Here is a 278,936-nt window from a genome sequence, read left to right as displayed (position 1 = left end):
GTAGTAAGGCGGTAAGGATTTACCGGTACCGGTATTTTACCGGTACCGGTAAATCCTTACCGCCATCCGCGTAATGAGGCCCTAAGAAGCAAATAGAATGTCCCAACATCATTGTCTATTAGTCGATATGTTCTTCAGTCTTTCCCTGCAGGCCCACACCAACAGTAACAGGGGGCAGAGGTATTCCCTGGGGAAGTTTCCTTAATAATGACTGGAATAAGTAGCTACTACTTTTAACTTTAAATCGGGGAATGCCCTGCTAAGTGGGTGCTGGAAGAACATCTCCTGGCAAGGTGACTTCAAAGTGGCTGAAGTAAAGTGAAATCATTTAATGACAAGCTGAAGCCCTCATAAACTCCAGGTCCGGATTGCTTTGGCAATGCTCCAGTCCACCAGGCTCCATGGAGATGAACACTCTGATGTCAGTGGGAGTCAGCAAAATTTTCCAGCTTCATGGAAGAAAAATGTTACGACTCCAATACTGAAATAGGGATAAAGAACCACCCCATGAACTATCATCCGGTCAGACAGTGAGTAGCGTGCTCACTTTGACATCCGTGCAGAGCCTGAGGTCACAAATTTGAATCCTGGCAAGGCCAAACTCAGCCTTTCATCCTTCCCAGGTGGATAAATGTGCACCACACACCGTGGTTCGAATCCCGGCAGGGCCAAACTCAGCCTTTCATCCTTCCGAGGTCGATAAATGAGCACCACACATTGGGTAATAATAAGCAGCGCTCAGATACCTGAGGGTTCATACGCTATATAAATGCAAATTATTATTATTATTATCAAATACTTGATATGCTTGACATATCCGCAAATGTATGGGTGACATTTCTGTTTGGAGAGACCACTTAATGGGCTGAAAATAAAAACATCTTATCCAAAACACAAATCCGATTCATGGTGGTACTGTTGTCTAACAAATAATCCCTGATTCTGGAAGGCGTAGACTATGCTATCCATCCACAATGACAGCCAGTTTGTGTAGCATTTGTCGAGAGGCAAATGAATATGTCATTCAACGCGTCTGCCCCGTCTTCATATTGTCGAAACGAGAGAAGAACGTCATTCATGGCATTACCCTCTGCACCACCTAAATATCACAAGTCTGAGAGACAGTAGTCACTAAGGCAACCCATCCGGCCTTATCCTGGAACCATTGAAGAAGAGATGAATTTGCAAGCCCAAGAAGACATGAATATGCTGTAATCGAGGAGAACAAGAGCAAGTGACCTCACTGCCAGACTGACACATGCAGGTGCACGAGACACAAAGCCGATACGCACTCACCATGAAGTTACACAGACATTAGCGTGCATGCAGACACAAAGAATATTTGCATTCACTAGACACTAGAAACATACCATAATCAATGCATATGCCAAAACACAAGACACATAAGAATACATATGAAAGCTTGCTTAACGCCGAAGAGCAACAGAAATGAGTGGCCATTTTGGTAATCGAGAATCCAGGGATGCCTTAAAGCTGCAGAGAAATTCAGTTTGCTGAATTAGCTGAAAACCCAGAGCTACTCAGACCAGACAGGAGCTACGCACTCCACTTTCAAGGTTATTGCAAGAAAAGGAGGGTCGGCCAGCCATAAAGTAGAACAGAAGATAATAACTCCCAAGCAAAAGACACATTTCTCTTAGATTAGGTAAAAGAGCCAGAATCCTTTGAAGGCCAGGTGCCGACTAATTAAAAGCTTGAAATTTCATGAAGAATATCTCAACCAAGTCTCTACAGGCCGAGGAGGGTAATAGTATCCATAGTAATGAAAGTTAAATTCAGGGTAAAAGCTGACCAAAATAATTGAAAATGTGGTATCCTGGAACATGACTCGCGATTAGAGAACAGTGTCCATTCATTAGCGCCTGACACAGATATGCACCTGCCTCAACTCAAAAGTTCTCAGAACAGACATAGCAAACAAAGCCACGTTCAAAGGTAGAAACCCTGGCTTGTGGCCTAGGGAATCAGGGATGGTAACTCAGTTAATTGGAAAAGCAGTTCCTTGGTGTATCTCCCCCTACCACTATATTTTTCTCATGTGCTAATGACCTGTTAAATGTCCGAGGTTGGTAAAGTCAGTACAAACCAATCATTGCTTTCCGATAATGCTGTCTTGCAACTGTTGCATAAGTCAATTAATTAGTATGGCAATGATGTATTTCTCAGCATATCATTTTAGGGTTGTTCCAAGGTGGGGCCACCAGAGTTGAATAACTAACCAATGAAAACACTGACCACTATAGGTTCTATATGTAGATATGTTCCAATCACCAATCCCACTTCACATAGGTTTTTGTAAGAGCAACGTCAATCATGACATTTTTTTATTATATACTGATGTTCAACATGAAAATTGCTGAGAGCGTGAAGATGTCTAGAGTTTACTGCTGTCCCTACTTTATTGTCATGACCAGTAGGTGCAGATGGTCGGTGTGGCACAGATGGAAACGGATTGGGTTGGTCTGTTATGGTTCCTCCAAGATGGCGCCACAAAGTGTTTGCAGCATTGCAGTCATTCCTGATGCTCCTGTGGTCCTGGCTCCGACACCTGTGTCTGACAGAGGTTATCGGGAGTCCCAAACAGAGAAGCATTATGTTGCTTCTCCTTTCCGAGCTATGCTTCATAGATTCACTCTCTAGTTACCTGTTCTATCAGAATCCTTACAGAGGTACGATTCCTAACATTTCTCGAATTCCCCTCTCTTCGCTAGAAACGCCACCCTTCTCCCGTGGCTCTCTCGTTCCCAATAGTAGAATCGATCTCCTCGTAAGAATCCCTGGGACTTTGCAGCTGTCGGTACGTCTTCTCTCGAGTTTTCGTTCCCAGTCAACCTAACATCCTTACATGCTTTCTCCCTTCACATCTATTCCTCTCTCAACAGAAGCTAACGGCATCTCACTCTCTCCATCGGCAGTGGAGCCAGGGTCCGGTACACACAGAAGCAAACTGCCTTCCACGCGCCCTCGCTTCTGTGGAGCCTGTCTCGCTCTCATTGTGAACACGTCCTGGTAGGTTTGGATTCCCAGGCCGTCCTCTTCCCTGCTTTCGGACATTCACTCACTTATTTCTCTTGCGCCCATAGCCTGCCATGGACCGCAAGCGCTAAGCCTTCCCAATCGTTCAGTCCATCTTCACGAAGACTCTAACACGCCATTGGGAGCAGTCTTTCTCTCCTTCCGTGCAACCAGAAGTGTAGTCATAACATTCTCACTTCCATTATCCCTATAGTTTCTTGCCTATTCTCCTACTAACTCTCACCTCATACCTTGCAGTGCCTTTTGAAATGAACGCATGTGATACTCCTGTGAGAAGCCCTTCTACTACCCAGCGATCCGGAAGACACAGCTGCAGCAAAAACAAGGACACAGGGTTTTCTTCCCCAGAGGGTTCCCTGTAAAACTGTAATGAAATCGTGTAGCATGAATAGAATGTTGGCCAGAAGCAAATCGCATCATGTGATAAATATTGCAAACCTGAAACCTGAATGTAACTATTGGGAATCCATTTTGTAATTATCCGCAATTTTCTTTTCTGAACTCTTTACTAATATATTCTGTACTTCATGCCTACACACGGTGCCAGGCCGCTGCTTGAAATTTGAATGCTAACAAGGCAGGAATGTGAAACCCTGCAGAAATACATTGTTTTCCTTAATCTGTAAAGCCTTGAAGCTGTACATAAGCATCGACTAATCAGCAAACCAGGTGCCAGCCTGTCTTGCCAACGCTGTTGTAGAAGGCAGTTAAATAAGAATTATATGCGGCCAAATGTGCTCCTCCATGAAAGATGGTATTTTCTCTGCTTTAGAACTGTCTGGCCCTTAGCTCATGAACATAGCGAATAGATAACGTTAGTTGAAAAGCAAGGAATGTCTCCTCGCTGGAACATGTTATCCTTCCCTGTGCCAGTGCCCCATGTTCTCCAAAACAGTAAACTGTCTCTGCAGTCTTGGCTAGAAATACCGAATGTTTAGACTGAATGAAGTACCGAAAAGACAAAGAGGAAAAGGGAACCGCACTCTCCGGGGACAGAATAAAGGTGCCCAAGTGAACACAAATTAGCGCAGCTCACAGCGTAGGAATGGTCATAAATTTAATTAGAGGCACAAGAGGCACAACCCGCACACAACGTGTTTCACGCTGAACGCTGAAACTGTGAACGTGCATGGAGGGATGGAAAGGGTGGCAGCCATGTTGGAATGGAGGGCAGCAGTGGCCGACAATGGGAGCAGAGGTAAATCCCAATGAAAAGGGGACAAAGGGTTAGAGTGTCTTATACAGTGCATAGTGCACAAAAGGGACAAAATAGCATTGGAATGGTAAATGACCCAAAATAATAAGGTCGGTACCACAGGTCCACGCCAGGCACACTCAAAGTTCCACTATGAATCAAATTTAGTTTGCAAGTTCAACAAGAAAAACCCCCATAGTCATAATAGACATACAATTGGTAAAGTGAAAATACTGCATACAATGCAAGAATAAAAAATACATAAATGACAATAGATAAAAACATAAGGCGACCATTTCCCAACACCATATTGGAATAAAAGAAGCTCATGCATGTAACTAGTAGCTAATCATCAATATGACAGTGTGACACAGGCAATGGTTAAGGTAAAGTGCAAGTGCAGACAAGAAATAACAGCATAAACATGTGCAAATAAGCAGTAACATGATAGCAGCATCTATGTGTGCAAAATTGCAAAATACAGCACTAGCTCTGGAAGAGCATAGCAACATCAATATGTGCAAATATGCAAAGCTGAAATAGCAGCATAAACATGTGCAAAGTTGCAAAGTACATTTTAAACCATCAAATTCTTAAAATTCATACACAGTAGCTAGAAATAACACTAGTCATGATACTGACACAAGCTGGGGGAAGATAGAATGCAAATGAAGAGAGAAATGGCTGCCTCAAAATAACCAAGTACGCAAAACAAAAATGGCACAACCAGAAAGCAACAGGGGAGCAAGAGAGCAAAGGACTACAGAGACATAATCAAAGAAAATTATTGTATAATGAGAGGCTCGTTTCCCACAGTATCGTAACTGCAGCAGCACAGAATTTAGACAAAATAGGTCTAAAAAAAAAGAGAAGACAAGATCACCGATAAAATAAGGTGAAAAATAAAAATAATCCAGACAGGCCAAGGATAAAGTGAGCGGAAATAGATACCCAGAGGGAACAACTAAACCAGAGGAAACTCAAAAAGTATCAGAGAAAAAGGAGGCAACATAGATGTATGTAAGTCAAACTTAGGTGCCCAAAAACGTATACAGCTCCTCATCTAGATTGTGACCATTGGGATACTTAGTGTCGAAGTCCAAGATGAATCTATTCTCCAATTGTCTTAGCTTTAAAACACAGTCACCACCCCTGGGATGAATGGGAAAGTGAGCCACTGCAAAAAATGTAAGCAAATTCAGGTCATTCTCATGTTCCTGCCAGAAGTGCTTAGCCATGGGGTACACAGGATCTAAGTTTTTAATCGCCCTAAAATGTTGCAAGATCCTGAGTTTGAGCCTGCATGTGGTGCTCCCGACGTACCACTTCATGTAGGGACATGAGAGGACATAGACAACAAAAGTAGTGTCACAATTCATAAAATACTTAATAGTCTGATTACATTTGGTGACCGGATGTATAAAAGATTTGCAGGGAGTGGCATGAGCACAGGCTTTACATTTAAAACATTTGGTAAAGCCAATGGGGGAGACCGCCAACCAATTAGAAAGAGGAGGACTTCTGTCAATGGGTGGCAAAAAGCTGGAAACTAGCTTGTCTCTGAGCAATGGAACTCTTTTATACGTGATGGTAGGGCGTTTGGAAAGTAAGGGACATAAATCTTTGTCTAAGATCAAAACATGCCAATGTCATTCACTGGTCCAACGGACATGGTTCGAGACATTATCAAAAGAGAAAATAAGTCTCAGTTCTTCATCAATAGCAATCTTGTCTGACTTGATTCCATACAGTAGTTTATCCCTGCAGAGTCCACGGGCCTTTGTATAGGCCATTTCTATAGTTCGTTTTTCATAGCCTTGTTGCAAAAAATCGATGGCCGCTTGGGCACAGTGATAGTCGAACAATGCCAGGTCGGTGCAATTCCTACGATACCGAATAAATTCGCCATAGGGAATACATGACGTAGGGTGGCAACTAGTGGCATGCAGAGGTAGACCAGTATTGGAGGGTTTTTTATGCAAAACTGTGTGAAAAGCAGATCTTTCAAGAGTCACAACCACATCAAGATAAATAACTTCGGTGGTACTATGGCATTCTGTAAACCGTAGATTAGCCATGTTGGTATTAATGCTTTTGACAAACAGTTGCCAATCAGTTTCCGTACCCTTCCAGATTACAAACACATCGTCGATATAGCGCCAACAGGCGACAATTTGAGTTGGAAAACTGGATGCAAGCAATTCACAAAGAAAAGTAGCCTCCCACCATCCCATCGTCAGATTTGCATACGATGGGGCAAAAGTACTGCCCATAGCAGTACCCCTTACTTGCCGATAAAAGGCACCATCAAATAAGAAAACATTGTTCATCAAACAAAAAGACAACATCTCCAGAATCATGGAACTATGGCCATGATAGTTCAATGAGCGAGTATCCAGAAAATATTTGCAGGCTCCCATTCCCACTTGATGATCGATGGAAGTGTAGAGGGAAACAACACCCATCCTCCCACGGTATATTGGTGACATGTTGCAAGAAGCCCTTAGTGTCCCGCAAATAAAAGGGCAGAACCAAAACAAAAGGAAACAGAGCCTCATCAATGAACTGTGCCAAGTGCTCAAGGAGGCAAGGAGGGAACCACATAATGTAACAATAGGTCTCCCGGGTGGGTGGGTGAGGGATTTATGTGTCTTAGGTAGTAAATAGATGGTAGGTATGGTATGGCAGGAGGGAACAAGAAATTTAACTAGATCTTCTTGGATGAGTCCAATGTCAGCCTACTTGGTACACAGGCTATTGAGTTCCGACTGAATATCAAGAAAGGGATTTTTTGATAATTTAGCATAGCACAGTCGGTCCCTTAATTGACGATCGGCCTCGGTGACATAATGGATTCTATCTTGAATCACTATATTCAACCCCTTATCGGCCTGCTTGATGACGATGTTAGGAAGATTTTGTAGTTCACCAATGGCCTGAAGTTGTAGAGCAGTGAGATTGTGTTTAGCACTGACGGTACTAGTCCGTAATTTTCTAAGGTCGCTGACACATAAATCATAAAATGCTTCAATACATACATCCACCCACGGGAAACTGCGGATTAAATTTGGATTTGTCTTGAGCCTTATATGTATATCCCAGTCAGGATTAATGTCAAAGTCGGAAAAGTCGACATTTATAGGATCAAACTGGGTGTCTTCAAGACAAGCTAGATCCATTAATGATAGAATGTCTGAGATAAGGAGATCAGTACGACCAGTACGAGGGGCAGAGGGCTTGATGGCTGAATGAAGTACGTACATGACTTGTCAATTACTGAACACTAGCTTGGATGTCATGCATATGAAATGTATAGGTGCGGGCCAAATAATGCTGTACAATGATGATGTGTTATGTATATATATTGCTGCATTATTGATGCTCGCACTCCCTCCTCTCACGGTGTCTGTGAACACACATTGTGAGGTGTTGAGACCCAGTCGGCCGACTGAGATACTTTGAAATAAACCAGACTTGTTTGGGAAAACGAACCTCACGAGTGGCGTGTCATTAGTATATGGTCATTGTGCCTTTATTCCATATATGGTCTTACAAAAATGGCGCCTGAACAGGGACCCTCCGTGTGATGCCCCATTGCAACGTCGAAGGAAAGACGATTCGAGGACAGAGCTGTCAGACCGGGATCGGAAGGTTTCAGGGCGCCCCTGCAGAAGTGATTAGAGACTCCTCCGCAGATCTGTACACAGCCAATCCCTGATCGATGAGCAGCACCCAGAGAGCATCAAGGCGAGGGTCCTGGAATTGAGGCAGATTGTGCCAGACACATTGGTCGTGACGACTCCCAGATGCACCTGTATGCGGGCGAATTGGGTCCTGAATGACAAATTGATTGATCAGGTAAGTCATGCCCCGATTCTTAAACGTCCTGATAGTGGTTGAGTGTTGCACTTGCAAGTACAAATGCTCAGGTAAGAGGTAAGAGTTAGCCATGCCTGGGAAATTGCCTTCCTGCCTAGTGAGATTTTTCCACTGCATTAGACAGTCTTTGGAAACTGGCCAGGCGGCGCCACCCGAGGGGTCGCCAGCGTATGAAATTTACATCAAGTATGGTATTGGGACAATTGTGTTTAATGGGATTTGGCATAGGCAGAACAGACTTGTTTCAGAACTTCAATGGCCGAATTATGGGAGCTTCTAACTAGCACGCATAGAGCATTTAGAATCAGTACTGCTACACAAGAAGGTCAGGCCTGCAGCATTCAACGCTATTAGAGACTGGAGGAAGGAAGCAAATCAACGCCTGAAAAGTAAGGAGAAACACGCACATAGACACATGTCAAACTCAGAGAAAGCGTTAGTGCATGATCAACAGAAGCAGACAGAAGCCTTTACAAGCATGGATAGACATACAGAAAATATACCCTTCACAAGATTTGCATAAATCAGACGAATTGATAAATAAGATACTGAACGAGCAAAGAAATGATCATCCAAGTACTGATCCAGTTGCACCACCTCCCTATGTATCTCCTCCTTTTGCTACTTCCACCCTTGCATCTACACCTGCGTCGATGATATTTCCTCCACCTCCTACAGAGCATGAGTTATATGCTGTAGCTGGCAGTTCTGCATCAGTGGGGCCAGAAATAGAAAGCATTAGACAGACTTGTAGTACGATTAGTAAGGAACGGAAAGAAGAACTGAAACGGTGGGCTGAGACGTATATTGATGATGGCGATGAAGTGGATGTGCAAAGGGCTATATCTGATCATAAAGGGTTTGGCAAACAACAGGTATTGTTGGAATATATGATACAGTGATACCGCAGGAATTGTGCAATTTGATTGTCCTTTCCCATTCAAGAGAAAATACGAGAACATATAGGGCGAATATTTGTGTGTTTAAGCGAGAAACTTGACCGATTGCATAAATATATAATGAGCAAGCGTGAACCACATATGTCATATGTTCAGAAACGATTTCTCCGGCCAACAAAGCCTGTTAGTGAAAAGATGCGCATTTGTACGAGAGATGCGCTTAGATGGATTACAGATGTCACTATTTCCCCGATTAAGGTGCATGATACGTTTAGTCAATATACATCGGAAATGCAGAGAAAGGTATTACAAGTTATGGTGGAATATTTACAAGATGAGTGCATGAGAAAGAAGGTGTGTTGTCCTGCCGATTTGATGACGATTTATAAAAGAGCATTTTCGTCTGACACAGGAACTGCTGCTTTTTCCCTTGATTTGGCTTTGTTGCTTAATAGACGCCTGGATCCAGAGTCCCCTACTTTGCAATTACCCATTAGAGAGGTGCCTCCAACGTTTGTCCCAAAAATAGAAATTCCTGCCGTAGGGCAAACTCCAGCATGTACAATAGAAGCCCATTATATTGCACAGTTTGTACATGTCTCCTTTTCTAGGCAAGAAGTGAACACTATAAAACAGTCAGTCCCTGACATTAGGAAAAATCCTGCTGGTTTTTACAAGGAAATTGAATCTGTTTTGAATTAATCTGTTTTTACACTGAGCGATTTTGATTTATTGTTCCCTGTAATTCATCCTGCTGATATTTGCAAATAAATTAGAACCATGGATGATGCGTCGATGTTAGGCGACGCATGTCAAACTTTGATTAGAGCTGATAGTGAAAGAAAGGCTGGAGAGAAACCTCCACAAGTAATTTTAACTTTGCCCTTGTGGATAGTATCGAAATTGAAAACTTTAGTGCCGAAAAGAGAATAGTTTGGGACAAATTGACTGCTTGTTTACAAGGTAAATCGGAAGGGGCAACAGAATTTTTGTTACCAATTTGAAGAAGTATTTGCAGATTTTAGTGGTCCAGAACCTGGGAAGAGATGGTTTGTTGACAAATTTGTGCGAGGATTGTAACCTGAGATTCAGACATTGATAATGACATCTGAAAGTGCATGGCAAGCAAAGTCACAATCTGAAGTATTACACATGGCACAATATTATGAAAATCGAGTGAATTCAGAAAAGGATAAAGTAGAAAGAAAGAAGGGAGACCTGAAAACTAGAGTCTTACTACAGCAGGTAGCTAAAGGAAATAGAGGCAGTGGGAACACACCATCTAGAGTCCAATTTGCACTATCGTCCAACAAGCATGGGGGTCCGATAGGTATAAATAAGTGTGCCTATTGCAGACAAGAAGGCCATTGGCGAGCACAGTGCATGCATATACAGAGATTGAATGGTACTATTTCGATAAGACCATTTAGAGGTCGTCCAGGAATAGGGGGCCAGAACAGAAGTCAGTTTCAATCACATTTTCAGGATAATCAAGTTAATCAGAATCAGCAACAGAACACCATGAATGGTGCAAATGTTTTCAATAATCCCTCCAATGCATATTATTCTGGGAACTTTACATCAGATGACATATTATTCCCCAAGGACAGCCCAAAGCAGGGTTTGGAACCGGTACCTATCGCCGTCAATCAGAAAGGACCCTATGTAGAAATGAAGGTTGGGAATGGGGAGCATACTTTTCTAGTGGACACAGGTGCACAGAAATGTTTGATCGACCATCAGAGGGTTCCAGATATACCACTGTCAGGGCATAGAAATGTTTCAGTAGGGTTCTCAGGTACACCAGTAATGAATCCAGTTTCATGGCCAGTGCCAATCACATTAGGTCCATTTAGTGAATCTTGTCCATTTCTTTTGACGACAAATTGTGGCGAGAATGTGTTGGGATTGAATCTGTTGAAGAAATTGAATGCAGTCATTTATTGTTCTCCTGATGGAGTGTATTTGACGATTTCGCCACAACAAACTCCTGTATCGCAATGTATGTCTTTGCCATTACTGACTGAATTAAGCAAAGTACCAGCTGGTACATGGGCAGTGAATGATAATGATGTAGGTATTTTAAAAGTGGAACCAGTTAAAATTGTTTTGAAGGAAGGAGTAACACTACCACACATTCCGCAATACAACATTTCAACTGAAGGTGAGCCAGCCCTGAAATGCATTATATCAGATTTGATATCCAGAAATGTAATTGAGGAGATTTCTGGAAGTGTATGTAATAGTCAGATTCTTCCAGTTTACAAGAAAGGAGATAATGAAATCCCTTACCGTTTCATAATTGATTTATGTGCAATCAACAAAATTGTCGCTCCACAATTCCCGCTAGTCCCCGATGTCATCACAATTTTGACTATGATTCCAGCTTCAGCAACACATTTTAGTGTAGTCGATCTGAAGAATGCATCCTTCAGAATTCCAGTTCATCCAGATAGTAGATATCTGTTCGCGTTCACGTTAGGGGGACGCTCATTAACATTCACACGTATTCCGCAAGGTTACACCCAAAGCCCAAGTATTTACAGTAGAGCATTGAAAGAATGACTTGACAAGCTTGAATTATCAAGAGGTTGCATTTTATTTCAATACATTGATGACCTGCTTATAGCAGCAGAGTCTGAGGAAATTTGCAAGGAGGTGTTACGCTCAAATGGTTCCACGGGGGCGCCACCTAGCAGTTGGGGTTCAGATGTCCCTCCTTGCGATGCCGAGATGCGACCAGCGGAAGAGTTCTGCCTGGAATACAGGTAAGCTATGTTCAGGACTGGGCGACCGGGGTAAACAGCCTCCCACCTCCCTGTAGGTATGCGACCCTTCTGGACTTCTCACCTTGTTTTAGATGTTGGCGGGTTCTCCGTCCTGCTGTCTTGGCAGGGGCGCGTTGTGCTTGGTGGGAAATGGAGATCGCGTTGCTTCACTGATGCCGGCCCGTCTTGAGTCTTTCAGGTAGGTCTTATTGCTGTTCTTGCATGCCTTTTAACAATGTCTTTTTCTTCCTAGGTATGCGGGAGTCCAATATGTGGCAAGGCGGAATCTGTGTTTCGCCGGTAAGTATGGGCGTTTTTTGAGCGCTTTAATGCGGTGCGTAGGCGCTATGCGCTGCGCTTAAGATGCCTTGCCTTTGCTAACCTGTTATCTTTTCCTCTCCACAGGTCGCGGTACTCGCCCAGAGTATGGAATTTCCGTAGTGATGCTGAATAAGGAGCGGCTGGCGAGGTAAGCCTTTCGGCACCGTTTGTTAATTGTACAATGTCTAATGTCTTGTTTCTTCTCTTTTACAAGTCCGTCGATCCGAAGGAGCGCTGGTTCCAGGATGATGGTCAGGAGAGCTGCGGACCGCTGGCGATGAAGTTCAGGTAAACTGCTGCCTTTTCTCACAATGTCTTCTCCTTTCCTTTGCAGGTGCTGTTCTTCCGATGGTTCGTGGCTGAAGCTGAACACAGTGAGCGTTACATTGCAGAAATGCAAACTAACGAGAAGCGTGGCAGTCTGTTAGGGTGTGGTTTAAATGGCTTCAAGAAAGAAGTCCAGGTAAAATAGTCCCCATGGTTATGAGGATGCTTCCACATGACTGGCATTAATGAAAAGTAGTTACCAAGCACAAGTCCATATTCAAACATGAGCCCCGCGCCAAAGGTGCAATTTCTTGGGTTTAGTGGGGACTGGAATCAAGATTCTCCACTTCCCCATAGGTTGGCCAGGGGGTCTTCAGAGTGTGGGTTGTGACAGCACTCCCCTCCAAGGCCCCCCTCAAGGTGTTCCTTCTGTCTGGCCCAGGCTTAGTTGGGAAGTTTCGATGGTAGCTTTTGATCAGACGCGGTGCGTGAACATTTTCACAGGGTTCCCAGGATCTGTCTTGGGGTCCAAAACCTTTCCAATCTATTAGATAGTATAGTCTCCCCCTTGAGTACTTAGAATCCAGTATGCTTTTAACTACGAATTCAAGTTCTCCATCGACAAGAATGGGTTTCGGAGCTGCTTCAATCCGTGTACCAGGTTGCATTGGTTTTAAAAGGGACACATGAAATTCTGGATGGATGCGTAGATTGGATGGTAAATCTAACTTGACGGCCGCTGGACTGATAATCGTCTTGATGGTGTAGGGTCCCAAATACCTGGGTTGAAAGGTCCGGGTTCCTTTGATGGGTATAAACTTGGTGGCTAGCCAAACCTTGTCTCCTACTTGATAATCAGGGGCCTTCGTCCAGTGTTGGTCAGCGAATTGTTTTTGCTTGGCTTTGTCGTGAATCAGATGTTCTCTGGCCTTTTGAAAGCCTGAGTGATGCTGGTGTGAAGGGTTTTAACCGCAGGCATTTCTAAATTGGTTGGGAGATCCAATTCTGAGGTACGCGGGTGTCTACCATATAAAGTATAAAAAGGTGTTTGCCCAGTACTGGAATGTAAGGAGTTGTTATATGCGTACTCAGCTATCCATAGTAAATCCTTCCAGTCTCTCAGCTCGTGATGCAACATACACCGTAGGTATTGCTCAAGGGTCTGGTTGGTCCTTTTGGTCTGACCGTCCGTTTGGGGGTGATGGCTAGTGGATAACGGACGTCAATTTGCGCCATTGCACAACACTTTCTCCAAAAGTTGGAAATGAACTGACTACCTCGATCAGAGATCAGGACTGATGGGAATGCACGTAATTTAACAATATTGTCCAGAAATACCTTGGCTAGAGTGGATGCATCTGGAAGGCCTTTGAGTGGAATAAAGTGGGCCATCTTCGAGAATAGGTCTACGACTACAAGAATGGTGTTAAACCCTTGACTGGTAGGCAGATCCGTGATGAAGTCGAGGGAAAGGGTGTGCCATGGTGCTGGAGGAATGTCCAAAGGTCTCAAAAGACCAGATGGTTTGTGTTTTTGCAATTTGTTTTGTGCGAAGACTCCACAAGATTGAATGTATTGGATTATATCTCTCCGCCAGGTAGGCCACCAAAAGTTCTGTTTAACCTTGGCTAAGGTTTTGGTGATTCCAGGGTGTCCTTCGATTAGGGAATCGTGGTAACCTGAAATGACTTGCTGTTGTAGGTTCTTGGTGGGTATGTATAGGCGGCCCTTAAAAAGGGGTAAGCAGTCTTGGATGGAATATTGTTCTCCTTGAGCTTGCCATGGAAGGAGGGTATCCGGATTCATGATTTGTTGAATTTCCTTTTTCAGTTCCATGTGTGTTAAGGCTGTAGTCAGGCCTAAGAGTTTGTCTTCGGGTATGATGGGGACTGGATCTGGGGCTGTAAAAACCAAGTCATCTGTTCCAGTACAAGAAAGTGCATCAGCCTTTCCATTCTTGACGCCTGGTCGAAAAGTTATGACAAAATCATATTCAGCGAAGAAGAAAGCCCATCGCAGTGGCGTGAAGATTGGGCCTTTGCTGTTTTAAGATACTGCAGGTTTCGGTGGTCGGTAATAACAGTAATGGTGTGTCTGGCTCCCAGCAGTTAGTGTCGCCAGGCTTTGAAGGTAGATTTGATTGCCAAGAGTTCTTTGTCGGTGATGGCGTAGTTAATTTCTGGAGGTGAAAACTTCTTTGACCAGAAGGCCACTGGATGTAGCTGGCCAGTTCCGGGATCTCTTTGTGAGAGGACAGCTCCCATTGCTATACTGGAAGCGTCCGTCTCTACGATATATGGGAGGTCTGGACGTGGATGTCGTAAGATCGGTGCTGATGTGAATCTTTTCTTTAGTCCCTGAAAGGCCTTATCTGCGTCTTCGGTCCAGGTGTATTTCTTGTTATTTTTTCGTAACAACACAGTGATTGGGTGTACGATTTGGGAGAAGTCTGGTATGAACCGACGATAAACGTTCGCAATGCCTAACATACTTTGTACTCCCTTTATTGACGTCGGTGATGGCCATTTCAGAACGGCGTCGACCTTGTGCAGGTCCATCCTGATGCCTCTGGGATTAAGGATGAAGCCTAGGAACTCCACTTCGGTTACATGAAAAAAGCACTTTTCCATCTTGCCAAATAAACGATGTTCACGGAGTTTGGCAAGGACTGAACAGACGTGTTTGATATGATCTTGTTTAGAAGTTGAGTACACCAGGATATCATCTAAGTACACCTGGGTGCAGACATCAATTAACTCTCTCAGGACGTCATTCATGAAGTATTGGAATGCTGCCGGTGCGTTGCATAACCCAAAGGGCATGACTTGATATTCAAATAACCCATATTTAGTTCGGAAAGTGGTTTTCCATTCGTCACTGCTTCTGACCCGAACCAGGTGATATGCTCCCAAAGATCCAATTTGGTGTAAATTTGAGCGTCCTTGATCTGGTCCAGCATTTCCGGAATAAGTGGCAAAGGGTAACGGTTCTTCACCGTGATCTGGTTTAATGCGCGGTAATCAATACAGGTCCTTAAATCCCCTTCTTTTTTCAGCATGAAGAACAAAGGACTGGCTGCCAGGGACTTCGATGGACGGATGAATCCGTTTGCGAGGTACTGGTCTAGATAGGACTTCAGATGAAGATTTTCAGGTTCAGTCAGAGCATAGATTCTCCCACAGGGGACTTGTGCACCAGGAACAAGGTCGATTTGACAGTCGTAGGGCCTGTGGGGCGGCAGGGTATTGGCTTGGTCCTTTTGGAATACATCCTGGAAATCGCGGTATTCCTCAGGTAAAGTACTGGTTACACCTAAGATAGATGTCATGGTTCCGGGAGTCGTAGAATTACTGACAGCAGTCTTCTGTTCTTGATAGTAATAGGCTGGAGAGCAGTCACTGGGGAAGGTTAATTTCCTGGCTCGCCAGTTAATGGAAGGATTATGAGCGACTAACCATGGCATCCCTAGTATAAGCCGAAATTGAGATGCCTTGATGAGGTCGAATGAAATGAGTTCCCTATGCCCGTCCTGGCACAGCACTGTTATCTCAGTTGTGCATTGGGTTACGGGTCCGGAAGCGATTTCAATCCCATCCACTGTAGTCACCTTATCTGTAATCGGCTTGGAACATAAGGGAAGTCCCATCTCTGCAGCCAGATCTTGGTCAATATAATTCCTGACTGCCCCACTGTCGATGTAAGCTTCTATGGCATGCATTCTGGACGACCGTTGGTTATTGATCAAGATCACTGGTATTTCAAATTGTGAGGTCGGTGGCTCCTTTCCCTCACTCGACAAACTGACCTCTACGTTTGCCGAGCTGGGTAGTTTTCTGATTGATATGCTTTCTCTTGGTCTTTTTCCGTGGCCCCAACGACCTTCCTAGGGGGTTTCACCAGGAAGTTCTTCAGGAAGTGCCCAGATTTTCCACAATACAGACACAGTTGTTGTTGCCTTCTTTTATCTCGCTCTTGTTTTGTTAATGGGGGTCGCACTCCTCCAAGATGCATGGGCTCAGCAGGGTTTTCTTGTGCATGAGTTACATTGTCTCTAGACCAAACATACACCGCCCGTGGACCCATTTTGGAGTGATCTGCTTTTTGGTCTTGCAGCCGGTGGCCTAATTGTACAACCAAATTTATGAACTCCAAACAGTCTCGAGGAGGGTCCACTACTTGAGCTAGAACATCTTTTAATTCACCTCGTAAAACCCAGATGAAACAACGTGGTTCTTTTGTTTTCAGGCCACCTAGCTTCAGCGACCAATCTGTTAAAAGTAGCAATGTACGTTAACAGGTCCTGATTTCCCTGTCGGAGGGAAAGGAGTTCATTGTCCACTGCTTGTTCTCGGGTATGACGAGCAAAAAGTTTCTCCATTTCCCTCCGAAATCCCCCAAAGTCATGTAACAAAGGATCATTGTGTGTCACCAATGGAACTGACCAGTCTGCGCTCAGGTATGACAAGACAAAGGCCACCCGAGCCTGGTCGTTTGGAAATGCTCCATGCCTGCAAAGAAAGTCAAGGCGGCATTGATTCATGAATGTGGCGTATTTCCGTGGATCACCTGTAAATCGCTCCGGTGGGGCAAAAAGAACTGTTCCTGGTAGCATGACTTGCACCGGAGTAGAAGAAGTGGATGGCAGGGTAAGATTCTGCATCGTTGGGTTGCTTCCCGGTAGGGGGTTCTGGCCCGCTTGTGATTGCAAATATTGTCTGCTAATGTCTCCAGTGCGCTCCTTAGTCACTATTAAATCTCTTCGGAGAGCATTAGTCTCCTGACGGCCAGAATGCACCTCGGCGCGCAGCTCTCCTATTAGTTGGCCCAATTGGTCAACTTCTGAGGTTTCCATGGCGCCCAGGTGGATTTAGTTCTGGAGTCTTCGCGTTCTGTTATGCTCACCTGGTTCCACGGGGGTGCCACCCAGCAGTTGGGGTTCAGATGTCCCTCCTTGCGATGCCCAGATGCGACCAGCGGAAGAGTTCTGCCTGGAATACAGGTAAGCTATGTTCAGGACTGGGCGACCGGGGTAAACAGCCTCCCACCTCCCTGTAGGTATGCGACCCTTCTGGACTTCTCACCTTGTTTTAGATGTTGGCGGGTTCTCCGTCCTGCTGTCTTGGCAGGGGCGCGTTGTGCTTGGTGGGCAATGGAGATCGAGTTGCTTCACTGATGCCGGCCCGTCTTGAGTCTTTCAGGTAGGTCTTATTGCTGTTCTTGCATGCCTTTTAACAATGTCTTTTTCTTCCTAGGTACGCGGAAGTCCAATATGTGGCAAGGCGGAATCTATGTTTCGCTGGTATGGGCGTTTTTGGAGCGCCTTGATGCGGTGATTAGGCGCTATGCGCTGCGCTTAAGATGCCTTGCCTTTGCTAATCTGTTATCTTTTCCTCTCCACAGGTCGCGGTACTCGGCCGGAGTATGGAATTTTCGTAGTGATGCTGAATGAGGAGCGGCTGGCGAGGTAAGCCTTTCGGCCCAGTTTGTTAATTGTACAATGTCTAATGCCTTGTTTCTTCTCTTTTACAGGTCCATCGATCCGAAGGAGCGCTGGTTCCAGGATGATGGTCGGGAGAGCTGCGGACCGCTGGCGATGAAGTTCAGGTAAACTGCTGCCTTTTCTAACGATGTCTTCTCCTTTCCTTTGCAGGTGCTGTTCTTCCGAGGTTTGTGGCTGAAGCTGAACACGGTGAGCGTTATGTTGCAGAAATGCAAACTAACGCGAAGCGTGGCAGTCTATTCGGGTGTGGTTTAAATGGCTTCAAGAAAGAAGTCCAGGTAAAATAGTCCCCATGGTACCATACCCAAAAACACTACACTGGAAGCCTGGTTTCAAGGAGCCAGGTTATGAGGATGCCTCCACATGACTGGCATTAATGAAAAGTAGTTACCAAGCACAAGTCCATATTCAAACATGAGCCTGGCACCAAAGGCGCCAGGACTGGCCCCAAGAAGGCCTAGGTTGCAATTTCTTGGGTTTAGTGGGGACTGGAATCAAAACTCTCCCTGGCCCATAGGTTGGCCAGGGGGTCTTCAGAGTGTGGGTCGTGACAGGAGGGTACTGTCTTGCTATTGACACATTTAGCAGAACATGAAAACAAAGCATCTTTAAAGAAATTCCAATATTCTCGACAGGAGGTGATCTATTTGGGCTACCTCCTATCGAAGGAGGGAAGGCGGTTGACACCAGAACGTATACAAAGCATCTCTGATATGCCTAATCCAAATACGCAAAAGGAAGCCAGGGCTTTAATTGGCATGGCTTCATATTGTAGACAGTGGATTCCAAACTTTTCTGTTATTGACAAAGAAGGATGTTGCCTTGTCTTTGCCATGGAACATGGAATGTCAAAGTGCTTTTGACCTGTTCAGAGCAGCGCTATGTTCATCTCCGGTTTTGGGCACGCCAAATTATGAGAAGTGTTTTATGTTGTTTGTACATGAGAGCAATGGATGTGCTTTGGCTGTTTTGGTTTAGGAACAAGGGGGCAAAAATAGACATGCAGATATTTTTCTTCCACGTTGGATCCTGTTGCATGTGCTTTGCCACGTTGCTTGCGAGCTGTTGCAGCTGCTGCCATGTCAGTGAAACAAACCGAGGAGATGGTTTTAGGTCACTCTTTAACCGTGATGGTGCCCCATTCAGTAGACATTATGTTAAATAGAACACAGACGCAACATCCCACCACCGTTCGACTAACAAAGTACGAATTGATCCTATTTGTACCGCATATCCAAATTAAGAAATGTTGCTCTTTGAATCTGGCTGAATTATTGCCTTCCCCAAGTGGAGCAAAGAAAATAGTGAGGAGAAATTATCACATGATTGCTTAATTATAACTGAGCAAGAGACGAAAGGAAGAATTTACTTAACTGATACAACCCTGAAAGAGCCAGATGGAGACTTGTTCTGTCATGGATATGCCATAAATTACTGAATGGCATATCCACTGCTGCTTATGCCATTACCACATTGAAAATGATTGTAGAAAACAAACGAATCCCACATAACTCATCACAAGCGGCGGAAATAAAAGCCTTAACAAGAGGATGTGAAATTTCTGAAAACCTCAGTGTAAACATATATACTGACAGTCAGTATGCCTTCGGGGTGGTTCACAACTTTGACTGATTATGGGCTGAAAGGGGTTTTCTGATGTCCCATGGAACCAAGATCCAACATGGCACTTTGATAGTGAAACTATTGCAGCACTTGCGCTTCCTAAACGATTAGCGATAATGAAATGTAACGCCCATAAGAAAATAATGTGTAATGTAGGAAAAGGAAATGCATTTGCAGACAGAATCACAAAACAAACTGCCATGATTTACACACCAAAATGTATGTTGAATCAGTAGAAAGGGTGTCCTCGATGATAGAGGATGGAATTGGCAATGTAAAAGAGATACAAACAGAGTCTACTCTTGAAGAAATAAAACAGTGGTCCGAGGGTCCAGCAAAACTAGATCCCGAGGGTTGTTGGGTAGACAAAGAAAACCGTTGATGGATGTTCCCAAATGCTTATGTGACAGCAATGGTTACTATGGCACATGGTCCAACACATATTTGTGCAAAGAAAATTTGTCAGCACCTTGATTCTGTATGGCACAATGACAACATTACAAAAACTGCCGAAAGGTTGTTTTAAAATTGCATGACTTGTTTACAACATAACATTGGGATGGGAACAGCAACAACAATAGCAAGTTTTGGTTCTCCCTCAATGCCCCTTGAAGTGATCCATTTTGACTTCATAGAAATGGAGAGATGTCAAAATGTTAAGTATGTCCTTGTAGTGGTCTGTGCATTCAATAAATGGGTTGAGGCCTATCCCCTTAAAGACTGTTCAGCAATATCAACAGCAAAATCCATGTTAAAAGAACACTTCCCGAGGTTTGGGCTGCCCCATGTTATATGGTCAGATAACGGCCCACATTTTATAGCTACTGTAATACTGCAGATCTGTGCAGGCCTCCAAATTGATAAACGATTCCATTCGGCCAGACATCCGAAGAGTGACGGTCTTGTGGAACGGCATATCGGAATTTTGAAAAATAAGCTGGCGAAAATATGCACCCAAAGTAATTTGAAATGGCCTGATGCTTTACCGCTAGACCTGTTGTCAATGCATACGTCTGTACAGTCGAAATCTGGTCACTCCCCTAAGAAATAATAATGGGGAAAGCAGCCAATGTATGGAATGTGCCACGTCCAAGAAAGTTGAAAGACGTAGGATACTCTTTGCTTACTGAATATTGTAAACAGTTGACTCAAAACCTGCGTTTAATTCATCAGCAGGTGCAAGAGGCTCTTCCTTTCAGATACACAGGCTCAGGTCATCGTCTGCAGCCTGGGGACTAGGTCTTAACAAAGAACTTTGAAAGAAAGTCTTTGCTTTCACTCCGTTGGAAGGGACCGTACCAAGTGCTCCTGGCCACGCAGACTGCTGTCCGAGTGAGTGTCAAAAACACTGGATACATGCAACGCACACAAAGAGAATCCTGTTTCCTTTGCCACATGAAAAAGAGACTGATGATTCCGATTCCCAGAATGAACCCACTTTAATTGATCGCAAAGACACCGCCGAAATTCAGCCAAAAATACTTCCTGAGTCCAAGGAGGGGTCTGGGGAGACTGCAAGAAAGTCTGAAACATCATAGTTACTTCAACCTTGTTTGCCTTCTGCTTCATCATCACCGTTTTCTGCATCACCAATTGGCACTGTTTCTGCATCCTCTTCAAATAACAGCAGTGCATTGTTTATCGACCACGCTGTACCTGGAGCTTTGAGGTACAATTTATGTCCACAAATTTGAAAGTAAAATTGCAGAAGCTTTTATTTCTGGCCCAATGGATGGTGCTGGAAATGGGGGCCTAGGGAAAAGGGAGCGTATGAGCTGTATCAGATGAAGCTCTGACACTCGGTTTCCAGTGCTATTCCTGAAAGTGAAGGGCCTTGCAACCTAGTGTGGGCAATGGTACCGACACAATGAAAAACTGATGCTGATACTTGCTCTTGGATTGTGGAGCCACTGAGATAAATATTAGCTTGCTGGCGTCTGTAGCTGAACTGAATTGAACTTGCTTACATTCTTGAACTTTTTACTGACTATACATGCGCTGCTGACGAGTTCTAAATACTGGATAAAAGCTTAGCAGTGAGGCTTCTCTCAACGGACACTGAGAAACTTTTATAAGGCCATGCCTGTTTTTGCTTCTGCTGCCTCTTGCGCTGATGAAAATATGAATGAGACTATTAACATTGAGCCTGCTCTGAGAAAGACTTGTGGCCTCATTACCAGTCACCCGGTCCGGAAATAACGGTGGCGGTAAACCCACCGCCACCATTGTTTCCGGACCAGGTGATCTCAAGTTCTGCAGGCGGGAGGTGTCATTCCCGCCAGATCTGAACTGGTGGTTTTAACAGCACCTGCCTGCAGGCGGACGTGGAAACACCGGAACCACTACAAGATGGTGCCGGTGTTTCCACTTCCCCATTCCCATGGAGTCCTATAGGACTCCATGGGAATGGGGACTTACAGAATTCCGCCTCCGGAATTCCTGAGTCACCGGGGTTGTAATGCCCCGGTAATTCCGGGAATCACAGAGGTGGAATGGTAATACGAGTCCGGCGGTAACCTGCCATTTTTTCCGGCTCGATTACCGCCGGACTCTTAATGAGGCCCTTGGTCTATTAAGACTAAACTGATACTGACCATCGTACTCATCTGCATTTTATTTACACTAATTCCAGTGTCCTTGTATCTAGAAGTTATGCATCCAATGAATACTTTATTGCCCACTGTCAATGTTCTACAATTTACAATGGCAAATATATACAGTTCTAAGTGGTACCATAATTTCTATTAGATTTCATTAAAGTGCATCAACTGTACTCTGGCTAAATGTCACACAAATCACTTAATAAAGGTAACCAACAATGGATATAGGAGGAAAGCAGTTGGTTAGAACAATAGGCAGAATACTGGCCCTGCTACCTAAACACAGCTCTGTGTGGAGATCCCCCCACCTGGGCAACCTGTAAGGTAAAGATATATCACAAGCCCAGTCCATATATTGTTCTATAAGTCTTATTTCCTTCTATAATGTTTCTACCACCCCAACGTACCTGGAATAGCAGAGTTCGACAACGAGTCATCGACGGATCCTTCTTGAGCGGCCCCCTTTAAAGCAGGAGCCAAGAATCATCGAGATCCCTCGAAGAAAGTGAACTCTGCATCGAGGCAGCAGCTTCGGTCCCAGCGGTGCTCGTCGACGACGGAGCGAAGACGTCCTGCTAGGAAGAGGCGTACGGGGCACCTCGATGTCGATAGTTCAGGACCGCAGAGAGATGGTGAAGAACTTTGGCCAAGCAAGGGCGTCGAATCGTCCAGTGTTTCTACGGTCTTTGGGTGGCTGGAAACCCACCGGCGGATGCTCCTCGGCGCATCAACGGCCTGGCCTTCTCCGGCGGGATAAGGCAGGCGGCGGTGTGGATGAGCACATCTGTGAATCAAAAGTCTTAGGCAAAAGAGCGTTACGACACCGGTCGTCGGTGGCACAGCGTCAAGCGGTCCCCTCTTCTGGGCAACACGGCTTTGACGGGCCTCCATCCATTATGCAAACCTGCAAACCCTGGTTGACGCCGGTGGATGGAATGTCGGGTGCTTATCTTCGTTCTCCTCAGCAGTCCATGGTCTCCGGTCGGCAGCCTTTCGAGTGTCTGACTTCCAGGGAAAGGTTAGCGGTGCTCGATGGTCCCTCGGAGCACGGGAAAAGGGCGCCTAACCAGGTCCTCTCTTGGATCAGTCTCGACGGCTTTTGGATTTCGGCAAAGGGAGACAGCAGTCAACTTTCTTCTTCAGGCTCGGCTTTGAGATTAAGTGTCAGTTTCAACTTCAGCTTCTGAATGAATTCTAGTAGTGAGAGGCCCCCAGATATACTGTCCATCTCCCATTCATTCTGCTGGGTCACACTCAGGCAACCAATCCCTAAGAAGGGCATTCAGCAGTCAGTCAGCCAATCAGGCATACAGTGCATTCAGCCCATTCCCCTCCCTCTCAGACATCACAACAAGGAATGTGTATTGAAACAAGTACCCAGCCATTCAACACTACTAGAAAGCTAGAGGCCACAGGGGGCATCTTGTTTCCTATCAAGAATCAACTGATTCCATTGGCAGGGCCTGGGTATCCCCAAAATGGAGGATACTCAGAGCACCTGTCAAATTCAGCATGTAGCTGCCACCAGACCATACCCTGCTCTTTGGGCCACACACAGGTGCCCAAAAACATACACTAGGGGCACAGGGTTGTACCCCCATCCATGGGTGGCATAAGGGTATCCCATGGGTCTGTACACCAAACCAAAAATAGGAAGAGCTGCACTGCCAGGAGTCCCACATGGACTCCTGGGTTTAAAATAATACAGAACACAAATGAAAAAGGACTACAGGACAAGGACACGGAGGCCCCGTCCCTCCAATGCATTTCCAGCATCACACAGTCACAGTGGAATGTTTGGACCGGAATCCAGATTGAAGTGTTCCACAGAGGAAGTGTATCTCGAAATAGTTGGCAATTCAACTGAAGACAAGGATTTTGGCGGTATTAGGCAGGAGAGAGACAGGTCTGTGGAGTAGCGGATTGTTCAAATTATCAGTGAATTTGTTTAGTAGATGTATGAATGGGTTTTTGTTTTATGCAGGTCTGCAAGATACCACCATTAGGGAATGATTGAATATGATGGAAGCGGTGGGAGAGGAGATAGGTGTAAATTATTTGATGGTATGAGGTACAAAGGCATCAACTGGTGCGCAGGATAGGTTGGCAGAGCAAAGCATGAGTAGCAGTGAGTAGGAGTGTTGCAGGAAGATGGGAGGCAGGGAGAAGGAGAAAGCCAGTGGGAGAGAGAGAAGGATATAGAAGGTGTCACATGTTTTGGTGATTTTAGAGGAATAGTAGGAGGCAAACACATCAGCTGAGAGAGAGGAGAGTGGCACTTGTAGAGAGAAAGCATAATCTGAAGAGGCATGGATAGATTATGTGTTGTGATCAGGGAAAAGCAATCAGGTTAGTACTGCAGGAGGATTTACGGAGTTAAGAGCAGTGCAAAGGCTAGGAAGAGAGTTTGTGTGGGCTGACAGGAGAGTGGAGGAATGTATCTTTACCCCAGTAGCATAGGCTGCGGTGCATCATTGTCAGATGTTGGATGGCTGGAGAGGTCCATGGTTGCAGTCGGAGGCAGGAGCAAGTGAAAGAGCAGGCAGAATCATGATTATTGAATGGGATGAACAGTGCAGAGCTGAATTTGAAGATGGGGAGTACAATCTAGTGAGCAAATGGGTGAGAGAGAGAGCTTGGAGCAAGACTTTAATAGGGTTATGGATGAATGGCAGAGGGGGAAGCAAGAGTCCAGGAGGAACAGAGAGGTTGCTTTGAATGAGTGGTCAATTGTGAGAGCAGAGGAAGCCCGGGTGAAAGATAGGAATGTAAGATCCAGGGAGTTGTCTTTGGTATGGGTGGGACGGATATGTTAATGGACTAGTGAGCTGTCAGAAAAAGTGCAGCTGATGGGTCTTATTTATGTGCCAGAGGTGAAGCTCACCAATTATGTTGAGTAAGTTCAAGATCAGAGAATAAGGGATACATGGTGCCAGCTTTGAAGTAGATGAGAAGGGTAGTTTAAAGGGTTGGGGGAGAAGAGCTGAACAGAGATATGCTTGGAGCTAAAGAGTGTGAACGGCGAAGGAGGCTGATGGTGGGGCCTTGCTGATCAAGATACCAAAACCAGTGCCTTTTTAGGACAGATGAGGAAAGTGTTAGAAATAAGCAAAGTCGGTGTGATGGGATGCCGGGGTCGTGGTGTGATAGGAGGGTTTTGGCGATAGCCATCACTGAGAGTTTGGGGTGGTGGGAATCAATGATTAGTGAGGTACAGGGCTTTTTTTGCAAAGGATTGAGTGTTCTAAGACTCAGTGTGGGGAGTTCAGTGTGTGATGAGGGATTGAGGAGGGGGAGATGAGAATGGGAAACTGGAAGGTAGATATGGTTGGATTGGGTGAGACAGAGCAGAGCGCGGAAGCCAGGAATTGCAAGAGTGAACATTCTTGATTAGCACCTGGGGTCGGGGGAGCAAACCAATCATGTTGCTAGGATCACAGGCTGAATCCCAAGCTCTATGGCCGCTTTTCGATCAACCTGAAGGCTGCTCACACCCAAAAAGCCAGCTTTTCCTCCCCATCCTTCCTCCGCTACTTGTCACTGCTTCCGTCCCTCTCCACTCCACAAAGTCACATGCCTTCTTCATTTGGCGTCAGGGCCGCCGCTGCTCTGCGTCCCCGGCTGCCATGAACATCGAAGAGGGGCTCCGCTTGGAGACCCGCCTTCCATGTCTACAGCGGCCACCTTAGGAAATATTTAGTTTGAATAAATGGGACACCGCAAGCGTGTTCCGTTCACTCAAACAAAGCACATTGCTGTCACACCCTGGTTTTCTATATTGAAAAACCAGAGGCGCTAATAGCAATAAAACAAAATCCGGTGGGCCACATCAAGTGGTAACGGCGATGAGGCCCATTGTTAAGGCCTTCGCTGTGCTCCTGCCTATAACTTGGGCCGTTACCATCCGCCAGATCAGGTTTTATTGCTATAAGGAAAACGAATGTGCTGTTCATTCTTGATATGGTACCGTGCTTAGTGAGGAGATGCTATCAGGATCTTTACAGTTCTTTGCCTAGTCCCTAGTGGCATTTACCTTGCTGTATGCCGAAAACTACATGTTCCAGAATGCAAAGAGATGTTCCTTAAAAGGCCAGGAACGAATAAAGGTGGTAAGAGCGGTTGCTGCTGTGAACATGTGTAATCTGCAGGTGGCAGGTTCGAATCCTGGCAAGGCCAACTCAGCCTTTCATCCTTCCGAGGTCGAAAAAATTAGCACCAACCTCAGTTGGGAAGATGTTTATAAATATGTTCTATCTACAGGGGTGTCTGTAAAACCCAGAACGTGCCGGAACGGGCCGGAACGGTACCATAATATATAAAACAGCAGCAAAACTTACCTGAAAATGATGCAAACAAACGTGAAGAACATTTTGAAATGAGAAAGGTGCACCAATATGCTGTCATTAACCCATTACTGCCCAAAATCTACATTTTATCACGAAAAAGTACCCGGAACGGGCCAGAACGCTACCCTAATATATAAAACGGCAGTGAAACTCACCTGAAAATAAGGCAAACACACATGAAGAACATTTTGAAATGAGAAATGTGCACCAATATGCTGTCATTAACCCATTACTGCCCAAAATCTACATTTTATCACGAAAAAGTACCTGGAACGGGCCGGAACGCTACCCTAGTATATAAAACAGCAGTGAAACTCACCTGAAAATGATGCAAACACACGTGAAGAACATTTTGAAATGAGAAAGGTCCACCAATATGCTGTCATTAACCCATTACTGCCCAAAATCTACATTTTATCACGAAAAAGTACCTGGAGCGGGCCAGAACGCTACCCTAATATATAAAACGGCAGTGAAACTCACCTGCAAATAAGGCAAACACACATGAAGAACATTTTGAAATGAGAAATGTGCACCAATACGCTGTCATTAACCCATTACTGCCCAAAATCTACATTTTATCACGAAAAAGTACCTGGAACGGGCCAGACCGCTACCCTAGTATATAAAACAGCAGTGAAACTCACCTGAAAATGATGCAAACACACATGAAGAACATTTTCAAATGAGAAAGGTGCACCAATATGCTGTCAGTAACCCATTACTGCCCATAATCTACAGTTTATCACGAAAAATTACGTAGAATGGGCCAGAACGCTACCCTAATATATAAAACGGCAGCAAAACTCACCTGAAAATGATGCAAACACACATGAAGAACATTTTGAAATTTGAAAGGTGCACCAATATCCTGTCATTAACCCATTACTGCCCAAAATCTACATTTTATCACGAGAAAGTACCCAGAACGGACAGGAACGCTACCCTAATATATAAAACGGCAGTGAAACTCACCTGAAAATGTTGCAAACATACATGAAGAACATTTTGAAATGAGAAAGGTGCACCAATATGCTGTCATTAACCCATTACTGCCCAAAATCTACATTTTATCACGGAAAAGTACCCGGAACGGGCCAGAACGGTACCCTAATATATGAAACGCCAGTGAAACTCACCTGAAAATGATGCAAACACACATGAAGAACATTTTGAAATGATAAAGGTGCACCAATATGCTGTCATTAATCCATTACTGCCCATAATCTACATTGTATCACGAAAAAGTACCCGGAACGGGCCGGAACGCAACCCTAGTATATAAAACGCAGTGAAACTCACCTAAAAATGTTGCAAACATACATGAAGAACATTTTGAAATGAGAAAGGTGCACCAATATGCTGTCATTAAGCCATTACTGCCCAAAATCTACATTTTATCACGAAAAAGTACCCGGAAAGGGCTGGAACGCTAATGTAATATATAAAACGACAGTGAAACTCACCTGAAAATGATGCAAACACACATGAAGAACATTTTGAATTGAGAAAGGTGCACCAATATGCTGTTATTAACCCCTTACTGCCCAAAATCTACATTTTATCACGAAAAAGTACATGGAACGGGCCGGAACGCTACCCTAGTATATAAAACAGCAGTGAAACTCACCTGAAAATGATGCAAACACACATGAAGAACATTTTGAAATGAGAAAGGTGCATCAATATGCTCTCATTAACCATTTACTACCCAAAACCTATATTTTATCACGAAAAAGTACCCGGAACGGGCGGGAAAGCTACTGTAATATATAATACGGCAGCGAAACTCAACTGAAAATGTTGCAAACACACATGAAGAACATTTTGAAATGAGAAAGGTGCACCAATATGCTCTCATTAACCCATTACTGCCCAAAATCTACATTTTATCACGAAAAAGTACCCGAAACGGGCCGGAATGCTACCCTAATGTATAAAACGGCAGTGAAACTCAACTGAAAATGATGCAAACACGCATGAAGAACATTTGGAAACGAGAAAGGTTAAACGATGCCTGTCCTTAACCCATTACTCGCGAACATGGTCTATAGTGATGTATCTGCCAGTAGGCAGGTATGATTGTGTTGTTGAGGTATGATTGTGTAGTTGAGGTATGATTGTGCATGGTTTGGTTTTATGCTGGGTTGGGTGTTGTGAAGTGCATGCGGGTTGTGGTGCGGTAGAGGTATGGTTGTGCCCAGTTCAGAGTTTGCAGGTGAGTATGCAGAATTTGTTAGTTTTTAGTACGGTTAGTTAGAAGAAACACATGTCTATCTTACATAGTTAGGCTAAATGCAAAAGATGGAACACAGGTAGATATATGATATTAGGTTATAAGAGTGGTGGTGTTTTACTGGAGTACATTAATGGCTCGTGGATGTTATATAAATCATCATGACTGATACTACATTTCTGTTTCCCATACTTAAGTTTATTTTTTATTTGCTCTGTATTTTTCGGCACTGTAACTCTATTGTGGGTAGGAGAAGCATCGCATTCTGCAATTATTTTCTGGTAAATTAAAGTTGGACCTAAATCTTTATTATCAGCAATTTCTATCAGCACAAATGGCATTGTGCGAACATGAGCTCTTAAGGGGTATTTTATCATATTTCCATGAGGCATGCATGGCTCAGGTGTTTTGTCTTCGCCTAGATAATGGACAATCACTTTTTCATCACTTCCATCAAGAACTTCATAGCCATATCTGTAAAATGTAACTTCCTCTCTACCAATTAATCTTTGGAAGTATGTCTTCCACACCAGAGGACTGGCCCTCGGCAGAGCTTGCCTTCCTTCCTTTCTGAATCCATTTATACTGATCACATCTCCAATCATCTTTTCTATGCTTTTGTCCTTCATAACTGTATAGGAACACCTGACCATTTTCTGGATTAGTTGCTGTAAGTGTGGAAATATTGCCTTTTACGTGATGCCTTAAAATGTTGAATAATTCTTGTGGTGAAAGCAGCGTTTGTTTGTTCATATAAACTATGCTGCACATTCTGGAGGAAAAAGTAAAAATATGAATTAAATTAAAAATGAACACTGTTCCCCTCACACCCTAAGATTATTACAAATACGCAGGCAGTGGGTTTGTTACTCAAGAATGGACACAGTGATAAGGGATGATGTCGGGACATAGTGATAAAAGAAGCATGTGGCCTATTCCGATGGAGGTGTAATTATGCTAGAGGTGTAATTCATGGGTGAATTCCCCATTCGGTGTCCATCCCCTCTTACCTGACGGTCTTGATGGCGTCGGAATTGCCTTCATTACATTACTGCCCAGGGTCTTTTTCCTTATGGATCGGAAGATGCGGCTTCTCCCAAGATGGCAGCGGTTTCCAGCCGCTTTGTTCCTGCGCCTTCGTCTATTTTCTCTCTCCAGCATCCACCGCCTTCCAGCAATCACGTGACCGTATATCATCACAACATTCTGACTCCCAGTTGCATCGCTACTCATTGGCAAGACGCGTTGTAAATTTGTTTCCTAGGGAATTGATTCTATACTACTCCTGCTCTGTATCTCATGCTCTCTGTTTTTTTCTTAGGGACTCACCTATCAGCCACTCCTCCCTTGACTGCCTCACGCCAAACCTCGATCGTAGATACTCGGTATCTGGGCTCTCTGCCCCGTGCAAAACCGCGGATCCAGCACGATTCCTAACTCGTTTCCACACGGTAGGAAATAGTATTCTGGGGTTCTATTGTTAGCCGATTCTGACTTAGGTTAACTGTTATTCTCTCACGTTTTAGCCTTTTTTGACGCGAGTGTTCCGGATATTCCTACTCCCCCGGTATTCAGCCTGCCGTTGCTTACTTCACCGAGGTGGGTTTTGAAGGGAGAGTTTGGGGTATTGTTCCAGTCTGGTATTTCTTACTTACCTTTTCAGTCTACCTCTTCTACAATACAGATCTCCCTTCTACACCATTGTGACCATTCCAGTATCTCTACCTCTGGTTGAACCACCAAACGCCTCCCTCCTTCTATCACAGGTATACCATAGTCCATCCATTGTGCTCTTCTATCTTCCCTCTGTGTATACTTACCCCGTTTTCCTTCTCATCTCAGTAGAGAATTTGAGTTTCCATTCAGTATTCCGCCTGACTCACGACTGAAGACTTCTAGCCGGGGTTCTTCGCTCACTACTCCAGTCGCAGATATCCAGAACCTGAGTCCGGATCCAGGGTTTTAGTCCCCAGAGGGTTTCCCTAGGAAGCTTGACGCCATCCATCCTGTTATTTCAGAAACCTCTGGGTATTAAGCACGTTATAAATAACCAATTACAATTGTGGGCAACTTTAATCTTAAGGTAATTAAGTTGGAGAACTTTAAGATTCAAAGCTTTCTGTCCTCTATGAAATAACTCTCCCTCCACCAGGAGGTTCATGAACAGACCCATTCCTTAGGTAACACCTTGGACCTGATTTTCTCAGCAGATGCTGAGATCACTCTTTTGCGGCCTTTAATATCCTGTGGTCTGATCATTTCTGTGTTCCCTTAACTTGGGGCATTAAGGGCCCGCCATCTGCTCCACAAGCCAAATTAGTCCAGCGACGTGGATGACGCTCAGTATCTAAATCTGATATGACCTCTTTTATACTTGCCCCACTTTTAGGGCTGTCCCCTGTGGACATGAATTGTTTAACTAGTACTCTGACCGCAGTTGCAGACAGCCTTGCTCAGCTCAAGACATCTAGGCTATCTTCACGCCCCTCTCAACAGTGGTTTATGGACAAGCTGAGTGCCTTTCGCCTAAAACGCAGGCAGATGGAGCGAAAGTGGAGGCGCTCTTATACCCCCAGGGAAAAGCTTGCCTTGTCCCTGGTCACCTCCCAGTATCACCTTGCCATTTTGTGTGCCAAACGTGTCTACATTGCATCTAATGTTGAAACTTCTGTGAATCACCAAAGGGTGATTCAAAGTGGTTCGTAATCTCTCTACTAGCTTACCGGTTCCTGTTCCCTCTTCTCAGGCCCTCTGTAATTCCTTGTCCACATGTTTTATGGATGAAATAATTTCTATTCAGTGGAATATTGCTGTTACTTACCTTCCTTCTGAGACTGATGTTTATATGATATATTTTATTTGCATTAAGAACATGCGAGTGCAGGGGAGAGGGAAGGGGGAAGTGCGAGGGGCAGGAGAGGAGTGGAAATTGCTGAACATGTGATAGAACAACAACAGGTAGTGCGGCCAGCAGGTGGTAAGTGTGAAAATAAGGTATAAACAATGCGTCTATTATAAGTGCTCGAAGGGTACTGTAGGGTAGCAGATACAGACCCAAGTGCAAGGGTTGCCAGGAGGCAGTGCGGGTGTGTGGCTTGGAGGGCAGGGATCTGGGCCCGATATCAGAGGGTAACCAGGTGCCCGGTGCCAAAGCAGACAGTTTAGCAGGGGAGAGGAAGAGCGAAGGCAGAAGCAAAGAGGAAGGTCTTGAGGTGCTTCCAGAACCAAAGATTGTTCTCCTCAAGTTTCAGAGAGGCAGGGAGGCTCTTCCAGATGGATGCCCCAGCAGAGGAACAGGATCTACCCCCAACTCGTTGCTTGGAGATGCGACTGACCCTGAGGGAGTTGCAGGTGAAGGAGCGAAGAGCTCAAGTAGGAAGGTATTTACAGAGGGAGAGTTCAAGGTATTGTGGAACCAGGCGCCAGAAAGCCTTGTGGACAATGCAAAGGGTCTTGAATTTAATCCTTGCAGACACTGGGAGCAAATGAAGAGATTTCAGGGAAGGAGAGATACATTTGCAGGGCTTGAGGCCAAGGACAAGTCTCGCAGTCCTGTTCTGGATGAGCTGCAGAGGGCGGAGAGTGGTTGCAGGCAGATTTAGACAGAGGCTGTTGCAATAGTCCAGCCTAGAGAGAACCAGAGCTCTGGAAATAGTGAGCATCTGGTTGAAGGAGAGGCAAAGAAGAATACCTCTGAGGAGGTGCAGTTGGTAGTTAGACTTTTTTGAGACGTCAGAGATGTGTGGAGAAAAGGAAAGCGTGGAGTCGATGATGACCCAGAGGTTCTTAGCCTCGCAAGTGGTAGCAGGGAGAAGGCCAAGGGAGGCCGGCCAGAGAGTGACAGGAAAGGAAGGTGCAGGTGTGCCGATGAGGAGGATCTCTGTCTTACTGGCATTAAGGCAGAGGTCGTTGACGGCGCACCACACCTGGATTCCAGGCACACAGTCAGAGATAAGAGAGGGAGAAGAGGTGGTAGAGGGGAGCCTGAAAACAAGTTGGGTGTCAGCCGCATAGCACAGAAAGTTTGAGCAGAGAGCAGCAATGCAGTGGGCGAGCAGTGCCAGGTATTGGTTGAAAAGCCAAGGGGAGAGGTTAGACCGCTGGGGAACCCCACAGGTAGAAAGTGTGATAGAGGAAAGGAAGGACCCAAGTTGGACCTAGGAGGGTAGTTGGAGAGAAAGGGGGTCAGCCAGGCCAGCACTTGATCAGTGATACCAAGGTTATCACAGAGGCGATTGAGCAGGATGTCATGGTTGACCGTGTGAAAGGCAGACGAAAGATCGAGTAGGATGAGGGCAGATGGGATATTAGAATGAAGTTTGGAGAGAAGGTCTTCACGGATGTTCAGGAGAGCACGTTCCATGCTTCTGGCAGCTCTGACGCCAGACTGATGGTCATGGAGACAACCAACAGAATCGGAGTGAAGATTAAACTGGGAGATGGCCAGCTTTTCCAGCAGTTTGCCCAGGAAAGGAGTGTTAGAGATCGGGTGATAGTTTGCCGGGCAAGAGGGGTCGTCTATGGGTTTCTTGAGAAGAGGGTGCACAAGAGAGTGCTTCAGAGGGGAGGGGAAGGCTCCAGAGGCGAAGGAGTGGTTGCAGAAGTCGGCCAGAGCAGGAGCAAGGGTGTCAATGTGGTCCTTGATGGTTTTGGATGAACAAGAAATAACCTGTTTTGACGATACTTTCGTAGATTGGACTTTCTGGAAATCTCGTCAAGGGAGAACAGAGGAAAAAATGAGAAAGAGGGAGGAGAGGCAGCTGCAGGGGGGCCAAAGGTAGCGGAGAGAGAAGCGGGAGGAGGAGGAGAGGAGGAGAGGGTGGACAGGATGTCTTGGGTTTTTGAGATTAAATGAAAGGCAAAGGCCATGCATGGCCTCGGAGGCGACAGGAGAGGTAGAGACTGCAGCAGGGTTGGCCAGCTCCTTGCAGATTTTAAAGAGTACGGCCAAGTTGTTAGATGACGCAAAGATGCAGGCTTGGATGTGGGCTCCCTTCTTAGTGCGGACAAGGAGCTGGTATTGCCTTTGAAGCAGGCGCAGGCCCGTTTGTCAGAGGATGCACAAGAAGCATGCCATTTCCTCTCAGCCACCCTACACTTGCGTTTAAGGGTAACTAGGTCAGAGTCAGACCAAGAGTTGCACTTGGTTTTGGGATTTAAGCGGATGTTCATGACAAGGGCAAGAACATCAAGAGTATCAGAGATAGAAGAGTAGAGCATGAAAAGGGCTGTGTCAGGATGTGAGTCAGCCAGAGGAGGAGGGGGGGAGTGGAAGTGAAAGCCTCAACTGCCACACGCTTCATGGGTCGGATGACCGAGAAGTTACATGGCAGTGTTGGAGTTGGCTTGGCCTGATGGGTAGAGAGGGAGAGATGGGAGGAAAGAAGAGAGTGATCACTCCAGGAGAGATGAGTGGTCAGAGGAATAGTGAGGGGGAGGTCTGAAGAGATCAGAGCATCCAGAGTGTGCCCAGCAGAGTGTGTTGGGCCAGAGGGGAGAATAGAAAGAGAGAGAGAGTCACAGAGGTCGCGAAATAGTCCAGAGGAGGGACAGGAAGCATCAAGATGGATGTTGAAGTCTCCAAGAAGGAGGAGTTGAGTGGTTGAGGCCAGGAGGGAGGAGGTGAGGTCCGCCCACTCAGAGAGGAAGGAGGTGATTTGACCAGGTGACTGATAGATAGTAGCCAGGGTAAGAGAGTGGCCAGGAGAGAGAGAAAGCCTCAGACAAGGCATTTGAAAGAGGAGTAGGCCTGCATAAGAATGACAGAGGCAGGAATCCACTCTGGGAAGATCAAGGCTACACCCCCTCCAGAATGGTTGGATCTGGGCGCAGGGAGGATCTTACAGCCATCGGGGAGGAGAGTGTCAAAGCTTGTGACAGAGCTGGCTGTGAACCATGTCCATCCAGGTCAACTTCGTCCACAAGGTGGCAGATGTCAGAGGAGTGTTTGACACCTGAGCAAAAGTTTAGAGTAGCAATATGGAGAAGGTTGCCATCCTTGAACGACTTCCGGGAGGGGTAAAATCAGAGGTATGCGCTGCGGAGGTGTAGAAGGAGCCTGAGGGGGGCAGAAGAGGAAGGAGAAGAGGGCAGGGTAGCCAAGGAGGAGGCAGAGGGGGGACAAGGAAGCTGTTAAAGGGATAGATGGGACAGCAGGAGAAGAAAGGAAATTGATGAGGTGTGGGAAGCGTCTATCAAAGAGGAGCAGGTTGGCCTGAGGGCCTTGGACCATGACGGTGCCATTAAAGTAGACATTAATGATTACCTTAGAGGAGTGGAAGGGTTCCAGGAGGGCCTCCCACCGGGTGCCATCATTAATGGGTGGGGAAGAGAAGGGACAGAGTACAGAGACCATATGAGGGGTCCAAAGGTCTGGCGAAGGAACGACAAAGAGGATGTTGGTGAGGGTCTGTCTGGAGGAAGCACTGGAGTAGGTGTCAGCGATAGGGAGACCAGGGTTAGAGGCCAAGATATCCTTTTTGAACTTCTTCCTACCAGACTTAGTGAGAAGGGTAGCATAGTCAACTGAGAAACTGTTAGAAAAAATAGGAGAGACAGAGAGTGCCATAGGTGTCGTGGAGGAGGGGGAAGAAAAGAGAGAGTAGCGGAGAGGGGTTGGGGCAGGGACAGGATGGGGAAAGGCAGGATGGGGGTACCACAGGGTAGTCACTGGGCGCAGCCAAGGTCAAAAAAGCAGTAAATGGTACTAATAGCTAACTTTAAAATAGCAGCAAATGATATTGAGACATGTGAGCCTCCGCCGGCCGCTTCTTGGTCTGTGTTTCCTACTTTCTCTGTTCTGGAGGTGACCACTGCTGTTACTAAGCCCAGGTCATCCTCCCCTCTTGATCCTATTCCTCTTCATCTTATTAATGATATCCTTTGGCATAAAGCCACATTGGTCCGGATGGATCAGCAAGGTTATTACCCCTTGCAGCCTATTGGTGAGTATTTTCGCTAAGATTTTTGTTTCACAATTTATAAGGGTAATCGGTCTAAAGGAATTGCATTTATCTAGGGGCTTTCCCACCTTCGATATCACTATTATGCTAGCTCGTCGCAGGTCCAGTGGGAGAATACCTTGTTCCTTTGAGTGCAGGTACATACGTAGTAGATGTGGGGTTATCTCGCTCCCTCCTATTTTCTTCCATACTTCTATCGGGAAGCCGTTTGGTCCCGGGGTTTTCCCCGTTTAAAGTTGCGAAATGGTGGCTAATAGCTCCTCTTCAGTAATATACCTTTCCAATAGTGCTTTCTGATTACTGGCTAGTAAGGGAAGAGCAATTTCGTCTAACACTGTAGTGTCTATGGCAGCATTGGGCACGCTTTATAATTCTGCATATTAGGTTTCAAAGCTCTCTGCAATACCCCAGTCAGTTGCTACCAATCCTGCATTTTCTGTTGCAATGCTCCTAACCTGGTGGTGTCCCTCATCCCGCTTCTCCAGCCATGCCAACAGCTTGCCAGTTTGTCGCCGGTCTCATACAGTCTCACTCTCATTGCTCTATGTGCTTGCTTGGCACAATCTAGTGCTATGTTTTGTAGTTTCTTCTGTGCTAGAATCAGGGCCCTGTTTGCCTCCGGGGATTTGGTGTTTACGTATTGTGCTTCAGTTCGTTGTACCTCCAATGCAGAGTCTTCTACAGCTTTTCGGTGTGACTATTTGTGTGCTGATGTCCAAGCCAGAATCTCCCCTCTAAGGAGTGGTTTATAGGCTTCCCAGAGTACTCCGGGGTTATCTACCGACCCCGTGTTCAGCTCAAAATATGAGGATGTGGCAGTACGTATTTTCTATACTAGATCAGGGAATACTAAATAGTAGTTATTAAGACGCCAGGTCAGGGCGGGGGGGGGGTGGTGTCTTTCTGTTTCAATATCCATCAGGAGTGGGGAGTGGTCCGAGATTCCGTGGGGGAGCAGTGTTGGAGCAATAGCCTTGTCAATATCTGTTGCGGGCAGGAAGAAATAATCTAATCTTGATAGTGAGGGGTGCGCTCCTGAGTGGTACGAGTACTCACGCACATTAGGGTGTAAATCTCGCCATACATCTTTCAGTCCCTGTGCAGAGGTAAAGGTAGCTAGTTTGGTGTGGATTGCAGGGTTTCTTCCTCTTATGTGTGTGTGGTCTATTTCAACATTCATGACCTCATTGAAGTCCCCTCCCATTATCCAGGTATCTGCTACGGTAGTGGTTAGGATAGGGGTGATATCTTCTATTAAAGCAGACATTAGCACTGGCGGTGAGTAAACCGCCATTATCGCAACGGTTTGGTTCCACATGTTGCCGGTTATGCATATGTATCTTCCCCCCATGTCTTGTGTCACACTGGAGATTATAAATGGGAGCTTCTTGTGCAGTAAAAATTAACACACCTCTAGATCCCATGGAAAATCCCGCATGCACCACAGCGCGGTAGTTGGTTCTTTTAAAGAGGTTGCATGTTGTGCCCGCTTGGTGTGTTTCAGTAAGGAGCACCATATCAGGTGTGTGTCTGTTTATAAATTGTGTCACCAAACATCTTTTGATACCGTCGCAAAGACCGTTGACATTCCATATTAGAAATCTTAAATGTTTGGTATTGACTCTAGCTGGGGATATCGTTATCTGTGTACATATCGCTGTTCGCAGTGATGTGTCTCATAAGAAATGTGCATTTCATTAATCATGCTCTGAACCTTCATCAATCGGTAAGTATTTGGTGTACTCAGTGGACCCGTACATACAGGAACAAGCAAACCCCTGTTTCCCCCCTCCCTACACTCCAACCCCAACTGAAGCATCTGTCGCCCAACCAAAAAACAAACTATTGAACAAACAATCAAACACTCGTTAATCACTGTCAACCCAACATTCAAAACAATGTTATGAGACAACTAAGTTATTTCACTTATACGTCTCTCAAGTAATTAACAGGGGTCGTCTTACAGTGAGCCGCCAGCCTTCGCGGAAACAGGATAAGATAGTAGTGCACAGTAAATATAAGAATGTAAGTACATCTGTATTCTCCTTGTGGTGGTTATCTGGCTGTATTAGACTAGTTTATTTCTCTAATTATCGTCCACATGAGGCATCTCTTGCGGTTCTTGCGGTGGTCGCTCAGGTGGTGCTCTATCTGGTCGTGGTCTATCCCTGCCCTGTTCCTTCCATTAGATAGCCACTGTCATACCCCTCTTAACTACCCATATGGCTGAGCCCAACAACCCAAAAACCATACCAACCACTCGGACAGACCTGGTATACTCTCCTGCCAGGTACTATCACAAATAGGCATTTTCTTGAGGTTGGCATTTGTCTGAGTATCTTCTCTTTTATCCTTTTGAAATCTTTAGGATGACATCCTTGCTTTACCACATTCTCATTGTTCGTTCAACCCTTTGTACTCTCCAAGATGTATTTGCGTGATTTATCAAATCTGTATCACGTATAATGCCACTTGTATCCCCTTGTGCTCTTCGGAATATCTTTGCATGATTTACAAAGTTAGTATCAAATATAGTACCACTTGCATCCCTGTGTGCTCTTTGTGATATGCCTGCATGGCTTTTCTGCTGCTCTAGCTCCCTTAATGCCCTCGCCACCAGCCCAACCCTTCCCCTACCTTTGGGAATGATCTGGGTGGTCTCCAGTCTCATCAGGTGGCAGAACAGAGTTTGTCTGCTGCAGCTGCGTTTGGCATTCTCTTTCCCGCAGTTCCACAGCTCCGGATTCTTACTTGTGTCTCCGGCTGCCTGTGTCTTCGTTCTCGGTCTGCTTTTGGCAGGTTGGCTTCCTTTCTCCCTGCCTCTGGCCTGGTCCGCCTTGCTTGGACCGCTCTCTCGTTGCTACACGCCTCTGCGTCTCAGCTCTTAGCCCTTGTATTCTCTAGCAGAGAACAAGCATCTTGTTCCTTGCTCCTCCAGGGCGGATTCCACCGACCATTGAGTCCCTCTTCTCTTTTTATGATTGGGATTGCTTCTTGACAACTGTACCGTGTGTGTTTGTTCCACGGTGGGATTTTGCCTCCTTCATCTCAGTAATCCTTTGCATTAAGCTAGGGTGAGTCTCCCTCTTCCCATCCGATTTTGATGTGAAAATGTAGATTTTGGGCATTAATGGGTCAATGACAGCGCATTGTTCAACCTTCCCCATTTCCAAAATGTTCTTCATGTGTGTTTGCATCATTTTCAGGTGAGTTTTGCTGCCGTTTTATGTATTAGGGTAGCGTTCCGGGCCCTTCCGGGTACTTTTTTGTGTGAAAAAGTACATTTTGGCCAGTAATGGGTTAATGACAGCACATTGTTCAACCTTCCCCATTTCCAAAATGTTCTTCATGTGTGTTTGCATCATTTTCAGGTGAGTTTTGGTGCCGTTTCATATATTAGGGTACCGTTCCGGCCCATTGCGGGTACTTTTACGTGAGAAAATGTAGATTTTGGACAGTAATGGGTTAATGACAGCGCATTGTTCAACCTTTCCCATTTCCAAAATGTTCTTCATGTGTGTTTGCATCATTTTCAGGCGAGTTTTGCTGCCGTTTTAAATATTAGGGTACCGTTCCGGCCCGTTCCGGTCTGTTCCGGGTTTTACACCGTTCCTATGTACAGTGCTTAGGCGTAAGCACTATATAAATAAACAAATCATCATCATTATCCTGAAAACGTTCGTCAAATTGGGCACTGTGTAGGGCAGAACGCATTCTCAACTTTGCTCTGTTTAAACTGACTTTTAACAATATGACTATTTTCTCCTGATGCTGGTCATTGGCTGAGGTAATTCCAGGGCAATTCTGAACGCACTCCGTGAGAAGCGGCCTGGCACATGCATACCCGACTGCCTGCCAAGAGCTGAAATGAAGGTGGGGTGGATTTATTGACTCTGGGCGAGTGCCAGATGGGCAGAAATCCCAAAACGCTTGCTGGCCGTGGAAGCATGGGCCTGCTGGAGCCCTGAGGTGGGGTGCCAGGGTAGGAGGGGGAAGGGGGCGTGACTAACACGGACTAACACGGATACCACTCCGACGGTTCCTCATTGGGCTTTCTAGCATTCCCTCGGTGGAGATCCAGGAGTCGTTCGAGCCTCTTTCGGTTCCCTTCCTTGTCTGAACAGGGGTAAGACATTCCTTCTTAGCACTTCCAGACCTGCGCTTTCCTAGTGTTTTCTGCCCTAGGCAGTGCTTTAAGTGGGCTGGTAAATTGAGGGGGGGGGGGGCTCTCGTTAGGGAACATCGCCTAAATACGAGTGCTTAGGCCATGCCCCCTTCCCCCCATCAAGAGCTCCTAGCAAGAGACCTCCCCACCCCTTGCAAGCCTGCTGGGACGCTGACCCTCCCAGGCAGCACTTTAAACACACGATTCCTTGAATGCAATTGGCTTCCTGTTGCATGTTAGTTCTTTACTCAGAACCATAAGGAGAGGCTGGCCAACCAAGCCCTCCTCCTGTTTCTGAATAAAGAGATATCCCAGAGCAGGTTTAGACGACGCACTGCTCGGTTACACGGCTAACTTCAGGTGGAAGCATTTCGGATTAGAAAAAAGAAAAGGCAATGCCTTTTAATGCTGACGAATGCAGGCAGTCATGTTACCATGCAGCGCTAGCCTCAACCGCTGCCTGAGAGGTCGGCATGGCTGGTGCTTGTTGTGGTGAGTCCATCTCAGAGACTGGCGGGGCTTGGCCTGACTAGCTCTGGCCCACTTAAAGCCCTGGCCCTAGGCAAACGTTCTTAACTGCATGCCCCCAAGCCTCTCATTGACGTACCCATAGTCTTGGGTAGCACAGAGGTGGCAGGTATTACATAGTTCCTTCCATCTTGTTACCCATCCTATAGCCACTCTCTGTTGATTTTGCTCCCATCTGTTCGTCTATTGTATTTCCATCCTTCCCATTTATTGTGTCATCCTTTAATTCATCCATCCATTCGATCTCCATTCCATTTACATTTTATTTTCATCTATCCGATCCCCAGCCCCTCCCACCCCAAGTTTCATATGTCTCTTTCATGCTCTTTCCTTTCACTCCCCCTTTTATTTCTCAATGTATTCCTCTTTTCTTTTGCCACTCACAGTTTTACTTTTGGCTATTAAGCTGGCCCTTTAATGCTACCTGACACCAGTGGTGGAACTGGAAGAAATGGAAAGGGGGATCCCACAAGGGGAGTGGTGCAGAGTTTTGAGGAGGGGGCAGAGTTCTGAGCTGGCAGTTTGACTCTGCTCAAAGGAAATGTTACAAATATCAGTTTAAAAATGGTGCAATTTCTTTCATGCTGCTTCTTTCCAAGAACTATGCTGGCAAAGTATAAAAGGTGCTCACCTTTTTAACCCAGCAATCTATAGTGCAATATTCCCAGGAAAACAAAATATACAAAGATGAGACATCTGCTTTGATGGCAATTTTATGTGGTCTTGTGAGTAAGAGTCAACACTGGGAACATGACAACCTGGGTGAAATCCTGGTAGCCAAACACGTGAGCTTGACGGTGTCTACCCACACGTATCCTTTCCTTGTGCCCTGCAAATCAGCAAAGGGCCACAATCAGGGAAAAGACCAGCGCCAGTCGCCAAGATTCAAAACTCTCTTGCCACATCCTGGGCAAATATTCATGACTCACTTGCACTCTCATCATTTACCCTCACTCCCCCCCCCCCAATGGCTTTAGACAATACTCTGCTTTATAAAGATGGCTTGAAAAGGGATGCGAGGAGTCTGGGGGCCAAGAAGGAGGGTGCAAGGATGCTGGGGCCTGACAAAAGAGGTGTGAGGTGGCTGAGGGCCCAGGGCACTTTGGTGATTGCCAGCAAAATGCGAAAAAAGTTAATGTAGGCTCTGCTGAGACCAGTGCTCTATACTGCAAGAGATTACATTTTTTTGCCCACGATCACACACTGTGATTAAACAGTGAAGCTGGGATTTTAACCCATGCACAGTTTAACCACGTGAACACAATACTTCCAAGCCCCGTTTGGCACACATATTTAAAGTTTGGGTTTCAAGGCCTACAATAATATCTTGTAGAGCAGACAGAGTTCTCAGGTTTCCCATGGCTATGCATGAGAAATCCATTGAGACATGATTTCCCCTGGAATTCTGGGAGGTTTTTTTTCTTCTTTTTTTTGTGTTTATCAAATTGATTGATTTTACAAAATTGAGAATGTTCTCCGTTCTTCTTCCTTCCTTTCCTTTTCCTTCGTTGCAATAGTCTTTAAGATGTCAGGTTCTTCATGATAGAGAAGTATAAACGGAGCTTGCCACATTGAGATTGATTCTCAGGACCGCGCTTGTTCTAGTTTGGGGCATTCCGCTAGAGCAGCTTGGAGAATCTTTGCAGTAGCAATTGAGCAGACAGTTTTCTCGCCACTAACTAGACGACTCCACCGTGCTTCCTCTGCACGCAGAATGCTTGGCTCTAGTAAAGGCCCAAGGTATGCTTTTCTAAACTTTTGGGTCGCAGGGCAGCTCATCAAGAGGTGCCGAACTGATTCAATCAAAGACATATCTTGACAGAGGGCCTCATTCCGAGGCTGGAGGTAAGGGTTAACGGTCACCGTTAATGGCAACGGTGACCGTTAACACTTGCCACCATATTCCGAGTTCCCTTTTGCGGGTTGGCATTTAACGCCTGCTTTTAGCAGGCGTTAAAAATCCAACCCGCAAAGGGACCTTGGAGTAAAGTACGGCACCGTACTTTACGGTGCCGTAATTTACTCCTTCCCCATTCCCATTGAGCCCTATGGGGGCAGGAATGGGGATGGGGAACCGGTATGGTGAATGGGGAATTACCGGTCCCTCCAACCTTGGAATGGACCGGTAATTACTCCATTCACCATGCCGGATTTCCATGGAGTAAATAGCTCCATGGTTGCTTACCATGGTGCTATTTACTCCATGGATAGCGCCAGCCTCGGAATGAGGCCCAGAGTCTGCATGAGCTGGTTGGTGGTAGGCCTCTCAAGGCGCAGATTTCATTAGTCGAGGGCAAGTTTAGACAAGCATTTAAAAAAATGTGCCGCAACGATTAATTAGGGAACCTCTTAACAACTTGTTCTGTTTGGTGAAGCTTTTTAGGATGTGTTGGGAGATGGCTAAGTAACTTGTTTGATCTTGCCAGTTCTTGAGTTACGATCCAATCCAATTGGTCCATTTTCTTCTTAATTTTAGTTGGATTTTGGATCAGATCTTCTTTCAAACACGCAATTTGTTCCAATTGTAACCTTTTCTTTTCCGCCCAGTCTGATAGCGTTTTGCAACCACCGCCTTTTAGTTCCTTGTTTATCAAGTTGTATAAGGGGGCGAGACTGGGATAATCACTTTTCTAAACAGAGTCATTCCGCTTGCTTCGACTGTTGCTTTCAAAGAGAGTAATCTCATCTCTCTTCTGATTCTGGGAGTTTAAAATTTCTTAAATTCAAACGGGAGAGAAAAAACTACAGGTGCCAGAAACCAAATGGGAAAAAACAGGAACTTCATGGGCTTCTGGCAGGTGGACCTGAGAAACGTCAGAGTTCAGATAGCACAGCGAGTAGAGCGCTCGCTTTGATATCTGTGCAGAGCCTGAATCCCGACAGTCCAAACTCAGCCTTTCATCCTTCTGAGGTCGATAAATGAACACCACACACCGTGGGTAATAATAAGCAGCGCTCAGATACCTGAGGGTTTGTAGCACTATATAAATACTAAATTATTATAAAATACACATTACAAGCAACATTACAATAAGGTAATCCTAACAGACTCATGTTAAAGCAAAATAATATTGTTGTTGTTTTTTTTCCACATCCTGATTTGAAAACTAGAAGGCCTACATTACAAAATATTTCAAGCCTGAAGCCTTTTTTTAGACGACTACTTGGATAAAGGTTACTTTTGTCACAGGTTTCCAGCAGGCTTTTGTGCAAGATGTTAATAGGATTTGCCTATTCGTATAAAGCAACCCCTTCTTTACAGGATGACAAACCTTTAAAAGGGGAGCTTTATTTTAAGTGCACACCTTCTTGCTAAGGTAAGGAGCCCATCAGTGTCAAATAAAGGGTGTGCTGTATATGGGAAATGGGCATGTTGCAGCCGCAGGCAGCCCAGTTCAGGATGCTGCATGTGGCCTTGCATAAGAATGACAATCAGCCGGAGTTTTGAAACTGCAGCTACTGAGATTGGGACCGTGCTCGGCCAGTCGTGGTTTCTTTCACAATGTAAACACACATGGGAAGAAAGTCCTGCCCTCTTTAGATGTGCGTCTACATTGTGAAAGAAGCCAGGCCTGGTCGAGAAGGGTCATGCCATATGGTCGCATGATGGCTGGAGCCTGACTACAGCGTTGGAGATTCTCAGAGGCTCACCCTCTTTCTCCCAAGGAGAAAGATACTCAGCCTCTGAACTGGGCCCCATGAGCGCAAGGCCAAGTGCATCGACAAATGCTGCCCTTGCCTAGCGCCGGCACTGCACCCACCTCTAAGGCCAGGGCTGAGGCAGGCCGGGTCCGAGATCTCAGACCCGGCAAGAGCCGGCCCATTGACTAGCGCTGCTTGTAACCCACAATGATTGGCAGGGCAGATAGGTTATTATGCATTTGCATAGCGCCTTTTGTACCATTGGTATGATCTCAAAGCGCTGTGTTTGGAACACTCTTAGGGACCGTAGTCCAGGTCAGTGCAGACAGTAGGGTAGCATATAGTGCTTGGCTGCACTCAGTATGTGTGCAGCTAATGCAGTTTGCACGGATAGTGGCTGCATTCTAATGCTAGGTGCGGTGTGGTGGTTGTGAGAGATCAGTGTAATGTGTGCAGCAAGGTAGATGGCCTTCGAGTCTGCATTCTGGAGGCCGTGGAGCATGTGTATGAGATTATGTGTACAGCTAGGCCGATTTTCTCGTGGGGTATAACTGCGTTCTAAAGGACTGTTGAGGTATTTGTGCAGTAGTAGAGGTATGTGTGCAGGTTGGATGAATTGATCGAGGGGTATACCTGTGTTCTATTGTTTGTTGGTGTGAAGGAGAGAATGAGGATATTGGTATGAGTGAGTGTCTGTGCTTGATGGTAAGAGGCCCTGGTCCTGGTTACTTTCGGAGCCCAATGAACTGACCATGTCTGTCCTGGTGGTTCATGGGGTTGGATCTCCGAGAGATTCTATGACTGGTGGATCATTGTTTCTGAAGCTCTCTTGTAAGTGCCAGTGGGCCCATTTTCCGGGTCCCTGGTCATTCTTTATAGTTTATAGCGGGTGACTGGGTATTTCTGATATGTTGATGGTTTCAGGTGTGGAATTATATCGCAACACCGTTGTCCCTTCCAAAGGCAGGAGTGCTAGAGAGCTGATTGGCTGGAGGCCGTGGTGCATATTCTCAGGACATAAGAGCAAGTCCAACCAAGTGTAGTTGCTATAGCGTCTCGGGAGAGGGAGCTCATGGCATTTTTCCTGGGTAGGCCAGGATAGCCTGACTTGATCACATACCGCCTTGTGTATACCCGATAGGCGGCATGAGCTGGCCCAATCGTAATGTTTGAAACATAAGTGATATAAGGCTCTGCGGTAGTGGCTCTGTGTGCGAATTCCCAGGGTGGCAGTGAGCGAGCCCGGTGACAGTATACAATTATAGTGATGTCAAGTCTCCCAAAGTGGGAGATGAGATGTAGGGAGGGGCACGCAGCTTGTGGGTGCTGTTTGTTTTTTTCCCACTCAGTGACCACCCATGGCTATGATAACCCCAGAGGCCATTTCCTACCAACTCCCCACCCCTTCCCACACAAACACTTCCTCCTGGGAACTTTGAGCCGCTCTATGAAGCACTAAAATCACGCTTTGTGTTATCGAGCTGGTTGTTGCTAATTCTAGTTCTATTGATATGAAGAAAAGGGATGTCTTCTAAGAAATCCTCTGAAGGTTAATGGATTCATTGCAGGTGTAAATGAGCTCCTGGTGTAGTAAAACATACCCTAATCTAGTGTGCCTTCACCCACTTGATATATAAGCAACATTTCTCTGATAGAGATGTTTTCATTTTGTGTAGACGTCCCGTTGTAGAATGCCGTTGCATCATTCATTTATACCAGAATTCTCTGATTTCCAACAATCTCGCAAGTTTAGGTATTGTATTCCACAGCCCATCCCATTCTACCTCTGTTATTTCCTCCCCTAATGTTCGATGCCAACGCTGTTTATATCTAAGTGAGGAAGACTGAAATGTATCATACATAAGTTTATGCAGGTTCGAAATGAGGGCCTTATTTCCTGGGTTGGAGGTCACACATTTCTCAAAAGGCGTATGATCTCTTACTTGCGCTTTATGCACAGGGGGAGCTAAGCCCCAATGTCTAACTTGGAAATATTTGAATCGACTCGATTCTTGAAGTGCAAGCTGCTGTTTACACTGTAAAAAGGATTTAGCGCCCGGTCCCTGAAATATCCCATAGTCTAATGCAACCCGCGTGTTTCCATTCAGCAAACGTCCTGGGGTCTAGACTGGGGGTAAATTGTAGATTGAAAAAAATTGGCGTTAGAGGTGAGGTGGAATGTAGTCAGGTGAAATTGTTTGACTGACTTATCCCATACTTCTTCAACCAGATTTGTAATGGCACTTGCATGCAGATTAGGGGGTCAATCTTGTTTTGGCAACCAAAGGTTGTCCCCAAGCCGAGGACCAATGATCCCCGGGTCCATCTGCATCCATCGCTTCCCCTCACCCCAATCCCTGAGTACCCGAATTTGCGACAGCTGATAATATTTCATAAAATTAGGGAGACCCAGCCCACCCTTATCTGGTGGGGTCATTAGCATGCTTAGGTCTAACCTTGGAGTTTATTATTCCAAATGTACCTGGAGATTGCTTTATGCAATTGCTTAAAGAATGAGTAGGGGACCGGAATTGGCAGGGCTTGAAACATATAGAGTATTTTGTGCAGTGTGGCCATCTTCACCGAGTTAATCCGTTCGAGCCAAGAAACAGACATCTGACCCTACCTCAACAGTTGACCGTGGATAATTTTTAGCAAGGCAGGGTAGTTAGCTGCATACAAGCCTGTTAATGTTGGGGTTATATTTACCCCTAAGAGTTTCATTCCTTCCTGTGCCCAGCCATATTGTGTATGTGTGCGTAATATTAGGATTTCAGTAGGAGACAGGGACAGATTTAATATCACAGATTTGGATTCATTTATCTTTAAGCCTGCTACCTTTCCAACCCGCCCAAACTCTTTCACTAGTGCGTACAAAGTGTTTACCGGGTGTGAGACCAACATAAGTAAGCATATCATCAGCGTAAGCCATGACTTTATGCATAGTGCCCCCGAAGTCGATCCCCCTGGTATCGTCCGTCTGTTTGACCATGGCCAATAATGGTTCCAGGTGAAGTGCATTAATAATGGTGATAGTGGGCATCCTTGTTTGGTTCCCCTTTGTAATAAAATGGGAAGGGATAATTGTCTGTTAAGTAGTAGTCTCGCGGTGGGTTGTATATAATTAACTTTGATGTATTTTACAAATTTTGAGCCAAAACCCATCTTTGCCAGGGTGAGAAAGAGGAACGACCACTCAAACCGATCGAAAGCTTTTTCAGCGTCAGTTAAGAGAAGCACTACAGGAATCTTTTTTTCTCTACGATGTGACACACTGAGCCTCATTACAACGTACTGGAAAAATCTATGACGGTATAACCGTAACGGCACCCTTTACCGGACCAGAATAGTCCGAGTCGTGATGCTGCTGTCACCGGCATCGTCAGGGACCCATTGTGGCCGGCCACACCGTTGCCGGTATCAGCGTTGACACGTGGCAGCTGTGGCAGTGACACCGGCATGCCGCAAGTAAGTCCGCATTAAGAGGTGTACGGACATGCAAATACCGGCATGGACATGCCGGTAATAACAGATAAAATGATGCCGGAAATACTGGCATCGCGGACCAAGCGTAGTAGGAATCTGGTGTGTAGAAACCTGCCACAGGTGCACACAGTCAGCAAAGGTGGAGGCAATGGACTATGGCACAGCACACAAGGAGCACTCCCACACACCACACCCCTTCCAAATCCACAATGCTACCATTAGCACTAGCAGTAGTGGAGCTGGAGAACAGGCCTTCACTGCTACTCTTTGAGGAGGCAGTGATCCAGAGGATGCAGCGGAGGCGCAGGAGGAGAAAGAGGGTGATAATGGGCCAGTAGATACCCAATGTGCAGGCAGCTGTACCCTGCAGGAAGCCACCAATCCCTCGCCTGAGAGCCAGCCCATTCAATCTAACCCCTGCTCAGATCCACACCCTGTACCGGCTGGACAGGGTCACCATCACCACTATAGTTGACCTCATACATGAAGACCTGGTGAGCCTAATCAATATCCAGACAGCCACCTCCCCCTCCCTTGCTGAAGGTAGTGTGTGTGCTACACTTCATTGCCACAGGCACTTATCAGCACACAGTGGGGCATCTGCATGGAATCTCCCAACCCTGTTTCTCCTGTATGCTCACCCAGGTGCTAGATGCACCCCTGTCCCATGTATGCAACCACATTAGCTTACCACGGACTGCGGAGGAGGTGAATTCAACCAAAGTAGCATTCCACGCACTTTCAGGCATGCCTAATGTAATAGGTGCGCTCGACTGTACACATGTGGAGCTGGTTGTTCAGCATGCTGTGGAGGTAGTGTACCGCAACAGGAAGCTGTACCATTCCCTCAATGTACAGATGGTGTGTGATGCCCGCAAAATAATCACGCATTGCTGTGCAAGATTTCCTGGCTCCACACATGACTCCATGGTGCTGCGCAACTCCGCTCTGCCCTGCTACATGGAACGACATGCTGGACTTCGTACCTGGCTGTTGGGTGAGTCTAACCACAGGGCCATGAGGGGTGTAGAATTGGGGAAGGGGGCAGTCAACAGCATAGGCAACCTACTGAAAAAGTTTGTGACTGCACTCACAATCCACAGGTACAGAGCAGGTCAGTACGCCTGTCATGTCACCTTAAGGAACACCTTCAAGTAGAATTTGTCAAGTATGGAAATCAAAAAAACAACAATTAGTGACTACCACCAACATATGATTGAGAGGTGCAGGACTTATTCAAGGTAGCTGGCTTAATTCCACCATGCTAACACCCACCCAGCCATATTCTTGTGACGTAACCGTACACCCGTCACACATACTACCAATGGATATGTGACCTAGTCAAATGGGTGAAGCTGTCAATGGATATGTACATGAAGACCTGTATATGTTTAATGCATACCGGGGATACCACTGTATTGCAAATTGGGCAAATGTGTGAGTTGCCACTGTATATGCACAGTCCATATCCTCCACTGGTAACACAATAATGCAAACTGAGTTCATTGTGGTCTGTTGTACTTGAATTGTGAGAGTGCAGGTTCAAATTGAATGGGCCATGTGAAAGCAACTGCACCCCCCCCCACATGGAACAGCCCTAAGTCCACTTACCGGGTCCATAGACAAAGACACATGCCATGTACAGTTATGAATTCCTGTACCCAGTTGCATTTTCAAATGAACACTGTACAGCGAGTGCTAACATAGAATGACTAAATAAATCACAAGTACCCTTTCTCTCGCTCCCATGCAGGTGACGCCAGGTATCACCTGATGGGCTGGCTCATGACCCCCATCAGGCAATCACACAACAGGCACGAAGAGGCCTACAACCGTGCACATGTACGCACTCGCTGCACCATCGAGCAGACATTTGGCCTGTTGAAGGCCCGATTCCGCTGCCTCAGCAGGTCAGGGGGAGCCCTCATTTACGGGCCAGAGAAGGTGGGCAATATCGTGTTGGTATGTGCCATGCTACACAACATGTGCATCCGGTGAAAAGTCCCCCTGCCCCCTGACATGGACATGATGCCACCAGAGGATGAGGATGAAGAAGATGTAGGGAATCCTCTGTGCCACAGTGGCAATGATGGACGTCGTGCCACACAGTAAGATTTAATTGACCACTACTTTTGATGGACTGTTAAAGACACGGCACTGGGCATGGGTCACACTGGGCACTGGACACTGTACATGATTAAATAGAAACACACTGAATAAGCAATGTCCAGTCATGTTTGTTAGAAACACCAGGTGTATTGCATAAGGATAAACTATGTACAGATGTGAATTATATTGCCTAACACTACTATCCCATTCCATTGGATATGGACCCCCTCACGCACCACCTCCACACCAACTACCTCCACACTCACTACCCCCAAACCCACTACCCCCACACACCATACCCCACCACCCCCGCCACACCACCTTCTCCCTCATTACCCCCACAACCCTTTCCCAACTACTCCCTCCCCACATGCACTAGTAACTTGGCCTATTTACGCCCCCTTTTTGGAGAATGGGGTTAAGGCTCTGGTGTACGATTGAGTCAATGTGACCGACGCTCAGGGCTACTTTGAATGGAACTGGTCAGTGTTGTGCTGGAGGATGGGCCGAGTGGGGTGGTGATGTGCCGTTGTTCGGCTATAGCGTTCCCAACAGGTTGATAGACTCTGCCATAGCAGACATTACTCCATTTCCCTCCCGCACACGCCTCACCAGGTGGTACACACCCTCCGTGGCTCTGCCCAGCATCCGTGCCATGTTACGCGAGGTATCCTGCATGGTCTGCCGTGTCAGTTGTGCCTCGGTAACGTACTGCGTGACCAAGGCGTGCATAGCCTGCTGCCTCGCCTCCATCCTGGTGAGGCGCACCTCGATGCCTCGTATGTGCCTGAGTCCAGTTAGTGGCATGGGCGGTGGGCTCCACGGGCCTGGGGGAGTGAACACAGCTTCTTCCTCAAGGCTACCGTGGCTCTGTGTGTCGTGCACACTGGCCTCCACAGTGTTGTGTGCTCCAGACCCTTCTGTTGGTGTTGCAGGTTCGTCCAGCTGACTGGGTGGCAGGGAAACTGGTTCTTCCTGCAGGCTGTGCTCTGGGGATACAGGCTCTACCTGCAGGCTGTGCTCTGGGGATACAGGCTCTTCCTGCAGGCTGTTGTCTGGGGATACAGCCTCTTCCTGCTGATGAGCCTGCTTGGCAGCAGGTGGCGGTGTCTGCCGGGGCTGCTTGGCAGCAGGTGTCGGTGTCTGCCGGGGCTGCTTGGCAGCAGGTATTGGTGTCTGCCGGGGCTGCTGGGCAGCAGGTGTTGGTGTCTGCCAGGACTGCTTGGCAGCAGGTGTTGGTGTCTGCCAGGGCTGCTGGGTAGCAGGTGTTTCTGGCTGCCGGGGCTGCTGGGCAGCAGGTGTTTCTGGCTGCCGGGGCTGCTGGGCAGCAGGTGTTTCTAGTTGCTGGGGCTGCTGAGCAGCAGGTGTTGGTGGCTGCTGGGGATGCTGGGCAGCAGGTGTTTGTGGCTGCTGGGGCTGCTGGGCAGCAGGTGTTTCCTGCTGGCGGGGGGGCTGGGACGAAGATGTTGTGGGACGCTCCTGGCTAGAGGTGGTGGATTTCCTGCAGCGGATACAGGAAACAGTGGAGCGGGTGTTGTAGCATGTTCTCCTTCGCTGTCAGATGACGCGTATGTGGGGGACAGGGAGGCAGGGCATCAGTAATTGGTGTGGATCCATCTGACAGACATCATTGCTACTACATTCAGAGTCATGTGTATTGTAATGGACATGGTGGAGGGCATGGCATGGTGCACACATGAATGTGTGGGGGATGCAGTGTGGGAGAATCTTTGTGGTGGGGCCATGCAGTGGGCAGTGGCTTTTGCTTGGGGTACTGGTGTTTAGTGGTTTGGGTGTTGTGGACATGCCATAGGGGCTGTGTGACATCTAGAGTTTGATTGTGAAACAGATGTTTTTCACTTGTGGACATTGCTGCGTTGATGTTGACTCTGTGGGAAGGGTCATGGTGGGTGTAAAAAGTGTGCGACTGGTGTCACTGATGTGTGCATCTTGACATGAGGTGGCTTTGGCCATGTGGTGGCACAGCGGTGACGCCAGCAGTTGGACATTTCTGGGCAATGTGTGTCTGTGTGCATACAGATGGTACTTGTGCGGCAAAAACAGGGGACTTGTGGGGTGTGTCAGTGGGGTTTGTTTCATGTCTTGCAGCCAGGTACATGGTACTTGTGTGGAAGGAGGTTGTCGGTGGGTTGAATGGCAGCAGGGATCTTGGCCCACTTACTTGACTTTAGGACGGGACCATTGGCATTGGGGCTACAAGGTGCGTGATGTGACTTTGGGATTACGGTTACAGACACTCACCGGCATCATCGGATGTCGCTGCTCCCATCTCCCACTCACTCTATGGTCTCCATGTGCAGGACGGTGCTGCACGTCTCCTCCCACGCCTGCAGCTTAATTGGGGAAGGGGCTCCACCTGCTCTGGCCAGGCCTTGGCTGCGCTTTGCAGCGAGGAGTTTGCAGACACGGAGACGTCGGTCATCCCACCTCTTCCTACAGTCTTGGACGGTCCGGGGTGTTGTCCCCACCGCCGAGACTTTGCAGGCCACAACCTCCCAAATGGCCTTTTTTCTTAGTTGGGCTTGGTGCCACAGATCTGCACAGAACACCACATCTGCATGCTCCAACAAGGCTGTCTGCCAGAATGTTCAGTTTCTGTTCACTGAACCAGGGTTTGCGGCGACGGACCGCAGCTTGCCTAGCGGACATCTTCCTCCGTGTCGGTATGTGCTCAGATTTCCTTTTACACTCCTGTTGAATGAGGATTGCTATGTATTGTGTTTTTATGATGGCCGCCAGTGCATTTCCTGTTCCGGCGTGATGACGTTGTTTCCGGTGCCGGTAATACCGGCACTGGTAATTACGGCATCCTCGGTGCCGGAGTCGGTGTCTGCGGCATCGACGATGCCGGTATCGGGGGTTTCGGGGCCATTACAGGCATGCCGGTGCTACCGTTTCCAGCATGCCAGAATGCATGTGCACACTGACTTGGAATCTACCGTAGATTCCGGAAGCAGAGCTACACGGTAGCACCGGCATGCTGGTAATTTTCTTTTTTTACTGGCAAACTTGTAATGAGTCCCACTCTCTTTATATTATCATGCGCCTGTCGCTGTTTAATAAAACATGTCTGATCTGTCTGTATTAATGACGGTAACAGATCCTTCATCCTATTGGCAAGCACTTTTGTAAAGATTTTTGCATCTAAATTTATTAGAACAATTGGGCGATATGACCTACAACTACTCAGGCCTCTGCCAGGCTTAGGGAATCTAACTATATTTGCCTCTTCCATAGTGAGGGAAATACGACGGGTATGCGCAAAGGAGATTTATAATTGGGTTAATCTGGGGGACTAATAAATTCTGCTTTGTTTTGTTAAATATAGCCTGGTATCCATCCGGGCACAGTGATTTATTCAGAGGAAGATCAGTAATAACCCTAAGAATTTCGTCTTGCTTGATATCCTGTTCCAACCCTTCCCTATCTAATGGTGTTAATCAAGGAGGTCAATATTTTGCAGATATTCCTTCTGTAAATGAGAGTCTGGATGTTCCGATCGATATAGGTCTGAATAAAATGCGTGAAATTGTGTAAGTATGTGAGGAGTTTCGGTAATCATGTCACCTGAGGGTAAACAAATCTGTTGTATAATCCGTGATATAATTTTCTGTCAAAGCAGATTAGCCAGCAGTCTGTCCATTTTATTAGCCTTGATATAATATTTTTGCTTAAGATACAGAAGGGACTTTTCCGCTTTCTTAGTGTGGTGTAAATTGCGCCTGCCTTCCATAGACCTATGTGCTTTTTGCGTGATCGGACCCATGTTTGTTTCCAAACTTTTCATTACCCTTTTAAGATCTTCCTCCAGTTCCATTTCCAACATAATTTCTGCTTACGTCTGTTGGCCGCTTCTGCTATTAAAAGGCCCCAAAGAGGTGTCCCATGTAGTATTTATAGAGGTTTGGCCTACCAGATTCAAATCAAAGAATTCCTGTATGTGCTCTGCTATTTTGCCCCTAATAACATGATCTCTCAGTAGCTCCCCGGGGAATTTCCAGGTGCATAAACTCTGGGTTTTTTTGGGAGACCCTTAGCTCTGTCTCTATTGGAGCATGGTCCGACAAAGTAATAGGATGTGTGGTGATATGGATAATTCTACCTAATAATAGGATCAAAGCCCATGCATAATCTATACTCGAAATGGAGCGATGTACATGTGAATAAAACATATAGCCTTTATCCGCCCCTCTGAGAGCCAACCAACATCCACCAAGGATAGTTGTGTGAATTTATGTTTCAGCGAGGTGGAAGGGGTAGGTTGAGCATTACGTGTATTTATACTAAGATCTCTGGCAGGGTCCCATGCCAAGTTGAAATCACCCAGAAGCAATATTTCCCCCTCTCTGAAAATGTCCAATTTACCCAGGGTGGACTTCAGAAATCCTTCCTGACCAGCGTTAGGGGCGTAAACAGTAGCCACGGTTAGCCGCAATGAAGGCAATTCGAGGTTCTTAAATATAAATTGGTCCTCTTTGTGAATCTTAGTACAATGTGCTTTAATACAAGCCCCAGCTCTAATTGCAATAAGCATGCCCGTCACCGTCCCCTCCGTATTCGCCTGCACAATATTCGGGTAATCTGGCAAGTAATTTTTATACTTATCCGCTCGCCGAATGTGGGTTTCAAGGAGCGTCCCTCCGTATTCGCCTCACAATATTCGGGTAATATGGCAAGAAATGTTTATACTTATCCGCTCGCCGAATGTGGGTTTCTTGGAGCGTCCCAACAAGGCCTCCAATTTCTGGCGTTTCAGTGGGGTGTTAGGCCTCCTAATATTCAATGAGAAGCACTTGAATTAGGTGAACTGTGATAAAGTTTCTGTGGGGCTGATCACTGTGAACTCCTTAAAGCCCCCATAGCACAACAGTCGCCCTCCTCCTCTTCCCATTTCTTCTCCCCCAGCATGCATTTCCTACCCACCCCCCCAACTTTACCCCACTATCCCCAAATTGTCCCCTGGGGCGAGTCACGGTACCTATTGTATCCTGGAGTGAAAAACCCCAGCCATGACCTACCTTTCTTACCAAGGAAAAGTGCAGGATGTCCTAACACCCCCATCTTCTACCTGAACAGACGTAATTCCAAGACGGAACGCTTCATCTCCAATGGTCGCACATTTAGTTCTGCCATGTCTGAACTGTGCTCCTCTATGTTCCTTAAAGTGGCCTCTATGTCGCTGTTTGAGGATGAAGCCCTCTAAGACGGACTCTCCCATTCTCGTTCCGTGTACCGCCTCCCCGTCTCCTGCATTGATCCACCGAAGACCATTTCCATGGTTTAGAATGTTTAATACTGGACACCATTGTTCCAGAAACACCTTTTCCGGAATATCTTCAATTTCTTCTTCCTCAATTTGAAGAAGCGCGATTCCAGCCTCCCGGGATGTAATCCTGTGTTGTCTCCCCTCCAATGAAAAAGCCAGTCTAAATGGGAATGTCCATCTGTATTTAATTTCACGTGTGCGACGAGCTTTAACCTCCACCTGCATTTCTCTTCATTTTTGGAGGGTCATCGGCGAAAGATCTTGGTACAATTGAATGTCCGCTCCGTTATATGTTATTGGAGCCACTGTTCTGGCCTCCCGTAAAATATGCTCCTTTTGTGGGTACAGTGCACATGCCACCAGCACATCTCGTGGGCAGGCTCCTAGGTCTGTTCGCTTCGGGCCAGTCCGGTGGACCCAGTCCAACCGGATACTTTCAGGCTCCTCTCCCGCTATAAGGTTCGAGAAGATCTTGGTAACTGCCTCTTTGAGATTCAGATCTGACACTGTTTCCGGCAGGTTCCTTAGGCAAATATTAGAACGCCTCAAGCGATTCTCTAAGTCTTCACACTGAATTTCAAGGTTTTGTGTAATCCCGCATAAGTCCTCTAGAGCCATCTCGGCTTGTTAACTTTCTTCTGTCAATTCTTGTATTGCCCGCTCATTTGTATCAACACGCTCGCCCAGGGATGACATTTCTTTACTAAATTCAGCAAGTGAATGTCTTATTTCTGTGGTAAATGAGGTGAATTGCGCCTGGAAAGAGAAGAGGCACAAAATTTGCACTGAAAATCTTGAAAGCATTTAGAAAAGTCTATCTTAGATGCTGCCAGGTGGCTTTCTTCTGAGTGGAGTTCCGATGAGAGTCATTCAACACAGTGGTCTGTGGTCACAGTTCTATCAGTGTCTCTCCCCAGAGTTTGTGTTCAGCTGACCGGGGTCTGCTTCTTCATACCTGTTGGCATGTACATGACTCCTCAAATCACCTATAATGTCCAGATACCCGCAATGAAATGAGGCATGCAGCAGCAGGTTCAAAGTCGTAGGGGAGTACCCCCGTGGCGCAAGGTTTTAATGTTTTCTTCAGATTCTCTAGTCAGAGTATACATGAAAAAGAGAATATGCGCAGTGGTATACAGTGCATAATGCACTACAAGTATAATCAGCACCTGTCGTAGATTGACCTATGCCCAATGAAGGAATCTGGAAACAGGCAGTCTGCACAATCCTGGTACCACGTGTTGCTTTACCAAGGTAATGCTCCCGACCGTCCCAATTTTGCAACCCCTCCGATGCTTCAGATGTGGGGTCCGTTCCCTCCCCCTCCACTGCACAATGTTCGAGTTTCGGTGCTCCCTAGCACTGACTGACCTTGATCCGTGGGATTCCCCAGCACCCCAGGTCTTTCAATCCCTGTTCCGGGGGAGCCCCAACACCTTCCTGCTCCTTATGAAGTCAGCATTCCCGCTGATCACGTTCCACTTGGAGGGGGGAGGGCCTCAACAGCCAGCCAGATGATGCTGGGCAGGGGAGCCGTTCCACCAGCCTGCCCCAGACCGCAACTCTCAGTTTCAGCATCCCTGTCGCGCAGCGAATCTGGAGTCAATCCTCTCTGTCCCAAGTAGGAAGACTGCTAAAGGCCATCCTGCGATGTTGCTGCAGTCAGATATGGCGCCAAAGTAATTCACGGCAGAAATGCTGCTAGATGAGAGATGGGGCGCCCGCACGCATGTTTTCACAGTACGGCAGCCATCTTGGAATCCTCACTGATGTTCTTTTTAAATGGTATTTATAAGAAAAGTGAGTGGAGAAGACACAGGCAGGTTATAAAAACCAATAGTGCGAAGACAAAAGGAAAAGGCCCAAAGATGGAAAGTAATAATTTGCACATGAAACAGCACATGGATCTAAGAATACAATGTATATCTGGTTCAGCAAAGACATTTGTCAATTATATAATAATTATTGGAAGGCAAAGCACTTGTAGAGAATAGTCATAACTAGTGTGAGTACCTTTTTGTATCCTGTGCATCATAGTTGTTAGGGAGCTGAACAGCGCACAAAGGAGTCATGGATACTCGGAATGAAATAGACAGACACGAAGGCAGGAGACGCTCCAATGTTGTCTGATCAGAATTGGCTTGCTGATATTTATAGAGCAAAGAGGTGTCTTGCGATTTCTATGGAGACACCTAAGTAGATTGTGCAAAGGGGATGTTCTAATGAGACATGCACTGGTGTGGTGACAAGCTTTAATTTAGCATCAGCTAGTGTCAGCCACAGGGTTGTGTGCTATGGTTTATTGCCACCAGAGCACTTGAATTTAGGACGATCTATCAACAGATAAGATTACAACAAGATGGCAGTTTCCAACCCATGCAGTTCACATTTCTAAATGTCATTAGATCCAAAGTAAGATGCATTGGAAAGAAAATGTGATTGATCAATATATATGCTCATAATTCATTCCCTATCCATTGGGCCAATAATATTCCGGAGAGAACTTCTTCTTTAATGGGGATTAGGGCAATTTGAGGGGGACGTGGGGGATGAGAATTTGTTTTTAAATGCATGTGTATAAAAAAGAAAACGGACAAAAGCCATACAATGTGCAATTGTTCCTCTAGGGAAACATGAAAAATATCCAGTAAATTTCATGATTCATGGGAAGTCATGTCTGGTGAATATATTTAGTGGAGGAGCCTAAATACTTCCTCAAATTAGTGCAGGAGACCAAGGGTAGCAAGGGAGCCCAAGATAGGTATGGGAAGTTTGGTGTATGTGCTGAAATGATACATTTTGCAGCACAATTTCTGACGAAAATGAGGTGAAAAGCCATAAAATGTACAGTTTGGTCTCTAGGGTAACCATGGTCACTTTAAATCACATGGATCATGAAACTGCTGTCACAACACTTCTATGCCAATAATCATTACGGGCAAAGATGGGCTTTGGCAGCAGCTGCATGCATGTGATTTAAAGTGACCATTCTGGCATAGGTGAGTTATGGCAGTACCTTCATGCAAGTGATTTAAAGTTAATGTTCACTTTAATAGCAAGATAAAGATTCAAGATTGCACAAAATGCAATGGGGGATTATGGCAGGGAAGGGGTGCCGCCATCTTCAGAGTGGACAGAGTTGTCTATCTTGTCTATCTTGGATCAGGAACAGTTTCAAGAGATGGGCAGTTTTCTGTGGAATTGCCACAGTATGAGGCTAGCCGGAGGCTTGATCTTTTGCTCCTGATCCTGCGGAATAGTTAGGGAATACCTGTGTTCTGTTTTTCATTTTTTCGTTTTTTTGGTTTAAAGTCAAAATTAGTCTGTAAGTCCCAAGATGTATTATAGTCCTACCTTCTCCAGGCTTTAACATCATGCAATAGTGGAGAATGACTGACACACCTACTGCTTGACCTGTGGACATTATCAACAGAGCACGCATAATATAAGCAACTAGATAGTGGGGAGCGTTGCTGTAAAAACTGAACTGCTGTTAGGTCACATTCAGCTGTGGTCACTTTATCATTTAAACACACATCTTGTCTTTTCTTCTATGTCCTTTGCAGCCCGCAGCAGAGATTTCCAATGTGGCTCTACCTGCCAGCACTACTGGGCTTGTACTTTCTCTTCCGCTGGTACCGAGAGCGGCAGGTGATCCCAAACCTCACGGATAAATATGTCTTGATCACTGGTTGTGATTCCGGCTTCGGGAACCAACTGGCGCGGCAGCTGGACCAGCATGGTCTGCGTGTGCTAGCGACTTGCTTCACACAAAAAGGGCAAGAGCAGTTAAAACAGGTCACCTCCCAGAGACTTCAGTCTGTCATCCTGGATGTGAGCAATGGAGAGAGTGTGACTGCTATGGCACATTGGGTGAAAAGTCAAGTAGGAGACAGAGGTAAGAGTGCAACTATGGTTTGCCCTGTGAACTAACACATCCCCTAAACTTATGGTTTCCTGTTTTCAGTGTTTATATTTTTTTGCTTCTGGTGGTGTTTTTCCAGGTTTTTCGAGTTTGTCAAAGTTTGTGTTTGTCAGTGTTTCCTCATTCTTTTCCTCAAACAAATCACAGATAACAGTGTTTTTTACAGTGTTGACACAAGTGCATGTTTTATTGTTGCATGCATATGATGCATAATTCTTTTGAAGTCACTAATTACAGATTATCCTGACTCAGCCCTTGCTATTTCTTTGTATTTTTGGACTTGCAGTCCTGAATGTATAATTGAAAAGGGAAACTACACATACTCTGACCAGCCGTTAACTGACGTTTTTCAGACCTGTTGCTTTGGAAATCATTGCAAATTGCTACTTTAAAATAATACATTGGGCAGACAATAATTAATTGTTAAGGGGAACATAGCGTGGCTTATTTCAGCTTAAATCATATATGGTACAGAAAGGACTTAACATTTCCATTAGATGGCAGCACTGGCTTTGAGTTTGATTTTCACTTTAATATAGTAATCAATGAATGGCAAGGTCCGCGCTTCCATCTACTGGACATTGTATGCCTTTTTTTGGATTAACCCCTAAAACGGGAAATTATGTTTAGGGGGCAAAAATTGGATAAAGTCTGATTTTATTGAAAACCAAAATACCTAATTATACTCCTATAAGGTTCATTGCCAACTCGGACCTAAACCAAGATCTGGCAAAGTAGGTGCAATTCATTGTATTTTGCTTTAGTACTATCTGATAAAAGGCCAAGATGTGATTACCTTAGGTTTTTTTTTATATCAAATTCCGTTCTTAAAACATTATGGAGGCAATCAGGAGTGGTAGTTGTTACTTGTTCGCATATATTTGTATACAAGTCATGAATGGCTATAAATAGCAATGCACCAGCTTTAATTAAACACATGGTACATGATGAAGATTTCAAACAATCCGAACAGCACATGGTAATCAACATAAGCCAAGGATCTAATGTTAATTTGAAATTATGTGAACTATTGTCTTTGATACCGTTAACGTGCTAAACAAATTCTAAGTGATATATCAATGATAGATTGCTACCATTTCAAAAGTAGCTATACATTTTGTCATCAAAATGCTTTTCTTATTTTAGGTGATATATATAGAGCAAGTCTAGCTAGAAAGCAACAGAGTGCTGTTACAGATAGGGAAAAGGGGTTTATAGAAATTGGTTGGGGCAGGGTCATGGACATCTTTATCAGTGGCCTGTCATCAGTGGTTTATGTCATTTTCCTTGGCTAGCAGGGTCCTCAAGTATTTCCCGAAGTGCAGGAAAGAAAGAGCCACACTGCTGTTTTAGAGTGTGGGAGCTTTTTAGTCGTCTCCTTCTTGCACTTCTTGGATTCCAGTATGGAGATATCCTGCTTCTTGTGTTGGCCACTGGAAATGATGAGTTTCTGGGTTAGGGCAGGTGGTATATTGTCATCAGTGCTATATAGAGGATGTTGGATATGTTATGCTACATGGCATTTGTATAGTGCCTAGTGCCATTGGTATGGCCTGAAAGCATTGTGAGTGGAAGCATTTGGAGGGATGAAGTCTGAGGTATGAGAATTGATAAGAGGATTTTAGAATGTTTGTGTATTTTAGCCAGTATGAAGTTAGATTGGGGAGCCTAAGTCCCTGCTAGCGACCCGTGGAGATCTGACAAGTTTAGTTTAGTTTAGTTTATTATTTATATGGCGCGCCATACCCTGGGGCATCAGGGCGCAAACAGACAAGGATATGCTCAACTTAGTTACAAGTACATGAAAAGTAAGAAAAAAAACACAAACATCCAGACAAGTGGATGGGTGCTGAGATGGGCTGTCTGCAGAGTATGCAAGTCAAGAATACTGACTATGTCTCCCAGCTAGAACACATTTAGCTGCATTCTAGTGGCAGAGGTGATGTGAGTGTGAGTAGTGGATTGTTGAAGAGGTATGCGGGTGAGTTGTCGTGCTCTGGGAGGGAAAGGGCTACCTTACATTGAGATGGAGTGTAATAAATACCCGCAAGTCGTGGCTGGTGTGCACTTGCAATGAGTGAATGCAGATCACATCATGCGTATTGACTGGAATCCTTTCGGTGTGTTTCTTGTTGTCTCCTCACATGGCTCGTAGAAGCTCCCACCTGCCTGTCTGGAGTGATTGTTCACCCGTGAGGTGGACTAGGTCTGTCAAGATGCAAAAGGAAAGAGCCAGGTCCTGAGTGCCTTCCGAAGGCGAGGTGGCCCTCAGTGTGGTGGATGCTTAAAGGGATAGGGGTGATTGGACGGAGAAGGAGGATCCCCCTATTCTCCAGCATGGGGTCTGGCATGGATTCACATGCTCAGGAATATTCCCCGTCATCAGGCTGGGAATCCTCGGTAAGAAAAGAACACAGTAACACTTTAAAAGCATGAACACTGCCTTTCGTCTTTGTTAGGGAGAATTCTCATTTATGGCTAATTTCCCTCACGTAGTGAGTACCGCAGCAGCTTTGCTGGATTTCTGGAGTTTATTTGTTTATTTGTTCCACCAGGTAAGAGTGTGAGCCTTTTTCCTACTCTTGCATGTGTTTTGCCATGTGTATTTCTACTTTTTGTGTGATCTTGGGTTCTGGAGCCACACCACTCCATGAGCCCCACTTTTTGTGTGTGTTACACAGCACCTTCAGTGCAGTGACACAGGGTTGTCTTGAGACTTCCCACTGACTCAATTTTTCTGGGACTGTCTACTACTACACAAATTAGTAAGTCTCACCAATATATTTGGTTTAATTTGGTTGATATTGTAAACATATGGATTCATATTCAATTGGTACATGCGATCTTGTGATTTAATGTAAGAATATTGACTCATATTCAATTAGTACACGCAACCTTATGATTTAGCCAACAACCTTTTGGCGCAACAGTCAACCCTGGAACCTGGAACCTCTGCACACTCCATCCTTACTCCAGAGTTTCCGGGTTCTATGAATGTTGGGCTGTAAGTACAACACAGTGAATATATGCTAAGCAATTTTCATACACATATGATGCTTACTGTGATGTATGACACCTACTGAAATGTAAAAACGCTTCTAACATCTCCCTTCCACCAAATAGGTCCAATATCACCAACATTTCTTCTCCTGACAAGTGCCATCCTCTCCTTACCCCACACTCCTCCACCCTTGACCATGACTGACACCCCCCAAATCCTTGACAACTTCCATCTCCTTGGAAAACCTTGATTCTCCTTTTCTCACTTTGTTCAGCAATTTCAGTTTCCAAAAATGTTCAGATTTCACACTCACATTTTTGTAACAATTATATTAATCAAATTTCACTTTCAATTTCTCTCCACTTTCACGCAATCTCTTTTGTACACTGTCAACTTCAACACCACTACACCATGATCTGCCCATACAACCTGGACATACAACCAAATGAGTCCTGGCCTTTCTGCCCCTCAACAACTCAAATGGTAACACCCCTGTCACTTTGTGTGGAACTAACCTATTCTGAAATGTTCTTTCCATGACCGCACAAATCCAATCACCACCTGTGGTGACTGCAATTCTTATGACATCCATAAGTGTCTGATTAATCTTTCTACACAGCCATTCCCCTGTTGGTGATACAAGGCTGTTCAATGATTCATGGTTAAAGGTTAAATTAAAATGTTCCTTGTAGTTCAAACCAAAAGCTTTTCTAGTCATGCGTGGGGTACATCCAACCAATATGTGCCACTGTGTCAGGCACCATAAATATATATGAGAAAAAAGACCAAGGCGCATTAGCCATCGGTGTGGGCTGCACACCCTCTTACCCACTCGGGGTTGGTTTTATTTGTTCAATCCTTTTTGGTGATTCATTAACACACTTCTTCTTAAATTTGCTCAAAATAATGCTTGAATTTTACAGAAATCAGAAAAATGATTGTTTAGCGAATGCATTTCGAACTTCGTGTCCTTCTTCGGGGCCTTGTCTGATTATAGTGATCATGAACACAATGATATCTCATTAAGGATCAATTCAAGAATATATACATATTTCCACAAAGTTTCATTCATAGCAATCATGTGCATATGTATTCCAAAGTGCAACAGCAGAACCACAAATTGCAGGGTACCCACAAGACAAACATGTAACAAAGAAAGAAGAGACATATGGAAAGTGATTCAAGTAAGTCCATCATTGTAAAAGTATGCCTTATTAATTAATCTTTAGCAGTCTGCTAGAGTTTGGTGTTCACAGAGTCACCATGGTCTATGGATCTCATTATGTTTCAAGCTAATGCCTCTTATTTTGCCCAGGACAATATCCCATGTACCTCTATGTGTGCTCAAATAAGATGCATTTTGTGGCATGCCGTTTTATGGCTGATACTTCAGTAGTGAGACCCGTATGTGTAAGTCTGCATGTAACCAGCACGTGAAATTCAAGCCGTTCTTTAATACATTCCATTTACAATGTGCTTATAAATGTGCGCTCTGCTAATCGGTGCTATTGAGCATGGTGCTCTTTTAAATTTGTTATAAAATGCGTGAATGGTAAAAAGCATGCACGATGCATATTAATACCGAACATGATCTGACCTCTCTTGTGAACGCAGTTCGCGTATGTCTCAAACACGTTGCGCTCCATTAAGAAGATAATGTAACAGATAATGTAACAGTTTTGAAATAAGACTCCAATAGTGGATCATGTTAGTTTAAATCAACTCGCTGACGATTGCTTACCTTATGCTGTCAGTGCGGCTTAACGCGAGCACGATCGTGTACAGTCAAACGAGACTGTCGTGCTTCCAGATTAATGTAAATTGCTATACGTTGTCATGATGATGACGCCTGAGAAGATGGCCATCTGACTTGGACAGCGGCAGCCGTCTTAAACAGGTCTAATATTTAACCGTATTAAAAGCGTTGTACACTGTATTCTTTGCGCAGTTGATATCACGCTAGATAAATCAATTGTGGCACAAATGATGCCACTATTTATATCTAAACACACCTACTCTCAGTCTTTTTTAATCCTTCTAATCATATGAGAATGTTATATTAATCCCATGTGAGTGTGAACCCATACAAGGCTGCTGTCACCTGCTCAATTCCATACTTCTCAAAGAAAGCTTTAGATTCTTTTGACACCAACTGTGGACCATTATCTGATAGACATCTTCTTGGAAATCTTTCTCACCAAAACAACGGTTCCAGAAACCTGATGATGCCACTAGAGCTCACATCCTTCAAAACAGAGACTTCTGGACATTTAGACAACATATCCATGACCACCAACAAGTGTGTATCCCTAGACCCTTTAAAATTGAACGGACCCAACAAGTCCACTGCTATTTCATCCCATGGAATGCTGGGAGACTAACACACCTTCATGGGTGGATTACACACCTGCAGCCCCTTGTCACCTTCAACACATTCTGTGCATTCTTTCACCATACACTCTACCTTACTGTCCGCTCCAGGCCACCAGAAATCTGCCCTTATTAACGCCTTGGTTCTCGCCAAACCCAAATGACCTCTATGACCCAAAGTCATGAATGCATTCCTCATCTTCTCCGGAACCACCAGCCAATGACCTCTACATATATATCCACCACGCACACACAACTCATCCCTTATTTGCCTGTAATCCCTGACTCTCTCATCATCACAGGCATTGGAATTCGTTTGTACCAGCTTCAACACAGCCTGATAAATTTCATCTCCTGAACACGCCTTGTCCCAGTCTGCCTGCTTTATGGTTTCCTGGACCTGAAGAATTCTATAACTTCCTCCTCACTGTTCGTATCCTCTTCACCCACCGCCGGGCATGCCACTGCTGACCTAGACAGCGCATCTGCTATTACATTGTTCCTCCCTTGAACACGTGCCACTTAAAACTGCAAACTGCTCACCCACTGCATGATCCTCCTTGACACTCCTTCCAAACCACCTCTTTTGAATATACTTACTAATGGTTTATGATCCATTCTGACTATAAAATCTCAACCCCACACATGCATCCTGAACTTGTTGATCGCCCACACACATACCAGGGCCTCTTTTTCTACCACTGAATACCTCTTTTCAGCCTCCTTGAGTACCCTTGATACAAATACAATGGTCAACAGTTCTCCATTACTCTCCTGCATGAGAACTTCCCCGAGACCACAATCACTCGCATCTGTGTAAATAACAGTTTTCCGCCCTTAATGAAACCAGTTAATACTGGCACCTGAACTATACAACGTTTAACACACTCAAATTCTTTGGTACACTTATCATTCCAATCAAACACTACACCTTTCTTCTAAAGTGCCTCATGTTCTTAGTCTTGGCTGCAAGATCCTTAACAAACTTTCTGTAGAACTCTACTAGCCCCAAGAACAATGCCACATCCTTCCACTGTGTCATTTTTCAGTTTGACTCCTTGCCCTGTGAGCTCATGACCAAAATGTGTAACTTTGTCAGCCCCGAATGTACATTTCTCTTTAGCCATAGTCAAACCAGCTTTTTTCAAGATCTCTAGCACTCTCTTCAACCGGCCATCATGCTCCTCGATTGACGCACCACACACCAACACATCTGTCACAACTCAGAGGTTGTTTTCTGGTCGTTGCAGATAATCCTTCCCCTAGGGAAGTTCCTTTCACTCAAGGAACCTTGGGTCTTTATGGTGATGTGCCAAAGACTTCCCTCCCAAGAGCTCAGCCTACAGGGATCAATACACCTGGCAGGCCGGGGGCTTGAGCGAAAAGGCCGGAGCAGAATCGTCAGAGCTAGAGGGACAAAGAACAATACAGTTGTTCAGGAAATGCAGCCAAGTTGTGCCGGAGAATAAACAGCCAACACCGCCCACAATTACCCACTCTTACCTGCTCCGTAGGAACTAAATACCAGTAACCTACTGGTATCGAAATGCAGAAAACAAGGAGGATGAAGGGGTGAAGGGAAGGTGTGCCAGTATCCTAGGAACACCACGGTGAAAGCAGCAGGGCGTTCCAAGAAATGTTCAAAGTAATCCAGTGTCAATGCAGCAGCACGTCCCAAAAAAGATTCAAAGCAATCTAAAGTGTAAACAGCAGAGCGTCCCAAAAAAGGTTCAAAGCAATCCAAAGTGTAAACAGCAGAGCGTCCCAAAAAAAGGTTCAAAGCAATCCAAAGTGTAAACAGCAGAGCGTCCCAAAAAAGGTTCGAAGCAATCCAAAGTGTAAACAGCAGAGCGTCCCAAAAAAGTTCAAAGCAACAGGAGTGGGCAAGGAAAGAAATGAAAAGATCAGGGAAGCGAGCGTTCACCTCACGCTATTTGCCTTACGGAAATGTTCGGGTTATCGGGTCACCAAAACTTAAGGATTTAGAAGTGGGAGGTCAATAATGGGTAAGCTGGGTTCATATAATCCAAGGGGAACAATCGAAGGAGGCAGGCGTCGGGAGGCAGACAAGGACAAGGCAAAGACAATAACTTGATTCAAGCGCCAGGTAGTCAAGGATTCAAACGGGTATCCGGGAACAGAGCTCGTAACTAACAGCAGTTTAGGAGCACTCGATCTCCGGATAGATGGGAGTTAAATGTAGTTCCCAACAAATGAAAACACAGCAACGTCATGCGTGTATGTCACGTGGCTATAATAGCAAGAGTTGTGGGAGTTGTAGTTTCAAGGAGTTTTACGTGCCGGATAGCGCTCAGACAATCGCCAAGGCAGTTTCCAATTTAGCCGAGACGTGACAGTACCCCTCCACAAAGAGCGCTCTCTCCTGAGTCTTCGCAAGCGTTGAGACCAAAAGGTACGTAACAAACGGGGTGCGTTCAAATTAGAGGCCGGTTCCCAGGACCTGTCCTCTGGACCATACCCCTTCCAATCAATCAGGTAAGACCGAACCCCACGACATAGGCGAGTGTCCATGATGGCACGCACCTCATACTCGTCCTCCCCATGAACGTTAACTGGGGTGGGGACAGCAGGTAAACGTGTGCTAGGTACAAAAGGGCGAAGCAAGGAGACATGGAATACCGGGTGCACCCGCCAATGAGATGGAATCTCTAGACAAACAGTGACAGGGTTAAGGCACCGTAGAATCGTATAAGGACCCAGGTAACATGGCAACAGTTTCCTTTTACCCTTAATGGCCAGATGTTTTGAAGAGAGCCATACACGGTCACCACAAGAATACGAAGGAGCCGGTGCGCATCGCTTGTCAGCCTGCATTTTGGTACGACGTTGCGCAGTTTGTAAATGGGATAACACTGATTTACGGATGGCAAGTAAGGAATCCTTCACGGCATTAGCTGCGGGAAACTGCTTTAAAGAAGGCAAGAAAAGCGGCAGAGTCCTTGGGTGCAGACCATATAAAGCATAAAATGGAGAGCAGCCAATTGATGAATGTATAGAATTGTTATAGGCAAATTCTGCTGCACCTAGTAGCGAGAACCAGTTAGACTGATGTTGCAGACACAGACAGCGAAGAAACTGTTCCATAGTGCCATTGGTACGTTCAGTCTGGCCATCCGTCTGAGGATGGTAGGCCGAGGACAAGCGGGCATCGATACCCAAAGAGGAAGTAAGGGAGCGCCAAAAGCGCGAGGTAAATTGAGACCCCCGGTCAGAAATCAGAACCGTAGGAAGTCCAAAAAAACGTACCACATGGTCAAAAAACAGACTCGCTAACATAGAAGCAGTAGGTATTCCCGAGCACGGTATAAATCGTGCCATTTTGGTGAAAATATCCACAACCACAAGAATGGTGGACATGCCCCCGATACAAGGGAGTTCCACCACAAAATCAAGGGTGACCGTATGCCACGGATACGGGGGTAATGGCATGCTCATTAGAAGACCTACAGGTTTGCCCGGTTGTCTTTTGCACTGTGTACATACGGCACACTTGGAGACATATTGTTCGGTGTCCTTCTTCATACCAGGCCACCAGCACCATCGGTGGAGAAGATCATAGGTTTTAGCCCGACCAGGGTGAGCTGCCAACGGGAGATCATGGGACCATTCGAGAGCTTTTCGCCGAGTTTGATTATCAGGCAGGTATAGTAAGCCTTTGACATATGGAAGACCGGTGATGAGTTCGGCGTCCAACTCCTTAAGAATAGGAGCATGATCCTTAGCCCATCTTCTTAGCCCATCTAGGATGGACGGAGAAACCGAACAAACACACACTACAGTCCCTGAGGACAATACTGGGGTTGACTGTTTCATAGTTTCCATATCTGTACCAATACGTGACAATGCGTCCGCCTTTCCATGTAACGGACCGGGGCGATATGTCACTGTGAAATCAAACATGGTAAAAAACAAATGCCACCGTATTTGCCTAGCATTGGTGCATTTCACATGGGACAATGCTTGGAGATTCCGATGATCCGTATACACAGTAATGGGATGCTTAGCACCTAATAGATGATGTCTCCACTCATTAAATGCCACCTTAATCGCCAGTAATTCTCTCTCCATGATCGTATAATTACGTTCGGCTGGCGTAAGTTTCCGAGAATGGAAAGCCACCGGATGTAGTCGATGGGTAGCTGGACAAATTTGCGACAGGATGGCCCCCACGGCAATTGCAGAGGCATCGGCTTCCACGATAAATGGAAGGGCCGGATTAGGGTGCTGCAAGACGGGAGCGGTGGTAAAAGCCTCCTTCAATTTGTGAAATGCAGATTGCGCTTGTTCATCCCAAAGGAAAGGGACGTTCGGACTAGTCAACCGAGTTAGTGGCGCAACTATTTCGGAAAAGGAAGCGATGAAGCATCTGTAGAAGTTAGAAAAACCCAAGAATGATTGGAGGGCTTTTACTGAAGTCGGGACAGGTCAATCCAGTACTGCCCGGACCTTGGAGGTGCACATAAGCACTCCCTTTTGAGATATTTGAAATCCCAGGAACTCTACAGACGATGCATGGAACACACACTTCTCCAGTTTTGCAAAGAGGGAGTGCTCTCTTAGACGGAGTAGGACAGAGCGTACATGTTGTATGTGCTGAGATAAGGATTCTGAATATATCAGGATGTCGTCCAAATATATTACGACGTAACAATCCAACAAGTCCCTGAAAATATCATTAACAAAGTGTTGGAACGTCGCGGAGGCATTGCAAAGCCCGAAGGGCATTACACAATATTCATAAAGCCCGAATTTCGTCTTGAATGCGGTTTTCCATTCATCCCCCTTACGTATCCTCACCAAGTTGTATGCTCCCCGTAAGTCCAACTTGGTGAAGACGGTAGAGGAGGTCATTTTATCAAGGAGCTCCGTGATAAGTGGCAGTGGATACTGGTTTTTTATCGTGACATTATTGAGGGCACGATAATCCACACATGGGCGTAAATCCCCTTCCTTCTTTGGTACGAAGAATATCGGGGAGGCCGCTGGTGAACGGGATGGACGTATGTGTCCCAAGCGCAAAGCATTGTCCACATAGTCTCGCAGGTGTTCTTCTTCCTTTTGAGTAAGTGAGTAGATACGACCGTGTGGAATGACTGCCCCAGGTATGAGATCAATGGGGCAGTCATAGTCTCTGTGTGGAGGCAGTTTTTCTGACAAGCCTTTATCGAACACATCCGAGTACTCTCGGTATTCCAATGGAAGTACAGGGACCGGGATAGAGGATAAGGCACTGATGGAAGGAACACTAGTCACCTGGGCCAGGCAAGGAGAGAAGACTGCTGCCTCGTGAGACCCAAGGCATTTCTGTATGCAAAAAGAGGAAGAGAACCGCACGGTTTGTTCAACCCAATCGATTACAGGATTATGGGTTTGCAGCCAAGACAGACCCAGAATCATACCGAACTGGGGGGCCGTAATAAGGTCAAATGTGATAGATTCTGAATGACCTTGTAAGGTGGACATTTGTAGTGAAGTCGTTTGCTCCGTAACTTGTCCGGATATCAAACGGGAACCGTCTACAGCATGTATGTCCTCAGGTCGTATTTTGGGAATTATGGGTAGTCCGTAATGTTCGGCCAACCTAGAATCCATATAATTCCCACTAGCCCCTGAGTCTATCATTACAGGCTTGGAAAAAGATTTGATGCCAGGGGCCTTGAAACACATAGTAAGATACACATGTGAAGACGGAAAACACTCATCCGAGCCCGGGTACATTTGACTCATCCTAAAGGCCCGGTTTACGGACGAGTCCTGGCGTTTCCCGCCGGTTTGGTGGGTCTTTTAGGACATAACCGAATATAGTGTCCTGACTGGCCACAATAGAAACATAGGTTGTTCAGTACCCGTTTCTCTCGTTCAGCCTTGGACAATGGACCCCTGACGGCCCCAATTTGCATGGGTTCGGCTTCGCCTTGAGAAACAGTAGTGCCATCTGATCGGGAAGAAGTACGAATATCAGGATACCGACGTTCGCCCCGTCTTTGCCGAATCCGAGCATCAACTTGAAGAACCAGGTCGAGTAACTCGGGAAAACCAGGTGGAAGGGCGGGTACCACTGATAAGGCATCTTTTAGATCATCCGACAAACCTTTGTAGAAAACAGCCGCTTTCTTCTGTTCTGGCCACGTGGTCTCAGCCGCCAACTGGTTGAAACGAGCCAGGTAGGTCAAGAGATCCGTCTTGCCTTGATTAATAGCCAAAAATTCCAAATCCGAGGTTTGTGCTTTATATCGCATATCAAAAACGCTGTTCATGGATTTAATTAGCATATCGAAATCATAAAGAGCCGGATCATTAGCTTCCAGCAAAGGATTAGCCCATGCTGCGGCAGTGCCACCTAGATAGGAGAGAACGAAGGCCGCCTTAGTGGTAGCGTCTGGGAACGCCAAGGGACGACAAAGAAAGTGAAGGCGACATTGATTCACGAAAGACCGATACGCCTTGGGATCCCCCAAAAAGCGTTCGGGTGGGGCCAAAGGAAAGGGCCCAGGAAGGACAACCGGAGCTGGAGCTGGGGGGGATACAGGAGGAGGTGTTGCTGCAGCGGCATCACCGAATTCCTCATCATGGGGTAATGGCTGCACGAAGCTCTGTAATACATCCATGCGTTGATGTAAGGTCACATGGGCGGATGCCATATCGGTACGCAAGGCAGAAAAAGCCTGCATGAGAGCTGCCATCAGGTCTGATGCAGCCTCCATAACCAATAGGCGTTATTGTAAGGCTCCTAAATCTGTCACAACTCAGAGGTTGTTTTCTGGTCGTTGCAGATAATCCTTCCCCTAGGGAAGTTCCTTTCACTCAAGGAACCTTGGGTCTTTATGGTGATGTGCCAAAGACTTCCCTCCCAAGAGCTCAGCCTACAGGGATCAATACACCTGGCAGGCCGGGGGCTTGAGCGAAAAGGCCGGAGCAGAATCGTCAGAGCTAGAGGGACAAAGAACAATACAGTTGTTCAGGAAATGCAGCCAAGTTGTGCCGGAGAATAAACAGCCAACACCGCCCACAATTACCCACTCTTACCTGCTCCGTAGGAACTAAATACCAGTAACCTACTGGTATCGAAATGCAGAAAACAAGGAGGATGAAGGGGTGAAGGGAAGGTGTGCCAGTATCCTAGGAACACCACGGTGAAAGCAGCAGGGCGTTCCAAGAAATGTTCAAAGTAATCCAGTGTCAATGCAGCAGCACGTCCCAAAAAAGATTCAAAGCAATCCAAAGTGTAAACAGCAGAGCGTCCCAAAAAAGGTTCAAAGCAATCCAAAGTGTAAACAGCAGAGCGTCCCAAAAAAAGGTTCAAAGCAATCCAAAGTGTAAACAGCAGAGCGTCCCAAAAAAGGTTCCAAGCAATCCAAAGTGTAAACAGCAGACCGTCCCCAAGAAGTTCAAAGCAACAGGAGTGGGCAAGGAAAGAAATGAAAAGATCAGGGAAGCGAGCGTTCACCTCACGCTATTTCCCTTACGGAAATGTTCGGGTTATCGGGTCACCAAAACTTAAGGATTTAGAAGTGGGAGGTCAATAATGGGTAAGCCGGGTTCATATAATCCAAGGGGAACAATCGAAGGAGGCAGGCGTCGGGAGGCAGACAAGGACAAGGCAAAGACAATAACTTGATTCAAGCGCCAGGTAGTCAAGGATTCAAACGGGTATCCGGGAACAGAGCTCGTAACTAACAGCAGTTTAGGAGCACTCGATCCCCGGATAGATGGGAGTTAAATGTAGTTCCCAACAAATGAAAACACAGCAACGTCATGCGTGTATGTCACGTGGCTATAATAGCAAGAGTTGTGGGAGTTGTAGTTTCAAGGGCCCTCAATACGACCCTGGCGGAAATCGAAAAACGATGGCGGAAATGCAATACCGCCATCGAATAGCGCTCGGTGCGATTATGACCCGTCACCGTAAAGTACGATGCCATTAGCGACACCGTAGTGAACGCCAACGCTAACTGCACCAAGTACGCGCACGCGCGCCATGCAAAACCGTAATTACCACCATGGCGCAACGGTATGCGAATTCTGACCCTAGCGGACATTTACCTAACGCCATCAAGCATGGCGGAAAGTACCATTCCGCCATGGTGAGAAGTACGGCATCGCGAACCAACCGTAAATGGCCCTACTGAGTGCCTGTACACCACTCCCTGGCCACATTGCACAACTCCTCGTAGGTGCAATGAAGTCACACAATGCAACCAGTGAAATGTACAAGTCACCCATGCATGCCAACGAACAAATGAATGTAGGGGCTCCAAGTGCCTTGTGAGTGGCCATCCATATTTGCCATGTCACCATTGCCGTACTGATGCAGCACAGGCATGTGAAGGTTCAAGTACAGCAACATGAACTGAAATATGAGACAAAACAACAACAGGCCCCCCATCGCTTGACACCAGTGTAAGGCAACATTCAAAGCAGTATCCTGAGTGAGACTGCACCAGCCCTGTACTCCTGCCAGTAAACAAACCAACCATCAGCATAAGCATGTACCACACAAGTTGGCAGAGTGACTGAGCAGCCAGGCTCATCTCAAGAGGGGCCAATGGGAGCTGCAGGGCACAGATGGCACGAATACAGAAGCTATTCCAATGGACATGACTTCAGTCTCCCTCCAAGAAACGCACGCAAACACAGGCACCTGTGACCAGCCATATTCGGATAATCACATCATTCCACCAATCCACCTGGCTGACCGGCATCTGTTACACAAAAGCTAATCCCCCGCCCCTGAGCATGACATCATTAAAACAGTCATAATGGCAGCCCCTATCCCTGACCTCACTGGGCTTCGTAGGCAAACGCGCCCAGTACAGTACCACGCAACTATACTCAGAAGCCAGAACCCAATGCAGATCTTCTCACAATACATCGCTCCACAAATAGGAATATGCTACATTACTTGCAAAGAAGAACGCTACACGGTTAATATCAGAATAGAAATTTAATGCACAACAAAATCACCAAGCCCATACAGCTATTAGGTCATGAACTCCAAAATATATTTCATTATTGTGGGCTGCATCCGCAATAAATGACCAGCTTCTTCTTGTGTGACGCCCTGTACCTTCATGGTACACAGGGGCTACATTCACGTTCAAAAAGGCAACATGGAAGCGCCTAGAACCGCAGGGCCGTCCCATTAGGTAGGCACTAGTCCAGCTGAAAGGTCGATATGTTGCTCCTAGCCACTAGTACTGCGTAAGGGCATGTGGCCCATTGGCGATCGTCCCATAAGATCGTAATGGTGCTCCACTGATTAACACGAAGCAGCAGGTGTCGGGAGTAAAAGCCATCTGCAGGAGTGGCATACAGATGGCAGCGGCAAAAGGGGAGGAGATACCTGTCACCCAAATGAAATGAAAAAGAATAGTATGGGCATCAGAACTTCATTTGAATTACTCACTTCAATGATCACACTAAATCCACAGCCATATGCATGCTAGCCCACTCAAAAGGATTATTCCCACCCAAAAATCACTTGCGAATCATAATTATATAAATCGAGGTGAAAACACTATTACAAACGAGTGTTTGTGTGCATGAGTCTGTTAAAACAGAATCCATTAGATGGGATTAGTAATGTGCATAGACACAAGTGTTTGAAGGCGCGTCGAGACAGGGAGGGTTCAACAAGGGCAGATAGACGATGGTCCCACTATGGCAGCCCTGCATCACATAGCGCAGGGGAAGTGGATAGATTCCAAAAAGCCATGTACATGGCAAACTCTCTATTAAATCATCTGTCCATGCATCCATACATCATTCCCTCATCCCGGTATGAAAACGCCTGATTATTTACTCACATAACATGTGAAATTTCCATTGAGTCTGTGCGTAATGCAGTCTGCAAAATCCACTGTGCTCCAGCCCGGAATTCCAGTGTTGTGAAGTAACATGTATTTGGGAACGTCCGGCCTTATCGTCCACTACGCTATTGCGCATCCCATACTATTCATATCAATCATTGCATTCTCGCCATGGCCCCTGTCCGAAGGACATTAAACAATAGAACTTTATATCTGCAGTCAGACCTGTGGGCGTCTCACCGCCGCTAGCTGAAAACCGAAAGCGCTGTCCTTCGAATTCCTCATTTGCAACATCACGTCGAAAAGGCATCTGTGACCGCTCGAAATCACAAATTCATCCATGTAGTGCGGCAGTGTGTGAAAATGGCAACTGGCTTCACTCACAAATGGGACGCCCCGCCCGTCGGTGAACCTCGGTACAGTGCTGCATGAGGGTCCACCGTTAATCGAGCACTACATTCCACTGACCCTTCACAAGTTTGTTCGCGACTGTAAAGATAGTATGTGAAACAATGGGACCATAGCAGAATGAACATATGAAGCAATATTTCACTGCCATCGGGATTAAATACATGATTGTAATAGCAAGATGCCATGCGTCAAATTGCAGCGTTGTGTGCGGGACGTGCTCGCCCAAAGGGGATTGCAGCTTGCACAGGTGGAATGAATCACCACAGGTGGAGGCTATACTGCCTGAAAACACATAGATTGCACACCCAACCCCCTCCCACAACCACACCCACTCCAAAATGCTACCGGCAGGACTAGCGATGTTGGCCCTGGGGGACCTGATAGCACTGCAAGTACTCCAACTTCAAGAAGAAGACGAACACCAACTACTACAACAACCGGCCGCACAGAGGAGACGCAGGAGGAGGAGGAGGGCAAGGCAGGGCCAGCAAGGCCCACCAGCACAGCCACTACCACCACGCAGGCAGCCCGCAATCCCACGCCTCCGAGCTCATCCGTTCAACCTCACTGATGAGCAGATCCACACCCTCTACCGTTTGGACCGGGACACCATAACCGCCATTGTGGACATGACACACGCTGACCTTGTCAGCATGATAGATAGCCCAACCGCCATCCCACCCCTACTGAAGGTGGTGTCTGTACTACACTTCCTGGCCACAGGCACCTACCAGCACACAGTCGGACAGTTGCATGGCATTTCACAGCCACTGTTGTCACGGACACTATTGCAAGTGCTCGATACCCTCCTGAAGCACGCAGACGACTACATCTCTCTACCACGCTCGGAGCAGGAAATTACGAACACAAAAGTGGGATTCCATGCACTTGCCGGCATACCGGGTTGCATTGGTGCCATCGACTGCACCCATGTGGAATTGGTTGTCCCACATGCCATGGAGGCCCAGTACCGCAACCGAAAACAATATCATTCTCTTAATGTACAAATGGTGTGTGACTCCAACAGGATCATTACACATTGTTGTGCCCGATTTCCTGGATCAACCCATGATTCTATGGTCTTGAGGAACTCTACAATACCACGCTACATGGAGCGACATGCAGGGAACAGATCCTGGCTACTCGGTGAGTCTCATTTCATGCATGATAATGTGGGGTATGTGATGCGGCAATGACCTGGCAGGAAGGGGGGGGGATGCGTACGTAGCAATGTCATTCCACAAACATCCTTTATTGTCCACATACAGGTGATGCCGGGTATCCACTGAAGAGATGGCTCCTTACACCACTCCGGAACCCACAGAACCAGCATGAGGAGGACTACAACCATGCCCACTCACGTACCCGTGTAGTCATAGAACAGGCATTCGGCCTACTGAAGGGTCGTTTCCGCTGCCTCAGCAGGTCTGGCGGGGCACTCCTGTACCGCCATGAGAAGGTTGCAAAGATGGTCATGGCATGTGTCATGCTACACAACATGTGCGTACGTAGAAATGTGCCCATGCCCCCTGACGCAGAATTGCAAGCACCTGAAGATGGTCATGATGAGGGTGGGGATGTGGCAGCACCTCAAGGAGTCCGCGAGGCACAGGAGGGCCGTGAAATTCGTCAGATTATCATAGATTCATGCTTCTAGCACTCACGCCTGGTGGCTGATACATGGACACGGGACTTGTGGCACTGTGTGTGTCTGGAACATGCACAATATGGACTGTATGCCTATAAAGGCCTCGTACACAAAGATCAATGTCCACACATCTCATTGGATGATTGTGAAATGTTTATAGCATATGTGAAATTATGTTACACACCCCATCGACCCGCCACCCAAGTAAGCCCAACACACCCCCTCCACCCTCCTACCTCCCCCCCGAACACCAGTGTCCAAAGATGCTCATTGTCAGTGGGCAGACGCTATTGCAAGCCCCCTCTCCGGGTATCAGGGGCACCCCTGCCTGTGGAGCGCAGGTTCCTCCCAGATCTACGTTGGGGGCTGCCCTGGACGGAACTTGCAATGGATGCTGTCTCTGCCTGCTCATGTCCATGCATGTCCCTAAGGGTTTGTGAGAGCTCAGTGAGCACACGGCGCACAGCGGCAAGTTCAGCACATACGTCTTTGGACGTCGCATGCAGTTCCCCCCTCAGGCTCTCGGTGCTTCTCTCCATTTGTACCCTCAGGCTCTCGGTGCTTCTCTCCATTTGTACCCTCAGGCTCTCGGTGCTTCTCTCCATTTGTGCCCTTAGTGTCTCTGTACTTCTCTCCATTTCTGCCCTAAGTGTCTCAGTAGATGTTTCTATGGCTGACTTAGTACCCCCACATTCATCAGCATGCTCCTTGAGGAGCGTGGCCAGTTGCTGCTGTTGCACGATCACCTGGTCGAGGGATTGTTGCCTCTGCTGGGCCATGCCCATTTGCGGTGGTGTCACAGAGGGGCTGATCACCTCATGTTGCCTTGCCACAGGGCTTGTGGGGGATGGCCAGTCGTCGTCTTGTGGGTGCCCCTGCGTGGTATCCTCATGGTGTACGGGATGAAACAAACAGGGGGATTGAGACAGGTCATGGATGGATCCTACATCGACAGCACCGTTTTCTGTGTCGGAGCATGCTGCCATTAATGCAGTGTCACCTATGGTGCTGCTGCCACCAGAAGCAGTGCCTTCTGTGGCATCCATTGGGGGGACCTGTGGTGCTGCTGTTGTGGGCATGCTGGCTGCTGGGGTGCCTGTTGAAGTCCCCTCCTGTGTGCTGCCACTTGATTTGTGCTGCTGCCGTGTCTTGATCCGTGCAGCTGAGGTGGAGGGTCTTTGGCCGTTGGTCTTGGCCCTCTTTGCAGGTGTGCTGGTAGGGGTGTCCTGGAGCTCGTCGTTTGAATCGGACCCTGTGGTGGAGTAAAGGAGGGCGAGCGTTATTAATGGGTCTGTGGAAATTGGAATGGCAATGTATCACATGCATTGGGGTGGTACCTGAGGGTGATTTGGGTCAGGGCCTTGGAGGTGGTTTCATTTTTGTGTGGATTGAGGATGCAGTTGTTTTGCAGCCTGCAGTTAGGGTGTGCATGCTGCACGTGAAGAGGCTGTTTTTAGGATTTTTAATTATTTATGTATTTATTGTGACTTTTAAAGTGCGCTATCAGGCCAATGTATGTGGACGTTCTCCTGGACATGTGTTTCTGTTGCACTATGTGGACACATGGTACTTCACATGATTGGACATTGTGGATTTAGCATTGTTTTATTTGGCCCACCTACCTGATTCTTCGGATGTCTGCACTCCTTTCTCCATCCCTCCGACTCCCACAGATTTCTTCCCAGAGGGTCAACTTGATGGGTGATTCCGATCCTCCCCCGGTAGCTGTGGCAATGTTACGGTTGGCTGATAGTATGCTCCGTACGCGTATCCGCAAGTCGTCCCATCGCTTTCTGCATTGCTGTGGGTTGCGGTCCCCACCGCACTTACCCGCTGTGCCACCAGGGCCCATATGGCCTTCTTGTTCGCAAGTGCCGTCCTGGTCATTTGCGTCGAGAAGACGACGGCAGCATTCTCCTGGAGGGTCTCTGTGAGCACGGTGAGTTCCTCATGGGAGAAGTGGACCTGCCGCTTGCGGTCGCACGCTTTTTTCGCTACTTTTCCCATTTTTGTTGTTTTCACTAGGGTGGCTAACGGGTTGGTGTTAGGAAAGATTTCGTAATTGTAGGTAATTTTCCTTCCATGTGGCAACCCCTAAACTTTTTGCTGTTGTTTTTCACCTTGTTCTTGACTTTGCCAGAGAAGTGCAGCCTTCTGCCGCCCTCCTCTGGGCTTTCGCTCCTTTCTTACGGGGAAACTGACATGCCCTTAAGACAGTCAGTACCGGGGTATACTGTTTCCCGTAGTTTCTTCTATCATGTTGCGGCTTTAGTGCAACATGACACAAGAGGGCACTGTAAGCTAAGTTACAGCTCTCTTGGGTCTCTAGCCTTCTACAGGCCCTAGATACTCTTTTAGGATGGTATTTGATCGGTGCAAGTCATTCAGGGACTCGAATGGTGGCAGCGATCGTTTTGTTTATTTTGAGCTCCTTTTGGCGTTCTGAGCACGTTTTTCGCACTGAACCCAAAATGGTGGCCTGGCTCCCAAAATGGCCAGACCACGAGGCTCCTTTGTCTTGTCCACTGACCGTCTTGCTCCCTTCACCTTCCCCAGGTCGAGCGACCCGGGGCCTTCCTTATTTGGGCATGTACTTTCCCGCGAAACGTGGTTGCTTTCGCGGGCTTCTACATGTCGTTTGTGTGCCTCCAGGGTGTGGGCTGGGATGTCTGGTCCCAATACACATCCTGGGTGCCAGAGAGTCTAGGGTGGTGTGAATGCCTGGGACCACCGTGGTCCGTGATTGGTCCACGTATGGTGTGTGTGTGTTGATGAGCGGATCTCCCATTGGCTCCCCTCCGTTTTGGCGCGAAGGGAACCGTGGATAAGAGGGAGCTGGAAACACCACTACCATGTCAGGATTCCAGTGAGCATTCAGAGAAACGTCCCGGGAAAGGTCTTGTTGGGTAATGATCTCAGAGCTTTAGGGCTCGTAGGAGACACTGCCGAAAGACCCTACACACGGTCTCAAGCACGGGCAGCATTGGCCAAGTCCAATACGCCGCCCCAGCCGAAGGGGAAACCCAAGGCGAAAGGAGTCTACAAGTCAAGACGAGGCAAAGAGAATATTCCCCCAAGCTCGCCTACCACTGCGGTGGAGGAAGTTGGTCAATCGCCCGGGCCTGACGAGGAGGTGGCGATGCCTGAAGTATTCGACCCCAACGATCATCCTGAACTAAAAGACTTGTTAGTTGAAGGAGGTCCTGATAGGGACGAATTCAGTAAAGGCCAACGTGAGTGCCCATCTCTGGAAGGCCTAAGGAGACAGGCCTGCTCCCAGCTTGAGGGTGAACCTCCTGGGAAGCATAGGATTTATTGGGAAGGTGGACTCCTGTATAGTGAGCCCACAGAGTCTACAGAAGGAGACCATAGGAGGTTGGTGGTTCCCCTTGCTGTTAGGCCCTTCCTCCTGCAGTTGGCGCATGAAGTTCCCCTTGCTGGTCACCTTGGTATGAAGAGGACCAAGCAAAGGTTATCCATGCACTTCTACTGGCCCAAGATGGGGGTGCAAGTAGAAAGTCACTGCAGGAGTTGTGCCTCCTGCCAGTTATCTGGTAAGGTTGGCGCGACAATCCAAGCTCCGTTGGTACCGCTCCCAGTTGTGGGGGTACCATTTGAAAGGGTAGGGATCGACATCGTTGGTCCCCTTGACCCGCAAACATCCTCGGGCAATAGGTTTATCCTGGTGCTGGTCGACCATGCAACCAGGTATCCTGAGGCCATCCCATTGACAACTGTAACTGCCAAGTCAGTTGCAGAAGCTTTACTCGGCATATTTACTAGGGTTGGCTTCCCTAAAGAAGTTGTGTCGGATCATGGCAGCAACTTTATGTCGAAGTATAGGCAGGCTATGTGGAAAGAATGTGGGGTCACCTACAGGTTCTCTTCTGCATACCACCCCCAGACCAATGGTCTGGGGGGGCGTTTCAACAGTACGTTAAAGAGCATGATTGGGGCTCTGGAGGAGCCTCAGAGAAGAAAATGGGATCTTCTTGTTTCATGCTTACTGTTTGCCTACCGAGAGGTACCATAGGAGGGTGTTGGCTTCAGCCCCTTCGAACTTCTGTTCGGTCATCCCGTACGGGGACCCTTAGCCATCGTCAAGGAGGGATGGGAGATGCCCACTCCCCCTGTTACTACCAATGTAGTTGATTATGTGCTAGGGCTCAGAAAACGGATGGTACTTCTGATGGGCTTGGCTAGTGATAAATTGAAGGCAGGGCAAGCGCTGGTGAAACATTGGTACGACCAGAAAGCTTCCCTCATCAACTTTACACTTGGTCAGCAAGTCCTGATCATGAATCCCATAAGGCCTCGAGCTTTACAGGACAAATGGTCAGGCCCTTACCCAGTGGTGGAGCCCCTGGGTGAGGTTAACTATTCAGTGGACCTTGGAAGGCCTGGACAGGCTCCAAAAGTGCTTCACATGAATAGGCTGAAGGCTTTCGTCCCAAGCGGCGAAATCGCAGCACTGCTATTGGCTTCAGACGTTGAGGAAGAGGAGTCTGAACCTCTCCCCGACCTGTTCAAAAGCAGTCCTTCAGAAAGCTCTTTTGAGGGTGTCCGAGTGGCTCAGTGGTTTACCTTGGACATGAAGTAGGTGGAGGGAGGAGACAGCCTCTACCCAGTAAGGTACAAGCAGTACAAGACTGGCCTACCCCCACTACGCAAACCCAAGTGAGAGCCTTCTTAGGACTCACGTGGTATTACCGCAATTTTGTGGCAGACTATGGCACCATAGCTGCTCCTCTGACTGCCCTCACAACTCCGAAGAAACCCAAGAAGGTAACTTGGACCGACGAGTGTGAGAAGGCCTTCAATGGCTTGAAAGACTCCTTGTGCCAGGCCCCTGTCCTCAGGGCCCCTGATTATCAAAGACCTTTTATCGTGCAGACGGATGCCCCTGACACTGGGATAGGAGCTGTACTATCACAAGTAGATGAGAAGGGTGAGGAACACCCTATCGGTTTTATTAGTCGCCAGCTTAAGGACAGAGAGCTCAGATGGTCCACGGTAGAGAAAGAATGTTTCTCTGTTGTGTGGGCCCTAAGGAAGCTGAGGCCCTACCTCTATGGGACCCACTTCACTGTGCAGACTGACCATAAGCCGTTAAAGTGGCTAATGAACATGAAGGGGGAGAATCCAAAGTTGCTTAGGTGGTCCATAAGTCTACCAGGCTTCGACTTCACTATTGAGCATAGGCCAGGTGTCCAACATAGCAATGCTGATGGGTTGTCCAGAATGTTTAACCGACCTGAACAAGAGACTCATCCAGGGGTGGATTAGTTCCTCCTGTCCATAGTCTGGGAGGGGCGAGTGTTAGGAAAGATTTCGTAATTGTAGGTAATTTTCCTTCCATGTGGCAACCCCTAAACTTTTTGCTGTTGTTTTTCACCTTGTTCTTGACTTTGCCAGAGAAGTGCAGCCTTCTGCCGCACTCCTCTGGGCTTTCGCTCCTTTCTTACGGGGAAACTGACATGCCCTTAAGACAGTCAGTACCGGGGTATACTGTTTCCCGTAGTTTCTTCTATCATGTTGCGGCTTTAGTGCAACATGACACAAGAGGGCACTGTAAGCTAAGTTACAGCTCTCTTGGGTCTCTAGCCTTCTACAGGCCCTAGATACTCTTTTAGGATGGTATTTGATCGGTGCAAGTCATTCAGGGACTCGAATGGTGGCAGCGATCGTTTTGTTTATTTTGAGCTCCTTTTGGCGTTCTGAGCACGTTTTTCGCACTGAACCCAAAATGGTGGCCTGGCTCCCAAAATGGCCAGACCACGAGGCTCCTTTGTCTTGTCCACTGACCGTCTTGCTCCCTTCACCTTCCCCAGGTCGAGCGACCCGGGGCCTTCCTTATTTGGGCATGTACTTTCCCGCGAAACGTGGTTGCTTTCGCGGGCTTCTACATGTCGTTTGTGTGCCTCCAGGGTGTGGGCTGGGATGTCTGGTCCCAATACACATCCTGGGTGCCAGAGAGTCTAGGGTGGTGTGAATTCCTGGGACCACCGTGGTCCGTGATTGGTCCACGTATGGTGTGTGTGTTGATGAGCGGATCTCCCATTGGCTCCCCTCCGTTTTGGCGCGAAGGGAACCGTGGATAAGAGGGAGCTGGAAACACCACTACCATGTCGATCTCCTGAGTTCTCACGAACGAAGGAATACAGGAGCCAAGTATCCTGCAACCACGAGGCTGGACCGAGGAATCGCTGGTGACCCGCTGAAGGAATCCTCCTTTTCACTGCTGTCGTCCTGTGAAACCCTTTCCTCCTTTGATCGAACCAGAAGGCCTGTACTGGTGCTTCGACCTTTGGAATAGCAGGAACAGCTATTCCCGGCGACTTCATCATCTCCTGCCAAGTAAGCCTTCGGAAGTGTCTCTGGGCCATCCAGTTGACTGACCAGCTTACAAGGGAGTCCTGCTCTGTAACCGCCGCCAGGTTGTGTTGTATTTCGAGTCCTTGTCACTCTCCCACGCTTCGTACACTTGGCGTTCCCAAGTCTGAAGGGAGGAGTGTACATTTGGCTTGAATACACACAGCCGCTCCGTTGTCCTGCTGCGGCAACAAACTGTGCTGGTTTCGTCGATTGGGACGTCTTTTTGCTCTACACGACTACGAGGCGTTCCCTGCTCTTCTGAACCTGCCAGCTGCTGAAACTAATGTGGAGAAGCCTGGGTCTGCTTGCTTCGGGGACCGGTGAGTAGTTTAGCTAGGATCTGGTCGCCCTCCTGCAGTATCCCATTGCTTTTCCCTGCTGTGTAAAAACAGCACCCTTTTGGCCGTACTCGCGCTCTGCTTCTGCCCGCTGTGGAGGCTGCGCTTGAGTTGCGGAACCTGTTCTCCTTCTGCTGTGCACTAACCCGAACTGCCTGACTTCCTCCGAAGAGCTTCCCCTTTTGCCCGTTGGCACCGGCGTGGCAGGTACTTTGAGCACAAGGCTCCACTCTCCGCAGGGCTCTGACTTCCATCTAGTTAGGTGCCTCTGAAGGCGAACTGAGTCTAAAGCGTTATCGCACTGCCTGTTTTCCTTTCCTTTCAGGTGGACTACATATTTCGTGCTTTAAACGCTTGCGACTGTGTATTTGTATATATATTGTGTTGATATGGTATGTGTTGGTTTAGTATTGTGATATTGTGATTTTCTCGCTACGGTCATTGTTTTAAAGGCCTTAAAATAAATGTGTATCTATTTTTGATAGAACAACTGTTTGGAGTAGTTTGTAAGTGCTCTTGCTTTGTGTGCTCATTGCGGGCTTTCAGTCACCCTCACCCCTCTTGAGACCTAGTCTTGACCGCCGCGATCGCTACCTTGATTGGTCTGGCTCGTCCAGAGGTTACCCTGTTCCAAGTAATTAGGTTGGCCTTCTGAACTTCTGCGCCACCAGGACAGAGTTCAGAAATCCGTCTTAACAGTTGGGATGTGTCTCAGGGTAGGATTTTTAATGGTTGTGTTGGGATTCTGATTTTATAGGTGTACGGTGTGCTGTTTCCCGTTCCGGGACCATGTTTTTACTTCCGTTTCCGTATATTTACGGTCACCGTATTTTCCGATTGCCGCTCATTACGGTGACCGCTATGATGGGTGGCGGAATTGCACCTAGGGCGCCGTACGACGGCGGTGAGGGGCGTTTTGGGGACATTTCCTCCATCGCGGACTTTGCACTTCCGCCATGGCGTAGTGCTCGTGCCCGATGGGTCAGAATTAGCCGCACTTTACTCCGTCGTGCAATGGCGGAAACGCTATTTACGCTATGGCGGTCAGGTCAGTTACTTTCCGCCAGGGTCGTAATGAGGGCCAAGGAGTTTTACGTGCCGGATAGCGCTCAGACAATCGCCAAGGCAGTTTCCAATTTAGCCGAGACGTGACAACATCATCTTGATAAAACATCACCCCCACTTCATCCCTCAACAACTTGTGCATCACATTTTTTAAATACACTCGCCACAGAGACAAGGCCAAATGGCATCCTTCTGCATTTGAATAAACCAACAGTTGTTATAAAACTCATAAATCCATTGAATCTTCATGTAGCTCGATTTGATGGTAGGCAGCTCTCAAGTCTAAAATAGAAAAAACGTGTGCTCTAGCCACTCCTACGAAAAGTGTACATTTCACAGCTACCACATTCCCATTTAAGTTTGAGAGCGATGCTAAATCTTACAGTGGCGTTGGGTTTCTGCACAACCACAATTGGGCTGACCCTGTTGGAGGCTTTAACTTCTTCTATGATTCCTTCCTTCTCCATCCTCTTGATCTCTGCTTCCACCTCTTTACGCGAAGCCAAAGGTATCATTCTCACTTTCGCTGATACTGGTACTACTTCTTGTTTGAGTCTTATGCAATGAACAAAGCTTTTGAGACATCCCAATTTTATTTTTAAAAGTTCTGGGAACCAAAAAGACACATTCCTACTCTCGTATTTTTCCTTTTTGTCCTGGACTGTCAGAACCTGTTCTGGATGACAAGGACCCAACTTGCTGGCCAATTGGGCTTGGTCACTCCCTGAGAGTACTTCTCCTTTTCCTTTCCTTGCTACATAAACCACACCAGCTGCACTCCTTCCCTTAAAATGCAATTCAGCTGAAAACTGACCTATTATATCAATGGGAACATCTCTGTATGCATTCGCTTTGATCTCTGGCTCCTCTAAGATGCAGCACTTGAGTTCATCTCTCCACACTCGTGCACTCACCAGTGTATAGTCTGCCCCACTGTCAATTAACATGGGCATTTGAACACCATTCACCGAGAGAAATGCATAAGGCATTTTCCTCTTCACCCTTCCTAATACCGCCTGGATAGAAATAATCACTTATCTCTCCATCTCCTCATGATCACCCCGCTCTTCCTCCTCATAACCCTCTCTTACATGACCAAAAGCTCTGAAATTCTTGCAGCACCGAGCAAGATGTCCTCTCCAGCGACACGTACGAGAGACAATGAGCCTCATTACGAGTATGGACGTAGTGGCTACCGCCATACCAGGTACCAGGTCTGGGTCCCGCAAAAGGGGACTTACCGGGCCATTCCTGACCTTGGAGGGCCCGGTAAATCCCTTTCGCGGGACCCGGACCCGGTACATCCCCATTCCCATTCCCATTTGAACCCCTACAGGGCTCAATGGGAATGGGGAGGATGCTAACAACGGCCCGTTAATGACAAGCCCGTTGTAAGCATCCTGGTCTGCTAGCGGGTCCCGCTAAGGACGTCTGGTCTGACCGCTAGAGACATCGGAATAGGGCGGCCCGGAATTAATGGTGCCGGACCCTTACCGGCACCGTTCATTCTGCGGCCACCAGGGTCCTAATGAGGCCCAATGTGTACTGCCACACACTCCTTGTCATATGCTAAGTGATTCCCACTTCCGCAACAATAGGGCCTTGTCCCTTGCATGTTTCTTGCCTCCACTTTGGGTGGACCACACAGATGTCCTGCGTTCTTGACACCTCGAATCATCAGGCTACCTTCTTGGAGCCATCATTCCCTTTCAGGTCACTCTTCTTCCAATTGATGGCACCATGCCTTTGAGCTGCTTTGGATGTCTTATTTACCATATCAACTTCCACTCCTGTCTTGTGATTATCGCCACTTTTCTCAGAGTGTAACTCTTTGATAAACAGTTCGGTATGATCAATGTTCCTCGTTATCTCTGTTGCCCTATCAAGTGTCGGATCACACTCTCTCCACATCTCTTCCCTGATCTTGTCATAGATGCATTTGATGCATTTATCATCAACTGATCCCTAATGTATTCATCTTGTCAATGGGTAAAACCACACTTGACGGCTAAACCCCTCAAGGCCGTGACACATTCTTCAATCGGTTCACCTGTACTTTGTCCCCAGTGGCAAAGTGGTAACGTGCACGAATCTTGTTTTCCTGCACCTGATAATGTTTGTACAGCATAGCTAGGCTCCTCTCGAATCGACCCACATCGTCAAGACCCTACAAAGTGGAAGGACAAATCTTCATGCAATCTTTGACTAAGCTAATCAAGATTTAGAGATAAGACTGGCTACTTGAGTCTGGGATAAACTGCAAACAATATAGACACTGACAAAGTAAACATGCTCACTTGATAGACCAAATGGGTGAGGTGTAGCTGAGGTGAGGATAACTGTTGATCGAGTTGAGCTAGAGTTTACTCACTGGCATGTTAGAATCCGATGTATGAGTTCACCACAGTCTAAAATATTTGTGGTCTTCCGGCGAGAATGTCATCTTTCAGTTTTAAAGTTGATACGGTCTGACCCAATCTGATGTTAAAATAATAATACATATTTTGGATAGTTGCTTGAGATGTTGGAGACATTTTTGATGCTTGCTCTTTTTTCTCGAACTGTACAATCTAATTAAAACGAAAACATCTGTTCACAAAAATGAAATCCCCAGCGGTGCTGCCCATTTCTTCAGCACCTCCTGTCCCGCAGATCCTAAACAATGGAACAGTAAGGCCTCCTTCCTGGCATTAGAGTAGTTAGGGCCTCATCACGAGTTGGGCGGTGCGCTATCTGCCCTCCCGCCAAACCCCCGGCGCTATTAGCGCTGGATCACGGGTTTGTCGGTAATGGAAGTCCCCATTCCCCACTGAGCCCATTCGGGAATGCCCCATTCCCCATTGGGCTCAATGGGGAATTTTCGCTCTTATACCGCCGGCGGATTTCCCGCAGGCGGTATGAGCGCGAATTTTCGGCGGATTTCCCCCCAGCTCAGAGCTGGGGAGAAATCCACTGAAGCCCTGATTTGGCGGACCCTTAAATCTGGAGGTAATAGTGCTACCGCCGGATTTAAGGGTTACCGCCAAACTCGTGATGAGGCCCTTAGTGTCAAACACAGCCAGGACATATTTATTGAAGCATCCCTCCAATCTGCCCATCTAACTTTGGGCTCCCAAGGTGATGACAGAAAGAAAACTGGACCAGACACATTGGCCATGACGCTCGGTTAAATAGTCATCCATTGTATCCAGCAATTTGAGAACTCAATGTCAACAGTAGCCATGCACGCTCCGCTACTACACATGGGGCCTCATTACGAGTCCGGCGGTAACCGAGCCGGAAAAACCGGCAGGTTACCGCCGGACTCGTTTTACCATTACGCCTCCATGATTCCCGGAATTACTGGGGCATTACGACTCCGGTGACCCGGGAATTCCGGAGGCGGAATTGTGTAAGTCCCGAAACCCATGGAGTCCCATAGGACTCCATGGGTATGGGGACAATGGAAACACCGGTTCCGTCTATGACGGAGCCAGTGTTTCCATTTCCGCCTGCAGGCGGGTGGTGTTAAACCCGCCAGGTTAGACCTGGCGGGAGTGACACCTCCCGCCTGCAGGACTCGGAATCAGCCGGTCCGGAAAGAACGGTGGTGGCGGTTTTACCACCATCGTTCTTTCCGGACCGGCTGACTCATAATGAGCCCTATGGATACCTTTTTGACAGTTCAAGATAATCCTTGACTAATCCAAGCCGGTCCTGTGTGCTTTGCACCTGTATACATATGTGTGAATCAAGTACTGGGATGAGGATGAATATGGGGGAGTGAATCACTAATTATATCCCGAAATAACCTTGACAAAAAAGATGCCAGTGGAGCAATGCAGACTATAACCGTGCAATCAAAAATGGCTGCACGCTTTTCCACACATTCAGGTGCTTTGCTCTAAGCACTCTGCAGTGTTACAGCCTCTTCTCGCCTTCTCAGCTGGGCCTGCGCCGACACGCACCGCACAGAGTCTGTGAGGGCACTCGCCCACTTTTAACGGGAACCACGATGGGTGTCTTCTCGAGCTGCAGCATCCACGGCCCTGGGTATCTCACTTCCCCAATGTGGGCCGACCAGCGTGCAGTCCTGATCCGGCAGGCTGGCTTCAATCTCGAAACTACAGCAGGCTGACTCCAATCCCTCAGGCTTTTCACTCTGCCGATGCAGCGACACCAGGATACAGCCAGAAGTCGCTGCCCCCAATTAACTTGTCGCCAGCTGTTATGACTGGCACTTCAGGAGGCAGAAAGTAAGGCTTAAATCTCGTTATTTAATAATAGTAACGTTAGCAGTGTCCGCTCAGCTCGCAACCACAAGCTACAGTCGACCATGGAACCTGGAACATTTGCGCACTCCATCCTCATTCGAGAGGGGCCAGGTTCTATGAATGCTGTGGTGTAAACACAATACAGTGAATATATATAACACATGCTAAACAATTGTCAAACACATATGATGCTTACTGTAATGTATGACACTTACTGAAATGTAACAACGCTACTCCTGACACTGTCCATGCCCCAATTCTTCTAAGTGCAATGCATGTGCTAACCCACACAATTGCCTCCAAGTGTAAAACCAGAGCTAACCTTTGCAGTTGTCTAAGAGCAATAAATGTGCTAACCTACAACAAACTTCTAAGCACAATAAGTGCAGTAAATGTGCTAATCTTCCGTTATGTCATGTGCAGTACATGTTTTACTTACACAGAATTCTCCAAGTGTAACACATGTGTTACCCTACATGTGCTAGTCGTCTAGTTGTAATACCAAGCTACCCGCATAGCTAGGTACAAGCCCATGGCTGTCCTCACAGGTATTGTAAGCGTAAAGGCGGGCTAATATCACAAATCTATCAGTTCCAGTACCAAGGACCAGAAGCAATGGCAAGATATCCTGGCAGATCTTTAAGCACAGAAGGGGCAATCCTAATACATTTTCAAGGTGCAATTAACAGCCTGTCCTCAATGTACTTCAGGTGCATTGGGCCGGTTCTCCCGATGATCTTCAGAGTGCTGGGGACAGGATATCATCATAAAACATCTGCATAAATGGACAGGCTCGCAAGACCATTCCTACCCCCCCAAAAATCCATCTAATTGCTTCTCATTTACTATCCCCCAGCAATCCATTTAAGAGCATCATACTTCCCAACCCATCAAAATCTATCCAAGTGCATCACATCTCCCACTCCCAACAATCCATCTAATTGCGTCACATTTACTACCCCCCCAAATCCATCCGAGTCTGTCACATTTCCTACACTCAAAATCCATCCAGGTGCAACACATTTCCTACCCCCAACAGTCAATCTAAGAGTGTCATATTTCCTACCCCAAAAATCCATCCAGGTGCAACACAATTCCTATCCCCCCCGACAGTCCATCTAAGTGCTTTCCATTTCCTACCCCCAAAACCAATCTAAGTGCATTAGACATCTAACTGACTATCTAGTGGGGGTGAGTGGTAGCAGGAAATGTACACAGTGTTATAATATGATGGAGTTAGTGTATAAATGGCTGTGTTTTAATTGAGCACAGTAATGGCTGTGTTCACCACCCGTGCCACCTTACCTTAGTTGTAGCTGCAGGCTGCTTCGACAGTTGTCCATGAGCAAACAGGGAGATGGGCATCCCAGAAAGAGCTGCCCCTTGTCTTTTGGCGCTTCGCAAATGGCTGCCCTGGGGTGCTCAGCTAAGAGGCTCTGCTTCCTGGCCAGGCACCAATCAGGGTGTGTGTGGGCGGGAGCAGACATGAGTTTGGGAGGGAGGGGGTAGAGGAACAGGCACACATGGGGAAAAAAGGGGAAAAAAGGATCAGACAAAAAAAGAGCGAGCACGGAATATGGCTGCAGAAGGCCACAAGCAGCAAACGCACCCCTCCGTGCACCAGGGAGTCAAAGATCTGCAAGTGTAAACCACTCTCACGGGTCGTCGAGGGTGTGGTCGGAGCAAGCTGCGCTACCTGGCCAGGCACCAGTCAGACGGGACCGGGGAGTGGACACGGGTTTAGGAGGGAGGGAGTGGAGGAACAGGCACACACTGGAAAAGGTGTGGAGACGTTTCTGAAGGTGATGCGAGTTTGGAAGGGTAAACAATGGGGATGCTTAATTGTGGGGTAATAATCTTGAATTTACCCAGTCCTGCGATGGGATGAGCTGTGGAATGCTGTTCCATTTACATTGGGGGAAGGGAGAAGACTGTGACACCTGCAAGGAAGGCCTTATCATCATGTAGGTGGGCATGCACCAGGTCTTGAATGATGGTCATGTAATCTGTGGTGGTGGTGAAGGGTTTGATTCTACAGGAGTGTGAGAGTGGGTACCAGTCTGACTGCGTCTTCTTCACGATGTGTGTGGTGAAGGAAGGGTTGCAATCTACGGTGGAGCCAAGACACTATACGCTCAGACGAGTGGTCTGAGCAATCCTTCCAATTCCATCTCTGTCAGCCAGTTCTGAAACGTCACGAAGAAGGAACTCTGTCTTTGTTGGCTTGCGTTTCAGGTAATTAATCGAAATCCATGCTTGAATAATGGAGAGACAGCTGAGGGAACTTACTGATGCAATTTAGGTCTGTATGTCATACAAATACTAATGTTTTTCAATTGTGACATTGGCAAAGACTGCCCTCCACATACATTCAGTTCTGTCAAAGAGCACTCATAAAACACTTTCAAAACATGTAATGAATGTTCTCTTAGCATTTCAGATTCTTGTGATAGTGGCTCATTGTGGAGTCCACATGCACAGACTAGAGGCAAGGATGTAAGTACCTTTATTATGTTCTAGGCCCCTACACATCATTCTTTCTTTGTTATGTCTTCCGAATTCCTTGATAGAGTTCATTGATTGGCTCCCATAAAATGTACCGAATCCAAGCCACTCACCCCAAAACAATATCACCAACAACATGGCATGAGGACATGGAGCCAGAGAGATAGAGAGGAAACCCGCTGTGAAAGAGGCAAAAACATCAGAAGCTTCTACTGCATGGTGGGTAACGTGAAAGCAGAGGGCTGGACAGAGGCTGAGAGCCCAGTACCAGGACATATAACCTGGAAGAGGCACAAGCAAGTAGAGAATTGCATGTTTTAGAACACTGCCCCCTGGCCAGGGAGACAGAACTCAAATGCTAGGTTGGTGTGGGTTTCTTCTTTCTGGGACCAGTGCTTCTGGGGGGCATACACACAGAGAGCCTGCTGACATACCGACAGTTGATATCGGTCCAAAAAGATCCTATCCTGGCTTCCTCCTCAGCATAGCAATACTGTTTCTCTTCAGCAAATACCTTGTTGCAGACTTGCATCATGACATTAAAGCCTTGCAGCACTCCTCAGCCAGCGCTTCTTGAATCCCTGGCCCCCCAACCCCTCTGCCTCCAAATGTGTTTCAATAAATGGGCTCAGTAATTTGACCCGCCAATGATTAACTATCAAAGTTTACCTCTCCACCAATATCCTCAGAACTGCGGCATCCTTCACTCATTTCTTATCATTCTTCACTCATTTCCCCTTCCTCTTCCTCTGGCATATCTTTCCAGCTTCCCTGCAGTGCCATTATCTCTCTCCACTTGACTGTCTTTTACAATAAGGTTGGTCATTATTTATAGAATTGAAGGAGACCACCTATCTTCTTACTACAGGTGGATCCACTCTCGTTGGTTTCCCATTCAGAGATGTGGAAGGAGGAAAACCTGTTTATTGGATTTTGGTGGATTCTTAAGTCTTGCACAACAATCATGACTCGGGAAAAAAAATGTTCATTCACAGTGCTCCCTTCAGATTTCAAAGAGGGCACACGTCCTTTGCCATCCATTGCTTCTAGGTTTCTTCCCTCTGACCCTTAGCTGAAAGCAATGATTATATTACCTTTTTCTGTTTGTTATACCACTGAGTGGCAACTTTTATAGGCATCTATCACATTTGTCCCAGATACCCTGGTTCCAGAAGCGTTCTCTCGTTGGTGGTAAGCAGTTGGGTTTCCCCAAGATGATTCCACTCTTGGATGATCCCATTGTAGAAATGAGGCCACCAATGACATGGGCTGGCCTCAAAGGGCTGAAGCATTCCCCAGGAATAAGAGAGGACACAGAGGACTGCCTGAGATGACCGATAAGTGAAAACCCATAACCTGAAACCCTTCCACTTAATCCCACAGCCTTGGCATCCATGCATGAAAGTGGGAAGTCCTCCCTGAAGCCTCCTAAGGCCTCAGACGAAAAATGTAAACTCTGAACTCTTTAGAAATTAGAGTACCAGACATGCCTAAATAGACCTTTTCGGCCAAGGGGGATATCTCTCTTTGAAGAGGAAATGCAGTGTGGAGGAGCCATGGCAAAAGCATGACAGCGACTGATACTTCAATGGAGAAGGGAGTGAGCAGGTTACATGTCTTTAAAAGAGGGACCCTAGGGAGGAAAAGTGATATAAGGCATTGGTGTGCCCATTGCTCAGTAGAACACATATCCCAGCAGAGGACCTAGGGCTGAGTGGCTCCAGAGCAGAAACAGCAAGAAAGAACCTTGCTTCTCAACTAGTGAGCAAAGCCACACCTGAAAACAGAACACATCCCTAGACATTTACATTGTTCTTGCGTCTTTTCACCTTTGGAGATTTGCCTTGTAGACCTTGAATCCTCAACGTGCTTTAATATTCCTAGGGAGGTTCTGCAAAAATGGTAAAAGTGATTTGCAATCGTGTAGATGGAGAATTGCAGATTACACCCATTATAGCCCTTGTTATGTGGATTCAATACTATGACGGAATCGACTAAAATCAACTAAAAGAGAGAGTGGTTTTAATGCTTGACCCTACGTGGTGTCACCACCAACATTTTGAACATGGACTGTTTGGTTGTTTTAACCACTGCCATTATATTGAATCCCCTGCCCCTTCGGCTCCCTCTCCACCTTCCTCTGGCGCCTCCATTCTCCGGTTCTCTATAAGTGTTTGGTTGTGGCGACCAAATTGCCATTACCAAATCGTCCACTTTAAAAACGTTGCACGTGAAAAAATGGCGGACTGCTTGACTTAAAGCTTTCATGGTTCCCACAGGATCTTAATTCCACTGAAAGGCTGCGCCTGAGACTGGTTCTCTTCACTAAAAATGAGTGCCTCCCTTTGGAAGACTGAGGGATAGAGGCGCTAAACTGACTTGCCCATTTCTTGCTTGGACCTACCATGGCATGATAATGAAACAGATGGGCGTGGCCAGCAACAGCTCATAGCTGTAAGCTCTGAAGGTGGCAAAGCTACCCCATTGCCCTTTTCACTGCGACAGGTGGAACATACCCATAGTTTGAGCCAGACAATACATTTGACTGTTACAAGTTTTAGAAATCTGATTTCGCCAGAACTTTTATTGTACTTCACTTTTGAAAAATGACTCTGAGAGGATGCACCTATGGGATGCTAGTGGGAAGGTGACATAGTCCGCAGACACTCTTTAACGTGTCTGCTTTGGCATACTTAACCTTCAACAAAATAGCACACATTCAAAGCAGGATCTTTTCAAGAAAATGTATAATTAGACTAAAGGACTGTCGAGAAGAACATCTTTAGGATAATGTGGTTAAGGGACCTTGTAATCTTTTTAGGAATCATATGTAATATAATTTTAAATTGTAGGAATGTATATATATATATACATATATATATATATATGCAATCTGTATGACCTCTTGAAGCTAAGCACTGCAAGGCATAAGAAGTAACCCTTTGATTCGCAGGTCCAACTAAGATCTGGACCGAATGTCAGGGCTAGCCTGTAGAAAGAGTAAATAACAAAAGATATCGTTGTTGGATTTTTTAGAAATGAAACGAAATGTGATGAAATATAATGTTTGTTTTAGGAAGTTTTTAGGGAGTTTTATTAGAATTGTAAATCTGATAGGAATTATGATATATGATGTAAATATGTATTTGTGATAAATATGATAATTTTGTAAAAATTCTATTCCATGTAATTGAATCAATAACAAATAATAAAAAAAACTAAAAAAAAAACTAAAGGACTGTCAGGGCTTGGGCATACAGGAGGCAATGTAACACCAACAAGAGGGGTTCATTAACATCTTAGTTGAGAAGACGTTGCCTACTGCGGTTCGGCCTGATCAGCGTCCCTGAAAAAGAAAATGAAAATATATTTACATGCAATTTTTTTAGAAATATAGAAAACGCAAATCATATATGCTTAAATATTTCCCAGGCAAGATCCTGAAATCTGTATCTGAGCCCCTAAACTGGTCAAAGTTGTCAGTCACAGGTTATGAATATTTTATGTTGTTGTCCTTTAAACCATTCAACCCCTTTCCAACATGCCCTTAATTGATCTATAGCACTTCTAAACTCTAATGTTCAATGTATGTATTACACATAAAATATACTTCTCAGTTTGGTAATCATTCACAATTCACTATTGGCATAAAAGCATTACCATTAATAAATATTAACTACAATCTCCTAAGTGAACCACCTCTATAATGCAAAAGAATTCTATAATAACTCAAGTTGTAGTCTTTATACAGAAGTGCACCACCCAGGGACACAACAAGCCACATAAATGCATATATTGATTCTTCCGGGAATACCGATACACATTGCTAATATTATAGCTACACCATAAAAATGTGCAAAGGGAGAATGCTTGGTCCCTCTCCAACTTCAAGAGGATTATTGTCTTAAATAAAATGTATACATACTCATTTCAATCACAGGTCCCATAATTTCTCTATTTAGGTTATGCCTCAGGCACACTCTCCACTGTCATTTAATTGTTAATGTGCAGGAGAGCCTGAGGACTACCCAACACGTTTAAGTCCCATATTTCCTAATGAAAATTCATCACGGTATGTTGGGTATTGTATATTCTTACACTGAGTATCTTGGTGTTCATCAAATGTCACTACTTTGGCATGTATCTATTTGTATGCTACTTGAATCACCCAGTAACTTTTGGTTTAAAGACCTACAGAACGCAAAAAGTTGTTTTTGTGCTTGGACTACACATTCTAAATCCCGCCTTCAGTTTTCACATACCAATGGAATGTGAGGGGAGCGTTAATTAATTTCATTCCCCAGCTCCCTCGACAAGGTGTGCTATGAGGCCTTCCTTACTTGTTGCCTCTCGACAGCTGTAGGTAAATGAAAACCCATTGTCACCCCAAGAGGGCATCCTCTGTTGTCCCTCTTGCATATCTTGAGCCTTGGAAAGTGATTTAACAGACATTTTAAGTTATTGACCTTACTTCTTATCCTCTATAAAATATTATTGAAGATTCTCTGGAGCGTGTTTCCTTACAGATGTTAGACTATTCCACTGTCACGATTCATCAGATTAGCACTCATTTAATCTTGGTCTTATAATGATCGATAATCTACCACCTTCATGCCCAAAATGTATACTGTCTCACCTCAGGCCCCTAATGTGACAATTATCTTCAATTGTAAAAGTTTGTTCCCAAAGTGGACCCAGACGCTGAACGCATTGCTCACATCTCTTATGCACCCACTCTCCCTTGCTTTTAACCTTGTATATAAATAGTGATGTATTCCTTTCTTTGTTCCAACACTAACAGTGTGTTTAGGAAAATCCAGAACAGTGAGATAACCAATTATCCATGATGAACCCGACTCAAGAAATGTCCCATTCAGGTTACAGTTAAAGGGAACATTTTATACCAGTGCGCTTTGTAATTCATATATTAACCAATCAATCGAAAAGAATATTTGATGACAAGCACCATAAAATTGCATATAAAAATCAATACAACATATCTTCAGCAACACAAACAAGATCACATATAGAAATACCTCAATAAAATATTCAGCTATACAGTTTCATAAAGATATTGACAGCCTGATAACAGATATACAATTTCAACCATCCTATCACCCTTCCATATCGCGAGCTCATATTTTTAACAGCAGAAATTAAAAGTATTCCAGTAACCATACACCCTAAAATCATACAGTGTCTTCAGTATAAAATTGTATACATCATCTTATCATTCATAGACTGAGCTAAGTAATAATAGTTTTACTTATCAAAAACGGGAACCCACATTGACCTTTAATTCTCAAGCTGTTTTTGTATATTGTGAGGTGCCCCACAAGATCAGGATGATATTAGAAATGTAGCATAACGATAGAGCTAGTTTAACTGTCCTGAAACATTGGTTCAAGATGTTTAATTTGAAGTGGAGCATAGGCTCTACAAAATAGCATATAATGCTCAATATTTTCAGCTTAATTAGGACAAAATCTACATTCCTTATTAACACCTGTTTGCCAGCTGCACGAGAACTACCTAATGGTAAAATCCCTAGCCAAAATGTCAAGAATAATAGTCTGGTCTCACTATCCTCTAACAGCATTAGGGTGGATTCTTGGTCCAAGATAATCTGCCTATCTAAGTAACTGATAATTAATCCCAAATTAGGGATTGCAGCAATTTTACATGACAGTAACCTGAGTTTCTGAAGGGGATGGGAGAAGAAAACTGAATATTATGGCACCTGTGATGCATCCATTAGAGAGCTGAACGATAAAATGGTGGAGGTGGGGGACTCCCATTATATCATCTGTCTGTTCCTTGTCTGAAACTTTGTTCTTACTCTTTATTTCTTTTGCCTGTTCCCCACTCTCCTTGTGTGCAATCCCCTTTACGTTATTTTGTCCTCTTGGTCCCTAAAGTCTGGAGTACGCCCCCTTACTATGTGTGATCTTACCCTGCCTTCATTTATACTTTCAAATCTATCTCCTCAATTATCCTTCATGATTGATCACTTTCTAAATACTTTAAATTCTTTAGTACAGTTTATGTAATTTTGGATAGAGCTTTGGCGATAGTGCTAAAAAAATCTTAATAATCAGATGAAGAGCACATCATCAAGGAATATGTTGTGGTGTCTCCGTGCTTTGGTGGACACCTCAAGATGGACACTCACAGGAACACGGAACATGGGTAAGTTAATGTTGGTCATTTGTGCTTGTTTTTTTAAAGATATGGAGAGATATTCATTTTGGATGATTCATTTATTCTGGTTTAAATGACCAGTTTAACAGCTTAAAGCTGACATGGCACATTTTTTGAGCTCTGTAAACTCTCTTTATGCTTTAAAGATTTAAAGACACAATCCAAATGACCCTTTAATAAGGTAACGAGCGTTTAAACATTCTTTGACACATGCTTCAGGAATGTGTATTCTTAGTAGCCAAGCCAGCCTTTTAACCCAAGAATAAAAACAGTTCTCAGAGTGTTACATTTCAAATGCTTTGCTAATAGCTGGCTTTTATGTCACCTGCCAGGATTTGTGAACAGAGGTAGCTTAGTAAATATAACAGGACTGCGTGCAATCATTTTATGCACATGCACAGGGTGGGCCCAGTGGCCTAACGGGCACTTGAGAAGCCATTGTAAGGGGGTCTGGGAACTGGGAAGGAGAAACACAGATATAGGGTTCTGGGAAGTCAATTAAAAATGTTGAGGTCACATGTGGTTCCACTCCACGTATAGTCCCTTTTAGAGTCAATTTAGAGTTCCACGTCCTCCTTCCACCCATCATGTGTGATCTTTGGCAAATGAGTAATTCAATGGGGCCTGACTTGTCAAAGCAAGGAACACCTCATAATCCCCCCTTACAAGTGCAGTTTGTTGGAAAAAGGTACCCTTGCCATCCAGGTAGTGATGCAGGCAGCATTCGGAAATACTTTCATACGAGGAAATCCTATTTGCAGCTGCACCTGCTCAGAGGAATACTCCCTTTCTTGAGCTTCTCTCATAAGGTTGAAATAATGAGGGTCCTGGGGCTATCGAGAATCGATTCTGCCGACAGCCTCTACCTCAGCCCCCCTAAGTCTCTCCTCCACCAGCGGCAGATCCTTCAGAATAAGGCCGGGCTTATCCTTGGATTGAAGCCTAGGGAACACATCACTCCGGCCTTGAAATTCCTCCACTGGCCCCTTAAAGCTAGGATCATTCACCTTCAAAACCCTTGGCTTTATTTGTAGGGCCCTTGGGGTTCCAGGTTGGCATATCTTCAGATGAAACTGCCCAGGTATAGCAACACCAAGCTCTTAAGGCAGGTTTCCTCTAGATCCCTGACTGGCAGCCTAAGAAGAAAGCCAATCAGTGGCAAGACTCTGGGTGCTGTGGTGGCTAGCCTCTGGAACAACCTCCCTAGTCACCTCAAATTGGAAGAGCACCATCTTAATTTCAGAAAAATCTCATGATGTTCATCTTTTCAAAAAGCCTTTGACTAATCGACCCTGCCTGCGCACCTTTGTGGCACTTGTTCTCGCTCTCTTGCTTCTCCAATACTGGCTTGGCATTGTGGCTATGGGCCTTCCAGGCTGCCATGTACTTTTTGTACTTGATGCTTTCTTCTACCTGGAATTGGCATTTTCCTCTGGATCCCATCGAGGCCACCTCGCACTCTTGCACTCGCAGTCCAGGTGACATTGATCCAACTATGAACTTTGCACATGTTCCTTTTTTTTTATTGTATGTGATGTCAGCCCCTCCCCTTGCACTTGTCTGATCCACATGTTCTCAGCCACGGGTCTGCAACCTTTGGCTCGACAGATGTTTTCGACTACAACTTCCATCAACCGGACCCAGAACAATCAATGGTGAGGGATAATGGGAATCGTAGTCCAAAACATCTGGCAAGCCAGACGTTGCAGGCCCCTGTTAAGGCTTTGAAGAGGTTTCCCTTCTCCACCCTCCCTTTTTACTTGGGGCACTACTACCAGGTGGCCTGTTCAGAGATGGCACTTTATAAATCACCCTTAAAAAATATAAATAAACATAACTATATAGTACGTATGGTGGGCATGGCTAGCTGCCATGCAGTGAGGTCGACTTTCTGTGCAGCTCCTGCCTGATCCTAAAATAAGATAGCTAAAATTGCCCGATTTTCTCCTAATTTGCAAGAATAAGGGTCTGGTGCCATGCAGAACAGTGATGCATATACATTGACACTTGATCCTGGAGTTTAAAGGAGGACAGAGCAGAGAAAGGCTGGGACAGCGATGTCCAACATGGTGGAAGCAGAGTCCTGGTAAGCTGCCTGTGAGGCGGGGACCCGACTGGGAGAAGAGAAGCGCACTCTGCCCTATGCCGGTGTACAGCCGGATGGTCCTGCTGCCGGAGAACTGGAGTGAGCCAGAAGGAGAAGGAATACAGCAGAGCTGCTATGTGTAGCGGAGCAGCCCGCCACCTGAGGACCGTCTGAGGTGGGACAGAAGTGCCTTGGAAAGAGGGGACGGATTAGTAAACTGCTCTGCACCAGAGCCGGTCTGGGCTCATAGAAACTCAGTGAGGGCACAGCTGCCCATGGGGGCTGGCGGGCGCCACTGGGATGGTGGCCCTGCCAGAGAATCGACTTCCTAGCAGAGCGCAGCAGGCACCCCCGCATACCCCGGGACCAGGGAACGCAGCACGCGGACCCCAGGGGCATATCAGAGCGGCGGCCAGAGCTCTACTTCTGCACACGGTTCGGCACCCAGGCAGGGAGGGCAGACCTGGGTGCATGCTGATGCCCGGGCACACAGGACGGTGCACAGCGGTGCCAGGCATGGGGATCCTGCATCGATTGGCCCCAGACATAGCAGACCAGAGATGCGCAACCCAGAAGAGATAACAACTACATTGCTGACACTACTGAGAGTACATCACAATAGCTGGGAAGCTGCATACGTTTCCACGCCGGCACACAAACCTCATGTCAGCCGGCATAGGAGGGGAACGGATGTCAAAGAAGGCACAGAGCACCTGTATACAACACAATATTGACGATCCAACACCACTCTTACAGGTATGCAGCAAATTGGGAAGCTATGGGGGCGCAGGCCAACTGTATTGTTAGAGGAGGGTGATTGGTGAGACTCTCGAGGCACCGGGAGAGGAAGCGAACCACAGTGCTGTACACCAGTAACAGTGGCACAACTACATTACTTAAGTGCAACCCATTGGAGGTGCGCCGAAGGAATCCAGGGCATGCCAGCTTACAGGACAAACTGCTGTGTGAGCAGCCAGAGGGTAGTGCACACTGGCAGGGCCGTGCAAACCAGTGATGGCATTGCAAATTTGGGCGGCGGTGAGGCAGTGAGCGGGGACAGGGCTTGCAGAGTAACGTGGAAGAGCAACTCAGCAATTTGGTGCAACAAGACGGTACAACAGAACACTAAATCCCAGAGAGAAGGGTTGACACCCATTTCGGAGGGGCTGCGGAGGGGAGCAAGAGAAAGGTGAAAGTCCTAATTTGGGTGACATGGGGCGCATCCTGCACATGCTATCTTGGGACGGCCTGAGGTGGGCGCCCTATTTGGAGCAGATGGCCACCTATGCTGACAAGAAGAGGGGGAAGGTAGCACGACACTGTGAAGTGAACCTGGGAGTGCTTTCTTGAACATTTGACAAGGGTAGCTTAACCGCACTGAGTGATTGAACAATAGCACTGACTTGCTAGAAACACAGGGCCTCATTATGAGTCCGGCGGTAACCGAGGCGGTAAAACCGCCTGGTTACCGCCGGACTCATATTACCATTCCGCCTCCGTGATTCCCAGAATTACCGGGGCATTACAACCCCGGTTTCCCGGGAATCACGGAGGCGGAATGGTGTTAATCCCCATTCCCATTGAGTCCTGTGGGACTCAATGGGAATGGGGATCATGGAAACACCGGCAGCATCTCGTAATGCTGCAGGTGTTTCCTCGTCCGCCTGCAGGCGGGCGGTGTTAAACCCGTCAGGTCAAACCTGGTGAGAACATCACCTCCCGCCTGCAGGAGTCGGGATCAGGCGGTCTGGAAACAATGGTGGCGGCGGGTTTACCGCCACCGTTATTTCCGGACCGCCTGATTTGTAATGAGGCCCACAGTCTTCAGATGCCTGACAAGGGTCGCAAAGGGAAAGCCAGGCAGACTGCCATGGAAGCTTATGCGTGCAAGTGAGGGGACAATATAATGCAGCCTGGAAACACAGAGGCCATGGCCCTGTCACCACAGGTGGCCCTGCAGGAAGAGATCCCTATTTTGGCAGCAATAGAGGTGCTAAAGGTGGCGTTGGAGCAAAAAAAGTACGCAGTCATAGTAGACGTCGGCTTACTGCGCCAGGATGTGCATGCCCTGGCGGACGACGTGGGCAAAGCAGAATTAAGAGTGCAAGACAACACAACTAACATTGCTAGCACTCAAACCCAAGTAGCAGATGTACTTACAAGAGTGAGGTTTTTAGAACACCGAGTGGAAGACGCAGAGGGAAGAGCACACAGAAACAATGTCAGAATACTTGGACACCCGGAAGGAGAAGAAGGTAGAGATCCCACAGCCTATGTTGAGAACCTGCTCCTGGAGGAGGTCGGCCCAGGTCGGCCCAGGTACCCTAACACAGGGATTTACAGTTGAAAGAACACGTAGATCACTGACAAAAAAAATCTGTTGGTGGCACCACCAAGACCAATAATAACGGAAATCATAAACTGTAAAGACAAGCAAATCATTTTTGCCCTCTCCAGAGAAGGGGGCACTATCACCAGAGGATCCTCGAAGTTGGCAATATATCCTGATTACACTTTCTTGGTTCAACAGCGTAGACCAATGTTTGGGCCAACCAAAGAATGACTACATGTTGCGTAGTAATAAGCCACTGTGCGCATGCGTGAGCAGGAACGAGGCTCACGCATGCGCTGTTGAAAATAAATACGGCCCGCCGGCGGTTCGCGCCGGGGACCTGACTGGCAACACGTGGCCGGCGTATCTCCTTGTGTGAGTGCGGCGTGCATGACAGCGTGGGGCCCACCAACGCCCTCATGCCTCCCAACACTGGCGACGAGGACGGTGCGAGAGCAGTCCTCCGCTCCGACAGCGTTCGAAGAGGTGAACGTTGCTCCGTGTCGACATGGACCTACGCGTGTGGCCGGTGGCCATTTTAGGTCGCACGAGAAGTGCAGTGGTAGCGGCCCGTGAGGGTGCTCGTGCGCCACCTGCATAGCCTGACATCAATTTTTGGACCCCACGGCCCGTGCAGCTGCAGGACTGTGGCACAAAAATGCCCAAACCTGCGATACATGCTAATATTTCCTGGCAAACTGAAAGTACTGCATAATGGAAGGTCCCTTTTTTTTTTTTACAACACAGCACAAACCAGGATGGATACACAGGGAATACGGCAGCTCCCAAGCAAAGGCAACATAGGACCATAGTACAATGGCATGAAAGACATTTGTGAACTCTGGCTTTTGGTCCTTCTTCCCCCTACAAGTTGTTGAAAGGGTGGGAGAGATATTGGAAGAGGAATGCGGGGGCATGTGGAACTGGGACACAGGGATGAGAACAGGTGCCCAGACGACTGCTGCTGGCAGCAATTGCCACTTACCCTGGTTGTAACTTAAGATGCTGGGTTTAAGGCATCGAGCTGTTGCACGTTACCCGGGAATGGGGAGGCAGGTATGGGAGAAGTGGCTGAGCATGAGCGGATGAATTGCTGCGAGACTATTGTTTGGATTATGGGGTTGTTTTTGGGATATTTTTATGGTTGTTAGAAGTTGGGGGGAGGGAGGTATATTTTGGCAAGGGGTTTGGCCAAAGGGGGTTGTTGGATTGGTGGACGAGCTGAACTGTGATCACCGTGACATTGGTGGGCGTGAGGTGGGCATGGGCAGCTTAGGGGCACCGGACCAGAAGAGCAGGCAAATATGCTTTATTTTTCAGGGTAAACAAATGGGAAGTAGCGTGGTCTCTATTGCTGAGAGAAAAATTAGAGGGGGAGGAACTGGAAAACTGTGTGGCGGGGGACGGAGGCAGTCCGAGCAAGATCACCCATGGCAAAAATGAATGGCCTTGCGGTAGTCACATGGAATGTCAGAGGGCTCAACAATTACATCAAATGATTGCGTGTTCATGCATATCTGAGAAGAATGAGAATACAAGTTGCCTCTCATAGCTGATATACAGGCTACGATAGCTAAGAAATGGGGCGGTAAACTGTATGGCTTGCCTTTTTTGGCATATGCCAGAGGAGTTTGTGTTTGTATCGCTACCACTGTTCCTCTTCAGCTGCTGGAATTCAAAAGGGGTAATGAGGGCAGAATTGCTATGGTATATGGGTTGTTGGAAAATAGAGAAGTATGCTCTGTGAACACATATGATCCAAATCATGATGCCACAGCGTTCTTTAAATCATTATACTCCAGGTTGTCCATATATAGGGGGGCCATTTGGGTGTGGGGTTGGGAGACTTCACCCTCAACCCCTCCCTGGATAGGTCAGATGAGAAACACAGAAAGCCTGCTACGGTACCCATTGCTCTGGCTACCCTCTTACAGAATCTACGGTTGGCAGACGATTGGAGGGAGAAACAAGTAGAGAAGCGAGGTTATTCCCATTTCACAGCCCCTCGTGGAGTACATACAGATATTGATTATCTTTTTACTGGAGTAGAAACTGTGGGTAAGTTTGGCCTCATTAGGACTCTGGCGCTAAACCATGGTGCTATTAGCACCATGGTCCATGCCGGAGTCCGCCATGGCGGAATGGGGAATTACCACCCCATTCCGAGGTTGGCGGGGCGGTAATTCCCCATGCCACCATGGCCCTTCCCCATTCCCATTTTTGCACCCTAGGGCTCAATGGGAATGGGGAAGGCGGCAATTACGGTTCCGCAAATTGCGGTACCGTAATTGCCATCAAGGTCCTTTTGCGGGTCCCTACTTTAACGGCTGGTCTAGACCAGCCGTTAAGGTCGGGTCCCGCAAAGGGACCTCGTAATTAGGCGCTAAGTGTTTAACGGCGCCGCAGCCTTTTACGGCGCCATTAAACACTTAGCGCCTGGGTCGTAATGAGGCCCATAGACTACAAAGCCAGGGTCCTTTCGGACCATGCCCCGTTAATTACAGTATAGCGGGAGACCACGCAGAGACCCCTAATACCTACTTGGCGACTGCGATCAGAAGCCCTGGTAGATGATGTCTTTAAGAATTATCTAGGGGATAAAAAGAGTCCTTTGATATTAACACGTGTAGTGTAGAGAACACTGGTACCCTATGGGACACCTTTAACGTTGTTGTACGAGGAGCAGCAATTGGGAAAAAGGGAGGCCTAAGGAAAGATATACTGAGGCCTCTGGAAGGCATTGAGAATGATATTGCCCAAGAGGAGGACACTATGGAGGGGGTGAATGGCGGGTCAACAAAGTTGCTGGAACTGCGCCAGAAATGTATTGCCGAATGGGAAAGGCTGGGCAAATAAGACCATGTGAAATATACCCAGAGATTGCATGCAGAAGGGAATAATAAGCCTGGGAGGTTGCTGGCATGGTTATGTAGATGGGAAGAACCAAGAGATATGATTAACGCCATTGCAGATGAGGACGGGACCATTGTCAGAACACAGGGTGGGATTAACAAAATATTCACGAGATTCTACAAAACCCTGTGCTCGAAAGACATCATGGAGGATGACAGGGATATTAGCAAAGCTCTAACCAAAATAGACCTACCCCAGTTGGAGAGTGGACAAGTGTCCATGTTAGACACCCCACTGACATTAGACGAAATTAACATAGTGATAGCAGAACTCCCAAATGCCAAGACTCTGGGCTGGATGGGCTCCCAGGGGAATGTTATAAGGCATACATAGATTTACTGGCGCCCAGGCTTCTGGAAGTTTTTGTAGAAGCATACGATTCAGGAACGTTGCTCGGCAGCTTTAGGGAATCCACTGTTGTACCCATACTTAAACCGGGGAAACCTTCCCAGGATTGTGGATCGTATCAGCCACTCTCTATGGTGAATCAAGATAGTCAGAGGGGGGCCACATGGTCTCTAGACTTTACGACCTGTTGTTGAGTGGCCTAGGTGCAGGGGAGCTGGCGGTACATGGAAACTGGGAATTGGACCTGGGAAGATCCTTTACAGATGCGGAATGAAATAGGGGGTTGTATACTAAGAGTGTCTCCAGGAACGCTAGGTTTAAGCTTATACAATTATATGTTACACACAAGGAGTACCTGACCCCACACAGGCTGTCGTGCATATATATGAACAGCGACCAGGCCCGTGTGAGGTGTGGCCAGGAGGGAGCTGGCATGATGCAGATGTTCTGGACATTTCTGGTGATTACAGGTTTCTGGCAGGGAGTAGAGAGGGCGGCCAGGGGAGGGATCCAGGTGCGATCATGGCACCCCGAGTCCTGCTTGCTGAGGTTGTTCCAGAGGGGTGGGAAGTATGCTATGCACCTCTCGAAAATTAAGGACCTAATTTGCATATTAGCAACATGCAGAATCGCAATGGCTTAGACACTGGCTTGATGGGCGGATTTGAGGCGTTGGTCACTGACTGAGTCGTGGTATGGCATAGGGTGCTACAGAGGGGGATGCATGAAAGGAGCGAGGGAATCGAAGCACACAGACAATGTTCACCTGCACCGCAGATGGGACTCGCTGAAAAAACACTTTGAAAGGGGAACCTAGATAGATCCTTTTTGGGCCATTGTGTATCACATTATGACGAAAATGATAGGAAGGGGCCATGCACAGACAAGTTGTACTAGATGGTAGGAGACCGTATACAAGCACCAATGATGGTATATATTATGCATAGTAATGATGTACAGTCAGATGATCACAATGTCATAGTGAATACCTGCTGGTGTTTGTTTGAATAAAAAATAGTTTTTTTAAAAAAACGTTATAGTATGTGTGTGCCAAAAAATGTATTTTTATGATAACACAACAATTATACAGTTACCCCCATTCATATGGTCAAAAACAAAAGATGTTTATCCATATGCACAAGATCGTGGGCTTTCACATTATCTGTTGTCAACAATTAGGTGACATTTGAGTGCCACGAGACTGCGCAGGTGGCAACAGTGTGCGGTATACGAACCTTTAGCATTTGCCATTCTCTGACCTGTCAAAAAAAGGCCACTGATGCAACACAAAGTGGACCAAACAGCCATTTTGGCCTTTATTCTCAGAACTTCTGAGGTCACGAAAGGGAGGATCAGAGAAGGCCACAAACAAACACCCACGCACACACACACACACACATATACTCACACACTACAGATGTTTGGCTTTTATCGTCCACAGGGCTATGGAACATACTCAGTGATCCAAAAAAGCTGCTCTAAGCAACTGACATTCTGCACTCTGCAGTCTCTGATATAAAGAAAGAACAGTACAGTAAATCTTGCTGCCCTAAAAACTCTTCCTCCCCAGGCCTGAGCCTACTGCATCTCATATATTCCTCTTAACTAACACAGGTATTTGAATTGCTTACAGCAGAATTTGATGTATACTCAAAAACGTATTGTACATAAAAATCAACAGATGCTGCTAACCCACTCCAGCTGAAAGCAGTGCTGCAGCCTTCTTTGCTAGATAAAATCTGCTTTGGTGAACTTTACTGATAAAATGAAATGGTGACTCTATATTGCCCCACAAAGTGGAATGGCCACCTGTTGCTGGCTCCTGTTTTCCCCAGTTAATTGATGAGCCTGTGTGTGTCTTGCGTTCAGTTCTGAGCACGCCTATGCCAAATGCTCGCAGCCTCCTTTCAGGATGTTTGCCAACCCAGTCACCCGAGCGTCCACTGCCAATGAACTACACAGGTACAACCCTTTACACCACGCCACATTCATAACACTTCACAACCTACTTCTTTACGCCTTTTACGGCATACGGACACATCCTCATAAAGTTGTTGTTGGAAGCCTTTATTCAGCGTGAGCCATCAGGTACAAAGTACAAACATCCATCAGCCACATACACCCAATTAGCTACAGAGTAAAATCCATAATAGACCAACCAAAAACTAACTTTCATACAAGCTAAAACCATAAACCACTAATTGTTTAAAATGCCAGCTCAAAGTTGTGAGGGTTAGCAGCTTGTTCCTCTTGTGCCATGCTCGATGGATGTACATAGACACAAAGAATACAACATTCAAATGTTCAACTGATTTGCAAAGGTGCGTGGCTCCCCTAACTGTTGAGATCCCAAGGAGTATAAAGAGTGCTATCAGATACTTCCTCCTGAGATCTTTAAGGCCTGCACACAAGAGCAAAAAATGAGCAGAGCGCTCATTCTCAGCACTACAAATGGGGCATCTTTTACCCTGAGTCTTGTCCCAGGTGGCAATGAGACCTCAGTGGCAAGGTGCCCAAACAAAGTCCAATATATAATGATCGAGTATAAGGAGGAACTATGACATCTAGGTATTCCTGGTAGCCTGGCAGCGTTTCACATCTCAGGTCATTTGGCCCACCAGCCAGTGCTTAGCACAGGAGTCTGCAACCAGCAGCTCTCCAGATGTTTTGGACTCCAATTCCCATGATTCCTACCATTGACTATACCGGCTAGGCCTGATGGGAGTAGAAGTCCACAACATCTGGAACGCCAAAGGTTGCAGACTCCTGGCTTAGCACATAATGCTTGCTTTATTTCTCCTGTACTTTAAGTAGGCTGATTTAGCCATTAGCATAACAGCCGTAGAAATAGCTTGGGGATTCTCCCAGTACATTCTTAGGTGTAAATTGAGAAGTAATTTCTTCACGTGTAACAACCACAGAACTTTCTGCCTGCCCCCTCAACCCTCCAAGAAGATCATACATCCCGATATCTGGCCAAGCCAGGAGTGCCTCACACTCGCAACCAATAATATACTGCCCTCATTTCTGCTTTATCAGCAATGAATCCAATGTCGCACTCCACCCGCACTGCTGCAGTTGAAGTGCTTTGGGGAAGGAGTAGGGCACTCTTTAGAAACTTGCTCTCGATCATTGTGATCATTTGGTGAAGCACCAAATCTCGGACCCAAAAAGGGCAGACAGCACCTCACCCATGGCTAAAGTAGCCTCTTTTCAGAGCCCTGCTGTTTTTTTCCAAAGTGGTCTTGGCCTTAAGGAGTTGGGCGGGCCAGCTGGCACCAGGTGAGGAGTGTATGCCCAGGTAATCATATCACTGCACCTGCTCCAGAACAACGCCTCCCACCATGACGTTCAAAGGTCTATCTCTAGTTTTCCTTGGACTGAAGATCATGGACTTGGTCTTACTGATGTTGCTCTCCAGCCCAAGTTCATTACATTTGCTCACGAAGCAGGACATTGCCCGTCCTAACCCCATCGGGGACGTGGACAATAACACTGCATTCTCTGCAACAACAACAAATAGGGCGGGCATCTTGTCGCTTCCCAGCCTTGGAGAATCTGACTTAGCCATGAAGAGTCCATCAATTATTGAATCGATATGAATACAAAATAGCAGGGAGGCCAAGACACATCTTTAAGGGATTAGGGGAGAGACACCATCAACCCAGGCTTGCAAGTGCTTCAAAAGAACTTTGGCAAATGTTTTACCAGCCACATCAAGGAGGGAGATAGGGCGGTAGTTGGAAGGTACAGCCCTATCCCCGTTCTTGAAGATTGGAATGATCACTGGGCTAGTCCAAGTTTCTGGTTCTTGCAAGTGGTCAAAATTGTGTTGAAAACGTTTGTCAGCACTGGGGCCCAGATTGCATGGTCACTCTTAAACAGGTCAATGGGAATATTATCAGGGCCTGGAGCCTTCCCAGCTGACAGTGACATGAGTGCCTCATCTACCTCCTTCAAGGAGAACGGCAAATATGTGCTTTCCCAATTCTCGCTAACAAGGGGCGGGTTTCGATCTCTTCCTGCCCATGCCCACAAGGAAACCGATAGAGAGTCTCAGAGTGCTGATGCCACTTCTCGGGTGTAATACAAGCCTGCATAGTCACATCGCCCTTCAAATCTCGATCAGTGACAAACATCCAAAATCTGGCGAAATCACCTGCTTCAACAAACTCCAACATCAAAACCCATTTCTCATTCATTTATGCCTGTTTTTTACCACTTTGAAAGGTTTTATATTCACTTCTCATTCCACGAAGGTGCGCCCTGTCTAAGTGTTCATTACCGTTCAAGTAAGCAATCAATTTATGTTTGGCATTTCTGCAGGCTGCGTCAAACCATGGTTCCCCTTTCTTTGCACCCCCGGATTAGAGAGCTGGTTGTGGTAACAAACGGCTGGATTTTTTCAATCAGTCTCGCAAATTCACACAGGATATTACCATCCAGACAATCCCTAGAGCATAGCTGTTTGAAGTTCCCCACTATAGAACTATAAATATTGCTGATTTGGCTTTTTTGAATCAGTGTGGCCCACTTCACAGAGCAACAAGCATGGCCCATGATCACAATATCAGTAAGGGGAGTAAAGCACCTGTTTCTTTCCTTACCACTCCCCTTAAGGGCCAGAACTAGAGGCCTATGATCGCTTCCAAAGCATTCGGCCACTTGGAACCCTGCAACTTGTTGCCAGTCCCGCGCAAAAGAACCAAGGCATGTTGAATTCTTGGATTCCTGTTAGGGCCATAGTACGTATCCTTCGCAGGTTGGACAGATGGAAAGTGGCCGTTACAAGCCATCAAGCCAAGATTATTTAGAGTTTGGACAAACTCTACTGCAGTTCTATAGGTTCTCCCTGATGGCCTGGCATAAAATTGAGGGATACCTCATGCAGAATCCTGATCTTCCCACAGACCCAGCAGTTCTTTGATGGGTTCCAGCTGTGTACTCTCCCATAACAACTATCTCACAGTGATGTGCACCTCCCTCTTCCCAGATACATACACATGCATCCAATTTTACTAGGGTATTGGAGTGAGTTCCTTCCTTCGGCCTGTTGTAGACATTGAACAATAAAATATGCTGATTCCCTGGCATACTAATAACCAGTTGCTGTAGGTCAGGTGAACCTGTATTTACCCGAACAACCTCCCAGTTCCTGGCCACCTTCACCCAGGTAACGAGTCCCCCATGGATCTGTGTGAAATTACCGAGTTGAAAAGTCTGACCACCAAAAGTCTGTTTTTTTCATTTCTTCCCATATATATATATGGGGGGAGACCCCCCACTGTCCCCCCACCTTACACCTATACATTCTTATTAACTTTACCCCCCCACATATATATATATATATGTGAATAAATGGGTGTCGGACTTTTGGTGGTAGGACTTTTCTACTTAGGTAATTTCGTCCTAACCCGTCCTGCATATTTTCTTCCCTTCGGGCCCTGCTTAGCACTGATAGCAAAGGAGGTATACCCCTGAATAGCTATTTCCTCCATGGCCCATGTTTCTTGTAGGACAATGATATCAAAGTCCTCCATTAATTTTACCCATTGGCTATCTTTAAGATGTGTAGTGACCCCTGCAATATTCCAGTATATCAGGCTGATGTCAGTGCCTGCTAGATGAGGCGGAGACCCAGTTATCAGTGACAGTCAGTCTATATCATCCAAACCCTCATGGATGACTGAGATAGAGATGGAAACGTTCTCTGCCCCTCTGCCAGCATTGGACCTTGACACCTGGGGAGTTGGGCAGCACATGATATTTCTGGTTGGAGGTAGATTTGACAAAACACACCCTACCATGGGCAGTGATGCTCTGAGAGTTATATTACAACCCACTGGGGGGGTTGATCTGGATTCAATCGCCAACAACCCCTAGACCAACCAATCTTTGCTAAATTCAATCTGGATGTATACATACCCACGGTTAGGTAGATTGAATCTTCTACAAGCCACAATATACTCCTGAATCACAGAGACACACCCCCTCTTGTGAAGTATCCAGTGAGTGATTTTATTAATGAGTGCCTCTTTACTCTTTACACCCTGGCTTTAGTCCCACACCAAATGTCCATTGACGTGGGATACTTGACATAGTTCTTGTTTTAACATGAAACAGTTCCGGTCCCTCTATTTTAATGTATTAGTTCCATGTGCTGTCATTCATCCAATTCCCAAGAGCACCCAATGTTTTAGAAAAAGACATCCTGCTGCTTGAATTTGGAGTTATTTGCCTGGAGTTACATAATTTGGTGATATAGTGATATAAGATACACCTGGTGTACGAGAAAGCACTGGCGAAAGTGCAGTATCAGCTATCATATGAGGGGAAGGAAAAGAATGGTTATTCTGCCCTATCACTAATTTCCCAAAGCTAATTTCTTAGTTAGCTTTGGGACGTTAGTCATGAATACAAAATGATTCATTTTCCCCCACACAACCTCTCTCTTTGGGGTGTATGATCCTACATTCCTCAGTGACGCACCAGAATTAAATGTGGTGTTATGCATATTCATGCATGTAATTTGTGGAGGAGGGCTGGCCTAACGCCAAGGGTGCTCTTACGACTGCTGGGACCTTTCCCAGCTTGTTTCCATATCACCTGAATAAGTGGGCCAGCCCACATGGGCATTTGTCTGGTTTACCAAGCAGTATACTGGAACTGCTGCCATTAATGTCTGGTTTACCAAGCAGTATACTGGAACTGCTGCCATTAATAGGAATGTGTTAATCCATTGAGGGGCTGCGATGATCTACCTTTGGGTGCACAGATGCTACCATCGCCATGGGAGTTGGCAATCCATAATCTGGCTCATCTGGTTTATATCTCTTGGACCACAAATGCTTTGCTGATTAAACTTCGTGTTTAACTCACACAAATACCCCAAGATCGTATTCACTATCTTTTTGATGTTAGTTCTGTCTACCACCAGTTTGGACATAGAACTCCTTTTGGGCGTGCCTGTAGCCTTATCAACTGCTGCCATCTTCTTTTTAAGCATTGCTTTCTGTTTGCCTGCTCCTCTCTGTGCCTTTGGGGGCTGGGGGTCAGCTTGGTCCCAAGCCTTCTCTTTCTACTTCCCCAGAGTTTGTTTTCCTTGGTGGCTAAGTCCAGTGAACTGTAATTTCCACCACCTCGTCCCTGTTCTCAATGGCAGCAACGGCCTGGACTACCTCGGAAGGCTTCCCTGGGACTGTAGGCGGCGGCAAGAGTAATAATTCCTCTTGGTGTCTAAGAGGTATATGTTCGATTATACATTGGGGTACCAATCCATCTGTGGTCATTTTGCCCACAGGTCATTAATACCCTCCACATGTCCTGCTTTTTGCCCTATTTCAAAATCACATAGGGTTTCATTCTGCATGCCCCCTATCTTCCCAAACTGGGGCCCACTGTTTGGGGGGGGCTGTGGTGGGTCTGGGGTTATCATGTCCCATCAACTGTAGATCCCCAACAACTCCCTCTAGCACACAGTTTGATTTCACCCCTTCTTCCCACCACCCTCAGTGTTCCCCTCAATATCACCCAACAAACCCTTTATTTCTGTGATTAATGCATTAACTTCATTTATAGGTTGGAACATTTTAAATAGCTTGTGATTTCCGGAATGGCTTTCCTTTTGGACATCTTAAACTTTCGTTGCAGTTACTGTAAAAAAAAGTCTGCCAAAGTGACCCAGCACAGTTTAACAAGATTAATATAAAAGTAAAAGAAAAAAAGGTACATTTTAATACTATCTAAAACCGATACAACTGCGAGATTATGAAAAGGTATTTCAAAAAGTGTAAAATGTAAAGTCTAAAAGCATCACGAGCATCTAATTAAAACAATACAGGCTATTTCATGTTCTGATACAGGTTAGCTTTAAGTCAAATATATAAAATATGGAAAGATGTATACAATTCTAAAAACGTTGTTGCCAATTGGTCCCTCGGTGGAACAATCAAGCCTGCTCTCTGGCGGGCCTGCTATACTCAAGGCAGCTGGGAGCAACGGCTAATAAGAGGCGTGTTAACTACCAACTAAAAACGTCCTGATATATTTCCGCACAGCTGCTGTGACTTCCCAAACCACCTCCGTCTTTCTTCAAGTTCCTCTAGCTGTCCAGCAACACTACAAATAAAAACTGGCCAGTTGTTAGGACCGGGCATCCTAATATAAGACAATGCTAAATGCTGACTGCTATACAATTGGCCTGATCAAGTGGCCAATAGCAGTTACAGCTGTAAATGTCGGAACGGCTGTGTATATCTAAAATACAAATATGAATACAAATGGGCTGCTAGCTTTTTATGGCTAAACTGACGCGCCATCAGTTGAAAAGGTTGCTTTAATGTGACAGGCCACAGCTTACAAGCTTCGCTAGCCTGGCCCCTCGGCCTTACAGACTAAGCGAACCATTAAAATACGTAGGTAAACCCACTTCCGCCCCCCCCCCATTCCCTCCCTTCAAATATTCCTTCCCTCTTCAACTCCCCCTACATCTTTCACAACTTTATCCATGTCCTCTCCCCGAGCCACCGCCCGTCCTTCTTCCCTACCTCTTCCCCTATCTTGTAATCCTGGGCTAGCCTGGCTGTCCAAACAGTACTAACCACCCTCCTTACCACAATAATAATCCTTCGGCTTCAACCAATCATCATTTAAACAACCATGTCCTTGGGAATCAGAAAAACCCTCCCTAGAGGTGTTCTTTCTGCCCCACCCCCCAACCTTTTTTTTAAATGTATTTATTTATTTTCTTCTATTTTTTTAATACTCTCCACCATAAAATCCTGACACCTCGACCTAGTAGTAGTCCCCACTTGCTATTAGACACAACCAGTCTCTACTCACCAAAATCGTGTAACTCCTGGCCCCCCGATAAAGCCCTTGTTCCCTTCCTTTAGCTCTGAACCAATTCCTCCCCTCTCTCCCACTCTGCCCTGCACCTTCCCCTTTTCCCTTTACCCCCTTACCCTAGGTCCAGTTAAAAGGACTCCTGCCCGGCCTTCCTTCACCCAGTCCATAGCAACCTTTCGATCCTACCTTGAGGGTCACCCCCCTATCCATGAAACCCTTTTTCCCACATAACTTGCCATTTACCTCTGTCCACCTATTTATAACAAACAGTGGTAACAGACTCTCTCTTAAATCCTGCAAAACCGGACACCCATACATCTCCAAAGCTGCACCCCCACCGTATATTCAAACCGATCTACCCTGACCTTCCTTAGCTCCTTCCACCAGTAACTGGTCACCCCTTCTCAAGCACACTGCTTATCCGCACTGCATCTGCAAAAAGAAATGACAAAATGAGACCATGCGATAGAACCCCCACTTTACAGCACTCCGCTCCCTCCCTGCTGCCTTCACGTTCCTTGCCATTAACCCCTATACCCCCATACCTCAGACACTTCCATCCACCATTCCTTCTCACTACTAAACATGCCCCACCAATAGAACTTCCCACCTCGAGTAGAGTGACCCCCATCCACTGCCATCTTCCCGCCCAGTGCTGCACAACACTTTCAGTACCCCCAAAAAATATCCCTGCCATCCTTCTCATTCCCCCTCTTCCTAAAATGATACCCGTGTTCTCCTTCCTCCAGACCAACATATCCCCCCCCCCCGGCACTCTAACGACGTCAAAGTATCATGGCCCCTGTCCAGAGCAGGGCGACCATTAACAGGCCGTCAAGGCATGGTGGGGCCAAATGCCATATGCATTATTCTGTCGAGCTCTTAGGCACCTTCAATTTGCCCACTCCTTAATCAGCCAAGCACTCCTTTGACATCCCCTTAATCTAACTCTGACAACCCAAAACTCCCCTTCCCCGCCAGTCAATGCAGTGACCCTCCCCTTCCGTGCTCACTTCTTTGAACCCTGAAACACTGTCTCCTTCTTCCCATCCAATCCACCAATCTTCACCAACTCTCTCCAGCTACCACTTTACTCCTGCAAAAGGAAGTAAAATGTGCTCCTTTCACTGCGACCCAGCGTGGGGTGTCCACCCCATCGCTCTTGAAACCGCAGCTGGAGTAGCCGTTCAAACTACCCCCCAGGCACTCTGCGGATGAAGGTATCCTGACCAACTCCCCTCGACTGCGTTCCGCTGTGCTAAGGGCCGCCCTGCACTATCTAGTCTGCATGCCACCACCTGCCGGAGGGACCGCCATGGAGTCCTCCCCCTTCTCCTCTCCTGCTGAAGCAGGGGGCGTGCTGTACCCTCTGCGCTCATCACCACTGACCAGGGAGGCCGTTCCAGATGAGACATCCTCACCTAAATAAAGGAGCTCGGTGCACTTTTGCACCCACCGACCAGCTGCTTCTGCTCGGTAGCAGCTCCAGGCTAGTTGCTTAAATTATCCACATCCCGGTTTCACCAGTTAACAAACGTGTGTGATCCTGGCCAAATCATGTAATCGCACTGTGTCTTATCTGCAGCTCCGTAAGTGATTCTGATTCACTTCATAGCTTATGTTACGATGTCATGCTATTATAAAAAATGGCCCAGTGACTTTAGAGTTGCTCCATATATAATAATAGTTCAATTTAGATATGTTGCACCACAAAGTTATTTGCCACTTGGTTTACTTATGGCAACTTATTTTTAAGTAATTTCCATGGTGCCTGCAAGTATCAGAGACTGCTCTTGCCATGTCCTTTTCTGTGAAGTTACTTCTGTTGGCGCAATCCATATGCAAATTAGGAGGTTTGCGTGTATTTTGCCCCAGAGCGCCTGGACAGAGCTCTCTATAGATGACTTTTCTGCATCTGTAATGATCCTGCAGTTTTTGTTTGTTTGTTATGTTTTAAAATGTCATATGACACTAGTGTTACCAAAAGAGTATATTGGGCCGGGGGTGGCTGTGTGGGGGCTCGAATGAGACCTTATGGAATTGCACGCACTGAATTTGGGAGGGAAAAGTAGCAGGACTTTTTTCGTGGCTCCCTCCCCACCCTTGCAAAAAACAAAGACACAGTAAGGCTGCCATCCCTGCCCCTTTTGTGCATGAAGCACGTGACACCTTTTCCTAGCTTTGAAGGTGCCTGGGGGAGCTTGACACCCTCACCTGCCCCCTGCATTGTGATGACTCTACTAGGGCTGATCTGCAACAGTCAGCTTTGTTGCCATGGCTACACTGATTGATAGCACTAGATGAGAAGGGTCCTGTGGCCATACCATTTGAAGACCACTGTAGGGGGTCTATTTATATTGCCTGGGAAGGCTTTTCCCCCTCTGCCACTGTATGTTGCTGCTGCCTTGGTCATTAGATGAGAAACTTGACAGGTTCTTGCCGTGAGAGCCATGGTCTGGGCATCACATGAGAGTGATCCCTTCTGTTTGAAAGTGGGAGGGCTTCAAGCCTTCCAAGCTCTAGCCTGCCACTGCTACTGAGCAGAAGCAGCTCCGTGGGGGCAAAAGGGCACCAACCCCCTTTATTTACGTGAGGATGTCTCACCTGGAAATCCTCAGTGTTGCTAACAAAATTGCTGCTGCTGTCCAGTGTGCCACGTTACAGCGCAAGCTTTTCGGGGCAGGCCTTTTTGCCACCTCTGTGGCCTTAGAGCTGCTTTCGACAAGGCCTCAGTGCCACTACGCTGGACTCAGCGTCATTTAGGCGTGGCTGCTAAGAGTCAGCCATTAGCAGCCCGTTCCTAAATGGTGCGCGCACCTGATGACCGATGACGTTTTAAACTGGATTATCTCTTGCAAATGTCACGACTTCACAGGTAGTGTGCTGCACACAGCCTGTGAACGCGTGACATTTGCAGGAGATAATTCACCACTCAGAGGGCGATTTCAAAATAGGCTGCAAGGTCAGCTGCTAAATGGTGACATTTAGCAGCTGTATCTAAAAGCCCAAGCGCCAAAGGGGGGCCCCCCGGGGGGAAAACGAAGCGTTCCCCCCCCCGGGGTGAAGTTTGGCGCTGCACAGGCCAGCGAGATGGCCTGCATGTAGAGCGCCCCCCTGGGGTATTTAAGGGGTCAGGGAAGGTTCGGGAAGCAGGTGACGGTTGGGACTTGAGATTGATCAGTCCTGTGGTGTCTCGTGCCGGAGAGTGGCCGGTCACGTGTCAGGGGCGGGGAAGCGGAAATAAAGGTATCACCGGAACTGGCGTAATAACGCCAATCCGGGTTTATGCAATCTCACGAGCAGGTGTGTTTATTTATGCGCAGCGACATGCTGGACCATACGGCCTTGTCAGGCCTACATCAAGTGTCGGGTTCCAACACCTGCCCATGCCCGACATCACACTGGCGACGAGGATCAGCAAGAGCCCCGCGCGCGCTCTCAATGCGAGCCACATCCTGCCGGCAAGCGGAGAGAGGCCTACCAACATTCTGCAGAGCCGCGTATTAATAAGCACGGAAGCAGAGCCTCAGTCTCACACCCCCAACGTTCCATTACACGGCCGATTAGAATACAAGGAAGCGGAGCCTCGCCCCCACACCCCCAACGTTCTAAAGCTGTCACGCTGAACAAAAGAAGAAACGGAACCTCATTATCAGACCCCAACGTTCCAAATGATATGATATGATATGATATGGCATTTGTAACGCGCCTATACACAAGTGTTTCAAGGCGCGACAAGGCAAGGGAGGGGGGAACAAAGGGAAGACAGACAACGATCCTACTAGGCCAGGTGTCATTCAGATTGCGCAAGTGAAGGGGTATAGGGGAATGGAAAAGTGCAAGGGGAAAGGGTGAGGGGAAAGTACAGTACAGGGGTAGAATAATGACAAGATAAATAATAAGGGCCAGCTGGTGGCAAGTGCAAGGTAAGTGCAGACAAGTGCTGGGAGGGGGGGGCTGTAGGGATGCAGAGACAGTCCCGCAGTGCAGGGGTTGCCAGGGAGGCAGTGCTGGGCCGAGGACCGAGATCGGTGAGAGTGGCCCAGTTGCAGAATCAGTGCAGTTTCAGTAGGAATTTAGCAGGGGAGAGGGGGAGAGAAAGCAGAAGCAAAGAGGAAGGTTTTGAGGTGCTTCCGGAACTAGAGATGGTTCTCCTCAAGTTTCAGGGATGCAGGAAGGCTGTTCCAGAGGGAGGCCCCTGCCGCAGAGAGAGATCTACCCCCAACTCATTGCTTGGAGAAGCGGCTGACCCTGAGGGAGTTGGAGGCGGATGAGAGAAGGGCTCGAGAAGGAAGATATTTAGGAAGAGAGAGTTGAAGGTATTTTGGCCCAGGCCCCGAAGGCCTTGTGGACAATGCAGAGGGTTTTGAACTTAATCCTCGCAGCCACTGGGTTCCAGTGTAGAGATTTCAGTCCTGGAGAGATACTGTCCCTGGGCTTGAGGCCAAGGACAAGTCTCGCAGTCCTGTTCTGGATGAGTTGCAGAGGGCGGAGAGTAGAGGCAGGCAGATTTAGATAGAGGCTGTTACAGTAGTCCAGCTTGGAGAGAACCAGGGCTCTGGAGACAGTGAGCTTCAGGGGAAGGAGAGGAAAGGAAGAATACCTCTGAGGAGGTGCAGCTGGTAGTGTGACTTCTTAGAGACGTCAGATATGTGAGGAGAGAAGGAGAGTGTGGAGTCGAAGATGACCCCTAGGTTTTTTGCCTTGCAGGTAGGAGCAGGAAGAGGGCCAAGAGATGAAGCACAGACACGCTGGCAGATACAAGCCACGGCAAGTAACAAAGATCCCCAAGCACCACAGGCCAGGGAGACAGTGCTGCAGATAGCAAGTGACATTTCAAGCACCCAAAGCACCAGCCCAGAACATTGGTGAGTGAAATCACAAGGGCAGAAACAAGCCTGGGACCATATAGAGCCCCTCTCACCCAAGGAAGGGCGCAGCCCCACTACCACCCACAGCCGTGCCCACTATATACCTCCCATTTCTCAGGAGAGGAAACACCACAGCGGCAACCATGTCCAGCACCGAGACAAGCCCCTCGAGAGCTAGCGCGAGCTCGTCAGCAGGGAGGAGTGCCACCCCGGATCACCCCGACCCAGCGCTAACCACCCTCATGCTGCCTTTTGACCCCTTCACCAGGGGAGCAGCCATTCGCTGGGAGATCTGACTGCAGCAGTTTGAAATGCACCGCGATGCAAGGGAGATCACAATAGCGAAGAAGAAATGCACATTCCTCCTGCTCAACATCGGAGCAGCAGCGCTACACCTGTTCAACGCAATCCCGGACCGCGGAGACGCAGACAACTACGACGCTGCAAAGAACGCACTCACTAACATGCTCAGGCCCGACCTCAATCCGACTATGAACGCTTCCATTTCTGCATGGCCAGACAGAGTGAAAATGAGACAGTGGACAAATTCCACGCACGCCTACGCGAAATGGCAGTCGGCTGTGAGTTCCCCAATGAAGAGTTTGCCATCCGTCTCCAAATCATGAACGGAATTTCATTCGAAAAACTGAGGAGGGCCATCCTTTCAGAGAGGAATGTACGCCTGTCCCGAATCCTGGAAATGGCGCGCCTTCGTGAACAAACAGAAGACCAGGTGGTGGTAATCGAAGCTGCAATCCAAAGACTCCCGCTCGACAACCCTAAGCCAACGGAAGACGTTACGTTGCAGCCATATTGAGGCACCAGAACACCCGAGAACAAAGCGAGCGAAGAGGAAACACCACCAAACCCCAAACGTCGCAAGGGAGAGACAATGCATGCAAATGGTGGGCCTGGTTAGGGGTTTCTGTGGAGGTGAGGAGTAGTGGGTAGCTTAGCAGGAGGTGGGGAGGCACGGAGCATTAGTTACAAAAAAAAAAAAGTTGTTTATCCGGAGGTAGCGTAAATAAGGTACCTCCACTTACCTTAGTTATTTCAGTGCCTTTGGGTCTATCCTCTCGCTTAGTTTCTGTGAGGGCGGGTGTTCGGGGTCCAAGGAGTCGGGAATTTTTCTCATCTGGGGCACGGTTTGTGTTTTTCAGTCCCCTTCGGGTCCTGCGTGGGGTGGCGGCGGGGTGTTCAGCTGGTGCCGGGCATCTCTGTGAGTGCCCAGCAGTTCGGGCCCGCGCAACTGTCTCGGCTCTGCTAGGTAGCAAGGGGAGTAGCGGGTCTGGTTCCTCGCCTCAGGCGGATAGTGCCCTCACGCCGGAGTTATCTCGGTACGGCGCGGGGGGAGCGGCGGGCCAGGTTTCCTCGCTAGGAGGAGCGTCCGCTGCTGCTTGCAGGGGGCCATCAGCGTTTTTTCTGTTCTGCTACGCAGTGCATGGCGTGGTAGCTTCTGTTGGGCGTGGGGAGGCAGTGCGGTCCGCTTAAAGGGACTGCTCTGTTTTCTTTGCCTTGCTCTGCGGTGCGGCCCACTCGCCGCTAGGGGGCTGTGTTGTACAGCAGTTTCTGGTCCACAGTGTGAGCTTGTGTTTCTGTTTTGGTGTGGTTTTTCGCCACGGGAAATTTACGAATTAGGGGAAGGGTCCTCTAGGGCAAGGGTAATTTTAGGGGGCAGGTATAAAAAAATAAAAAAAATAATAATAATAATTTTAAAAAATTATTCATATATATATATATATACATTATTATTATATATATATATATATAAAATAATTTTTGGAATATTTGCGATATATGGGAATTATAAGAGTTTAATTACCTTTTTCAGGGGTTCTTAATTTTATAGCCCAGTTTCTGTTTTCAGGGCTTTCCATTTTAAGGGGTAGTTGTCCATGGGTAGGTGCTGGCTCAGGGGCTGAGTGTAGCTAGTTGAACAGCAAAGGGGCATATTTTGGTGCACAGCCAGATTTTCTAGTGCACAATGGTGGGCCAGGGAGCTAGTAAGAAGGGTTTGGTGGATGCTAGGGTGCTGAGGTAGGCCCTAGAGATTATTAGCAGGGCATCTAAGGCCCAGCTGGAAGGGGCGGTGGTGGAGGTTACGAGAGAAGGGGAGGTAGGTGGGGGTAGGCCGCGGCGTAGAGCAGCGGCAGACGGGGCTCTCGCGGTAGTGGTGGCTTGCACCCTTGCGGCTGGTAGAGGGGAGGTATGGGAATCCAGGGGCAGGAAGATGAGGAGGCAGATTGACAGGAGAGCATCCAGGGGAGAAGTGCATTTGGGTGGGGAGGTGGATAGGGATGGGATGCATAATGACCAGGAGGAGGTGGGGGATGTCAGGAGTGTCTGAAAAGGGGTAGGGTAGGGGGTCCAGGTCGATGGGGGTGACGGGGTGCAAAGTGGGGCATCAGGACAGAGGGGCAAGGGGGGTAAATACCTGCGGAAGAGTGCAGGTGGGAGAAGGAGAGCGAGGTTCCCATCAATTAGTGAGGTTAGGGAGGGGCGCGGAACGGCCTCCCTGGCTAGGAGGAGTGTGGGCGGAGGGCGCTGCGAGCCCCCGCTGTTCTAGAGGGTGAATATGGAGAGGGTTAAGGAACGGCCCCTCCTCGGTCGGCGCCAGGACAGTCTAGAGGGCACAGCATGGCCCCTAGCGATGAGGACCACAGGGTGGAGGAGAGCACACCTCGCCCGAGAGAAGAGGACCAGGAAGGGGTTTCTGCGGCCCCACTGAGAAGACGCCAAAGGAGTGGCGGGGCGGACACCCCGGGCTCACAAGAAGAGGATCTACACAACCAGAGCATGAGCTTGCATCAGCAATGGTATTTCAGGGGTGATGAAGTTGGGATGGAGGAATATGTGGGGCAGTGGGAGGATGAAGGTTATAGGGCAGTAAGGAAGAGGGGGAATGAGAGAAGGGGTTTTAGGTGGGATTGTGAAAGACAGGAGCAGGGGCGGTTGGGGGCAAGAGATCGGGGGAGCAAGTGGCTGGGTGAGACTGCTGACATGTTTTGTCCCCGCAGTAGGAGCCCAGTAAGAAAAGAGCTGAGGAGCATCGGAGTGGAGGCCAGACCGCAGACGGGCGTTGGCGGTTTGGTAAGAGGTGAGCGGGAAAGGGACTGGTCAACTGCATGGCAGTGGGGGGACACGAGAACAGGGGCAGGAATTGAAGGGGCTGGTTTGCAAGGGATAAGGAGAGAAATTGGTGTACAGGCTATGGGAGCCTTGGTGGGTGAAAAGGGAAATTGTTCGGTGGAGGTACAAACAGACAAGGTGGTTGAGCCATTGGCGCTCGAGGTACAGGTTTCAAAAGAAAAAGAAGTTGAAGTGAAGGGCAAGGAGAAAAACTACCTTACATGGGCAGCACGAAACCTTTGGGGGTGCACTTGATGACAGCGACTAAGGATAAGATTTAGGCAGGGGAATTTGTGGATGTATTCAAGCTGCTCCATAGGGAAGTGAGAGCAAAGGAGGGTTCTAAGGAAGAAGAGAGAGAACTGGCCTTGCGCACAAGGGTCCCAGTGACAATTGAAAATTGGTCGTTGGCATTTATTATTTACGCCAGTGTCTATTGTGAGAAATTTCCTGAGCGATGCGTGGCCCTACTAAAATACATGGATGTGATTAGAAAGGCATTTACAAGTTTTGGGGGCTTTGCTTGGGTGTGTTATGACGAGGAGTTTAGAGCAAGGTTGGCGGAGGACAGTCAGGCGGTTTGGGGGGAGATAGATATGGATCTCTGGTTGCAATGGATGACGCCGACGAGGTCAGCTCCAGCGGTACACACGCAAAGCAGCTTACCCGTGCCTTACCGGCCCTTTCTTGGTCGCCCTGCCCCGGAAGGGTAGGAGGCAGGGGTCAGCCCTCAGCAGCATGTTGGGCTTTCAATAAAAAAGGCTGCACGAGGATGATGTGCAAATTTAAACACGAGTGCAGCAGGTGTGCGTGTAGGCATCCAATTACATATTGTTGTCAGCCAGAGGACAGTGGGACAGGGCGGGGAGCGGGGCAAGGAGGTGGGGGGGAGGACCGCATGCCAGTTAAAGCGGGGGGGTGCCTGGAGGTCGGGCTCAGTTTATCGGAAAAGGAGGGGGGGTGCAAAGTTTGGCGAGAGGTTTTGGGGGCGATCCCAAGGGGGTAGGAGAGGGGTGAGGAGGAAGACGTTTAGGTAAGGTGGGGGAGGACCGCAGGGGGGGTGTATCTGTGGAAAAGGTTAAGGGGAGGTGGCTGTCCTTTGGAGGGCATGGACAACTGTGGCGAAGCCCTCACGCTTGCAGCACAACAAGGTGAGCAAGCTTTAGGGGGACGGGAGAGGGTTATTAGTGGCACAGAGTAAATATAGAGAGACTGACGGACGTTACGAGGATATCGCAACTTCGAGCATGCGGTAGTAGTCCCGGTTCGCATGAGACAGGGCACAGGATAGGGCAGGAATTGAGTATACACAGCATGGGGGGAACTTGGCTCATTTGAACTTTGGTGCAGCTGGGGGGAATGAAGAGAGGTGACTGCATGGACGGGGGTGCGGGAGCGCCCCTGGTGCAGCAGGGGGAAGTGATGAGATGGGACTGCATGGATGGGGGTGCACAAGGGCCCCTGGTGCAGGTGGGGAAAATGGGGTAACAAAGCAAGGTGCTTGAAGAGTAAGTTATATGGATTGGACTGCATGGACGGGGCGCAGGTTTGGCCCCTGGTGCAGTGGTGGAGAGGAGTAATGAAGAAAAGGGCCTGCATGGACAGGGGTGCACTAGGGCCCCTGGTGCAGGTAGGAAACATGGGTTAATGAATGCAAGGAGCTGGAAGATTAAGTTATATGGAGTGGACTGCATGGACGGGGGCGCAGGTTTGGCCCCTGGTGCAGTGGCAGAGAGGTGTAAGGAAGAAAAGGGCCTGCATGGACGGGGTGCATGGGGGCCCCCGTTGCAGGGTGGGCAACACAGGGCCATAGTAGGAAGGTGAGGGAAGGTGGGGGGCAAGGGTGAGCAGGAGGGTAATAGGATAGAGGAGAAAGGGGGTCTACGTGGGAATAGGGCATTGTTTAAAGGATGGGTGTTAAAGGTGCAAAATATAGGGGGACAGGTAGGAGAGGACCAGGGGTGTTTCCGTAGAGGGAATAAGGAAATGGCCAGGTGAGGATGGGTTGCTTGAGGAAGGTATTAGTAGCGGTGGGGGAAAGGTGGAGGAGTGTGGAACTCATGGATTTATGATGGGTAAGGCACCTGAAGGTAGCTGGTTGGGCTAATCGGTTGATAAGGTGAAGACTCTAGGACGGTGGAGGTCTGGGAAGTACAAAGCGTATATTAGGGCTTGGGTAAAGGGGCTGTTTGAAATATGGTCACGGGTCTAGGGGAGGGAGGAATGTGGTGGGGGGTCGTGAATGGAAAGTGACATTGTAATTTCTTTTTCAGATGCTGCGCGGATGTCGGGGGAGATGCCGCAATTTTGTTTTGTGGGTCACGCTATTGTTAAGTGAGCGGGGAAGGAGGCAGAGTAAAGGGTCTTTGGCAGGCAATTGGGTTGCAGCTACAATGTGGCATTGGTAAAATGGTCCGGTTTAGGGGGGCTTTGCTGGGAAAAGCGGCTGCCTTGTTGGCGGGGTTGAGGGAACGCTATTGGTCTCCAGAGGGGGTGATCATTAATGCAGGGGAAAATGTCCTGGTAAGAGATACAGCCGTGGCTCTTATTAGGAAAATAAAAAGGGATTTGTTATGGGTCCGGGAAATGTGGCCTCAAGCATGTGTAGTTTGGACTAAGTTGTTGCCGGGGAGAGTTTGGAGGGGGCTGAGAAGTGAGGGAGTGATAGAGTGGGCAAGGGAGGGGATAAACAGAGAGATGAAAAAATGTTGTGCATCGGCGGCGGTACAGGTTTTGGACCACAAAGAAATAGTTTATGAAGGCTTCATGATATTTAGAGAGGATGGTGTCCATTTGTCAGTTTTTGGAAATACTTATTACCTGTCAGAATTTATCTGGTTGGTGAGAGATATGGTAAAGAGTTTCAAGTAGAAAGGAATGGGGGGTGGGGCAGAAAGAACACCCCGGGGGAGGGGTTTTCTGGTCCTGGGGCATGGCCCCTTTAGATGTGGGGGGAGGGAAGTACGATGGGGGAATGGCGCGGGAAAGGATGGGGGTGGTGCTGTTTGCACAAACGGCTACCCCGGGGGAACAGGTATTGAACCTGGAGGGGCATGGCCCTGGGCAGAAAGCGGGATGCCTTGAGAAGTGGTAAGGAGACAGTAGGGACCAAGGGATAGTTAGGGAGGAAGTGGAACTATTTAATTATTTAATTGTTGGGGAAAATGAAAGTGTTGAATTATTAATTGCTTGTTTAAAATATTTTGTTAGTCTGTAAGGCCATGGAGCCAGGTAAGCGGTTATCTGTAAGCTTTTGCCTGTAACATTAAAGCGACCTTTTCCAATATAAGCGAGTGTGGGTTTTTGTGCAGTAAGCCAAAAGGGGCGCCCCGGGGGGAACGCAAAGCGTTTCCCCACGGGGTGAATTTTGGCGGTGCACAGGCCAGCGAGATGGCCTGAATGTAGAGCGCCCCCCTGGGGTATTTAAGGGGTCAGGGAAGGTTCGGGAAGCAGGCGACGGTTGGGACGTGAGATTGATCCGCCCTCCCACCCCCTTGTTTTTGAGTTATATGTCAGGTATCTGGGTTTTATTTTTAGGCGGCAGGGGGTCCCTGTAATTTGGTTTCTGCCGGGTTATACCTTCTTTCCAATTTTCTCAGGGTTTTTTAGTCTCTGTTGAAGGTCTTTATTGTTTTTGGTAGTTTTGTGTGACAGGTTAGGGCACTAGTTGGGGAAGTTGTGATGTAAAATTTCTGTTGCTGATGTGGCAGGTCAGACTGGCTGCAGGTCATAGGAAGGGGAGATTGGTGTAGAGGGGAGTTTTCATGAGTTTTGAAGTTGTTTTGGTTGTCGGGGGCATGGCCCCTTTAGATGTGGGGGGAGGGAAGCACAATGGGCAAATGGCGTGGGAAAGGATGGGGGTGGTGCTGTTTGCACAAACGGGCTACCCTGGGGGAACAGGTATGGAACCTGGAGGGGCATGGCCCCGGGGAGAAAGCGGGACACCTTGAGAAGTGGTAAGGAGATGGTAGGGACCAAGGGATACTTAGGGAGGAAGTGGAACTATTTAATTATTTAATTGTTGGGGAAAATGAAAGTGTTGCATTATTAATTGGTTGTTTAAAATATGTTGTTAGTCTGTAAGGCCATGGAGCCAGGTAAGCGGTTATTTGTAAGCTTTGGCCTGTCACATTAAAGCGACCTTTTCCACTATAAGTGAGTCTGGGTTTTTGTGCAATAAGCCACAATGAGCGCATAAAGCACGTACATTTTTTAAAAATGTACCCATGGTCACCATCATCGTTCAAGACTCAGCACTTAACCACAAGGCCACATAGATCTTAGTGTTAGAACGGGCACAAGTTCATACTTACAATTGCATAAATGTAGATGTAAAAATGTATAAGAAATGATTACTTTCACCCAAACCATGAGTGTCATTTGGCCTTGTGGCTATATGCTGGTCCATGAAGTTTGGGGATCATGGTTCTGATAAACCAAAACTTTGTAATTTAAAAAAAAAATAGCTGTCAAATATTACTGGGCCTGCGGTAGCGGCACTGTAATTGTTTATTTATAATGGGCTTAATAGCCAGAGGTTTCTAAGCACAGACCCGGGGATCGAACCTGTGCTGCTCCTTTTGCATTGTCTTGCTTCCAAGGCGAGTGTGTTGCCCCAGAGCTATCCTCACGTACCTTTATACATTGACATAGTCAAGAGAACAGATTTCTCCTTGTGTTTTTATATCTATTCCCTCTTTATTTTGATTTGCATTGTGTTAGAAGGCATGCAAGTCATCTCATGCATATTCTGCACAACTTAAAGTAGCAAACCATGTGGGTGGGCTTAGGTTCCTTAGCATACAACGTACATCAGCGGGACGTTGGAACCAGTATTCTTTTGTGCCACGCATGTTTGCCAAGATATTTGTGATATTTGACTGCAAAACTTCATCTTTGTCTTTTATCTTTTGAAGCTGTTGGTTAGCCGATATGGTTGAAAAATTAGAGCCCGTTTTGAATGTGTGTGCAGCTCCATAACATAGAGTTGCTAGTTCACTTTCAAACAGGAGGTGGAAAATGTATTCTACATTTTGTCTGAATCTGGGGTCTTCAGAATACATTCGTAGAGAGCGATATTCTGATGAACTCATTTGTGTGGATATTTCATCATATCTTCCTCCCTTTCCTGTGGGAAACAGTAGGAGGAAAAGAAAGTGCTTCCACACTTTTCTCCCATATGCTCATTGGGGAGCATTTGGCCTGACACAATTGATATGTTTCCGATGCATTTTCTATGGTGTCTTTGGAGTGTAGTGGGTGAATTGTATACTGGTCTAAAATATTAGCTCCAATATCAGGATCTACACGTTCGAGTTGGCCAGTTTGTGGTGAATCTTGAATTATTTGGGTGGTTTCTTTTAAATTCTCCTTTATCTTTATATCTTTATAGTATTCACTGTTTTCTTTAAGATATTGTAGGGCTTGTCGAAATTTGTTTAAGTCGACTAGTTGTTGCCAGATTTGTTTGTCTTTTGTTGGTACACCATTAACTAGTACAATCAATGATTCATCTATTGGCCATTGTACTCCTAGAGTTTCTACATTTTCTTTAAAATCTAATGGCAAATATACTACTTTGCCATGAATGCCTTTTAGTAACTGAGATGGAGGCAATTTGGCTGTTTTCGGTTGAAGGCATATTACAGTTTGAAATGGGTGTACTGTTTGGATTATAATGCTCTCATACAAGTTAAGTTTTTGGAGAGCTTTTGGAAGTGGGAAGATTTCTATTTTTTTTTAAAATCCTTTTATTCAAAAATTTCTAACAAACAGGTAAAACAAAAAAACAATAACTTGCACAAACGTACCCAAAATCCCCCAATTTTAAAACCCACCCCCAACAATCAATTGCAATATAATGACCATACCTAACATTGAAATAAGGTAGGAAGAGAGGGAAACAAAAAGAAACAAAAACCAAAAACAAAAACAAAAAAAACAAGGTATAATAACATTTAATATTCAGATTTACATTAATCAAATAACAATACTCAATGTAAATATAAACCCCCACAACCATTATACACAAATATGGAATATCAAAAAGAGTTACTTATCTTAACGGCAAACTTCTCAGCAGGACACAAGTTCAGTCCAGATCCAAACTCAAGAAGCACCCCCACATTCTTTGAAACAATGACTAGTTCTGTTGCATTGAAAAAAACACCTTTTCAATGTTGCAAGTAGTGTACATTCCTTCCAACCAAGTATTCCATGTCAATAAACTTGTTGACTTCCAATTTCGCAAAATTAGTCGTTTTGCCACTAAAGCCCCTTTTAAAACCTAGGTTATCTGATGGTGGTTCAACTCCTCCAGTATCGCGGTCTCCCCCAGGATTAGTGTCTCAAAACTAAAGTCCAAATTCTCCTTGAACACTCAGCCCGGCAACTCCATTCCAAAATTCTCTCACCTTGTAACACTCCCAGAATATGCGTTCCATTGTTCCTCAAGCATGACCACAACACCAACAATTGTCTGTCATAATTAAACCTTGCTTATGCATTTGTACCGGTGTCCAAAACACTCTGTTCAGGATTTTAACTTGACTTGCCCTCTCATTTCCGTTTAAAGACATTCTTTTGATGTTTCCACATAACACTTCCCATCTATTTTGCGTAATTTCTTCTTTGAGGTACGCTGTCCAAGTATCCAGGATCTTAGTGTTGCCTTCTGAGAGCCCGCTCAACATGTTGTACATCTTAGATGCCATGTTTTCGCTACTGCCTATTTTCTTAATAGCATTCAGTAACTCTGAATTGACTAATCTCGGAATATTCACTGCCTTTTTCAAACTTCTATATTCCCCATACATGCAGTCAGTCAAGTTGTATTCTTCTTTCAGCTCTCTGAATGTTTTCCACCTTTCTCCTTCAAATAAATCTTCAATTTTATTGATATCAGCAGCAAACCAACTTATTCAGAACATACTTTTGTTATTTATCTTGATTACTGGGTTCAGCCATATTGAGGAAATGCTGGTTCTACCTGCACACAACTTTGATGCAACTTCATAAGCCCCCCAGATAGATCTAAAAAATTCTGTTAAGGCCGAACAAGTCCCATGGTCTATATTGAAAGTTGATAGAATCGCCCATGTGTTCAAGGGACCTGCCCCATTTGCCTCCGTAGTTGCCCAATCATCATCTTTTTCTACTATGAAGGGCATAACATGTCGCAGCGTGAACACTTTATGGTAACGTTCAAAGTTTGGAATCTTCAATCCTCCTCTGTCAGCCTGTAACTGTAGTTTCCACAATTTCAGTCGTGTAAACCTTTTATTCCATAGAAAAGATTGGAATATGCTATCCACCTTTCTCCATAATGATTTCTTCACCGGGAGGGGAGCCATACTCAGGAAATAGGTTATTTTTGGTGTTAACATCATCTTTACAGCGTTCACCTTGCCTCCTATTGACAGATTGAGCGGCTCCCGTCGTTCTATTTCCAATATTATTTTTTGCATTGTCAGGTCCATATTCAGGCTCATTTCCCCAATATTATTTGTGATCCATGTGCCCAAGTATTTCATCTTGAATGGGCACCACCTGAAGCCAAAGTTCCTTGTCAGTAACTGCTTGTTGAGCTAGTACAGGGCAGAGCCTATGATTTGGACCAATCTATCTTTTAATTCGATATCAAGGCAAAATTCTCAATCAACTCTATCAGTGCCTAGATTGATGATGTAAGATCCTGAATAACCACAAGCAGATCAACAGCATATAACCAGAGATTTTGATAAACCCCATTATAATTAATTCCAACAATTTTATCATCTGCTCTTATTGCCTCCACCAGTGGTTCCATCGAAATCACAAAGAGTACTGTGGACAAAGGCCAACCTTAACGCATCCCACGGTGCAGCTCACATTTCCCAGATGTTCTCCTGTTTGTATTAATCTCTGCAATAGGGTCTTTATAGAGCACTCTAATCCAACTCAGATATTCAGATCCAAAATTCATCCTCACTATCGTTCTCAACAAGAATTCCCATCTCACTCAATCAAAGGCCTTTTCAGCATTGTGGGACAAGGCCACCGATTCTATCTTCAACTTCTGCATTCTTCCAAGGTAAGTAACAATTTCCGCATATTCAAAGCTGAAACTCTACCATTTATAAATCCTGCCTGGTTGGGATGTATTAACCTTTGTAGTATCTTCTCCAGTCTATTAGCCAAGATTTTCAATAATACTTTGCTGTCCGAATTGATTAAACTCATCGTCCTAAAACTTCCTGGCTCCAACACCGGACAACCTTGTTTAACCAAGAGGGATATTGTTGCGTGTCTCAGCGTAGGTGCTAAAATACCCTTTATTTTACAGTTTACAAACATGTCTCTCATCAAGATCAGAGCATTTTCTGGCATTGCAGGATTAAACTCTGATGGTAGACCACATGGCCCTGGACATTTCCCCAAATTCAAGCTCCAGACAACTTTTTTGACCTCCTCTAAAGATATTGCTGAATCTAGATATTCTTATTCTTCTTCTGTCATTTTTTTTAATCTCCAAGGTTTCTAAGAATTGGTTCATACGTTCCGGGTCTACCCTCGTGGGCTCACTGTATAAATTCATATAGAAGTGTTTATATATATAATTGATTTCATTTGGGTCTCTAGTCACCCCTTTATCTTTTTTAATTGCACCAATTGTTCTATTTGCTTCTCTTATTCTCAAGCTGTGAGCCAATAATCTCCTGCATTTCTCTCCCCTTCATAGTATCTCCGTTTCGTCCTGAAGATTGTAAATTCTGCCTTTTCACTAAGAATTTTGTTTAAATCATATTTCAATTTCATCAACCTCATCTGTTTCCCTTTATCAGAAGAGCCCATTAATTCCTTTTCCAATTTTTTAATTGAGATATCAAGATGATCTTTTCACTTCCTCATCTCTCTTCCTTTTCTTAATTCCAGACAATCTCATACCCACACCACGCATCACACATCACACATTTAAAGCCTTCCCAAACGGTATCAATCCCCACTTCCCCATTCAAATTATTCTTAATGTATTCCTCCACCTCCTCCACTAGAATACTCCTTAATTCTCGTCAACCTGTACCAGGCCACGAAACCAGGCACCCACATTCAAATTGCTGGATATTATTTGGCTGCTCAAGAGTGAACGCCCTGCTGGATATTATTTGGCTGCTCAAGAGTGAACGCCCAACCCACCAAACTATATGTACGCAGCCTTTCTGTTTAGGACTGCACGTCCCTTTGCTTCCCTGTAAACGCCCTTGTGCTGACCAGGTGACGCTATTCACACTGCCTGCCAAGATAAGCGCCCACCACCTTGTGGAACACTGGCTTCCGCTTATTTTTCTTTTTCTTTGGCCCAATGCTAAACAGGTTTTATATGGGTGTTTATATAGGACTGCTACCAAGTACTGCATATTTTCAGCAAGAGGAACCTATCCTTGATTCCGCGTTGCTGCATAGCGGTGCCAACGCTGCTAGCCTGTTGAGTACTCCAGACTCACCACGACACCTATCCTCCTCTATCTGCTAACTCAATCAACAGTCCACTGGCAAACGCTTGAGCTGCGGAGACTATCTGAAGGTGGGGGCTTCAAATACCACACAATCCCCCTACACACAATGTCGCCCCAAGGAGACCCGTGGTTGAGTAATATTGAATGCAATCAACATAGGCCATTTATTTTTCCTTGTACACCCTGCTGCAAGCACAGAGACCATGGGCGTAATACATGTGACTTAAGGACAGACCATGGGCGAAAATACAATTCATGTACATGTACAACTCTATTAATAAAAACATTAAAAACCAAAGAACTGGTATGGGGGAAAAAGATCTCATGTTGTCCTCACTGCGGTCAAGGACACCCACCCCACCTGCACCCTCCATGTTGTCCTCACTACGGCCAAGGACACCCACACCATCTGCGTCCACAGTAAGAGGCAGGTACCATCAACACACATAGGCTGTGCATGGTGGTTGTGACCCCCCCCATGCCCTCACCATCAGTGCAGCTTCAGCAGAGTGGGTGCATGACTGCCCACGGCCCAGCAAGCAGGTGGAGGCTGTCGAGTTACAGAGCAGGCTGTCATTAAATGCATAATGTGTGTTCTTCTCTCAAATCAGAGAGCCATTGAGAGGGTCCCTTAATGGCCTCTCAAGTTCCCTTGGAGCTTTCGAAGGACCTTCGGCCAACCTCTTGTCACTTATCCTCTGCTCTAACACATTTCAACCAATAAGCTCTGTTCTACTGTGCCACCAAAGCCACCTGCGCTCAGGGCTCAAGACCCTGTGTGCGCCCTCAGAGCTCCATTGGAACCCACAAAATACCCCTTCCTCCTCTATCCCTAAGCACTCACGCTACCTCTGAATTTCCAGCTTCAACACACACCACCAACCCACCGTAGCTGTCATGGGCAGTGCACGCCTCAGATCCTGGGCTCTACTTTCACAAGTCGATGGTATGCGGTACTGTTATGCCAAGTGCGATCCAATGGAGCAGATCAAAACTACATAACCCAGAATGCTGCGTGAGTGGATGCGGAGGGCAGACGCTGTTAAAATAAAAGCCAAGGCACCAAGTGCAGCCAAGTACTGTTTGCTGGATCCAACCGCTTGTGGATCTTTGGCTCTCTGATGGACTGTTGTGGCTTGCCGTCTCTCCACATTCTCACGGAGCGTTTTGCCTTGGAGGATGTCTTTCTCCGTGACACCTTGTTTGCCTGACCTGCTATCGAGATAAACGTAGGTGATGTGTGCTCCTTAACTTTGTTTACCTTGGACCCCTTTACAGCCGAGTGCACCTTTCCCTTGTGATTACCAAGCGGTGTGCTTATAATATCCTTTTTTTTCCCCCCATTCAAGGTCTTGCCGGGAGGGAGGCCCCGCTCCCCCTGCCTCTGCGACGCCCAGCTAATTTCTTCAAATAATCATATCCCGGCGCACCCGTGCCGCAAACCAAGTACTGTTTGCTGTTCGCGGTGCGTGGCGCGGGCCGCCGGGCTCCCCGTTCATAGTCTTCTGAGCAGTACAAGCCACCTTTGGTAGAAAGTCTTGGGGCCGCCTGGGCACTCATGATAGGCTCATGCTAGTAAAATATTGTAACTAGCTACCGGCAGCTGTGGGAGTTTGTGATTACTGTCCTTCGGATTTCTGGTGCTCTTCATTGCAGTAAGTGTTGGCGTTCCTCGAAAGGGGTGTTTGTTGGCTTAGGGCTCTAATGATGGAAGATCGAAAGAATGCATAATTTTTCGCAAAGTTTGTCATAGACATCTGGAAAAACAGGCTTTTGCGGGGTGCCGTTAGGCCTTGATGCCAGATGGTACGTTTGAGCACCCTCTTTTTCCCCTAGGAGACTGCAGGCTTTATGCCTTTGATCCTTGGGGATTAGGTGCTATAGGTGTGCCAATTGTCAAATTTAATGGTGTCGTGAAACTGCCGGCTATGAACTGCTAGCGCCCTGATGTGCTCAGAGTTTCGTGTTTGGGACAGCTATCATTGGGAAACAACTTGTTTCAAGTGTATGTAGGATGTGTGGTATGGGCATTTGACAACACTGTGCAGCTCAATTTCTAGTTATGTCTTTTGTGATGTGCATAATTACTTATTCTCATTGCTGAGTTTGTTGTGCCCTGCTTTGTTCTGTCCACTCTTTTTTCCTTTTTGCCTTTATACACAGAACCCTATCCCAAGTTTGGGAGTGAGGGGAGGTGGTCTGTGTTGATTAGGTGGTACTGCGTTTTAGCAGAGGAAGGCTGGTTCCTTCGGTCTTCCAAACAATAAGGGTACATTTTGATTAGATTTTACCCATTGGTGGCTGCCCCAGGTGCTGATCATGAGCCGCGCCCAGAGAAGCAGTGCTAAGTGAGGTATCCCACCCAAGGTCCCCGTGAAGCATGTGGGGAATAAACCGCATAACAGCACCCTACCATTGTTACCATCCAACAAAACGTCTTTATTATCTATGTCAATATCGTCTGATGTGCCGGTCCAAGAAGAGGTAGCTGATGTTCGTAAAGTGGAAGAGTCAGCTCCAGACATGGAGGGCCCAGTAATAGTCCCTCCACTGGACTTGAACCCTCCAAGCTTCTCTGTCCAAGAAGCCAATGAAAATGATGGGGAGGTGTTTTGTGAGGCTTCCCATGTCCATGACATCAACTGCACCCCAATGCAAGTATACAAAGGCTTCCCCCATGTCTCAGATACATCGATGCTGGCGCCAACAATCATAAGTGAATTGGATAAACGTGTGCAGCTCTCTTTGGGCTCCTCTTCACCCGCCTCGAGGTCGTTTCCTTTCCGTGAACAAGTTCATTTTCATCTCCCTGATGAAAAAAGCTGTAAAAAGCTTAGTGAACTTGGAAGGGACCTACCAGCTACTCCAGTGAGGGGCCTGGGAGGTGAATTGTCCTCGGCGGACTATAACAACTCTCATGATGACTATGCACATTTATCTGGGACCTTTCTACCTCCTGGATTGGATGCCTTTTCCCCGGGGAATGATGATGTCAATCATACCGCTCCTAAAGTAGAAGTGCGGTCATCTTCTACTCCGCAGGACTTACCTTCTGGCACTTTTCCAAAGGACCCCTTTAACTTCCCAGTAATTTCACGTATACTTAACCTTCTGGACAAGGGTCACAAGCTAACCCACTGTTCTTTAAGGGAAATGCAGGGCTCTCTTGTCTTTATGAAAGAAAAGATGGCCAGATTGGAAGGATTTAACCTGGCAGAAGAACAATCAAAGGCTTTCTATTTTGCCCAATTTCAAAAAAATGCTCACAAGTGCTGCTACCGTTTTGATACCTGCTCCTTCCAGTAGTTCTTCACGGTCGCAAGGTTCTCAAACGGAAAATGGGAACTCGAATGCCTATTTGCCACAAAGACCATACTCGCAAGTGTTGCAAGGGGATAATAGGCCTGGCCCAGAGATCTGTGACTACGAGTCTATCGATCTGTTGGAAGTAGCCAAACTCCACCATGATCGTCTCCTCCAGGTAGAACAACTACTTTTTAAAATGGCTGCGAAGCTTCAATCTTCGGGAGCCACAGATTATTCATGTGGAGGAATGGAGCCTGCTAGTAGGATTGACAATACACCAGACAGCCCCTCTGCACTGACGGATATCATTGATGGTCAGACCACCTTAGAATCCGTGGCTCATCCGCTGCCTTGTGAGACAGAGGAGGGCAATGTAGTATAAGAGGGGAGGCACTTCATCTCTCACAAGGCAAAGAAGTACTTCCTGAGAGCCCAAAAACGCCTAAACCTTACCAAGGCCACGCAGAAGAAACTGGCAAAGAAAGCTATCCCGGACACTTGTCCCCAGGCTCAAACAGAATCCAGCTCAACACTGAGTACTAAAATAAGTGCAAGTCAGGATGATCTAGCATTGGATCTTTGTGATATTAATGAGGAAAGCAAAAAACATCTCCAGATCAAAGCTCTGAAAAGTGGCAACGTGCAGGTGGCTACCCACATTTCCCCTAGGACTCTATCCGCCAAGTCCCAACCCCAATTTCACTGCTTGTTTCCAAGCATTGAATCTAAAAAATGGTTACTCGGGCCATTGTAGAAACAAAAGGGGTAATTTCTCCAAAAATGGCGATTGCGCTTCTGCCCTCGGCACTGAACCCTGAGGGTCAGACTATCGATTCCGTAGCACAGGAAATCGACTCATTGGGGAGAGAAGTGCATGTGGTGAATGATTCTAGTCCGGTGGACGCGCGAGTACTACTGGCCGCGCCACCGAATCTCCCTATCAAGGAAGATCCAGCCGAAAGACCCACTTAGCGGAATCTTCCGCTGATATGTTGTCTTTTTTGGAAACTCCTAAGGACATGAAATTAATACTCGGATGGGTCAGTAATCCAGACATAAATGGCCCCACACGGATCAACAGGTGCTTTTTGATGAATTCATTCTTTCAGATTCCTTCATTAAGAAATCTATCATCAAAGGACTTGGATTGAGTAAAACTAGCCGCTCACAACAACCTCAGAGTGTTATGTAGAGTCCAATCTCAGATAATAACCAAACTGATATTGGACTTTACAGATGACTTTGAATTGAATCTCTGGGTCTCGCTCCTTGTTTGTTTGTGGACATGGAGAGTGCATGGGCATTTCTGGACTTCGTATTGCCAGCTTCCATAGAACGTGTTCAAGGTCCAGCATCGGCCCCCCTCGAGTCCCACTCCAAACAACTAACTTTACAACTGGCCTCGCTCATGCAAGTTTTAAGTGGTCTATCATGGTTGGAGCCCTTGATTAAAGTGGCGGAATCCATGAAGACTGCAACCTCGGATTCGTAACTGTCCGGGATCGCTGTCGCTTCCTGGAACTGCTGTGGTGTGAGCAATCTCAAGGCATGGCATGGACGTGTCGAGAGTCATCATAGACCCGACATTTTATTGCTCCAGGAAACAATGGCGTTAGAAGATCTTGTGTTAGATGGTTACACAGACTTTAGTGTTCCGGCCCAACGTTTTCAATCTGGACGCCCTTCTGGTGGTATCGCTATCTTTATTAATAATGGCCTGAAGGTGTTGACACACATACTAGACAAATCTGAGTCTTGTTTATTGGTGGAATTGACTCTTAATCATTCTAAATTCCACGCACTGCTCTTGTTGTCTATCTATTGGAATCCTGAGTGCTGCTTCTTTGGACTCGGTTTTAGATGAATTAAACCGAATCTTAGGCCACGCATCACTTCTTTGCCCTAATCATGAAATTGTAATTGGAGGCGACTTGAACTCGTACTTGGAGCTGAATGGCACCACTCGGCCCTCCCATCACTCCTTCTCATATGTTCAACAAGCTTTTCGGAGAGGAAACCGATGGGCAAGATTTTTTGAAGAATGGGGCATCTACCCGATTCAACTCGCGACACACACTATTAAAACCTCTTGGCAGTGCGGGACTGCATCGTCTCTCATTGATTATCTATTTGCATCTGTGGTATGTTCTGGATTGCTCGACCCCATTTCTGTTTTGAATGTGGGACTGAGTGATCATCGAATGCTGTCCACTTGTCGATACTTGGGGATTGACGCATATGAAACCTCGGCTTCCGCCGTTATGGTGGAAAGCGACAGGCATGCCCTGTCTGTCAGATGGCACCCCAGCATTTGTGGAAAAATGGTGTACCTCGTGAATAGGGACCTGATAGTGATGCACGATGACCAATTTTCTGTGGGTAATGTGGATAAAATCAATGAAACAAATCTGACAATGATCTGCACGCATTTGGTAAATTTATCTAAGGATTGCTTTGATAATACTTCACCAAAAGTCGGCCACACATATTTGTTAGAGGTCGCCAAACTAAAAATTGAAAAAAACAGTGAACTTCGTAAGGTAAGACGCATCCTTATTAGCTTGCCAAACTACAAAAGAGAAAAGAACTTTATTGTCGCACGATTTAAGTTAAAGTTGAAGATGCTCCGCCAGACTTCTCACAATCTTGCCAATCAACAGATGATTGATTTGCTTTGCAAAAAAAACACTAGGGATCTATGGTCTATCCTTAGAAATCCCACAGGCAAGATAGACAAGCGTATGGTGGCAACCATATCTGGTACTGAATGGAAGAATTTCTTCCTTCAAAAATATGATCTGCCGGTACTCCATAGAAAGCTGGAGCTATCTAACTTGCAGTTGAAGTTTCCCCCTGCCTGTCCTTGGGAAGTTAAAGATATAATATGGGCAATCTCTCAATTGACATTTTCAAAAGCGGCAGGGTTGCCACCTTGTCTATTCATGGACGACCCCCATTTTTAGCCCAGGTATCTGCTCCCCCGCTACCAGCTAATATGCCAAACTCGCAAAATTCCTGCCTCATGGCAATTGTAATTCCAATTCACAAAAAGGGCGTTTTAAACGACCCTGTAAATTTCAGGCCAATTGCTTTAATAGATACATCAGCAAAAAGTTTCGCACAGCTTATTTTGTGTGAACTGGAATCTCATGTCAGCGCCACTAGTATTCTTTCTAAAGCCCAGATTGGTTTTCGTAGGGCGATGGGCACGCAGCTTAATGCGTTGATTCTCGCCCACTTATTGTCAGCATCGCATACTCAGTGAAATGGTACGATCTATATGGCATCTTTAGATCTATCTGCTGCATTTGACAGTGTCCTGCGCAACCGCCTTTGGCAGAAGATGTTGTCCTATGGCATCCCCACTGAGCTGGTGGCGATAATAGCAGCTCTTCATCAAAATACTTCATATAGGGTCTGCATCAACTCTGAGGGTTTGTTATCTGACAGTATCCTGACGAGAATTGGTGTGAAGCAGTGTTGTAATTCGGCCGCAGTACTTTTTAATCTGTACCTGGCCGATATTGAGAAAATATGGGAGGGAACAAACACCTTTCCGGTAACCTTGGGCAAGCTGCATCTCCACTGGTTGGCATTTGCCGATGACGTTATTCTATTTGATAAGGTACCCTTTGGGCTTCAAAACTAATTAAATATTTTCATGTGTATTGTGTGCTGAACAATATGACAATTAACTCAGCTAAATCTCACATCATAACTTTCACGACCAAGAAGAAAATGTCGAGATTCAACTATGTCGTAAATTCACAACCAATCATGATGAGGGAAGAGATCGCTTATTTGGGTTACCATATATCAAATGGTATGTCTGTCGGCAAGTGGCGCACAGTGTTGGACATTAAGCTTAACCATCTGTCTGCCCAGATGCGAATTATTTTCTCCAGGTATTGATTATATTCTCTTATGCCCCTGCTCCACTATTATAGCATGAAAGTAGAGCCTATCCTACTTTACACCTTGGATGCCTGCTTGTTGAATATGGAGTCATTATTAAATATTTTGCAAGGCAAAATTTGGAAAAGGGTCCTAGGACTTCCTGGTTATCTACCTAATGCAATTCTCCTACACGAAATGGGATTATATCCCTTGGCAGATAAATATGACTGGCGTATGTTAAATTCATTTGGTAAAATGATTTCGCCCCCAACCAATTCTCTTTATGAGGATTTTAGGTCAATGCTTATAGAAGATCATCCGGCATCTATCGTCGAATTTAAGTTATGCATGTTTGCGATTTTAAGAACTTTGAATATGTCGCAGCAGGACCTAATTGACTCTCCAGGGAAAGCCAAAACCAGATTCTTTAGGAATGCATGGGCCCGGAATTCCGATTTGATTTCAGGTTATTCCTCATTTTGTACTCATGCAAAATTTAGCCATGCAGTTTCTTCCCGCTTGCCCTATGTTCTGTGTTTTCCTATAAAAATGCAAGAAGGACATATATGAGATTCCGTCTGGATCTCATCCACATGGGATCTCGCATCAGGAATTGGTCTGGATACAAAGAGCTGGGGCAGTGGGACCATTGCCGGTTTTGTTCCACACCTGGGGAGTTTGAAACTCTGGAACATTTGTTTATGTATTGCACTCATTTGGAGCAACAAAGGCTCTGTTGTATGGGACCTCTTCTGGTGTCGAACTCAAGTTTTGAGCGCCACTTGATTTGGTTGCGCTGCATGTGGGGCCAGTCTAATTCTATCATGCTAGCAACTGTGAGACTTGTGAACATGATTGAGGAAGACCTTTTGTTATTAAATAAATCTATGTATTTGTGAAGGCCACAGATGTCCTATCGGCAGCTAAATAGTACCTATACCTTCAAAATGTACTATATCTGGCATCATGTAGGTTGGTTTACTTAAGGAGTGCTAATCCTTCTTTCCTATTGATGAGCATGGGTTGATAGTTTTTGAAAGTATATGAACATTCTCCAAAACTGATGAACTAGCAAAAATTTAATTGTAAAGGGTTCACTAAAGTGGTGCAGGAAATTGAAATTTTATGAAGATTTGAAACTGTAATTTGTTTCACATTGTAATATATTCACATATGTGTTTAATGAATTTTAGATTTGTGTATTATATGTTTCGATGTAAAAGTGGTTTTATACTATGTTTTACAATGTGTTTTATACAAAAGTATACCTTGAGTATGTTATGTATAGTGCTATTTTTGCTGATACATTTTTTGTAAAGGTGTAAATTAATTTTTGCTAACAAAAAAAAAAAAGCCAAGGCTCGCAAAGCGGAGGACCCGCTCTAAGGAGTCGTCTGTAATCTCACAATTCGCGACCGAACAGACCGTGTAAACTCTGCATTATTACACAGCACCTATTGCTGAGGTTCAGTCATATAAGTAGATTGAGCACTGAAGATTACGTGGCATGTTCCCGATCTCACTCACACCCATGAAAGGGAGTAAGAACATGTTATGAAGCCAGTCGCGGAAACAGGTAAGACTTTAGATTAAGGATTTATTTAGTTAAACAAGTAAAAAAAGACCACCATAACATCAGAGGCCTCCTATGTAAACAAGGGCCAACTATAACTGACAAATATAGAATCCTAAAGACTGAACAAGCAACTACATATTCTATGACCTCATGAGAACCTTGAAGCTGCAACCATTCCACGCTCCCATACCTCCTAGCATTGCATGGCACAGTCTCCATAATGATAACACACAACAAACTTCATAACACATCTCCCTCTTTTTCTTAAAACTCCTTCACACCCAATTATATTTCTCACACATGACACCTTTTTACTGTAGCAATGCGGTCTTTATTCCAAACTTTACCACCAGTTAACGCACTGCACTCTTCAACACAGCAACGACCCTAACTGGGTCAGAATATAACAAGTCACCCTTCTTTCTCACCACTCCTTTCTTAATCCTTACCCAGTCACCGCACTCCACACACAATTCCTTTCCTCCTCTTCTCTTATTTTCACACATGACCCATTCACTCTTCTTCTTGAGAGACCTTCTCACCTCATCAATGACCACATCAGAGTCCCTGCTTCTGCCCAACCATGGCGGACACGCCATGGAATAAGGTTTTCGACCTCTCATGAGTTCAAACGGACACAAACCGGTGGTAGCATGAGGTGCCATACGCAACGCCCACATCCTATTTTGAATAGTCACCAATTTATCAAATCCACACTCTTCTCCCATGCGAATGCTCTCCATCACACATCTGTTCAACCTCTCAACTACACCATTGGTTTCAGGATGATAAAGGGCTGCCCTCTTATGACTCACACCACATTTTTCTAAATACTTGGGAAAACATCCACCGGTAAATTGCGTGCCATTGTCTGTAAGGACACTTCCTGGGAGACCCTCACTCGCAAAAATCTCTTGCAATACCTTAACCATACTTTCTCCCGATATTTCTCTCACAACTTTGAAATCTACCCACCTAGATAACAAATCGACAACTAGCACTACAAACCTTCCCCGACCATATCCCAAATCGACTGGTCCCAGTATGTCCATGGCTAAATCACTCCAAATCCTGGACGGAACACCAACATCAATTAAAGGTTGCTTCTTAGCCTCTACTCCCTTCCCGCATCTCATGCAAAATTGGCACTCACTTAAACGGACTTCAACTTCCTTGTCAAATCCTGGCCACCAGTAATCTGTTCTCAATACCCCTTTTGTCTTTGCAATACCAATATGTCCACAGTGCGCGAGATCAATAATCTTTCCTCGAATGCCCACTGGAGCCACTGCCCTCTCCCATCTGAATAATATCTCATCAGCAACTGACAGTTCATCTTTCACCTCCCAAAAAGGTTTTTCTTCCTCTAATAACGCCGATTTATTCGGCCAAACTGTGGAGACAACATACGAGATCACCTTACTCAATACCTCATCCTTTCTTATCTCATCCAACCATTCTTGCTTGGATACAATGCCTTCTGTGCTCACAAACACCATCTCCATGTTATCCTCTTCAATCCTGTCCTGAGAATGAACCTTTACCCTTGACAAATTGTCCGCCAGAGTGTTCTCTTTCCCAGGAATCACTTCCACAACAAATTTGTGGGCTCGCATCCTAGTGACCCACCCAGCCACTCTGCACGAAATCTTGTCCAGACCTTTCGTCTCAAAAATGACTTTTAAAGGTTTGTGATCCGTCCGGATCACAAATTCCACACCCCAGACAAAATTTTTAAATCTCTCTACCGCCCAATAACATGCGAGGGATTCCTTTTCAAGAAGTGAATAACGTACTTCTGCACCTTTCAGACCGCGTGACGCATGTGCTATTATAACTTCCGATCCATCATCTTGTTTCTGTGCCAGAATAGCTCCCATGCTGCCCTCACTAGCATCCACTGTAATGATGGTTAATTTTCTTGTATCAAAACATCCCAAAGGTTTAGCCATATCTATTTCCTCTTTGATTCTAGAAAACTCTACATCACATTCACGACTCTGCACCTTTCCTTAATATTTTCCTCATCTCCAGAACTTTAGTTGCATAGTTCTCTACAAATTTTTGATAAAACTTTGTCATACCTAAAAATGAACAAAGTTCACTTTTGGTCGTGGGCTTCTCAATTTCCTTTATCGAGTTAATAATGCTTTCCTTGGGTTTCACCCCCTCAGATGACACCTCGTGACCCAGGTAGTCCACCTTAGATACAGCAAATGTACACTTCTCTTCCCTTAATGTAATGCCTCTCTCTTCAAAGATTTTCAACACAGCATTTAAACTCCTGTCATGCTCATCCAACGTCTCACCACATATTAGCACATCGTCTTGGAAGCAAAACACTCCCTTTACACATCCAAGCAGCCAATCCATAATCTTTTGAAATACAGATGAGGCTGACGCCAAACCGAAGGGCATTATTCTGAATTGAAACACGCTCTCATGAGTTATGAAAGCCGTAACCTTTCGACATTCTTCCGTCAACTCGACCTGGTGATATGCAGAAGCCATATCAAGCTTTGAAAATATCTTCCCCTGGCCCACCATGGTTAACATCTCATCCATGTTTGGCAAAGGGTGCCTGTCAACCATCACACACTTGTTGAGCTCGTGCATGTCTATGCACAACCTCAGATCACCAGAAGCTTTTTTTACTACCATGACCGGTGACACCCACTCGACACCTCCTGCCCTCTCAATCACACCCATTTGTAGTAATTTCTTTAGGTTATTTTTCACACCTTCTCTTAAAGAGAAAAGTACAGGCCTAAGTTTCGCAACAACTGGCAAACTACCCCTTTTTAGAACAATCTGGTGTTGAAATCCTTTCACTTTCCCCAAACTTTTCTCAAAGACTCCATTATGCTCTGTCACATACTTGTTTGAATTTGTGCACGGCAACGACACCTGGAGCACTTGCTCAGGATGATTAGGATCTAATCGGATGGCCAGACTCTTCTGTTCTTTCCAGCCCAGCAATGATTGCCCTTTCTTAGTGACATATACTTTGCCTTTACACTTCCTTCCTTTGAACTCGAATTCACTCCACACATACCCCAGTAATTCAATTCTGTCCTGATTGTACCCTCCCGGATTGATATCTGGCTCTGTTAATTGAGTTACCACCCCACTCATCTCCTTCTCAAACACACTTCTGGACACTAACGTAATCTTTGAGCCAGAATCCGCCATCATGGAAACTTCATGACCATTCACATTCACAACCGCATACGGTCGCTCACAGTCATCTCCATTTTCACCATCCATCACAACATTTATGGTATTAACGATGACATTCTGTATTGGAAGTATCGCTTCCTCTTCTGACGATCTTCCATCCTCTTCTTCATTGAAGTAAAGGACCTTCCTTTGATTGGACTGTCTAAATTGGTAGTTCTTACAGCAGTTCGCAAAATGACCTTTCCTTTTGCACTTTACACATGTCGCTTTGCGACCTGGACACACGATGGACGAAGCAAAATGCGTGCTACTAGCACATCGAAAACACAGTGGGCCTCATTACGACCCTGGCGGTAAGTACCCGACATTACCGCCATGGCGTAATGAATGTTTAAGCCGTGGACCGATCGCGGAAAGAGCGCCACATTCCGACCCATTGCGCACGAGCATTACGCCATTGCGGTAATGTAAATAACGCCATGGCGGAAAGGGCCCCTACCGGCATCGTAGGCCGCGCAAGGTGCACTACCGCCACCCATCTCAGCGGCCACCGTAATTAGCGGCCACCGTAATCAGCGGTGGCCGCAATTAGCGGTCACCGTAAAAAGCGGAACCGGAAATAGCGTCATCGCGGCGGAACGGGAAACAGCACGGCGGCCATCTTTAAAAACACAATCCATTTTCATCCTTCCCAACAACACCAGATCCAACCCTGACACCTGTCCCAACCCATCACCCACCCACTTAACCACTCAAAAATGCCCAAAGTTGTCAAGAAGGCATGCGACCGCCAGCGCCAGGACAGATTCTCCCGGGAGGAACTGAGCATGCTTGCGGAGACCCTACAAGACAATGCAGCCGTTGTTTTTTCGCCGCTAATGACCAGGCCGGCGATAGCCAAAAAGAAGGCCATATGGGCCCTGGTGGCAGAGCGCGTCAGCGCGGTGGGGACCGTACCCCGCACCCCACAGCAGTGCAGGAAGCGGTGGGATGACCTTAGGCTACGTGTAAGAAGCATCATCTCTGCCAACCGCAACCTTGCCCTGGCTACCGTTGGAGGTTCTGAATCCCCACTGAAACTCCAACCGCGGGAGGAAATATGTGCCAGCACGATTGGCATGGAAGGCATTGAAGGCGTCGGAGGAATGGAAAGAGGAGTACCGACATCAGGCGATGAAGGTAGGTGCCTCAAATCGAGACATGCCATAGTCAATGAAGTCCATTCATGTGTAGCACCATGTTGCCCTAGAGTATAAATGCAACACATTAGCTGGACACTGCCCACAGCCACATGCGAGCTCCACCCTGTATACATGTAGCATGCACACCCTAACTGCCGGCACCCACATACCTCCATCCTCATTCCACACAAAAAGGAGAGAACCTGCATGCCCCTGCCTCAAATGTGCCTCATCTACTGACCAAAATCATGTCAATCATTGTCATTCCAATGTCCGCAGACCCATCAATAACGCTCTCCCTCCTTTGCTCCACCACAGGCTCAGAATCACACCCCGAGGACGAGGACACCCCTGCGACAAAAAGAGCCAAGAAGGCCAAGACAACCATACACGCACCCTCAACCTCAGCTGCAGTGAGCCAGACCCCACAGCAAGCACAATCCACTGCCAGCAAACAGGACGGCCCACCGGCAAGCACCCCAGTAGGCAGCAGGCCAGCAGCAGCAGCACCACCTGTTCCAACATTGCCTGCCACAGAAGGCACCGGTTCTGCGGCCAGCAGCAGCATTGGAGAATCAGCTGCCATTGCAGCATGCTCAGACTCCGACATTGAGGAGCACGACATCAGACACCCCACTGACCTTCCACATTCCCCCTGTTCGTCCCATGCCAGCCCCCATGAGGATCCCACACAGGGGCACACAGAGGAAGAGGAGTGGCCATCTACCCCATGCCCAGTTCTAAGTCCACAGGAGGGGAGCAGCCCCTCCATCACACCACCGGCAATGGGCATGGCCCGGCAGGGGCAACAGTCCCTTGAGGACATCATTCAACGGCAGGAACAGCGGTCCACGCTACTCACTGAGCATGCTGCGGAATGTGTGGGGGCTAGGGCAGCCATCGAACAGGCTACGGAGACCCTAAGGGCCGAAATTGCGCAGAACACTGACACCCTGAGGGATGCAATGCAGTCCATGTCAAGGGACATTTGTGGCGAACTTGCCGGGGTGCGCCGTGTGCTCTCTGAGCTCTCCCACACCCTACAGGACATGCATGCACGGGAGCAGGCAGGGACATCCTCCGCTGCCAGTTCTGCCCAGAGCAGCCCCGTCCGACGTTCAGGACGGAACCTGCGCTCCACAGGCAGGGGTGCCCCGGGAGCCGGGAGAGGGGGCTTGTAATAGCCTGTGCCCACTGTTACAGGCATCTGTAGACACTCACAGGGGGTGTGTTGGGGTGTGCAGGGGGGAGGGTGGAGGGGGAGGGGGTGTGTTGGGGTGTGCAGGGGGGAGGGGGGAGGGAGTGTGTCACGACAAATTATGATTAAAATACACTTTTTCCTTTTTTCCGAAATGAAATGTGTGGACATTTTCATTACATATGTGTGCTTTATTGGTGTACAGTCCACGGTGTGCATGTCCCAGAGACACACAGTGCCCCAAGTGCCGTCTCCATGTGATACACACCATCCGTGTGTGCTAGAAGCATTGGTCGATGATATTTTGACGCATTTCACGCCCCTCCTGTGCATCGCCTCCTCCATGAGGTGCGGCCCCATCTGCACCCTCCTCATCCTCATCGTCAGGTGGTTGCAGTTCTGCGTCAGGGGGCAGGGGCACATTTCGTCTGACGCACATATTGTGTAGCATGACACATGCCATTACCATCTTTGCCACCTTCTCATGGCGGTACAGGAGTGCCCCACCAGACCTGCTGAGGCATCGGAACCGTGCCTTCAATAGGCCGAATGTCTGCTCAATGACCACACGGGTACGTGTATGTGCACGGTTGAAGTCCTCCACGTGCTGGTTCTGCAGGTTCCGGACTGGTGTAAGGAGCCACCTCTTCAGGGGATAGCCTGCATCACCTGTATGTAGGCAAGAATGTATGTGTCAGTCATGACGTCTGATCAAGAACATGATGTGCCACCATGGCTTGCATCCAACTGTTACTTTGGACAACTTCTAAATGCACTAATTGATTCACACAATGCAACCAGTATATGCTCATGGCTCTCATGGCCTGTTTTGCATGCCATCACCCAATGTATGCAGAGGGGTGGAGTGCATCGTGAGTGCCCATCCACTGTGTCTGTTCATGCCGTTTGTTTTGTTGGCCTGGCACGTGTCCTGTGATGTCAATGCGCACATCATTGCAACATTGCTGTGGGCCTCATCATTACCCCAGTGAGCAATGCTGATGTTGATAGGGACATTTTGGGGGCCCTGCTGTCTGTGTAATGGTGTGTTGATGTTTCTGTCCGACATGTGCCTCCTTCGTGGGCAGTTATGGGGGACAGGCCTTTTCGGTTGATGGTGTTTGGTGACGTGCATGTAGGTGCATTTCATTGTTGACAATGTGGTCTGAATTGGTAGAATGCACTTGCAGATGGTTGTGTCATGGTTGGGACACAACCTCATTCACATAGTAGGGCTACATACATTGGGTATTGGCTTCACTGGTGTTGGGTGGAGTTTGGGTTGCTTTAGGGGATCATCTGTCTCCGTTCTCTCTGCTACTCACAGCCAGGTGGAGTATGCATCATTTCCCCCCCCCTTTCAGCCAGGTGGAGTATGCATCATTTCCCCCCCCTTTCAGCCAGGTGGAGTATGCATCATTTCCCCCCCCCCTTTCAGCCAGGTGGAGTATGCATCATTCTCCCCCCCCTTTCAGCCAGGTGGAGTATGCATCATTTCCCCCCCCTTTCAGCCAGGTGGAGTATGCATTGGTACGTCGTTCACCTACCCACTTCACATTTCCATGGTCATGACATTAGACTCACCGAGTAGCCAGGATCTTGGGCCTGCATGTCGCTCCATGTAGCGTGGTATTGTGGAGTTCCTCATTACCATTGAATCATGGGTTGATCCGGGGAATCGGGCACAACAATGTGTGATGATCTTGTTGGAGTCACAGACCATTTGCACGTTGATTGAGTGGAATTGTTTCCGGTTGCGGTACGGTACCTCCATGGCACGTGGAACCACCAATTCCACATGGGTGCAGTCGATGGCACCAATGCAACCAGGTATGCCGGCTAGTGCATGGAAACCCACTTTGGTGTTTGCAATCTCCTGGGCAGTCCGTGGTAATGAGATGTGGTCGTCTGTGTGCTTGAGGAGGGCATCGAGCACTTGGATGAGTGTACGTGAGAATAATGGTTGTGAAATGCCATGCGCTGGTAGGTGCCTGTGGCCAGGAAGTGGAGTACAGACACTACCTTCAGTAGGGGTGGGATGGCGGTTGGACTTTCTATCATGCTGACGATGTCATTGTGTGTCATGTCTACGATGGCGTTGATGGTGTCCCCGTCCAAACAGTACAGGGTGTGGATCTGCTCAGCAGTGAGGTTGAATGGACTGGCTCTGATGCGTGGGATTGGGGGCTGCCTGCGTGGTGGCACTGGCTGTGCTGGTGGGGCTTGCTGGCCCTGCCTTGCCCTCCTTCTCCTCCTACGTCTCCTCTGTGCTGCCTGTTGTTGTTGTTGTTGTTGTTGTTGTTGTTGTTGTTGTTGTAGTAGCACTTGCATTGCTATCAGGTCCTCCAGCCCCAACATTGCAAGTCGTCCTGGTATCATTGTGGAGTGTGACTGGGTGTGGGAAGGGGTGGAGTGTGCTCTTTTTGTACTTCCTGAGTCTGTATTGCCTCCACCTGTGCTGTTTCTGTGCACCTGTGGCAGCTGGATTCACTTTACATGGCCATTTACGGTTGGTTCACGATGGCGTACTTAGCGCCATGGCGGTAAGGTACTTAACGGGCTGGGTGATGGCGTTAGGTGCATGTCCGCTTGGGTCGGCATTCGCGTACCTTTCCGCCATGGCGCTAAGTATGGTGTGGGAGGTTGCGTGCGCGCGTCCTTGGCGCAGATGGCGGCAGCGTTGACTACGATGCCGCTAATGGCATCGTAGTTAACGGTCAAGGGTCATAATCGGACCTGGCAGAAAACGATGGCGGTAATCATTTACCGCCATCGTTTTTCGCTTACCGCCAGGGTCGTAATGAGGCCCAGTCTGTCCTCTCTTCTTTCTGTTCTCTGCACTGGTTCCTGGTTTTTCTTCTCTTCCCCAACAACTCTATTCGCCTGCTTGGTTTTCCCCCTTCTTTTGCTTTTGTTATCTGCCACAATTAATACTTCACTCTTGACTTCCTTTAGATCATTTGTATCGTTCTTTGACAACTTTGCGACACATGCTAATGAGTGTTCCACGCGTTTTGCAAGATCTAAGACTTCATCTAGATTGGGGTCATCCCTTAGCCACAATTCTTCACATATCTTATTTGATCTACAATGAGTCATGAACTGGTCACGGATATGTTCATCGAATGTTCCTTGAAACTTGCAAGTTAATGCTAAATGTCGCAGCGCCATTACATATTCTTCAACCGACTCACCCTGAGCTTGCATTCTCATGCGGAAATTATATCGTTCCAATATCGCGCTGGTTTTGGGGTTGAAAGGCTTGTCCAGCTTGATCAGAGCTACATCAAATTCATTTACAGCATCACCATCACTGCCATCTCCCATTGGCTGGGGAAGTGTCTCATATATTCTCTGACCTTCGTACCCCAGGAAATGTAGTAGCAAAGCCAACTTCCTTTCACCTGAGTATGATGTTCCCCCAGCTGCCTTCATATAATGTAAAAATCCTTTACGCCATTGAGTCCACCGTATTTTGGCTGGGACTGGCACTGGCATGAATATTGGAGGACCTGCTATTCCAGGTAGACCCGCCATGCTCCTGGGTTGGAATACTGCTTTCACAAACAGTATTTGCTACTGCTTTCACAATCCTTGTACAATTGCCGGGTGGAATACCAGGTTTTCACTCCCTCTTTTTCTTTTTTTTTTTCTTTTTTTTTTTTGTGCTAGACACAGTCTTTGCAAAATTCCTTCCCAAAACAGTGCTTCTCTCAAAGCTAGTGTTAGTGGTGGAGTGAGGCTGACTGCATTGGATGCAAAGTAATGCTCTTTTTGTTAATTTATTTTTGCCAAACTGGTGGATTGCAAGTTCACCAATCACTGCCCTTGCATGAAACCTCTAATATGCTTCTTCTCCCCTTTCCCACACTCCCGTGCTCCCAGCTTAAATATTTTTCCTCAATCTATCCAGGCTTGCCATCTGCAAGAGAATTCCTGGTCAGTTGCTTGCTCAGCTTCACACGAACTCTGGATGCAATACAGAACGGCTGTAATTCAGTGCGCTTTTGGTTGCACTATGTTACAATGCGCTTCACTTACCGGTAGTGCGGTAATCTTCCTCCTTGCTTTACGCACTGGCTCCTCCTCTTTCCGGAACACCGATAGGCTTTAGGTGCTTGATAGAGGACGAATCGGAAAGCTAGGGTAGCTAATGGTGCAGGTGCCCAAACCAGACTTTCCTTAAGACTTCCCACAACAGCGCCATATGGTGTGCTCTATTTACAGTCAGACAACCAAACGCGGCGAGCTTTTCCGAGGCCGTGGGGTTCGTGGAGTGTTGCAGCGCACACTTACTTGGCATATGGAACAACCGTCCTTCAGAAGGGGGATGGCCGCTGCAACGCCTTGGGCTGACGGAGCGGCCAATCAATCCTTATCACAGGGAAGCACAGGGGCACAGGGTCTTCAAACTGTCAATCGCCGCTACCACGCCAGGGGAAAGCGGAGCGGCGATGAAGGACAGCTGCTGGGGGTCTTCACTCTTCCTGTCTCCATCCCATCCTCGTCGCCATTGTTATGAAGCCAGTCGCGGAAACAGGTAAGACTTTAGATTAAGGATTTATTTAGCTAAACAAGTAAAAAAAGACCCCCATAACATCAGAGGCCTCCTATGTAAACAAGGGACAACTATAACTGACAAATATAGAATCCTAAAGACTGAACAAGCAACTACATATTCTATGACCTCATGAGAACCTTGAAGCTGCAACCATTCCACGCTGCCATACCTCCTAGCATTGCATGGCACAGTCTCCATAATGATAACACATAACAAACTTCATAACAGAACCTAGACCGGGTGGCTCCAAAAAACCATCAAAGTAACCAGAATTAAAAGCTCACCGGTTAATGTTTTCGAGGGGATTTGCACAGTAGTTGGAAATCTAGTACTCATTGGTGATCGGCTCCGTGCTTCGCAAGGGTACCAAGGCCTCTTTAGCTCGAACTCTCCAGTCCACACCAGGCATCCCGGCATGCAGTAAACGTGCACCGCCCCAAATCCAGCCATATTACAATACCCACCCTCCTCCAGCTGCACGTTCGGGGCCCTCCATTTTGGCAATACCTACTTCCTCATTGCACCTCGTCATGGCTAGAAGAAAGGACCTAAAGATTGCGCAATATATTTAAAAACAAACCTTATTACGTTACGCGTTGAAACCAAACGAGTAAACGTTCTAATCTGTGGCTCGACGCCATTTTATATTGAAAGTATATTAATTATAAATCCAAAATTAAAAATAATAAGCAATTAAAATTGAGTTATCTAAACCTTGAGAGTGAATGAAGAAATGAGTGTGCTTAATTGCTAAATGCCCTAAAATGTTTGGTATTTACCCAGAGCTTTCAAACAAGCATTCAAACATTCAAAATCATTCATCAACCCTAACCCCTAAACACCTATTAAAACACTGGTGGTAATGGATCGATAGCCAATAATTCACCTCTTTGCCTCTTCTGGGTCTTCTGTTGACTTAAGGCCAGTCGGGAAGTGTAGTTTTAAGATTGCTTGTTTGACCAGAAAAGCGTTTATCTCCTTTTCCTTTGCCAAACTCTTAACTTCCAAAAATAATTTTCTCCTCTCCACTAGGTCTCTTGGATAATCTGGAAATATTCCCAGTTTTGATTGATTATAAATTACTTGTCCTTTCTCTCTTGCCTCCTTAGCGCTTAATCTTGTAAAAACCATAAGTATTTGCTTTGGTTTTGCACTGTCCATCTTTCCTACCCTGAAGGCTTAACCAAATCACCTGGTGAAAGAGTTCCTTGGCCATGCATTTCTGCCATTATAGTGATTAGAGTGCCCTCTATTTATCTTTAGTTATATCTTCTGGGAGGCCCATAAGCCTAAGGTTTTGATTTCTGGATTTCAAGTGCAACAGTTTTTAAGCTTCAGTTCTTCCATCTCCTTTCTTAGATCGATAAAAGCCCTGTAGCTTCCTGAAATCTCGGAAAAAAGGGCTGCTGAATCTTTTTCTAATTGCTTGACTCTGCCATCCAGATTACACACTTTACCATTCAAGTCAGCAAAGGAAGCCTTCATCTCCCCAACATCCTGGGAGACCTTCAACAGCAGCATGTAGATGTCTTGGGCGCTGGGAGTTGCTGTCATGGCCACGTGCCCAGGATCACAAGAGTGGTACCATCAAGTGGAGGGAGCAGGGAGCATCATGACTCACGCACTTCCCTTTGGGATATTTATACATGGGGGGCCTGGTTGGACACAATCCTGGCGCCTTTGGCGCCAGGCACATCGAAGGATTTAAACAGGACATTTCCATTATGGGCAGAAGAGCTTAGAATAAACAGGAACTCTTTCAACATGAGCAAGAATGCTCTCAAGAACTCTCATTTGTGTAACGAGTCCGGTTGTGGTCTCCATCTTCATCTGCATCTGCACGTGCATCTTCTAACTTCTAGGAGTGGCACGGTGTGGCATGCAGAACTCGTTAGAGGGCGTGGCCTTAAGAGCTCAGCTATAAAAGCCAGCCCAACCCCAAGGCACACGCTTCGCGTTATTCTGCACCTCTGTGCAGCATAATGCTCACCGTCGCCTGGGATTTCATCTTACCTGGAGTTATCCTGCCATCTTCATCTGTGCTAGTCACTGGAGAATCCTGTTCTTACCTGCACGCTTCTTCCTGGCACCGCGGCTCACCTGCGAACATCTCGGAGCACAGATATCTTCTTCCTGGCACCGCGGCTCACCTGCAAACATCTCGGAGCACTGACATCTTCTTCCTGACAGCGCGGCTCACCGGCAAACACCCCGGAACACAGACAGCATGATCTAGGCACCGCGGCACGACGCACTCCATCTGAACTCGCAGCACCTGCAAAGAAAAGGCAAAAGACAAGGTTAGACACTTAACAGACATTACGTTAAGGACTTGCTGCCATTAAAACCTTGCGCCTTCCTAAATCCATCACTCACCTGCTGCGGGACATTGCGGTCGCATCCATCTTCCACTCAGCCGCGTTCAGTGCCTCCACAGCCGTTGTTAGGCTGCATTTCCACCTATTTGGGAGAAAACAGAGAGAAACGTTATTCAGTGTAAAGCAACCACATTGAGAGCAATAGCGTCAAGACATTGAGAGGGAAAAGACAAAGACATTGAGAGAAAAGCAGAACGACCAACTTAGTCGCAGCCGGACTGGACTAATAATCAGGAATCAGTGAAGGAACTAGATTCCACCTACAAGCACCCCTGCCAGAAGTAGCAGGACGGAGAGCTCATCATTCACATTAATCAGGTGAGCCTTATGGGCCGGTACGAGCCCACAGAAATCGCACCTTGGGTCAAAGGGGTTGGGAGATACCACAGTCACCTACCAGCGCATTCACGTTTTCCCATATCCACGCAGGAGCAGAGCCAATTGTCGCCGCCCATAGCTGATCCGCAGGATATGAAACCAGAAGGACAGGGACCTGGTGAGCGTAACAGTTTCCTCCATATCAGCCTTAGTTTTCTTAGAGGTGGGGACCTCAAAGGAATCAATCTTCTTTTTTGAATTAATTGTGTGTTTGGATTAACTGGTATCGGGGAGACAGGAGCTCCTGCTTCAACCTGCTGCCTGCTCAGCCAGCATTCCGGAATCCCTGTGGGAAGATTTCTAAGTTGTTAGTGCTAGCACGTTATGGCATTTGGTTATTGTCAATTTTTGTATTGCAGTATGTGCAAACTATCCAGGGCTCAGTTATTTTGTATTTATTTTCTGCTCTTAGATATAAAGCTAACTGGAACCATTGGGATTCCTCATTGTCCTTGTAATGAGATGCTGGACCACAGAGATGCCTGAACAGAAATCTGGTCTTTATTTTTTTTTAAAACAAATCTTAAAAAAAGGGAAATCTCAAATCCTCAGAAAAAGTTTCTTTTCTTCTGGATGTTCAAAAAGGAAATAAAACAGTCAAAAGTGCTCAGAGTCTCTTCTGGGAACTTCCAGTGTAAGGGTGAACTCTCAGGTTCTTCTTCCTCCTAATCCTCGTAAGCCCAGCAGGGTTCAGGTGCTTTCCCCTCCGATTCCTGTCAGCTCTGAAATGGCACAGAAAAGAACACGTTAGTCCTTCCTTGGTTTCTGGCTTAAATAGGGGCTGGTGGCTGATTACCCAATCAGGATCAAGCAAACAATGAAAGTTATAAAAGCCCCCCCAAGCCCAGCCCCATTCTTTTCTCGACTCGGTCCACCGCACTGCTTCGCCTTGCGGCTTCTGCGTTAGGAACCAGGAGTCCCCATGTTCCATTGTACAATCTTCCGGTAGGCTGGTTTGACTCATTACAGGGTTTTGTACACTCAATGCATGTAACTCTTGCTGGGAAAAGTTGTGTACGAGTTCTGCGTGTGCGGTCTTCATTTGCTCTCGGTAGTGAGCTTCGTGGTCTTTGTCCATGGCAACAGAGTTTTCCCAGCCTGCTAGCCCACGTGTTTGTGCATCGCCTATGCCCGCTTTCAAACAGGGCGGAGCAGTGGTCTTGTTGGGCTCCGATGCCCCTTGTTCACATTCTGAAGCAGCGGCCGGATTAGGCTGCGGTGCACTTTGTTCGCATGTCTGAGCGGCGGCCGAGTTAGGCTGCGGTGCTCCTCGTTTGCATGTCTGAGCGGCGGCCATGTTAGGCTGCGGGGGGTCCTTGTTCTCATGTCAGAACTCTGTCCGTTTTAATTAGCTGTTCTCTTGCTTCTTGGATTTCAAGCCAGACCGCTTCCTCACTTCTCTGAGTGTCGGTCCATACCGGCAGTGCTGTTCCCTCTGACTTTCACCCACGAGGCTGTCCAGTGTATTAGGACAACCCCACCATTCACCTTCAGGTGAATCCTGCTCTCTCTCCTGTCCAACACATGAGTAGCCCTCACAGTGCTCTATTTTGTAGGCAATATCTACTATTTTGGTGCTCTTTTTATAAAAAGTTATACGACGACAAACACGTACTTTGTCTGGTATTTCAGCAGATGTGTTTTGAAACTTAGCTATTTCTTTTGTGTATGTGTTTGTAAGGTTTTCGCTAATGTTTTCAAAAGTTACCGAATTTTCTAATTCAACTTCAGTTCCAAAATACTTACTATGGATGTGCTTCATTTCTCGAAGGAGTTATTTTGCAGCTCCATGTAGGATAGTGCCATTTACATTTTGCAGTTCTAGAGCAACACTTTTTGCATATATGATCACATATATGGATGGAACGGGTGACGTTTGTGGATGGAACGGGGGCCTATGTGGATGGAACGGGTGCTGTATGTGGATGATCGGGTGCCGTATGTGGATGGATCGGGTGCCGTATGTGGATGGATCGGGTGCCATATGTGGCTTAAACGTGTGAAATATGTGGATGGAAAGGATGAAGTTTGAAGATGGTACAGGGGAAATATGTGGATGGAGTGCATAAAACAACTTAGAATACACGGAATGGTACGGGTGAAATATGTGGATGGAGTGCATAAAACAACTTAGAATACACGGAACGGATCGGAGTAAATAGATCGGATTTGAGTGCATGGGGCGGACTGGAGTGCGTGCGTGGGGCGGACTGGAGTGCGTGCGTGGGGCGGACTGGAGTGCGTGCGTGGGGCGGACTGGAGTGCATGCATGTGGCAGACTGGAGTGCGTGCATGGGGCAGACTGGGGTGCGTGAGTGCGTCGAGCGGACCGGAGTGTGTGGAGCAGACTGGGGTGCATGGAGTGGACTGGAGTGCATGGAACAGAGTGGAGCGCATAGAATTGCGTGACTTACATGGCATGGTTTGGAGTGCAGGGAACGTTTGAAAGAGCATATAACCCATCATATAACACCACCACGCTTACTCTCTTCTTTACACCACCACTCAACTAGAACACAGAGATACTATGACACCATTCGGTATAACTGTTCTCATACCAACATCTGCCGCACACTCCACATCTTTCTAAGTAAACACTGCTGGTTACACCCCCCCCCCAGCCAGGCGTTCTCCTCAGGCCTAACGCAGTCACATTCGGTCGGGATAAATCCTGCTAGAACGAACACATACTCCTGATCTCTCAACCACCACACCTACCGCTAAGAAGCAGCTGTTACATGAATACCGCACAAGCTGCACACATATCTGGTGCTAACACGCACCTTTGACTCTCTCTACTCTCTCTACTCTCTCTACTGACCTGAACTTCGGTTCCCAAGGGCGTTCAACCTACCAGCGCCTTAAGACCATACCAATGGTATATAAGGCGCTATATAAATGCAAAATAACATAACATATCACAGTCTATGCACAAGATTTCGTATAGTGGAATGGTTTGCTAACATTTTCATGTGGTGGAAGGTGCTTTTGCAAGCAGTTCCTGAAATGCAAGCTAATGAATGTCCTTGCAGTCCTTTGTGGATGCACACTGGGCAGGAGTACAGGGTTTGTAAAGGTTTTTTTCTACTTTTGTGTTTTATTTTCACATATTGACTGAGGAATTGTCGTAAAGATTTGAAGGATTGTTGGCGTACGTTACATATTGAGCTGCACGTCCATTTGTACACTGGACGGTTTTATTGGGCAAAGTAACACTTGGTGTAAAGTTTGTTGGGCATGTTTTTTCTATAAGGTTTCTTTTGCCTTAATGGTGTCTCCAACGATTTCATACCCTCATCCATTATTGTCTATGGCCATTTTTTTTTGTTCTTGTTTATAAGCGTCTTCATTGAAATATGTTTCTGTGCTGCTTGTGTGAATCCATTCATCATCACAGAAGTATGAAAAGGTATCTATATTGACATTGTGCATGTTTAGAAGTACTTGTAATTTATTGATTCATTTATTTAGTGGTTTCATTCTGTTTGATATTAATATAAACATCTTTCTCTTTAGTAGAAATGTTCTGGCCATTAGAGCTTCGAGGATTCGTTTTCCGCTGTGGTTTTTAAGGGTAACTTGTGACTTTTTAGCAGTCTTTATAAGATTGTTAAGAACTCCACAGTGCATTACTCAGTCTGCTTTTGTTTGTAAATGGTTTTTTAACTTTTAGATTTTGCAAGAGGGGCCTTGGCTGGTTTAGTATTGTTGATTGAGGTTACTCGCTGTTTTGTTTTAATGTTTTCTATACATTGTTTTAGAGGAGGATGATTATATGACTTGTTTTTATTGTTATCTGCTCTATTATCTCTTTTCTTCAACAGTTGCTTTCTGGTACGCATTCTGTTCTTGCTGTTGGGGAAAAAAAGAAAGTTTGTGTTTGAAAGTTGTGGAATGTTTATGCATGTATTATGCATGTGTCTGTGTGTGTTATTGTGCAGTGGGATGATAGGTGTGGTTGGAAAGGTAAGAGTAAGAGCCTGTACTGATGTGATAGGCTTGGGTTAGTGAGTAAGGGAGTGGTAGTGTGATGGAATAAGTAGTGACATTATGAAGTTTGAGGAAAACAGTGGTTATTATAATGGTGTGATTTAGTGCATAGGTATGATGGTTGTGTGGGTGTAATGGAAAGGGGGTGAAGAAGGGTGTCTATGTGTGCTAATGTGTGTTAGTGATTTGGAATGCAATAAGTTTGAAAGTTATTGGGTTGGAATTAGGACCTTATGTGAATAGGGGTATGGAATATTAAGGAAATGAATTTGTGGTATAGATGTTGTTGAGAGATCGATTTGTTGTTAGGCAGTAAGGAATGGGACGTGTATTGAATAAAGAACAGTGTTCAGATGTGAATCGAAAGAGTGTGAATGTTGCAATATAATGAGTAAGAGTGAAATACAATGTTGTTGAGTAGAACATAATATTCTAAACTAATATATAGCGAAAGTACATTGTTACAATTAGAGAGATGTACATGCTATATTAATGTACTTACTTTGTAGGATTTAAAGAGTGTTCTTTCTTCGATAGCTGTTTTCTTCAATCTTCTTTTTTCCTGTAATTGTAAAAGAAAGTTAGTGGGTATAGGTGGTAATGGCAAGGTACGTTTAGTAAGAGAGTTTGTTATTTATTAAGGTAGTAGGAGTTTTTGGGGAAAAAGAGTTCATACATTTGGGTTATGGGTGGTGTAGTAAAGTATGTTAACTACGTAGTCAGAACAATTGGACCATGGCTCTCATTATGAATGAGCTGGTCTGTAAATAAAGGTACCAGTAAAAAATGTACCCGCACCTTTTCTGGATCGGCGCACTCTGTGTTTGGCGGTAGGGGTGCTGAAGTCCCAGCCGGGAATTCAGGCTGCTACCGACAGGCTTTACACTGAAGCACTGGCACTGTTTAATAACGCTGCCAGTGCTTCATGGTTCCCATTCCCATGAAGTCCTATGGGGCTCCATGGGAATGGGAATTTAGTGTACCGGCGCCGCATGTGATATTTCAGTAGCACTGGGATGTCAGGTGACGGTAATAAGGGGTTGATGACAATCCGCTGGCTACTGGCGGGTTTTACCAGCAACCGGGTAATAAGGCCCTATAAGTAGTGCTGTTTTGGACATTATAAGGCACAGGGCAAAAATGGGTGTGTAAAAAGATGCATATCTAGGTTATTTTTCTGCTGCTGATTTTAATAAGAAAAGTGCTGTTTGTGGTTCTTTTAGTTGTAATGTGTTGCAGTGTTTTTCCTGTGCGCTGTTAATAAATAAACAAGTTAAATGTTAAAGACTAGGGAAACTGTGGTCTAGTGAAAATGCAATGGTAGATTGTAGTTGGATCAGCGTTTGGTGTCTTTATAGTAGTGGTTGGAAAAGAACAATAGTTTTTATGTAAGGTGAAGTGTTGTATATAGATACTTTGGGCCTGATTCATGGAATTTATTGCACAGTGCAAAGTGACTTTGCAGTGCTGAACAGTGAGTTTGCACTTTCGACACAAATCCTGATTCATGGAACTGTGCTAAGTGTATTTTTGCAGTGCAAAGTCATTTTTGCAGTACAAAGTGACTTTGCATAGCAAAAATACGCTTTGCACAGTTCCATGAATCAGGTGGGCACTGGAAAGTCACTTTCCAGCAGTGTAAAATCACTTTGCACCGTGCAAAGAAATCCAGTTGCAGTGATTGGTGTCCAGGGCCCTTATGCATCCTCAGAGCCCCTGACCTCACAAACCCAATCACCAAGCTCCTGTCTACCCTCAGCCCTTCCCTGGCACACCCTTCGCCCTGGAGGTTTGCACTTACATCTAACATTGCTCGAGGCCGTGCAGCACTCAACATTCAAGCACTTCATCTGTGGCTCATCCATGTGCTCGGACTCCCCAGCACTTACCTCCTCTACCCACTTCATTGCGGCACTTGCACGGTCTGAATACTCACAAGGCATAGTAGGTTTGTTCTTGTTTTCCCTCCACTGCTTTAAATATTGTGTTTGTAATGTGTTTCACTCCCTTGTTCCCTCCCTTGCCCTCTGGGTGCTCTGAAATAGTATTTTACTTTCTGTATAAGCACTTTTTGCATTTTTCTTCATACCATCTTTCCTTCCCTCACTTCTGCATTTGTTTTCTCCCGTATTCCCTTTATTTCTTCTTTACTTTATTCATATTTCTTTATTTGCTTCATGTCATTGTTCTTTCATTCCATATTTCTTCCTTCCTGTGTTTCTTCTTTTTATTAGTCCTTAACCGATTCTTTCTTTCTATCATTCTTTCCTTCTTTCCATCAATAATTTTTTCCTTTTTGCTTACTTCTTCCTCTCTTTCCTTCTTCCTTTACATTTTTAGTGCTTTCATTGTTTTCCTCTATCTTTATTTTATTCCTTCGTTTCATTTACTTAATTTTGTTGTGCTTTCCTTCATTCTTTTTCCTTGCCTTTCTTTCTTTCTTTCATTCCTTATTCCATCTTTTCCCTTTTCTTTCTTTCCTATATTGCAGATCTCCTTTCTGCCACTGTTTTCTTCTTTTAGCCCTTCTTTCCTTCCCTCTTTCTCTTTTCCATTTTTTATTCCCTCTTTCTTTTAATTTTCTATTCTTCTTACCTTCCTTTTTTATTGCGTGTGTCCTTCTTTTCTTAATTCTACATTTTCTTCTTCCTTTCATTTCATTGGACTTTCTTTTCATTGTTCTTTCATTACTTCTTTCTTTTCTTCCTTCCATCACTTTTTCATTCCTTCTTTTTTCCTTCTGTCTTTCGTTAGAACTTTCCTTCCTTTCTCCCATTTTACCTTTATTTCATCTATCGTAGTAAGGTATATCGTAAAGTGAAATTAGATCAATGGAGTAAGGACCAAGACCTTATTTGCAGTTATAAAATGCGCAGGGAGTTGGGTAATCAGCACAGACCATATCTGACTTTGCTTGACTATAGTATAAGATTTCCTCATTAAAAATATTGTGCAATCTATATGGCCTTTTGCTTCAATTTATTGGGAAATATTGGAAACAGAATGGGTGTGTAGATTGTACGGAAAAGAGACAGTGGAGACACTTAAACACTGGATATTGTCCTGTCCCACTTTGAATGCTGAAAGGGAGCTGTACCTTGGAAGATTTGTGAATGATGACCTAAGAGCAGATCATAATTGGTTCTGGAATAGGTTGATGGGAGGGCGAGACACTTAACCGATACTTGCCCTAGTACGTCGTTTAACTCAGATTCATACTTTGCTGGGTGAGGCTACATATACGTAACCAAATGGTGGTATTTTATCATGTAAGGAAGATGTATGGGGTATGGTTGTTAATTTGGTACACAATGAATTGAGATGAATAAGTAAGTCCTTTGGATGTGCGATTATATTGTATTGATGTTTTACTGTGTATGAATATGGAGACTTTTTTGTTGTATAACGTGTTTTTTTAAACTAAAGACAAAATAAATAAAATCATCTATTCTCCTTTCCTTTTTCCTTTCTTTGCCTCTTTCTTGTATTTCATTCATTACTTATTTACTTTAGTCATACTTCTTTCTTTGCTTCATTGAATTGTTCTTTCATTTACTTTGACTTCCTTCATTTAATCAACCCTTTTCTCTTTGGTTTTCCTTTATCCCCTTCTGTGAATTTCTGTAGTCTTATTTCCTTCTTTCTTACCTTATTTTGCTCTTTTGTTATTTCTTTCCTTCCATCTTTTAGTTCCTGTTTTCCTTCTTTCGTATTTTCTTCTTTCATTTCATCGTTCTATAATTCATTCTTAAGTTATTTAGTTCATGTCAGTTTTCTTTGTTTCCTTCTTTCCTTCATTCCATATTTCGTTCTTTAATTCGTGTCATCATTCTTTCATTTCATGGCTCTCTATATAGTGCATTATCAAACTCCAGTAAAAAATACATGCAAAATGGGGTTGTGGATTAGGAGTACCAAAGTTACTACATATGAACATTGTTTCCCATCCCCTGCATGTAGTGCCTGTCTTTAAAGCTGGCTTGTTCTCTCTCCAGGTCTCTGGGGCCTGGTGAACAACGCTGGCATCGGATTTCCAATGGGTCCAAATGAGTGGCTGACCAAGGATGACTTCATGAAAGTGATCAACGTGAACCTGATGGGTCTGATTGATGTAACACTGAAACTACTCCCCCTGGTGAGGAAAGCCCAGGGAAGGATAGTCAACGTGTCCAGCATAGCTGGGAGGATCAGTATCTGTGGAGGTGGCTACTCCATTGCTAAGTATGGAGTGCAAGCCTTCTCAGATAGTTTGAGGTGAGTACTTACCAGAGTTGCCACAAACATCACCCAGCAATTCACAAAGGCTACCCTACTACACAACAGGGAAATCAAAACACAGTTTCGTTACAAAGCTACTAAAGTACATCAAGACTTGTGCTCATTAGGTGCACTGGGCACCTCTTGAAAGGAAGACCTTTATTTGAGATCATAACAAGTGGCTCAAGTTTCTAAAGCATTATTGGGGAACCTTAATATTGTCTAACTAAATATGCTAAATGTATTATTTCAGTCATAACAACCTCATGACCCTGACCATCTGAAATACCCTATAGCGATGAATATCAGAAGGGTGATCTTAATAGAAAACTCTACGTTTGTTTGTTATCCAATCTACCTGGCCATCCTTTCAGGTGAAAGACTTGGTGGGTTATTTCCATCACTTGACCTCTTGGATTTTGAGCAGGGAATACCTCTCCATACCAATAAATATGTTGTAACTATCCCCATTCAGAGGAAAACCTATCAAGGCATTAAATTGTGGCAGGTCTACATTTAAGCACTTAGCCATCCACCTGGAAGGCACTCAGTAAATACCTAATATATCTGATTCAGGAACCTTGAGTGATGATATATGTGGAGGAAGCTACCACTCAGCATATGGAACGAATACTTGAAATAAGTCCAATTTAAGGAATACTTTTGCTAAATTGTGTCGCGCCTTTGCAATGCAAACCGCCATACTGTGATCCAGCTCATATACAAGCTTCTGAAAATACTCATAGGATGTAAATTAGTTGAAACTGTTAAACAAAGAGAGAAACAAACTGGATTTGGTATTTATGTTCCCAGACACCATCTAAGATGAATGAGGCCACCAAATGTGAAGAATGTTTATAAACATTCTGATGGTTACATGGAACGATAATAAATCAATTTAAAGGTATTAGGAACGCCAGAATCCTGAATTTACAGTCCTTTGTCGAGTGTGAAAATTAACAAGGGGGATTGCTGGGAGTCTCCCTGCCAGACATTAGTCCTGGTTACGAGAGCCTTACCCAGATTCTTTAGCTCACTATCTTTCACAGAGGAGAAATAACCTAAACACATCAGTCTTTGTCCTGCCCTGGGGCAGTCCAGCACCGAAAATGCTAAGCAATTCTCCTCTGAACAAGAGTACCAGCAGCAACCCCAGACACATGTTTCGGTCTGGTTGGACCTCATCAGTAGGGTGGAGCTGTGCCTCTCTAAGAATAGTGAGCAAGGGGTCCACATCTGGATTCCCCTAGTAACTTAGTAACTTTCACCTCTGTGAAAGATAGTGAGCTAAATAATCTGGGTAAGGCTCTCATAAACAGGACTAATGTCTGGCAGAGAGACTCCCAGGAACCCTTTTGTTTTTTGCTTTGTCGAGTGTGACGGCAGCACGACCTAAGTGATCCTTAGCCAGTGACCGTCAGGTGCTCTAGATTTTTAAACAATGGACATTGAGAATGTGACGTGAACATTCACTCACTGGTTCACTTGATGAGAGGCAAGCTTAATAGCCAGACAGATTTAATGTCCAATGCAATTCTGGGCTGTGAGTACATCATTTTTGAGGTTAGGTGATTTGGTTTAGAGTCCCTATAACCTCTGTGGTAATGGTAGGCAATGAGAGGTTGGATCAACCGATTCATTATGTTGGTTGTTTTTTCTTCACTGTATAGATCACTTGATAATGGGACAGGTTGGTCCCTGAAACATGTAGCAGATGCTGTCATGAAAATAACTGATTATGAATTGAATCATGTTTATAACACAGAAAAGGAATTGTATCACCGTGATTTAAACACAGTGCAGGAACACTACATGGATTGTCTCATTTTATTAATTGGCTTCTTTTGGGGTTCCCCACTGACCACACAGAATCCAAGGGTATAAAGCCTAAAAACAAATGGCCATGTGCAAATCTCTCATTTACTGTATTCCTTTGTTCCCACCATGCATAGAACTGCTTTAAAAGTGTGTATGCAGAAATCAATAATGAATTCATCCACACAGGTATTCACATCTTTCTGATACATCACATGTGCAGATGTTTCTGCCCCTATTAATTATTATAGTGCATTCTTCCAGACAAATGCTATAATGTGTGGTCAGTCTCTTACCTCACACTCTTGCCTTGCATCACTTGCTGAACCTTACCACACTCTGTGAAGCATGCTTCAGGTTTTTAAGGAAAACAGTGCAAATGCTATAAAAATCAATTAAATATCTACTTTTATTGATTGTGAATTTTAAAGATACCCTCTTGCCTGTTACTACTCAAGTGGTTGTTGCACTAACTTAAAGGACCAACCTTTCATTATTGTCCCTACTGCGCATCCATAAATCTTAATTTCCTTGCCCATTGCCACTTTTAATTACTTAGAGCACCTTATTAAAAGCAAAGGTCTACATCACTGGCCCAATTTAAGCTCCCCAAAGCTTACAATTGCTTCTGAAACACTCCATCCTGCTCACTCCACAAACTTCTCATCACTCCTCTTACCTCCCATAACAAACAGCTTGCTTGAATGAATCCTGGGGCAAAAACTAAACTAAGTGTATGTTTGTCTTTTAAAAGAATGAAGGTGGTGCACATTGATTCAAAAACATGTGCAAACATTGACATCACAAGTGCTAGACAGCACAGCATGTTCATTGCATGGGACAGATGTTTTATTTTAACCATATTGTATTGTCTGCATGATCCTGATCCCTTGAATGCTGTGTATTATTATTGAGTCACCTGCTACTGTACCCATGGGTTCTAGGTCCACATCAGTGTGCCATACCACACAGCAAATAAAACATTTCTCTCCAATACCATCCAGTGAACAGCCTTTATTCGGATGGGATTGACGAGCCAATCAAAATAAATGTTAACCGCATTTGCAAGCAAATGTTTCTCCCATTGCTGTCCCAAAGCTTTGGTAGTAAAGATCTCTCCCTAAGCAAAAATACAATTCTGTCAAAGTTAGTTTTGCAAATGCCAGGATCAAATTGGTGAGTACCACCAAAAACTTGGTTGCTTTTAGACTCTATTGGACCCGAAAGCAACAGAAGACACTTTGGGCCTAATTCACAGAGCGTTTTCCAATGGGGTTTTGCCATTATAAAACGTCTCTGTGAATTAGGCCCTTTGTGTTTGTACAGATTTTTTCAAAACCTTGCTTAGAGGCTTTTCCTGTCTTGACTTTTTGTTAGCAATGAGGATGCATTTTGCACAATATACCAAGCTACTTGTGTGTTACAATTGTACCTCCTTGTCTTTTACCTTCCATGGTAATTCTGTCTAGAGCGATGAATAGATCAGGACAGTAGTTGCTGGCAGGAAGAAAAAGAGGTGAACAATTCACAGGACTATTATTTAGAATATCTGCCAGAAACCATGTATAATGGGTCAAGATGTATATACATTTAAGACAAATAAAAGTGTGAATTCCTTTCCATTGCAGGGACATTGCTGATGTTATAATGTATCCTTATAGGCTGTTACTTTGGGTCAAAGAAGATCTTACATTGATAGCTGACTGGAAATGGAGGCTCTTGCAAGATCAGAGAGCCTTGCAGTTTGTATTTATTGATGGTTTGAGTGTCCTCTTCCCAGAGCTAATGCTGGAGTTACTTTTTTCAGGCGAGAGCTTTCATCTTTCGGAGTGAAAGTTGCTATTGTGGAGCCTGGCTCTTTCAGAACATCCATAGCGTCCCCAGAGATCATGAAGCAGTGCCTACAGAGCCAATGGGACAGTCTCCCGACAGAGGTGAAGGAGAGCTATGGACAGCAGTATTTCGACAAAGGTAAGTTAGGAATGATGGGGAGTGTACTGGGAAGCAGAAATGTAATTGAAGCCCTTGGCAGAGATGCAATCTGTACATCACTGATCCAAACATAACCCACCATGCTGAGCAACTTTATTATCTTCATCATCTGCAACCTTGGGTACCAAAACAACTCACTTGCACCATATATGAAGCAAGCTCAGTCAGACTCAGGCTGTTTTCCTCTATAGACTCAGAACAACCAGCAAATAGTACCCACCAAACCAGAATACAGCTTATGCCATGCCTACATGGCTAAGGAGGGTAAATGCAAGGAAAACCAGGCAAGAAACGTGACACATACTATACCCAATAAAGGCTAAAGAGGGAAACTAGACAGTAGGGCGCTAGATAGAAAGGGGCTCCAGATGCAAAAGCCAACACACAAACCAGACTGCAAAATCCACAATAAAGATAACAATAAGCAGCAAGAAAATCTTTGCTAACCTTATTGCAGCACCCCAAAGCAGCTCGATCCTAGTTCAGATCAGAACTGTATCTACAAAATGTAAACTAACTTTTTGCCCACCAATTAGACATTCTGCATTTACTTTAAGTATCGAGGGAGAGGGGGAGCTCTGGAAAGGGGGCACAGCCAAATTGTTCAGGGCGTGGCGTATGGGAGGGGTGGGTAACTTATGCAAGATCCACCTGTACCCAACATGGTGTCAGGTGCTCTGGTTTGCATCCAGTCTGCATACTGTAAATAGAACTCCCTCTGGTTCAGTTTCTAAATAAACTGCTGCCTTTAAATAAATCCATTTCTGATTCGAGATGTAAGCAATTCAATCACTGGGTCAATAACCTTCCATCTGTAAATAAATGACCCAGGCCCGTGTGCTTAATATCTCTTCTTGAATGCTCAGTTAAGGTTGCAGCTCCCCAGTTGTCTGCCTGTCCTGTGATAATCTGCAGCTATTAACCGCCTGCAAGGAAGGGCGAAAGGTATGCACATATGCCTAGAGAGGCACCAGTCCAAAATAAACTAAAGGTTGTGTCACTTTAAACACAGGTTGTTCTCTTTTTCCGTTCCGTTGGAACACTTTGGGTCCTTTCCTCTGAACCCGAACGCAGGTTGGAAGCAGCTGCGCAGAAGAGCTGGCGCTGGCGACTGTGCTGCAGTAGACCGCCATCTTGGTGCCTTGTGCTGCATTCCCTTTGCAGTCTTGATGTCCATGGGCCACGCATCTCCGGTCTGGAAAGTTTCGCCTGGAAGTTGGGGGAAGCAGAGCCTGTCCGGTATCGCCTCTGTGGATAGCGGGGTGTTTTCACTGTTACAATCTGCACTGTATTGCCTTGCATATAGCATACAGCATACAGCGTGCACTGTCCCTGAGGCGCTATGCCTGCTGCCAAGAGAAAAGCTATGCATAAAAAGTCCCAGGCCAGCCAAATTATGAAATCTGCCCCGATTTCTATTAAGCTTGGCTGTAAAACCCCAGCCACTCTTTCTGTGGTCATCTCCTCACTTTCTACTAGGGACTGCACTGCTGATGCTCCGGTGTTGAGCTTGTGCACGAAGCAGGGAACTAACCTCTCTATTGCACATGGTACATCTCTTCCCAGTGATGACATGGGGATTAGCGCTAACCCTGAACCATTTATTGCCTTAACAACACGGTTGCCACCCAAGGCTAGTCCTCAAGCCCATTTGACTCCCGATCAGTGGTCAATAGTAAATGCTGATATGTCCAAAGAACTGAATATTTGCAATATTTTTTGTGAATTTTGTACATAGATGGATACACTGGATAAATGTGTCATGTCCGGTCAATACAGACTGCTCTTCCCAAACTTATGTCCCACCTGCGCTTGAGAAAATCCAACATCCAGATAAAGTGGACAGTTGCTGTCAGCTGACTGTCAATTAGGGACAGTGACCCAGCCGCCACAATCCACACAGACCACATCTAATGAACCAGCCTTTGAAATCGCTTCCCTCCCTACGGCCTCGTGTTCATCTGCATTTTTGGTAGCAAGTGAGCGAGTGTCAGTGTCAAGTGAGCGAGTGCCGGTGTCAAATATCCTACCCATAGCTGCTGTAAATATATCAAAGCACGTTTTGTCAGGGGTTCATAGTCCCGCAGAAGTTCGTTTACGTCTAGCTATGTCCAGAAGTTTGCAGATAAGAAAATCCTCTAACACTGTCATCTATGGAGAGGAATACCAGAGATCTTGTCATGGACCAGAGAAACTTTGTTATTACAAATGTTGAGAAACCTCATGGTAAAGAGCGAGAGAAGCCTTACGGAACAAAGTAATGGTATGGCTTTGCTAAAGAACTGGGCCAGGAGTGGATAGAAGTTCTGACCTGAAGATCCTGCGCAGACTTAAGACTGACGAATGGTGTACTCTGGAGAGTAGGGACTGTGTACTGGGAGGATGTGGGGCTAGTAATCTGCCACATTTCCTCAGTATCTGCCAATATCTGCCCAAAGGCTCCATGAAACTTAACCTTATAATTGATTAAGATTAGTTGTTTTAGTAGGAATGTCTTCCTTTGATAGTTTTCTCATTTGTTGTCTGCCTTGTTCTCAGTATGTGCTTTGTAAATTGTTCTATGTTTGTGGCGCTCTGATGCCTGCGGGCTTCAGCGCTATATAAATAAATAAATGTGCTTATGCTGGCCAAAGACAGACCTCAAGGTGTTAACCTATTCCTGACATCTTCAGCTGGCCCCGAAATCACTAGGGAGAGCACACGTGAGAAATGGAAGGAGGACAAATAGCACCAATGTACACTACTTGGTGCTTTTCATAAAATCAAAGAGGATTTTGGGCGCATGGGAATAAACAAAATGTTTTATATGTGATATCAGTGACAATGAATCAAGCTGGCAACCCTTCTGAGCTTATAATGCACACTGAATGTTCTGCTTATTTTAATTATAACACCAGTAAAGGGATGGCAAGCGTAGAGCTATATATACACATTTGAAGAGAGTTATCCTTTGAGAGTCACGTGCTAGCAGTCCTGCTTTAGCAGAGTGCTTCCTTGCACACATTTCTTTCACAGCCTCCCTATCGCATTGATATGCTCTTGACTTAAATTGCACTGGGTGCTCTGGGGACGGAGGCAACCCAACAGCACGTGCACATATAGCCAGCCTTTGCAGCATGCTGCTCACCCCAGCTCACCTAAAGCCCTGCTTTTGAGTACAAATCATTAAGGACAATGCAAAAAAGCTGTCAACACAAGGGGCCTCATTCCGAGTATGGCGGTAAGGGATAGCGGCCACCGCTAACGAGAGCGGTGGCGGTAATCCCTTACCGCCATACTCCGAGTTCCCTTTGCACCATGGTGGTTTTAACACCTGCTTTTAGCAGGTGTTAAAAACCATGGCGCTAAGGGACCTTGATGTTAATTACGCCACCGTAATTTACGGTGGCGTAATTGACGCCTTCCCCACTCCCATTATGCCCTATGGGGCAAGAATGGGAATGGGGAAGGGTAAATGGGGATTGGGGAATTACCGCCCCGCCAACCTTGGAATGGGGCGGTAATTCCGCCATCCACCAAGGCGCTGCCGGTCCGGGTACGGCGTCAACCAAGGCGTTAATAGCGCCATTGGTTAGCTCCGTACTCGGAATGAGGCCCAAGATCTACACGCACACAAAACTCCACCTCAAGAATCATCCACCATCAGGTTGCAGAATTCAGCAGCAAAGCTGTGAACAAAAGAGCCCTGGGACACCAGGACCCTCTATTATGCTTAGTATAAAACAAATGTAGTCAAAGTCTGGATCTAAAAACCACACTTGGCCGTGACACACATCTTGAATGCCTCCTACAAACAGTATACAAGCCTGAAAAGCTTGGCCCGTGTCCAACAGATCCTTCCTTGCAAAATTCATAGAAAAAGCAGAGCAGCAGCTACGGTGATGCTCCGCTACCATTACAACCTGAGTACCAGAATCTTCCATGTCCTGGTGGCAGCTTTGAACTCCATTGACCAAAAACAACCATGACAGCTTAAACAGTGGCCTGGGCATGGTCTTCCTTCCAAAATAATAAACCACATAAATGCAGGGAAGCAGTTCCTGTCTGTTAATTCGTGCCAGCCTGTAAGTGTTCCGAGGGACTCGATTTCATGCTATTCAATGCAGAATTCTATTTGTGGAACCAACTATCAGAACTGTTTTCCTATTGTCCTGGCTGGCCTCCCTAAGCACCAAACCCTACCCGGTCAGATCTTCTGATATCTGGGTATGCTCTTTAATTTTCTATGTTGCTTCTACACCAAACCACTGCTGCAGTCAAAACTGCTTCTCGGGCAATTATGCTCAAATAGTGCACAAGACCATGCCTTTTGGATGCAGCATAGCAGTCAAGAATCAACACGATAAACGAGCTGGAGGATTGACAATTGTATTTAGACACACATGTACACCAAAGTTCACACTAGCCGGCTGCACGAGACTCAAAGTCCCTGCTACTTCTGCGCACCTAACAACACGCATGCTTCACCTACAGACCCCCAAATTTCGCCAGGTCAGACCGGGCGGGAACATCACCTCCCGCCTGCAGGACTCGGGATCGGGCGGAATTAACAGTGGCGGCGGGTTTACCGCCACTGTTAATTCCGGACCGCCCGACCTGGAATGAGGCCCATTGTATTTGAGTGTTGTTAACACAGGAACCTAATCATATATAAACATAGGCAATGGCTGCAGTACCGCCCAATCCCAAGTCCTGCAGGCGGGAGGTGATGTTCCCGCCAGGTCTGACCTGGCGGGTTTAACACCGCCCGCCTGCAGGCGGACGTGGAAACACCAGCACCATCATCAGATGGTGCCGGTGTTTCCACTTCCCCATTCCCATTGAGTCCTATGGGACTCAATGGGGATTTACCGAATTCCGCCTCCGGGATTCCCGGGACACCAGGGTCATAATGCCCTGGTATTTCCAGGAGTCACGGAGGCAGAATGGTAATACGGGTCCGGCGGTAACCGAGGCGGTAAAACCGCCTGGTAACCGCCGGACTCGTAATGAGGCCCAATGTTGTTTAGATGAGTACATTCTTTAATCAATTAAGTAGTTCACAATAGGTCTCCCGATCACCCCTGACATCTTGTTACCAACATTATAAACACAACCCCTTGTAGGGACTTTTCATCAAAATTAATTTCATATGTGATATCATCAGTGATGTCCTGGGTGTTAGTCTTAGCAGTGCATGGTTGCTTAGCTTACCATAACTAGCAAATTTCTGAGGTTTTTCGGTTTTACTTGTAACCATAACGTCCCTTTAACAAAGTTTTTCATTGAATTTCATAGGTTTTTATTAGTCCAACTTAACCATAACGTCCCTTTAACAACATTTTTTCAGTGATTTTCATGGGTTTTTACCAGTGCATACTATTTTCCTAGAACTTACTAATATCATACTTACCCAATATAACAATATTTGTGTCCAATGTACAAAATGTCACCTTAAAACCCTGCCATTTCCCACCTTCTAGAATAATTTTTAACTCTTCTATACACTTTTTGCAACTATTTCAACTAGTTTTGCATCTGTAGATGTCTACGAACATCTGACTTCATTGCGGACCTTCCGGACAGTGCCACATGATAAGATCTGTGCTTTGTGGACAGTTCGGAACTGCATTTTCTACTGATGTAGGAACTTTCAACTTCAAAATGTCCCTTGCACAGCTCCAACACCTATCCCTACTCATTATCATACTTATTATCACAGTACATACTTTTAGCAAAACTGCTATTTATTTTAAAATGGCATCAGCTATTGCCATCCCTTCTCCCCAAGAGCCACCACCACTGCTGTAATCAATGAGCATGTGAAACACTGCCCCCTACCTTAGAAATAACACACATGCAACATTTTCCCCTGTCCACCTGCCCCTCCATATTAGTGTTTGGTGCCTCTTCCCGCATTTCCCTCCCCACCTTTCGTTCTTATCTCTCCTGCCAAAAAAATAAAATACATCCAAAAAGAACAAAAGAAATGTTCCTTTAGGAACAACCGTTCGCAGTTAAAAAATAGACTGAAAACTTATAGACTCCATCTACTTTACATTTCTCAGTAAAGTACATAGACTCAATAAGATTTTCCAACATTTCCATTTGCATTTTGTGTTATGCTAATGGCAATATTGTGGCTTTTATCCCCCGTTGCAGAGACTGTAACGGAGGATACCGGACTGGCAGCCCAAGTTATCAGCACAAGCGAATCGAGGGTGGATAACAAGGTCTCCGGACCATTATCCCCCCATTCCAGCCCCTGCAATGGGGGATGAAGGCCATTAGCACCCTAGGTTCCCAAAGCGGAAACCTGGGGTGCTAAAACAAAGATTTTTCTTCCTACACCGGGACGCCGTGTAGGAAGGAAAATCCTTTTCCAAGATAGCCACCATGGAAATGGAAGGCGGGGTTCGGAAACAAGGCCCCTCTTCGCTTTCCATGGCAGTCTGCAGGAGGCGAAGAGAGAACCCTATAATCATATTACCACGATCACATTTTTCTTCCCTTTTAAACCTATCCCAATTTCTATAACTTTACCACAAAGCCAGTCCCAGGTGGACATGGCCACTTTAACCCCATGTGTTGTCCCTCGTGGTCATGGCCAGTAGCCAGATTGTCCGGATCATAACCTTATATCATGGCCCGAACAATCTGGCCACTACCCATGGCCATAAGCTACACCTCATTCACCAAAGGTATTTCACTATTTTTTGTACCTACATTGTGACACGTGTCAAAAAATAAAACACAGACACATTTGCAAAACCATGCTTTCAGGTCCTTGCCAATGCTCCTTAAACAGGTTTGCTGGAAATCCACCCACGTTTCATTTTTCCAAAAGTGTCAAATGTATGCACATTCAATAGTCATATAACCTAGCCCCCACTTGACAAAATCCATTCTGACTTTACAAAAACATTAATATCTACATACATAATCTTTTTGCAAACCTTTGTGTAGATTTGCCAAATGGCACCACATTTATAAGCCTTTGGAATATTTTGGTACCCCCCTCTAATTTCACCCCTGCTTGGCAAAATCCCACCAAACTTTCCAAAAACATTTATATCTAGATCTATTATCAGTTCGCCAAAGTAAGTATAGATTTGTCAAATGGCACCTCATTTATAAGCCTTTACATTATTTTGGGACTCCCCCTCTAATTTTGCCCCCTCTTGACAAAATCCCACCAAACTTCCCAAGAACATTTATATGTAGATCTGTTATCAGTTTGCCAAATTAATTGTAGATTCGTCAAACGGCACCTCATTTATAAGCCTTTACATTATTTTGGGACCCCCAGACTAATTTTGCCCCCTCTTCACAGAATCCCAACAAACTTTGAAAACTCATTCGGAAGTAGCTCGGGAATAAAATTGCAAAATGCCATGCAGTTTCATTACAGGAGTACTCCGCTCAAACATGTTATTGTCCCAAGCATATGTTGATCGATCGTAAAAACTTTTCCTATGCACCTTACCGTGGTTTTCCTCACTTTTACATATGCGAAATCAGGCAGCAGGGCACGGCCATTTTGTGCTAATCTTATCCATTGCTGCATCGCACTAAACTCAAGTGCCCTTTCGGCACTAAACCATAGTCCCCGCCCCTGAAACTAACATCACCACTCCTAGCTATATTCTCCGCCTATATACATGACGCTAGTGTGCAGCGTAGCCAAACGCAGCCAATCATCACCTACATCCAGACGTCAGTTGACACAGAACCCGGAATATCAACACACATCCTTTCACAGCACAGCGCCTCCCAATTCTGAGTAAAAAACACTATCTTTAAACAAAACCGCAATACTCTGCAATTTAAAATGTGCTTTTATTTCACAATAAACGCTCTGAGAACATCCGCCGATTTCCATATGGAAGCAAATGTTTTGTTTCTTTGTTGTCGATACACAAATGTTTATCGTGAGTCACATGGTGTTCCTTTGGGTATAAGCTCATTGGATGGAGGCACTGTGATTCGCAAGCCTTCGGCATCATCTTGTTGCTACACCACTGTAAACGATATCAAACTACTCGTTATTGCCAGTACTGCAAAAGGGCATATGGGCCCTGAGCGATCATCCCAAAACAGTGTCACGGTCATCCACCCATTGAAGTGTATCATCAACTGGCGGCTGAAGAACCCATCAATTGGTATCTGGAAATGATGACATTCGCATTAGGGCAGGATGTGGCTGTGTAGAAAACATAACAGAAATGTGTCTCAGTAGCCGTTCTTAATTCTATTCTAATCGATCCATTACATATGCATAGTGTGAAAAGTAACGATAAATACAATTGAGAAACAGTGCAAACACAGAGAAAACAACATACAATGTTGGAGTGAACGATGTGATTGAGAGGTTAGTGCTATGCACTCTGTGTAGCTCGCAAAGGAAGACTGAGGCGGAATTTGACTGAAACATTTTAATAACACATACACAGCATTTTAACGTAGCAGTAGCCTAGAATTGGGCGTCGGTGGAACCTGTACGAGCACAGACGTGGACTGCATACATTTTGGTGCTGGACTGCCCACGTGCCATGGGACAAATACAAGTACAAAGTAGTTGTTTCTGAGTCTCCTCACCAATTGGCAACACCAACAAGCCATTGCAGTGTTAGCCAGGCATCCATACCGGTCATAAAATGAAACCTTGATTCCTTTTTCTACAAATATGTCTACTGTAAAACTTACATAATAATCGGCATTTCCATTCTCTTGGCGTAACGCAGAGTGTCTGTTCAGATCAATGATTTATCATGAAATGAAATTAAATGAAATGTTACTTTGTCAGGTTTGCGAATGCTGACCCTTATCATACGTGACGTTTTTACATACCTCACCCCATTCCTTTCCTTTCCTTTCCTTATGAAAACTCCCTTTATTTCCAAGGACAAAAAACAATAAAGCCTTATGCCTAGCTTGCTTTCGGTAAATGGAAGTGACAAATTAGCTCAGCAGGACGCAAGGGAGTAAGCAGCTCAAAGCATTGACCTTGAGGCCCAGGGCATCGATTCCCGCGTGCACCACTGTAGCATTAGGAATATTTAGGAAAAACACCCAAATTGTTTGCTTGCATACAGCAATACCACGCAAAATTTTTAGAGATTTACGCATTTTATGAAAACACTCGGAATTCATAATCCACCTGTCAGCATTTTGTATTTTGGAGACCTTGCGCCTTCAGACCGTAACCCCGCACCACCTCAAAATCACCTCCCATATACCTAATATGGACTGCTCAAACAGGCAACTCTTGCAAAAGAAATTGACAAACAGGGTGCATGTGGAAAGCCATTTTTTGTACGCTTTATTTTGACAATTTATACTTTTGATAGCTTTGAAATTCAAGTTACATATGTTTTCCATTGCTCATGTACAATGGATCACAATTGGTGAACAAAGAAATAGCTGAAAAGCATCCTGTGTGACAGAAATCTGTGAGTCCCTTCAGATCTCTTGATAGTGTAATCAAACACGATATTCTCAAGAGCTTTGTGTGCAGGTGAAGATGGAATCAACCACTTCTTGCGTTCCTGCTCCTCCGTTAAAAAGATCCATGTTCACATTTGTGAAAATGTTGGTTTTCTGTCCATGAGTGAACGTTGGAGCAGTGGTGCATCAATGAGTGCCATTTTTCAATTAGAATTTCCAACTGCTTTTCACCAACCCTGTAATGCTGAGGTGTTAGCGACCTTCTCAGGACTGTTAGCAGACTTTCACAGTGCAAAAACACCTGTTTTATTGCTTCTTGCAGCCATATCCCATCCCATCCTCATCACCCCTCACCTCCCCAGAGATTATTTGATAAGTTTGACAAGTGCTATGTTGTGTTTTTTAATGTGTTTTACCTCAATGTCCGCGGACACCGGTCGATGTCCGCGGATCCAAGATGGCAGGGGTTTCTAAAAATCTGACGCACTTCACGCTTTTCACGATCCAATCAATGAGCGCACCCGATGTCCGCAGACACCACGTTGCCCTCTAAGCCAATCAGTGTCAATCGGTGTCAACTAATCTTTTGAGACACACTTTTTGGTCGTTTAAAAAAAAATAATGGATGGATTTTCACCAAATGTACAAAAGCACGCTTTCAGGACCAAGCCGCCGCTCCTGCTGCAAATTTGGTGAAAATTCGTCCAGCAGTTTGGGCTGTAGGCGTGCGCAAAATCTTTTCACCATTCAGTCTATGGGAAAAAAAAAAGATTTGGGTCCCCTCCCTATAACTTTGCCCCCCCTTAATCAAACCTCACCAAACTTTGCATAAAGATCCAGTGTGGGCTATATACTTTTCTTGCAAAGTTTGGTGATGATTCGTCCAGGGGGAGCGAAGTTATAAGTCGCCCAAAAAGTGCTTTTCCTATGGGTATATATATATATATATATATATATATAGAGAGAGAGAGAGAGAGAGAGAGAGAGAGAGAAAAAAAGAGGAAAGAATGAACCGCACTCTCCACGGTCAATTGAAGGACCGAAGTCAATGAAAAAATAGCACAGCTCACAACAAGGTATGGGTCTGAAGGTATTTAATATTATTAGAAAAACAAAAAGTACAAAAATACAGCTGAAAAGCTGTGGCAAAAACAGAGGCAGGACACCTGTGAGCGCGACCCACACACAACGCGTTTCGCACTCGACTGAGTGCTTGATCACGTATATATGTGTGTGTGTGTGTGTGTATATATATATATATATATATATATATATATATATATATATATATATATATATATATATATATTCAGTTAAAAAACATTGTTAAAGGGATGTTATGGTTAAGTTGCACTAATAAAAGCTTATGAAATTCAGAGGAAAAACTTTGTTAAAGGGACATTATGGTTACAAGTAAAACTGAAAAACCCTTGAAATTTACCTCTTCCTGACTTATTCCAAAGTAGCCCTTCAGATGGCTCCATGGAGGGTGTCAAAGTGGCCCCTCACCTGCTCCTACCCAGCAAGAGTAATTAAGAACTTTGCTGAGGCAGTTCTCCCCCTTGTTCTCACTGAATCCCGGTTTGACACCTTGATGCAAACATGAAATTGAAACAGGGGACAGTGTACCAACAAAAATAGGGGGTATAGGATGTCAGACAAGGGGATCCTACATCAAAACAGAGGTCAACAAGATGTTGGATATTGTAGTGATTTAACCCTCCAGTAGTCCATGGTCCAGTCCTGTGGTTCTGGTGCCAAAGGCAGGTACTGCTGAACTGAGGTTCTGTGTGGACTACAGGGCTCTGAATGGTGTCACAAGGACAGATGCTCACCCCCTGCCTAGAACTGATGAGCTGGTGAATACTTTGGGTGCCTCCAAGTACCTCAGCGCATTTGACCTCACTGCAGGGTATTGGCAAATAGCTCTAGCAGAACATGCCAAAGAGAAGACAGCATTTTCAACCCCAGAGGGCCTTTACCAGTTCAGGGTAATGTCCTTTGTATTTCAAAAGGCACCTGCCACTTTTCAAAGTCTTGTGAATCATGGACTAAATGGGTTGGATGAATTCTGCCTAGCATGTCTGGATGATATAGCAGTTTTCAGTGCCACCTTGGAAGAACATGTGAAACACCTGGGGATTGTGTTGAAGGCTCTTCAGAAGGCCCACTTGACCATAAAGGCCAGTAAGTGCCAGATTGGACAAGGGTCAGTGGTCTGCCTTGGAAATGAAGTAGTTGGAGGGGGGATTCAGTCTCTACCCAGTAAAGTACAAGCAGTACAAGACTGGCCTACCCCCACTACACAAACCAAAGTGAGAGGCTTCTTAGGTCTCACTGGGTATTACCGAAATCTCATGGCAGACTACTATTATTTCTTTATTATTTGTTTCTTTCTTTATTTTGGCATTTATAAAGCACACTGAACCCAGGGGCATCTGGGCGCTTGTTTGAAGTGTGCAATGGTTATACTTGGTTACAGCTAGGTTGTATCAGGTTACAGACATTGGTTACAACAAGGTTAACGACATAGGTAATACATTAGATTACCAATTTATAAGCATGAGCATAAATGGTGCATATATGTTGTCAAGTTCCAAGATTCTGAAATGTGTGGAGGTGGCAGTGCCATGACTATGTCAGGTTGGGCGAGTTAAGTTAGATTTGGAGGTCTTGTGAGAATAGCCAGGTTTTAATGCCTTTAGGTGAAGACCAGAAGGAGTCATCACATCTTAGGGCTAAAGGGAGGCTGTTCCAAAGTTTGGCCACGATCACCGGGAAGCTGCTACCCCCTGCTTTCTGACGCTTGAATCTGGGGATGTCGAGTAGATGCGGGTAGGCAGCTTGGTGGGTCTGGAGGATTGGTCTTTGGAGATTTTTCTGGATAAGTAGGTGGGGGCAGTGTTTGAGATGCATTTTCGGCTTAATGAACATGATGTGTTCTTGTACCGGGAGCCAGTGGATGCTTCGTCTGGCTGTGGAGATGTGGTCTTTTTTTAGAGATGTTTAGAGTTGCTCTTACGGCGTTCTTCGGAATGACTTGTAGTTTTTTAAAGTTGCAGGCATTAGTGCCTTCAAAGAGGGAGTTGCAATAGTCAATCGTGGATAGTATGAGGGCTCTGGAAAAAGTGATGCAGCGGTCAGTGGATAGCAATGGTCTGCAGGAATTGATCAATTTCACAGTGTATGCTGCTGCTGACGCGATAGCGTTAACCTGTCTAGTTAGTGATAATGTGGAATCTAAGTATACTCTCAAGGTCTTTACCTCTTTGACAACGGTGATCATGTTAACGAAAAAAGGACCTTGGCTGTGTAGCCAGCGGTGCGGGCTGCATTCCCTAATACCACTAAAGCGTGGTGTTGATTCACTTTATAGTTTTTCAAAAAGTGTTTTAGACAAAAAAAGTTAATTTTATAAGTAGTGCTTTATTCTTTTAGAATGATATCTTATCACTCAAGTTTGCTGTTATGCAGATGCGTCAGAGACGTAAAGGTTGTGGCCAATGCATTTCGGATAAACAATCCTTAGTCAGGGCCACCTTAATGAGGCGTGCGCCTCTAATATGATCTCTAATAGCCAAACATTACATTGTATTTAGACATTCAAACACCATGAATTCACAACAATCCACACAAAGGGCCTCATTACACGGTAAGTGGTAAGTAACGGTCTTTACCGGCATGGCGCTAATAACGTGTCCATGTAGGAAGTAGCCCGCTAATTGCGTGGCTTCACGAGTACGTGGGCACGAGCTTAGCGCCATGCTGGTAAGGACCATAGCGCCAGGCCGTTAAAGCCCCCGAAAAGTCCCTTAGTTGCACCTAGGAAAGCGCTGATTGCACTTCTGCCGTCCTAGAATACGGCATTAGCGGTGACCGCTAAAAACGCTGACCGCTAATAGCGATAACCGCTAATAGCGGTGACCGTAAATAAGCGGAACCGGAAGTAGCGCCATCGCACAGGAACGGGAAAGAGCACGGCGGCCATCTTAAAAACACAATCCATTGCCATCCTCTGCCCCCAGGACTTGCAGCCACACCACAGCTTGACAAAATTGTCCATACAACCACTGAGAATGCCCAAGGCCATAAAAAAGGAGCAGCGCAGCAGCGCACGGAGCCCTTCTCAAATGAAGAACTGATAATGCTATCAGACACACTTGCTGCCAACGCAGAGGTCGTGTTTGCAAATGACATGCGGCGTCCCACACTAATCAAGAAGAAGGAGATCTGGGCAGAGGTGGCCCGTAAAGTCAGTGCGGTGGGCTCCACCCCTCCCCCACTGTGAAGGATATACGCAAGCGGTGGGATGATCTACGCCTCCATGTACGCAGTATCCTAGCTGCCAACCAGAGTCTGGCCATGGGCACAGGAGGCGGTGGAGGATCCCCAATAAAACTGCAGGAGTGGGAGGAGACCTGTGCAAGCACCATTGGGGTAGAATCAATTGAGGGAGTAGGCGAAATGGAGGCGGTGTGCTGTCATCGTCAGATGGAGGTGAGTGTCCATACAAAACACTGTACTGTGAAACATGAGGTAATCCCCCAAATGTGACCCTGAAATCATCTCATGGATGGGGCCATCAAGCATACATGCACACAACACTGCCCATATGCTGTGCACATCCCCACACAAACACATGCATGCAGCACCACAGACACGTGTCACCCAGACTCATGCATGACTGACCCACCCATCTGTCCAACAACCTGTATGGTCAAACATGAGGTCCAAATGCATAGAACAGCAGGAACAACAACATCTGCATGAAGCACGTTGACCCAACACCGATGCTATCCCTCTCTTTGTCCCCCACAGGCTCACAATCTGACAGTGAGGAGCAGGACACTGCGACGCAGGCCCCACCTCCCAAGGAACAGTCCAGGGGAATGGAAGCAGGCACCATGGCCAGCACTTCGAGGGGCACTGGAAAGACTGCACTCCCGCAGAGGGCCAAACCCACAAAGCCACCCACGTCACCAAGACGTGAAGGTCCGCCAGACGTAATTGCAGCACCCACTCCAGCAATTCCACCCACGCACGATCCACCTGCAGAAGGGACACTGTCCACCGCTAATCGTTCAATCGGCGAGGCAGCTGCCACGGCACCCATGTCCGATGTGGAGGACAGCTGTATCACAGCCATCGAACACCATACACCCAGCCCGCAGCAGTCAACCCAACCAAGCCCACGCCCCACATCTGTCAGGTACTGTCAGGATTGGAGCGACATATTCTTTTACATACAGTATCATATACTCATTTACATTGGGTCAGGGGAGACACATATTTAGTATAGAAAGGTTTTGGGAAGTTATTATGTGTTATATTTTTAAACAGCCAATTTTGCCCTTAACCTTCATTGCAGTCTATGGAAAATGCCCCAAGCCAAGATGGAGGTTCTCAGTCTAAATTCTAATTGGCTGGAGATTGTTTATAGGGAGGACAGTGAACATTCTAAACTGCCTTTCATCGTCTTTGCCCAGCTGAGAGGTTGTGTGCTATGCTGCTCCTGCTTAACTTGTTCAAGGGTGTCAAGTTTCAAGCAGTCGAGCGGCATCTTTGAAAATATGAAAATATAACAGGAGTCGTGTATGGAGTTTGGTGGAGACACAGGACAGGAGTGAGAAATTTCCAATTTTCTGAGAAAAGAAGTTTTCAAGACTCAATCACAAGATAAGTGACTTTCCATGTTTTGATGAACTTTGTAAAAAGGTTATATTAATTTAAAAGTATTGAAATTGCAAACCTGTATCTAAAAACTGAAGCGCGTATGTTTGTTTTCTTTCCTACGTATCATTTCAAACTAGCGCTTGATTTTTTTTCCCGTTACCTTGAGCCTGCGCGTGTGACTCTGCGCGTGAGAGTGAAGCGTGTGCGTGAACTTTGGACTCGCGTTTACTGTTCATATACACGAGGGTTTTGCTACGTGAGTTCGCGTGTGTATTTTATTACGCGTTTCGTATCTGCGCGTGCGCAAGAACAAATCTATGTGGAGCTTCCGCGCGAGCTCTCAGAAGTGTCACGTGATAAAATAAAAGCGCGTGTGCTTTTTTCCCGCGATTTGGTTTTTGCGCGTATGCGTATTTTTTCGTGGGTTGGACTTTAGCGCGAGTGTGTTTAACTCGCGTCTTGGACTTTAGCGCTTGTGCGTTTTACCCGCTATTTGGATTTTCAGCGCATATGCGTATTTCCCGCGACTTGGAGTGAAGCGCGTGTGTTTTTTCCCGCGGTTTGGATTTTCAGTGCGTGTGCGTATTTCCTGCGACTTGGATTAAAGCGCGTGTGTTTTATCCCGCGGTTTGGATTTTCAGCGTGTATGCGTTTTACCCGCGGTTTGGATTTTAGCGCGTGTGCTGGATTTTTCCACGTGAAGATTTCATCGCAAGTTTTAAATTCGTTCCAGAGTAAAAGACACTCTAAAAAGAAAATATAAAAATAAATACTAGAACTTAAAAGAACTTCCTTAAAACTTATTTAAAGAACTTTAGACCTTGTTCAAGAATCTTGAGGTTGAGAAGACTAACTACAAAGTTAAATATTACATTCATGGACCTGCTGAGAAGGCTGAATGATCTTTAAGATTCTGGTCAACAAGTAAGGAAGTCTTGTCTGCTTATCACTTCTCTGGGCATACTGAAGAGAAGTACCAGGTATGGCTTTTTTTGACTATTTTGGTAAAGGATATAGGGTTTTAAGGTTAGTATAGTAACCCATTGAGTAATGAGGTGTATTACATGTTTATGTTTTCACTACAGGTGAAGAACCAGCGAGTTGATAGCTTCCAGCCTGGTGTTTGTTTATTTGTCCCTTCCCCCTTTCACCTGGAAGTGAGGTAAACTGAGCGGTTATATATTTATCAGCTCAGAGTGCCACATTTTGGGTGGATTGTCGGGGGTTCAGCAGCTTCCGCAGACACCAGGATCTCAGCCTTGACAACATCACATGGCAGCAGCCATGATCAGTCTGGGGATGAATTTGTGGCAGGGTGCTGGAGTCCAACGGTGACATCACCTGATGGTGGACATGTGCCATAAGGTGCGGCAGGTACCGTACAACCCAGACACAGAGGCCATGACATGGCCATCATCCGACAGCGCCAGGAAGACATCACTGCGCTGGTCGGCCAGCATGTGGGCGATGCTGCCCTAGCGAGGGAGGAGTGCAGGGAACATGCCAGGGGCATCAGACAAGCCTTAGAAGCCTGCACCAACCGCATATGCAAGGAAATGTCAGCTGTGAGGCAGGTCCTCACACGCATTGCAGACGTAATGGATAGGCAGAACCCCCCCCACCGGCACTGGCCCAACCTAGCACCTCCTCCTCTGCCAGCTCAAGGCAGACCAGCCCCCTGCCCAGGTCCATGCAGGCTATGCGACGCACAACCTCACAACCCCCCAATGATGCCAGAGAGGGTGGGAACTAGGGCCAGCCTGATGTTGCTGACACGTGTACTGCAATGCTGCACTGATGTGCAAGCCATGTGTGGGAGTGTTGTGGGGGGATGGAAAGTGTTTTTGGGAGTGTTGTGGGGGAAGGGGGGAAAGGGTGTTTGGGAGTGTTTTGGGGGGTGGAAAGGGTGTTTGTGTAGTTGGGTCCATGCACTTCTTATACTTACGATACTTAATACACACTGGTAACATGACGAATCACAGGAGTGGACAATTTTCTTTGTGTATGTGTGCTTTACTGGTGGACAGAGTACAGTGTACATTTCCCCACAAAACCCAGTGCCCCAATACCCACATTCATTGCACACTCTTCATCCATGTGTATTAGAAATATTGGTCTATCAGATGCTGGCGCACAGCATGTTCCTCCTGTGCATCGCCACCTGCATGACGTGCAGCCCCATCTTCTCCCTACTATCCTCATCATCATCCTCACCAGGTGGTTGCAGTTCAGTGTCAGGGGGCAGTGCACATTCCGTCTGATGCACATATTGTGCAGCATGACACATGCCATGGTGATCTTGTTCACCTTCTCATGCCGGTACAGGAGTGCCCCACCCGACCTGCTGAGGCACCGAAATCGTGCCTTCAAAAGGCCAAATGTCTGCTCAATTACCACACGGGTACGGGTATGTGCACGATTGTATTCCTCTTCGTGCCTGTTCTGTGGGTTCTGTCCAGGGGTAAGGAGCCACCTCTTCAGGGCATAGCCAGCATCACCTGCATGGGTGCAACAATGGGTATGTGTAAGTGATTACATCAAGTAGAACCAGTACATATCACACAATTCAATTTAGCATTGTGAATGTCATCCACAAATCCCCACATGCATGGAGGTAATCAAAGTAACTGCAATGTGGGAAGGTGATGTAGTCCTTGCAAGTGTACATGCACTGTGCAAGCCTACAGCAGTTATTGCCATGTACTGGGTGAGGTCAAGTCATTCGTGTCTTTTGGTCCTGGCACCGTTTGAACCACACTACTAGTGTACTGCGATTCCGAAGATGATGTCCCCATGCAGTCATGCGGCACTTCTGTAGTGGTGTACGGGTGTGGATCACTATAATGGATAAAGGTGATCACTTTGTATGCACTTAAGGTCGCCTTTCCGTTGTGATGATGTTCAGCGTACATTCCCATTGTCCATATTGGCTGCATGTAGCTACATTGTGTTATAGAGAGTATGGTCTGATGTGCAATGTGCATGTGGATGGATAGGGCATGGTTGGGGTAATGGCTTAATTTCATTGTTGTGCAGCTTACTACTTGCATGTGGTTTTCATGTGTCAGGTCCAGTGTGGGCTGCCTCAGTGGACAGTGGTGTAATTCTGTATGGGCATTGTTTATCCTGAAAACTAATCACACCCAGTCGGAGTATGTATCTCTCCCCCCCGCCCGCAATCACACCCAGTTGGAGTATGCATCTCTCCCCCCAATCACACCCAGTTGGAATATGCATCGCTTCCCCCCCCAATCACACCCAGTTGGAGTATGCATCTCACCCCCCAATCACACCCAGTTGGAGTATGCATCTCTCCCCCCCAAATCACACCCAGTTGGAGTATGCATCTCTCCCCCCCTAGTCTAACCCCACATCACACTGCCATGTGCTTGCCCTGCTACTCACCAAGTAGCCACAAACTTTGTCCAGCATGTCGCTCCATGTAGTGTGGTATCGTTGAGCTCCGCAGGACCATTGAATCATGGGTTGATCCGGGATATCGGGCACAACAATGTGTGATTATCATGTTAGAGTCACATACCATTTGATGATTCCCAATATTCATAATTATATTGCCCACATTGATTAGCAAGGAAGTCCATCGTTGACATTGTTGATCGTCTCATCATGCCCATTATTGTAACCCATAATGTGTAATCAAAATCATGTAGGCCGTGGAGGCATATATACATACATTGTTCGGAAAAAACTGATATTACATAGCATTGCATGATTATCCACAATGGCATTGAGTACATACATACGTCAATATATGTTGTCAGGTAGTCGGACGGTTATGGAGGAAAGAAAAAAGGGAAAATAAGAAAAGAAAACAGGTCAGGATCAATATTAGCTACTCTCAAAAATGTAATTATTGGTTATGTAGATGCGATAAAACTGACCTGTCGATGCTTTAGGCAACGCAAGCTCTGAGGGATAATAAAAGATGTACAGTCAGTACGGTGTCCGCTTGCTTGTTAAATAAAGAGCATCAAAGTAGACGCGGACGTGACAAAGAATGCCTCGCTATGTCTTACCTAACTCCCTCAGTCTGCTTTGAGATTCGAAACGGGATGTTATAGCAGTGAAAGCCGTGTGTGCTGTGTCCTAAAAAGGTATAGGATCACATCAGTAATGTCATGCTGTCGAGCAGTATCATTAAGATACTCTGATCAAGAGGGGCTGCTTACCTCAGTTGTTTGTGTTTCTGGTCATCTCGGGACGTGGGGTGTGCATGCGCCCAGTGCTTACCCTTCTTGTTGTGTTTAGGGTTGCCAAGGTGACCGCGCTTGAAACGTTCATGCGGCAGCCATCTTGGGTAGGTCACATAAACTCACTGGGCTATAGCCGAAATGTGTCCTGTGTGTCAGGGTGCTGTATGGGCTTACGGTGATGATGTTCCCATCAATGGAACAAGATCTGTATGAGTCATTGGGCCTCATTATAAGGCTTGCGCTCCATAATGAAGGGGGCCGGTACGGGTCCGGCCCCCTTCATTACGGGAGCGCCAATTACGAGCTTCCCATCGTGGGACCCGGATTGCATGCCTGGTAAAACCAGGCGTGCTTTCCGGGTCCCGCGAGGGGAAGAGGGAGGCAATAACGGGCCAGAAGTAATCTGCCCGTTATTACCTCCCTCCCCATTCCCATTGAGCCCTATGGGGGCTCAAATGGGAATGGGGATGGGTTCCTGCAAGGAGGACTTACCGGGTCCTCCTATGTCGGAGTTTCCCGGTAAGCCCTCATTGCAGGAACCCGGTAATGGAGCCCGGAACGGAGGCAGCCATGGAGCTGGTAGCTCCATGGCTACCTCCATTCTCGTAATGAGGCCCATTGAGTGTCTTTAGCTGAGATTGGGCCTCATTAGGACTCCGGCGGAAAACCATGGTGCTATTAGCACCATGGTCGATGCCGGAGTCCGCCATGGCGGAATGGGGAATTTCCACCCCATTCCAAGGTTGGCGGGGTGGTAATTCCCCATGCCACCATGGCCCTTCCCCATTCCCATTTTTGCCCCATAGGGCATAATGGGAAAGGCGGTAAGTACGGTACCGCAAATTGCGGTACCGTACTTACCTCGAGAGTCCCTTTGCGAGCCCCTACTTTAACGACTGGTCTAGACCAGCCGTTAAGGTCGGGTCCTGCAAAGGGACCTCGTAGCAAGGCGTTAAGGGTTTAACAGCGCCGACACCTTTTATGGCGCCGTTAACCCCTTAACGCCTGGGGCTAATGAGGCCCATTGTGTGCCAATAAGGAGTAGTTTGGTTTCCTCATAATTTGGGCAGAGTGTGTGTTGTGCCATCCAGGCCTGACTGGTTTGGTATAATTTGCTTAGAGTGTTGGAGTGAGTGGGCCTCATTACAAGTGCAGCAGTAAGGGGTAAACGGCGCAGGTAAGGACGCCAGTGCCATTAACCCCTTACCGCTGCATTCCGAGGTCCATTAGCGGGAGCCGCTAAGGGACCAGGGAGCTAATAACGGGCCCGTTATTAGCTCCCTCACCATTCCCATTGAGCCCTATGGGGGCTCGAATGGGTATTTTGAATGGGGATTTACCAGGTCCTCCAAGGTTGGAATGACCCGGTAAGTCCCCATTCAGAGAACCCGGAGACGAGTTTGGAGGCAGCCATGGCGCTAATAGCACCATGGCTGCCTCCAAACTCGTAATGGCCCCAGTGTCATAGTTCCCAGAGATCGATAGGAGGATTTGGGTGTCGTCCACATAGTTAGTGTAGGTGACACCCATGTCATTAAGGAGGTGAAAAAGGAGTTTGGTGAAGATGTTATACAGGGTCCGTGAGACACATGAACCTTGTGACACCCCACAGGTGACGGGTGGGGAGGCTGCAGCTGAGGTGGAGAACACTCTCATAGTGCGGTTATATAGGAAGGACTCTATAAAGGCTATGGTTTTGGTCGAGAAGTGGGCAGCTGAGGGGAGGTGTTGACAGAGGATTTTGTGGTTGACCAAGTCAAAAGCTGCAGATAGTTCAAGTAGGAGGAGGAAGATGGTCATGTTGCCAGTGTCTTTGATTTCATCCATTTTGATTTTTAAGTCCAAGAGGGCCGATTCAGTTCCATGACCGGGGTGGAAGCCCGATTGCCAGAGGCCGAGGAGATTGTGGGTTCCCAGATAGTTTTGGATTTGCTCATAGGCTGCTCTGTTGAGGATTTTGAGGAGGAAAGGTACGGTTGGGATGGGGTGGTAATTGGTGAGAATGTTAGCGTCTAATGTGGGCTTCTTGGTGTGCTATTCTTCTCGATGGACGCTTTGTTACTTTCTTTGCCAATATCTACCTGGTTGTTGCGAGTCAAAAGGCCAGTACGTAGCTTCCTTCTTTTCATTATTTTTTTCAAGAGAGCTTTTTTAAATCGGGGTGTACAGGCGCATTATAAATGCCAGATCATATCATATCATATCATATGATATCATATCATATCATGTACATGAAAACATAAGCAAAACTGGCAAAACAAAAAGCAAGGCAAAGAAGACTAGATGGGTCTCCAGAAAGTGCCTGAAGGCCATATGGTCTGTGATAATGTGCCCTCTCAGAGAGTGGGCATTTCAGTCACAATGACCTGCATTACTAGATATAAATAAGCCTTCTGAAATGGGATATCCCAATGAGGAGGGATGAGATAAATTTTAGGGCATAGAGAGGACACCAAGGTTGAAGGTTGGACTGCAGAAAGGAGTCCCTTTGCCATGAAAAGCGTGTTAGCTGAAAAACATATTTAACCATCCAAGATCATAGGCAGCCGATGCCAATGGCAAGGAACTGGTGACATGCCAAAAATTCTCAACACCTGAGAGGAGGGCTGTAATATTAGGCGCTACTTGAAGACATTCAGTAACATAAGAGACAGCCAAGATAAACGGCATTGCAGTGGTACAGCATGGAACATATTAGGGTTGTAACCACTGATGCCAGAGTAGGGGGGCATAAGGAAAGGGTGGTTTTTTGCAACATCTTAAGGCAGAGTAAACATCTGCCAACTAGAGCATTTATGGAGGGCTAGGTGAAAGCAAAGCACATGATCAGTCTGGACATGCAGATAGGCAGTGTGGGCAGATCTCAGAGGGGGGACAGAAGGGTACATCCTAGGCTGCTTTCTCCAAGGTCAAGCAGCCCCCTGACTGCTCTCACTACTCCGAAGGAATCCAAGAAGGTCTCTTGGTCTGAGGAGTATGAGAAGGCCTTCAATGGCTTAAAAGACTCCATGTGCCAGGCCCCTGTTCTCAGGGCCGCAGACTACAAACATGTTTTTATTGTGCTGACAGATTCCTCTGACACTGTGATAGGTGCTGTACGATCACAGGTAGATGGGCATGGACAACCCGATTGGATTCACCAGTCGCCAGTTTAAGGACAGAGAGCTCAGGTGGTCCACTGTAGAGAAAGAATGTTTCTCTATCGTGTGGCCCCTAAGGAAGCTGAGGCCCTACCTCTATCGGACCCACTTCACCGTGCAGACTGACCATAAGCCCTTAAAGGGAGAGAATCCGAAGTTGCTCAAGTGGTCCAAAAGCCTGCAAGGGTTTGACTTCACCATTGAGCACAGGCCAGGTGTCCAACTTAGCAATGCTGATGGGTTGTCCAAAATATTTAGTCGACCTTAACATCAGACTCCTCCAGGGGTGGATTAATTCCCCCTGTCCTTGGTCTGGGAGGGGCCAGTGTTAGGAAAGATTTCCCTTCGGTGCAATTTTCCCTCCATTTATGGGACCCGCAAACCTTTTGATTTTGTATGGCTTACCTAACGTGACTTTTTCCAGTGCAGCACAGCCTTCAGATGCACTCCTCTGGGCTTTAGCTCATCTATTATGGGGAAACTGACACGTTCTTCAGGCTGTCAGTACTGGGAAACTATGTTACCCTTAATCTTTGACTATGTTGACATTTCTTGGTAACTTGTTATCCATGTGCAAAGTCCCTTACAGTACCGCGCATAGGCGTCCTTTTGTTTTCTGGCCCTAGCCACCCTCTAAGGACTTTTTGGGGATTGTACAAGTGTGTCTGGCGGCAGCAGTTTACTTTGAAAGTATTTGTACTTCTTTTTAATGAACCAAGGCGCGTTTACCGCGTTTGGCTCAAGACTGTGGCCAGTGAAGACTCCAAGTTATCCATGTGCAAAGTCCCTTACAGTACCGCGCATAGGCGTCCTTTTGTTTTCTGGCCCTAGCCACCCTCTAAGGACTTTTTGGGGATTGTACAAGTGTGTCTGGCGGCAGCAGTTTACTTTGAAAGTATTTGTACTTCTTTTTAATGAACCAAGGCGCGTTTACCGCGTTTGGCTCAAGACTGTGGCCAGTGAAAAAAATGGCTGTGCCACGAAGTCTTTTGTTCTGTTGTAATATTTGATTGTTTATACATTCAGCTACATCTATGTTCCATATTCCATCAAGGCAATATTATGTAAGAGACTGGAATATGGAACATTGAACAGAAGTGGAAAGATGCTCAAGTGAAAGGTAGAAGATGGAACACAGAATGTTTTAAGAAAGATGCAGATTTGTTCAGCTGCTTCTGTGTTGTGGAAGTGTCCGGTGGGTTAACGCTCACACTTAATAAATTCCTCCATTTGCAAATAAGTGTGTTGAGGGATTGCTTCATCTGTCCTTTGGCCATTATGTCCCTTTGCCTTCCCCCAGGTTGAGTGACTCTTGTATTCCTTATTTGGGCATGCAGCCTCCCGTGAAAACCGCATCTTTCGCAAGGCTTATGCATTTCATGTGTGCTAGTGCCCAGGAAGAGGGTTGGGACTGTCTGGTGCCAGTCCACACTACTGGTGCCCATATGTCTGGTATGCCTGAATGACTGGAACCACTGTGGGCCATGATAGGCCCACGCCTGGCATGAATGCAAGAGAGCAGAACTTCCATTGGCTATCCCAGATTTCAGAGCGAAACAAATCTTGAATAAGAGAAGGGGATCTGCATCCATTCCACGTCAATCAGCTGAAATTCACACCGAACTACAGAAGGAGTCAAGTATCCTGAAATGAAAGAGCACTCCTGTGGAACCGCCAGAGATGTGCTGGAAGGTTTGGCACCCTGACCCTGCTGTTGTCCCGTCGGACCACTGTTTTTGTATCGATCACAGAAGGCCTGTAAGGGCGCTTTGACCCTTTGGAGTAGTGGGACCAACTATTCTCTGCACCTCCTGCTTACCCTTGAAAATGTCACGCTTCAGAAGTGTTCCTGGGCCATCCAGCGAACTTACCAGCTCAAATCTGGGGTAGCGTATAGGAGAGCCGCTGTCCCGAGTTGACACTCAAGACATTGAGAATCGCTAACTTGTGGTCCTGGGCCCTCTCCCGACAAAACTCTGGGTCCTGATTTATGAGAGTGTGCCTCTACGCGAGCATTTGTGGTCCCTGTGTCACCCTGCTATGGTGAGGGTCATTGTAGGAGCCTTGCATACCTGCCCCCCCGTGCCCTGAGATGTGCTGCACTGGAACTGTCCTCTTTTCTTCATTGAGAGCTGAGAAAAGGCTACTGTCCCGACACAGATGATTGCCCCGTCCCGCAGCCGATGAGACCCAAAGCGACGTGTAACTTCAGAGGTTGACCCTACAAGCAACCTGGCCTAGAGTGGCAAAGTTTGGCCCGTACTGTGTCGAGGGTCGGTGAGTACTTGAATCACTTATCAGTGGCCCCCTAGCACAGCCATTGTTCTTTACGCATAAAAATCCCTGAAAAGCTAGGATAGCTTGCGCTCCCCAGCTATTCCCAAAATTCGAAAGACGCTCTACCTGCAAGGGTAGACCCTCCTCGAATAATATGACACTGTTCTTGCTCGCCTCAAGCCCCTTCCTGAACTACTACAGCTCCCTGAAGAGGACCCGCTTTCGCGTTTACACCCGACCATGCGTTGTTACCGCACTTCTGTACTTTTGAGCAAAAGGCGCCCCACTTCATAGGGCTGGACTGCATAAGTTAGGGATTGACTCTGAAGAACTGCCAATGCGATATTTGTGTTAACTTACCTCTTCTGTTGCAGGTTGTGGTTGTGTTCTTCCCCTTATCCGCATTAGGCAAAACATATTTGTATATATGGTAAATAGTAAGGCGTGTGTGGTAAATGTTTATCATTACTGTGGTTTATTTGTGTTTAGTTATAAGGCCTATAATAAATGTATTTTTGATATACACTTCTCTAGGAGTATTCTGTGGAGTTTTACTGTGTGTGCTCATTGTGGGCTTCCAATCACTCTCGCCCCTCCTGAGACTTAGTCTTGACCGCCTGTCAAGCTACCATAGATTGGTCTGGTTTGTCCAGAAGGTTCCCCATTCCACTAAACTAGGGTGGCCTCATAAACCTCTCACACATCCATCGACCAATCACTTCCAAAAACTCTACACAACGCTATGAACATATTAAACTTCCACACACCAACTGCCACTTAATGTTTTACAAATCTTTTGCATCTGCATTTCCCTTACTTATACAAAATAAATTGTACATAGTGCTCCTATAAATGCACATATGCATTGTGCAGTGGTAGAAGTGCATAAATAGAAGGGGCAGTACGGATGGGCAAGTGTGCATGGGATCCCAGGATAGAAGTGCCAAGGTGGGAGGCCACTGGCTAACTGCTGGGGCGGAGGAGTCCCAAGGGTAGGGTGCATTTAACCGTCCCTTCAACCAAGTTTTTTCTGTCAATTTAATAGGTTTTTATAAGTGAAAATGTTTCATGATGTTAGATCACTGTATATAAGTTATTAATAATTCCTCTTTTAATATATATGGAACAACTATAAACCTCCTGTAGAGGAGGAGGCAAGTGCCTCTACCGGGAGTCCTACCCCTATTTTTCCTATATGTTTCCTATATGTTATGTTATTTTGCATTTATATAGCGCCTTATGTATCATTCGTATGATCTCAAGGCGCTGATAGGTTGAATGCCCTCGGGAGTTCAAGTCAGTAGAGAGAGAGAGGGAGAGAGTCATAAGGTGCGTGGGAGCACCGGATATGTGTGCAGCTGGTGTGGCACTCGTATGGTAGCTGCTTCTTAGAGGTAGGTGTGGTGGTTGGGAGATGAGGAGCACGTGTTCATTCTGGTGGGGTGATACCCAGACTGATTTCTGGCTGTGTTAGGCCTGAGGAGACATATAGGCTAGCGGGTGTGCAGAGCCAGCTGTGTTTAATTAGGATGATGAGGAGTATGTGGTGGGTGTTAGTATGAGAACAGCTATGCCGAATGTGTCATAGTATCGCTGTGTTCAAGTTGAGTGGTGGTATATAGGAGAGAGTGAGCATGGTGATGTGATGTGGTGGTTTTCAATAAGTGCTTGAGATCGAGCGCACATCTGAACCATTTGTTCTATCTGTTTTATTCACTCTGTCTGTTCATACATTTTGCCTGGTTCTTAATTTGGTTTACTAGTCATTCCATTCATTCTATCCATTCGATCGTCTGTTCCATCCACTCCATTCGTTCCGCCATCTCGATTCATTTCATCCACTGCATTCGTTCCTTCCACTGCATCCGTTCCATCCACTCCACCGGTTCCATTCATTCTATACGTTCCATCTACTCCATCCGTCGCATGCACCCCATCCGTCCCATGCACTCCATCTGTCCCATGCACTACATTGGTTCTATGCACTCCATTAGTTCCATGCACTTTATCTGTTTCATGCACTCCATCCATTCCATGCACTCCATCGCTTTTATCCATTCCATCAGTTCCATGCATTCCATCAGTTCCATGCATTCCATCAGTTCCATCCACTCTATCCGTTCCAACTACGATATCCGTTCCACCCACTTCATCCGTCCCAAGCACTTCATCCATCCTACGCATTCCATCCATCCCATGCACCATGTCCGTCTTACGCATTCCATCCGTTCCATGCACACTATCCGTTCCATGCACTCTATCCGTTCCATGCACTCTATCCGTTCCATCCATTCCAGCCTTTCCATCCACATCATCCGTTCTATCTGTTCCAAGCACTATATCAGATCCCTCTACTTCATCCGTTTCATCGCCACTCTATCCATTCCATCCACTCTATCCGTTCCATCCACTCTATTCGTTCCATCCACTCTATCCGTTCCATCCACTGTATCCGCGCCATCCATGCCATGTGTTCTATCCGCTCTATGCGTTCCATTTGATCGATCCACTCTGTCCGATCTAGCCACTCCATCCGATCCGTTCGCTCCATTTGATCTGTCCGCTCCATTTGATCCATCCACTTCATCCGTTCCGTCCAATTTATCTGTTCTGTCCACTTTATCCGTTCCATCCACTTCATCTCTTCCAACCACTTCATACGTTACACCTACTGTCTCTGATTCGTCCACTACGTCCGTTTCATCCGTTGCATCCATTTCGTCCGTTTCATCTGCAGCATCCATTTCACCCACTGCTTCTACTTCAATTCCTCTTATTCACTTCATTCTTTTCATTCACTTTGTTCCTTTCGTCCACTTCATTCCTTTCGTCCACTTCATTCGTTCTATTCAGTTTATCCATTTTAATTCTCGTTAGCAGATTTTGGTTTTTGATTTTTCTCGCTCGGGTCTCGATGCTGGATTGTTGTTTTTCATGAAGCAACCTTGGGCTAAAGTCTTTGTTGCTGTTATCCTGTTTGATTTAAGAGTTGATTTTAGGGAAAGAGCCACGTTTTCAGTAATTTGCGGAAAGACATGAGGTCCTCGGTGAGTCGGATGTGGGGTGGAAGAGCGTTCCACAGAGTGGGGCCCAGGGCTGAGAATGATGATTCACCTAACCTAACTGAGTTGGTTTTTGGTATAACTAGGAGGCCGGCAGAGCTTGATCTAAGAGTGTGTGGAGGATGGTAGAGTTTTAGTTTGTCTTGCAGATATTGAGGTCCAGTTTTATGCTTCGCTCGGTGAAAGGTGAGGTATGGAAAAATGCACCTAAGAGTTTTGAGGTGGTAGTGGCAGGACTTAGAGACATTGTTGACTTGGAGCGAGAGGGTTAGGTCAGAGTCTAGGGTGCATCCAAGGTTTTTTACTGCGATTGAGGGTGTCAGGGAAATGCCCATGGCAGATGGCCCGGGTAGCGGGTGCGGAAGAAGTTCAGCGTTGCCACATACCATGATTTCGGTTTTGGAGGGGTTTAGCAAGAGGTGGTTTGTGGACATCCAATGATCTATGTCAAGAAGGCAGGCGGCGAGGTCGGGGTGGCAGTTGGGTTTTGAATTAAGGAGTTTTAGGATTAGTTGTGTGTCATCGGCGTAGTTGTAGCACAGGATATTATGTGAGCGGATTATTCATGGGAGGGTGGACATATAGAGGTTGAACAGGAGGGCTGATAGGCATGCCCCTTGTGGAACTCCGGTGTTGACTGGTCGGGCGTGGGAAGCATAGGCGGAGAGTAGAGTTATTTGGTTCCTATTGCTGAGGAAGGATGCTATCCATTTGAGAGCGTTTCCACGGATTCCCAGGGAGTGGAGGCGGTCGAGGAGGATTGAGTGGTTGATTGTGTCGAAGGCGGCGGATAGGTCAAGAAGGATTAATGCGGCGCATCCTGCAGAAACTGCAGTGTTTTTAAGGTCATCCCAGATTGAGGTTAGGGTGGTTTCTGTTCCGTGTCAGGCTCTGAAACCTAATTGAGCGGGGTCTAGGAGATTGTTGGTTTCGACAAAGGCATTTAGTTGGGAGTAGGCGGTTCGGTCAATGAGTTTGGCAAGGGACCTGGTGTTGGAAGCCGTACATTGCGACATGCACAACGCCAATAATGGTCCCTATACTGCGAAGAATCTCCAAAACAAGTTATCCATTGAGAAAGCCCTGTATGATGTACCCACAGAGAAATGACAGTCTCTTAAAGGAAGTACCGGAAGAAGTATGAAGATGAATGAAAGAGAAGACTGGTGACGTCACATGAAGCAGAAATGACGCACCCAGAAGAGATGCTAATGGAGAAGGTGAATAGACCTTATTGAATCTGATGGTGAAGAAAACAATATTTCATGTACAGAATGAAGATTGCACGTGCAGAGAGCCCTGAAGAAAATGTAAGCCGTTTTATAATTGTACAAATGCTGAAATGCAAGTAGATTAAGTAATCATGAAGGCTAGCTGTACATAGTGAATAGACTACAGGCGGTGCTGCCAATATATATATATATATGTATATATGTATGTATATATATATATATATATATATATATATATATATATATATATATATATATATATATATATATATATATATATATGTATATATATATATATTACACAGCCACAGTAGTGGCTGTGTAGTTATGGTTAAGTTGCTGTTTCCATAGGAAGAGCACTTTTTGGGCGGCTTATAACTCTGCTCCACTTGGACGAATCCTCACCAAACTTTGCAAAAAAAGTATATGGCCCACTCTGAATTTTTATGCAAAGTTTGGTGATGTTTGGTCCGGGGGGGGGGCGAAGTTGTAGGGGGGGCTCCCAAAACATCTCTTTTCCCATAGACTCAATGGGGGAAAACTTTGCACACGGCTACAGGCCAAAACTCTGGACGGATTTGCACCAAATTTGTGGCAGTGGCAGGGGCATGGGCGCAAAGGTGTGCTTTTGTAAATGTTGTGACAATCCATCCAGTAGTTCTCTTAAAAACGATCAAAAAGTATGTCTCTAGAAATTAGTGATATCTATGTCCGCTCCGCAGTCACACTTCCCTGTTCGCTCCGTGGACAAGATTGCAATTGGCTAATCCGTGGCGTGCTGCCCATGACCATGTTGTGCTTTCACCGATTGGTTGTGGCACAGCGTGAAGTGCGTCGTAATCTTTCGATACGTCCGCCATGTTTACTTTGTTTTCTGTTGAACGCGAACATCGCCGCTAACATACCTAAACGAAGAAGACACCAATGCACTTGTTACACTTATGGAACACTGTTTCGAAAGGTGAGTGTTAATGATACATGGTAGTAGAAAGTTAAACAGTGAAATATTCTTGTTAGCACTGTCATACGGTACAGTGGGACTTGCTACTCATTGTGCGAAATGAACTTAATGCGTCCATTTCACAATATATAAACAACATTACTGCAGTCAGGCTGGCGTCCTACTGTTTGAAATCTGAGCCAGCCACCTGCACTATTTCGTACACAAAGCTCTTCTGCACGTGTACGGGAGTAGCGGTTCTCATGAATAGCTGCTGATATGTTGTTGCAAAATGAGAATGTATTTGCATACGGAGTGAAGGTCACTGCATTTTCTCTTTTCAATACGAGCTCAGTACGGCCGTACATTTGTCAACACCCATAAGGGTACCTTGTTTTTTAACCTTAAGGTACAGGGAAAAAGTAGAAAGAATGTAGGGAGTAACATTTTGAAAAACATATCGTTTGATAAGGTTATGCTTCAAAAACGTTTGCACCGACCATGCAAAATTAGTTCCCGAAGAGCCACTCTTCCACATACACTACTGTCTGACTGCAGCAAATGCAATGGAGGCGGTCCACATCATGTAAGTGTATTTTTGCCGCCTATATACCGAATTGATGTTATTTTTCACTTTGTAAAAAAATATATATTTTTCCTAATGAATTACAAGTTTTATGTGCCGTTGCAATTTTTTTTACCATTATGGACATTGCACATTGTCGCCGTTTGTATGGTGCCACTACATTTCCCCAAATTAAAATAATATTTAATAAAAAAAGTATGTGTTATAATTTTGTTTTGTACAGAGGTTATGTAGTGATACACGTTTTATTTCCCCTTCCACCGCTCAGCTACTTCCAAACAAACATTTTATTATTAATAACGATGTTCCAGCTTTCTGTGGCGTTCGATTTATTTTCCCCATTATGGACATTGTACATTGTCGCCGTCCATAGGGTCCCACTACATTTCCTCCTATTCAATTACATTTTTACTGAAAATGTTATGTATTACAACTTTGGTTTATCCAAATGTTGTGTATTCATACATGTTTTATCTCCCCTTTCCCCCTCAGATACTTCCTTCCCTAATGTGATTGTCACGGATTACAGCTGCCGAGTGACGGCTTTTTTAACCATCAAATGCAACTGTTCATCACCGGTTGTCTGAGCGTCATAAATCACTGGGATGATCGTGTCGGCCCTCTGTGTCCTTACGCTTCTGTTGCCATAAGAAGTAACATTCCATCCTTTCTGGTGGTGTAGATCACAGCAGTTGATGTGGTCTTGCACATCAATGTGGGAGAAAAACAACTACTTTGGCAGCAACGCTTACTTTCTGTGTGTGAAAAAAAACAACGTGGCCTTTAACATTTTCATTGTCGACCAAAGAGACAAACTTAATACTTCTATGGAAATGTGAATAGGGCGATCATTTCGCACAGTTCATTGTGAAACAAAACTACTTTACTAATTGCATAGGGCGATCATTTCGCTCAGTTTATTGTGAAATAAAACTACTGTACTAATTATTAAATTTTAGTGTTTTCTTTACAAATGTACTCTCTGTTTTCACAATGTGGTATGCTACGTTGCAGGTCGTAATGTGTTCTTTTGTAGGTGCTACATCACGGCACGTACGTCCATATGGATGCATTTGTTTAAGCTGCCAAGGAACGTTATGGAGAAAGGTACTGCACACCACTTGCATTGGCTACGGGAGGGTCAGGCCCATCTCATATGCTTTAGTGCCGTCAGGCCAATTTCTGTCACCGTCAGGCCAATTTCTGTCACCCAGATGCCTTATGCACAGAAATGTTTTTCGACATGTGCCCCTTACGAAATTATGTGTTGAAAGGTCAGTGGTACTGGTTTGCTTCCAGTATTTCTGACGTCATTGCGCTTCACATCACAGAGTTTGTTTGGGATTTTATGTCAACGTAAGTACACTACTCCTTTGCGTTTTTTACACACATTTTTACAGAAAAAATGACTACATGTACAACACATGTATGTAAAGGTCATTGACAACAACGGAAAAGCTTTGTGTTGTGCATGTGATTGTGTTTTCATATTTAACAAGTTCCGTTGTGTACATAACAAATCAATGGTACAGCTTCCGTCTCTGAGGGGTAGCCTCTATGTATGGTTAGTGGCCACAATGTCGGGGATTTGGCTACAGGTCTTTACTGTAAGGGACAAAACATTGCATTGAGCTCGCAATGTCCACCAGGGACTGCCTTTCTGGTAAAGATCTTGCTCATAACCACACATTTCTCAAGGAACACAAATGTGGTGCTGCTATTACAGTCACACAGTTTCATTTTTGCTTTCTGCAGCCTGCAATGGAAAGTGAAGAAGGCTTTCTATCCAACACCCGTCTTCCCTTTCTATGGTGGCCATCTTGAAAAAGGATGTGTCTTCTTTAGCCGGGAACGCCATAGGCATTCCGGTTGAAGACAAAAAATCCTCTTTCTTGGTACCACGGATTACTGCTGTAAAATCTCGATTGCTAATGGCATTCATCCCCCACTCTTTGGGGAGTAATGAGGGTTAATGATCCAGATACGTCGGTATGCACTCTTGCTTATATTGTGTTGCACACTTGCATTGTGGAGTTCTGCGCCGGAACTTTTGCAGTAACAAGTTCCTACAAGAATACCCAATGTACTTTTGCACTATCAACCAGTTACACATGTCATTGTGAAGTGTATATGACTTTTCGAACACGCCCCCATGCTGTGCGCCAGCATATGATAATGTGGAATTCTTCGAAAGGTGGGCAGTTACTTCAGTAGTATGCCTATGTGTTACTATTAGAACTCTGATAAATGTAGTAGAACATTTTTGTTACAGTACTGTTATGATGCATTTACACTACTAAATACCTATGGCATTCAGTTAAATAAAACTTTGCTACAGGGACGTTATGGTTACGTTGCCCACCCAAAAACCTGTAAAATTCACTAGAAAAAAAAACTTTGTTGAGGGGACATTATGGTTAAGTTGCCCAAAGAAAAACCTGTGCACTTCACTAAAAAAAATGTTTGCCCTCCACTTATGGTTCAAATTTAAAAGGAAGTTTTCATCAACATTATTTTCACATGTGATGTCATCAGTGATGTCATCAATGATATTTGTGATGTCATCTTTGATGTCCTGGGTGTTAGTCTTAGCAATGCACGTAAATGGTGCGAGTTATGGTTACTTAGCTTACCATAATGGGGGAATGTGCAGTGTTTTTTGGTTTCACTGTGAAGTATAACATCCCTTTAACAAAGTTCTTTTACTGAATGTACATATATAGATATGGCAGTGAACGAAAACAAAGGGGCTAAACATGTGATGTTGTCAGTGATGTCATCAGTGACATTTGAGATGACATCTTTCATGTTCTGGGTGTTACTGTTAGCAGTGCACAGTGGCAATGGCAAGTAAGGGGGCTCAGTCTGCCATAACTGGCGAATTTCAGGGGTTTTTCGTTTTTAATTTGAACCAAAATGTGTAGGGCGAACATTTTATTTTAGTGAAGTGCACAGGTTTTTCATTGGGCCGCTTAACCATAACGTCCCCTCAACAAAGTTTTTTTTGTAGTGATATATATATATATATATCACTGAAAAAACGTTGTTAAAGGGACATTATGGTTAAGTTGCGCTACTCAAAACCTAGGCAATTCAATGTCAATGGAAAAACGTTGTTTCAGGGACGTTATGGTCACAGGTAAAACCAAAAACCACCAGAAATTCACAAGTTATGGTAAGCTGAGCAACCATAACCTGCGCTACCCCTGTGCACTGCAAGGACTAACACCCATGACATCAAAGATGACATCACAAATGTTGCTGATGTTGGTCAACCAGTTGGTGGTAGATGTTTTTTTTTCCGGCTGGGGCCTCTCTCTGCAACAGCCTCCCTGCCTCCCGGAAACTTGAGGAGAACCATCGCCGGTTCCAGAAAAACTTCAAAGCCTTTGTCTTTGCGTCTGCTTTTTCTCCTCCTTTCCCCGGCTGACTGCCTGGTGGAAACTGATTCTGCACTGGTTACCTGGTGACTCTCTGATGTCGGGCCCATGCTACCTCCGCCCTTACCTTGCACACATCCACCATAGCCTTCTGCACTTCTTTGTACAAAGAGACCTTCTGCCACAGTTTTTGCGTACACACCACAACCACAAACCTTATTGAGCAGTGTCTTTCACTACACAGTCCCATTTCCATGGCTCCCATCCTGAAAATGGCTGGATGCAGCACATGTAATCCGGAAACTACAGCGGAATCTGCTGAGTTCTCGTGCTAGGAAGCTGGGGGAAGGAGGGAAAGTGGGAAACAGGGTAGGCGATTGGGTCTTTAGTTGTCCCTCTGAAAAGTTTTTTTCTGTGTTTTTTTTAATGTTTTTATACATGCTTGCAAACCACCTTTTTTGTTTTTTCTCTTTGTATAACTTTCTGTTTGCTTCTCCTCCTTCAATTTTTACCGAATTATGGGCACCGCTTTGTGCACAGTGCACAAGAAAATAGTATTGACAATGGCATTCAAAGAAATGCCATTTGCATGGAAATTCATGCTCTCATAGTGGGTGGCGAACATCCCATCAGTGCACATAAATGCAGGATTGCCTCTGTTCATAAGACACCTTTTGAGCTGTGGTTGGGGACAAATTACACCGGCATCGTCCAATACTTCTCTTGGGGGAATGGGTGAGAAAACAACCTTGACAGTGGAAAAAATCTGCATCACTGCAATCATCAACTTCTTCAGGTGAGGGTGAGTAGATTGAAGGGAATGGCAAAATAAGGGGATGGGATTGTGGTAAAATAGAAAGGTAACGGGGGTTGTCTAGTATAAACAAAGAATGTTTAGTATATAACGAGGAGCGTTTAAACGAGGAGCGTTTTATAGAGCCCTGTTTCCTACCTCAAGGCAGGTCTAGAAGGAGTCATTTCAAAACCCCACGCGGGTAACTAGGTGGCGCATAAATAGTTTTATGATAGGGAATGACTCAAACTCCAATCAGGGTATTTTATGGGCTAGGAGAAAAGGAGTACCATGGTGTACATGTGAAAAGTCGACCAGCCTGTCTGTGTGTGTATTTTGTAATTGAAAAGAAAATAAGCTGTGAAGTTGTAGTTGAGATAAAAAAGTTATTATCTACTTTAGGTCATTGTTGGCGCAGACTGAAAAGGTAGATTGAGATAATTGAGAAGTAGAGGGTTTGAGCGGCGAAGGTTGGAGCGTGCTCATATTTGTTGTTTTTCGGAAACTTATCTGTGTAACTAATGGTAAGTAATGACAGTCAATTGAGACTTGTCACAATGGGAATATTTCTCCACTGATGCACCTGTGTAAAGATTTGCCAAAACACGTGCCTAAGCTCAGACAGTGTAGTGCAGAGTGGGTAAAGGGCACAGCAGACAAAATGTTCTTGCCATGGCCACAAGGGGGATCGCTGACAGAAGCGGTTTTGCAAAACATGACCACATACTTTCACACTGCATACACAGGGAAGAAATTGGAGAAGAAATTAGCTATTTTAGAGCTCTGGAAGATGTAGCAGGAGGAGCGGGAGGATCTGCCTTCTGAGGACTGGATGCTTAATTAGTGTAGGGAGGAAGGTGTTCAGCCTTCTGCTCCGCTTAACTCACCAGAAGTAAACAGCGATAGTACAGAAGATGTAGGATTGTATCCGTTAAAACTAAAAGTGGTGACAGGCTATAGTAATCTGATATATGAACCACCTGCCTACAGCAGTGACGATAGTCCAGAAGAGACTAGAAGAAAGGAGGAGATCTTTAAGATCTTACAGGACAAGCAGGAGAAAAGCGAACGATCGAATGTGACCACAGACATATAACGAGAGATTAAGAGATGGAAAGGGGAAAAGGATAAAGCTGATGAGGTAACGCTTGTACAGAACGAATGGATGGGTGGACAGATATTGCTCAAGATCGATGGGAAAAGTATTGAGGAAGTTAGGCAAAGGGAAGATCAAGACGAACAGGATAGAAAAGACAAGGAACGAGAGAAAAGACTGACAGTAGATGAGTACAAGAGAAAGAATAGACAAAAACAAGAACAGATGTATCAGGAAGAACAGCAAAAGAAGGAAAAAAGGGAAGAGGAGCAAAGGAAGTATGACAACAGGCAGAGAGCAATCGAAGAACAAGATAGGCAAGAAAGGAAGAGAGAAGAGGAGGAAGCACAGAAATTAAGGGATAAAAGGATGCAGAGACGAAGGGAAGAACAGCAAAGGGCAAACGAAAGAAGAGAGGAGAAAAGACATGAAGAGGAAAGAGTTAGATGGGACGCAAGAAAGCAAAGAGAATTAGACAAAGAAATGAAGCAAAAAAAAGACAAAGGGAGCGCGATATTGATCACATTCAGAAGGAGTTAATGGAACCAAGTCCAGTAATATCATCGGGCAATATAGAGGAGTTCCTTCCGTCACAGGGACCAATGTCAGGGCCTTCTAAGGTAACCGTAGAGGAGAATTTTGACATAGGGAGCATCGGAGATAGGATCGATAAGGCATATCAAGACTTAAGGGAAAGCAGCGAATTGGGAAGCCGAGGGAAGGGAGAACAATCCCTGGTCCTCCAATTACAAAGTGAGGAAAAATACCTGTTTTGTCTCAAGCACAGAGCATTGTCCTTAGACAGGCTGACTTTAAATAAGGGTGAAGGGCACAAAAACCATACCAGCTGGGGCCTAAATATGTCAGACGAAGAGAGAGAAATCTTATGTGGGGAGGAGGGAGTAAGTGCATGCAGTCCTGATGGATGTCTGCAGACAGACAGGGAAGTAAGGTGGTCCGATTTAGAGCAACCTAAGGATAGGACGCCAGATCCTATACCATATCCAGAGCGACCTAAAGGACGATCGCATAGCGAGAAGGGAGAGTTGCCACCATATGTGAACAGGCCGAGGTCGTTACCAGGTAGAAGACGATCAGGAACCATTGTCCCCACTATGGATAGGCAGACAATAGGAGCCGATTGCGGATTTGGGTTCATGCAGTTCCCTTTATTGGAGAAAGGAGGGGCTAGACTGCAGTATATTCAATGGCCGCAAATGGATTTGGATAACTAAAGATGTAAACTTCCCAGTTTAACGGTGGGTGCGGGGAAATGGATTTATGAGCTAGAAAAAATGACAGGAGGAAATACTCTAGCAATAGGGAACATTAAGGGTCTCCTAGCAGCTATTCTTGGGGAAAGGGCCAATGACATTTGGACGAGAGCAGCATATTCAAGTACCACGGCACAGAACACAGCGCCATTTAACAATTGTAGAGCAGATGTCTGGAGAGCACTTACGGTGCAGTATCCTGACACGTCAGATATGGGTGCAATTATGGCATGTAAGATGAGAGAAGACGAAGGTCTGCTTGCTTACATTCAAAGTATTCAGGAACGGTGGACTCTTGAAATGCAGGAACTATGGGGGAAGACAGTGTCAGTATTCTATCACATTTTATGTGAAGGATTGCCAGAACAGGTACAGAGACAGCTCAAGAAACTAGTGGGAATGGAAGCGAAGCCATGGGCAGAAATACAGTTGACCATAGAGCATCACTGTTGGCTGTTGCAAGAGAAAAATAAGAAGAAGGAAGATGCTAGAAAACTTGAGGAAGCCAAGTTAGTTCAGAAGAAATTGTCAAAGTATGGCATAGAAGGGGCAGTATTGACAAGCGGAGAAGGATTGGGAATACAGCAAGCAGTGACAGGCAAATAACCAGCCAGATGGATCAAGGAGGGAAAGGGTTTATGCCACAAAACAAAGGAATGGGCTACAGAGGAAGGGGTGATTTTCGGAATAATCAAGGCGGTTTTCAGAATATGCAATCAGAATGTCCAAGGAGGATTCAACCAAGGGGGGCTATTCAGAAGAGCTCCTCCTGTATGTTGGACATGTGGGATGACAGGGCACATTGCGTGCACATGTGGAAGCAAAGGGTATGTACAGAATGGGCAATTCTCAAGAGGGGGGACAGCTTATTCTCCAGCATATAGTTCACACGCTAGGGACGGGTTTGCCCAAGATCAGACAGTGTATAGAGCACAAGCGCCGCAAATGCAACAGGCATTGCAGCCACAGCAAGCAGCATTGAATCTGTCGCAAGAGCAGTCACAGCACACACCCATGCAAATACAGCAGAATGCAAACACAGGGCAGCTACTGACACCTCGAGTAGGGGGTGTCACTTTGGTGGGAGGAAGTCCTTTTACAGGTACAGGGATATGCATGTACCCACAATAAGACAGCTCACAGGGTGACTTGATATGTTTAGTACTATCAGTGACACCCGACCCCCAAGAGGAACCAAGGGTTGATGTGACGATTGGAGGCAAATCTTTATCTGTTTTTGTAGTCACTGGGACTACTCGTTCGTTTATACGAGAGGGAAAATATCCAATGTCGAGAAATGCCATGAATGCTCACGGTTTCTCTGGAGCTACAAGCAGAGTTCCTTTTACTGATGAATTGCCAGTCTCTATAGGAGAGTGTGACATGTCTGTTGCATTATTGTATTCAAGGCTGACACTGGTTAATATTTTACAACGAGATTAAATGACGAAGTTTAATATGACGATTTAGTTTAATGATGAAGGTATAGTGTGTTCTACTCCAGGGATACATTATATGAATGTGGGTGAATTTATATTGGTATTTACAGGGCAAATTGCTCTGCGACGAATTCCAGTAGAGACAGAAGTCTTTCTTTATGGGGTACGCATTCTGTTGACATGGCTACCCAGATTAGTGGGAAAGATTATGAGCATACCTGATGAATTTTTGTTTAGGCCACAGATACCTATGGACGGAGAAGGGGGGCAGACTATTCCCCTAGAGTTAAATGCAGCCATAGTGTGAGAGGAAATGGCCATGCTAGACTGAACAGATGACGAGGGCATGTCATGGAGAACAGTGATTGTCATTGGTGAAGGGTATAGATTGACTGATGTTACTGATGAGGATATGTTCCGAGATGATCCATTAGATGATGAAGTAATATTTGAGATCAGTATTACATATTGGATCAGGATAGAGAAAAAAGAGATTCCACAGCGAATGGTGATAGTGCGGCAGCGTCCAACATTCTTTGATGAAGACTTAGAAAAGGTACCAAATTCTTTGTGGGTCTATTGAAGAGGATAGGGGAGGTTAAGATTAAGCTGAAGCCAGGAGCAATTTTACCTCGAGCAAAACAGTATCCCATGTCTCGAGAGGTGGATTAGGGTATTTTTAAGACTATTTGGGCTCTAATGGAACAAGGTTTCTTAGTGACATCAGAGTAACTGTGTAATACCGCAGCGTACCCTGCGAAAAAATTGAAGGAAGGGTCATGGAGATTTATACAAGACATGAGACCAATTAACCAGATTGTAGAGGCAGAGTTTCCTTTAGTTTCTAAACTGGCCACGATACTATGTAGTATGCCAGCAGAAGCACCGTATTTTACAGTGATTGATTTGAAAAAATGTTTTTTCTCAATCCCGTTGCATAAGGACTCCCAAGACCTGACGTCATTTACGTTTCGGCAAACTGAACTGAAGAGCACTAATTTGCCCCAAGGGTACTGTGAGTCTCCATCGATCTTTTATAGGGTCCTGCAGATGGACTTAGGCAATATTGATTTGAAAAGTGCTGCGCTACAGTACATAGATGATATTTTGGTTTGTAGCACGACAGACGATGAGTGCAGACAAGACTTGATTCAGCGAATTACTATTTTAGCTGACAAAGGATATAAGGTAGATAAAGAGAAGTTGCAGTATTGTCAAGAAGAGATGTTGTGCATAGGTCAGTTGATCTCACATGATGGCAAGAGAGTCACACCTGAAAGAGCTGAGGCAATTATGCAAACAGCAAAACTGCACACGATAAAGCAAATGCAGCAGTTTTTGAGATTATGCAACTATTTTAGAGCATGGGTATTTGATTATAGTTCCTACACAAGACACCTTTTGCATGCTCTGAAGAAAGCACAGGTGAATAAGGAAACAATAGAATGGACTGAGGAAATGGAGGGAGGATTTGAAGAGTTGAAGAAAGCAATTTGTACAGCTCCAGTTTTAGGAATTCCCAATTATGATGAGGAATTCTTTTTGTTTTCACATACGATTGGGACAGTCATGACAGCAGTGCTTAAACAGAGGACTACATTGGGGTAAAAACCCCAGGCATATTACAGTGCGATTTTAGATCCAGTGATAAGAGGGAACTTTCCTTGTGAACAGTTGCTAGCAGCAGCCGCGTTCTCAATAGAGAAGTCTACTAGTATTGTGATGGGGTGTTCTATGACATTGTTTGTTGAGCATGCGTTGTTTTTCATTTTGGAGAAACCTAAGGGCACCTTGACGTCTCAGAGGGCTTCTGCAAATGAGGTGGTTATATCGAATCCAGCAATCAAAATTGTCAGGTATAAAATATTGAACCCTGACACGTTTGTAGCCGAGCCTGTGGGAGAGGGTGAGCATGTGCATGATTGCGCTAACTATGCAAATTCTATGATGACATCCCATGCGTAAAGGAAAATGCGTTAGCGGGGGGATTCACTTTATTGACAGGTCTTCAAAAATGTATCAAACTGATGGGGAAAGGTGTTCAGGTGCTGCCGTGATGAGGCATAGAGCAAATGGGGGATTTGAAGTTGTAGCAAGTGAAAGACTACCGTCTCACCTTTCAACGCAAGCAGCAGAATTAGTGGCGCTTATTGTCATGCTCAAAAATCATGCAGGGCAGGAAGAGACGGTGTACTATGACTACGCCTATGTGATGTCAACCGTACGTGCAGGGCTAGCACGTTGAAAAAGGAGGGGCTACCTCCGAGCGGATGGCACTCCAGTGCAACACGCAGCATTATTGGACAGGCTTATTAAGGCACTACAACACCCAGTAGCCATCGCTATGATATGATATGGCATTTATAACGTGCCTATACACAAGTGTTTCAATAGTTAAATGTGCAGTACATATTAAGCCAAACTGACTTTATCTCTTGCAGGAACGAAACCGCAGACGAAGAGGCCAAAAGGGTTGAATATTCACCAGATAATGAAAGTTTTGATACTCAAGATGTAAAGGAAAAAATGATGATTCTAAATGAAGGGTTTAATCATTTGTCAAGAACACAGTTGATGAAGGTTCAAGGCGGTGCACCACAGGAAGAGCAAGAATTGTGGAAACAAACGGGGTGTTCTTTATTCCCCTCTGAAGCATTGTGGTGACAGGACAGCACTGGAAAACTGGTGATGCCTGTAGCCTTCTTAAGGGTAGCGCTTGAACAGCGGCACTACCCTGCGCATGTAACTAAGGAAAAGCCTCGCAGCAGCTATTGCGGAGGACTGGTTTGTACTGAATCTGTTAGAACACGTTGCATTTTATGTAGTATATTGCATTGTATGTCAAAAGATTACCGCTGGCCATACACTGTGAATGATCAGAGTAGTAATTGCTCGACCGAACGGTCCTTTTAAGCATTTACATATCGATTATGTTGATATGCTGCAAGTATGTAGTGGATACAGGTATATGATAGTGGTGGTGTGTCCCTTTTCTAGGTGGATTGAAGCAGGTCCTTGTACAAACCCTGATGCCACTTGCATAGTGAAGTTTTTAGTCTGAGAAGTCTTTCCCAGATGGGGAGTGTGTGAGGTGTTGAGATCCTATAATGGGCCCCATTTTGTTAATGAAGTACTTCAACAGATTAGCCTGTTAAGTATAAAGCACACGTTTTCTTCTGCTTATCACCTGCAAGCAAACTGGATATGTGAGAGACTCAAGGGTCTCCTGAAAGAGAGAATTGCATAATTGAAATTGACACTAAAGAAGGGATGGATGTATTGCCTGCCCCTTGCATTATATGCATTGAGGAATCAACCTGGGTTGGACAACCACCTCACACCCCATTAGTTAGTGACAGGGAGGCGAATGAGAATGCCTTTGTCTCCTCTATCGAGGAGCAGAAGTGATGCCCAGAAGACTGCAGAAATATTAGGAAATGAGTTACGTGCTTATTTCACATGTATGGCCACTAGTATCTCTGTCATTATAGATCAACTCAAACGCAAGGGGGCGGTCTGTCTCAGGGCACAGATGACGACCATTCAGCAACCAGAACTATGGAATTACTACCTGTACCTAGACTATTTGTTGGAGATTCAATTCCAGTGCGTAACTTCACAAGGAAGTGGCACGAGCCCCGCTTAAGTGGTCCCTTTGTTGTAGAAAATGTTACTCCCTCAGCAGTAAAAGTCCAAGAGAGCCACGCATGGATACATTTGAACGACGTAAAGCCTTACGCTGGTGAGATCGAAGCACCCCCAACAGTCGATTCAAACAAGACAAGAAGAAGAAGTTCAGCATGTGCAGACTTGATCGATGACAAGGAAGAAGGACGCTAAGGCTGCTGACTAAATAAATGCACATGTGCATTTGGCCTGTGGCTCACCCCGGACACTCTTTATAGATAATATAACAGGAGTGCAAAACTAAACTCTTGAGTCACAAGAATCTTTTGAATTGGACTTTAGAAAGTATTAACGTACTAAACATGCCAAACCTGGAGTTTGAATTCGATGACTGGAAACGTGAGCAGTTTCCAGACTCATTCCTCACTGAGTTTCTGTTCAGATAAATCAATGGTCCTATCCGATGTCGATGTCCAGAGGCTCCTTCTCGCTGTTTTCGTTTTTGTTCTTAGAGCCTATCCTACTCTTGTTGGGTGCAGTACTAATACACATATGTTTCTGCACGATCCTAAAAATGGCACTGCAATCAGGAGGCTGCTTGTGGCAATAGTTGAACAGATCCTGCAGTTACCTGACCATTTAACAGAGTTGCCTGATTGAAAAAGTTTTTTCCTTCCTTAAAACAGTATACAGGCATAATGAGGACTGTCGAGAATGGTGCAGTTTTGGAAAGTGAGCAAACTCAACGACATGAGGAAAATCGTTGATGGTGGGGATTGATGTATTGGTACATAATATACACATGCTCAGCATTCATTATTGTTTTTTTCTGATTTTGCTAATCCATACTTCATTGGGCCAAGCAAGGTAGAAGTCCCTTCGATTCTTCCCACTCCAGTGACTTATGCAGAATTATCTGTTACAGAAAGACCAAGGCCCTTTGTGATTATTCCTACACCAGTGACACATGTAAGGTCACTAATTTCTCTGACAAGTGTTCCTATGACTCCCCCTGTAGGAAGGACCCTTATTTATATACTTCATGGGCATTATGCATGCACCCTCTTGATGAGAGGGGGACACAGGAGAAGTACAAGGGAAGATGATTATGAATTAAATAATTATCTAGACAGTACAACACATTTGGGGAATAACATGTGGTATCAGCGCATGAAAGCGCATGAAAAGGGTAGGAGAGAGAACCTCTAAGGAGAGTTGCTATGTGTGTGCTCTCATACCTTATGCCAAGGAGAATTCTAAGATATCCATAGCTATAGAAGTAGCAGTTCAGAAAGCTCACTGCCTGACGCACGTTGCACTCTGCCATACGAGAGGTCAGTTCAGGGGTCAAACAGCATCCTTGGTATGGGTGTCTGAGAAGACAGCTCCAGAAGAAGATGATTATGTGCACGATTTAAAGACAAGAGAGAGACCCCACATCAGAGATCATGTGATAAGATATGAACAGCCTGGAATGTACGGAGCAGGAATCAGATGGGAAATAAACAAGAAGCTCAATTGTCAAGTAAATGACCCTGAAGAAATACGAGGATGTAAGGAGAGAGGTTAGCTGAACATCAAGGGAACAGTGCTTTCTCCAGATGGATGGGAGGAAGGCCTGATTGTGTGCAAGGCGCCAGCGCTGACGGACGACCTGAAGCAATTGTGTGGCAGGCAGAAAATGAATGCCAACACCATTGGCCGAACATTGCAAAGTTGCTGACATGGGTTGATGATAAAGGAGGACCTTTGCAAATAGTACCTCTGGCAAATGCATCCTTATGCTTCAGAAATAACGGCACAAGGGAGGTGCGATTTTCCATGTACCAGGAACGAAGGATGGAACAGTATTGATAATGGACCACTACTGGACCTGTGGATCCAGAGCTTATATGAAGTTGCCCAGGGACTGGGGAGGGCTCTGTGCTATAGTGATCGTTCATGTTCCAGCATTGGTAATTTCGAAGAGTGAACTGAACATTGGAGAGTTTTCAAAAGCAGATGCTCATCTAAGGAAGAGGAGATCACTTGAATTTCTCAATCGAACAAAGAGGGGGAACTACTTTTCAGCTAAATCAATAGAAGTCTTTGATTCTATTCCATATGAACACAGGTTATTCAGTCAGACTTCAGCAGTGTTCGCGACAATCTTCATGCCAGGAATCCAGATGATGGCGAATGCAAAGTGGTTGCAAATCACTTGCTGGGAGCTCCTGCAGACGATCAACTCTACCATAAAGGGATTCAATGCTATCAAAGAAGAGTTGAGAGCCATAAGACTGATGACTCTTCAGAATAGATATGTTCTGGACATGATTACATGATTACAGCCATGGATGGAGGTGTTTGTGCCAGAATCGAAGAATCATGTTGCACATTCATACCTTCTCACAATGACAAAACTGGGACCTTGACAGAGGCCATAATGTTGCTAACGAATTTGCACATCAAGGTGGAAGATGAGGTAGAAGATATTGCAGATGATTTCTGGTTTACATCGATCTTTCTCATGGTTTGCACAATGGTTGGCGAATATTCTCAAGTTCCTCGGAGCATTGTTGGTGATGATCATGTTTGGATTCTGTGTGATCAGAATAATAATCACACAGTCTCTACAGTGGAGACAAGGAGACAATGCAGATCCTGCCCTAGGCCACTGGCCGAGATCGGAGGAGGCGGCAGTGAGATGTGATGTATGGGACCGCGCAGAGACCTGAGGAGTTAGAGGGGGGAGAACTGTGTCCCCAGAGGGCGGCTTCAGCAGTGCCACAGACGGGGGCCGGCTGGCCCTGCCTGGTAGCGGCAACACAATCATACGCAGAAGGAGTTAGGCGAAGGGGTTGCAGAGAGACTCCCAGTGATTCTGGTGAGCAACGAGGGAAGGCGGGCGGAAGGGACTCACTGGGGAATGTTAAGACTGATTTCCTATACTCTGGCCTGGTGGACAGATGTATAGAAGGCCACCCTATATTATGACATAGTTTAGTAGGTGATTTATATCCACAAGACAATCAAATATTATAGTGTCTTGTGTAAGTATAATCTGGACACACTACCAGTGATCTACACTGTGGTACCCAACACTGATCCTGTTCACAAAACACCCAGATGTTATGTGGGGAGGGTTTTCCCACCGCTGTACACCAATGTGTTAAGACTGATTTCCTATACTCTGGCCTGGTGGACAGATGTATATAAGGCCAACCTATATTGTGACAGGGATAACTCTGGGAAGCTGTAGCCAAACCAGTTTAAGGTAGCAGTGACAGGCGGTCTAGGCTAAGATCTTCAGAGGGGTGAGAGTGTAAAGGGTCCACAATGAGGTCACACAATGGGAGTCACAAATTACACTTAGACAGGATGTATACAAATACAGTTATTTAATTATGGCCAAACAAACTATAAGAAAAAGGAACACAAGCAAGTAGACTTTTCAACCAATACCATCAAACTAAAATACATATATACAGTCACAGGTTCAAGTGCATAATACCAATCAAAATTACTCCTGCAAGGGAATGAATAGGTGAGTATCACACAAAAAAAGGTCCACAGAGAGGTTCCCTAACTAAGATTGTCCAACCCTAAGTTGTTCAGGATACAAAGACACAGCACTCAGGAGGCAGGAGGAAATGTAGGTAGGGTCTCTGGGGTCCAGTGATGGATTCGTACAGCCAGGGTGCAAGACAGACAGTGTCCAGAATTCCCCCCAACAGTTAGAAGTCTTGCCAAGGCAAGTATTGGCAAAGCCAATAGGTTTTAGATAAAGAATATTATAAGTCCATTGACTTACAATGGGATTGTAGGGGTATGTTAAAAGCTCATTAACTTACCCCCCTCACTCCGAATCTTCACAAGACTTTCCAGAACAAAGGAGGGGTGTCCTGGCTTGCTTTTCCCACTGAATTCCACAGTCCTCGATTTTCACGGGTTACAGGTTCGAGTGATTCTCCGGTTAGGATCTTTTGCTGGTGCAAGGACTCTTGATGAAGAAATGCAGAAACAAATGATGCAGCATCCTTCTCGGGACTGGAGGCGGGTCAGAAAAGCAGGTTTCGGACCGTGCATGCCACGTACAGCGATGCAGCAGGACTCAGTAGCTGCGGTCGGACTTTCCAGTCTTTCTCGTGTCCCCTTGGTGCTAGGACGCAGAGGGTGTCGTTGCAGTGGCAGCTGAGGGTTTGCCAAGTTTCAGGCGGAAACTCGGAACGGCAACGAAGATAACCCAGTAGCCCAAAAAAAAATCTGGTCAGCTACAGGACGATTCCCGGGCACTTCCGAAGGCAGTTTTTGTGCTGGGCACCGAGTAGGCTTCGGGAATGGATGGTCCCTCCACTCCTGGGGTTGTAGCACCTTTGCAGGCCTACTGGAGATCACGAGACAGACAGGGCTCCACCAGGACTGCAGCAGAAGTTGGTTGTCATGGCCTCCTTCAGACAGGTTACAGGTTTCTTTGCGGGTCTTCTCAGCTGGACGGATTCCTGGCTCCTTCAGGTTCTTCCAGGATCTCTGAGAATTTCATGCAGGGACCCTCTTCTTATCCTAAAAGCCAGGTAGGAGCCGAAATGTGTATTAGGGTGAGACTGAACCAGCCCACATCCTGCCTGCAAACACACAAAGCCCTCCAGTAGCCCGCCAAAAGCTCCTGCTTTCCCGGGCACTGGAAGTCTGTATAAGGATCTTTCTGGCCTCTCAGGCCAGGAAGAAGGCTAAACAACAAGATGCAAAAAGAATGGGCGAAAAACCTTGTGGCACTGCCATGTCTGACTAGTAGCCACAGTAAGTAGCCAAACGTGGTTAAGCTAACACGAAATTCCCCAAAAAGTGGTGAAAAGTCACTGCTGCTGCCAGCCCATCTTTTAAGCACCTCAGAACAACCATAAAATCCTTTGAGTGTTACTCTAGGGCAAAAAGAAAATGAACCCCATTGCACTGCAGTGTAAGCTGCTGTGTGCAATGATAAAAAGTTACCACATGTGATACAAAAGTAACCACAAGTAGCAACACAGTCACAAGACTAAGGGAAACACTGTTCCCAATACTGATAGCCTTAAGGACATATCAGTTTCCCCATAATATGTGAGCAAAGGCCAGTACAGTGAAGCTTAAGGCTTCACTGTACTGCAAAAAGTACAGGTCAGATTGAAAAATCAAAGCAAAAAGTTTAGGGGTTCCATAAAGATGGAAGGAAAGGTGCAGTAAAGAGAATCTTTCCTAACACACCCCCCCCCATAGTAAAGGGACAAGCGCGCATCAGAAGTGCCATAGTAAGTGGCTGTTAGGCTGATACCGGGCTGCTTAAGGAGTTGAGCTGCCTTCCCCTTTTGTTGTGAGAGGAGATGCCGTCTGCAAGAGGAAGCTTTTTCTGGAGCCGTAACATTGCACTGGAGACCGCATCGAGGACCACAATATCCAAGTAAAGGATCTTTCTTGGGACTAAATTACTAAGAGACTTACCGCGGTTCGCGGTTTGACTTGTGGATGGTCTTGGGCTTTATTGGGTGTTTTCTTTCTCTTTCCTGCAGCTTCCCACTTGGCGTCCCGTCCCCTTGACACGTTCAGTCCGCTCCTCGCTTTCTATATTTAGTGAGGCGCGCGCGCATCGAAAGTGCCATAGTAAGTGGCTGTTAGGCTGTTTGGCGGGTGGTGGGTGCTTAGTGTGCTGCTAATCTTTATCTTTGCTCCTAAATTGCTATTATACACCTATGACTTTATTTCTGCTTTTTACATCGATGGTTCAATGGGATCTTTATCGAACCGTTCAGCTCTGAAAGAACGAATTGCTAAAATTCGCCTAGACTTGGTAGCTGCATTAACCTATTAACTTGCGAAAATCTGTGGTTGTAGTGTGATATTAGAGCATGGTAACTAGATGTAAAGAAGGAATAACTCCAATATTTCGAGTTAAGTTCAGTCCGCTTGGTGCGTGCCTGGTATCATGGTAAATGGACTCAGAAGCAGAAGAAAACTTACAGGGATGTTAAGCCCAGTAACATCAAATGTGGAAATGATGAATGAAAGGTCCTTGAATGAAGAATTAGCAAATCAAAATGCTTCACAAGATGAGGTTGTTAATTTCGAATGTAGCGAATTGAGCCCTGTTAATGTACCCCAGTCTCTGAGTACGAACAAAGAAAGTGAGGAAACCCTAGATGCTATTAAAACTGAACAGCATAATGGAATGGGACCCACTAACCTTGCATCTTCCCCCATTAAATATAATGTCAAGGAAGTAAATGATTTCACCATGCCAGTTGGTTTAAATCACTACAATGCTGAAAAGAGGAGTGGTTGAGAAAAAAAGTGTTACCTAAAGGAAAGCATAAAAAGTGCTCCGGGTGGTCTGAATGATTGTTTGATTCTCGGTCCCACAATAGAGGCTGAAGTTGGAAAGAGAATGAAATTCTCCTTGCGGCCTTCTACACCAGTTTCTAAAAGAGCATTTGGAAGAGAAGATGTGCATATGTTTAGTCTTCCAGCTCAATACAATTGTGGTTTTCACTCATTTTCAGGAGGTAGTATTGAGGATGTGACGAATATCGACAAAAGTCAAAAAGGATATGCTTATGGAAAGAAGTCTTCGGTCAATTCTACCAATTCATTAACATCTAAAAATCCTTTTACCAATCCTATTGAACAGATTGACCTTTTTGCACAAAAGACAGAATTTCTCCCTAGAGCAGAGGGGCATGAATATGCAAGGCAAGAAGAAGAGATTGATCTCCGTGCCCGTGATGTCACAGGGTTTGGCAAAGATTTCCCAGTTCTATCCAGAATTATATACTTGCTCGCCATGAAAGAACCCATTGAGTTAGGGAACCTAAGAGCAAATATGACCAACCTCCTATGTAAAATAAACAAAGTAGAGGGATTCCTATTCACTTGCGAAGCTGAGTCTACCCTACTAATGGGTAATAAAAAGGGAGTATCCCTTAAGGATAATTTTACACAAACCCCTGGAGATGAGAGAATGGTAAATGTGGAAGTAAAATCATTTGCTGAAATGGCACCTGTGCCCATAGCCAGTAATTCAAACTCTGGTATGAAATCGAATAATCTTGCTCTGGAATCAATTGGAGCCTTGGGTAGCGCAATTCAGCGAATACAATTTGATATAGAGGCAGTTAAGAAATCTATTATGGGTGCGAGGAACGATGGGATTGTGAGCCTACACTCACAGAAGCAAATAAAAATTCCCATGAGGGAAGAGTCCAATAGCCCCACCATGCTTTTGGATTTGATTGATCTTTCTGATGGCATTAAGGAAGAGATGTGTGGAAGTATGATTGACTCTGACCTGGAAAGTGAGAGTGAAAAGCAGATGGTGGTGCTTTCAAGGAGAGAAAGAAGAACTATAGCTAGAGCACAGAAAAGGGACGCGAAGAGTAATAAGTCTAAAAATGCACACAAAAAAATATAAAAATAAAAAACATCGCTGAGACTGCACCCAGTAATTCACGGAAAGTAGTGGTAGACAATCAGGATGAGGAGAACGGTATTGATTTGCACCAACTTGATGAAGAGTCCAAGGTACATCTGGACCTTATCTCAGAGGGTTGCACGAACGGACCGCAACCACCTAAAAAGTGTATACAAAAGATCAAACACCTGAATGCGAGACCTGGTCAGGTTGGGGAGAATCTCATCGTTGAGATAAATCCTCAGCCTCAAAAAAAGGGGCAGAACGCACTAGTTGGTGCTGGTACCTCAGGTGTCCAAACAGTGCTGTCCCAATTCTATCCAGTAAACAATAAAAAAATTGGAAACAAATTGGAAAAATCACCCAAAAACAGCAACCTTAGTAGCTCTGTTAACTGCATGAGCGAGCTGACGGGTGAGCCATGGATGTTAGGAATGATTGGTAGAGACAAACAAGGAGATGTAGTAAAGATGGGATCCACGGATGGAGAAGAGGAGGGACCCCAAGAGGCAGAACTTGTACCTATGGACAAGATAAAGAAGTAACCCTCTGCAATAAGGTAGGTCCAAATCCTGCTTCAAATGGGAATGAAGAGGAAGCAAAACAAGAAGTGTATAAAGAGGAAAGTAACGTTAATTTAGGAACAAAGGATGAGAATTGTGAGGAAAAATTGGTTTATCATCGGCTGGGAAAGTAATGTGGAAATAAATGGTAGAACTAGCCTAAATAGAAATTTATGTTGAAAACCTTCCAAGCTATTCCCCCACTAAGAACTCTTCATTCTGATGATATCGAATGGATATGTCTTGCTACTAATTACAATCACTGTATGAGATGCGGTTTCCAATCCATGATCATCATGAGGATGGTATGGGAACAGAGGGAAAACTTTACTACACTTGGTCTTGTTCCTTATGTTTTCAGGAAAGAAAAAGATGCTGAGAAATTCCTGGAAACTCCTCCTGAAATTGAGATTAAAAAAGATGAGGCAATACAAATAGGGCCGCAGCTTAATATTAGTGCAGACACAATCAAGCAATTGTTGGCACTAGTGGTTGCTCTCAATGGGGTTACACCAGGACCAAGTGGAACCGCATGCCCACCGGTGAAGGCTAACTCAGATACGTTAGCGTAGCGGGGGTCCGCTCAGAGTCACGTCATGGAATTGTTGTAGCCTGGCAAATTTCTTACGTTGGTTTGGCAATAATGATCCAAGTGAATGTCCTAAAGTTATTCTTCTTCAAGAGACAATGCATGTGTCTCCTTTTGACATCGCAGGATATGGTTGCTATTCTATGGAGGCTACTAGAGGGTTAAAGGGCAGGCCTTCTGGTGGTCTAGCAATGCTTGTGAGCAATAAATGTAAATCTGATCCTGTGCTATTGTATGAAGATGCAAGTATAATGGTATTACAATTGAATCCCCAGAATACAGGAGATTTAGTCATGGCATTCATATGTATATATAGGAACAAGTCTACAACTTCTTGGAACCAAATTGTGAACACATTGGATAGAATCTTGGAAGGTATATTTGTAAGCACGATGCAGGTGGGGATTATAATGGGAGGTGATTTTAATTCATCTTGCTATAAGAGCAAGTACATAAACGAGAGCCTCGGAAAGAAAAAGGTACCTTTGACCACAAAAAATTGACAAAAGTGGGTGAGATACCTTCTGGGATGGGACATGCAATTGATAGAGCCCCTTCTTAGTCCAAATCTTTCTACTTGGAGGCGAGGTGTTCATTGTTCCTATATTGACCATTTCTTTATATCAACCTCAATTTGTACTATTTGTGAACCAGTGCAAATTTTAGACTATGGTTATGGGGATCATTCAGCCATCTCTATTGATTTAAATATCTGCAATTGGAGCCTTGATTCAGATGTGATGCTTAAACTAATAGAGACTTATAGGTCTGGTCTGTCTATAAGATGGAATCTGCACACTTGTAAGCGACTACTTAATGATATTAGAGAGGATCCTCTTTTTGTATCCATCAGCCAGAATCCTCTGAATGTGGATATAAGAATGGAGGACAAGATAGTTATCAGCATTCAGGCACATGTGACGAAAATCGCACAGGACATCAAGCCGATCTTAACTTCTAAGAAACACAGGCATGCATTTGATTTACGTATTCATCACTTAAGAATTATTAAAAATTGTAACCTGCGAAAATTAACCAGATTTAATCTAGGTACAGATGTATATCACATTGAAAAGAAGCGTATCCTTTTATCATATAAAAACCAGATGAATGAATTCAGGCATGCTACTGCTATAAAAGATAATCAGCGGATGATGCATAACATCTTGGCTCACGATTCAAGAAATATATGGACTCTTATTAGAACCGTGAATGCTCCTGACACCTATAATGAGCCAGCTATTTTAGCTTCCACTTGGGTACAATTTATTACTACAAAATGTGAACTACCCAAATTATTTCATATAGAATGCACCCCAAATTACTCAGCGTTCATACTGGAGTACTGTCCATGGTCTGTAGAGGACATAGTAGATGCAATAGCGAAATTAAAGGAATCTAAAGCATCAGGGCCGGACGGGATTCCGTCATGTGTAATAAAATTAGATCTGCATTTATAGGCAAGGATTTTCAAACAAAAATTTGATACAATTTTCTCCTCCAAACAAGTTCCACACTCATGGTGCTCTGTTATAATAGTGCCCATATATAAAAAAAGGCGCAATGAACGACCCCCTGAACTTTAGACCAATTGCACTAACGGATGCTTCCTCTAAGGTCTTCTCACAGTTAATATTAAAGGAACTACAGGATTTTCTTTATAGGAATGATATCCTGTCCAAATATCAGATCGGCTTCTGGAAATCCATGGGCTGTACACTGAATGCACTATTCTATCGCTCTTGCAGTGTCATACGAAACGCAAGGAAAACAGGGGCAGTCTATATGGCTATGCTTTACTTGAGCACAGCCTTCGACACTGTAATAAGATCAAAGCTCTGGAACATAATGATTCAAATTGGGATCCCAGTACACCTAGTGGCCTTGATAGCAGTTCTGGACTCAAAGACTTATTATAGGGTACGTGTTAACAAAATGGGAAGCCTATCAGAACCGATTCATACGGAAATCGGGTTGAAACAAGGCTGTTCTTTAGCAGCGGTATTATTCAATCTTTACCTTTCATATATAGAAATCATATGGAAGGATATAACAACTTATCCTGCATGCCTCGCACATCTTAAACTTCATTGCATAAGCTTTGCGGATGATCTCTTGTTATTTTACAAAACACCATTCGGGCTGCAAAACAAGTTAGATTCCTTCCATCTATTTGCTGAAGAGCACAACTTAAAAATTAATCAGGCAAAGTCGAAGATCATCATTTTGTCTAATGGGAAGAGGAAAACAAAGAAATGTAATTGGTCGATTGGGATGGTAGAGCTAGAGGTGGCTAAGGATATAAGATACCTTGGCTACACACTAACCGACCGGAACTCAAAAACATGGTGGAAACAGCTCCTTGAGGAAAAAATAAAGCCTATGACTTCTCAAATGTGCATTTTACACCGAAAATATTGTACCTTTCCTTTAGTCCCCATAATTCAATTTTATTTGTTAAAAATGGAATTGTGCATCCTATATATATATGTGACATATGTACTGCAGATATAGATGACATGTTAGATATGGTTCAGGGAAAATTGTGGAAAAAGGTGCAGGGACTAGCAAATTCTATCCCCAACGATATAATTCGGCATGAACTAGGTCTATTACCTCTATCAGCCAAATGCAATTGGAGACTGTTAAATAACTATAGGAAGATGTTGAGTCCCCCTAAAAATTCGCTATATGTAGATCTAAACAAAATGATCCTTTTAAGATCATTACCCGACCTATGCAAATTTGTAAGCAAAATGGATGACATTCTAGATTTGTCAACTATATCCAAAGAAGATCTTATCTTATGTCTACCTGCTAACAAGCGGAAATTTCAACTGTTGAGCTGGTGTCTCCAATCAGATCGGATAGGCAAATGCAAAGCACATAAAGAATATGCTGCATATAGGAGAAAAATGGGTGATTTGCCCAGATATATCCTCCAATTTCTGTGTTTGGCTGCAAGAGATCTATATATGCGTTTTAGATTTAATCAATTTTGTACTTATGATCGCATTTGCACTTGGACTAAATATAAGGAAAAGTCTGGAAATCTAAGTATGGAATGCCGATTTTGCCACGTTGACCACACAGTTGAGTCTTTAAAACATTTAGTGATGTACTGTATAGAATTTGAGGCGCTTAGAATTAAGGAATTTGGAAGTCATTGGTACTCTGGTTCTGAACTGTTGAGATCTACATTATGGAACAAATGTATCTGGGGGAACAGTATAAATTTACTCATCAGTGTAACAAAACTTCTTGAAGTGTTAAAAGAACGAATTACAGCTCTTAACTGTTTGGATATTGTTTGTTAAATTTAAAAAGGAATATGTATAATTTTAGCTTTTTAAGATAAGCCTCTTTTCTTTTATGTAAAGCAATTGAATTATGAATGGGAAAGAAATTTTAAATGTAAATGAAACTTTGTATACATGTTCTAAATGAATATATAAATTGTAAAGGTTCTTTGATGAACTAAACACAATAATAAAAAAAAATGTAAAAAAACAGGGGGAACTAATCCACCCCTGGATGGGTCCTCTGTTCCTAGTCGTCAGGTGTGATCTGTTGGACAGCCCATCAACATTGCTACATTCGGGATCTGGCCTATGCCCAATAGTGAAGTTCAAGGCCTGAAGACTCATGAACCACCTGAGCCACTTTGGATTCTCTCCCTTAACATCTATCAACCACTTCAACGTTTGAGGGGGAGCATACACGGTGAAGTGAGTCCCATAGAGGTAGGACCTCAACTTCCTAAGGCAACATACAATGGAAAAGCAACTGTTTTCCACCTGGAGCCAACTGAGTTCTCCACTCCTAAACTGGTAGCTGACTAGACATATAGGATGTTCCTCACCTTTGTCATTTAGCTGTGAAAGTCTTCCAACTATCCCGGTGTCATAGGCATCTGTCTGCACTAAGAAAGGTCTCTTCCAATCAGGTGCCCTTAAACTAGGGGCCTGACCTAGGGATTCTTTCAGGCCAGTGAAGGCCTTCTCACACTCAGGAGTCAATAAGAACTCTTTAGGTCCCCTATGAGTAGTGAGGGCAGTCAGAGGGACAGCTATATTTCTATAGGCTGCCACTTTACTCCTGTATTTCCCAGTGAGGCCCAGGAAAGTCCTCACTTGGGCTTGGGCAGTGGGGGTTGCCCAGTTCTGTACATGAAGTACTTTACTGACAAGAGGTTGCATCTTGTCCCCACCGACACCAACTTCATGCAAGAGGAAGGCCAATGGCTCCTGTTCATTTTGACACTTGGCTGTCTTTCTGAACAAGTAGGCCTGATGAAGGTCCTGACACCCAGTCTCTTGAGTCAGACCCAGTTCCTTCCAAGTGGGGGTTGAATCTGCCATGTCATCCAGACATGTATTTCTGAGATCCATTTTCCCATTCAGAACAGGGGCTAAGATCAGTTGACAGGTGTCAGTTGCAGCCACCAATCCAGAAGACCTTACACTGAAGTAGAGCTTTGAAAAGGCCGAAACTGCTGTCTCCTCCTCAGCACAGACTGACAGGGATATGTTGCCATACCCTGCAGAGGGATCGTAACAGCCTCTGTACTTTTCAATACAGAGCTGACCCACTAAGGTGTTACCCTTTAATTAGTGAAGAGTGTGCTTCTGTCTTGGAGACAGAACCCAGAGCTCTAGTGTCCATACATAATCCAAAACTGGCTTTACATGTATATCCCTCCAGTTTCTCAGAAGTGAACTCTTGACCGCTAGAATCCTCAGATACTCTTTGTTCCAACACAGGGTGGATCTCACACCAACTGTCAGAACTTTTTCTTGGTTCTGCACCACCACAATACCCAATCTTGGTGGGTTCACTTATTCCCAGTATACAGTCTGGTTCCCACCATCCTCTTATAAAGGGTGTCAGTGACAACAAGAGGGGAGATTGCCTCAGCAAACTCTCCAGCTCACCTTGCTGATGTGGGGTCAGGTGAGGAGACACTAGGCCATCCTCACTGAAGCCATTTGAAAGGCTGCTTTGACACAGGGTAGGGAGACACACAGATTTCTCTGGCTCCCACTCTATAGCCATAAGCAGGGCTCCAATTGTATCTCTCAAGAAAAAATTCACCATACTATTCACAGGAAACTGTATGGCAACCTGTCCAGGTTCACCAAAGCCTTGAGAATAGTTTACCTTGCCAAGCTGTGAAACATGGCAAGGCCCAGACCACTGACAGGTGGTCAGGGATTTGTAGAACAGATTTGACAGGAAAAGGTCCCACCTCTTTCTCTGGGGCTCACAGAGAGCTCCAATCAAACTCCTGAGAGATCTGTCAGATCTCTCTCTCTCTCAAACCAGCCTGTGGACGACAGATCAGTGACACTTGACAGGTCACTTCACCATCCCTCCGCTGGATCTGACCACTACTGATGACAGCAGAGGAGCTACCTCTGTAGCTGTTATTCAGCATGGTGTCAATGACTGACTTGGCAGTCATTCACTGTGGGTTGGCATAAGGGCATATGGGACTATGATCAGTAATCCCTGATTGCAAACTATTGCCAGAGGTCTCCAGAGTAAAAGGGCTAATAAAATTAGGCCTTGTTTCTGGTAACAATGAGTTTACTCCTAAAAGTGAACTCTGGAGTAACTGAATTCCTGTCTCACTTCTGTCAACCTGGTGACAGAGGGCGAGACCCCTACATTGGTTTTCCTCTGGGACCCCCATCATGGGCCAGCAGGAATGTGTGTTAGACCACACATGTGATATCCTGACACTAGGATGCATCACAAGGGGAATGTCACACACCAACTGTAGGAGGAAGGGCCTCACAACCTGAGTAACCTCCAACCTCTCAAGGTTTGCTCTGGTGGGCTCTGTGGGCTTACTTTGCAGTAACCCACCTTCCTGGTGAATTCTTTGCTTCACTGGAGGAGAATCCTCTAATTGGAAGCAGGCCTTTCTCCATAGGCCTAACCATGATGGTTTCCTTTTCTGTGGGCCCATACTTATTGTTCTCCTAGGACTCTCCTCTACCTGTATACTAGGCAGCTGAGGAGTCCCATAGGATTCAAGCTTTTCTGGGGGTCCCTCTTCCAAACTAGGAGTGGGGACACTTCCAACTACCTCAACATCAGTTGTAGGTAAGGCAGGAGGAATATTCTCCTTTCCTCTGCCGGTTTTTCTGACTCCACTGGCCATGGGTTTTCCCTTAGGCCTAAGCTTTCTCTTAGGCTTGGCTAAAACAGCCTGGTTTTGAGACATGGTGCTTGAAGGGTCTGGTGAGGGCCTATCAGGACCTAAGTCTTGAAAGCTCAACTCACCCAGCACTCTTCTAGGAACCACTCTCCTGATATTGACAAATGCCCTGACCATTTCTCTATTCACAGCTTGAATGACAGGTGCTACTGGAACATTAAGAGAGGGCCTACCAGCCAACTGAGTATCCCCCACAGGAACTCTGGCAAGAACCTGTGGGTTTACCATGAAGGAAGCTACTTCAGTAGGACTGGGCCCAGTGTTCCTAACAGTAGAGGTACTTACACATACTACCTGAACACTATCCTCAAAAGAGTTATTACTATGCAATAGGACAGGAATGGGAGCCAAGGCTCCAGCACTGCTAGTTTCCAAGGAATCTAGACAAACTTCAGACTCTTCCTCTGAGGGAATACAGTCTAAAGGGAAGGACACCCCTGCTCTTCCTTCTACCTCATACTGAGAGAAGGCCAGACTAGCAGAGTGGACCCCCAAGGTCTTACCCTTACATTTGGGGTCCCCCTTCCTGTGGTCACTTGTTCCACAAGTGTAACACGCCCCACTGGCACTTGACACATAGGGAGGCTTAGAGTAGCCACTTACTTGCTTGGGAGGGTTAGTCCCACTACCCTGACCTGATTCAGATGACTTTCCCTTATTAAACCTTTTGTGGGCCTTCCTGGACATAGTTTATCAGTATCCCCACCCTCTTTCTCTTTCTGCTTCTTGCCCTCCTCCTGCTTACCTGAAGCAGGCTTGTCCTTATGGGCCACTCTATGTGAAACCCATAAGTCAGCATCAATGGCTAGCCTCTTTGGATTTAACTCATTTGAGTCAGCCAAATGCTGCTTAAGCTCTGGGGAACAAGAGGCAAAAATATGTTCAAGCATGACCAAATTTACCATGCTCTCAAAGGTGGTTACCTGATAGCCTTCTATCCAGCCAACCAAGTTTTTCCGAGAATCTGCAACAAAACCTACATAGGTCATACATTCTTTCTTTCTATATTCTCTAAACCTGCTCAAGTATTGGGCAGAAGTCTTCCCAAACTTGAGGATAAGAGATTGCTTAAGTTTTACAAAGTCTAGCCTATCAGCCTTTGACATTTCCATAATGGCACCACAGCCAGAATGGGGCAGTCTGCTGATCAACCATGCAATTCTGTCAGCATCACTCACTCCTTGTACCTCACAAGCATATTCAAATTTTACCAGCCAGTCAATTATATCATTCTTTTCCTCATACATACTCAGGAGATCTTTAGGAAATTTAGGATATGAAGAGGAACCAGAACCATCTCCAGATCCTCTGGAAGAACCTTGTGAAGCCTGAATCTTGGCAAGCTCCAGCTGGTGATCCCTATCTTTCTGCTTCTCAACCCTCTCCATTTCCAATTTGGCCATGGCAAACTCAAGTTCTTTTTCCTTTAACTTGAGGGTGTCTTTCTTCAAATTGAACAATGGCTCAGCATTAGGATAGGCCTCAACCAGAAGTTCAGAGGATGCACTTTCTCCCTCCTCATCTTCAACACCAGTCACTGGAGTGACAGTAATGACATTACTGGTGCAGAGTCTACCCCCAGCTCCACTATCAGGACCACTTCGTTTCTTTCAAAATTCAGAATTTCTACAATTAACTCAGCTTTTAAACCAGATACTGTCAAGCCTCTATCAACACATAAGTTTCTCAATTGCTCCACTTTTAAGGCACTCAAAGTGGTGAAAGTGATTGTTTCCATGATACTTAGTTTAGTAGGTGACTTATATCCACAAGACAATCAAATATTATAGTGTCTTGTGTAAGTATAATCTGGACACACTACCAGTGATCTACACTGTGGTACCCAATACTGATCCTGTTCACAAAACACCCAGATGTTATGTGGAGAGGGTCATCCCACCGCTGTACACCAATGTGTTAAGACTGATTTCCTATACTCTGGCCTGGTGGACAGATGTATATAAGGCCAACCTATATTGTGACAGGGATAACTCTGGGAAGCTGTAGCCAAACCAGTTTAAGGTAGCAGTGACAGGCGGTCTAGGCTAAGATCTTCAGAGGGGTGAAAGTGTAAAGGGTCCACAATGAGGTCACACAATGGGAGTCACAAATTACACTTAGACAGGATGTATAAAAATACAGTTATTTAATTATGGCCAAACACACTATAAGAAAAATGAACACAAGCAAGCAGACTTATGAACCAATACCATCAAACTAAAATACATATATATACAGTCACAGGTTCAAGTGCATAATACCATTCAAAATTACTCCTACAAGGGAATGAATAGGTGAGTATCACACACAAAAAGGTCCACAGAGAGGTTCCCTAACTACGATTGTCCAACCCTAAATTGCCTGGGGCCTTGTGCCTATAGTTCAGGATACAAAGACACAGCGCTCAGGAGGCAGGAGAAACTGTAGGTAGGGTCGCTGGATGCTTAGAGCCAGGATGGATTCTTAGAGCCAGGGTTCAAGATAGACAGTGTCCAAAATCCCCCCAACAGTTAGAAGTCTTGCTAAGGCAAGTATTGGCAAAGCCAATAGGTTTTAGATAAAGAATATTATAAATCCATTGACTTACAATGGGAGTGTAGGGGTATGTTAAAAGCTCAGTAACTTACCCCCCTCACTCTGAATCTTCCCAAGACTTTCCAGAACAAAGGAAGGGTGTCCTAGCTTGCTTTTCCCGCCGAATTCCACTATCCTCGATTTTCACGGGTTGCAGGTTCGAGTGATTCTCCGGTTAGGATCTTTTGCTGGTGCAAGGACTCTTGATGAAGAAATGCCGAAATAAACTATGCAGCACCCTTCTCTGGACTGGAGGCGGGTCAGAAAATCAGGTTTCGGACCGTGTACGCTGCGCACAGCAATGCAGCAGGACTCAGTATCTGTGGCCGGACCTTCCGGTCTTTCTCGGGTCCCCTTGGTGGTAGGATGCCAAAATTTCGCAGAGGGTGTCGTTGCAGTGGAAGCTGAGGGTGTGCCAAGTTTCAGGTGGAAACTCAGAACGGCAACGAAGATAACCCGGTAGCCCAAAAACTAAGCTGGTCAGCCACAGGACAATTCCCGGGCACTTCTGAAGGAGGTTTTTGCACTAGGCACCGAGTAGGCTTCGAGAATGGATTTTCCCTCTACTCCTGGGGTCGTAGCACCTTCACAGGCCTACTGGAGATCACGAGACAGACAGGGCTCCACCAGGACTGCAGCAGAAGTTGGTTGCCAGGCCTCCTTCAGACAGGTTACAGGTTTCTTTGTGGGTCTTCTCAGCTGGACGGATTCTTGGCTCCTTCAGGTTCTTCCAGGATCTCTGAGAATTGCATGCAGGGGCCCTCTTCTTATCCTAAAAGCCAGGTAAGAGTCAAAACTCTCACTAGCCAATGGCAGAACTAGCCCACACACACAACCCACAGTGGTCCAATCAGGACCACTGGCGGGAACACTCATGCATACCACTCAGACACACGGAAACCAGGATGTGTATTAGGGTCAGACTGACCCATCCCACATCCTGCCTGCAAACACACAAAGCCCTCCAGTAGCCCGCCAAAAGCACCTGCTTTCCCGGGCACTGGAAGTCATTATAAGGATCTTTCTGGCCTCTGAGGCCAGGAAGGAAGCTAAACAACAGGATGCAAAAAGAATGGGCGAAAAACCTCGTGGCACAGCCATGTTTGACTAGTAGCCACAGTAAGTAGCCAAACGCGGTTAAGCTAACACAAAATTCCCCAAAAAGTGGGGAAGAGTCACTGCTGCCACCAGCCCATCTTTTAAGCACCTCAGAATAACCATAAAATCCTTTGAGTGTTAGTAGGGCAAAACAAAAATGAACCCCATTGTACTGCAGTGTAAGCTGCTGTGTGCAATGATAAAAAGTTACCACATGTGATACAAAAGTAACCACAAGTAGCAACAAAGTCACCAGACTAAGGGAAACACTGTTTCCCAGTACTGATAGCCTTAAGGACATATCAGTTTCCCCATAACATGTGAGCAAAGGGCAGTACTGCAAAAAGTACAGGTCCGATTGAAAAATCAAAGCAAAATGTTTAGGGGTTCCATAAAGATGGAAAGAAAGGTGCAGTAAAGAGAATCTTTCCTAACAGGGAACACTTGATACCATACAGCAGGAGTACCCTCAGAGGGGCGCAGAGTGGGGCTCCCAGCCGTCACCCCCCTGGGCATCCATCGAGCCTGAAACCCCACGGGGGTCAGCAAGCCTGAGCATAAAGTGGTGTGGCGAAGTAAGGACGGCCAGGCAACCGGACAACAGGCCCGAAGAGGGTTGAGATGCTGCTGGTGTGAGCCCAGACCGCCCCCCCCCCCTGTATGCCACAGGAGCAACTGGCAGACGAGTAAGGGGCAACAACTAGGAAGGACCGAAACTCAAGAGGATAGCTGCCGCGACACACAAAGAAGGCAAGGTGAGCCTGGGATGAGAGGGGAGACGTGGCCCGGGCTCTGAACCAGATGGGACCACTTTAGTGAGCATGTAAGCCACACTGCTGATGATGCTTTGGGCCGGCGTGGGGGCTCACATGCAACTGGCAAGAGTGGCACAGTAGGACATTAGGCAAGTACTGGATGGGACAAGCACGGGCTGCCTCAGGATGAGTGGGACAGCCTGCAGCGGGGACTAATCTCAGGGCGGGCACAGGAAAAAAGAGCCCCAGCAGGACCCGGAGTGGGCCTTGGAGCAGCATCCTTCACTACGGTGACTGCATAACAAAGGGGATAAGGAGTATCTCGGAAGGGTCGAAGAGCGGTATGGACTAAAGGCAGGACCGGAGTCAAAGCAGCGCATGGGTTCACCCCCCAGCGATATAGACAGATGTCGCAGCACAAATACAAAGAACCAAAGGAGGGGGTCCCAACCCCAAAACTTGTGAAGAAACAATAGGTCGGCACCCTGCAGAAGCTGTGTCGGAGGGAGGGGGAGTCAGGCTTGCCCTCTGGGCAATCCTCCCTGAGTAAGAAGTGGGGGAGTCACCCACCTGGGTGGAAGGGCGAGCAATGACCAGCAAAGTTCTCCAACAGTGCTTCCAGGAGTTTAGTGAAAAGGAGACAGAGACTTTGCAATCACAACTGAGCCTGATTCGAATTGAATTAGTGCAATCACTACAGGAGGTGAAAGGAGACATTTCAGAACTAGGGGAAAGGACAGACGCGGCAGAAAATGCAATTCGGGAACTGGTGGAGGACGCTCGCAAGACAGATGCCTTGGTAGAGCAAATAGCCAGGGTCACCCAGAATCTGGAGTTCCAGAGTGAGGATCTTAAAATTTGTGCCAGGCGATCCAACATAAGGATAAAGGAGTTGTCGGAGGGGGAGGAGGATTGCGACCTGCGAGAAATGACGCAGCAGGTCTTTGCGGATCTGTTAGAATTGGAGAAATGTGTTGAAATTCCGCTTGACCGGGTCCATCAGGTAGGGCCAAAGAGAGGGGAACTGGGTGCCAGGCCAGGAGATGTGGTGGTGGTTCTCCAATGGTACAGGCAGAAAAAGAACATCCTGGCAAAAGCCAGAAAAGCAGGCACGATCAAGGTCAATGGCAATGAAATTCAACTGTACCAGGATCTGGCAAAATCTATGCTGTTTAAAGCAGACTGATGGAGCCTGGGGTCAAAGCCCTGACAGGGGCACAAGTGAGGCACAGATGGACTTTCTCCTTTGGTCTCTTGTTCACATGGGAGGGCTGCCAGCATCGTATCACTACATGCGAAGAAGGACTGCGGCTCCTGAACTTGGTGGAGGAAGGGACCAAGCGGCAGGATCAGAGGCCGGCACATGAATCTACCAAGAGGAAGCAATGGGAATAGAGGAGGGATCCGGAGACCGGCATTAAGAAGAGGGTCCCGAGCGGCCCCACCAAAGGAGGAATGAAGATCCCTCCGCGGAGGGAGAATGAGCATGCTCCGGCATGGGGGCCTCCAGATGCTGCCTCAAACAGTAAGGGGTCTGTGTTTTGGGGGAATCTCAGCTGGGGAGGGAAGCAATTGGAGTTGCCGCTGAGGGGTTGGGAGAAGAGTGTGAGGAGGCACTTGGGATTAGAGCCTAGCTATGGATCCTAGTAGATATGCGCATTTTATCTCCGGGTGGTTAGCGAGACTCAGCCCCCATGGTTTGTTACATGGTTGGGGTAGGGGAGGGCTGAGTCTGACCGGAGAGTTGGAGGGGGTTGGGAGGGAAGGGGACAGTGGGGCCTGGGGGGAGGCAGCAGCACTCAGGCACAATCAGACACCAGGATGGCCAGGGGGAATAACCATCAGTTCCGGTTACTCACGCTCAACATTAGGGATTTGAACTCCCCAGTTAAAAGGAAAAAGGTGGACCACTTTCTGGGAAGGAAAAGTCCCGAAATTGTGACCCTACAAGAGACCCATATACTAAAAAGAGACAAACACAAAGTGAGACTCAAGGGGTACCTGTGATGCTGGAAATGCATCGGTGGGACAGGGCCTCCGTATCCTTGTCCTTTACTGCTTTTTATCGTGTGTCTGTCGTGTTTTCCGCGCAGGAGTTCGTGTGAGACTCCTGGCGGTGCAGCTCTCTCTTTTGGTTTGGTGAACAGACCCATGGGATACCCCTTTGGCACCCATGGGTGGGGGTGCAACCCTGTGCCCCTAGTGTATGTTTTTGGGCACCTGTGTGTGACCCACAGAGCAGGGCACGGGCTGGTGGCAGCTCAGTGCTGAAATGACTGGTGCCTTGAGCGTCCCCCATTTTGGGATGCCCAGGCCCTGTCATTGGAATCAGTAGATTCCTGATGGAGACACAATGGCCCCCATGGCCCCTTGCCTTCCATCACCTGTTACCTTGATCTTCCCGAAGTCCCGGGAAGCACTGCCTCGGTCCCTTCCCCCTGACTGGCTGTTGGGTGGAAGTTCCATATATTGTAGTGTTGGGAAGTGCCGACCAAACTGGCTGGAGCCTTCTCAACGACCGTATGTTGTGGGTAAGCCTGTGGGTGGGACCTGGGTGAATGGAGTGTGTGACGAATACGCATTCTATGTTGTGGGTGTCTAGTATCTGGTGTTTGACACAATGACTGAGACAGCCCTGCCCGAAACCAGTATGAATGCAGTATGGAGTGTTGAATGGCTGGGTACTTGTCCCAATACACATAACTTGTTGTGAGTGTCTGGAGAGAAGTGAATGGCCTGAATGCACTGTGTGCCTGATTGGCTGCCTGCCTGCATGAATGCCCTTAGTCGTGATTGGATGCTTGAGTGTGACCTAGCGGAATGAATGGGAGATCAACAGTATATCTGGGGACCTCTCACTGCTAGGAATCGTGTTCAGAAGCTGAAGTTCACTACAACGAGTAACTGGAGTAACTGAAGCTTGGTCTTGAAGCCCTGCTGGACGAGAAGAATTGCTGTTGCTCTCCTTCACAATCTGAAAGCTGCTGTGCCTCCAAGGACTGACCAAGAGAGGACCTGGTAAGGCGCCCTATTCCCGAGCTACGAGGGACCATCGTGCACCAGCTGATCTTTGCCAAAGGTCCCTGGTAGACAGACCTTCGACAGGCTGCCGACCCGAGACGGGGACTGCTGCGGAACTCCAAGGAGAAGCACCCGGACTGTTGTCCGCCACTGTCGATGACCGCCGTCGAAGACCGGAACAGCCATGCTCCCATTTTGCCTAAGAACTTTCGAATCCAAGGACACTTTCGTCCGCATCGTCACCGCTGTATCCTGCTGGAGAAGGCCTGACCGACGACGCGCCAAGGAGCATCCACCAGTGGGTTTCCCGCCATCCAGAGACCACAGAGACGCCGACGACTCAACGCCTTTGCTGGGCCACAGTTCTTCAAACTTTGCTGTCCAGAACTATCGACACCAAGGTGCCCCGCACGCCTCTTCCTTGCAGGACGTTTACGCTTCCCCGTCAACGAGCACCGCTAGGAACGAAGCTGCCACTTCACCGTCGTAGCTCGACCTGTTCTCCGTCGGACGTTCGATGACCCATGACTCCTGCTTTAAAGGGAGGGCACTCAAGAAGGGCCGTCGATTCCCCGACGAGGAACGCTACAACGCCAGGTACTTTGGGGTTGCAGAACTATTGGGAAGTCTATGGTGAACAATATATGGACTGGGCTTGTATCTTTCTTCTACAGGTTGCCCAGGTGGGGGGATCTCCACACAGAGCTGTGTTTAACGGTAGTGACCAGTATTCTGCCAGCTGTTCAACCATCTTGCTTTCCTTCCTCTCTCTACTGCTGGTTTCCTCTTTATTTGATCTGTGTGTCATTCTGACCGTATGCACTTTAATGAGATCTGATCATATTTGTGCTACCACTTTAGAACTGTATATATTTACCATTGTTGATTTCGGAGCACAAGGTAAGTTATTGTGATAGTGTACATGACCTTGAATATTAATTATATAAAGACTGTGTTTTAACCAATACAGTGTGCGGACATTCCTTTGTGGGTGCTTGGGGACTACACTTTTCTTAAGAACCAGCCTGCATCACCTCCTGAGAAGCTAGGCCTTGAATGCTCGACCACGTACCAATAATAGAGAATCTTTGCAGGGGTCCTCTGTGCCTCTCCTCTACCATGTAGAGAGCAGAAGTACAGACCACCCCCCTCCGGCGTCTTTACAGTACCCCCATATAGTTCAATCTGACGCCCAAGGGAAAATGGGTGGAATTCTGATAGCCTTTAAAGAACTTGCTGGGTTGCATATTGGAGCAACAGAAGTGGACAGAGAGGGCAGGTATGCCTTTGCCCAATTTAGATAGGTGCGGGTATACTACACGGTGGCCTCCATCTATGCGCCAAAAACAGGGCAAGACGGGTTTCTACGGGGGGTGCTGGCGAAATTAGAAAGGTTTGCAGAGGGGCTGGTAGTACTGACAGGGGATTTCAAATTAGCATGGGACCCTATGGTGGATAGGAGTGCAAGCACACGCCCAGATAAATGGGGTCTGACAATGAAACTAAAAGCACAAATGGCCCACCTTGCTTTGGTAGACGCCTAGAGGGAGATTCATAAGGCAGTTAATGGGTTCACTTTTTACTCCCACGTACACCTTCTCTAGAATCGACTATATATGGGTTTCCAGTACTCTGTTGGGTCAGGTCAGGGAGTTGGAGATGGGAGGCCATGGCCTTATCCAACCATGCTCCACTGACGATCTCGATTTATCAGGAAAGGGAAGGGTCAGTGCTCTTGTGATGGAAATTTCCAGATCAATTGTCAAAGGATCCGATGATACGGGAGGAAATACGGGACAGGATTGGGGAATTCTTTAAACAATACAGGACCCCATAAGTGCAAAAGCACATGGTGTGGGATGCCTTCAAGAGAACCATGAGGGGCAAATGTATCGCAAAGACGGCCCTCCGGGAAAGGCAGTTAGGTAACCTTCAAGCAGAGCTGGAAGCACAGCTACAAGGGTGATGGCGAGGATGGCAACGGACAAGGGGGGGGCCTTAGAAAGGAGTTTAGTGGCATCAGGGGACAGCCGGACCTACTCAAGACCAAACGAGCCAAAAAATCCCTACTGTATATGCGACAGTGCTACCACATTAAGGCGAATAAAGCAGACCGCATGTTTGCAAGGCAGGTCAGGAAAAAGGAAGCCTCAACGGTATGATATCATATGATATGATATGGCATTTATAACACGCCTGTACACAAGTATTTCTAGGTGCGACAAGTCAAGAGGGGGGGGGGCAGATGGAGGAGAAAACAATGGTCTTATTAGGCCTTGTGTCATTCAGATTGTGCAAGTGTGGGGAAATGGAAGGGGAGGAGTGCCAAAAAAAGGGCGGGGAGTGAAGAAGTGCAGGTATCAAAGTGCAGCCAGCTGGTGGCTCAGTAATCCGCAAGATCAAAACAGGGCAAGGGGTCCTTAGCTCCTCAGCATAGTGCAGTCCTTCACTGACTTTTACGCAACCCTGTACTCCGCCTCCACTGATGCTCCAAAGAGGAAAAGTCAGGAATCCTATCACCGTAAGTGTCAGTTGGCAACAATTACCCCAGGGGGGAGGAAGATGATGGAAGGGGAAATATTGCAGGAGGAAGTATGGGTAGTGATTCTATCGCTACGGGTAAATAAAGCTCCGGGCCGGATAGCTTCTCGGCAAGCTTCTACAAGACATTCTAAGAACAACTAATTCTGGTACTGACCTCCCCCTTCAACTCCTTCGAGGCCTCAGCGCATAACCCAAACCATGGAGGAAGCAAAGATAGGGCTGTTCCCTAAACCCAATAAAGACAAAACGCAATGTGGGTCCTACCGACCGATAGCCCTGATTAACTAAAATATTAGTAACCAGGGTATACAAGATTCTTCCCAAGTTGGTACAGCCTGATCAATCAGGCTTTGTCAAAGGGAGGCACACTTTTGATAATATTAGATGGGTATGCCATATCATAGAGAAAGTGAACAAAACAGTAACTCCTCCGATGGCGCTCGCCCTGGATGCCGAGAAGGCGTTTGCAGGGTTGAGTGGTCTTTTTTGTTTCGCATGATGTAAGCCATGGGGTTGGGCACGTGCTTCCTTCGGTTGGTCCAAGCCAATTATCACACACCGACACTGAGATTAGCTATCAATGGCCACATATCCAAGGGAATTCAGGTCTCTCGGGGCACCAAGCAGGGATGTCCGCTGCCCCCGATTTTATATGCACTCTATCTTGAGCCTCTACTGACGCGTACCAGGGACAGCGGGGACATTAGGGGAATCCAGTTTGGGGGAGAACATAAAGTGGCTGCATTTGCTGATGATATGTTGCTCACACTCACAGTCCCGGTTTAGATCATTGCTAGCGTTGGCCGAAAGCCTCGAGGAGTTTGGAGGGGTGGCAGGCCTGAAAGTCAATACTCACATATCAGAGCTGATGCAGATAGCAAGGGGGAATACGCTGCCAACTAGGGCCGCGTTGGTTCATCCCTATAAAATGGCAAACAAGGGCCTCCGTTATCTAGGGTGCAGGTTACGGATTCGTTGGACACCCTATACCAGGCCAACTACCGCCATTGCTAGCGTTGGTCAAGCAATGGTAGGAGTAACGCAGGTCTCGCTAGGTATCTTGGCTAGGGAGGACAAATGTCATCAAAATGGTAGTTCTCCACAGGGTTTTATATTACTTTCAAACCCTACCTGTAGCACTTCCACAGACATTCTTTAAGGCATTACATGTGATGGTCAGGGCCTCCATTTGGAAAGGGAAAAAGTCGAGGGTGGCCTGGAGAATACTGTCGGCGCCAGTGGGCAGGGGAGGTCTGGGGGCCCGAACATCCAGAAATATTACCAAGTGGCCCAAGTGAGGGTAGTAAAGGAGTGGTTCTCTGGGAGTCAAGATAATGTGTGGCCGAGGATGGATGCGGCAGTGGTGGGCAGACCCCTGCAGGCAGTCCTGTGGTGCCCAAAAGGGGGACCGGCTGAATAATTTGTATTGTAGCAAAATTACAACCCTGGTGGGTGACATATGGGACTCCTTGGTGCAAAGTGAGGGCCTCACAGCGTTCCCCTCCCTGTTGACGCCATTATTTCGTAACCCACAATTTCACCCGGGGGAGAGCGGGGAGCCCATTCATGCTGGGAGGAGGCAGGTTGCCAGAAGCTCAGGAGGTGAAGGCCTTCCTTCAATATAAAGAGCACTTTGGGCTGTGGGAAGAAGAAAGGTTTAGATATGCGCAGCTAAGACATTGGCTAATGAACCTGGGGAAAAAAAACAAGCTGCGATTAAGGAGCTCACCCCCTTTGAAAAGTATGTGACAACCAACACTGGAGACCACCGTATGATATCAGCACTCTATAAGATATTCTCTGAGCCTCAATCCTGTCCAGAATGGGCGTATATGAATGGGCATATATGGAACGATGGGAGAGAGAAACGGGAGGACAAATTTCAGAGGAGCAGTGGCGGGAAGTGTGGAAAGGCACACCATCCATCACGAGGGCCCTGCAGATCCGGGAGATGTGGGTAAAGATAATGGTGCAGTGGCATATGACCCCAGAGAAATTGCACAGATTCTACCCGGGTGTGACAGGGGCATCTGTTGTGTAATACTCTTGAAATGGCTAATAAAAACAAGTTTACCAAAAAAACAGGACATATTTGCAAAACCATGCTTTGAATTCTTGCTGATGTCCCTCATGCCTATTTGCTGTAATCCCATCCAGCACTTCAGCCTGTAGCCACAAGCAGAATGTATTTTCCCATTCAAACCAAGCCCGATTTTGAAAAACTTTACCACACAGCCGGTCCCTTGTGGCCATGCCCACTTTAACCTCATAACCAGTCCCTCGCGGTCATGGCCAATAGCCAGATTGTCTGGGCCATGACCTGGACAATCTGGCCACTGCCCAGGACTACAGACTATGGGGGTCATTCTGAGTTGGGCGGTAGCCATGGTGCTCTTAGCACCATGTCTGCCTCCCAAACTGGGTCCGGGTCCGGTCTGGCAGAATGGGGACTTACCGGGTCATTCCGACCCTGGAGGACCCGGTAAGTCCCCATTCTGTAGCCCATTCCCCATTCCCATTCGAGCGCCCATAGGGCTGAATGGGAATGGAGAAGGCGCTAATAACGGTACCGCAAATAAAACACTGACACATTTGCAAAACCATGCTTTCGAGTCCTTGCCAATGATCCTTGCACACGAGCTTGCTGCAAATCCATCCATATTCTAGTTTTTGAAAGGTGTCAAAATGTACGTACAAAGAATAGTCATATAACTTAGCCGTATCTTGACAAAATCCATTCAGACTTTGCACAAACATTCAAGGTTGGGTCTATAATCTTTCTGCAGATTCATGAAACGGCAACAAAGTTATAAACCATCTAAAAATTATGAGACCCCCTCTAATTTACCCCCTCTTGACGAAATTCCACCTGACTTCGCATGAACATTGAAATCTGGGTTAAATCTTTTTGCAAACTTTTGTGCAGATATGTCAAACACCACCACATTTAGAAGCCTTTCAAATATTTTCAAATTCCCCTCTCCAATTTTGCCCCCTCTTGGTGAAACAGCACCAAACATTGCAGAACTATTCAGGACCGGGTCTTAAATTATATTGCACATTTTCATGCAGTTTCATTGAGTGGCGCCAAAGTTATAAGTCATTCAAAACTCCTTTTCACTGACCCTATTATGCAGAAATATGAATGGCTGTCCCTGGACATCTGAGATGTTTGCGGACATTGGAGAAGAAAATCCGCCCAATTTGTGGCTTTTAATGGCCATATCCCATCACATCCTCATCACCCCTAACCTCCCCAGACATAGGGCCTCATTACGACCCTGGCGGTACAGAGTGAACGACGCCGTAAAAGGTGTCGGTGCCGTTCACTCCGTACCGCCGCATTACGAGTTTCCCTCGCGGGACACGGTAAGCACGCCTGGGAAAACCAGGCATGCTTACCGGGTCCCACGAGTGGAAGAGGGAGCAAACAACGGGCCATCTCGTAATGTCCCGTTGTTTGCTCCCTCTCCCATTCCCATTCAGCCCTATGGTGGCTGAAATGGGAATGAGGAAGGACCGTGTCTGGGTCCTCGGAGGGAGGAATTACCGGGCCTTCCGAACTCGGAATGGCCTGGTAAATCCTCATTCCGAGGACCCGGGACCCCGACGTGATTTTGGCGGCAGCCATGCCGCCAATAGCGGCATCGTTACCGCCGAACTCGTAATGAGGGCCATAGTTTCATTAGTTTGACAAGTGCAATGTTGTGTTTCTTAATATGGGCACAGTTTGCGAATCCAGCATGGCGTCCATTTCAAAATATCTGACACACCTCAAGCTTTTCACCATCCAATCAGCGGGCGCGTCTAATGGCCGCGAAACATCACGTCGCCATCTGATTGGTCCAGGGGGCTGTCCGCGGACTGAACCCAGATATCACTAATTTCTTCTGACCTAATTTTTGGCCTTTTAAAAAAGAACTATTGGACAGATTTACACCAAAGTACAAATGCACGCTTTCGGGACCAAGCCGCCGCTCCTGGCATAAATTTGGTGAAAATCCATAACAGGCTGTAGGCATGAGCAATTTCTTTTTTCAATTGTGTCTATGAGGGTTTCTGCAATCTTTACCTTGGTGGAACATTTAAGGCTGGCTCCCAAAAACTGAGGAGGAGAGGGACATTTTCCACCTTCGAGAAGATTTTTGGGCCCAAACAAAATCACCTCAGTTTTTTTGGGTTCAATTGCAGCCAGTTTTCTTCCATCCATGTACCTATCTCCGCTAGACATCTAGTAACCAGGGCAAGAGCATCCTCTACATCATCAAGCCTGATGTACAGCTGAGTATCATCAGCGTAAGAATGAAACCTGAGATGATATTTTTCCAGGATATTCATCAAGGCACAAAGATAAATGTTAAACAAAAGAGGGGAGAGAGCCAATCCCTGTGGCACACCACAACACTGAGAGAGTATTTCTGAAAGGAATCCACCCACTCGAACACTATGCTGATGGTCAGTGAGGAAAGATGTAAACCATTGAAGTGCCCCAGGGCCCACATTGACCAGATTATTTAGGCGATCTAACAAAATGCTGTGGTCCACCGTATCAAATGCTGCTGACAGATCAAGCATCACAAGCAGGGAAAGTTTCCCAGCATCTCCCACCTGCAACATATCATCCCAGACCGCCATCAGTGCAGTCTCTGTCCCATGCATACACCTCTCAAACTCTAGACCAAACACAACCACAAACCTACAGCACAACAAACCGCACAAACTTCACTACATTGCAACAACAAAATCAAAAGCACATATAGACTTGCACAACAGTACACGACGACTACCGGCCACAAACACCCCAGGCCCAGCCATCGGACCAACCGGACTGAGGCCGCCAACAGCACATCACTACTTTCTTGCACTTTTCCAGCTTCCTCGCACTAACTCGCCCTCCCTTCCTCTTTCAGAGCCACCATAGCGCCAGGGGACCACTCTGGTGGTGATAGTGCACGGTACAAATGTCCTTTAACATGAACATTAACATTAACAAAGATTCAACATCCATTGTGGCCAAGATGTATTCAGGTTCTCACGGCAACTCATCTATTTTGGACAGAAAATCCTGGGTGTCTCTGACGTAAAATGGCAAGGAAGACACAAAAGGAAACAATGTTTCAACAATGTATTTTGGCATGTTTTCGTGCAGTGAGCCAGCTAAAGTGACAATGCATCTACCCAGTGGTCTGTGAATGTTCTTATGGACTTTGGGCAGGAAGTATATGGTGGGAATTGTTGAATGATATTTGAACAAAAACCTACAATCGTCCTCTTCCAGGATGCCTTTGGTTTGCCTGTCTTTGAGGAATGTATGTACTTTCTTTTCGAGATCTTTAATGGGATTAAGCTGAAGTTTTTCATAACAGGTCTTATCATTCAGCTGTCTGTCAGCTTCACTGATGTAATACCTCCTATTGACAATGACGATGTTGCAGCCTTTGTCTGACGGCTTGATAATACATTGTGTGAGCCGGCCCAGTTCCTGAAGGGCATTCCTATTTTTGAGTGAGAGATTAGTTCTCCACCTTATATTAGCCTTTTTTCTAATGGATTTGAGATTTCAATGACTAGACTCTGAAAAGCTTCAATGGTGCTGCCTGGTGCAGATGGAGGATTGAATTTAGATGTGTTCTTCAGCCTACTTTTCTTGTACTACTCAACATTGATATCCCTTTCACCAAGGTCAATGACTGGCTACTCTTTGTCAATATAACAGTCCTTTTGTAAATGGACTGGTGCGGTTAGTGTCTCCAGATCCTCAATAGGGATATCGGTCTTACCTTGCTGCACCATTGATGGTTGTTTTGAGTAGGTATTCGTAGCAAAAAACATTTTTAGTAGTATTTTCCGGACAAAATGGTCGAGGTCAATGCAGGTTTGAACATAGTAGAGACTGGCATAAGGGCAAAAGTTGAGGCCCAAACTGAGTACTTGCTGTTGGTTATCAGTAAGTGTGTGATCGGATAAATTGATCACCCGTATTTTCATATTTCTTTGTTTAACTGCCAATTCATTTACTTGCCAGAGCGCAGAGACCTTGCTGAGGTATTCTTGGCCGAGTTTCCTTCCCCTCTTGCCCTGCATAATTTGTTTCTTCCCCCTCTTCCTTGTCCACAAGCATTGTTTCCCCCTCTTGCCTGTTTGCCTGTTCTCCCATCTTGGCATAACAGGCGCATTTCTTCTAAAAAATGTAATCACACTGCTGGTTCATCATTCTCACTCCCTGTGACATCCGATTCTGAGGTGGAAGTTGCCTCACTCGAAGATTCTATCTCATTGTGGAGTACTATAGCAGAGGCGGTTTTGGTCTTTATTCTTAAGTGATCAAGCGAAGGTATATACTCGACTGTTGTCTTAGTCCTCCTTATCCCTAAGGAATTTCCGATGTTTCCTCTCTTAAATTTCTTTGTTCAGAGGCTTTTAGATTTACTTCTATGTTATTTTTCAGCTTTTGTCCTTCCTCACTCAGGTCTAATTCTGTGGGTTTCTCATCCATCTCAGTCATTTTACTCAGTAACTTCCTACGGTCCCTGCCAGCGTATTTTACAAGTGTCTTCAGAAATGTCTTGGAACATAGGTTTGTGGCCGTCCCCCATTCCTCCAACATCTCTGGATCTTTTTCTTCGAATGATGGTATGGTCAGAATTGGTAGGCCTCTAGGGATTCTCTACATCTATTTAGTTCTGCACAGAGTGCTCCTCCCACCACTTACTGACTTCCTTTTTCTGCAATTTCTCCAACTCTTTTAACAGTGCAATTTCACCCTTCTCTTTCATATGAATCGTGCCTGGCTTATTGCCAATGGTGCTGGACTTCAATGTCTCATTGAACAAAGTCAGGGCTTGTTCCCTGCGAGCTGCCTCCTGGCTGGTTTGTGAGCTCATTCTCTCCGGAAGGTAGATACACTTAGGTCCTTAGGTGCAAAAGGGGAATGCACAGAATAATAATGACACCCCTTTATTATATAGCGAGACATATGGTGCTTCACAATTCATAGGTTTTGTATTAGTGGGCTGGTCACTCATGAAGGAAAAAGTTTCACTGCTTCTGTGTACATCCAAACATGGTGAGACTGTATGGAAGATTATGCGAGAAAATTCCAAAAGTAGTAAAGTGGGACTACCGCAGCAAAGAGACACAAAGGTGAGTGCACTTTACCAATGGGCAACGCTGTCCCGCGCCCTCTGGCATAGCAGGCTCACCTCGCCCACAGCAAGCACACCCTCCAAGGCTCTCCCTGTGCAGCACAGTCAACAATGCACAGTGTGCATAATCCGAGCAGCAGCAGGACTTCTCGTCACGAAGGGCAAACAACAAATCGTGCGCTCTAAATCCAAATCGTCAGTCAGTGCAAATATCTATATATACATATACATATACATTACACAGCCACGGTAGGAAGAGCACTTTTTGGGCGGCTTATAACTTCGCTCCCCCTGGATGAATCCTCCCCAAACTTTGCAAAGAAAGTATATGGCCCACTCTGAATTAAGTTTGGTGAGGTTTGGTCCACGGGGGGCAAAGTTAAAGGGGGATCCCAAAATTTTCTGTTTTTCCCGTAGATATAATGGGAAAAAACTTTGCTCACGCCTACAGCCCAAACCGCTGGACGGATTTTCACCAAATATGCAGCAGGAGAAACGGCTTGGTCCTGAAAATGTGCTTTTGGTGCAAATCCGCCCAGTAGTTTTTTTCAAAATGACCAAAACGTAAGGTCATCTTTGATGTCCTGGGTGGTAGTCTTAGCAGTGCACGGTGGTGGCGCAAGTTATTGTTGCTTAGCTTACCATAACTAGTGAATTTCAGGGAGGTTTCGGTTTTACTTGGAACCATAACATCCCTTTAACAACTTTTTTTTACTGAGATGGTATGTCGGGAGCACTACATGCAAGCTTAAGCTCAGAATATTACAGCATCTCAGGGCAATTAAAAAATTCTGATCCCGCATACCCTATGGCCAAGCATTTTAAAGAAAAACACAACAATGACCATTCTCTCCTTAAATTTTTTGCAGTGGCGCATATTCCTATCCACCCCAGAGGAGGGAATCGTGTGCTCAAATTAAGGCAGTTAGAGACCAGATTTATTCTGGATTTCGATACCAAGTTCCCCAATGGCCATAACCTCGACGAGGAGCTTTATACGTTTATAGGTACATAGATGACGTTACTTGGTAACTGTCTGGTTTGGAGTAGTGTTCCCGAAATCATTGATTCGTCCTTCTGTCTACCCAGATGAGTAGAATGTTTCTTGTTTCATTTATGAGTATTGTTCCACTTTCCCCCTTTTTTTTGCCTTTTGGAGTATACATGTGGTTTTCCGTTGTTTATATACATATATACTTTTTCGAATTCCTGACCTGTGCCCGGTTCTGACTTTTTCTCCTGCTTTGCCATTATGGATATATCACCACTCAGGTTCACAAGTGAGATTGGTCACACCTCTAGCCCTATTTTTAAGCTGTTATCTTCACGACCCCCTTTGCACATTCGACACTTCTTTTGTGGACAATCTTTGTTGTAGTCTTTTATGTTCAATCTTTGGTGTTCTCTAATCTGGTTTTACAAGATTATTTCAAGCTTACATGCTTCAGTTTGAGGTATTCAGTCAACCGCATAAAAATGCTCACTCATGTAAGTTGTGATAATATGTGCCAGTTAACCTCTCAAATTATTGTTAATTACATTTGTTTATATAACTTTGTTGACCTATACAATTTTTATGCTATCTACTGGTTGACTTGCATTCGCACTTATGCGATCCTGCTTCCTTGCACATTTTTATATGCTGTTTTTGACTAACTTGCACTTGCACTTTATGTCATTATGTCAGCATGCCCTTAGATTGATACGGTACATTGACTGTCGCTTTGCATTTTACTATTATAGTACCAATGTAGACTAGTTTTTATCATGTTATTTGTATCTGCTTATTTAATTTTGCTGGCCTGAATAATTTCTATGCTGCCCTTTGGTTGACCTGCACTTGCACTTTATGCCGGAAGGGCTTATATGATCTTGCCTTGCCGCACATCTTTTTATGTTGCTCCTGATTAACTTGCACTTGCACTTTATGGTATTATGGGTTTGAATGTATAATACCCTTAAACAGATATGGTACATTGATTGCTGCCTTGCATTCTATTATCATATTTATAATGTTGACTAACTTGTAAACATCTCCATCTGTTTGATCATCTGATGGCTCTTCCATGGCTATTTTTTCCGGCACTGAGCCTGTTAAACTGTCTATTAAGACATACGAGTTACAATGTCTGCTATTTTGTACAAATTTATGCTGCTATTTTGCTTTTTTGCTTTTTTGCACAAAGTCCAATCGTGCATATGTATGCTACGATTTTTTGGATTTCTTCGATTTGTACATATCTTGATTATGCATGGCATTTTTTACTCTTTTAGCTCTTTTAGCCTGCCCTCAGATTGACCATGTGTTTTGTAGAAATTACAAATCCTTTATACTATTAGTAAGTGCAAAATGCATTTTCTTTTTGTTCTACATATCTATATGGTGATGTTTTGTTATTCTACAACCGGGTATTCACATCATGATATATTGGCAGTTTGTATAGAACCATATCTTTATTTCTGTACTATTATCTTTGTACTTTATTCCAGGACGGTATATGTGCTATACTGCTGGTTTACTGCTGACTTTTCATCCCAATATGGCTGCCAGCAAAACAGTTTTCCATGGTACTTCTAACTCAACCAACATAGATGATGGACTACATGCTATTGTTATTTGTGTCTGTGTACTTTGCTATACCACGTGATCAAGCGCTCAGTTGAGCGTGAAACGCGTTGTGGGTGGGCCGTTCACCAGGCGTCCTGCTTTTGTCTGTTTTGCTGTTTCCCCAGCCCCCTTTTGCTCTGCACATACCGTGCAGGCTGCTTTTACCATTAAAAATATTTTCCACACCGTCTTGTGTGAGCATTGCATTTTTTTCTGGGGTCCTCTCCCTATTCGGGATTGTAGGACCCTTGTGGATCCATGGTGAGTGCGGTCCGTCCTTTCTCCTCCAGTTTCTCTGATATATATATATATATATACACCATTTTGTTTTTTAAATGCAATGAGTTTTTTTCATTCAAACGTCGATGTAACAACATATCACCGATTGAACACCCATAGTGCAAAAAACGCTGGACCGATTAACACCAATTAAGCAACAACTTGGGCACAAAACATCACAGATGTGACTTTTGGGAGTTTGGGGTAAATCTTCCCTGTAGTTTTTAAAATATTCAACAGAGAAGAGGTGCTCCCTGCTCCCAAAAAACATTTATATATCTTCCATGGTGCTTTGCAGCAGAGGCTGGGAGGCCTTTCAGAAATGAAAGGCAGCCATTTCTTTTAAGCTCATTGAGAACAATTCTTGGGGCAGCCGAAATGGAAAACTGCTCACAATAATATCTGGATGATGAAAAGGGGTGCATTCATATTAGGCTACACATGGGGAGAGTGAAAGAGGTCCACACGAGCAGAGGGGAAGCTTGGGGTGGGCTGGGGAGTCCCTTTGGGGGAGAACATATTTGGCATATTTGGCATATTAGGAAAATCCTGCAGAAATCTCACAAGATTCCGACAGAAACATTGCAAGGTGCGCTCGAAAAAGAAAATGCGTCACACAAACTGAAGAGTGAAAGGGGGTAATGGAGAGGTTCAGGGACATTAGTAACAACCGAAGAAAGACACAGGGAACATTTTGGATGTTGGGACCCTTTCCTTGAATTGAACCACTAATAGCAAAAACAAAAGATCCCAACAACCCTACAGTATCTTTAAAACCTCAAACCACATCATAAGTCACATAAGCATACAATAATGTAAATTTGCAGAATGCCGCTTCCAAGAATCGAACCATACATTCAATAAATTAGTAATTTTTATTAAGCACACAATGTTAAAAACACATAAAAATCTAAATAGCTATTACAAAACTTCATTAAAGTGACATGTGCTGTGCAAAACCTAATACACTAAATACTATTACACATAAAAAGTGCATAAAGAGAACAACAGCAAGTATTCAGCTACCCACACTCTCTCGTTGGTCAATGCTAGTGGTACCCTCCAGATCACAAGAGTACCACTAGTCAGAAGTAATCAACTGTTTGCAGATACCTATAACCAGGTCCAAAAACAACTTAATATGTTTGTTTTATACACTGCTAAATATCACAGTGGTTAGGTTCAGGGACATAAAAAACTAGGAAGGGTAGTGGGGGTGACCAAGGAAAGAGGCGGAGGACACATGGTGAGTGTCAGGGAGGACAGGGTAAACATTTGCTTTTAAAGCATTTTCCTGTTACCCCTGGAATCAACAAACTTTACGTTGCCGCATGAATCGGCAATTCTTACAATATCACGGGAATTGGCAATAATAATAATTTGGCACTTATATAGCGTATCTGAGCGCTGCTTATTATTACCCACTGGTGTGTGCTGGGATTCGAACCTGCGTCAGCAGGCTCTGCATGGTTGTCAAAGCGAGTATGTGCTCTACTCGCTGTGCCACTTGACCAGCTCTACTCGCTGTATCACCTGACCGGCAATGTATTATATTCTTTAAAACCTGCAGGTTGGATTAGAACTACTATGGAGGAGCATACAGGTCTTGTTCAGTAATTTGTGCAAGGTCGAGGCCGGTGGACCCCACGGCCGACAGCAAAGTTCCTCTGTAAATTTTGTTATTGGGGTCAAATTAATAGTGGGCACAGATGACCGCCTTGGCTAGATGGCCACTGGCAAGGGTCAAAGAACAGTAGACACTGAGGCTGCTGGCCATGGATTTAGGCTACGGCTAGTGGGATCTGGCTAAGTAGTTAGGAGGGAGGTATGGGCCTCGGAAAGAAGCCTGAGCCATTGGCCTTAGCCAGTGGCCTTCCCTCTTTTAAAATCATTGGTGCAAAATGTATAGTGGCCACAGCCGAAAGCCATGGCTGGTGGTCCTTGAAGAATCTATACAATAACAAAATCCTCAGCAACAAAAAAAACTTTAGTTAAGAGAAAGTTAGGGTGGTCTAATTTATCGCAACAAAACCATGGAAATTCATCGGGTGTGGGAAGTGTTAAGCATCTGCTTAGTGTCACTGTCTCGCCCCCTTCGTTGATGTTTAGTTTAGTTTAGTTTATTATTTGTAGAGCGCGCCAGACCCTGGGGCATCAGGGCGCAAAAGACAGGAATATGCTCAACTTAGTTACAGGTACATGGTAAGTAAGACAGTGCAGGGACATCAGACAAGTTACAGTAGGCAAATATATACAAGGCAGGATCTAGTTCCAGAGGCAATGTTTTACAGGTACAGGTATTCTTGCGAGGATATAAGATAATAATAATATACACAGATAATAATATTCACAGTAATAATATACAGGCACCAGGAACATTACATTGCAAGAGGAAGGAAGCAGATTCAAATAGCCCGGTAATGGGGTGCAAGTAGACTTTCAGGTTAGTGTGTCAACGGATACAAGCATGTCAGGGTAATTAGGTGTCATTTGCTCTCAACCAATTGGTCAAGTTCTGTCTGAATTTCGCAAAGGGCTGGGGTTCTCTGAAGCCATGGGGTAGGCAGTTCCACAGCTGCACGGCCTTGACTGGGAAGCTGTGTCCTCCTATAGTAGCGAGTTTAAATCGCGGGACTTGTAGGCAATTTGCGTTCACTGTTCTTGTGGGTCTGGTTGAGGTTCTTATATGTAGCCTATCCATGAGGTAGGGTGGTGCTTTGTTGTTGAGGCACTTGTGGGTAAGGGCAGCGATTGTGAGTTGAATTTTATCATAGGTGAGTAGCCATTTGAATTCTCTTAGCGCAGATATATGCTCATTTCTGTTAATCTTAAAAGCTGCTCTCAAAGCATTATTCTGGAGGACCTGGATTTTATGGATGGTCTGTTTATTAGCCCCAATATATAGTTCATTACAATAATCCAATTTGGAAAGTATGAGGGCTCTGGCGAGCGTGATGCAACTGTCTGTAGAGAGGAATTGTTTGCTGGCTCTGATAAGTTTGCATGTGTATGCAGTAGCTGGGGCTAGAGAGTTAACTTGTTTAGCAAAGTTCATGGTGGCATCTAGGTAAAAGCCTAGGGTCTTCACTTCCTTAGCAACTTTTATGTTGTTCCCATCAATAATGAAATTGGCATAGTCAGGGCTGGGTTTGGATATGTATGTCGGGGTGCCTAGGATAATGAGCTCTGTTTTGTCATCATTCAGGCATAAGCCGTGTGTGGCCATCCATGCCTGAACGATGCTGTAGATTCTATTCACTAGGGCCAGATCCTTGACCTCAGGAGACTACCTAGTCTCCTGAGAGCGGAAGGAGGATCTGTGTATTGTCTGTGTAATTCGTGTAGGCGATACCCAGATTATCCATTTCATCAAAGAGGGGCTTTGTGAATACATTATAAAGGGTAGGTGACACACAAGATCCTTGTGGTACACCACATGTTATGGGGATCGGGTCTGCCGAGGCTGATGGAGAGAATACTCTCATAGTTCGGTTACTCAGGAATGACTTGATCCAAATTATGGCTTCTTTAGAGAAGTGGGCTGCAGAGTCTAGGTGGCTACATAAGACTGTATGGTCAACTAAATCAAATGCAGCTGAGAGGTCTAGCAGGAGGAGTAGGGCTGCTTGGCCATTGTCTCTGCACTGATCTATTTGGCCCTTAAGATCGATTAAGGCTGTCTCAGTCCCGTGTTGCGAGCGCAATCCGGATTGGCGGGTTCCGAGTAGATGGTTGGATTCATGGAAGTTTTGTATTTGCATGTATGCCACTTTGTCTAGAATTTTTAGTAGAAAGGGCACGGTTGTGATGGGCCTGAAGTTAGTAGGAATGGCAGGGTCAAGGGTTTGCTTCTTTAAAAGTGGCAGTACCCAGGACTCTTTTAAGTTATTCGGTACAGTGCCTGTGGTAAAGGATGAGTTGATGAGTTTAGTTATGAATGGCAATAATTCTCTCGCAACATCTTTAATCAGTTGGGCTGGGTGTTGATTGCCTTTTCAGTTTGACGGTTTAAGTCCCAGAATAACATTTTCTACCGCAATGGTCGATACCTTAGAGAAGCAGAATCGTGATTCTTGTTTGTGTTTAGGTAGTGGTATTATAGTTTGTGGGAGATGAGGCGTAAGAGATGCTTTTTTTAGGGCAATTTTAGTTTGTAGGTTGGCTACTTTGTTAGTTAGGGCAGACTGTATGCCGGAGCACCAATTTTTATCCTTGACGCAGTTTTCTTGAGGCACAATAGGTGTTTCCAGTTCTTTCAGAATACTGAACAATTCTCTGACACTAGATTTAAATTGAGATATCCTAGTATTGTATGTTTCCTGTTTGGCTAGTAGGATGTCTTTCTTGTATTGGGATGATGCCTTGGAAAGGTTAAGTTTGTTTTCGGCTGAAGGAGAGAGTCTCCAAATAGTTTCAAGTTTTTTTTTAATTAGCCTAAGATTTTTTAGATGAGGAGTGAACCATGAGTTAAGATGTTTTTTCGGTTTACTATTCCGTAGTTTGAGCTGAGCTATGTGGTCAAGGGCTGTATTCATAGCTTCATTATATTGTTCAACTAGCACATTGGGATCCATATTGTCTGGGGCCGAGTTTAGTTGCGGTAATATAATGGGCAACAGTTTTTCCGCTGTCATGAGTTTTTTGTTCCTTGTGGGCACAGGAGGGGCAAGTGAGGACTGGGCCGTGGCAGTGTTCGTCGCTGCTGTAAATACTATCAGGTGGTGGTCAGTCCAGATCTGGGGTACAGTATCTGTGATGGTTACTTCACAGTTGTGTTCCGCTATCCAGTCAAGGATTCGACCTTTGTTATGCGTGGGAAGCTTAACTTTCTGGGAGAATCTCAGCACTTTTAGGGTCAAGGCAGTAGCTGTTGACTAGATATCCTTAATGTCATTATAGCCTAGGTTGAAGTCACCTAGCACTATTGTTTGGGAGGTATTTTTTAGGTTATTGGACAGGGTCGTAGAGATGTCCTCAGCAAAGGTTCCAATAGGACCTGGAGGTCTGTAGTTAAGGAAGATGTTTAATTTTTGGGAGCTAGCGGTGGCAATTTTGACCGTGAGGCATTCGCATGATTTCATAGTGGGGGTTGTAATAATTCTCATGTCTAGACTGATCTTAGCTATGATTGCTAGACCCCCACCTCAAGAGGAGTGTCTATCTGCTCGTACGATGGTATTATTATCAGGAACTGCTAATGATAGGGCAGGGCCTGCCGCATCATGAAGCCAAGATTCTGAGATAGCCAGGAAATCGAACTTGTCTGCGAGAATGATATCTGAGATCTCAGTTGCGTGTACGACTAGAGACCTGCCGTTTATAAGCGATACTTTGAGGTAATGTTTGTGGCTTTCTGAGTTGGGGAGCGTGATACTGAGTCTGTCTATAGAGGTAGGTTTAGTGCAGTTTTGTGTGGGTCTTTTGGGATTGCAATATTTCCTAATACACTCTACAGTTGCCTTCAAGGGTAGGTGTTTTTTTTTAGGAGATTTAATTGTTCCATTTTCTTTGCTGGTAGCTCACACAGTTTAGACAGGCGCGCACGTAGTGTTAGGTTTCTGTCCTCGGTACTACATGGCCTTTGTATGATAGTATCGTCTGATACTGGTTCAATATAGGTCCTGTAATTTGTTGTGTGTCAGGCAGGGTGAGGTAAGTGAGGTGAGCAGGGTGGGACCTGGTGCAGTGGATCAATATGTTAGCTTTGGTAGCCAAGCTAAGTAATAATGCTACTAGTATGATGGAAGAAGCGATGTAGAGAGGTGGTCTAGCTAACCTATCAAAGGCAGCGATAGTTTGTTTACCTGGATTTAGGGAGTACATGCTAATTGGCTAAGTACAGTACAGGCAGACTAGATGCGACTATCCCGCAGGGTACAGTTTTAGACATCACTGTACATTTTAAAGTGGCTAAGTACAGGCAGGCAGGTGGCAGGCAGGTGGCAAAAGGAGCATTTTTTTAACTATTGGGAACAAAAAACTAAAGGCTGTTTTTTAAACACTGGTGCAGTCTTATCGGGTGGCAGTGTACAATTAATCAACATGCAGTTGGTCGCAGATTCAGAGTAGCATTAGATAAAAGCAGAGGAACTACACATGCATAAAGTCTAATCCAGAATCACGCTGTATTCCAAACATGTCTATACCGGGGTTGTAGCGCCCGTTAATTCAGTGGTAAGTGCATTAGCATAGTAGTAAATGTCATTGTCTGCGCATGGTGACTGAGATAAAGTGGATGGTAATAGCATAGTTGTTGTATACGTGAGGACATGGATAGCCCAAAGGCTTAAAGGCATTGTATGTTAGCGTTCCATCGGCATGGTAGAATGTAGTGGTAGACAAGATAGTATGGTAGGCTGGTCGGTATGGACAAGTGACCCAGTTGCAGGCTTGAATGTAGGTACAGATTGTGTAAGTAAGCCGGGGTAACCTGTTTTTGTTCCCAAGTTATGGGCGGAGGCTGATGTGAATACCTTAATGTAGCGGCGCAAAGGCGCACAACGGCGAACAGACGGCAAACAATAAGAAAGCCTTGTTCCACAGGCCTTCTTCCGCAAGGACCGGAGTCCGCCTACCGGAGGCGGGTGTTGCTGGATAAGGCACACAGTTGCCTAGTAACCGAGGGGAGCCTCGGTTTCGTTCCGCATCGCGCCGGCCATTTTGTGGTCAGGCAGGCGATGCGCGCTTCAGTGAAAACAGCTGATTGCAATAGTCAGCTCGCAGATCAGGCATCCAGGGGTAATATAGACGGTGATATGCACGCAATGATTGTGCTGTGGGTTGCACCACGTACCGTAGATGGGGAGCAGTCCGGTATGGTACGGTACGGTATGTCTCCCATAATGTCATTTTGTATCTCATTTTGAATTCCTTCTGTGATATCATGTATGTGATCTTGGGCTTTGCAACAGGGGAATGCAGAGATAAGATGCTGATCACTTCTCAGCCTGCTACAAGGGTTTTGTTGTAACAAAATTAGATCAGTAACGTTTTTTAGCTTTAGTGTCTCCGCGGTGTGAAACAGAGAAACAGCGCCACCTAGTGATATGTTGGAGTAGAGCATTACTTCTCCAGAAAGTCACAACGAAATGGTAGGTTTTAGCACTTCACAGGGTTTTCCCATTTTTCAGGTTTGGCCAAAGGTCCCAAAGTTGGATGTAATGACCAGGAATCAAATGGCCCGTTGATTAAGTCAGGGGCAGGGATTAAAGGCAATCAATCATGGCTTCCGTCTGCAAACGTGTGACAAGCTTCCTCATCTTTCCCTGTACAGCAAAGCTTAATAGCTTAGGCTGGAGGTGTGTCCATGTCTGGGAATGGCACTGCAAGAATGTCATAGGACAGTCCCGCACTGGCGTGTGAGTCTCACAATGGAGCACCATCTCAATTTTAAAGCACAGTGATAAACGTACCGTAACTTGGTGGGAGCGGGCTAAGACCTCAGATGGTAGCGGAGGGGCTACCTTTAGAGACAGTGTGTGGGTGGAGCACGTTTACTTGTATGGTGCCCCATTTCCGTTTTCACAAAATAACTAAAATGCACATTCTACCAACAGCCTTATCTCTTCAGATCTGCACACTTCAATATTGCAAAAAAGCATCCCTGCTCTGCCCTGTGTAAGTCCCCTAACCCACCATTTACAGATCCAGAAGCTTCAAGAAATCGTGAAAAATGGAGGTGTGTTATGCAAGACTCAACACATAGCATAACCGGCCATTGCAAAGAGCTTTGTGGTAGTATGCTGAACAGGCGTGGCAACCTCACAGATTGGCAGTAACAAGGCAGGAAATTGATGTTAGTCTGTTATGCTATAATCTTTGGTGCAGTGACTGGCTGGTGAGACTATATTTCTGCCTGTCTTATTAAGTGATATGGGAACCGAGGAATGGTCACTGAACCAATAGCACAATTCTAGGTGGTGGCCCTGGGGCAACTAATGGAAGAGCACAGGAGACGCCATTTTGTCCCTAACTTCAAGAAATCTGCCCCAATGTAAGCCAGTCTTTTTTCTTTTTTTATAATATGGGTTTAATGACCCCATGTTCTGCAGTTAAGACAGTGAGATTAAACAATTTGTTAAACTAGTAAGACTGTGATTCTAACCCCTCCTCCACCAACCAATTGGGCACTTGACCAAATACCTTCTGAACGCTACTTGGTACAAATAGGTTTTGGCTTATAGCATTTACTTGAAAAATACACAAATAATAAAGTAAAGCAACCTGACAATATTCAAATATCTATAGAAATATGCTAAGACAGAGGAATATTATTGTACCTTTATTTTCCACATCCTGAATGGAATCCTATAAGTCCTGGAATGCAAAATAATAATAGCTATAAAACTCTCCCATTGTACGGCACTGTGTTTTCAGCACTTTAAGAAATACATAAAAATGTGAATTCCAAGTAGGAGCCCTGTTACATTTGCCCTTGCATGCAAATAGTACCCTGAATGCAATTTATGTCATCTGCACTATGAAGTGCAAAACAAAAGTGAAGACCCTTCAAAACGACAGGTACTAGAAAATAATTTGTTCCGTAGGATTCTAGGCTATCCAAATTGTGCTAGGGGCTACAAATTATATATTGAGTTAGACATTCAGCATTGGTATAGAGCACCACTTAAAATGTGCTTATTGACATGCTCTAATGCCAAAGCAGTATTGTCAAATACAATTTTAGATTCCGTTACTTCTTGCCCTTTGTTGAGAAGATTCCATGTTGTAAATATGTCTTAATACATTTAGCTGTAGTTCAATCCACGACATTATGGTCTCTCAATTTCGAATGTTCTAAGGTGGAAATCAAACATGTTTGTTTTTGGGTTTGCTGATAGGGGTATGACTATGGATTCGTAGTTCTTGATGTTTAGAATTTTGTCTGTTTTTATTTTCAGGTGTTCTTTGAATGCTATTGCAAGGCCTCCTCCTTTTTTTCCTTTACTGTTTAATTGTAGGCATTTGAAGTCGGTTAGGAGGCAGCTGTGGAGTGTGATTTTATAGTTGTCACCCAGCCATGTTTCTGTGACGAATAGGATTTTGATACCGTTGTCGCACAGCAGAACTCTGTTGTGTGTTTTGACATCGATCTTGCGTTGATTAGGTTGCAGTGGATTTTTATGGTTTTATTTGCTTTGTGTTTTATTATCAGTGTTGTCTTCTGACCTGTGTTTTGGTTTTCTTCCATGTTTCTCCGGTTGTGGTGGTGGTACAGTCGTGTTTGTATCGTCGTCAAATAGCTCTTCCAGATCAAGTCTTGGGTTTTTGTTTTCTTCATGGTCCTCATGTTTTTGGGATATATGGGGTCAGGGCGTGGATCGCGCTCTTGTTCCCTCTGGCCTTGTCCGTTCTTCTTCTGCATGGCTGTGTTCTGTTGTCGGTCTTACTTGATTCGTTTGTCAGAATGATTTGTTTTGGTGAGTGGTTGATTGCGAGGTATGGTGTTAGGTATGGAGACTTTTCTCTTCTGCCGGCAGTCGTTCTGTTTTCGATCTTGTTAGTGGGGGTGTGTTGTTCCGCAGTTGTGGATCTGTGGTGGCATTCAGTTGGGTTTGTTCCCTCTCCCATTTGTCTTTCTCGTGGTCCTATTCGTTTTTGTGGCGTTTTTGTGTTACTTCGCAGTAGGTTGATGAGTTGATGTGGAGGTTTTGTTTTTTGCCTCTTGATTGCCAGTGTCGGGTTCCTTGGAATTAGTTGGTTTATGTTCCCTTTGTGTTATCTTTGAGGTTTCTTTGAGGTTGCAGGGGCGGTAGCCCATGTGCAGTGCTTTTCTCAGTTGGCTTGGTATTGGTTTATTTATTTATTTATTTATTTATTGGTGTACGATTGGAGGTGCTTTTCCTAGTTGGTTTCGTTTGGTCTTTGCTTCCTTGCGTGTATGTTTATGGGCGTGGTGTTGTCATCGTGCACAGTCAGGGTTTCGTGCTTATTCCGGTTGTCTCACAAGGTTAGTCTGATTTGAGGCTTGTTTGTCTGGTACAAGTGTATCTGGTTCTATATATGGCTATGGATAACAAATAATCTGGGTGTGGTTAGTGGTTGAGAGGATGATGTAGTTGGAGCCGGTATATAGCTAGGGCAAACTCTCTAACCATTTATGTGAGAAAAATGTATAGTCCTCTCTGGAAGTGATGCAGGCTGATTTTCAGTGTTCTCTCTAGGGGCGAGGCAGTTTAATGTTCACAGTCTTTTCTAGATGTGACGCAGGCTAATGTTCAGAACATTTCAGAATCCTCTCTTGGTGGGAAGTAGGTTATTATTCCCAGTCCTCTCTAGATGTGGGGCAGGCTGGTGTTCAAAATTCCCTCTTAGTTGTTGCACCGGTTTGTCATCACAATCCTCTCTAGAGGTTTTGTAAACTGATATTCACAATCTTCTTCGGATGTGAGGCTGAAAAGATTCACAGGTTCGTAATCTCATTCGTCTCTAGATGTTACGTGGGCTAATATTTGTAATCCTATCTGGATGTGAGGTGGAGGATTCACAATCCACAAACCTCTCCGGGTGGGAGACAGGTTAGTGTTCACAGTCCTCTCTAGATGTGGCGCTGACTAATGTTCACAGCCCACTCTAGTTGCGAAGCAGTTTACTATTCACAATCCTCTCTGGATGTGACGCAGTCTAATGTTCACAGTTCTACTTTAATGTTGCACAGGTTAATAAATTGCAATCCGCTCTAGATTGCAAACAGGCTAATGTTCACAATGCTGTCCAGAAGTGACGCTGGTAAAATATTTGCAATCCTCTCTAGATGAGATCTGGGCTAATATTCACTGTTCTGTTGTCGTGTGGCAGGCAGGGTAATATTCACAGGCTACTATTCACAGTCCTCTCTGGATATGATGCAGGGTAAAAAATCAACAGTACTATCTTTAATGTGGCACCGGCTAATAATTACAGTCCTCGCTGGATGTGACTCAAAGTAACATTCACAGTTCTATCTTGATGTGACTCAAGGCAATAATCGCAATTCTCTTTAGGTGTGATGCAGGCTGATATTCACAGTCCTCTCCAGATGCAACTCAAGGTAACATTCACAATCCTCTCTGGATGCGATGCAGGCTAATATTCACAGTTCTATCTTAAATTAGTACCCGGCACTGCGTTCCACAGGATTACACTGAAAGGCGATTGGCTCATTTCCGAGCCATACCTCAGTGTAATCCCGTGGATGAACATATGTGCTAGCGTTTGTTCCCGGCGCGGCGGGGGGGGGGGGTGGGCGTGGCAGCCCCTTAGCCAATGAGGAAGCTTGAAACAGGGCAGTCCCCGCTCTGAGCCTCCCCAAGGCTGGAGCTGCCTTCGTCCCCCGCCGGGGACTCAGGTAAGTTTTTTTTTCCTCCACCTCCCTCCCCTGCAAACAATCCCTCACTTACCCTCCCAACCCCACTTACCTTCTTTTTTCTTCTTTTCTCGGGAGCGAACGTGCTGGGAACACTTCTGTACCCAGCGCGTCCGCTTCCGATGGCCGCCATGGAAAGGGAAAATGGACTATGTTTTCCCTTTCCCGGCAGCCATTTTATTTGACTTTTTTTTCTGTTCGAGGATTCACAGTTCTATCTTAATGCGGCATAGGGTAATAAACACAATGTGGCATAGGCTGATAAGCACAGTCTTCTCTAGATGTGACTCAAAGTAATATTCACACTCCTCTCTAGATGCGACGCAGGCTATTATTCAGAGTCCTGTCTAGATTTGACTCAGGCTAATATCTGCAATCCTCTCTAGCTAGCAAGCAGGCCAATATTGATAGTTCTATCTTAATGTGGCACAGGCGAATAATCAAGGGCTCTCTAGATGCGGCGCATGCTAATATTTACAGTCCCCTCTAGATGTGACGCAGGCTAATATTCACAACCCTCTTGAACTGGCAAGCAAACCAATATTCACAGTTCTATCTCAATGCGGCACATGCCAATATTCAACACTCCTCTCTAGATGCGACGCAAGCCATTATTCACAGACCTCTCTAGATGTGGCGCAGGCTAATATTTGCAATCCTCTCTAGATGTGGCGCAGGCTAATATTTGCAATCCTCTCTAGCTAGAAAGCAGGCCACTATTCACAGTTCTATCTTAATGTGGCACAGGCTAATAATCACAGTCCTTTCTAGATGCGACACAGGCTAATATTCACAGTTCTCTCTTAAAGTGGCGCAGATTCAACAGTCCTCTCTAGATGTGGCGCAGGCTAATATTCAACAGTCCTCTCTAGATGTGGTGCAGGCTAATATTCACATTTCTATCTTAATGTGGCACAGGCTAATAAACATAGTCCTCTCTAAATGTGACACAGGCTAATATTCAACAGTCCTCTCTAGATGTGGCACAACCTAATAGTCAACAGTCCTCTCTAGATGTAGCGCAGGGTAATATTCACAGTTCTATCTTAAAGTGGCACAGGCTAATAAACACAGTTCTCACTAGTTGTGAAGCTGGTTCGTACTAACAGTCTGGTGTGCTATGTTCTACGGGTAGGTAGAGTGGTAGGGCTTCTGGAGTACAGTGATTGCTCTACTCCCCACCCAGGCCACACCTACCTTGATGGTCGCTGCTGGTTGACGGCTGGCCACCCCTGCTGACACCTGGTGACACAATAGGGAGCCGCCACTTTTGGAGTCGCCCTTTGCCTCAGGGCCATTAGCAAGATAGGCTGCTGGGCAGGGCTGTTAATATTCGGGGAATAGCCAATCAGGGTGTGGGGGATGGCTTGGAGGTGGGGACAAGGGCCATGGAGGAAGCAACCAGGCGACGGTGGGTGCAAGAGCACGCAGCGATCTGCAATGGCGTAAATAGCCTTTAAATCTCTCAATTAGGTCGGATTGTACTGTGGGGGCCGGGGTAGCTCTTACCTTTCCTTTATCCTTTGCGCAACCAATGGGAAAACTGCTTGATCAGTAATAAGCACTTTTGAGTTTTGGCACTAGGTATAGCTATATACATCAATATAGCTGGATAGGCATGCTGGAATTACAATTTCCAACTTGATGACAACATGTAACTTGGGAAAGATGTGAAAGACCTAGTACACTTTCAGGGGCACACTTTGGATGGCATCTTTTCACTTGATCAATCTCTTAGTGTAGGTGATCCAATAACTCTTCAGTTGGTTTGAACACTTTGGTGTACCATTTCAAGTTAGAGTAGAGGAGAAAGACAAACAGGAAAACCATGCCACATTAGGCACTTGATCCCCCCCTCTCCTTTCTTTGTGTGTGTGGCACTTATTTACTTTGTTAACTTTACCCTATACCACCCCCGCACCTCTCTCCCTACTTCATGTTTAGCTCTCTGCAATAATTCTGTCATATCTTGTGACAGTTTGTATTCCTCTTGTCCTATGTTGTACCACTGAAGCGCATAGCACTTGCCCATTCTGAATATACCAATGCCTACTAAGAATGTTAATTTCTGTTCTCACCCTCCCTACGTTGGAGTGTTTTGAAACACTTGTTTAAGTGTATAAGTGTTATATAAATAACCAATAAATAAATAAATGGAACTGTGAATAGGCTAACATTGGGTGCCATAAACTGAGCCTTATTTATTTATTTATTTATTCTTGTTTCAATTGAAATTTAAACAATTTTTCCTGTATATCTTTCCTTTGACTACAAGGTCCGTCCGGGCTCCTCGCTCCTGAGCCTTACTGTACCATCACAGATGCTATATTAAAAAACACAACTGACCTTCATAACATCCTAAAAATTCTCAAATATAATTTAGAAACTGGCTTTGGACAACTAGCCCCTTTTATGAAGTGTTCAGAGAAGCCAAAATAGATAACTCACAACCATGGCAAAATCGTTCATTGGCTGGCAGAAAAACCTCCAGCTAAGAAGGAAATGGCCCAAATCTCAAACTGATTTGATTAAACTAAGAACAGTGCTAGAACATACAAAGGTTGAAAAGAAAAACATCATTATAGCAAATTCTTGTCATCATCAAAAATGTCCCAAGAGCTGTGCTGCTAAAACACTCAAAACGAAAATGAATTCTCAACAATTAACTGATAACATTGCAAATTATTTCCACATTAAAGTGTTCACAATTCATAAAGACCTTGTAATGTCTTGTTCTTTATCTGATGCTGATTTAACAAATGCAGAGTAGAACCATCTTACATATAGAACACCATGTACCTTAAAGTAAACTTTGAGCCAATGTTATTATCTGACATGGAGGCACTCCTCAGCTATATCCAGGCCTTCTGGTTTTCCAAATGAATACTACCTATCAAAGTAGCCAACGATTTGCCTTCCATTGCTGGGCTTTACAGCCGGGACATTTTGTCTTGATTTCCAACATGCCATGCATGCCATAACCTCACCTCCACCCCAAAGATGGTAAACATGACCACCTGAGGCTGTGGCAAGTTTTGCAGCAGAGAACAGTGGTGTACCCGCAGCAAGCCTCTGAAGAAAGTTGGGTCTAAAAAACGACTACTGTGAGCACCTGACAGGCTTAAGGGAGAACAGCAATATTGTTGAGGGTCTACCTCTAGAGCAGTGGTCTTCAAGCTGTGGGGCTACCCCCCACCAGGGGTGACCGAAGACGCCATCCACTGGTTGAACCCAGGGAATTCTTTCCCAATGAAAAAGTCCCCTGGAAGGTCTGGATTCACCAGAACCGTGGTTTCCCAAACGTTTCTCCAATTTGGAGGGACACTCTGGTTGATGAATATGTAACCCAGTCACCATGGACACAACAGGTTGCTCTATGACGTCCATCAAACTGACTGCTCACAGGTAAAAACCATTGGCGGATGCTGCTGTTATTGCTGCCAGAGTCTAAAAAGGCCCAGATAGAATGTTACTGAATTGAAATTTCAGAGAATGCTTTCTTACCGAACCTTTATTACCGAAGAAATATCGAATTCCTTTTTTTACCCCACCTCAAACTCCACATTTCTCTGTGCTTTTAAACCCTCCCTAACCCCTTCCAAGCCCCGTTTACCCCTTTACTCCACCCCATATACATTTTAATTAAAACAATTGATCATTTTCGGTATTGATTTTTCGGTAAAAAGGTTAATCTCTGTTTTCTATTCGGTAACATCACTGGATATTGCATAACATATCCATCTTCCAGGAAGTCACCCTGGGCATACAACAACCAGGCCCTGGTGTGTCTTTTGGGAGTTCTTCCCTTCTTCCACTGTCCTTTACGTTTTTCCTTGGAATTCTAGTTTGAGAGTGTATCTTTGGGGCTCGGGTCAAGTCTGTTGTGGTCGACTCATTCTCCTCTTCCATTAAGTACAACATTTCCCCCTCCTGCATAAAGTCTTCCGCCCATTGTTGGAACAGTATGGGCCACCGCTGGGCCATCTCTTATGGAGATGGATCTTAATCTTCGTCTGAGAAGGGGTCAGGTACTGTTAAGATGGATTTCTAAACTCTGGCCTGGTGGACAGAGTTTAGGAAGCCACCATAGTTATAGTGAACAGGGGAAACTTCTGGGAGTTTAGGCAAAACCATCATGGTAGCATGAAGAGTAGTCAAGGCTAATTCCAGGAGAGATGAGTGGGGTCAGGGGTCCACAATGAGTCAACACAGTGAAATAGTCAAGGAGTACGCTTAGACAGTGAGTATAAAAATACTATACTTATTATTGGCCAAAGAACAAACTATAAAAGTGAACAGAGCAGGTAATACTATCACACAAGACTATTAATATAAAACAATTATACAGTCACTGTGAGTCAATGCAAAGTAAACAGTTCACCCTCCCCCAATACCTGAAAGGGAAGGGAATTTATTAACAACTGCACCAACAGTCCACAGGAATAGAAACCTTACGTTGAATGGGGCCGTGTGCATATATGTTCACAAAGTTCTCATCTAGTTTTAGGTGTTGGGGAAAAAGTTAGGGAAATGTTTCTGTGGATATGAAGATTAGTCCAGAAGACTGTCCAAGGAGTTTACTGATGAGTAAAATGTGTTTCTAACTTTTGGAACAAGTATTGCAAAGCCAAGAGTTGTAAAATAAATCAAAGTTCTTCACAAACTTTTAAAAGGGCAGATGTAAGGGCACTGTTAAGTATCAGTACTCACCAGCCTTCCTCAGATATTTCCCCAGACTTGGCAGGTCGTGGGGGGGTTGCTGGAGGTAGATTTTCCTGCTGTTGGTTCTAGTCCAAGATGCCCAGGAGCTGCAGGTGCAAGCGAAGTTCCAGTCACGTCCAGGAGCTCTGTGCACAGCAACACCAGGTGTCTCAGTAGTTGCCATCAAAGAAAGCCTTCCAGTCCAGGACCCTTTAATGAAGGGATGCTGAAATCTTGCAGGAAGGTGACTTATGGGACTAGCTGGAGACCCCCAAAGTCCCGGATGAAAACACAAAATGGTGATGCTTCTGGAGCGGTAGCCCAAAATGGAGTTGATCAGTGCACCATTTGGCCTAGTGACACTTCCTAAGACTCAACATTACAGGGTCACGAGAAGACATTCATACTGGTTGATCCCACCAGTCAGAAGGGTTGAAGCACCAGCGAGAGTTTAATATCAGCAAGCAGACAAGGCTCCTCTGGGACAGCATCAAGAATTGGTCACCAGAACTCTTCAAGATGGGTCCTCAAGTCTTCCTTTGCCTGCACAACTACAGAGGATACTTGACTCCTCTTCAGATCTGTCGAAATAGCAGCAGGAATTCTCTTCTTATCCTAAAATTAGATGAGCATTGCTCAGTCCAACCAATAGATTTCCCCTCCCCCCCCACACACACACACACCCCAGCAGTGGTCCAATTAGGGACCAGTGTGGGCAAGCTCATGCATACATTCTACACATTCTGAAACCAGTATGTGGATTGGGACCAGGCAGTCCCAACCCACTTCCTGGCTTCCAACACAGATGGCCTGCACTAGCTTGCGAAAAGCACTGCTTTCCCGGGCAAATGCATGACCATAAAAGGAATTTCCTTAACTGGCAAGGCAGGAAGAAGGCCAAAGAACAAAATGGCCAAAGAACAACTGAAAAACTTTGTGCCATGGCCATGTTTGGACACTAGCCACAGTTAGTAGCCAAACACAGTAAACACGTGAACACTAACTAAATATACAGTAAAAATGGAACTGCTGCCACCAGCTTGCGTTTCGGCACATTCAAGAGTAACCAAAAATCATTTGAGTGTAGGTCTTGGGTGATACAAAAGTATCCCCATTGCATTGCGTTAAAAGATGCATTGTGCAACATGAAAATGTTCACCAACCAGATAACATGAAAAAGACAAACGGGAAACATGGTTTCCCAGTACTGACAGTCTGAAGAACTTGTAAGTTTCCCCATAACAAATGAGCAGAAGGCCAGTGGAGTGGATCTAAAGGCTGCAGCTCACTGTAGAAAGTCAGGACAAGGTGCAAAGGCAAAAGGTTTGGGGGTTCATCGAGTATGAGGAAAAGATGCTCACAGGTCCCAAGGCTGAGGGTCTCGGGTCGGACTTTTAGTTTTGCTTCTCGGGGATGGTCATTTTCCTGTGGTTCTGGTGTCGCTTGGGTGGTATGAGCATTTTGGGATCTATTCTCAATGTCCTAACAATGCTTCTTGCTGGATTAGTTACCCAAGGAATCATCTGGCTTTGGACATACTTGCAAGATTGTTCTGTGATAATTAGGACTCACTTATCTTCTCCATTATGGGTCTGCTGGAGCCATGCTGGTGTTGTGGTTAACCCCCCTGGTGCTGCAGACACCATTGCCACGTCCTTCAGCAGCCGGTGTTGTGGTTGACATAGCACACCCTGGTGCTGTGTCCATCATTGCAGCGTCCTGCAGCACTGTTTGCTGGACCACGGTGTCCTCCCGGGTGCTGTTGCAGGATGGAGGCTGCCATCTGTACAGGTAAAGTAAGGTGGGGTGCAGAGGAGTCCTGCTCACACTCGGGCACTTTATTGTATTTTAGTGAATTTATAAAGCGCCTTTCACCAAAGGCGCTGAACAATGGCTCACTGTGACCGAGTTGGGGTGGGCTCCTTCCCTCCCCTTGACAAGGCCACAATGCTGGCCCTCTTACACCTGTACAGCTGGTTTATAAAATATTAGGACCACCCCTTCAGCAACTCTGTTCCACCCTGTTACCCTGTTAGCCAATACAATCCCAACAAGTGGTTGTCATTTATCTAATCATCTGCACTGGTCTTATTGGTCGTGTCCATTCAAATGAAGCCAGCATTAATTTGTCAGCTGTAAACATATCATCTGGTGCTTGTCTGAAAAATCTAGGTATGTTTGTCAATGAGGAAACACAAGACCAGTGCTGTCCATTTTAGCCTCTTAGCGATTGTCATTGACAAAAAGAACATAACAGCATTTTAAAAACTGTTCACACTGTTCAGTATTCCATCTTATTAACTAACGTGGAAATCTGTCATTTGTTTATAAAAGCAACTTCAGATTAGGACATGTACAAACCCTATTATAATTGCAGCATTGTAACATCTGCTTCTTACAACTAACAGTGCATGAGAGAGCATTTTCTCTTTCCATGACAACAGATTTCAATATGGCTGGATTTTTTGGTGTTTTTCTTACATGAACCTGTAATGTGAGAATTACTTAAGATTACCATTTTACAGTTCACAAAGTCTTGATATGTGTGAGAATGTACATACATTGATATTACAGTGTGTAATGAAGCCTTTAAAAATACACTTCATAGTTAAGTACACATTTTGACATGTTTTTTAAATGGTGCATTCTTTGCGTTTTCATTATAAAGTGAGACAAAAACACATAAGTTGCTGTGTCCCCTCATTTTGGCACATCATGAGCCATTGCTTGGACAAAATAATTTTTATTCCAATAGAAGACAGAAAATAACACTTTTCATAATTCTTCACGGTCTGTGCTTTCCACATAGAAACAACGTAGTAGTTTAAATTCACAAATCTTTTCTGGCTCTGTCAACGCCCTCTTAGGTAACTTGCAGTGAACACATTTTAACCCTATCATGACATTTTAAAGGGTTATATAATGGTTTGTATATGTTTCCTCATGCTTAAAGAGATAAGTCCAAGCCAATAGCTGTGAATGCGCATATGTGTCGAGGTCAACCCTGCCAAAGTCAACAGGAAAGTTCCAGGCATATGGGAACTGACTTAGATTGAGAGCTGTTCAAGTCACAGGTATATTTAGGCAGTTTATGACAGTTCATAATGTCCATCAGCCATTTATGTACTGCTTGGTTGCATTAAGCAAGAATTGGAACATCCATATGTTGTAGTGGTTTAGGCATTCTAGTATTTCTTTTTACTAGATGTATTTCTTTTTTATTGCCAACCTTGATATCCATAGTAGCCCATCTCCATTAGACATCTAGGGAGAGTTTACAAAACCCCCACTTAAAAGATTTTCTGGGGGGTGAAAAGTAAAAACAAAAACTGTCTTTTTATTAGAGGTTCTAGATTTTAAACTCTACGGATAATTTCCTAGGTACTGGGTGCCAACTGTCATGGCTACCCAGATCCCATTAAATGTGAAGGGTGCCAATTGTCATGGAGATTTACATTCTTAAACTTAACGGGTCCCATCTGTCACGATTTGCTATTAAAGGTAACGGTAGCAAATATTCATGACTCCATGAGACCCAAAATTGCCTTTAAATGTATGGGCACTGACTGTCATGATTTCCATAATACCCTGCATGCCAGAGGCTAGCCTCCACCCAAAAAGCTGTCTAAATGCCCACCTGAGGCTGTTGCAGGTTAGTCCAAGAGAATCTACTACCCCTGAGCAACTGATATGTTTACTATAGGATAGCAATATTTGTGTGGGTCTACCTCTAGATTATCCATACACCAATGCCTATCCACCTTGAGTATGTGAGAAACATTACAGACTGTCAATCTCATCCCTTCACAGTTTTAGCACTAAACCAACAAGTATTTGCACTTGCAATATATTGCCTTTTACATTCATGACTAGAAATACATTGACAATGCTCTTACTTTCTTGTTTATAATTTGCGTAAATGTATTCTCTTATAGAGATAATGTATGAGCTTTGTTGCTTAATTAAGGCAATTCAGTCTTCATAAACCTCCTTAAAAAGGCCAACAAGTCGTTACTGAGTTCAGAACCCTCTAGCTAAATAACTCTTGAAGTTGCCTTGCACAGAGCACATCCTCCCAGCACTACGCAAGCTACGCAGTCTACCATTGGAGCACAGCATAAAATGTAATACTTAGGCATTATATACTGAGGCTCATTACAAGTATGGCGGTGCGTGAAGAAATTGGTGGTAACGGAATTATCACCATTTTTCCTCCAGCTCCAAACTACGAGTATGACCCTGGAGTGGGGGATTTACTTCCAGCATGATGCTGGTGATAAATCCTCCTACTTTCCACCAAAAATTGGCAAAGTCGGCAGGATTTCTGCAGAGGTAATTCTGCCAAAAAAAATCCATGGAATCCGATGGACTCTCATAAAATGGAGATTAACTCAACCACCACCACTTGTAATCCAGCAGTCATTCCGCCGGAACAAGTGGTTTGTGTACCTCAGCACTGATTTGTGCACCGCAGCACAAAGGGTTTGGGTACCCTGTGTGCTGGGCTTAGGTTTTCACTTTAATGGTAATAGATATCTGCCGTCGCTCTGTGTTCTTTTATGATGATGTAGAGTTTTTCTCCTTTGTTAATTTTGCTAGTTTTTGGGAAGTCATTTTTCTTCTCACACAGCTTCACAAAGTATGCTTCTCTAATGTGCCGCCTGTATTTAGGAACATGCAGGTGAAAGGGCCACTCATTTTTTATTCCCCCCGATCACCATAATCTAACCTGGCTTGGGAAGGACCGTCTGGGATCGAAACACGTGTCGGCTGACCACTTTCTAGACCATGTGTCTACACTACGGAGAATAAAGAAAAACATTTTGAAACACTGCATCCAGCGTGATAATCTTTGTATTTTTAAGATTCAACAAAAAATGTTGTTTTGCAAGGTAACCAGGACTTTCTGCTAAGGACCTACATCAGTCCAGTTTCTCTAACTGCCCTTGCCACTGCGATGCACTGGCATTCTATTCCTTGGTTTAGAGTCCTGATTTTGGAATGCCGCCGGGATCGGGGAGTGATGTGATAAACATGACTGGTGATCTCCCTGTAGCCTTGCCACTTTGCTCTGCAGGTCTGCAGATTAGTTTAGTGCGGTTTCGGGTTTTGTTTGGAGAAGCGACTGACCCTGGGGGACTTGGAGGCGGAGGAGCAAAGGGCTTGAGAAGGAAGATATTTAGGAAGAGAGAGTTGAAGGTATAGAGGCCCCAGGCCCCAGAAGGCCTTGTGGATGATGCAGAGGGTTTTGAACTTGATCCTTGCAGCCGCTGGGAGCCACTGCAGAGATTTCAGTCCTGGAGAGATACGATCCCTGGCCTTGAGGCCAAGGACAAGTCTCGCAGTCCTGTTCTGAATAAGTTGCAGAGGGGGAGAGTAGAAGCAGGCAGATTTAGAAAGAGGCTGTTGCAATAGTCCAGCCTAGAGAGAACCAGAGCTCTTGAGACAATGAGCGTCTGGGGGAAGGAGAGGAAAGGAAGAATACCTCTGAGGAGGTGCAGCTGGTAGTGTGTCTTCTTAGAGACATCAGAGATGTGAGGAGAGGAGGAGAGCGTGGAGTTGAAGATGACCCTGAGGTTTTTAGCCTTGCAGGTGGGAACAGGGAGAGGGCCAAGAGAAGCCAGCCAGAGAGCTGCAGGAAAGGAGGGAGCAGGTGTGCTGATGAGGAGGATCTCAGTCTTACTGGCATTAAGGCAGAGGTCATTGGCGGCACACTACTACTGGATAGCAGACAGACAGTCGGAGATGAGGGAAGTAAAGGAGGAGGCCGAGGTTAGCCTGAAAATGAGCTGGGTATCATCCGGATAGCACTGAAAGTTGGGGCAGAGAGCAGCGATGCAGTGGGCAAGGAGTGCCAGGTATTGGTTGAACAGCCAAGTAGAGAGGTTAGACCCCTGGGGGACACCACAGGTAGAGAAAAAGATAGCGGAGAGGAAGGACCCAAGTTGGCCCTGGGAGGGTCGGTCATAGAGGAAAGAAGTCAGGCACGGCACAGCCTGACCAGTGATACCCAGGTTATCACGGAGACGGTTGAGCAGGATGGCATGGTTGACAGTGTCAAAGGCAGAAGAGAGATCAAACAAGATGAGGACGCAGGGGGTGTTAGCATCAAGATTGGAGAGCAGGTCTTCACAGATGTTCAAGAGAGCAGTTTCCGTGCTTCTGGCTGCTCTGAAGCCAGACTGGTAGTCATGAAGACAACCAACAGATTCAGAGTGGAGATTAAATTGGCGAAGGTTCGGCAGCGGGTTTCTTAAGAAGAGGGTGCACAAGGGAGTGCTTCAGGGGGGATGGGAAGAATCCAGTGGCGAAGAAGTGATTGCAGAAATCAGCCAGGGTAGGAGCCAGGGAGTCGATGTGGTCCTTGCTAGTTTTGGAGGAACAGGGGTGAACCTGTTTCGATGAGACTTTCATAGATCGGACTTGTCTAGAAACCTTGTCTGCGGAGAACTGGGGAAAGGCAGAGAAGGAGGGAGGAGAGGTGGCTGCAGGAGGGCCAGAGGAAGATCAGGGAGTAGAGGGAGGGGGCAGGATAAGAGGAGAGTGAGGACAGGATGTGCTGGGTTTTAGAGATGAAGTGAGAAGCCAGTGCCGTGCAGAGGGCCTGGGAAGGGGGGACAGCAGAGGTAGACACTGCGGCAGGATTGGCCAGTTCCTTACAGATTTTAAAGAGTTCAGCCGAGTTGTTAGATGCCACAGAGACGCGGGCTTGGATATGAGCTCTCTTCTTGGTTAGGACAGAGAGCCGGTATTGCCTTTGGAGCAGGCGGCAGGCCAGTTTGTCAGAGGGTGTTCATGAAGCAAGCCATTTCCTCTCGGCCACCCTGCACTTGCGTTTTAGGGTGACGAGGTCTGAGTCATACCAGGAGTTGCCTTTGGGCTTCAGGCGGATTCTCATGACAGGGGCAAGGATATCAAGAGTATCAGATATAGCAGAGTGGAGTGTGGAGAGGGCTCTGTCAGGGTAACAGTCAGCCAAAGGGGGACGAGGGGGAGAGAAAGTGGCGGCGAAAGCCTCAACTGACACGCGCTTCATAGGTTGGATGACCGAGAAGGTGGGTGGCAGTGATGGAGGTGGCTTGGTCTGATGGGTAGGGAGGGTGAGGTGGGAGGAGAGGAGAGGAGAAAGTGATCACTCCAGGAGAGAGGAGTGGAGAGAGGGACAGAGAGGGGAAGTTCGGAGGAGATCAGAACATCCAGAGTGTGCCCTGCAGAGTGAGTTCGGCCAGAGGGGAGAATAGTGAGTGAGAGAGAGAGAGAGTCACAGAGGTCGCGAAAGAGTCCAGAGGGAGGACAGGAGGCATCCAGGTGGATGTTGAAGTCTCTGAGAAGGAGCAGTTGAGTGGTTGAGGCCAGGAGTGAGGAGGAGAGGTCTGCCCACTTAGAGAGGAAGGAGGAGATTTGACCAGGTGGCCGATAGATAGTAGCCACAGTAAGGGAATGGCTAGGGGAGAGAGAGAGCCTGCAGACGAGGCATTCAAAATTGGAGTAGGAGTGACAGATGCGGGAATCCACTCGGGGAAGATCAGGGCTTCACCCCCTCCAGAGCAGTTGGACCTGGATGCAGAGAGGATCTTGTAGCCGTCAGGTAGGAGCGTGTCAAAGCTAGTGAGAGAGCTGGCTGTGAACCATGTCTCGGTGAGTCCGAGGACATCGAAGTCAAGTTCTTCCAGAAGGCAGCAGATATCAGAGGATTGTTTGACAGCAGAGCGAGAGTTTAGAGTGGCAATATGGAGAAGGTTGCCATCCTTGAGGGACTTCCGGGCAGGGGTACAGGTCAGAGGTACGCCCTTTTGAGGTGTAGAAGGAGCCCGAGAGGGGGTAGAGAGGAAAGGAGAAGGCAAGGTAGCCAAGGAGGAGGCAGAAGGGGGAGGCGAGGTCGCCGCGGAAAGGGGAGAGGGGACAGCAGGAGAAGAAAAGAAATTGATGAGGCGCAGGAAGCATCTATCAAAGAGGTGAAGGTTGGCCTGAGGGCCTTGGACCAAGACGGTCCCATTCGAGTAAACATTAATGATGACCTTAGAGGAATGGAAGGAGGCCAGCCTCTCATGTCTAACTATCCAGCATTCAGGTTGCTTAAGGGGCAGGCTACAAAGGGTAGCAAATCCAAACTACCCATTCTGCATCTATCCAACAAATACGGAGGTGGTTTGGTGCATTGCAAAAGCAGGGTAACAAAACATGAGGAGCCCGCTTCATAGAAATATTTGTGCAGAAAATAGGGACTTTGTACGCCAAACCGCATGCAAAATCCGAGTCATGGAATTGACTGTTTGTCGAGTCATGGAATTGACTGCACTGTACTTTTTCGTACCTTGCTGGGACTTCGAACATGCTCAGCACGTCACTGCGAGACGCAGAGTGCCTTGCGCGAGACACCACGCAGGTTTGGTTTGCGCAGAGTGCAGGGTGGAGGGCGGAACTCAGACAATGAGGAAGAACAAGGGAAAATGTGAGCATTAAGAGGGATGACCTGCATGCAGTCCATCACACGCCCACTATTGCGTGGACCAATACGTATTCATGGATCCGAGCGCGAAACCACTCAAAGGGGAAATGGCCACGCAAAGCCGCCATACTATTCGCTACCCGAAGGCAGGCATACAGACACTTGCGCATAGGATTCACTGCTCAGAGGTAAGATCAGGTGTCGGATTTAGGGGTGCGTGTACGCAGCCAGGGTTCGAAATGCCTTAGGAGTGTGCGTATACAGTGTAGCATGGTGCAAGAACAGTTTGTGGGGGTTTTTATGCAGATTTTCCGAGTTTTACCCGAGGTACGATAAATCGTACGCATGTTGTCAGGGTGCCGGTACCATTTACAGGGGACCCCACACAAGGTTCCCGAGATGCAACCTGCTTGTGGGGGACCCCATACACTGTTTGAAGGGTGCATGTATTCACACCCGGGAGAGCACGCAAAGGTAGCTGTTCTGGCAGTTTTCGCTTTCTGTGGGGGCTTGTCGGGGGCTTTCCAGCCGCGACTTGCGTATACGGTTACTTTGTGCGAACAATTCCATTAATGCGCAAAGCGTGCGGAAAAACGTCTGCGCTCAAGCTCGCCAAGAGTCGTTCTCAGCGCTCAGGCTTTGCGGGATCGCTGCGCACTTTTCCATGAATCAGGCCCAAGATGTGTACACTATAAAATGCCACTGACAATAGAGGAGATGAGTGAGAACAATCTTTCACTACCACACAGGTGGCGCATGTGGTTGCCACCAAGTGGAAATCCCACATTGTCAATGACAAATGGGTGGACTAGATCCACCGGGGACATACCCCCTTTGGCGCATGATTGTACAGCTCCAGGAGAAAAAACAATGGACTTTTTGCAGTTTGAAAACAAAATTCTGAGTGAAACCAATAAACCCCATTAGGCAACAATAACCAGTTGAAACCAATCCGAATTTTCTTCTAAAGCGCATGTAGGCGAAATCATATGGACGTGATCAGTGAGTTCTACGTGAATGCCACATTTCCCTGCAAAGTCCTTCAGTGTTAAAGTCGCACAAGACCCAGAAATGGCCTTGCAAGCCTCAGTCGCCAAGATGTTGGGAGTTGCTCTCAGGCTCGCATCTGCAATAGAAGATTATTATGGGTCAATCCATGCATATTATATGACCTAGAAATGGGGCTTAATTTCGAATTGAAAATGGTTGTCGATTTGTGAAGGGAAAATCTGGTAACAGCTAAGCTGGCTACCTTCTTCCTTCCCAATCTCAGCGATACGAATTGGGTTTAAACTCGTGGGAAACACTACTACAATGGAGACAGTTTCAAGTTTATTTTAAGATAATCAATTATTACTCTTGAAGTCTGCATTACAAAAAGAATACAAAATATATTATTCAAAACAAGGTTGCCTGCCAGAACCTTCAAGCAATATAATAAAAGGCCATACATATATGTTTGTCTGTGTATGTTTGTCCAATGCAGTAGCTTCGCCTGTTGTCACGGCTAGAGGGAGCTGTTGCCTTAGGATATGTAGAGACAATGCCAATTCGCATAGCTCCGCCTGTTGTCACTGGTAGAAGAGGCTGTTGGCTTACGACATACAGTGGCCCTGCAGTGTCAATGAAAACCTGCACGTTGGCCCGTGTACATGGGACTGTACACTAGTATGTAATAAAAGTACCCTCAATATATACACCCTTGTACATGAGATTAAAGTTTAATCTATTAGCCAAACTGGAAATAATGGGTCAGAGAGGTCAGATTAAAAAAAGATCTAAGGATATGTAGTCTCTGTAAGAGTGAAACTGTCATGGAAAATGCTAGACATTTTATTATTTATTGTACAGGTCTTGAAGAAAAGCATATTACATTTCTAGGGTACATTGTGTATAATTTGGATTTTCTTTCGAAATAATTATTTTCTGAAAGAATTATGTCGGGTGATCAAGTTTCACAAATTAATACAAAAGCAAAGTGTATAATTCATTTTCATGAACTTCTATTTAAACTACTATTTTGAAATTGAATTGTCACAGTATTCACTGTTTATGCTGGAGGTTCTGTGTATATATGATTTTTAAGTGCCTACGTAGGTACATTTTGGATTTCAGTAATCGTAGGACTTTTGCAATAGTTCTTAATTAGTGTTCTATGATTTTAGTAACTTTGTTTTAACTGTAGTTATAATAACTGACTGGATGTATGGTCATGTATTGTGAAAGGTTTTAATTTAAACCACTACAAAATAAATAAATGCATTTCTGCTGGCGGGTGTTTGGGCTGCCGTTGCTTTGGAGATCAAGGTCTTCATTACAGCTTTGCTGGATTTGTTGGCCAAAATACCATAAATCATAATTACCACCATCACTGGAGGTATCCCTAAAATTCACTAAAATACAGTTTTACTACTAGTACAGCTACAACAATAGTGGTATTTCTGGAATACTAATGATGAAAATAGGTGGTGTACATTAGTGGTTTGTACCACTATTGCCGGTAAGATAGCTCAGCGGGTTGAGCGGGTGATCTGCAGGTCGCAGTTTCGAATCCCGGCAAGGCCAACTCAGCCTTTCATCCTTCCGAGGTCGATAAATGTGTACCAATTTTGGTTGGGTGATATTGTATGTAAATATGTGCTGTGTAAAGCGCTTTGGATTAAGGCGCTATATAAATAACACATCATTATCATTACCATTACTTTTAAAGAACAAAAGCCTCATCTATGACCCTTTATGCATCCAATAGGAGAGATGGTCAGAGGCTGACATCAGAGATGCCAACTTTTTCACCTCCTCTTAATAATAAAAGGAGGTTCCCTGTATTGAAGGGAAACATTTGCACTTCCCTTCTGTACAGGAAAGAAAAGTTTAAATCTTCTGGGGACTTTTTAGAATGTTATCTCCACCTCTGGGGTGGATCTAACAACTGATGAATTCTCAGGGTGAATACCACATTGTAAAAGGGAGGTATTTAATGCCAATGGTATTGCTTTGGAATACCCCCGAAAGAATATATCTCCTTCCCTGTCATGGGGAAGGAGGTCAAACAGGTGGTATTTAGCCAAAAGGTGGTCTTTTTCCAAAGCACTTTTTCTACCATTATCTCTAAGGCTGTAATGAGGCACTATGTTTTAATGAGCCTGAACTTTTTGAAAGCTGTACTGACTGAGGCAGCTCAATTCTTAGCTTTCACAATGCCTTCATTTACCCCATTGAATTTTAGCATTGGATGTCAGAGTTGGCTGAGATATCTTTCACCTATGACCTTCTTCTTTTTTCCCCCCTCACAGTGCTCCACGGTATTGCAGTTTTGATTCAGAAGGGTAACCGGGATCTGACGCTTGTGACAGACTGCATGGAGCATGGCCTCACTGCTGTGTACCCCCGCACCCGCTACTCTGCTGGCAGGGATGCCAAGCTCTTCTTCATCCCTGTCTCATATATGCCCACTGTGCTGGGGGACTACCTGATGAAATAATGTCATGTCTTTCCCTTTGCTGGTTCACGTCTGTATTCTTTTGACATTCAATTAAGATGAGTGGTGTACCAAATAGTAGATTTAAGTATTCGGCCGAATACCAAATCGTTAGGCGAGTATTCGGCCGGAGCCGAATATGTCGCCGAATAGCCTTTTTAATAAATAAAGTGTAGAAAAGAAAAATACTCTGTAAATTAAATGAAAAACACAGTTTAAAATATATACATCCATTTTATATTGCATTTCTCTCGTTTGTTGTCTACAGAAGATGTTTGTGTAAACCATGAAATTCATACATTATCAGAAAATAAACCGTTCAATTACAACAAGGGTGTCGCTTGTTGGGCATGACCCAAGTAACTAAGACTAGCCCAAAAGGATAGGATGTATGTATGCAATCACTCTGAAGGGAGACCGGTGTGTGTCTACTTGTACTTTCAAATGTTCCTTTTGGGCCTTCCACATCTTTAGCCTTCGGGCTCCAGTAAGGCACTGAAATACAAATGGAGTGATTACATCAATTAGCACCCTGCTGATCACTAGAGTGCTACTGAATACACACCTTTGTGATGCTAAAGCCATGCTTTCTACCTGTGGTACTGAGTGGGAATGCGGCATTTGGAAAGTGTCTTTTCATTTATAGATGGTATTTTTCTTTGTTTTTCGGGTGGGGTATGCATCAGGTGTTTTGGGGCATGGTAAAAGACACCAGCTAAAAATACATAGGGGGTGCTGAGTCCTCCATGGTTCTTGGCTGCCCCTAGGGAAGGGACAATGCTGATATTCAGATCTTTAATCTCCATGTGCATGCTTATTTTACTTATTTGCTTCACTTGTACATCCATTTGGAACAATGATTCTAAATTGTAAACTTGTATGTCCTCATTATTATTACACAAATATCCCTATTTTTTAACTCTCTGATGTTGAGAGGAATATTTCCTCCACCACAGACTGGAGCATTTTGGTTACACATTCTTTTGTAAAACTCCCAATTTTTTGCTTAGCCACATTCTTTAGTAACATCTGTCACTTTTAGCCAATTTAAAGGGGCTCATTTTGTAATGCGACAGTTGGGGGGAGGCAGGAATTGTAACCTATGTTTCATTATTACAAGCACATCCATGCTGCAGCACATTTTCCACTGATGTGTTAATATTGGGTACTTCCCAACGGGGGACCCTTTGCAATTGAGGAAAGAACCTATAATATTTTTCAATACGTGGCAACTGATCACCCCTCCCTTAACTTTACACCTATTAGCGGTAACACTCTTCCACCGATATATTAGATTAAGCATTATGTAGCCCAGAAACAATTGTTACAAATATATAAATGTATTCATGATATTTATACAAAAGCCAGTGTTTATACACATAACAATTACTTAACACCGAAGTTCATTCATATCAACATTAACATTACATATAAAAACATTACATATGAAAAATATAAAAACCTATTGTGTCATTGGGTTAGTAAACGATGTGGTTTAATTATTTATAACACATCCGCTTTTTAAATACTATTCTTCTTCTATTTTTGTTTTTACATATTTAATTTAGGTGAAAAACATGTGGAAGAAGCAGTGTGTCCACATATTGTACACGGGACACCTGAATGGAACAGAAAGGCAGCTTGTCATTCAAACTGTCTTTTTTGTCTACATGTGTTTCGGCCCTTTTATCTGAATACGTTTATTCCAATGTTTCTGACGGGAGTTGAATGGGTTTTCTTCCGATCGGTGCTTCTTATATATGGGATGGGATTGGTAAACCCCACTAAGGGTGGAGATGGGCAGGGTGGAGGAATTTCTTCTTTCTGTTAATTACTCAGTCAAGATCACCTCAACAGGGGGGGGGGGGGGCACTTTCTTATTGAGCTGCTCACCAAAACGTGTTTGATAATATTGTAATTATTGCAGGGCGCGTATCTAGTTCTTGCTGTTATTCGCCTATCTAGAGACGGCAGGAGACTTGTTTCATAACATTAGCCTGCAGGCTGAATACAGTTTTCTGCTGCAGGCACACTACCCACTGAGCTATTTTACTCAGTGTTTGGAATTTTCTGGTTCTCTGCAGCAGTTATATTAATCCACTTAATTATGTTACTTGGATGGGAATTGGTGGATGGAACCTGCAACTTTCAGATTACTCACACGGGCCAATAGCAAATCAATAAGCCCCCAAATAAAATACAATTTTCCAATAGCAACTTTGTAAACTATTGTTCCATCTCAATGTTTTTCAACTGCAACATACAGGGAGACCAGAGACCTCTCATTGCACATTACAAATATTGAAAGTTTTCCTTCAGCTCACACCTCCCCAGCAGACCGCCTTTTCTTTTGCACTTGCACACCCCTGCTCTGTCTGCAGTCAATCAAATAAAGTGGCCGCAGCATTGGTTTAATGATCCTTTTAAAGGATTCACATGACATGCCTAAATGTTGCGAGGCACAGTCAAAGCCGTACTTAATTTATTTTGATAGGGAAACTATTCGACTTCGAGTGAAAATGTATTAAGTATTCGGCTGAAGCGGAATATCTCATTTTCAGCTGGAATTCTGACAAATACTTACTCGAAGCTGAATTTCGGTGCACCCCTAATTAAGATACGATAAGACAGATCAGTGGATTAATGCACTTGTAGCACAGAGCTCTGTCTCTGTTAACAGCCATATGTTTCAACTCCAGCTGGACCCAATGTATCCTCCCATCCTTACATGGAGCAGCATGTAGCTGAGCAGTAGTGATTCATAGTGAACCTAGAAAAATAATATTACTTGTATTCTTATTAAAACTGCACACAGTAGAACTTGAACAAAAACTGAGCTGTAAAAATGCAATTAAGATCCCCTTAAATAAAACTTTGAAATTCATATTTTTTTTGTTTTGCTATTTAAATGGGCCTGACAGTGTCCAGCTTCTGCCATTTTCAAAGCCTGTTGCTGCTTAGGCACCTGAAAGCGATGGGCTTGTTGGGAAGTTGGTAGGACTAGAGAGAGGAGAGTAAGGTTACTGTGACCTCAGTGTTCCTGCGTGCAGATAACGAGAATCCAGACTCTAAGTGCTGATGAGAATGTGGGTGTTTTTGGAGAGTTTTCAAGGGCCTCATTACGAGTTTGGCAGCATTGCCATGGTAAATCTACTGAAATGCTGCTAAACTCACATACTGTTACCACCATTTGGTCCCATGGAGTTACCACAGGATTAGAAGTGGTGGTAATTCCCTGCGGATTGATCGTGGATTGTTTGTGGATTTACCACCAGTGGAATTACAGCACGATAAATCTGCCTATTTTCGGTGGAAAATTGGCAGATCCATTTTCAGTTTGCTTGTGGCGGTAAATCCTCCACTTTTCCTCAAATATTTACAGCGCTGTAATTCCGCTGGCAGTAACTACACCAAAAATTATAATTCTGCGGTGCAGGAAAAGGGGCGATAATGGAATTAGTGACCCTTTTTTCCTGCATGGCCAAACTTGTAATGAGGCGGTTTCCTGTGAGACTTGATCTAGATTTATCCTGAGGTTGGCATACTTGGTATCACCCGTGAGCTTGTGCGGTGACCGAGTCAGGTTCATGCATACAATGTGCTTTGAGGAGGTAGTCAAGGCTGTTTAGCATGGAGTGTTTCAATATTATGATGGCATGGAAGGATGCAGTGTCAGTTAGTGTAGGTGGCTGGAAGGGTAGTTTGTAGTTACTTTGGATTTCATTGAGGCTAAGCCATAGGGCATTGTCACATGTGCCATTTGCCTATCAGGACCACTAGTGCATAATAAAGGGCATACAGTAAGTCAATTGCTCAATGGTAAACATTTGACACATTTGTACTTGGGCATTAACATGCCATTGCAAGCAGATCAGCAAAACAAACAGGCAGTATATAGTGTACAACCCCTTACCTACACCGGTCATCATGGAAATGTTATGATTGCGATGTGCGTTGCTTGGAGGTGAGGGAGCCAGTGAATTCATGAGTAGAGCTGAGGCAGAGCCAAGGGGTTTGGCCTGGCGCTAGGAGCCAAAACCAAGCCTAGCCGGCAATAGACCAATACTTAGCATCCTGCATTCCCATTATCCACAACCCTAGATCCATATCGAGCACCCTGCATCTCCACCGACATAACACAAAATCCGTAACTGTCATCCTACTCGCCCCCCCCCCCCATCAAGGCCAACAACACACAACCCATAACTGGTGGTCTTCCTCCACACAGCCTGTACTCCTACCACACCACTCCCCATAAAACAAATCCCACAACACAAGATCCACAGCTGGCGTCCTGTGCCCGCACACCGCCCCCCATAACACAAAACCCATACCTAGTATCCCTCTCCCCACCACCAACAGCAGACAACACGTACATAGCATCCTGCCACCCCTCAACGTAAGGTCGGTACCTCTGATCACATGGCTTGCCAAAAAACAAAACCCATACCTGGTGTCCTGCCTCTTCATCCCCACAACACAAGATCCAAACCTGGCACCAGGCAACCCCACCTGTCATAACACCGAACCATACCTAGTGTTCTCCCTTCCCGCCCACAATCACACAAAACCCATATCTAACATCCTATTTTTGGCAAATAATATACAGTGAGAGGAAACAATTTACCCACAGCACACATTCCCGGCAATAGGAGAAGCCATGACTCCGGTGAAGTCTACACACCAGACCACACATCTCCCCATCCCTAGCTGATACAACAAATGCCAATGTATAACCTTAAAGATCCAAAAATGCATTGTTTTCCCTGTAATTTGCCTTAAATGAATAAATAATAAAATGCCTTTCATAAAAGGATTAGGGATCCAATGCCCTAATTGTGTGCGGACCTGAAAGGGCATACATATGTCCTACAAATAAAAAGTAATAGCAACAACTATCCAAATGTGTATTTTACATCTTAAATCAAGAAGGCTAATGTTGGCACAGGGAACAGGAGAGCAGGTGGAGGGGTAAGACAGAACCCAATGAAAGAGAACACTGGTCGTCCAGAGTTGAATAAAGGTCAAAATTCTGAAACTGGCAGATGGCTGAGGATGCTGTTCAAACCCTTCCCCCATCCCCCACAGCCTCACACCCCCACCCCACCCCCCCCACTCACACACTTGAAATGCAAATGCAGGTGGCACCGTTTTGGGCGGAGTGGGTCTGATCACTTCCCCAAAACATATATTGGATGGTTTTCTTGGCCTCCCTCATAGCAATCATCAAGGATCCAGCCAAGAGTAGCTGGAGTAACTGTAGACAGACTTTGAAACCATTTGATGCTGCACCTATAATGCCAAGAACATGCTATACCTACTCTCAGCAGTAGAGGGATTCATGTACGCTGTTATGTGCCTAATATGTCCCACACTCGCAACACAATAAGAATATGAACATTAGGGTTGGGGCAAATATAAAACAAATTAAATCAAGAGGTTTGCCCCATTGAAATGCGAATAGGTGGTCCCTCTTGACATGCTACTGCTTTTGATGCAGCGTGAGAAAGGGGTCGGGTGAGCTGTGGCTAGCCGCACATTTCCAAGAGTGTTTATAGCCCCCATAAAATTGCAGGAGTTAAGTGAACCATAAAATAAAGACCACAGTGAAATCATGGTTTTGGACGCTCACTTCCCCAAACTAAACATATGTTAAAAGAGCATTTGTTGACCATATGGGGACTAAACTAATGAAAGACAGATTTTGAGCTATAAATGTACCCTAACCAGCATTGGTTGTCTACGAGGGATCCAATGGGGACCTTTGTATTTCATTGGATGTATAAAGCGTTGATTGCCAACGTGCTGAACAAAGCAAATCGGTAAACAAAAAGGTGCATGCAAATTAAATCAATGCCAAAACTGAAGGTCAGAAACAGAAGTACCTTAAGACCAGGTCTGGACTTGCCCAAAGGGACACTGGGATTTTCCCGCTGGGCCGGGACATAGGGCCTCTTTTCTTGGGGGAAGGATACCTAAATCAAATCAAGTCGGGAACATCATGCAGGCCAGAGTGAACCAGGCCGGGTGTGGTTCGCTGCCATGATTGTGGCTGTGGATTACTGGGACTCGCACCTGCGCATTGAAACCACACGTGCCCCATTGTGTCTGCATGTGCTGGTGGCCCAGGAGCATGCCGAGTGCTGACGTGCTGTGCAGCACAGTGCTCCGACCACAGGAAGGCAAGCTGCATGAGTTGGCAGGCAGGAGTCAGCACATTGAGAAAGCAAGCTGCTGTGACATGAGGCTGAGGGCAGCAGGCCTGAAAGGTAAGGATTATTGGCACGCCTTTTTTTTCTTTTTTAAATTAGAAAACCATCCAATTTGGACCGGAATGGATACATGCTGGCTGTGTCCCATAGTGATGAGTTGTAGATTCCGATTGCCCAGTAAATTTGGGCAAGTAATGATAACCTTAAATGCAGTCTAGAGGCCTGCAAGGCACAAGATGAAGCACAGAGACGAGGCAAGTTTTTAGCGCTTCTTCAAAATGTTTATTTATGAACTCACTGCCTTCCCTAGGGAATAATGTGCGCAAAACGCAATTGCTAAAAGGGACATATAATCCTCTTGAAGGGAAGTCATTTATCAATGTAACTAAGAATGCCTACTGTCAGACTTGGCAATCAGCGATGCATGGCCTGAATGCAGTAGGTGGAGCAGATGCATTCCCCGATATGTTTACTTTTGAGGGACTGGGCCTTTAGGGAGTACATTCAATTGTACAGAATTGTATAATCCCATGCAAGTTAAGGGGGTCAGAGCCTTCGACTTCAAAGGGGCTCACATCTATTCTTGTAAAAATCTGTTATAAAATGAGGGCAACCGAAAAAGCTGATCTTTCCCAACATCGTGGGAAACAAGCGATCTACTAACACAAATGAAGATAGCGGGGATGTCTAGAGGATGGCATTTTAGGGGCATTCTAAAAAAACGAGTCTTATCACTTTTTCAGGGTCCGCTTTGCAGTGCTTCACTGTCATCGGTTGGTTTGGCATCGAAGTCTATGTTGCACGCTCTTAGCCCCAGAAAGGTAGAGTGACCAGATTTAAAAAATAAAAAACTGGGACAGGGCACTTAACATAAAAGTAGGACTAACTCTTGAAAGTGGCTGTCAAGGCACTACACTTCAGTAGCGTTTGGAAGGGAAGGGGATGTTACTGTTCAAAGAAACACATATTATAATTAATTCATCATAAACTAACACTATCTTAAGTTGTAAAATGCAGCATTTCTCCTATGCAAGATTGTGCATTCCTGCCTGCCAGCCCTGAACACCAACTACAAAAAAACGGGACCATTGCAGTTTCCAATGGGAACATAATCTTGAGAAAGGGGGACAGAGCACCAAACACCAGGACAGTCCCGGCAAAGAGAGAATTGCAGGGGGCAGCAGAGTACAAAAACAATCGGCAGCACCGAGAAGTGAAATGTCGTGACCACGTGTCCATAAATGTTTGCTGTCTTACTTAGTAGTTTTCTGTTCGGAGAGTGGTACTGGGCAGGAGGTTTGGGGGACAAATATGCTTGTCTGGGAGGATGTTTGCATTTATCACTGATATAGGCAGAGGAAAACGAGCCGCAGTTAAATTCACGATGACTGAGGAGGGAGTTCGGTATTGTAACTATGCTGCAAGGTGTTTTTTTAAAAGCCACCACATTTGCACAGATTAATGATAAATGAAAACCTTTTGCGTTCATTTCTGCAACGTGCTACCAGAGGGTGTGTACGTGGTTTGGAGGGAGAGGCTTCGGATATAGAAATCCTCATCTCATACTGGGCCCTCCTCTCAAACTCTAGGAGAAGATGTTGAACCTTTGACCAGGAGGCCAGTTTTGGTTTTTCCATATCACCAAAACTGTGTGATCTTGGGCACATTATGGTAACTTTGTGCTTCAATCCAATTATTTGACAACATAGTGAGTGATTCAACATTGACCACTCAAAGAAACTTGACCATTCAGTTCATCATTTGTTTGCAGGCTTGCTAATACAAAGCAACATATGGAATCAGGACTTTGGGTGTACTGAATGTTAGGGTTGGACTGGCCTACAGAAAACTATGGAGATTTCCTGATGGGCCTCTTTTGTGTGGTTACCTATTTTATTTGCACATTTTCTCATTGGAAATGGGTGGGGCTTGCCCAGCCCATCCCTGCTTAAGATGAGTATGAAAAAGAGAAAAGACTGAAAATCAAAAGGGAGCCTATTCCAGAATGTTGGTTCTTAAATAGTGAAAGAACGAAAGAGGGATAGGGCACGATGGGAATGGGGGACAGAAAGAAGAAATTGGGACTGGGATCAGAGAGGGCGAGAATGTGAGTAGAAGGAAATTAGGGGAGAGAAATAAGGAGGATCCATTACATACTCTTGAAAGAAGGAAAGATAGAACCACTAGTAGAGAGCTGAAAAAGAAAGCAAACAGAAAAATTATAGCTAGACCACTGGGGGGGGGGTAACTGATATGCATGGAGGCCAAGCTGAAGTGTGGGACAGTAGAATAGCCAAGAGAAGATAGGAAAGGAGGCATGAATTTAGAAAAGGACGGGCCCAATGGATATTGTGAAGGTGGAAACGGCAAGATCGAGGCACAGTGGAGATGTGGGAAGAGGAAAAAAAGAGTAGAGTCAAAGATAACTATGAGTATATGAGCGGAAGATGAAAAAGGAAGAGAAGGGGCAAAGAAAATGGATGACAGAGGTAGCAGTGGAGGTAGAGTGGTAGCAGAAAAGAAGAGGACTTCATTCTTGGATGGATTACGATAAAGATAATGATCCAACATCCAAGAATGAATAGATGAAAGACAAGCAAATAGATTAGAGTGGATGGTGTCAGAAAAAGAAGAGAAAAAAAAATAGATTTGGGAATCGTCCACGTAAAAGTTGTGAGAGAGACCAAAAGAATAAATAATCGAAGCAAGAGGGATTTTATATAATGAGAAAAGCAGAGGGCCAAGAAGAACAGAGCCCGAGGACACGAAAGTGAAGAGGGACAAAAGAGATAGATTGGTCTGCCTACGAAACAGAATAGGTATGGTTGGTCATATAAGAACAGAACCATTCAATTACAGAACCCTGGCGACCAGAATTTGTAAGTGAACAGGCCGTGGCCGGGCGGAAATCATAATGAGGCGAGCGTGGCCCTGGGGGCTGTTTCCTGAAGCCCATCACTGAGAGCGGCAAGGCTGGGCGGGGCGGGCTCCTTTAGCCTGGCCTGCTCCCTCCCAGTGATTTGTATTGGATGACCTAAGCTGCTCTGCTCTACGCCGCCAGCCCGCCACAACCGAGTCTTTATTGAAGTGATAACAACAGCGCCCACCGCCCACCACCACAGGTGAGATCCTATTGGGCTCTGGACACCACAGGGTGCATCACGCAGCAGCAAGATCGGGCAACCGGGGGCGGGAATATATGATTTGGGTGATGGTATACATCCATTTACAGTGTACGGATCTTCGCCCT

General features: G+C 45.7%; 1 protein-coding gene and 1 long non-coding RNA gene across 3 annotated transcripts; one reads left to right on the top strand and one right to left on the bottom strand.

Moving 5' to 3' along the window:
* The first annotated feature begins 39,637 nt into the window (after nt 1-39,637).
* On the top strand, nt 39,638-269,806 carry LOC138582318 (retinol dehydrogenase 7-like). 2 transcript variants are annotated; one of them, XM_069653537.1, is made up of 5 exons: nt 39,638-39,779; nt 58,437-58,768; nt 160,453-160,711; nt 164,337-164,500; nt 269,290-269,806. In XM_069653537.1, exons 2-5 carry the CDS (start codon nt 58,456-58,458, stop codon nt 269,475-269,477), a joined length of 924 nt encoding a protein of 307 aa, XP_069509638.1. In that variant the 5' UTR covers nt 39,638-39,779; nt 58,437-58,455; the 3' UTR covers nt 269,478-269,806. The 2 variants fall into 2 exon arrangements, with proteins under 2 accessions (XP_069509638.1, XP_069509639.1); XM_069653538.1 differs by lacking the exon at nt 269,290-269,806 and adding an exon at nt 195,564-196,000.
* Nucleotides 172,321-248,324, bottom strand: LOC138582319 (uncharacterized). Its single transcript, XR_011305005.1, has 2 exons — nt 247,976-248,324; nt 172,321-172,703 (listed from the first exon to the last, which is right to left on the bottom strand). It is a non-coding gene; the product is annotated as an uncharacterized lncRNA (long non-coding RNA).
* Nucleotides 269,807-278,936: the final 9,130 nt, after the last annotated feature.

This window comes from Ambystoma mexicanum, chromosome 3q, assembly GCF_040938575.1.
Source record: "Ambystoma mexicanum isolate Mex_15411 chromosome 3q, UKY_AmexF1_1, whole genome shotgun sequence".
In the NCBI taxonomy this organism is placed as follows: Eukaryota; Metazoa; Chordata; class Amphibia; order Caudata; family Ambystomatidae; genus Ambystoma; species Ambystoma mexicanum.
Note: the sequence above shows the minus strand (reverse complement) of the source record. Positions and strands in the feature narration are given on the sequence as shown.

Excerpts from the sequence above, each read along its gene's own strand:
- LOC138582318 (XM_069653537.1), top strand. The coding sequence starts at position 58,456 with ATGTGGCTCTACCTGCCAGCACTACTGGGCTTGTACTTTCTCTTCCGC. Across the intron at positions 160,712-164,336 it reads GCCTTCTCAGATAGTTTGAG|GCGAGAGCTTTCATCTTTCG; the intron begins GTGAGTACTTAC and ends TACTTTTTTCAG. Across the intron at positions 164,501-269,289 it reads ACAGCAGTATTTCGACAAAG|TGCTCCACGGTATTGCAGTT; the intron begins GTAAGTTAGGAA and ends CCCCCCTCACAG.